Below are 268,474 nucleotides of genomic sequence, written 5' to 3' on the forward strand. Positions count from 1 at the left end.
TCCAGCTTGCTCCCAGGAGCAACTAGAGATCGCTTTGTTCCCATCAGGAACATTATTTGGGTCTCCAGATGCTGTTTTGTCATGTTTCTCCTCATCAGCCGTTTCCTGACTCTCTTTGAGTACCTGCAGTGCAGCACCAGTCTCATGAGAGGTCAGAGGGCGAATAAAGAAAAGTGAACCAAAAAAGCACATCTTCTTCTGCAGCAGGACATGGCAGGTGTGTGTGGCCCCTCACCAGGATCTTGCAGACACTGGTGCCACCGTCGTTTGCAAAAGAAGCAGCCAGAAGAAAGAGCAAATGCCCATGGTGACAAGCAGCACTGCTCCTGCGCCTCCTGGGGATGGCTGGGCTGTGTCCAGGGCATGTCATCGCTAAACTGACGTGGAGCTCACAGCATCCACAGAAATCCTGCTTCCGCAGGGTGGCAGAAGCTGGACCCAGACCCCCCTCGCGCGCCCACCCAGGTCCACAGACACGGAACGTCCTGAGGCTGACACAGACGGATGGGAAAGGGGCTCTTGACATTCAAACTGCTCATTTTCTCTCCCTCTTCTGTTCCCCTTCCTACCCACCTCAGCCCACTGAAACACAGACTCCTCTGCCATGTCCTGCCCACTGTCTTTCTGTGAAGGCGGGTATAATTTTACAGCATTCGGTGCAAAGAATTAATGTTATGCGGTTAAATTTTACAGGCTAGGATCCCATTCCTCCTTCCTGACCCCCTGTGCTGCTCGTCCTCCTACACCGCAGCCCTGGGGTGACCTGCAAGGGCAGACCCAACACCGTTGTGAGGATCCAGCAGGATAATGAAGCTTTGCCTGCAGAAGTCTTGCTGACAAACTAGGATGTGGGATTGGGTTCAACAGGCTTTCCGCTGCCGCCAAAAGCCTGCCCGCCCCAAGGACACTGGGGACAGACGGGACTTGTCCAAAGTCTCTCTGAGAATCCAAGAAGAGCTCAGGTAACCTCAGCTGTGAAACAGCTGTTTGTGTCTGGCAGACACCGGCAGGATGGCATGTTTTGTCATGTGCACCTACCGCACACAGCCACAGAAAAATTACCATTAAAACCCAGGGACTGGAGGAGATCCAAACAAGGAGATCCAATATAACTCATCAGTTATATTTAGGTGATCCCTGACAGGCATTGTTCTGATGTGCTCTTAAAAAGACATCCTTATCCCTCAAAAGACGGGGACTCCTTTATTGAGGATTTGTTCCAGTATTTAAGTCATTTTGTAATTGGAAAGTTTTTGCAAAGATCAAATACAGTCTCCCTTGATTCAAACCAACACAAGGACTTCTTCTCCACTAACTGTAGGTACAACCGATCACTGTCCTGTCTGCAGCACACGTACAAAGCTGAGCGCTCTCTCCATCGAGCTTTCACAGCTTAAACAAAACCATTATTTTCACCTTTCCCCATGAGTTTCTACAGCCATAGTTATTTTTCCTCTCCTCTGGACGACGTCCAACTTTTGTGGCTAACAATTTGGAGCAGCCGTAATAAGCACATAAAAAGCCCAGTGCTGATGATAATGAAGTTATAGCAACACTGATGATGACTTGATTAGCCCCACATCCGCAGGTCAGGTTTGTGTAACAGCCCTGATCTCATCCCGGGCTGATGCAGCCCCGGCCAAAGCGGCAGGAAGGAGACAACGAAAGCAGGAGCCTCTTCCAGCGCGTGAGCCGTGAGTCACCCAGCCTCTCCTCCTGCAGCCGGTCTCCCGTGGGTGCTGAGCGTGGTTACTGCTGGGCCAATGGCTACAGCAGAAGAATCGCACTGGTCACGCTGGGGGGACACAGCCACAGGCTGCAGCGACAAATGCTGAGAGACACCAACACACCGTCCTCTGGAGGCCCCACCACAGCGCCCGCAATGCAGACGCTGGTCTGGAATATCCAGCAGAGCTGGCGGAGGAGAATCCGCTTTCCCTCTCTGTGGCACGGTGAAGTGCTTCCCCACTCCCACACAGAGCGCGTGAGGAAACTGGAAACGACTGCTTGAGCACACGTCCGTGCTGCACCGGCCTCCACACCCGCCGCTCTGAACGTGAAGCACTGAGCGGCCTCAGCATCGTGTGCTTTGGGAAATCCCGTTTGTTTACATCTTACAATCGCCTTGGAAGTAACAAGGAAAAACATTACCAGCAAAACAGCAAATGTTTTTTAACCAAAGAAAATGTTGTTATCCAGCTGACCCAGCAGGAAAGCCTCTTGTTGAACATGACAGAGGGTAAGAAAGTCTAGAAAATGACAGACAAGTCATTTTGACTATTCTGCGCTTGTTAGACAAGATGAGGAAATGCTGGTTTCAAGTGTTTCCTCAGATAAACGATGAGATTCCAGAAAGATGAAAGACTTGCGGGAAAAAGTCGACCGTAACTACAATGAGTTGTGCTGGTTTTGGCCGGGGTAGAGTTAACTTTCGTCACAGTAACTAGTATGGGGCTATGTTTTGGATTTGTGCTGGAAAGAGTGTTGGTAACACAGGGATGTTTTAGTTACTACTGAGCAGTGCTTACACAATGTCAAGGCTTTTTCTGCTCCTCACGCCACCCTGCCTGTGATCAGGCTGGGGGACACAGCAATTTGGGAGGGGACACAGCTGGGACAGCTGTCCCCAACTGACCAAAGGGATATTCCATGCCATATAACGTCGTGTTCGGTATATAAAGGTGGGGGAAGAAGAAGGAAGGGAGGATGTTCAGAGTTAGGGTGTTTCTCTTCCCAAGTAACCATTACATCTGATGGAGCCCTGCGTTCCTGGAGATGGCTGCACACCCGCCTGACAATGGGAAGCAGGGAATTAATTCCTTGTTTTGCTTTGCTTATGCACGGCTTTTGTTCTACCTGTTAAATTTTCTTTCTTTATCTCAACCCACGAGTTTTCTCGCTTTTACTCTTCTGAATTCTCTCCCCCAGCCCGCTGGGGCGGGGGGTGAGCGGGTGGCTGTGTGGTGCTTGGTTGTTGGCTGCGGTTAAACCATGACACAAGTTTATTTTTCCATTTCAGGCACAGAGTATAACACAAGGAAGAACGCAGAGATCGTGGAAGGACAAACATTTGCATTTCTGCAACTGCAACTCTTTGGGTCTCACAGGCAGGGTCAATGTGCAACCAGTTTCACCTGAGACAGGTCCTGTCCGAGGTGGAACAGGGTGGAACAGCGTAACTTTCTAAGGCTTTGGGACTCAGGATTATTTTAGAGCTAACTGTCCCTCACTGCGTTCATCCATGAAGCTGCACTTCTTTAGAACTAAGGATTTCTTTAGCGCTGCGTGCTCTGACATGACCTGTCGCCCGCGTACGTATGAGAGGGACCACACAGTGCACGGGGTGAGGTTTAAAACAAGCCATGAGGGAAAAACAATGGTGGAGGCCTGGCGGGGAGCAAGCGCGGCTCCGTTAAACTCCCGGCGGCCACGTCAGCCTGCCTCGCCCTCTCGGGCCGGTTGCGTTCGGCTCCCCGCTCTGCCCCACCGCCTCCTCCTCGGGAACGGCCCCATCCCCAAACACCGTGTGTGTGTGTTCTCCCTCACGAGGCTCCCCGGTCCGGCACCGGGCCTCCCGCTGCCGTCGCCATGGCAACCCTTCACTTCCGGCGCACTGTCGGGGCGTCGCGGGCCGATGACGCCAGCTGCGCCCGGCGCTTCCGGTTGCACCAAGCGGGAGCGGGATCGGGGCCGCCGCCGCTGCCGCCATGGGCGCCGCCCGGGATGCGGAGCAGCAGCCGGGGCCGCCGGGCGAGGAGGGTCTAGGCGGCGCCGAGGAGCAGCTGGTCAGCACGGTGAGGCGGGGGGGGGCCGGGGCCGGGGGGTGGAGGGAAGGGGAGGGGGCAGCGGGCGGGCCGCGGCTGACGGCTGTGTCCCGCAGAGCCCCTGGAACATCATGATCAAGCACCGGCAGGTGCAGCGGCGTGGCCGGCGCTCACAGATGACCACCAGGTACGGAGTGGGCCGGGTCGGAGGGACCGGGCCGGTCGGGAGCTGGGCTGGGGGGGCGGTGGGGGGTGTCCGGGCCGGCTGGATCTGAGGGGGAAGGTTGAACAGCGGGACTGGACTGGGCTGGACCAAACTGGGCACCAGACCGGAGGGGAGGATGTGGGTCAGAGCAGTCTGGGGGACACCCACACACACACACCTGAATCTTCCACCTTCAGCTTCACGGACCCGGTCGTGTCCATGGACCTGCTGCGAGCTGTCCTGCAGCCCAGCATCAACGAGGAAATCCGGGCCGTCTTCAACAAGTACATGAAGGTGAGAACTGCCCCATCCCATCATGGGCTGCATAGAGAGAGCTCCACTCCCAGCTGCTCTGCGAGGCTGTGGCGCCTGGCTCGTGGGTGCAGCGTGGGAGCTGGGCCTGCATGCCTGCCCTGACGCTGCCTGGCTGCTCAGGCTGTAACCCTCTCCTCCAGTTTTTCCAGAAGGCAGCAATCAACGTACGTGATAATGTCGGGGAGGAGGTGGACCCAGAACAGCTCATCCAGGAGACGTGTCGGAGCTGCCTGGAGCAGGTGGGTGCTAAGTGAGGGGCTCCGCTCCCTCAGCAGAGCCTGGTACCTGGACGAGCAGAGCAGCCCAGCTAGGACACATCCCTCTTAATGGCTTTGCCATTAGTCGGGAGGGATGACACATCCACAGCCCTTCTATGGTTGCTGGGCTCGGCTTCATTCTCACTGGGAAGAGGAGAGCAGTCAGGTCCGGGGGCAGCTCATGCTGCTGCTTTCTGCTGCTGCCGTTAGCACGTGGTGCATGGAGCTTCCACAGAGACCAGCCTCCTGGCATCTGTCAGAGAGTCCTGGGGGGGCAGGTTTTTTTTCTTTCACATCTTGCTTTCGTCCCAGTTGACCAGATTGTGCTTTTGCATCTTGCTATCTCTGAAAGCACTGCATGGCGGCACTCCAAAAGCAGACATGTTACAGGGCTTTCAGGCAGATACACAAAAGTGAGTGTTGCTGGCAGGTCCCTCTTGGGCCCAGAATCGGGTAACCCTTCTTTGTCTTCCTGCAGGCCAAACTGTTGTTCTCTGATGGCAAAAAGGTTGTTCCCAGGTTGCCCCATGAGCAGGTAGTACCAAAGGTAAAAGTTATAATTGTTCCCAGAGGCTTGAATGGCTTGTAAGAGCTGTGAGAAAGGTTGGAATTGCTTTGTTCTCTGCCTCTTCTTGTCCATCAGTACTCCAGGGGGAAGGCAGAGCTGGGGGATGTTAGGCGAGGAGGGAGTGGTACCTACAGGGCAACAAAAATCCCAGGTGCAGTCACCGCTTGTTGGGAGTTCGGTGCCTCTCACAGGGACAGGGTGGGGTTGGCATTTCCCTGTGCACTCGGGCTTTCTGCCTCAAATGTGGCAAAGGCGAGGACGGACAGCGGGATGCATGGAGCTCTGCCCGCCTGGCGGGGAGAAGGGCCCGGCTCATCCCACTGCCATTCCTCTTCCAGCGTGCCAGACAGATGGATGAGGAGCTGAATCGTCGAGGGAGCCCCATTCCCAAAAAGGTAGGAAGGCTTTTCCGTACAAGGGATTTTATTTTTTGGGAAGCCTCGTCCTCCTTCCTGGCCATTCCCAGAATATGAGCGCGTGCAAGTGCACGGGCAGCTTTTGGGGTGCCTCAGAGGTGCTCGTTCTCATGCCAGCCAACATTTCTGCTCATGACAAAAAGAGCAGCTTCCCTGGGAGGGGGCGGGTAGCAGAGAGAGTTCTCTCTGCCTGCACAGCTAAGTCACTGAAGGATTTCTTCCATGCAGAGGAAGGGGCGGCCTCCAGTACAGAGCCTGTCAAACGATCGCGGGGTCTCAGGCATGGCTGCGTGAGTATGGGTCCCGTGTTTCAGGAGGGCAGGGGGGGAAATGAGGCTGCCTGAATTGGGGAGTACAGAATCCCTGCAGTCTCCTCCCCATCCTGCAGAAAGTAAAGGTGCAGGGGGAGTGCCAGCAGGCAGGCGGGAGGGATTTAGGTTGAGCTGTTCTTCCCAGGAGGCAAAGACCTTCAAGGAAACAGTTTTAAACAGGCCTAAAGGGGTGAAAAGGTCCAGATGGACTATTCAGAGTGAGCAGTGGGTGGTGATGGGATCTTGGCAGCTGGGGAGAGAACAACTTGCAGCAAAGATGAAGGGCTGGAGCAGGGCACCGTGGGGGAATGGCGGGTGTGAACAAAGGCGGATCTGGAAGGGCTGGGGCTCAGTCCGTGCTGCTGGTGCCACAGTGGTGACTGCGCTGGTCGCATAGGAACTCGTTCTTACTGCATTTTCCTTCTCCTCAGGTGGAAGCTCAAGGTCTCTGAGCCAGTGAGAAGGGATGGACCAAAGGTATTGGCTGGCCAACACTACTGGGCTCACCCTCTCCTCCCCTTTGCTTCCGCCAGCAGAGCCCTGCTGCTGCGGGAGCGGAGGACAGCACTGAGCTGTGCTGCGCCCCAACGGGCCCCTGCAGTGCAGGAGAGAAGCAAGAAGAGGAGCGAAGTGCCTGGAGGCCTTTGCTTGTCTCCCCCAGGCACTGTAGCCTGTAGCTCTGCAGAGTGGTGCCACTGTTAAGAGACCTGGGGAGAGCAGTAGTAGCCAGGAGGATCCCACAAGTGTTTCCCACAAGGGAAACTGCTTAGATCAGCCCAGAGGGAATGTAATTTCCCTCCTCTGCGGAAGTCCGGAGGTCTGTGGCCAGCTCCCTCCCTCCCAGGCTGGGGGTGGTTCCAAGGTTTCCCATCAGAGAGCTGAGGCTCGTGGAGCATGGAGCACCAGCTTCATTTCTAATGTTGCCGCTTTTCCAATTGCTCTGTAGTGGGATCCATCCCGACTGACTGAAACCACAACCTTTGTGCTGGGATCTCGAGCAAACAAGTAAGGAATGGCCCTGTTGATGGAGGGTGGTGTCTCCAAGGCAGGAGCCCGTAAGACTCCTCCCGTCACTTCGCTTCTCTGCCTCGAAAGCAGTAGGAAGGGCTTGGGGAGGAGAGGTGTCCCCATACCACCGCGGCCACCCTCCCTGCAGGTGTAACACCCCCTCGTGTTCCTCTTTCAGAGCTCTCGGGATGGGAGGAACAAGAGGGCGCCTCTACATCAAGCATCCCCACCTCTTTAAGGTCAGATGCCGCAGCAGGACGCTTCCTCCTTCGGGGTTTGCTCAGAAACGGTTTCTGATGGGAATCGGGAGCGTGTGCTTCGGATCACTTGTTTTCTTCCTCCCCCACACCCTTGTTTGTTGTCTTAGAGCACGCACGCAGTCTGTCTAGCACACTGGAACATAAGTTAACAGCTTAGGGCAGCCTCCAAAGTGGTGGGTTTGGCTGGAGCCAGGGCTTGAGGCTGGAGAAACGGCAGGCAGAGCTGAGCCCCCACTTCCCTGACAGCCCCTGGTGGGGGGCAACGCACTTGAGGGAGCGCTGGAGCGGGGCACAGCATCCCGGCAGGAGGGTGGTCAGAGCGGAAGGTCTGTTGCCTGTGTTGAGCTAGGTCCTTGCTGCTTTATTGCAGTACGCAGCCGACCCGCAAGATAAGCACTGGCTGGCAGAGCAGCAGCACATGAGGGCCACTGGGGGCAAGATGGTGAGTACGCCTGGGCTGGCGGCTGCTGCAGCCGGCGGGGACCGCGCAGAGACCCACCGCAGGGCTAGGACGGGCAGAGGAGCCGCCTGCTTCGGGGAAGGTGGCTTCAGCAGGAGGCTAGGCAGGGCGCACGGAGGCAGACGTGCTCCCAGGGGGCTGCGGAGGTCCATCCGCTGCCCCCTGGGATTTGGGCGAAGGCAAGTGGCGCAGGCCAGGAGGCCACCCCGGCTCCCACGGGGAGCTTTGGCTCCGTGCTGGCTGGGGACAGGGGATGTGGCACTGCCCTCACTACTGCCAGAGTGGGTGTGTGACAGCCCTGAGGTGTGTCCCCCCCTTGTGCTGCAGGCCTACCTCCTCATCGAAGAGGACATTCGGGATTTGGCGGCCAGTGACGATTACAGGTGAGGAACAGAGCAGAGGTGCCATGTGTGCCTGGGGCTGCTGTCCCCGGTGGGGGGGGCCTCTGCTGTGACCACCCTTGCTTCTCTGCAGGGGGGGCCCTGTGTTGGAGAAGCGCTGCCCTATGCTGGCTGGGGGGGGCTCAGTGCTGGTTGAGGGCTTGCTGCTGGTTGGGGGTTGGTGCCAGGGGTCCATGGTGGGTGCCAGGGGTTTGGGCTCACTGCTGGTTGGGGTCAATGGTGGGTGCTGGGGCTTTGGGCTTGCAGCTGGACGGGGGCCTGGGGTGGGTGCTGGGGGTTTGAGTTCACTGCTGGACGGGCATCTGGGGTGGGTGCTGGGGGTTTGGGCTTGGTGCTAGTTGGGGGTCCACAGTGAGTGCTGGAGGTTTGGGCGCAGTGCTGGTTGGAGAGCCATGGTGAGTGCCAGGGTCCGTAGTGGGTGCTGGGGGCTTGGGCTTGTTGCTGGCTGGGGGTCTATGGTGGGTGCCAGGGGTTGGGGCTTGGTGCTGGTTGGGGGTCCATAGTGGGTGCTGGGGTCTATGGTGGGTGCTAGGGATTTGGGCTCGCTGCTGGTTGGGGGTCCATGGTGGGTGCTGAGGGGTTGGGTTCAGTGATGGGGGTCCATGGTGGGTGCTGGGGGGTCAGGTTCGGTACCGGTTGGGGGTTCATGGTGGGTGCTGGAGGTTTGGGCCTGGTGCTGGTGGGGGGTCTGTGGTGGGTGCCGAGGTCCCACTGTCTCACCCCACCTCTCCCCAGGGATTCCGTCGACCTGCGGCTGGACGAGCTGAAGCCATTTGTCCCGCCGGCATGGATGACGGAGAAGATGCAGAAGCACATGGAGACGCTTCGCCGCGGGGGGGACGCGCCGCCCCCCGAGTGCCCCCCTGAACCCTGAGAGCCCCCTCCGGGCCCCTAATAAAGCCGCTTCGCACTTGCTTCCGCCGCCTCCTGGGGCCGGGGTGGGAGGGTTGGTGGTGTCTGGCCCTTTAAGAGACCCGCGGCTCCGCCCCGCGGGGCAGCGGCCAATCGCGACGCTTCCGCGGCGGCGGCCGCCGGCCGTTACCGTGACAGCCGCATCCGGGGCGAGTCGCCATTGGTCGGCTCGAAGGGAGCTGCCCGCTGATTGGCGGAGGGGCCGCACGTTGGAAACATTCAAACGGGGCGCGGGAGGTGGGGCGGGACCGGACGGGGCGGGACGGGACGGAACGGAACGGAACCGAACCATCGCACCGGAGAGCGCCCTGCTCCGGGACCGCCGCACCGGGATCGGGACAGCCGCACCGGGGAGCCTCCTGCGCCGCACCGTCACCGGGCCGCCGCACCGGGGAGCCTCCTGCGCCGCACCGTCACCGGGCCGCCGCACAGGAGGGCGCCCTGTATCGTCCCTCCGCACCGGCGAGCCCCGCTAAGAGAGCCCAGACCCCTACTCGGCACCGGGGGAGCCCCGCCGCACCGGGGAGCCCCGGAGGGAGCGGAGCCCGGTGCGGCGCCGCCCGGGAGCGGGAGTCGCGTCCAGCGCCCGTGAGCCGCCGGGTACCGTCGCCCAGCACCTCCGGGAGCCGCCATGGCCTCGCAGAACGCCGACCCCGCCGCCGTGTCCAGCGCGGCTGCCCGTAAAGCGGCTGAAGGGGGAGCGACGGCGGCCCGCGGCTCGGTGGGGAAGAGGTGAGCTAGGGCCGGGGCGGGAGCTGGGGTCTGCCCCGCCGGACCGGCCCGGTAACGTGTGCTTCCCCCGCAGGCTGCAGCAGGAGCTGATGGCGCTCATGGTGAGTCGGGTCCCGGGGGGGCGGTTCCGGAGCCGAGCCGGGGGGGCTCTGGGGGGAGTCCCGGTCCGCCCTGACCCGCTGTCCCCGCAGATGTCCGGTGACAAAGGCATCTCCGCCTTCCCCGAGTCTGACAACCTCTTCAAGTGGATCGGGACCATCGACGGTGCCGCCGGCACGGTGAGTAGCTGGGACCCCGGGTCTACCCTGGTCCCCCCGGGATGAGGGTGGTCTCAGTCCTCCCCGCAGCCCTCCCTTCAATCTGGGGTTCCCCCTGCGCCCTGGCTCCCCTTGGGGTGCCCGTCCCCCCCCCGGGCCATGGCCCCTGTCGCTGACTCCTGCCCACAGGCCTACGAGGAGCTGCGGTACAAGCTGTCGCTGGAGTTCCCCAGCGGGTACCCCTACACCGCACCCACCGTGCGGTTCCTGACGCCCTGCTACCACCCCAACGTCGACACCCAGGGCAACATCTGCCTCGACATCCTCAAGGACAAGTGGTCGGCCCTCTACGATGTCCGCACCATCCTGCTCTCCATCCAGAGCCTGCTGGCAGGTGGGTCCTGCGGCCACCATGCTGCAGTGGGGTACTGGGAGGGATGGGGTGGGGGGGGGCGACAGTGGTGGGGTGCAGGGCTTGGGGGTCCAAGCCACCCCACCCGCTGACCCAGCCCCTATCCCCAGAGCCAAACATCGAGAGCCCCCTGAACACACACGCCGCTGAACTCTGGAAGAACCAAGCTGGTGAGTGCCTGGGGTGGAAGCCCCTACTTTGCTCCCTCAGACCTCTGACCCTGCTGCCTACCCAGTCCCGTGGCTGCCCCGGGACCCCCAGCCCCATATCCCCCCTCTCTCCTCAGCCTACAAGAAGTACGTGCGGGAGACGTATGCCAAGCAAGCCAAGAGCCAGGAGACCTGACCCACGCCACCTCTCCCCATCACGCTTGGGTCTCTGTCCGCTCCCCGTCCGGCCGCTTCCCCCGGCTTTCTGTATCATAGGCTGTTTTTAAATTAATTTCGCAGTCCGAGCCACGGTTAATGTATAAATAAATGCATGTTTATAACTTTTCTTCTGGGGGTTTTGTGGCAGCCTGGCAACCCGTGAGTGCCCAGAGGTAGCTTCTCTCGGTCAGCCCAACAACAGGGTCCCACTGGCCCCTCTGCAAGCATGGGGAGGAAGGGAGGGGACACTGATCCCCATGGGGTAACAGGGGCTTTATTAACACTTGGGGTGCCAAGAGCTCATCCTGGTCCCTCCACTGGGTGGGGGCAGCCCCTAAGCATCACTGCCCAGGCAGGGGGCCGGGGGAGCAGGGGTACACAGGGCTCTGTCCCCAGCTCCATGATGGAGGCATCGTGGATGGGGGGGTGGGCGTGGGGGGTGACAGCCCTGCCACCTCTCCTGCCCCTCTGTCAGAGGACCCTGCAGCAGTGCCCAGCATAAGATCCCCCCCAAGCGGCTCCAGCTGCTGGGGCTGCGGTGCTGCCTGTCCCCACCGGCTGCGTGGGCTCCACCGTCCACAAGGGGATGTTGGCTCTGGTCTCCATCTCCGCCAGCGTGGCCCTCACCTGCTCGATCTCCTCCTCCAGGCACGGGGTGGCCGGGGGCTGTGCAGGACCCCCCCCCCGCCGGCTCCCCTTGCGGCCGGGTGGCCCCCGGAGCCCCAGTCCGGTGCGCAGCGGGGCCGTGCCACCCCCCTGCACGGAGAAGAGCTGGCAGAGGTGGTGGGCTCGGCGCAGATCCTGCAGGAAGAGCTCCAGGGCGGAGAGGAAGAGCACCCACAACCGCTCCAGCTCCCGCCGCTCCTCGGGGCTCGCTGGTGCCTGCCGCAGCCCTGCCAGCAGCACCTGCCGCAGCCCTGCGGGACGGGGGACACTGAGCCAGGGTGGCCCCGGAACCCCTCCACCAGCCCCGCTGCGGGTGCAGGGAGGGTAACATGGCGGCTACCCTGGGCCCCCCACTTCCGCACTGCAGCAGGCCCCTCCTTACCAGTGCTGAGCTCCCGCGCCTCCGCACTCCTCCTGCGCCGTTCCTCCCGCAGCTGGGGGCCATCGGCACTGCCCCCCAGCTGCAGCACCAGCTGCCGGTGCCCAGCCGTGGCCTTGCAGAGAGCAGCCTGGATGGCCGCGCATGTCCCCGCTACCCCCTGCGTGCGGCACGCATCCCCTCTCCTCGGTGCCATCGCGCCCCACGAGAATAGGGCAGGGCCAGGGCCCCCCGTGGTCACCCCCGGCTCTCTGGGGGGCTCAGCACCCCTGTGCCGCAGCACTGCGCCTCAGGGATGCAACGGGCTCCAAGCTGTTTCCCTGTGTCCTGCTAACTGCACAGCACTGGTCACACTGTCCCAATATGGGCTGGGTGGGCCCCAGCCCAAGGACTGTGTCCCCCCTTGTTCCCCCCCAGCTGGAGAGGCTGCGCAGAGCCACCCGCAGGGCAGCGGGTCCCTGGGGAGCAGCGACGCATGGCGGCTGGCACAGGCTCTCCAGGCACAGAGGCTCCAACTTCGCCTTGACCCTGCAGGGAGGGGGCTGCTGCTGCTGCCCTGCCCCCGCTTATAGCCAGGTCCTCTGCACCCTTCTGGGTGGGACACAGGGGTCCTGGTGTGCGGCAGACAGTGGTGGTCCCCCAGGATCCCCTTGGTCCCATTGCCCTGCCCCAGAGTGGGCAGGAGCAGCCCCCTACGGCTCTGAGGCCGGGGCCATGCTCCCTCCTCCGCTGGCGTGTGAACCGGCTGCTCCGCATGGAAAATCTGAGCTCAGCGTTGGCGTCTGCCCAGCAGCCCGTGGGAACCGCTGCCCCCGCACCCACCCGGCACGGCACTGCGGGGTGAGCCCGGCCGGCATGACCCAGACACGTCCCCCTCCCTGGGGAGCGGTGCAGGGCGGGGACACGGTGCTGCAACCCCCTCCCCACGCAAACCCGGTGAAGTTCCGCACCGGCAGCTCAAGCCTTTCCCCTTTTATTGAGGCTCAGACTGAAACCACATGCAATAGACTGGAGGAAAAGCTCGGCCGCCGGCAGCGGGGTGAGACCGGGACCCCAACGCAGGGCAGGGTCCCAGCCGGCGTGGGCAGCCGGGGACCGGGCGCTGCGGAACTGCTGCTGCCTGGGCAGCAGCAGAGCAGGGCCGGGCGCAGCGGCCGGCCCGAGGAATGTCTTGTCCCTTACTGCACACCCTCCATCATCTTCAGGAACTCTGCAAGAGAGCGGCACGCTCAGCCCCCGGCCATGCTCAGGGTGGGCAGCATGGGCGCTTTGCCAGGGCAGCTGTGGGGTGAGGACTGGGACTGTCGCTCACCATCAAAGTCAATGCGGCCATCGTTGTTCTTGTCCGAGTCCTTCATCAGGTCCTCTATGTCCTCCTCGGTGACGTGCTCCCCGGTGGCCCTCAGGATCTCACCCAGCTCCTCGATGTCGATGAATCCATCTGCGTTCCTGCAGGAGGGTGAGGGCAGGATGCGGCCCCCGCTCACCCCTGCGGTCAGGACAGGCAGGCATCGCCCCCCCACTCACCGGTCAAAGATGCGGAAGCAGTTGGCCAACTCCTCCTCGGACTTTCCCTTGGCATCCTCTTTCATCTGGCGCACCATCATGACCAAGAACTCCTCGAAGTCGATGGTGCCGCTGCCTGCGGGTAGGAAACCAAGCGCGGGTCAGGCTGCCGGCCCGCTGCCCACCGTTTGCTGCCCACCACCGAGGGTTGCTCACCATCCTCGTCCACCTCCTCTATGATGGCGTCCAGCTCCTCCTTGGTGGGGTTCTGGCCCAGCATCCTCATCACCGTCCCCAGCTCCTTGGTGCTGATGTCCCCGCCGCCATCCGCATCAAACATGTCGAAGGCGGCCTTGAACTCTGCGGGGAAGGGTGTCAGGGCCGGGCAGCGCATGGGACGGGGCCATGGCAGCAGGACAGAGCCTGGTCCTACACCCTGTCCAGATATGGCCCCTCTCCCCACCGCCCCCCGCGCTCACCCGCAATCATCTCCTCGCTGAGGAAGGCGCGGGCTTCCGCTTGCTGGTCCGTCTGCAAGGCAAGGGAGCAGGGTCACCACAGCTGCCGCCATAGCGTCCAGGAGCCTCCCATGCAGCGCAGACCCGGTGGCACAGGGGTGCAGGGAGAGCCCCTGCCCAGCTGGAAGACAATGCCGTGCCCGGCCAAGCCACAGCCCCTGGCGATTGCCACCGCTCTGGTGCCACCCAGGCACCTGTGAAGGATGGTGGGCTGCAGGGAGCTGCCTGCCCAGGGCCCCCCCGCCAGCCAGGGGGGTTCCATGACGCAGGGGCCACGGTCCCCGTGTACAGCCTTGGCATCCCAGGCACGCAGCGCTATTTTGGGGATCTCCTCGTCTCCCCTTATAGGGAGCAGAGGGGCCATGGCCACAGGCACCTGTCGGCCCCGATTGAGTTTCTCCTGGAGGCGCAGGCCGCCGGTGGCGACGCCATGTCGCATGACCCAGCGCTCGGCTTTCAGACACTCCACCACTGCCGCCTCCACGCAGCTCCGAGCTCCGGCCGGGCCTGATCCAGCGTCCTCAGGTGCCCGCACCCCTTGGGCAACCGCGCGGTCTCCCCCTGGGCACATCCTGCAGGGACCCTATGCCGCCACGATACCTCCCTGCCCTCGCCCATCACGGTCAGCTGGCCCCAGGGACCTTCTCCTCATCGCCATCCGTGGAAGCACCTCGGCAGCTCAAATTCCCCAGGTGCGTGCGATTCCCCCGGGAGCATGCAGTGCCCACCACCTCCTGCCCCACCGGGTCCCACCCCAGCACACAGCTCATGACACACGGCACACGACAGCATGGGGGTTCTTACCATTGAAGGCATTTCTGCTGCTTCCCTCCCGCAGGGAGTCACCACCTCCTGCAGCAGAAGCCCCCAGAAGCTCCCTAGTGCCCCTGGCACCCCAATTTGTAGCGTCCCCACTGCCCGGCGCGCCCCCAACTGCTGGCCCCCTGGCCACAGCAGCCTATCAGCTCCCCAGTGGAAATCCGGCCCCGCTCATTGGCAACAGGTGCATTTTACCTAATTTAGCCAAAGCGTTATTGGCCAAGAGCTGGGGATTAAACATGGGTCTGAAGCTGGGATAGAAATTCAAGCCCTCTGGGGAGGGACACCGGAGCCTTGGCAGGAGGGCGGTCATGACCCCCTCCTTGCAGCAAGGAGGGGGTTAAAAATAGCCCCAGAACCGCCAGCATCACCCAGAGAAGGGGCCCAGGGCTTCCCCCAGCACCGAGCTGTTTACCCCAGCGCCTGGGGCATTGCCTGCTCCCCTGACGAACCTGCAGCCCTGCCTGGGGCAGTCTCCTGGCACAGGGACAGGTTTCCCTAGTGTGGTGTCCCCTCCCTCATCCCCACAAGACCCCGGGGGGCTCCAGCCTCACCCTGCCACCTCCAGCCCCTTGCCTTCATCCCCATTTTCTGCCCGGGTGGGTCAGGGCAGAGCCACGTCGCAGCACTCTGCCCAAGATGAGGTGCAGAGCCCCTGAGGGGGCGCGGAGCATCCCCATCCCTGCAATATGGGGTCCCCGGCGCTGTTGGCACCTGTCCCCCAGATCTGGAAAAGGCCCCATCCCTCCGTGCTGTCGGAAGAGTGGGAAATCTGCCCGGGTGCCTCCTCGAAGGCTCTACCCTCGCGCACCGCAGCCCTTGCCAGCCACCTTTGCCAGGGTCTAGTCAGGGCTAGTGGCTTTGGGGGTGTGCTGGCCAAGTGGACCGTGGCCTGCAATGCTTCAAGGGTGTTGCACAGAGGCTCGGCGCTGCAGTGGGGTCAGGCTGGCAGCACCCTGTCCCACAAGGTCCCAGCACCAGGGACATTCAGGACGTTCCCTGGCTCCTGGTTTTGCCAGGATTGCAATTCCCCAGCTGGGAGCTGGGGCTAGCATCAGCCCCCAGCAGCCAGCAGCCAGGGCGGGAAGGGGTTGAGGAGGCATTGGGACCCCCGGGCTCTGGGTGCAAAAGCCCCCACAGACCTGCCTGAGCCCAGGCAAGCGCAGGGATCCCCATCTGAGCCCAGGCTGGGTGTCGGGTGGTGGAACAAGGCGCAGCAGGCGAGCAGAGGCAGAGCGATGGCAGCAGCTGGACTTGCTCCTCGATATTAATAGACATTCCCAAGAAAGTGGTGAGGAGGGAGCCGGCACGGTGCTAAATAAGGCAGGGTGAGCACCGGGGGTGCAGCCCAGCTGCACGGGGCGCGTGGCGAGGCCAACCGGGGCAAGGGTGGCCGGCTGCCAGGGTAGCCCAGGGGACGTCCCGCAGGGATCGGGAGCCTGGGTGCAGGCTACAGAGATATCGGGGTACCGGGATATCGGGGTACCGGGATATCGGGGTACCAGGATAAGGGGCTACTTGGGGTATCAGGACCCCAAGACCCCGCGGTGCCAGGCGCCGGGGTGCGGGGCTCCAGTGGCCCCAGGCGGGGGCACCCGGTGCCCTGCCAGGGCAGCCCCGGCGCTGGCAGTGGAGGGCCGCCCTGCCGTGACCCGCTCCGGGCCGTGCCGTGCCGGGCCGTGCCCATCCCCGCCGTGTCGCGCCGCCCGTGCCGGCCCCGCCGCCGCGATCCGGGTTCCCGGCGGAGGCGGAGCCGCGCAGGGAGGATCCCGGGACGAGCCGCGGCGGAGCAGCCATCGCTCGGCACCGCCCGGCTCGGCACGGCCCGGGCCAGCACGGTACGGACCGGGCCGGCACCGCCCGCAGCGGGGACGGGGCCGCGCCGGGCCGGGGCGGGGGCGGGCTGGGGGCGAGGCGGGGGCCGGGGCTGCACCGGGGTAGGGGGGGGTGTCCCAGGGCCTGGGTGTCCCGCGGACGCGCTGTCCCAGCCCAGGCCCGTGCGGTGCCCTCGGTTGCCGGTGCTGCACCGGTCCGCGGTGGGCAGCACAGTGCGGATGCAACGGGCGGCCCCTGGCCCCCTGCCCGTCCCACCGTGTTGGGGCAACCGGGCCTGACCCCTCCGCTTCGGCAGCTGGGCCGGACGGGATGGCCGCCCGCATCCTGCACCGCCTGCGGCACGCGCTGGCCGGTGAAGGCGGCCGGGAGGAGCGGGCGCATGGTGGCTCCGAGGCCGAGGACTTCCCGGAGAGCTCGGAGCTGGAGGACGACACGGAGGGGCTGTCGACGCGCCTCAGCGGCACCCTGAGCTTCACCAGCCACGAGGAGGAGGAGGACGAGGAGAACGAGGAGGAGGACGGTGCTGGAGAGGGGCTGGGGGAGCCACCGCAGGCGACGGGGGCAGCAGCGGGTGCAGAGGACGGAGGCAGGTGCTGGGGCCGATGTGCTGGGGGGGCCGGGGCAGCAGCACCCTGTGGGGGACCCAAGCGATGGTGGGGGGCCGGCAGCCTGGAGATGTCGGGGGGCTGGGAGAGCCCCGTCCCCTGCGGCGGGTGGGCTGACACCCCTCTCCTGGCGCAGAGTGGGGCCCCGCGGCGGAGCGCCCCGGCAGCAGCCTGCTGACCCGGCAGCTGCAGGAGCTGTGGAGGAAGTCGCGGGGCAACCTGGCACCACAGCGGCTGCTCTTCGAGGTCACCAGCGCCAGCGTGGTCAGCGAACGCTCCTCCAAGTACGTGGTGAGTGAGCCCGGCGGGGCTGGGCGGGCGCAGGGAGGGCGCAGGGGTGGGCACGGGTCCTGCTCCCTCCTGGGGTAGGGGATCCTACAGGGCTGGCGCTTATTTCTCTCTGTCTTTCCCCGTGCTGCTCGGACGGTGCTGGCGGCTCAGATGAGCCTCAGGTAACTATCGCCGATGGGTGCTGTGGCTGCGGCAGCCCAACCTGCTCCCTCCTGCCTGGGCAAACCCCCCTGCGGCCCCTCCACAGCCGTGCGCCTGGCTCTGCCCGGTCCCGCGGGAGCAGCGTGCCCGTGCCACCACCCTGACGCCCGGTTCCCCCCGCAGCTCTACACCATCTACCTGATCCGCTCCGGCCGGTTCGACAAGGCCCCCGCCGCCATCACCCGGCGCTACTCGGACTTCGAGCGGCTGAACCGCCGCCTGCGCTGCCGCTTTGGCTGCGACATGGCCGGCATCGCCTTCCCCAGGAAGAGGCTGCGCCGGAATTTCACCGCCGAGACCATCGCCAAACGAAGCCGAGCCTTCGAGCAGTTCCTGTCCCACCTGCACTCCATCGCCGAGATCCGCCGCTCCCCCGAGTTCCTCGAGTTCTTCTTCCTGCAGGACTTGCGAGCCGCGCAGCGCCTGACCTGCACCGGCATGTACCGCGAGGCCCTGGCCACCTGGGCCAATGCCTACCGGCTGCAGGACCGGCTGGGGGTCTGCAGCTCCGGCCGCTTCCTCCTGACGCTGGCTGGGCTGGCTGTCTGCCACCAGGAGCTGGACGAGCTCGGCGAGGCCCACGGCTGCTGCGAGCAGGCGCTACAGCTGCTGGAAACCCAAGGTAGCCACCCACTGCTGGGACCCTTCCTTCAGGCCCATGTCCACCTGGCCTGGAAGGTGGGCAAGGACAAGCGGCGCTCGGAAGCCCGGCTGCAGGACCTGCGGGAGGCCGGGCCGCCCCTGCAGCAGCAGCCCACCCTGAAGGAATGCCTGATCAAGGAGCCTCTGGAGTGAGTGTCCAGCGCCCGTGCTGGCAGGAGGGCAGGGGGCCACGTGGGGCTCATGCCCGGGGCGGCTGGGAGCAGCGAGGGCAATGCCGCGGGTGGGGATGGGGCAGGGAGGCAGCGCTGGATCCCGCTGGCAGCACAGCCCACACTCCGGAGCTGCCTTGAAAATGCACTTTGTCTGTGGTGAGTCTGTCCCGTGGGGCTGGGTGCTCATGGGTGCTCATCACCCGCACCGGCGCTGCCGGGAGCCGGCTCCCCCACTGCGGGGGTGCTTCTAGAGTGGATGAGACTTTAGCTGGGACATACTGGCACTGCGTAAGGGAACGGGAAGGCTTCTGGCAGGGTCTGGGGCTCTTGCCAGGAACTTCCCGTATATAATAAAATATAACAAAAAGGACTTTATTTAATAAAGTCTTGTTAGGAAGAAGAGCGGGGTGCCTGCTGCGTCTGTTCAGCTTCACTTCCCCCAGGGCACCATCAGTGGGAAGTATCAAACCCCACATCCTGAGGTGGGAGCTGCCTCGTCCCCTTCCCTCGGCTCCCAGGGGCTGGCTCCCCTTGCGAGCCCGTCCCTGGGGAGGAGACCAAGGGTGAGCAGAAGCAGCAACTGACAAGTGCTGGGAGCACGAGGAGGGCAGGAGAAGTGAGAAGGGGAAGCCACGTGTGCCACAGTAGCACTTTCCTCTCCTGTGACCCAGCCTGCTGTGGGGACAGAGCCATCCCGCAGTGCCCCTGGCGCTCCCCGCCCTTCCCCTGCCAGGAGATGCTCCCTCAGGTGAGCACAATCACGGGCGCCAAGGGGACAAACTCCAGGGGACAGAGCCCAGCTGTTCATGTGATGGCTTTATTTAAGGCAGTGAAGGGTGCCTGATTGCAGTGTGCAGTTACATGCTGTGCAGCTGGCAGTCCGTCACAGCGGATGCCTCTGCGGGTCCCCATCCCTGCAGTGCTGGATCCAGCCTGGTCTCCTTCGAGGCTCCTTCCCGCTGCCACCCAGGATCCCACCTCGCCTGCATCTGTTTTGGTCCCAGGGTCCCTCCTCGGTGTGCTTCAGCTCCAGCCCATGGGGGTTCCTCAGCTAGAGCTTGCTCTGGGTTGGTGTTTGCTCCACCCTGATGACTCCTTCCTGTGCACAGGTGACAGCCAGGACCCCATCCCTGCGCCACAACCGTCCCTGCACCAGTCCTCGGCACCCACCTGCAGAAAGGGCCTGTCAGAGTGTGGCCCGCCACACCTTGAGGCAGGCAGGGCTGGCCTTTGCCGCATGGGTCCCCAGGGAATGCGGTGAGGACTCACCAGCCCAGGGGCTCTCACACTCATATAGCATCCAGTGGTCTGCTCGGAAGGGTGCGTGGAACCACATGGAATGGTCAAGGGACACCATGAACTTGATGCGGTACTGCCGGTGCGGGAGCAGGGCCGTGCCCAGGAAGGCATAATCGGAGATGTAGGCGGCCACGCAGCAGTGCACCTTCATGTCAGTCTCTCCTGCAAAGCAACTGGCGCTGCTGGAGTGGCCGTGGGACAAGCCTGGGTAGGTAGTGTGAGGCAAAGCCCCAGGAGCTCTGCTTCCCCGAGGGCCAGCTGCTGGCCAAGCAGAGCTGAGATGTTTTTCCAGACCTGCTCCCCTTGCCATGCCCCCCGGGGAAAACCGTCCATGGCTAAGCACAGCACACAGGCATTGCTTCATGCTCTGGCACCCACGCCTGTATTTCAGCCTTGAAATCCGCAGGCTTCTCCACAGGCTTGGGGCGCAGACAGCCTCTGAATCACAACCCCCTTGGCCCACTCCGTCGTGAGCGTGCTCTACAGCTTAAGCTTGAACCCTCAGCTCATGAGGCAGCTGAGCCACCCTCCTGGCAAGACCCACCTATGTAGCCTCGTGCTCGCACCCAGAAGAGCTGCTTCGGCTCCTGCGGCTCTGAGCAGAATATATCTGGCGGGTTCACAGGTTTGATATCAATCGGCACATCTTCGGCTTGAATCTTGTTGAGATGCTTTCTGTATCTCTCCGCCAAGTTAGGATTCCTGTAGACCAACACAGAGAAGAGAGGTTAATGCCAAGCAGGCCAGGGCATGTTCTGCTGGCAGTGGCTTCAGCCCAGGGATCCAGGGCCACACAGAAAGGCAGGAGGGGCATGGCTCCTGCCCTGTCCTGCCCTGCTTCTATACTTCCCTTCCATGTGTATTTTGGGAACTCCTTGGGCAGTCACCCCAATCCCTATGCTTCCCTAAGCCCCAGGCACAGAGAAGGGTGTCCCTGGATGCCCCTTCCACCCTGCTCACTGCAAGAACTTCTTGATGAGCTCCTCTTGCGTCAGCAGCTCCTCAGGGGGTGGCACGGCAGGCATGGTGAACTGGTGCTGCACTGGGCTCCCCTGGGAGAGCTGGAAGGAGGCCTGGCAGGTGAAGATCGGCTTTCCATGCTGGATGGCCTTTACGGAACGAACAGAGAAGCTCTTCCCTGTGCGGGTCCGCTCCACCTCGTACAGCACCGGCACCTTAGGGTCCCCTAGGACAGACAAGGGATGTTCTGCCATAGGGCCACCACATACCACAGAAGGGACCTGACCTACAGAGGTCGAGCACTGGGGCCAGGAAGGCTGAGCCTGCCATGCCCTGTGCTGGCAGTGCCACCCACACGCTCGCTCTGCTGTGCTGGAGCCAGGATGGCAGCACCTTCTCACCCCTGTGGGCCTCAGCCCCAGCTTCCCCAACCCCTCAACCGCTGGATTCACCATCTGGCCCCAGTCCCACCATAAGCCCCAGCCTCCCCCACCCCCTGCACCCTGTCCCCCTGCCGTCTCTTAGCCCCGGGCACCCCCCGACCCTGGCATGAGAAGCCCGGCCCCCTCCCCTGGTCCCTGACCTGCTCCTCCCACCCCGGCTCCCCAGCCGCCCTTCCCGCAGGCCCGTTGTCCCGGTCCCGGCCCACCTGCCCGCACGAAGTAGCAGTGCAGCGAGTGGACTTGCTCGTCGCGGCTAACAGCGCGGGCGGCCGCCACCAGCGCCTGGCCCACGATCTGCCCGCCGAAGAGGCGCTGTGTTGCGGGCACCCAGTGGTGCCGGCCCCTGCGGGGGAGAAGGCGGCGGCGGTGAGGGGGGCGGCGGGGAGGGCGGGCCGGTCCCGGCGCCCCGGTGCCCCCGCGCACCTGAAGAGGTCGAGCTCCAGCCGCTCCAGGTTCAGCACGCTGGTGATCAGCACGCTACGCAGGTCCCCGGGCGGCGGCCGCCCTGACCCCGGCCCTGCGCCAGTCCCGCCGCCGTTGCCCGGAGCCGCCATCTCCTCAGCGACCCCGAACCGGCGCCACTGACAGCGGCAACATCCGGTGTGGGAAGCACCGCCCACCCGCGGGACGGGGAGCCGCCAGCTGATTGGGCTGTCGAGCAGTCAGTCAGGTGCGCCGTGGCAGAACGCTCTGGGATGATTGGCTTATCTCCTGGCAATCCGGAGAGGACGTCTCTGGTTGGTCAAATGCAGGATGTGGGCGGTGCTCCAGGTGGTTTAATACAGGCGGCGGGGGAAGTGCCTCTCTCTTTGGGGAAGCGGTGGCCGCGGGGTCGGAGGTTGTGGTGGGTCCCGGGCCCGCCATGGAGCTGGGGGACAGCTTCAGGAGCTATGAGGACTTCAGGGAGCGCTTCCGCGCCTACAAGCTGGCGCAGGGGTGCCGCTACAGCCTGCGGAGCTGCGTCTCCGTCCGCTGCCACAACCGGCAGCACGGCACCGCCGTCCGCCAGGATGTCATGTAAGGCCGCCCCGCCACCGCGGGCCTGCGCTGCGTGGCCCGGCCCCGCCAGGCCGGGCTGGTTCGGTGCCTCGCAGCCCCAGCGGCCCCCGAGGCAGGGTCGGGCGCCCAGCGCGGTTCTCCAGGGGTGCTGGTGCTCGGGGAAGGGGCGCAGGCAGGAGTGGCCTGCCGGCGGTGGAGCAGGCTGCAGGCAGAGACCTCACACAGCTCTCAAACCCCAGACCAGCACTTTTGTGCAGGGCGCAAGCTGTGAACCTCATGAGGCTCAACCAGGCCCAGAGCAGGGTCCTGCACCTGGGTCAGGGCAACCCCTGGTAACAGCACGGGCTGGGGGTGAAGGGGTGGAGAGCAGCCCCGAGGAGAAGGACTCGGGGGTGTTGGTGGATGAAAAGCTGGGCATGAGCCAACAATGTGCACCTGCAGCCTGTGCACAAACCCATCCTGGGCTACACCCCCAGCAGCGTGGCCAGCAGGGTGAGGGAGGGGGGTTCTGCCCCTCTGCTCTGCTGTAGTGAGACCCCTCTGCATGCTGCCTCCAGCTCTGGGGGTACCAGCATCAGAAGGACATGGACCTGTTGGAGTGAGTCCAGAGGAGGCCACAAAAATGATCAGAGGCTGGAGCACCTCTGCTCTGGGGACAGGGTGAGAGAGCTGGGGGTGTTCAGCCTGGAGGGGGCTCCGGGGAGACCTTATTGCGCCCTTTCAACACTTAAAGGGGGCTTACAGCAAAGATGGAGACAAACTTTTAAGTGGGGCCTGTTGTGATAGGACAAGGAGTAATGGCTTTAAGCTAAAAGAAGGTACATTTAGACTAGATATGAGGAAGACATTTTTTACTCTAAGAGTAGTGAAACACTGGCACAGGGTGCCCAGAGAGGTGGTAGATGCTCCATCCCTGGAAACATTCAAGGTCAGGTTGGATGGGGCTCTGAGCAACCTGATCTGGTTGAAGATGTCCCTGCTTATTGCAGGGGGGTTGGACTACATGACCTTTAAAGGTCCTTCCAACCCAAACCAGTCTATGATTTTGTAAGCTCTTTTCTGTACCTGGCTGAATGCTTTTATAACCAGGCTATTTGAGACTTCAAAAGGGATGATCATGATAGTGTAATACACCTGCAGAGAATTCTTGTGTCGCTTTTGCCGCCCCCCTCACTGCCCCTCGTTCCCTGGTGAGCATACTGATGTCTTGGGTCTGCTGCTTAGCCTTTCAGTTTGACAATTTTCTCTGCTTCTTGTAGCAAAACTGTCAAACTATAGCTCCTGCCTTTTCCTCCTCAAGTAGCAGGACACTAAATATTGGTATGTGTTAGCATTCCCTAGCTGCCTTTACCTCACTGCAATGGAAAGGTGTTGTCAGGTTCCCCTCTCGCAGTATTTCATTCCTCAGCCTTTGCTTATCTGAACGGGTTTAGTGATGCCATGACGTTGTCTTGTTTCCATCCAAGTCGGTGCATCTGCTCGTGTGTTCAAAGGCTGCAAGGTCATTCTCCAGTTACACAACTGCTCCCCTTGCCTTCTTAAAATATAATTTAATCTCGTGCCTTGAAGCCTTTCTTGCTGTGTTCTAGCTTGCTCCTCCAAATGCAGAGGAGTTGCAGAAATGGTATGTGCTTTAAGAGAGTAAAACACAAACATGCAGATATCAAGTTTTCATTGATGGCTTTGTTTTTGGAGAGCAGAAATAGAGGCATGGTTGGGAGCAAGAGCTGGGGCTGCTTGTAGTGTCTGGTTGCAGCTATTGTAACTCTCAATTCTATCGTTTCTCCTGGTTTTGAGCTTTTTTTTACCCCAAGCTTTGCTGATAGAAAGCTAGCCTGCATGTCTGACTGGCATATGTGGGGTTTTTTTTTGTGCTCACTAATTGAATATAGAGTTAGTGTGCAAGAAAAGTCAAAACTAAACGCTGGCAGCCTACATCACCATTGCTTCCCTCATTAACACTTTCCCGATGTTTGCAGGTTCATGCAGGTGAAGTTTGGTTGTGCACAGATGCAAAAATACAGCAAGAAGAGAAAGCAGCAGCCCAGCTTGTGTCCGGCTTATTTCGTGTTACAATATAAGGAGGACATAGACCAGCTTGTGATCAGTGAACTGAACAGCAACCATGTCCACACGGACCTGGTGTTTTCCCTGACCAGTGCCACTGCTGCGACAACAAACACCACAGCATGCGACGGCCCCACAACAAAACTGTGTAAGGAGCAGCAGGCGGGTGGGACCGACAGCAGTGCTGTGGCAAATGAGGACTCGGACACAGTCACGGGACAACCGGTGGATGGGGTGACTGCTCCGTACAAGGCTCCTGTGCTCCCTGAGGCAGCGAAGGAAAATGCCTCGGCCTCAACACTTGTCAGGGTGGCTGAGGTCATGAAAACCTTCCTGAGGGTGGACAGGGGCTCGCTGGCCTCAATTAGTGCAGACAGCGACCACGGCTTGGACAGACTCAGCTTCCAGAGCAGCAAGATGAAGAGCTTGTTCATGCAGTTTCCCAAGAGCTTCCTGCTGCACAGGGCACTGAGCAAGGGGGGACATGTTCTCTACGCTTTCGTTGTAGAGAGTAAGGAGCGAGTGGGGAAAGTGGTACACTTGTCACTGCTGAAGGATGACACAGGACACAGTGTCAGGAAAATGCTGACTGTCTTCAAGGAGTTCAACCCTGAGTGGCAGAAGGTCCAGGCTGTTTTCATGGACGTGTCCTTTTTTCACAAAGCCATACTCCAGGAGCTCTTTCCCTCTGCCCAGGTGCTCCTTTCAGTCTATCACATGGTCCGACTGCTTAAAAATAATGTGAAGGAAGCTGAAATCTCCTCTTCCTTCAAGCAGGACTTGATGTTGGCCTTGCAGAAGGCCGTGTTTAGCCCTTCGGCTGCAAGTATGGATGCCCTGTCCCAGCTGGTGAAGTGTGTGGTCAGCCCAGAGCTGTATGACTATCTGCGAGCCAACTGGTTCTCCTGTGAGCTGCTGTGGTGTGCGCATGCACAGAAAGGTCCACACTCCTGCGGCACGCACATGGACAGCCTGGACCTCATCACGCACCAAATATCCAGCCTCTTTGGCGAGCAGCTGTCCTTGGAGGCGAGTGCTCTTTGTTTTATGGAGTGTGTGGACTGCCTTGATTCCAGAGGCTTGGAAAGCCTGAATGGGAGTTTCTCAAGCACCGAGGACGGTGGGAGCAGCCTCTGGGAGAAGCTCAATGCGTGCACCAATACTGCAGCAGAACCAAGCACCGTTTCTGGTTCTCCATCTCTTGCTGAGCCCACCGGGCAGGCTGCCATGGTGGAGACAGGCTGCCTGCTGGCCATGCTCCGGGAGAGCTGTACGGAGCTGGGCTACTGGCTGTGCCTGAAGGAGTGGGAGGTGGTGCAGAGGTCGGCCCAGCTGCTCAGCCCCACACCGGGCGGCCTCACCGTTCAGCTGCTGGAAGACACGCACCGGGTGAGCCGGGACTGTCGGAGCTGCACCTGCGGCTTCCACCGCCGCTACCGCCTCCCCTGCAGGCATGTCCTGGCCGTGCTACAGGTGCACTGGGGGCGTGTGGAGGAAGACATGGTGTCCAGACGCTGGCAGAGGAGGTACCAGCAGCTCCCGGTGCCTGGTGCCAGCCACTCAGGCTGCGGCGGGGGCTCGGCAGGCGGGTTGTCGGAGGGCAGAGGGGAGAGAATCCAGTCCCTCAGCCTCGAGCTGGCCAACCTGCTGATGCAGTGCGACGGGGAGGAGCTGGAGAAGCGGAGCTCGGCGCTGGACGCTATCCTGGCTGCCTGGGCTCGGTTACCGGGGGAAGCGGCCGGGAAGGAGCGGGTGTTCCCGCACTGCTCCGGGTAACGGGGGCACCGAGGAGATGTGTGATGGCGGAGGGGAGCTCCGCGCGGCCCCCGGCAGGACACCGATCCGCGCAGCTCCGTGTCCCGCCGCCCCGGCGGCGATCGGCCGGTAGCGGCGTTTGGTGCCGGGGTCCGCCAAGCCCGCAGGGGACGCCCGCGAGCGCTGCCTGACGTCATGGCGCACCCCACGCTGATTGGTGGTGTCCCCGGCGGGGGGCGGGGCATGCCGGGAGTCGCCCCCCGGAGGAGGCGGCGGAGCGGGGCACGCGGGGACACGTCCCCTTGGTAACTGCGGCCGAGCGCGCCCGTCCCGTCCCGCCCCTGGCAGGGCTGGCCATGGCGCAGGCCCCGCCAGGCCCGAGCCTCCGCTCCCTGGTGGCCTACGAGCTGGGGGAGAGCGGCAGCATGGCCTCCGTCAGCTTCCAGAGCGCCGCCATGGGGGGCGTCTTTGCCTGCTTCCCCCGGGTGCTGCTGGTGCACCGGGCCGGTGAGCCGGCGGGCCGGGCCCTCTACATCTTCCTGGTGGCCGGCCCAGCCCCGGCGCAGGGGGGCGGCATGGCCAGGGTGGTGCATCTCGCCATCCCGCGGGGTGAGTCGGCGGGAAGCCTGGCCCGCATGTACGGGGCGTTCAGGGCCTTCAACCCCGCCTGTGCCCAGACCCAGCTCCTCCTGGTGGACCCCGACCTCCCCCAGCGGCCAGCACTCGCTCAGGCCTTTCCCGCGGCAGAGGTGCAGCTCTCCGTCTTCCACCTCTGCAAGCGCCTGCAGGTGCAGATCCAGCAGCTGACCTTGGAGGGCCGTGCTGAGCGCCTGATCCTGGCCACCCTGAGCGACACCATGTACGCAGCCACCAAGAGCAACCGCAGGAAGATGCATGCCCTCCTGAGGGACCTCGTGACACCAGACTTGCTACCTCGGCTCCATATTGACTGGCTGCTTGATGATGAGATCTGGGCCACACACAGGGAAAGGACCTGGGGGGAGAGCATTTACTACTTGAGGGACCTGGAGATGGTCACCCAGGGGCTAAGCGAGGTTTTCAGCGCTGGGCTCTCTCTGGAGAGCTGCATCACCTCCTTAGCCCAGCACTACCAAGAGTGTGTTTCTAAGAGCCCTCCTGATGCTGTGATGTGCTCTGCTCCCCATCCTCATCACCATGCTGTTCAGGTAGCTCCTCAAAGCCTACCTGCCTCAGGTCTACCTCTCACTCCTCTGGTGTGCCAGAGTAAGCCATCTCAGAGCTCTGTCCAGGCCTCCCTCACCATGATAGGAGGTCAGCAGCAGCAGCAGCCAGTGGCAGCCTCTCTCACAGCTGGTAAGAGTCCTGTGATTCTTCTCCAGAGTCCACTGGCAGATCCTCAGTTCCCCAGGGCTCTTCAGCATCAGCCAGAAGCTCCCCAGGCTCTCCTCCAGAGCGAGCCTGTGAGCCCTCAGTTCTCATTAGATCCTTCATCTCCTGCAGCTAAACTGGAGGCCACAGAAAACCCAGAGGGTGACAGCAATGAGGAGATTAACCGAAGGACTGAAGAATGCATCAAGCAGTCTTTGAGGGATATTTGTACGGAGCCAGCTGCCTGGCTGTGCCTGAGTGAGTTTGCAGTGGTTCAGAAGTCTGTGCAGCTGATAGGCACGGAGGAGGATGCCCTCACCATACAGGTCCTGGAGGATGCCTACACGGTGGACCTGAAAGGCCTGAGCAGCTGCACTTGCCACTTCAACCAGGTCTTCCAGCTGCCCTGCCGGCACATCCTGGCTGTGCTGAATTCAGACAGGAAGACCTTGCAGCCAGAGATGCTCAGCAGACAGTGGCAGAAGGGAAGTGATGCCCATCAGGCTGAGCGAGACAGCGCTGATGGCCTCTTGGAGATCCTGAAGAGCTCCTGGGATGAGTCTTTGGATAAATCCCTGTTGGTGTCCTTCCTCACGGAGGAGATCAGCCAGCTTCTCACCCACTGCAGCAGGGAGGAGTTTGAGTGCAGGTACAGGACCCTCCGGGAGCTGGCTGACAGCTGGATCGGGCCCTACATCAAGGTGAAGCTTTAGCACCAGCGGGACCCAAGCTGGTCGCTCTGTGTGTGTGAGTCCTTGGGAGCAGAGGGGCAGCAGATATGCAGGAGGCCTGTTCATCACTCCATTGATGTCCTGGCTTCTTCCTTTACTCCCTTCAGCCTGTCACTCCCTTGGGGCTCAGCACGGAAAGGGCAGTTTGGGTCCTTCATCTGCCGAGCAAGCATTGTCCCTTGTACAGCGCAGCTGAGAAACCGGATTGGGAACTCCAGATTGTGCTGGAATGGGTAATCAGCTGCTGACCTGGCTAACCAGGCAGGCTGGGAGCCAACCATGGGTGGTGTGGCGTGGGAGGTGATGGTATAATAACATGTGACAAAATTATTTGACCTGTGGCCAGTGCCTGGAGGTCCTTCCAGCATCCAGCTGTGATGTGTTGTGCAACAAAGCCAATAAATCGGCCTTGTATCGCTCAGGAGCTGCGTCTGTCTCTGTGCCAGCTGTGGCCACCCCTCCCTGCTGACAGGACGGTGGGGCTCGCTCTGCCTGAGATCAGGCAGGGCTTTGGATAGTGCTTCTTGGTGGTTTTGTCTCATTGCGGTGCTCTCCAGTTAGTGGAGCGAGCCTGCTTGTTGGGAGGCAGCAGATCCAGAGGGTGGCAATCTCCACTGCCGGCAGCCTGCGGTCTGGAGCAGAGTTGTTTGTCTGGTTAAGGCAGCTGCTCTCAATTCTTCAGAAAGGGGAACCCGCCCTCCCTCGTCAACAGTTCATGTGCTGGGGGAGGTGGGAGGGATGCTGGGGGTCACAGCAGTGCAAACAAAGCTGCGGTGAGGTGGAGAGCAAAGGCTTTAAACACGTGGTGTGGGGGAGGAAAAAATAGAAGAGCAAACAAGCTCCAGCCCTTGGGTGTTGCTCTCGGGCTGGGTGAGCTCCCTGTTCCCCCTCGCCAGTGAGAGCGACTCCAACACCAGCAGTTCCAAAGCCTGTCGTGTTGGGATGTGTCAGGCTACATCCTGTGGGACGTGGCAGGGGGGGTTGGAGACCTCAGTCATTGCTGTGGTTCAGCCATGATCCCCCCAGTCAGCGCTTCCTTCGTTAACACTTTCATTTCAGCGGAGTTGGCCTGTTGCAGGAATATGACTACTGCGTGGTTGGGGATTTCCTCTTGATCAAGGGTTTTGTAACATTATCTGATACTATCGAATCTCTCTGACTAAATATAGTGTAGTGTTTCCTAAAACACCTTTCAGTAAACTTGGAGCTGCCTCTTTCACCCCTCAAACCGTGCTGCAGAGAGGCTGGAAGGCCCTGCCTGCTGGCCTTCTTTGCCATCTCTCTTCCTGGCCTGTGCGGGCACCTCTCTGATTTTTGGAGGACTCTTCCTTCTGCCTCTTGCTCTGTGCAGCTCTGACGCAGCCTCCCCTCCCAGCCCAGCCCAGGGACTGCAGGAAAGTCAGATGCCATCCTCACTAGCGAGAGGATGAGGGCCCGCTGCTGGCTCCTGGAGGAGTCTGGGATGGATTCCCCCCTGCAGCCAGAGAGGTGGGATAGCTGGACCCTGTGCCAGGTCACCGTGACCATCTCCGTGGTCACAGGCACATGCCTGAGCAATGGCTGCTGCCAGCGCAGCTCCTTGGGTGCTGTGAGTTTCCCTCCGGCGTCCACCCCATCCCCCTCTCCGCTGGGAGCACAGGAAATAACTCATCCCCACTCTCAGGGTAAACATCTTTCCCAAGAGCGAAACTGCCCGGCTGGGACAAGCGCCTGGCTGCAATTTACCCTCCACGTGAGCGTCATTCCATGCCCTTCCGCACTCCACCCAGCCTGGTCCTTGCTCTGATCCACACGGGTGATCCCAGCTTTGTTCCTGGGCAGGTCTGGAGCCTAGCAGTGTTTGAGGGCCACACTCACAGGCCCAGCTTTGTTCCTTGCTGGAGGGGGACCGGCTCCCACGAGTGGCTGATGAAACGCAGGGGGGTCCCAGCCCATCAAGCCCTCCTTTAACGGGACTCTTCCCGTCTTACTGGAAGGCAGCTCCCCTGAAGCCACATGAAATGCCCTGACATGGAAGGAGAAGAAAGTCCCCTTGGCTGGCAACTAAAAAACCCAAAGCCACGGCTTCCTCCCCCAGATGGGAGCCGGGCGGCATGCCAGCCCCCAGAGCTGCCCAGCACTGGCCTTGCCCTGTCAAGGACTGGCCCAGTGCTGGGATTCCGTTGAAGCCTTGTGCCGTGGGATGCCGATCCCGTTGGTGGGGCCGGGTCTCCTGGCTGCAGGGGCTCTGCGGGTCCCACAGTGCCTGCCCCAGCCCGGCTCCATCAGCACCCTGTTGCAGGGGGACTCCCACTGCGGGCACACAGCCCTGACAGCAGCGGGTCGGGCACCAATCCTCGCTCCCCTGCATTGCTCCGTGTGCTGGCACTCCCCACAGCATGCTCGCTTTCTGGCTGGAAGTGCTTTATTGCTCGCTCTGACCTGTGCCACCCTCCTGCCCACGCACCGTCCCTGCCGCACCCGTCTGCATGGAGGAACGTCCCTCTGATGCTCTGTCACGCTGCCCGTGCTCTCATGTCAGCCCTTTGGCAGCACAGGCCGTGCACGCAGGCACCCCTGGGGGCGAGGGCATGGGGGCTAACATGCTGTCAGGCCCCGGGAGACAGATGGGGCTGCTTGGGGCACAGATCCTACCCAGGCAGCTGGCCGTCCATCGCTGGTGGGGCTGTTGGCACAGGGAGCAGCCTGGGGCAGTGCCCTCGACACCTCACTCATGTTTGCAGAAGCTCTTCAGCGGCGGGGGCAGGTCCAGCCCGTCGATGGCCAGGCGGTGGACAATGTGCTTCTGGATGACCAGCCGGCAGAGAGTCTGCAGCGAGGGAACTGGAAGAGAACAGAAAGAAACATCTGAGCTGGCCGAGTCGCCGGCGAGGCTGAGAGCAGAGGGGTGTGGAGGAGACGGGCTCTGAGGCTCCCCAGAGGCACCATGTTTTAGGGCAGCAGTGGGTGAGCTTGCTCTGCGGCAGGAGCAGGCATCCTGCCCTGGGCTTGAGCCGGCTGCTCCAGCTGGGATGGGAGCTCAAGGGCCCCGGGCAGTGAAGCTCTTCCCGTTATTCGGAGGAAGGCTGGGAGGACAGTTACGTGCCCAAGCTGTGCGTTACCATGGCTGGTTTGCATTTGTTTACTCTGGGGGCTGTCGAGCGGCTCCCCGGGGTCTCACATGCCCACGATGCGCTTTCCTTTCATCCTGCTCCCTTGATCTGCCTCCACCGGTGCCAGGCTGCTGGGTGGGCACCGTAGGCCGGGGCTGTGCTGCCTGCGGAGGCAGCTGCCACACTGCCTTTGAGACAACCATCTTCTGAGCCGTTCCCATGGCCGCCCGCAGGGGCTCTGCCGGGTTCCTGTTCCTGTGACACGCACCCCCGTGGGATTCCTCTTTCCGGAGCTTTGGTGGCTCAGCAGCCTGGGTGCAATTATCTGCGGGCAGCACTCTCCTCAGATTTTAAATGAGAGCTGACTCAAGCCTGTGGGCCCTGGTTCATCCACTGCTTCCAAGAGCAGAGCCATAGGTGGTACCCGGCCATTTTGCCCACACACAGCTCAGCACCTCTCCAGCTGAGCCTCCTGGATGCCTCTGGGGGCTCACAACGAGCACAGCCACACTGTGCCCAGCTGGCTCCCGACCTTGGGGCCGTTTTGGGATGGCTGGAGTGCTTATCTCTGCCTCGGCGGCGCGGGGCTGCATCGTGCCGAGTGCTGTGTGATGGGCAGCAGATGCCCTTTGCTTCTCCTGTCCCCAGCCTCCCGTGCTGCATCTCGTGTCACCAGCAGCTCAGCTGCTCACTTCTCATTTTTGCTTCACCAGCTGGACCCTGACCAGAAACAAAACTGCACCGAGAATGATTTTTAAACCCTGAAGAAGTGTTCCAGGAAGTGGAGCTACTGAAGCCTTAGCAGAGGGGAAGAAGTCAGATTGTGCCTCTACAGCAGCGCCTGTGCCAGCTGCGGCATTTGCAGGGACACACAGCCCAGCCCGTGTCTGCGTCAGGAGGGAGCAGCTTTCCCAGAGGTACGTGCTGCCAGCGCAAGTTCCTCACGAGTGGCTGGGAATGGGCCTTCCGAGGTGGCTCAGTGGCCTCCTGCAGCATGCTCTGGCTGGTTGCCCTCAACACGCTCTCAGGACAGGGGGACCTGGGCGTCCGGGCACATTTAACCTCCCTGTTTGGATAATCCGGCTCACAGCAGCGGGCAGAGAGAATCCTGTGTTTCAGCCTTGAGACAGAAGCAGCTGAACTTTGCACCAGTGAGAGAAGCGGTGGCTCCCGGCGGTCAGGGACAGGCGGCACCCAGGCGCTAGCTCTCCTTCTGCCTCTTCTCTCACCTCATTCTCAGCATCTGCTCATTTTCCCAGTATGGTGCTAATTAGCATTAATTAGCCTGACTCCTCACAAGAGCCAGCAACCAGCATCGGCTTTCCCAGCTCCTCCCCGCCTTGCTGAGGGATGCTGGATATTGCCCAATCTCCGATGGCATCACAGGGTGTCTGCCCAGGGCACCCCGCAGCGGGGGCACGCGGCAGGCGCCGGGGGGTGACGTGCGTGCCAGGGCGAGCAGCAGTGCGCAGCCGGATGTTTTGATGCCAAAGGAGGACGTTGCTTGGCTGCGGGCTGCCGTGTGCCCACGGCACCAAGGCTAGGCATGCCGGGGGGTCGCCAGCCTCCGAGACGCAGCTCTGCAAGTGCCAGCGTTGGGCAGCGGTCAGGGGCGTCCGTCTGGCTGGGGATGAGCGTGGTGCTGTGGGGGCACAGCTCCACAGTCCTGCAGCCCCCAGTCTGGGGCAGCCCAGAACACCCACCCCCATTGCTCCACTCAGGAAGGGTGACCAGGCTGGTCTCTTCCCTAACCATCATGGCAGAGCTTTCAGGGGACACCACCCATCAGTGGCCGTGTGGGGTCTTGCCCATACTCTGCAGGGTGGGGGGCTCTCCTGTGGCCTCTGCCCTGTGGCACACACTGACGCTCCCACTGTGGGGACTATGGGGTGACCCCACCAAAACTACCCCTCCCGGGCTCCTGGCCCGTGCAGGACATGCCCCAGGGAGGGGGCAGGTACCTACAGCCGTATTCCACCGGGATGACCCGGACGCTCTTGGTGGAGGCGAAGACGTCGACCACAGCGTAGAGCGGGCGGGTGGTGGGCAGGTGCCTGGCGCTCGGCCCCATGTCCTCTCCGTTGATGACGATGTGCATGTCAGCAGTGCCGTCGGGCTGTGGGGCGTACAGCACGCCGATCCGGCTGCGCCGGGCAGTCGCGGGCAGCACGTTCATCTTGAACAGGTCATCCAAGATGTGGCTGTAGCGCCCGGGCTTGCTGCGTCCTACCAGCGTGTCACGGGGGATCCTCACCCGCTCGATCAGCAGGAAGGGCTCCCACGGGGAACCCTGCGCCCGCGCCCCCTCCCCATCCTCCGTGACGCGGTTGTGGCTCCGGGTGATGGCGAACACCCAGGTGTCCCCCATGTTGACCAGGTCCGGTAGCGAATACTCGGGCACCACCTCCAGGCTCTGGGGGTCGTGGGCCGTCAGCCCCACGCGCAGGTGCCCGCACCAGCCCAGCTCCTTCTCCTCGATCTCCACCAGAAAGATCTGCCCGGGCGCCAGTGGCTCCTGGCTGAAGCAGAGCCCGTTGGCGAAGCTCTCCACCCGCGTGGCCCGCGTGCGCGAGGCGTCCAGGCGGACGTTGGTGCCGTGGACGCGGTGGAAGCGCGCGGCGAGGCGGCACCGGGACGCCATCGCCGACACCGCTATTTTTAACTGTCCCCGTCACAGCTGTCGCCGGGTGGTGACGGCCCCTCTGGGCTTGACTCGGAGGGGTCCTAGTGCCGCGGGGGAGGGCGGGAGGGGACCCCAGGGCGGGAGGGGACCCTGCGTCTGCTGGGGCACGGCCGGGCCCCACCGGGTTCTCAGGGCCACGCAGCACCTCCCCGGTGCTGCTCGTCGGTGCCCGGTGCTGCCTGTGGCTGTGCCCGGTGGTAAGTGGTAGTGCCCGGCCGTTCCTGCTGTGACCGGTGACACCGGGAAGTGCCCGGTGGTGGCCATCGGGGCATCGCACCCTCGCCGCCGTGCCCGCACGGGGTTGAGGGCTCCCACCGGGGCCGGATCCCCGCACCGCGGGCACCGTGGGGGGGGTCCTGCGTGGTGGCCCGGGGCAGGGCACGGCGTGGAGCAGGGACACCCCAGCTGCGGCCCCCACCGGGGGTCCCGTCCCGGGGGTCCCGTCCCGTCCTGGGGGTCCCGTCCCACGTGCGCGCGCGGTACCGGGGCAAGCCCCGGCCGCCCCCGGGGCGCTGATTGGCCGCCGCCAGGCCCCGCCCCGCTCACGTGGGCACCGGAGGTCATATGGGCGGGTGTCATGTGCCCGCCGGGACAGCCGCCGCCTGCGAGAGCCGCGCCGGGAGCGGCCGAGGTCAGCGGGACGGGGCCGGGGTCGGCACCGGGGGGCTGGGAGGGACCCCGGCCGCCGGAGGCACCGACCGGGACCGATCGCTCCGGGGCCAGCGTGGGGGGTCGGGCCGGACCGGGGGCAGCTGGGACCAGCCCCGGGGGTCGGGTCGGGTCGGGTCGGGACTGGGGCAGCCCCGGGGCGCTGCTGGGACCGGGGCCGTTACCGGCGAGCAGCGCCCCGACCTCCCCTCCCGTCCCCCCGCTCCCTTGCAGATGGGGCCGGTGCTGCTGTGCACGCTGCTGCTGCTGGGGCTGAGCCGGGCCGCCCCCCCGGGCCACGAGGTGACCTTCCTGCCGGGGCTGGCCAAGCAACCCTCCTTCCGCCACTTCTCGGGCTACCTCTGCGCCGGGCCGGGCAAGCACCTGCACTACTGGTACGTGAGGCCCTGCCGGTACTGGGGCTGGTGCCGGGCTGAGCCCCCAGCGGCCGGGGCGGGGGCCTGGCTGGGCACTGACGGTGGTGTGTCTGCAGGTTTGTGGAGGCCCAGAGCAACCCCCAGAGCAGCCCCCTGGTGCTGTGGCTGAACGGAGGCCCCGGCTGCAGCTCCATGGAGGGATTCCTGAAGGAGCACGGCCCCTTCCTGGTTAGTAGTCATGGCTGTCCCATGGCTCAAGGCTGGCAGGCTGCGTGGCACGTGCCGTCCCGCTGGGGCCAGCCTGGTTGTGCCCATCGGTCACTGCCTTGTGCTTCCCCAGATCCAGCCCGACGGGGTCACGCTGAAGTATAACGACTACGCCTGGAACAAGGTACGGGCGCAGGCGCTGCAGCCCTCCACGGCTGTGGGGAGAGGGTGGCTCTGAGCCAGTTCCTCCCCCTCCCCAACACACCCTCCTCTCAAGTCTGCTGTCAAGCGGGACAGGAATGTGGCCCCACCAGCACAGCCCTGGGGCAGGCCAGACACCCACGGGTGCCACCACCGGCAAGGCCAGTAGCCCTCTGCCTCAACGAGCCAGGACGGGAGGTGTCCCCTGATCTCCAGCTCCTCTGCTGTCCCTGCAGATTGCCAATGTGCTCTACGTGGAGTCCCCCGCGGGTGTCGGCTTCTCGTACTCTGATGACAAGAAGTACGCCACAAATGACACCGAGGCGAGTGACCTGAGCTGCTGAGAGGGACCTCCCTCCTGCCTGCCCCAGCCTGGGTGCTGGGGGTCCTGCCTTGCTGCTGACCCCTGTGTCTTCCTGCCTTCAGGTCGCTCACAACAACTACCTGGCGCTGAAGGATTTCCTCCGGCTCTTCCCCGAGTACTCCAAGAACGATCTCTTCCTCACGGGGGAGAGCTATGGGGGGGTCTATATCCCCACGCTGGCGGAGTGGGTGATGCAGGACCCCAGTCTCAACCTGAAGGTGGGCAGCTGGGCTCTGCCGCCAGCCTTGGGCTAAGCCAGGGAGCCAGAGGGCTTGGCACGGCTTCACTGGGGCTCTCGAGCGGATACCGGGGTGGGGACCGTCTGTGAAACCAGCGTGCGGGGCCCCCTCCAGAGTGTAGGGCGGGTCTGGCCCTGCAGCCTTTCATCTTCTCCTGGGGTGCTGGCAGGGGCTGCTGGCGGACGTGTCCATCCCTGCCACGAGGGACCAGGGGAGCGTTCTCAGGCACCCCCGACCCTTCCTGTTGCCTCCGTGGAGTAAACAGTGCCGCATCTGCTTCCTGCCTGCTGCTGCTGCTGCTGCTGTGGCTGCCCTGTGGGGAGCTGGAACACAACAGAGTTGTTTTCTTCTTGCCTTGTAGGGAATCGCTGTGGGAAATGGCCTCTCCTCCTACGAGATCAATGACAACTCCCTGGTTTACTTTGCCTATTACCACGGCCTGCTGGGGACTGAGTAAGAGGAGGGGGAGTGCTGCCGCTACATCCCTGTGCGAGCAGGATGGGGGCACGGTGTGGGATGGGACCAGCTGGGTCAGTGGTGTGCAGGACAAGGGAAGCTCCTGGCCTAATTTGGGCCAGTAGTCAGGCTGTGGAGATGGCCCTTCGTCCTAGGCAGCTCCCATGGGCACATTTGTTTGTGCCGTGCACAGGGCACCGAGCGACGTGCTGTGCGGCTGCTGGGCAGGGAGCCTGCAGTGCAGCTGGTGCTGTGGCCGCTGGCTTTGTGTTGGCGTTGCCATTTGGGCAGTGTGGTCCAAGTCCCCTGGTCTCTGCCCGCAGGCTGTGGAAGGATTTGCAGGCCTTCTGCTGCTCCCAAGGGAAGTGCAACTTCCACGACAACTCCAACCTGAACTGCACGCTCAAGGTGAGGGGAGCCAGAGCCCCTGAGTGCCTGCCCGATCCTGGTCTGTGAGCAGTATTCACCACCTGGCTCTGGATGGGCCCATGGTCCCTCAAGCATCCTGAGTCCCAAATCCTTCCGGCTTGTTGCAGATGGAGGAGACGATTCAGATCATAGAGGAGTCCGGCCTCAACATCTACAACCTCTACGCCCCGTGTGATGGCGGTGTTCCTGGGAGCATGAGGTGAGAGTGGTCGCAGGGTAGACAGGTCTCCAGGCACTGGCTGTCTTTGGTTTGTGGCGTGTGGGGTCCCCATTGGCAGAGGGATGTGGTGGGCTGGGCAGGGCGTCCGTCTGGGACAGATGGACCATGTCTGGCTGCTGTCAAGGACTCCCCTGGGGAGGACCTTGAACTCCTGTTTCTCCAGAGCTTTCAGGCTGTCCCTGTGCTCTTTCTGGCCGCAGGTATGAGGGTGACTCTCTCATCACACACGACCTGGGCAACTCCTTCATCCAGATGCCGATGAAGTTCTCCTGGCGGCAGGTGAGCCTGGGCATCTGTGCCACGGGGCTGCGAGCATCCTCTGCCCAGCCAGCAGTGCTGCCTGTGGGCAAGTGCTGCTGTGTCAGAAACTCCCAACTCTCTCCCAGAACCTGTTCCGGATGCCAGTAGCCCGGAATAAGGTCCGGATGGACCCTCCTTGCACGAACTCCACAGCCCCCAGGACATATCTAAACTGCCCGGAGGTGAGGAAGGCTCTCCACATCTCCCCTGACGCCCCGGAGTGGCAGGTGTGCAGGTGAGCAAGTTCTGGGTGGGAGGGAGGGACTGTCGCAAGCACGAGCAGCTGCATGATGCTAATGCTTCCTCCGCAGCTTTGAGGTGAACCGCAGCTACAAGCGCCTGTACATGCAGATGAACGACCAGTACCTGAAGCTGCTTGGAGCCACGGTGCGTGCTGGGGAGCCCACCGGGCCCTGGGACCAGCTCTGGCCAGGGCTGCTGCCCTGTGAAATGCTCACCCTCCTTCTGTTCTGCAGAAATACCGGATCCTGGTGTACAATGGGGATGTCGACATGGCCTGCAACTTCCTTGGGGATGAGTGGTTTGTGGATTCGCTGTGCCAGAAGGTAAACGGGCAGGGTAGGGCTTGGTCCAGGCCAGTCACCAGCTCTAGACTGTGCAGTCGGCTGCGCAACGGGGCTGGCTGCGGCGAGAGCGTGGGCAGGGCTTGGCCGTCTGCCTCAGGCACCTGAGGCACTGAGGATGCTGCCACTGATCCCAGGTGCAGGTAGCTCGCCGGCCCTGGCTTTACACTGAAGGAGGCGTGAACCAGATTGGGGGCTTCGTGAAGGAATTCACCAACATCGCCTTCCTCACTGTCAAGGTAGGGCTGAGGGGCTCTGTGGAGACGGGACAGGGCTGCTGGCTGTGACGCAGGCGGGAGTGCCAGACACCGGTGCTGCAATCAGAGTGGGGTGGTGCTGGCTGGGCTGTGGGCAGCCTGGAGCTGGAGACGCAGGGCAGCGTCAGCCCCGTGGCCGGCACTGACCTGCTGCTGCCTGTTTCCCGCAGGGAGCCGGCCACATGGTGCCCACGGACCGGCCGCTTGCTGCCTTCACCATGTTCAGCCGCTTCATTAAGAACGAGCCTTACTAGGAGCTGTGGGGAGGTAGTGCCTGGCGCCCCGGCTGCCCTCACCACCCGGCACCTCCTGCACAGCCTGTCCTTGCTGCCGCTCAGCTGCGCCTGGGCTCCCTGTGCCACAAAACAAGTCACTCCTGCAGCCGGTGGGGCTGCCCCCTCCAGCCCAGGGGCTCTGCCTGGCTGGACAGGGTGGAGGATGGGGCTGCCTGTAGTGGACGGGGGGGTGAGGAGAGTCACAGGGGCTCTGTCCTTGCTGGGTGAGGAGTCGTAACCCTTGTGCAGCTGCCTCCTGGCTTGTGGCTTCCTGTCTCACCTCCTCCCTGTCTGGGCAGACAGCTACTTCCCTCCTGGGAAGGGAGCAGTCCCCGCCACTTCCCCTCTGCCCCTGCACGCACACAGCCCTGGGCAGGCTCCGAAGCGGCTGCCCCCTGGTAAGAAAGCACAGTTCATGTGGTGGCTGTGGGCAGCTGGGCACTGCTCCTGCAGGGACTTTCTGCTCTTCTCCAAACTGCTCCCACATCTGGTCCTGGTGAAGGAGGCTTGCCGTGAAGACAGTCCCACCACCTGCTCACTGCCTGGGGCACACAGCGCTCCTGGGAACTTGCAATAAACTCTCTGAACAAGGTGGTTCTGCTCCTCATTGCCCAGCTCCTCACACCACTCTGCCACCCCCTGCTTTGCTTTCCTTTGCTTTCCAAGGAGTACCACTACACGCTGAGGATCCAGCAGAGGTGAGTGCTGACACACTGTGCTGGGGAGCCAGAACCTTGTGGTCTGTGCCCCCTGTCTCTGCAGGGGGTCAGTGAGGCCTGGAAACAAGCCACCCACAAGAGCAGGGGAAGTGCAGTTGCTCTGAGCCCCATCTGCCTCCCGAGTACCTGATCTGGGAGACCAGCGCTGTCTGCCTCCTTCCCTATCTCTCCCTACGTGCTGGCAGCCATGCAGTCCAGTGTGGGCACATTCTCCAAGCAACGAGGCCGCGCAGGTTGGAGTCGAGTGGTTTATTAGTGTAATGAGAAGGGGTGCAGCAGGGGTTCCCAGAGCAGCTGTCTCCGCCTTGCTGCTACCCACCAGGGCACAGGCGCCCTGCGGGATGTGGCAGTGGTACCAGGGAAGCTGCTTCCTACCTACAGTCTACGGGTCCAGCCCGGGATCTGCCCTCAGTCCGGGGTGAAGGAGCGAGTGGGGAGAAGAGCTAGAGCTGGTGGGGGTCCATGCTGGGCTCTGCAGGCCATGAGCTGGGGTAGGTGGGGGTGGTAGGGGCCGGGCGGTATTTCTCAATCACCTCCCGCAGCCCCTTGGAGAAGTGGAGATCAGCTCCCACCGTGAGGAATCCCTGCAAAGGGGAAGAGGATTAGCACAAGGCAGGCTGTGAGTGTGCCCTGTCCCAGCAGGAAGGACTTGGTCCCTGTGCCTGCTGGGGGGTCCCAAGCTGCCCCTATCCCACCACGTACAGCATGGTTGGTGACCACCTCCTTGGTGAAGTCCATGCCTTCTGGCAGTGGGATCTGCACCCCCTTTTTAGTCCTCTCTGCAGGGAGGGAGAGATGCAGTGAAGACGAGTCCCACTGCCTCTGCCCCAAGCCTGGCTGAGCGTGGTCAGTGGTGGTGCCTACCGTTAATGATGGGCATGATCGTCAGCTGCAGCAGGGTCTTCAGTGGGGCCTGCAGTGAGAACAGCTGGGGAGAGAGAGGAGCATGTGTGAGCACAGCAGCAGCAGACCGGCCTGCCTGGGCAGGACATGCCTGCACTTAGCACTGGGTGGACTAGAAGGGGGTGTCCTGCAATGTGCAGCCCCTCCCCAAGCCTCCTCCATGCTGTGGCTGGGGACTGGCAAGGGAGGCCAGACCCCCAGGCTGGCACAGGGTCTGCTCACCGCTAGCGACTCCAGTGCAGACTGCTTGGAGTAGATGCGAAACCTGCAGAGGAGAAAGCAGCCGTGAGCGGGGCACGGAGGGGGACCTTCCCCACAGCCTCCGCGGGACCCCAGCGTGGGCCATACCGTCGCAGGTCCAGCTGCACACGGAGCGCCTTCCCTTGGAGAAACACCTTGGCGCTCAGCTTTGTTTCCTAAGGAGAGAGAAGGATGAATCGCAGCCCTGCTGTGACCACTGCAGGCAGGCAGCTGGCCAGGCTGGCTGCTCCTCTTGCTCCCCAGGCCCAGCTGTCCCTCTGCTTTGGGACTCCAGAGCCATCCCACATGGGGTGGGTAATGTTTTTCCCCTGTGTGCTGGGGTGGCTGCACAGGGAGCCCCAGCCATGCCAGCCCCCCGCTCACCATGGCCATGCTGGAGAGCTGGATGGCGGGGCGTCCTGGGGGCACCAGCGAGATGTTGAGGAAGGCAGAGACGGAGACAGAGGTGCCCGAGGGTTTGATGATGCAGCGGGGAGGAGCCGACACCTGCAGCACCAGCCGCAGCGGAGCATCCACAGCAGGGCTCTGGGGAGGGCAGGTGAGCAGGAGGCACAGAGCTGGGCAGAACAGTGCTCTGCCCCAGGGGCTCCCCTGTGCCTCCCACCATGGCCAGGTGCTCCTCTCACCTGCATGAAGATGGTCCCAAAGAAAGTGGCTCTCAGCAAAACCTCCAGGTCCTTGGGCACCTGCAGGGAGGACAAACCGTTGGAGGGTAAGCGAGCAGCCGCTGTTGATCCCAGCAGAGCTGCTCCTTGGGTGGCAACTTCCTCTGCTCTGTGGGCAGAGCCCAGCCCTCCCTCCTGCCTGGCATCAGGCCCCTGCCCGCAGAGCTGCGTGTGCATAGCCGGGTGACCCAGCACTGCTTACCTTCTCCCCCTGGAGCTCTATGGCCAGCACACCTGCCTGAAAGTATGAGTGCATAGCTGAGTCAAAGAAGTACTCAGAGAAGGCAACGTAGACCATGCGCTCGGTCTCCTTGATCACCGGCTCCACCGCGTGGTTCTCCAGCTCTTGGTTCTCTCTTGCACGGGGGAAGAACATGCCCTGGGCCGAGAACAGGAGATGTTTCTGCAGCCGTAGCACAGCCCACACTGCTCACTCCACCATGCCCAGCATGCAGGCTGGCACAGCTGCTCCCAGGGGGACTGTGGGAGGGTCAGTAGGGCAGGATCCAGTGGTCACCTTGAAGTCTAGGTCAAGGGTATCTGTGGAGATGGCTGGGTCCCGCAGGAGGGAGTAGTCAATCCCAATGTGTTCATCCACATAGTTCCTCACTGCCAGGGAAGATGTGCTGTTGTAACCAAGCCTGCGGGCTACCTGTCAGCCCAATGCCCAGCTGTGCCTGCCCCCACGGTGAACGGGGTCCAGTTCCTTCCCTCGGGGCAACACTCACCCGGCACCGTGTCCAGCACGGAGTTCAGCAGCACCAGGCTGGCGTGCTCCAGGGATGGGCAGATCTGAAAGGCAAGGGCTGGGCTAAGAGGGGAATCTCTCCAGATGCAGATGAGAACCCAGACCCTCCTCCCGCTGCGGGGCAAGGCCAGGCTCCCCCGGGCTCCATTGCCTGTCTCCACTCAGCCTTACCTGCTGGCTGAGGAGGAAGCGCATCCCTGTGATGATGAAGGTGCTCAGGAATTCATAGACCGTTCTGCAGGACACAACAGCAGCTCTGCAGCTGACTGCCGTCCCCTCCGGCTCCAGTCCTGCTCCTCCATCCCCATGCGAGCACACAGCCTGGGCTGGGGAAGTCCCGAGGGTGCAGAAAGGGGGGCCGGGGACCCCGGCACAGGAGGAGCTGGCCCAGCCGAGGGACAGGGCTGCTGTGGTAGGTTTGGGTGTACCTGAGCGTGCCAGAGAAGCCTGCATGCATTCTGGCAATGGAGGCATTGCAGGTCATGTTAGAGATCTTCAGGCGCCCAGCCTCATCTTTGGCCAGCTGCAGCACTGTGTGGATGTGGACGCCATCCGCAGAGGCATTGATGGACCCAATGTCATAGCTGGAAGCGAGAAGATGAGAGGAGCACATGGCTCTTAGCAGCTGCAAGGCAGCAAGGCACCCATGGCACCCAGTGGGCACGGCCAAGCTGTGGCCCAGCTGTGGGGTAGGCTGGTCCCCACAGGAGTGGGGAGTGGGAGGTAGCTCACAAGAACCAGTAGAGCAGCTGTCTTCGGAAGCGCAGGCTGATGGAGGCGTTGCTGATGTTGAAGACGAGGTGTTGCTGAGGCTGGAAGTGCAGGTCAGAAAATGCCAGCTGCAGGTCCATCACTTTGACCCTGCAGGGGAGGAGACAGAGATGGTCGGATGGACAGATGGACACGGGGAGCCACGTGCGCGGGGAGCGGGCAGCACTCACTGGCTGATGTTGTAGTGGAACTGCCCCTCCTTCCCATGCACGTCTGGCATCGTGATGTTCTGCAGCTCCTGCTCCACGAAGCGCAGCCCCTCCTGCTTCACTGCAAAGCAAAGTGAGCTGGGGCTGGCAACAGCCAGGCTGTGCCGCCCTCCCAGCAGCATCGCCCCCAGCCAGCTCCCCAGCTCCTCTCCAGGCACCCCACGCACGGGCAGTGCAGGCAGGGGTCCCAGCCGACAGCCTTACCCAGGTGCAGACCCCAGGAGCAGCATCCCAACCTGCCTCTTACCCAGGGCCCGGGAGCAGGGTCCTGGCCGGCCCCTTACCCAAGTCCAGCCCCTTGGAGGTAATCCGGATCTTGCAGCCGGGTGGGCTGTGCGAGGCCGTGACCAGCCAGGGCAGGAGGAGGAGGAGGAGGCAGCTGCCGGCAGCCATCTCACACCTGGAGGCAGAGAGCAGGGTCAGCACGGGCTGGCCCAGAGGGGCACACAGGGGACACCTGGCCACCCTGGGAGGGAGGCGGCTGCTGCCCAACCTGCTTGCAGCCCAGGGCAGGGGTGGCCCCAAGGAACACCCCATGGCTCCGCTGCTCCCCACACCCCAAAACCCCCCAGTGCTGCCCGGGTCCCCATTGCCTGAACCCCCATGCAGGAGGACCAGCAGCTCATGAGTGGCACAGCCCCCACCCTAGTGTGCTGCACACAAGCCCCCAGCACAGACCCTGTGGGGTTCGTGGGGTCTCACATCCCCTGGGAACACTCGTTCCAGCCAGCTCCTGCTGGCCCCAGCACCCTCCCATCCTGCCCTGAACACACCCAGCTCCCAAAACTGCATGGCAAAGTGCAAGCCCAGCATGTGCTGCTGCAGCGGGGAACCCCAGCACCCCACAGAGAAGGGAGCCCTCTTCTGTAGGGCTGCCCCACAGCCCTCCCAGCCCCACGGGGCAGCCCCAGCTGCCCCCTGCCATGGAGATGTGCTGCCTGCCCGCACGCCCCACACACTCCGGGTGCTGGGCTGAGACGGGATCTGGAGCCTGCCCATGGAGCAGCAACAGGCAGAGATCCCTGCAAGACTGTGGGGACGGTCCACAGCTCCCACAGCTTTTTCCCCCAGTTCTCTGCAAGGGAGAGGACGGGGACCCTCCTGCCCAAGGCCCAGAGCCGCCATCCTTCCCCCAGGCTGTGCACAGACCGGGGGTTTGCCTACACAATGCCGGCTTAGTTTGGGTACTTACAGTGAGGTTGTCCTTGGCTCCCCTTAGCGTAGGGAAGCTGAATCACGTGAAAGGAGGGAGGGAGAACACCAGCAGCTCCAGGAGTTTCTTTTGAGCTTGCTGAGGTTCCCCTGCCTTTATATATCCCACCAGCTGCCACTCCTTGCAAGCCCACAGCTGGGAGGAGACAGCGGGACGGGGAGGATGCAGGTCTCCGGCACGCTAAGCCCCGGCTGCCTGCCAGCACAGGCAGAGAGACAGCGGGTTGCTCAGACACCCGGACTCCAATCTGAGCACGCAGCGTTCCTCCTCCACCGCAAACGCAGCTCCTCGCGTGTCCCACAAGCGCAGCCACGCACCATGTCCCAGGGCATCCCGGCAGTGCTCAGGGTGGCGAGGGGCATGCGTGCAAATGGGGTCCGAGGGGTCTGTCATGTCGGGGCAGCCCCCCCCAGTCTGTGTAGAGGTAAGCCTCTACCAGTGCCCCGGCCGCCCTCTGCCAGCTCCATCCCTGTCCGGTCAACTCTGTGCCACAGACAGAGCCCAACATAGGCCCTGTGGCCTCATCTGTGAGGTGAGCCCCAGGCGGAGAAGGTGCTGGGGCTGCCGGATCCTCAGTGCTGCTCCAACAGCCTCTGCTCAGGCTGACACGAACCGGGCAGCTCGGGGTCTGCAGGACATGCCTCTCTGCCTGGAGTTGCCCAGCTTGCTGCCGGCAGCTTGGCAGGCACCGGGGCTTGTGGAACCATGAGGAGGACTGATGAAGTGGCCCCAGCAGCATCCACGCTGCCATCCTGCTCCATCCCACGCCTGCAAGCGACAGGGAAGCTCCTCAGGCCAGGGCTTCCTCCCCCGGTCCCCAAGCAAGCTGCAGGGGCTGCCCCTGCCCTCACCACCCACTTTGCCCACTTGAGCCCCCCTGCTCCGAGGATGGAGGCTTCACGCTGTCCCTCCGCGGAGTCCCCTCTCCCCTCCTGGGGACGTGCAACAAGGGGTTGGTCTGAGCCAGCACTTTGCGCCCTGGGCGATTATCTGTGCTGTGGGGCAGCAGAGCCGGGCGGTGTGGGGCTCGCGCGGCAAAACACAGGGAGACTTGAGAGACTTAGTGCTTACACAGCACTTATCCCTCCAGAACTGCTTTGCCAGCATTAACTCATTAAACTGACCCCGGTGCTCTCAGAGCAGAGGGCAGGACTTGTGGGAGAGCGAGCAGGTCGGGCCGCTGCCCGGGAAGACAGAAAGGCCCTTGGAAAGCTGAGCAGTGGAGATGCTCCAGAGGCAAAGGGCAGGAAAGGGCTCTGTGGCCAGGGGTGACGGCCCCGCGGCTGCTCCTCCCTGTGTCCAGCCACACTGGGGAACACGGCCGGGAATACATCCCAACGGGCCGCGTGGAAAGGCAGCCACGCCAGCATCAGCTTTCAGGGCAAGAGAGGGATCCCAGGGACTGGCGCAGCAGCGTGGCTGCCCATCTCCATGCCAGCGCCCAGCTCCACCTGCAAAGCCCCGCACCGGGCGTGGGGCAGGCTCACGGCGGGGCGCACACCCGTCCCCTCGCACACAGCCACCACCCGCCACCGGCAGCCAAGTTGTGCACGCCACCGCAGCCTTTCTCAAACCCGACCCTGTGGGCCAAATTAACAACTAAATGAGCGGGTGCGTAGGCAAAAACATGTATAAGCGGATGCTGCTGAACAGAGGCATCCCTGTCAGCAGGCACACGGGCACGAACAGCGCTCGGGGCGGCCGGCTGCCAGGGGCCGGGCCCGCGGGCTGAGGCGCCGGCAGGGAGCGGCCGCCGGGCGGCGGAAGCCCCGCTGCGGGCACCCAGCCGGGCCGCTGCCGCCGGGCGGCACATCAATGCGCCGCCCCCGCCCTCGGGCCCGGCCGCCCGCTCCGCCCCGGCGCCGCCACACTTCAAAGGCCCTTTGGTGGCGACCGCTTGCGGCCTCGCCCTGCCTATGACAGGAACCGCCCGCGGCGGGCGGGCAGGGCCGCTCCGCAGCGACCACCGCGGGGCCGCAATGACAGGCCTGCGCGGCCCGAAATAGTGACGGCGGCGCGGCCGTGCCCACAACGGGGCGGTCCGCCGCCGCCGCGCCACACCAAAGATGGCGCCGGAGCGGGCGGGGGGAGGGGGGGCGGGAACGGCCGCCCGCCCTCCGCGCATGCGCCCGCCCGCCCGCCAAAGCGCGGGCCCGGCGCCGCGCAGGCGCTTTGCCGTCGGGCCGGGCCGCCGGGGCGCAGTGCGCATGCGCCGGGCGGTGGCCGGGCGGCGGCGCCTGCGCAGTGCCCAGGGCGGGGCGGCCCCGCGCCTGCGCCCCGGCGGCCCGCCGTCCCGGCGCAAGATGGCGGCGGTGGGGCGGGCGAGGCGGAGGTGGGGCGGCGGCGGGAGACGCAGCGGTGCCCGGTGCCTACAGCTCCCGACCTCACGCCCAGGTAAGCGGCGCTCCCGCGCGGCCGGGGCCTGCCCTGGAGGAGGAGGAGAGGGCGGGCGGGCGGCGGAGGGGTAGGCGGCGCAGGAGGCGCAGGCCCGCGGCCGCCATCTTAGAGCGCGGCCGCTGCGCCTGCCCCGGCTGCGCTGGTGGCCGCGCTCCCGCCGCTGCCGCCGCGCCTGCGCGCGTTCCGGCGGCTCCTCCCCCGCGGCGCGCCGTAACGGCCTCCTGTCTCCGCAGCGGCCCCCGCGGGCCAGGCGCGGGACGCCCCGCTATGAGGATGCGGCCCCGGCACGCCAGCGGCGAGCACGGAGCGACGGCCACGCGTCCCGCCAGGCAGCTCGCCACCGTAAGTACTCGCCTGCCCGGTCGCGGGGCCGCCCGGCCTCCGCCCCGCTTAGACCGTGTCCCCGGACTCCTCCCGTCCAGCCTGCAGAGTTGTCGCCGCCGTCGCCTCCGCTCCGCACTCGCTGGGCCCCGGCGCCTGTGGTTGCCCGCCGGTCCCGGCCCGCCGCGCCGAGGAGCTCCGTCCCGTCACCGCTTCCCGGAGGGTAGCTGCCCTCCGCGCTGCCCGGCAGCATGCTTTCCCTCGGCAGACACGGTCCCTCGGTCCCCGGCGCGCTCGCCACGCGTGTGCGTGTGCCGCCCCGGGAGCTCCGCGCTCTGCGCAGCCCCTGTCCCGTCTGGCCGGGCGCAAGGGCTGGCTCTCGGGAAAGGGAGAAGCACTGACGGAAGGAGGCAGTGGCCTGGCTTCCAGCCTCCCGAAGCAGTCGTGGATCTGGGATGAGGGAGAACCTTGCTGTGCCCCAGGGGGCTGTCGCTGCTCTCCTTTGTCTGCGTTTGCTGTCGTCTTGTGTAAAAATCCTACCTCGGTGAAATGGAAACAAATAATGATCCTGTTTGCTGTACTTCTTTACTTTGTGTCTTCTTCCACCTTCTCTGGTTGTGCTGCTGCTCCTAGGTTGTAAGCTCTCTGGGCAGGGACAGCGTTCTACTGTGACTGTGAAGTACTGTACGCATTGCCATGGTGTATAAAAACAATACCATAATCACCATAAAATGCTTACTCTGGATCCCTTTCACTGTCTAAGTCCCAATATTAGTTACATAAAAGTAGTGTTGCTTCTGTCAGCAACACTACTTAGTGTTGTTTAGTTTGCTTTTTTCCTTTTCCCAGACCTTAAGGGTACTTGTATTTAGTACTCATCAACGCTGATCAAGTGATAAAGCTTCTTGTCTGCCTCCCACATTGTACTTCATAAATGGGAGAAGGCAAAAAGAATGAACCCGATTTGACAGCTGTTTTGAGCAATGAGTGGTGAAAAACACTGGCAAGTTGCCGCAGCTGGTGTGTGCTGGCCAGTCTAGGAAGATGTTGATACCCAGCACTATCTGTAACTTCTTGAATTACATCCTGGGCTCACTTTGGGAGGTCTGGTCCCCTTAGTACGTACCAGTTCAATAGAATGTGTTGTCAGTGTAATGTGCAGGACACATTAGCAACTGCATGTGCGAATGTTTTTAGTTTAAGAAGGAGGGGCTCTAAACACATCCTTCAAAAGTGACTGCACCTGCAGTACTGCCAGATGAGGCTCGTGCCCCTCGGGCTCCGATCTGCTTCCCCACTTTGACGTCCCCGACACGAGTCTGAGCTGCTGCCATGTCTCTTTGAGGCGGCTGGGTTAAACTTGCTGCCTTTCTGGCAGCTAGCTGAAGTGAAGTGACTGTAGAGGGCATGGCGGGGTTGGAGTTCAGGAGGAAGTGTGAGTAAACAAATATTGCACAACACTCACCTGCTGAGGCAATTAAATGTCCATGATTGCATTGGCACGCTCTGTAGCAGACACTTTCGCCCCTGGGCTTGGTTATTGTTATCTGCCTAGTTCTGAGCAGAGACCGAAACTCCAGGTTTCTGCAGCATCCCACACCTTTTGCTTACCCTTGCTAGAAGGATGGAAACATCTTCCAAGATGCTGGAAGGGTCAAGCGTTCCTCAGCCCTGGCCTGCATCACACTGATCCCAATAGACAACTTAGCTAGTGCCTACCGGTTCTTGATCATTGTTGGCTCCTACTGTTCTGCTCTTCTGAAATAGCAGCAGAATTTTTATGATCAGGGAGGGGAACAAGGGTGAATAAATCCAAAATGGCCTAGCGTGCAAACCAAACCAGAGTTTTTTTACTTAAGAGATGATATACAAGGGAGCCTACTGCTAGGGCTACTATGGCATTCAGTTAAAAAACACACTTGTGTATACAATTGTGGTACCGCAGCCCTAACTTTGTTGTTGTGTAGAGTGTCTCCAAAGGCCCGAATAGAGTTAAGTAACTGAGGTAGATGGTAATTATTTAAAATGCCCTGTTTCCCCTCAGTTCATTGCCACTGTATTTAGAGCTGCCAGAGAGGAGCAATCTACGGTGCTGTTTCAGAAACTTCCCCGGGGGGAAGAATGGTGACTAAGAGAGGAAAAGCCTGGCTGTTTCTCTCCAGCTGGCAACATTAAATTATGATTAAGATGAGCTTTATTGTTTCAACAGACCTTCCTTTGCATAACTGTTGTTATGAAGATGAAGAAGTAACAAAGGCTAAAACAGCCCGGCTGAGGCTTTGCAGCCAGTCTGGGCCTGGGACATACTGAGGAAAGTAACTCAGGCGTTCCCGATTCCCAACCTGTGGTTCTCTGGAGCCCAGAAGTTGTTATTAGTGAAGCACTAGGGCTATTTTGTATAGAAGATTTTTTTTAATAAAAGCCTTTTGTTTAAATTATGTGCAGTTATGTGTTTATAAATGTTGATTTAAACTGTCTCTGAAGATAACAGATCAGATATAACTAGTAGTATTAGCATGGCAGAAGGTGGTACGTGTTCACAGAGGAGTGTATTTTATTTTTTATGCTCTCAGTCCTGATGTATGGGACCAGGCGCTGCCCTCTTAGGAGAGATCTAGCTGAAAAGTGAGTATTTTTGAATGCTGACCTTACGAACTACCTGGTTGACGCCATTTAAAGCTCAGCATTCCTCATAGCTAGTTGTATCTAGGATAACAGGTATTTTTCAGGGCCTAGGTCCTGTTTTGTGTGTGCTGGTTCAAACCCTGCTTTATTGTCAGAACGAATGTGTAGTGCTGCAGCTGAGTGGGCCAGGTGGATCTGAGATCTTTTCCTGCTGTAACACGGATTTTATGTGTATTTTTTTCTAGTGCGGTTGCTGAGAAATGGCCAATGAGAATCACGGAAGCCCTGCGGAGGAAGCATCTCTCATGAGTCACTCACCTGGCACCTCCAACCAGAACCAGCCCAGCTCCCCCAAACCTATGCGACTGGTACAGGACCTGCCAGGTACTGACTCTGCTTTTGGGAAGGCTGAGCACGGAGTTCTGCAGGGCCCTGGTAGCAGGGGAGAGAACGTGAAGCGGGGCTGCCAGGGGAGGCTAGGAACGGTGCATATTTCAGAGTGCGCTGTGGCAGTAATGGGGACCTGAAGGGCAGGGCTGCGGTTGTCCTGACTCTCTCACTGTATTCTCAGATGAGCTGGTGCAGGCTGGCTGGGAGAAGTGCTGGAGCAAGCGGGAGAACCGCCCTTACTACTTCAACCGCTTCACTAACCAGTCTCTGTGGGAAATGCCTGTTCTGGGACAACACGATGTCATTGTAAGTAAGCACTTGTCTTGAGGGGCTGTGCCAATACTGGGATATTCTGCAGGGGCAGATGCCATGGTCGTGTGGACTTCAGATTGCACGTGTGGGAGGGTCTCCTCTACCTTCAGAACTCCTTGCTGAGTCCAGTGTCTGTCTTGGTTCTGATGAAATCTTTCAGGTGCGCGCTCAGGTAGTGCTGTTCCAGTGTAGTGCACTACTCAAAGAGCACTCAGCCTGGTGGAGCTGTGTTGCATTTTTCTCATTTAAGTCTTTAAAAAAAGAATGCGGACGCGGGTCTAGAAGAGAAATTTGTAGTTCTCTGTAGGTGTGAGTATTGGTGTCCTTATTTCCATCCATGTAGGAGCCTGGGGCAGTGAAATGGGCAATTAAAAGAGCTTATTACATTTGTTTGGGACTCTGCAGTGGCAGCTGATGAACTAATGTGTGCTGCTGTTCTTTGGACACTTGTAGTCAGACCCTCTGGGACTGAATGCGGCTCCTATGCCACTGGAAGGTGGGATGATAGATACCTCTGTGGAGAGCAAGCAAAGGAAGAGGAGGTTCTCTGAGGAGGTTCCACCAAGTGGCAACAGTGTGAAAAAGCCCAAGGTGAGTCTGGTGCTGTGAAACAAATAGGCTTAAGAATGTTCAAACTGAAACCTAGACGGTGTAGAGCTTGGACCTGTTTTTTTTTGAACTGTGCGATGTTGTGCCACCCTAGTTCAACTCGAGCTGTGACAGCTGATGCGCAGAAAGTACAAAAGTGAGAGCAGACTCAGGTCCTGCCAAGTTGTCATTTCTCTCTTACAGCCTGAGCTGGAGTATGGGAGTTGTGAGACAACGTTATGACTGAGAAACATGGTAGCTCACAAGTCTGTGTTAACATGCCAACAGCAGGCAAAATGTGCTCTAGCAATTCACTGGGGTATCCTGAGTGCTGTACTCGTGCAGGATTGTTAGGTGTACTGGGTTGCTTCCCCTTTACCTGTCTCTGTAGGGCAGTAATTCATTTTTTATACACCCAGGCGGATGTCCCGGGGAACCCAGCTGCTCAGCCAGTCCCCAGCTCTCCCAGTATTCCAGGAACTTCTGTCCTGAAGGCATGGTGTGTTTCACCTGAAGATAAACAGCAGGCAGCTCTTTTACGACCAACTGAGTGAGTTGTCTCCATTTGTTTTCTCTTTTCTCGGTGGTAGATTAGAGACACATGGGTTTCCAGACATCTTTGAAGAAGAACCTGAGGGACATAACACCCTCCTATATCTTTGCAAAGAGGCTTGATAGTTTAGTTTCCTGGCTGGTGAAACAGCTCAAGGAATCATCTTTAGAAGTAATATTTGATAATTAGCTGATGACTGGCCATCCTGATAACATTTGCTTCTGCCATAGAGTATATTGGGACCTGGATATTCAGACAAATGCAGTGATTAAGCAGAGAGCACCATCTGAAGTGCTTTCTCCACACCCTGAGGTGGAGCTGCTTCGATCCCAGCTCATTCTGAAGCTGCGGCAACATTATCGTGAGCTCTGCCAGCAGCGAGAAGGTAAGTTTCTGTTGGGTTCCCCTGATTTGTTTTCTCAATCCTGCGGTACTGTGGGGTTCTTCCTTCTGGTTTATGTCTGTCTTGTCCTTGCGATCTCTTTTTGTGATGGTTGTACTCTCTGTGACATTGTTGGTTGTGAACTCATTAGGCAGAACTTCGATGAGATGATCCTTAACGGAGCTTCTGAGCATCTCTTTATCGTACTGATTAGACACTTTTTCTGTGCTTCTCCAGGGATTGACCCTCCAAGGGAGTCCTTTAATCGCTGGATGTTGGAGAGGAAGGTGGTTGATAAAGGGACAGATCCTCTTCTACCAAGTGACTGCGAGCCAGTAGTGTCTCCCTCCATGTTCAGAGAGATCATGAATGACATTCCCATCAGGTACTGTTCAAAGACAGGGCACCTTGCTGCGATGTTTTTGTCTTGGGCTAGTCCAGTGATTTACCTGCTGCGATTCTGTGCTTTTGTGTTTTACTTTCGCTGATGAAGTGGTAGGGTGCTGGTGATATAAAGCTTGGGAACTGGACCTGGCCTCCATACCTTCGTGGCAGCCGTGGAACTGATGCATATGAATTTATACTTACCTCAGGTTATCCAGAATCAAATTCCGGGAGGAAGCCAAGAGACTGCTCTTCAAGTATGCCGAGGCTGCAAAACGCCTGATTGAATCCAGGTGGGAGTTCCTGTTACAGTGCTGTCACGTTCAGAACAGAAAAAAGTTATAGGGGTTTTAGAAGGGGCTGCTGGATCCCACCTTATTCAGTGCTGATCATCATCTTACTGAGGAAAAAGCAAGGTTAGGAACGTACAGAAGAAAAGCAATCGTGCTGGAGGCATCTTTTGATAGTAATGTTACAGTAAAATCTAATGTTGGGAAGCCGAGTGTATGCAGAGACTAGTGAGAATCTGTGAAATACTGGACACAGAATGCCTTCTGTCATTTATCTCTGAGGAAAAAAACAACAAGTACTTGGGCACTCACTGCTATTAAAGAGCAACAGGCTTAGAGTGGTGTTATGTTATACCATGTATGATTTTTCTGACAAGTTCTGCCAGAGGACAGAATTGAGGAAGATAGCCTTGTGGGGAAAACAAAAAGCTTGTTAATGGGGTAGTTTTCTCAAGAGTCACAAGCTCCTAGCAGTGGCTGCATTTGAAAATGAGAGGCAAGATCACAGTGGACCATTTCCATGATAGATGGCTTTTATCTGCCTCTCCAGTTGCAGAGAGGACTGGACACAGCTACACTGTGTTTTGGAGAAAGCGTGGCAGTCCCTAGTCATACAAATGTCTGGAAGCACTTTCCAGAGGAGGCCTGGAGGGGAGTGACAGGGTAGGGCCTTGAGGAAGCGTCAGCAGCTGTGTTCCCCTGCTGACAGAAGACGGTTGTGGTGGGATGGAATATATTGCCGTGCAGCTGTGGGTTAAAGTTTGCTTCTCCGTTTTGTGCAGGAGTGCTTCACCAGACAGCAGGAAGGTGGTGAAGTGGAATGTGGAGGACACCTTCAGCTGGCTGCGACGGGACCATTCTGCCTCTAAGGAGGACTACATGGTCAGTATCCCTTTGCTCGTGTGGCTGAGCGCAGGGAGCCTGGGAAAGGATGGGGGGCGTGTTGGGGCCAGATAAAGGTCCTTCTGGAGAAGGCTGCGATTGCTTTCCTTTGCTCTGTGAAATGGGAGTGACAGCAGCATGGGGACTGCATACCTCTGGGGAGTCCAGCGGCAGGTTGTGTAAGGGGCTCTGGTTCTCTGCTTCTGCAGGACCGCCTGGAGCACTTACGCAAACAGTGTGGGCCCCATGTGTCTGCTGCAGCAAAGGACTCCGTTGAAGGCATCTGCAGTAAGATTTACTACATATCCCTTGAATACGTCAAGCGGATCCGGGAGAAGCATCTTGCCATCCTCAAAGAGAACAATATATCTGGTACGCAGTCAGCTCTGAAGAGCTATAGGGCTACAGCACTGCAACATAAAGGCGATGTTCTCTGGCCTGTCCCCATTCAAATAGCGTTATCTGTTGGGAGGGCTGATCTGAGTCCACGGGGTTGGATTTAACAGTCAGAAATAGCCAGTCCAGCATAGGCCTTAGCTGACAGAGTCTGGCAGTGCCTATGCAGTGGCAAGGTGTCTTTCCATCAGGCACTGATACCGGCTGTAATATCAAATATCATAAAGGTATGATCTGTCAGTATTAAGCAGCATGTCAGGAGCTGACCACACTGAACAGGGTGTTAGTTTCTTTCCCTGGACCGTGCTTTTTTGCTCTGCTTCTTCATTAGTTCCTGGGGACAGCTGACACTCCCCTTCCTAATGCCAAGTTCTTTCTCCTTCCTGTATTCTCCTTTGACACATTTCTTGGGATCTAAGCACCTTCTGCACTCCTCTGCTTCCTAGCGCATCACTGGGCACCCTTCTTTCTTTCCCAGAAGAGGATTTATGTTTCTTGATCTTTTCTCTGTTTTCTTCCTAGTTTATGTCTGTACTTCTGCCCCTGGTCACCTTTTTCTTCTTCCATGCTCCCTGCTTTGTTCATCACCACCGTTCTGTTAGTCCTTTTCCTTTTTGGGTCCTAGCTCTGCTCAGACTCCCTTCAGATCCCAGTGTCTGCCTTTTGCTGCTTGTTTTTGCTGCTTCCCACCCGATTGAATCCATGATTCCTTCCAATTGATTTTCCTGTGAGCTCTTTTTTTTTTTTCCTGCTGAAGCCGAGGCTAAGCTGCTGTCCCCGGTGGGTAACCACAAGGTGGCGGGAGGATTCCTTTGTCTCCTGCATTTGGCAGCCTGGGAGTGTTTATTGTGCTTTGGCCGAGTTTGGTGCAAACTGAAATAACTGTTAGTAATGACAAGGAAGGTGTTTTACTTGTCTGGAACATGCCTCCTGATGCTGGAATTGTGTACAGTCTACAGATCTGCTGTGGTAGAGATGGAGAAATACTGTGAAATGGGTCCTCCCTATGCTCTGGCAGCGGGGGATGGAATTAATTTGGAGAGTCAGCTCTGAATCTAGCTAGCTACCTACAAGATCTGTGAAGGACCACCATGGTGGTCCTTTGGGGTGACCAGTCTGCTCTTTAGCCCTATTCCTGTCACTGCATGTTTTCAGGTGGAAGGAAGAGCTGTCACAGATTTCCTTGGATTCTAATGGGCTGCCTTTCTCTTTATTCTCCATAGCTGAGGTAGAAGCTCCTGAAGTCCAGGACAGGCTCGTATACTGTTACCCAGTGAGACTGGCCATCCCCTCCCCACCACTCCCCAGCGTGGAAATGCACATGGAAAACAATGTGGCATGTGTGCGGTACAAAGGGGAGATGGTGAAAGTGAGCCGCAACTACTTCAGCAAGCTGGTAAGGGCTGACTGCCAGTCCTGCGTGACTTGTCACAAACTGCTCTTTGGTGAGAGGTTTTACTTCTCCTTGTCCTCTGAGAGGAGAGACTGCGCAGAGGAATGGCGTGCTGACCTGGCAGAGGCTGTCAGACACTGCCCTAATAGTAGCAGAAATGAGGACGGCTGCTTTCACCTTACTCAGGGTCAGGCTTCTGCTGGGAATACTTACAAGGTGTTGCGCGTATGCTCTGGATACATACTGTGCTGCGAGAATGATCGTAGTCACAGCAAGGCAGCCCTTGCTGAGAGGCAGTCGCTGATTTTTTTTCATTCATGCTAGTAAAGAGCTCACAGTTCACTCACATGGTAAAAGCAGATGTGCTGAAAAACCTCCATGCAGAGCCCCACCTGCTCCTGTTTTCATCGGTGTCCCTCTCCATGTCATGTGTATTTGTGTACTGTTTTATCTTTGTTGAGTCCGTTTGTGTTTAATGGCTGGGCTTTCTCTTCCAGTGGCTTCTCTATCGGTACAGTTGCATAGACGACTCTGGCTTTGAAAAGTTTCTGCCCAGGGTTTGGTGCCTTCTCCGTCGATACCAGGTACTGTCTAATCACAGTTGTACATCGGAAAGCCTTAGTAATAGTGGGGAACTGAACTCGTCTTTGCTTTGGGGGAGGTGCACAGCTCTGGGAGCCTGACACAAAACAGGGCTTAGACTGAGTCCGCTGTCTGCTCCCGGTGTTTTGAGATAAGACTGTGGTTTGGGGACCAATTGCAATCTTGACAGGAGACTTCAAGGGTGGTAAAGATAAATTTTCATGAAAGAAACCTTCAGTAGTTCTTGACTCTTGAGTGCCAGCTGAAGGTTCGTGGGGAGTATATGTGAAAATTGACAGTTCGTTTGTGGGGCCTGAGTTGGATGAAATATCTAAAGAGCATTCTTGGGTACATGCAGGGGACCTCCACGAATTTGAGAAAGGACGAGGGGGCCCTGCATACCTAGAGGAGTGGGTGCATGGACGTATGGCCCTGGGTCCGTGGTCAGTGAAGGGAGCAGCAGGAACAGCGAGTACAGGCACGGCTCACCGGGGTTTGCTCTCCTCAGATGATGTTCGGTGTGGGTCTGTACGAAGGAACTGGTCTGCAGGGGGCACTTCCCGTGCACGTCTTTGAAGCCCTCCACAAACTCTTTGGAGTGAGTTTTGAATGCTTTGCCTCGCCCCTGAATTGCTATTTTAAACAGTACTGTTCGGCCTTCTTGGATACAGACGGGTATTTTGGATCCAGGGGGTGAGTCTTACTTTCCGGTGCCCTTGCTGTGTTTCTGTGTGGGTGTGTGCACGTGCGATGACTCAAGACAGGCTGACGTGTGCGTGTATTCAGGGTGGTAGGTGGTTCTGTGATGTCTGCTCAGAAGGTTGTGTACTTCAGGCCCGCCTAAAGGCAATGAGTGGACACAGGCTGGCTGTGAAACCGTCAGGAGTGTGCCGTTGGTCTAGTTAGAGGGCTCTGGTCCCTGGGGTAATGCAATTTATAGGTGTGCCAGCACTTGCCCTTGTTCTGAAGAATGGGAGACCCGGGCCCTCAAGCACTCAGGTTGAATCAGCAGTCACCTCCAGGGACTACAGATGGAGCGTGTCCTCAGTGACCAGTCCAGCTGTTAGAAGCTGCAGGCTCTGTGCTGCTGGGGATTCAGGCTTTCTGAGAGTATGACTGCCTTTTCTGAGGAAATGGATGCTTTTTAAAGTCTGAAAATGAGAATTTTGGCCTCTCTGATGGGGCTCTTTGCCTTTTTCCTCCAGCCCGTGCCTGGATTTCTTCCCTATAAGTGGCTCTTTTGAGGCAAATCCTCCGTTCTGTGAGGAACTGATGGATGCCATGGTCTCTCACTTTGAGGTATGTCAGCTCACCTGTGGAGTTGTTCTGAATGGAGCTGTGCCATCCGTCCTCTCCTCCCCACTGCACCCTCACAGCAGGGCTGCAATGCTGAAGGCAAAGGGCGGTGACTGCTGCAGCATCACTCTAGAAGCAGGAATATTTCCTTTCAGAACTCATTAGACATGTCATTGCTCAGCCAGCGCTGAGATTGTTCATTTTCTTGTTGAACTAGAAACTGCTGGAGAACTCCAGTGAGCCTCTCTCCTTTATCGTCTTCATCCCCGAGTGGCGGGACCCTCCTACACCAGCCCTGACCCGCATGGAGCAGAGCAAGTTCAAGCGGCACCAGCTCATCCTGCCAGCCTTTGATCACGAATACCGCAGCGGGTCTCAGCATGTCTGCAAAAAGTAGGCCTTTTTCTCAGGTCCTTCTGGGAAATGTGTTTCTGAAGCCGTGTGACAGAAATATCCCATCCCAAGTTGAAATCAATGGAAAATAGGGAACAGGCAAGGAAAAACACAGCGCATAATCACCCTGGATTTTAAGATAGGCATGCAGTGTGTTCTGAATTTCATGTTCATTTAATCACTACTGAGGTATTAGACTAAGAAAAAGCTTGTGAGTGGGATATTCCTTGGGTGCAAGTCCAGTCTGAACAGGTCATACACGTGGTGCTGTGGTGATCATCTGTGCTCCCCTGCCAGCTCTCTGATCTGGTGAGCCCGCTGAGCAGCGTTTCCCAGTCTGACAAATGCCGCAGCGGTTCCGTGTCACTTGGGGGGAAGCAGAAGTAAGGGGCAGGTAGGATCTTGGTCCTCAGTGGAGGACCGTTGGCCTGCTGTTTAAGCAACAAGTTCAAGTAACAAGTGCTTAAACACTTCTCTGGACCTGGTTACGATTGATGCCTTACCCTGATGAGTTTCCTTCTTCAGGGACAGCAATGTCCCAGTGCACGTGCTGGAGGAGAGCTAGGTGGCTATGCAGTGTCAGTGCTTCTACTCTGAAAGTTTGCGAGCCTCTACCTTTACTCAGAGTTGCCGTGCACTCCATTCTGCCTGCTTTTTCCCCAGAATAATGAGAGAAAAGGACAGATAAATACTTGTCCTAAACACAACCCACAGGAGGAGGGGCGGGTGCTAGGAAGTGTGTGTGGGTGGCAGTTGTGTGACTTCTGGGCAGGTGGGCCATGGGAGATGCTGAGAGCCTGTGTCTTCCCTTGCAGAGAGGAGATGTACTACAAGGCCGTGCACAACACAGCCGTCCTCTTCCTGCAGAACAGTGCAGGCTTTGCCAAGTGGGAGCCCACGCCAGAGCGGCTGCAGGAGCTTGTTGCAGCCTACAAGCATTCAGGCCGGACCCTCAGCTCCTCCTCCTCCTCCTCGTCATCATCGTCCTCCTCCTCGTCCTCCACAGCAGATAAAGAGCGGGAGCTGGGCCGAGAGCAAAGCAGCAGCAGGGAGACTAATCCCAACTAAGGTGCAGAGGTGCGAGGCAGCAGGGGAGGTGCCGGCGGCCCCGAGGAGGCTTTGCCGGGGCAATGGAGAGACTGCTGGCTGCGTAGCACCGGCCTGGGGGACTCTTGCGCAGCAGCTCCACGGCACCTGCTTTCCTCTGCGAACTGCATGCCACCCCCGCCCAGGAGCGCCGGGGAGCGCCCGTCCGCCGGCGGGGAGAGGAGCTCGGCCGCAGCCCTCACCGGAGGGCGAGGGAACCCAGCGTGGCGCGGCAGGAGGAGCAGGCAGCCCCCCGATGCCAGAGCAACGGGGGAAGGGGCAGCCGGAGCTGGGACGCATGCACGGGTGGAAGGACGGTGGGACAGATGGAGGGACGGATGGCAAGCGCGAGTGCTCGGTGCCTGGCGCCGCGGCTGAAGGGGCCCCAGCAGCTGGCCGCAGCCCGGCGCCGGCAGGAGGAGGACGGGCAGAGCCCGGGGGCTCCTGCGGCCGGACTGGCACCAGCACGGCTCCGTGTCCATAGTGTAAATAGTTCTGTCCGTGGCGCCCGTGCTCCTCGCAGGGCTGCTCCCATCGCATCCGTGTTTCTTTCCCACATGTGTGAGTCCCGTGTTCGCCGACGCTGTGTACCGTAGAGGGGAGGAGCGGAGAAGAGGAGTTTCTTTGGTGTGTAAAGACGTCTTTGCAGCTGTTTTGTAGTCGTTGTGGTTTTTATGCGGAGCCTCCGGGCTTTATTTAACCTCCTTGGGTTTTGTTTTGTAAGGATTAATTTAACACCGCTAACCATTTTATTACTTTTATCAAGAAGAGCAAAGTCTATTTTTGATTTCTGTTTCCTAGTTCTTAGGAACATTAAAAACCAGCATACAGCTCTGCCCCGTGTCCGTGCCTTTCCTTCTCTGTTGGCCACGGGCCTTTGGTCACCTGCCCTCGCCTCTGTCTCACTCTGGCTGAAAGTTTGAAAAACGTTGGGGGGGTTGTTTGTTTTTTTCAGAACTATCTGTCATCTGACCCGTTCCGTGCTGCAGTGCCCTCCTGGTGAATTTTTTCTTCCTAAGGACCTGTGTGAACCCTCTAAAGCAACCTGGCCACTGTCCTCCTGGTTCATTTTCTGCTGCTGTCTTTCTCTTCCCTGTAACGGCCCTCCAAGCGGTGCAGGCAGCTGTGATCGCCCTCAGCCTCTTCGGGGCAGAAGAAGCCAGCTCCTCCTCGCGGGCTCTCTGCTCCGGGGCTCTCGGCACTTTGGTAGCCCTTTGCCTCCTGGTCAAGGAGGCCCAGGCTGAGCTGCGTTGCAGGTCCAGGCGCGTTGGCAGAGAGCAGAGACCGATGCGGTGGTGGGAGAGCTTGGCCGGGCTTTCCTGCAGTCAGTCCCTAACGCGGGCCTGGTGGGGGGTGTCCGTGGGGAGCGGGGACCTTTCCTGGGTAGCGCAGCCTGGGGGTCGGTGCACCGCACTCTCAAAGTGCAGACCTTCCCCGGCTGGACTGATCTTGCTTCAGCTTACAGCCATCCATTTCACCCTGTCCCTGGCTGTTGGATTAAAGAATTGTTTACTACCACCAGTCTCTTCTGGCCCAACGAGGTGAGGGCAGCTCGGGGGGGTTAAAAGCAGTGGTAGTTCTCTGACCCAGCCTTTCTGGGGTTCGGGAATTTCCCGGCTTTACCTGTAGAGCTCCCTCCACCCCTGGACAGGCTGCAGGCACCGTGGAGCCCTGTTCTCCTCCCTGGCTGGGTTTCTCTGTCCCAAAGGAAAACGGCTCCGGGGCAGGTTAGCGTTGCCTGGGAGCCTGTGATCCTGCAGCCTTGCGGGGCTGCGTTTCTCGACACAGGTCGAAAGGTTTATTAGTTAAAAGCCGGGAGCTGAGGAAGCACCGTGAATCCTGGGTCTGTGTCGCGCCCATGGCACTCTGCAGCCAGCAGCACCCGTGCCGCGGCAGTGCCGGCGCTGCTCTGTGGCGGGCAGGAGCAGCCCTGCCCCACGCGCTGCCTGCTCCCAGTACCTGCACGGCCGCCTCCCAGTACCTCCCAGCTCTCCAGAGACGCTTTCAACGACAGAGACGAGATCATTGAACTTCTTTAACGTCACTCAGGACAGTTGGGAGCTCTGACAGTGAAAGCAGCAGTTTGTAAAGCCTTTTTTTTCCCTTTTATTCATTATTTTGAGCCAAGGCAGGCTGCTCTTGAAGTGCAGGTGACCAGAGACACACCTTGATGCTGGGACCTGTCAGCAGACCTGCTCCTTGGTCAGTCTGTCCTCACCGAGTCCTTTGTCTTGCTCCCTTGGATGATGAACAATTACCTTGATACGTATTTAATTGACGGACCATGCCAGGAGCCGAGCCCCTGTGGCAGAGGTCAGTGGGCCCTGGAGGAGCGCAGGGACAAAGTGACAGCTGGTGAAGGATCCAGTGAGGGTGGTGGGGCTGGAGGTGGCTGGCTGGGACACGGAACAGGTTCTTGCAGGACTGAGCTGCCCGATCCTTGAGGCAACTGGACCGGCCAGCACAGGGCATCCCCATCAGCCCGGTGCCAAGATGGGATGCGACACTTCCCACCGAGACACTCGGTGGTGGCCGTCCTGCAGTGCCAGACTGCTCCCTGCCCAGCCGAGCCTGTACCAGGGGTGGAGCCAAGGGTGGGTGACCGAGGCCAGGCCAAGCTGTGCGAGGGGCTGCGGTGGTGGGAACAGCCGGGGCACACAGCTGGGAACGGTGGCCGGTACGAGCAGGACTGGGGGTGACATGGTCAGCAGTCACACTGGGAGCTGGACGTTGCCTGGTGCCCCGGAATAAAAGCTCTTTCATACTCGGCCAAACCTTGAGGATTTGAACCGAAGGGTCCTTGGCTAACGCTGCTCCGGGCAGCTCCTGCCCAAGTGGCTGCTGTGTCGCGGGCCAGAGCTGCAGCCCAGCCCTGCGCTCGTCAGGGTGTGGGCAATAATTACCTGGGCAGTTCCCAGAGCTCAGCCCTGCCTGGAGAAAAAAAAGTCATTGTTGACCGGCACGGAAATCCCGTCCTGCCCCCCGAGAGGACTGAGAGCAGCAAGGTGTGATCCTGTCACCGACAAGGGGATGGAAACCCACGGCAGCGCCATGGCTCAGGCATGTCCCCTGCTTGGCCATTGCTGCTTGGGGGTCCCCGTTGTCACCCCCACAAACACTGCCGCCTGTGGTGGGTGGTCACTGCTGCTCTCCTGGCTGGCAGCGCAGTGGGAGGGAGGTTTTCCCTGTCTGTGCTGGGAAGGAATCGCTGCTGCCAGCCTGCCCTGGGCAGAGGGGGGGGCTCTAGTGGCTGCTGCCCCTTGGGGCTGCTGGAAACGCCCCTGCAACGTCTGCAGCCAGCGGGGGGGGGGGGCGGGGAATTTGGCATGGGCTGAGGGGAGACCCAGCCGTGGAGAGGGATGTGACAAGGGCTCAGCCTGGCTCTGGCAAGTGCTGTGACCCCCCAGTGCCCCCAGCCCTGGCTCCCCGGGGCGCAGGAGTGGGGTGAGGTGTCCAGGCATGTGCTGGCAGCACTGGGTGTTTCTGGGCACCCTGGGATCCTCATCCTGCGGGTGACACGGACTCCAGGAGGGGTGTCCAGAGCCCTCCCCACCGGGCACTTCATGCCTGAAGCAGCTTCTCTCCCTGGGGTCGTACAAGAGCCGCCTGTTCCCAGGCTGGTGAAGGGGAGAGGGTCTGCCCGTGCCATGGGGACCCTCAGGATCCCGCTCTGCAGCCGCCCTCTCCCCAGGGCTGGGGGCTGCATGTCCCCAGGGGCCACTGCCTGCAGCCTCCAGGCAGGGAAGGAGCATCCTCAGGGCCGCCTGTGAGCGAGGGGGCAGCAGGGCTGCAGGGAGCCGCACCGGCATCCCCCCAAAACCGACCCGCTGCAGCCCGGCAGGGGTCAGGGGGACCTGGCTGTGCCCTGCGGCGTGGGTGGGCCTGACCCACCGTCACCCTCCGCACGGCGACGGCACCGGCACCGGCACCGGCACCGGCCGAGCATCCGCCTCCCGCTCCGCGTTGCCAGGCCAACGCCGCGGAGGATGCTGCCAGCCCCTGCGCCGGGGCTGCCTCCGCAGCGTGGCGGGCAGCCTGCCCCACGCCTCGTCCATGGGGGGCACGCCGCCGCCGGCACCCCGCCTGCCTCCCCGGACAGGGCCGCAGGGCTGGGGACCGACCCACGGCTGCTTCCCACTCGGGAGCACCGGCACAGACCGCAGGTACGGGGAGGTGGTGGGGGGGGCGGGGGGAACGCGAGGATGAGGGGGGCTGCAGGGCTGGGGGGTCCCTGCAGCCAGCACAGCCCGGTGTCCCGGGGAACCTGGATGGACGGGGAGGGACAAGCCCCGCTCGGGACCCTGAGCCCCCCCACTCCATGCTGCAGCACCGAGGGGCTCTGCAGCCGGTCCTGTCCCCTGGGAAAGACGTCTCCCTCCTTCCCAGGCACCGGGGAGGGGATGAGTCCCAGCGCTGGTGGCACCAGCCAGTGGTCAGAGCTGGGCTGTGCTGGCCCTAGGAGGGGGCTGCTGCTTCCCCATCCCTGCTCCCCCATCCCCGCTCTGTCATGGACCCTGAGGGGGTGACCAGGACCCAGCCTGTGGGGTGCAGAGGGGCCCGTAATCTGCCCCCCAAGCCCTCTCTCACAGCGGCTTCCCTCTCCCCCAGCCCAGACAGCCCCTGGCCAGCCCTCGGGCGGCATGGCCCACCAGGACGGCGGGCGGGGGCTGCAGCCACCCGTACACGTAGCCCCCGAGCTGGAGTGCAAGATCTGCTACAGCCGCTACGACGCCCGCGCCCGCAGGCCCAAGCTGCTGCGCTGCGGCCATCGCCTCTGCGCCAAGTGCCTGCGCAAGATGGTGGCGCTGGGGAACGCGTCGCCCCGCCAGCTCCGCTGCCCCTTCTGCCGCCAGCACAGCCCGGTGCCCGGTGGGGACGTGCAGCAGCTGCAGGACGACGGCGAGGCGCTGGCACTGCTGACAGGCCATGAGCGGGCCAAGAAGCAGGGTGTCCCCCGGTCCCCCGAGGTTCTCCTCTGCCCCAGCGTACTGGAGCCCACGGCCGGCCCCGACTGCCTGGTCGTCACCATCCTGGAGGTGCCGGAGGACGTGGCCCCGCCGGAGGGCCTGGGAGGGCTGGAGGTGGTGCGGCTGTACCGCCCCGCCAGCCTGGGCACGCTGCCCTGCCACGGCCCCGGGCAGAAGTGCCGCTCCTGGGGGTGGCGAGCCGTCCCCCGCTTCATCCTGGGCGTCCTCTGCCTCCTCTACTTCAGCTCCCTGCCCTTCGGTATCTACCTCCTGCTCATCGAGCACCACAGCCTGGGCATCGTCCTGGTCAGCCTCGTGCCCTCCACCCTCCTCCTCTGCATCGTCTACAGCCTCTGCCAGTGTCTGTGCCGAGAGGTCTTCGGGTTCCCCCACTCCTGACCCTGCACGGCTGAGCCCTGTGCCTGCGCTGGGGAGGCTTTGGGCACCTTGGAGCGTTGTTCCTTGGGGGTACGGGTGTTCCCCGAACCACGGCTGACCCACAGCGCGGAGGTCTACCTGGACCACTGGGAGAAGCTCAGCGCCTGTTGCCTGGGGGATGAAGGGATGGCGAGCAGCCCTGCCGAGGAGGGCTCAGGGGTGCTGCTGGATGGAAAGCTGGATGTGGGCCAACAATGTGCGCTCACGGCACAGAAAGCCAACCCCATCCTGGGCTGCATCAAAAGCAGCGTGGCCAGCAGGGCGAGGGAGGCGATGCTGCCCCTCTGCTCCGCTCTGGGGAGACCCCACCTGGAGTATCGCATCCAGCTCTGGGGCCCCTGGCACAGAAAAGACATGGACCTGTTGGAGCGAGTCCAGAGGAGGCCACAAAAATGATGAGCGGGCTGGAGCACCTCTGCTGTGAGGACAGGCTGGGAGAGACGGGGAAGAGCCTGGAGAAGAGAAGGCTCCAGGGAGACCTTATTGCGGCCTTTCAATACTTATCGGGGGCTTATGACGAAAGATGGGGACAAATATTTGAACAGGGCCTGTCACAACAGGACAAGGGGTAATGGTTTTAAGCTAAAAGAGGGTACATTTAGACTAGATATAAGGAAGACATTTTCTACAATGAGGGTAGTGAAACGCTGGCCCAGGTTGCTCAGGGAGGTGGTAGATGCCCCATCCCTGGAAACGTTCCAGGTCAGGTCAGACAGGGCTCTGAGCAGCCTGGTCTGGTTGCAGGTGTCCCGGCTCATGGCAGGGGGGGTTGGACTAGATGACCTTTAAAGGTCCCTTCCCACCCAAACCGTTCTATGATTCTACGATTCCCTTGCAGAACAGTGCAGGCTTTGCCGAGGGGGAGCCCAGGCTGGAGCGGCTGCGGGAGCTTGTTGCAGCCTACGAGCAATTCAGGCCGAACTCTTGGTTCCTTGTCCTCCTCCTCCTCCTCCTCTACTGCAGACAGAGCAGGAGCTGTGCCGAGAGCACAGCAGCAGCCAGGAGACTGATCCCAGTTGGGGAATCGCGAGTGCTTGGAGCCTGGCAGGGCCCCGGCAGCTGGCCACAACCCGGCGCCGGCAGGAGGAGGACGGGCAGAGCCCGGGGGGCTCCTGCGGCCGGACTGGCACCAGCACGGCTCCGTGTCCATAGTGTAAATAGTTCTGTCCGTGGCGCCCGTGCTCCTCGCAGGGCTGCTCCCATCGCATCCGTGTTTCTTTCCCACATGTGTGAGTCCCGTGTTCGCCGACGCTGTGCACCGTAGAGGGGAGGAGCGGAGAAGAGGAGTTTCTTTGGTGTGTAAAGACGTCTTTGCAGCTGTTTTGTAGTCGTTGTGGTTTTCATGCGGAGCCTCCGGGCTTTATTTAACCTCCTTGGGTTTTGTTTTGTAAGGATTAATTTAACACCGCTAACCATTTTATTACTTTTATCAAGAAGAGCAAAGTCTATTTTTGATTTCTGTTTCCTAGTTCTCAGGCACATTAAAAGCCCACGTACAGCTCTGCCCTGTGTCCTTGCCTTCCCGGGGTTCCCGGTCCCCTGTCTCCTCCCCAGCCAGCTCCCCTGGCCCCACTTGTCACCCTGGGGGCTGCACGGGGCCACCTGGCTGGCCCCGGGGGATGGGGGGAGCCCGGCTGGTCTGAGCCCCTTCCCGGCAGCCGATGTCCCACTCAGCGATCCACAGGTGCTGCCGCTCCCTCCCACGCCTCCCACATGCGTGTCCCTGTCCCTGTGTGTCCCTGTCCCTGTGTGTCCCTCCCTGCACTGCCCCTTGGCGCAGGGCTGTGACGGCCACCCCAGCCCTTTGTCCCACGTGTGAGCCCACCCCACGGGTGACCCCGGACGTCCAGGGAGGGGGAAAGGGAGGAGGCATCAGGAAGGCACTGGATCGCCTGGAAACACTGCGAGTCTTCCTCTGCCGAACGGAGGGGGCCCCCGTGGGGAGCCCAGCCGGTGGTGGGGATGGCGACCCCCCAGCAGCCTGGCCAGGTTCGGGCAGCCTGAGGGGCTCGGGCAGGACCTGCTCTGCTCCCCGGGGGCGGCGGAGCCAACCACAGCAGTGCTGGCAGTGGAGATGCCCACATCCCTGCCAGCATCCCCCTCGCCATCCCCACTGCGTCCTCACTGGTGTCCCCTCCACAGACAGGCAACACCAGGAGGTCCCGGATAGAGTCACATTTATTAACGCCCCACACCCCTCCCTGCCCACACCTCCCTCTCTTCTTGCCCGGGCGGCCGCCTGGTCTCATGGCCATCTGTCCTGTCCTGCCCGGCCATGGGGCTGTCCCCTCCCCTCCCCACGGCCACAGCCCCGGTCCCCAGGGACAGGGCACAACTGCCCCAGCCCTACCCCTGCTCTGCCACCCCCGGGGGGCACCTGCTCTCGCCGGGGGGAGATGCCAGCATCGCTGCCACGCTCCAGATCTTGGCTTTCTGGGGCTGCTTGCCTTGCCCGGGGCCTGGCCCCACCTCGGGGCTGTACCCACACCCATCCTGCACAGGGCTGGGGTCAGGGCCGGGGGGGGCAGCTGGTGTAGCCCCCTCACCCTCGCTGTCCTCGCTGTCCGAGGCGCTGCGCGGTGCCCAGCTCGCCTTGTTCTCCTTCTTGAGGCGCCGGCGGGCGTTGGCGAACCAGGTGGAGACCTGGGTGAGGCTCATGCGGCTGACCACGGCCAGCATCACCTTCTCCCCCTTGCTGGGGTAGGGGTTCCTGGGGTGCCGCGCCAGCCAGGCCTTCAGCGCCCCGGTGCTCTCCCGTGCCGCTGCCACCTTCGCCCGCCCCGGCTCCACGGGAAGGGGCTGCCGGCAGCAGGGCGGGCAGAGCCCGGCGCTGGGCAGCAGCCCCGGGGGCACCTCGTAGGCTGGTGAGACCTGGAGGGGGTAGAGGGGTGTCAGGGCAGGATGGACTGGGGGGCAACAGTGGCCGGGGGAGGGGGCATGTGGGTGTTCGGCCCTTCGCACATGGGAGGGAGCAGAGCTGGGTCCTGCCCGTCCTTGCCCTCGCCTGTGCCTGGCATTGTGCCCCCCAAGGTGCCAGGGGGCAGGAGGGTGTCAGGGGGTGCAGGGAACCCGGCACAGCAACTCCCCAACCCCAACCATCCCACTCAGCCCCAGCCTGGTCCCAGGAGGGGTCCCACGTCCCGTCCCCCCAGGAGCTGCCGTGTGGCACTTACCGAGGGCGCCAGGAGGCTCAGGGAGGGTGGCAGCAGGCTGTAGCCGGCCAGCATGGGGCAGGGACAGGGCAGCAGGGCTTGGGGGGGACCCCGCAGGGCTCCCCAGGGCCCCCCACAGTCCCCCGGCTCTCTACCTGGGCTCCCCTCGCCCCGAGGAGCTGCCATGCTGCAGGGAGAGGAGCTGGGGAGCTGCTCCCGGGTGTTTTATAGCTGCCGGGGTCCGCGGTGACTGACAGCTGATTAGGGGGTATTAGCACCCACGAGAGCGGCAGCGGGGATCTGGGGCAGCCGATACCGACCCCTCCCCGGCCACTGTTGGACAGGGACTGGCGGGGAGCATCCTCCCTCCCTGACCGCCGGCCACCAGCCAGGACGTGTCCAGGAGCCACACCAGGAACACTGTGTGGCCCCAGCGCAGCCCATACAGCCCCCAGGGATGGGGTGCAATGGGGCCCACGTAAGCCCCACACGGCCATGGGGATGCAGCACGCGCAGGGATGCACATGGGACACAGCACAGGCTCTGCTGCGGTGCCAAGAGCCATTGGTCCCCGTCCTTGACGCCAGCCATGACCTGTGCTGGGAGCAGGTGTCGGCAGAGCCCCCCTCCATGCCACGGTGGGCCAGGTTGGAGGGCCGGGGGCAGGCGTGAGGACTTGTGCACGGCCCAGTAGGATGCGGGCAGCGCGAGGTGCTGCCCCGGAGCGTGCTCCTCCTCCAGCTTGGCCAGGTCTTCACCCAAGCCCCAGTGCCGCCATGCCCACGGCTGGATTCCCAGCTGCAGAGGAGCGAAGGGGAAGGGGTCCCGCAGCCCTGGGGACCCTTTGCCGGGGTGGGGACCCTTCCCCGCAGGCACCAGGGTGTTCCTGCCTGCTGGCGGAGGGGGGGACAGCGGGCAGGGCAGCGGTGGGCAGCTGGGCGAGGGGCCCTGAGAGCCCGCAACCCCCCGAGCCGCCCGTCTCCTGCCGCTGTGCTGCCCCGCTCAGACTGGGATTATCCCACAGGTTGTATCCGTCATTAAATACCGACTAATAACGCTCTCAGGATATTAAATATGTAACAAACCCGCTTAGCGCTGGCCGGGGACGGGAAGGGGAAGGTCACCGGTGCTAATGAGCCCTGCTGCATCCCCGGGCTCCCTGCAGGCCCCCGGTGACAGCAGAAGGTCCCAGGGCCAAGGTGCCACCACTGAGGGATCCAGAGCCTCCACGGCCCCGCTGTGCCCCATGGCCAGAGCCCCAGAGCACCTGGAGCTCCCCATGTGCAGCAGCCGGGAGCCCCAGTCCCGTTCATCCCAGCACCATCCCATGCTCTCGGGATGGTCCCATGCTCTCGGCAGCCCCAGGCGTGGAAGCCACAGGACTACCAGGACCCTGTGCCACCAGCCAGGAGGGGACATCCAGGCCCAGCCCTGGCCACAGCCCCACAGCAGCCCCGTAACCTTGTCCCCACGGGACTCCTCCAGCCCTAATCAGTGACGCCGGCAGCGCCGCGGATCCGCTTTATTAGATAATGGGGCTGTAATCTAGGAAAGCGTCTGTGGATTGCTGTGACGTCCAGCTGTGTCCATCCACCATGTCAGTGGCCGGCTGCGGCCCAACCTCTCCAGCTGTGCTGTGGCCACAGGGAGGGCCATGGCCAGCCACTGACATGGCAAACGGACACAGATGGATGCCGACTGAGTCATGGCTAGACAGGCACAGCCACACGCCGGCACAGACAGGGCACCAGCTGGAGGTGAAGGCAGCAGGACGCAGCCATGGCTGGGACAGAGCCACAAGCCCCGGCGGCTGAGGCTGCTCGCCCAGGGGAGGTGTGGGGACACCGACACCCCCCGGCTGGGCAAGGTCAGGGGTCCAGCCTCACCAGCCCAGGTGTCCAGTACGCAGGCAGGGGAGGAGCAGCGGGCTCCCTGGGGACAGCGGGCACCCTGGGCACAGTGGGCATCCCCAGCAGCCAGGGAGGGAGGGTGCTGCTGTCACTTTGGGCAGAGCACAGGCTCTGTGGTCACAGCACAAGCCCCAGTGCTGTCCCCGTCCCCTGCAAGAGCTGGACTGGGAGCCCAGCCGAGAGCCCGGTGATCACACCCCACCAGTCCCACAACGACGGGGCTGCGGCCTCACAGAAGCTCCTGCTGAAGTTGGGTGGGTCCAGACCTTTTTCCCCTCCGCAGATAATCAGTTTAATGCAAAAGCATGGAACTAAAACTCTGAGATTAGCTGTTATAATCACATGTAAATACTTCCAGACAATCCGCTCAGGGAGGGGCGGCGTGTGTAGTTTGGGACAGAGTTACACGGGATTTAGGCTGTTTACCACTCGATTAATTTCATGACTCCAGCCCTAAACCCACCCTTGTACCAGATGCCCGGCTCAGTTCCCAGAAGTCAAGGTCACCCAGGCCGGAGGAAGCCGATAGCACAGGGCAGCCACATCTGCCAGCGGGCACCTGCCCGGCCCCAGCGCCAGGCTCTGGGACCCGCTGCGCCCCAGCCCTGGAGGAGGGAGGAGGAAGGCTGGGCTTGCCTGTCCCTGCAGGCCGGGTTGGGGGCAGGGGCTGGCACAGGAGCACAGACCCTCCAGGCAAGGACAGAGGCAGGTTTCAATCCCTTTTTATTCATAGGCATAGTCAAAGCTTGAGAATGTCAGAATCGAACCCTTCCCGCAACCACCTACGAACCAACTCCAGAGTCCATCCCTCTTCAGAAGAAAAATAGAACATCTTCCACCTGTGCTCCTTCCTACTCTGGGTGCCTCCAGTCCAAAGCCCTACTGCTGCCTGCCTGCAGGCCGGAGAAGCCGAGGGAGGGACGGCTGCCCTCATGCCAGGATCGCACGACCCCACAGCTGCAGAGCGGGAAGCGTGTGGCTGTGGCCGCACACACCTCTCACACTGTACCGCACAGCCGTGCTCAGCCCCATGGCTCTCCCCCAGGATCCTCGTGTGCCAGGCAGACGCTGAGCCGAGCTTGGCCCACACAGCCGTGATTCAGGAAAAGGGATTTCAGACCATCAAGTGCAACAGGCAAAGAGACCAGCCACACGAGAGGGCTGCCACCGCTCAGCCTGCCTCAGCTGCGGAACAGTCTCTGCTGGAGACAGGTGCCTGTGCCGGGGAGGATGCGCAGGATCTGCACGCCCCGGCGTGCTCAGGCATGTCCCTCGTAGCCCCGAAGCAATAAGGCAACTGCTGGCTGAGGAGGCTCCTGCCTGGTGCAGCCGTCCTGCTCAGCACGGGTGTCCCAGCGCCAGCCGGGCCTGGCCCCGGTGCTAGTCTGCCAGCGTGATGACATCGTAGTGGATCCCCTGCTGCAGCTGCTGGATCTGCTCGGCCGTGGCCTCGGCGGTGAACACTCCCTGCGCCTGGGCCATCGCAGCATCGGCCACTGCTGCAGAGGAGAGGGGGGTCGGTGCCTCCTCCTGCCCGAGGAGAGCAGGCGGCTGCCCAGGGCCACCCTCCAGGTTCTCCACCTGCCTCCAGGGGAAGGGGCAGGCGTGCGTAAGCACAAGGGTCACCGTGCCTCATGCAGGGCTCCCGTGGGGAGCCTTGCTCTGGTTAACTCTGCAAACACACATTAGGGTGTCTCCACCCTGTGGAAGCTGCTGCACCTCGCAGCATGCAACTCATCTCCAGGGGAAGGGAGCAGGTGCTGTTACAGAACCGGCACGCTGGGACCAGCAAAGATCTCCTCTCAGACACCAAGGCTGGCCACTTCCCAGATTTACAGGGACGCAGGCAGCAAGTCGCCTACACCAGCCCTTCTGCCAAGGGCCACTGCACGGCTGCCTGCCACCCCTGCCAGCTACAGCAAACGAGCAGCCTCTGCAGGCAGAGACAGGCTGAGACCATGGTGCGTCCCAGTGACCACTAACGGGCATCACAAACTGCCTGTCAGGACTGGCACCCTGAGACACGGAGGGAAGTGAGATGCCAGAGCTCAGCCCCGGGCCCCCGGTCCTACCTGAAACTGCTGAGTGTGCAGCTGCTTCCAGCTGTGCCTGGGTGACAAGCTGCTGCTCAGGCGAGACAGGCATGTACTGGATCTGCAAGGAGGAGAGAACAGGAGCCTGGGACTGGGGAAGGACCCTCCTGGTGTACTGCTCCGGCCACAGCGGCTGCAGCGAGTCACCAACCCACATGCACCTTCTATTTCACATCTCTCCCTCTCCAGCTCTGCTCAGAGCCCATCCCATGGCAGCCCCATCAGCTCCAACCACTGTGCCTGGCCCCTTTACCTGCGGCTCCTGGAGGAACTGGCTGCCCTGCTCATACTGGATGTGGGTGATCTGACCATCCTGTACCTGGGGACAAGAGCCGCAGTGAGGCTGCGTTAAGGCTAGTGGGTGTCCTTGCCCCTGAACAAAGCTATGACTCGAAGGGAGCACGCCACAGGGAGCAGAAGGCCCAGCCCCCCACGCAGCACCCTCACAAGCCCCATCCACCGTGCAAAGGCAGCAGACAGCCTGAAGCTTACCTGGATGTGGTGTCCCTCTGGGACAACAACATACTCATGGGGAAGCAAGTGCTGTACACCATCCTGGGCAATGATGTACTGAACCTGCAAACACAGAGATTCAGAGACAAAAAAAGATCACCACTGCCCACCCCCCACAACATAACAAGGCTGGTTCTTGTCTGTCTTCTGTGCCTGTTTCCACCTCACGTCTCCCCACTGCCCCCAGCTCTCCCTGCTCCAGCTGCACAGAATCTTTTGGTTCCTGGCACATGCCCCCCAGCCCTTACCTGGTTGTCAGAGGTCACTAAGTGCTGTACTGTCTGTCCATCGGCAGTTGTGATCTCCTGGATGTAGGTAGCCTCCTCCTGCAGACCAGCAAGAGCCCACCGCTGTCAGCGTGGGTGGGCCTGACTGCAAGCCCTCTGAAGAGGAACCCACACAGCCCGCGGGGAGCAGCCACACAGCGTGGCAGGATGAGACCGATGGGCCTGACTCACCTGGCTCGTGACGCTCTGCTCCTGCGCAACGATGATGTGTTCCTGCCCCAGGGCCTGCTGCAGCCGCTCCGGTGCCAGAACCGCCTGGCCGGACTGCAGAGCCGCTGGAACGCAGAGAAAGCCGATGCAGACACTGCCGGGGCTGCTGCACTCCCGAGCAGCCCCTGCCAGGTCCCCACCCCAGTGAGGAGCACAGGACAGTCTCTTAGTTCTGCTTGCAGAACGTCAGAAGCTAAACCAAACTCTCCCAACATGAAGGAAACTATAGAGGTCACTGGGGAGAAAACACAACCTCCACATCAGACCACAAACTCCGCTTCCCATTTCAGCCATGAGCTGCTCACAGCACCACTGCTCCCGCAGCGCACTGATCTATTGGGACCTGCTCAGAGGAAGCACTGGACCCCTAGTTCCGCACAGAGCGAGTCAGCGCCTCACCAGGAGAGCTCCCTGCACCCAGCCCCCTCATCTTTGCACCCCCCAAGTCCTGCTGCTGCTGACAGTCCTAACCTTCAGCAGGATCTCCTGATCCATCTCAGCCCTGCTCAGCCCCCACGTGGGTGAAATCCCCGCATGTGGTCTGGCCACAGGAAACACCCGGGTGACTCCTGGTCACAGGGACACATCTTACTCTGCAGGGTGGCCAGCGTGTCCTCGTCGCTGTTCAGTATGATGGTCTGCTGGGCAGCACCTGCAGGCGGCCCTGGTCTCTTCCCCTCCGAGCTGTGCAAACGCTGCATGTGGAATTTGAGGTGACCATTACGGTTGAACCTACAGGAGGAATGTGAGAGGTGGAGTGTATCATGGGTAGCACAGGGCCTCTGTGCTCTCTGCAGAGACCCAGGCCACGGGCACCACAACAATGTCCTACGACATGGCCTGTCCCAGCTCCCAAAACGCCTCCATCAGGCCCAAGCACTGAACTTCCCCCCATGCAGAAGTTCCTTGAAGATGAAGCTGGGTCTGCCTGCAGCAGGAACCGCTCTCAAGAGCAGAGTCCTCTCTAACAGGAGCTGCTCCCAGGGGTAGGGTCGGGGCAGCCAGCTCTTTCCCAACATCCTATCTCCTCTTGAGCCTTGGAGAGCTCTAGAAGATCTCTTGAAACAGCAACAAACTAGCAGGCTTCACTCACCTCTGCCCACAGATCTGGCAGGCAAAGGGCTTCTCGTTGGTGTGCGTCAGCATGTGCCTGCGCAGGTCTTTTTTGTTCTTGGAGGCAAAGCTACAGTGGGTGCACTTGTGTGGCCGAAGGCTGGCATGCTGGACCATGTGGCTCTGGGGGCAGAAAGACAAGTCCAGGGTCAGAAAGACCCTGTTTCTCCAAACCTCTTGTTCTTAGGACCGCTCTGTGCCAGGAAACCTACCCGAACCTCCGGCCAGAGGGCTGCAGTGAATGGACAGTCGGGACACTTGAAGGTGCTGGGCCCAATGTGGGCTCTCTTGTGACTCTCCATTTCTGCTCTCCCTGTGAACATGGCTGTGCAAATCTTGCATGAAAACTTTTTGGCTGTGGAAATCTTGCACGAGAGCTTCTTGGCTGTGGAAACCTTGCACGAGAGCTTCTTGGCCACGCCTTGGAGCGCAGGCCACTTGACCTTTGGGGATGAGATTTCCTGCCCCTCGGATGCTGGGGATAAAGATGAGTCCTTCTGGAGCTGCCTGGTGACACACTGCACCAGAGGCCACTTGACGCCGGCGGGCTGTGCCTCCTGGCCCTCCGCAGGCGAGGGAAAGGCAGCGTCCCCGCTGAGGGGCTGAGAGAGAAACACCCAGTCACACCTGCTCACACTGCTGCCCGAGACGGGGAGAAAGCTCAGCTCCTTACCTCAATGTGATGGAACTGGCTCCCCGGAACACCAGATGACATGATATAGTGATTGTTATGGTCCTTCAGAGCCTCCTCTGTCATCACAGCTTCGCTCACCACAACTGCATGGGAGGTCTCTGCAGGGCTCTCCTCCTCACTGCTGGAAAGGACAGGGTCAGAGAGGATCTGCCTCGTCCTCCTCACCACTGAAGCTTCCTCATTTGAGGTCAGAACTGCTCCTCCCCACTCCTCCCATACAGCTGACCTGTACAGCGTGCCTGGAGCCTGAATCTCCTCACTGATGGGCGTGATGATGCTGTACTCTGTTGTCCCACCAAAGGGGATGGTGATCTGCTGCAACTCCGAGCCACCCAGGGTCGCCTCCTCATAAGCCTCCTGCACCAATGTCTCCCCAGGCTCTGCCATGTGCAGTGTCACCAACTTCTGCTGCTGCTGCTGCTCCTCAGAGTCCATCTCTGTCCCCTCCTCCTGTGCCTGTGGCTCACAGGGCACCTGTGCTTCTCCTGAATCACCTGGCTTCACCACTGCCACCTGCGGAGGGGGAACAGCAGCTCAGCTGGAGGAAGGCAAGGCTCTTGCAAGACAGCCCCTGAAGCAGAACAGGGCTGGGGACTGTGGACGGCTGGGAGTCACCTGCCAGGAGTCACAGCTCCGCCTCAGACCCCCTTACCTGCAGCGAGCCGGTGGCCAGCTCTCGCTGAGTGCTCATGTTCAGCAGGAGATCCAGGGCAGTCTGCGTGGCCAGTTCTGCTGATCCAGCCACATCTGTTGGGGTCACGAGAGGGTCAGGCACATGCTCACCCACCTCCTCACCATCCTCACCCCCTTCCCTGGGACCTCACTCGCCTTGTTCATAAATGATGGTGGCCCCTCCCAGGGAATCTTGCGAGAGGATGGGGGGCTCTGCTCCTGGGACAGCCTGCACCGTGTGGTAGGTGATGGGGCCAAGAGGTGCCTGCGTGAGAGAGAGCACTGACAGCATGGCTGGGGCTGGTGAGCACCAGGAGGAGCTGGGGCACGGGCAACGGCACTCACCGGCGGATTGGCCTCTGGCTCAGCCGGGGCCTGCACCTGGCTGTGCTGCTGCTTCAGCTCCTCAATCTGCTGCAAGGTGAAGAAGGGGCGGCGGCGGCATGGCGGCTCCTCAGGGTGCCTCTGTGCCCACTCCTCGAAGGAGTCAGCGTGGCGGCAGTGCACGTGGAGGCGCAGGTTCTTCTTGTGCTTCGTGGTGAAGTGACAGAACTCGCAAGCAAATGGCTTCCCTCCTGCAGAATACAGGAGGCAGGAGTCAAGCAGGGGTTCCCCAAGGGAGGGCAGGGAGAGCACACAGGCTCTGACTGCCTCCTGGAGAAGAGGGGGTGCAGGACGTCAGGGCAGTAGGGAGGAAGGCAACTCCTCTCACCCGTGTGCTTGACAGCCATGTGCGAGACCAGGAAATCCTCCCGGAAGGTGGAGTACTTGCAGAAGCTGCACTTGTAGGGCTTGTCGTTCATGTGCGACAGCTGGTGGTTCAGCAGGACCTTTTTGTCCTCGCAGACGTAGTCACAGAATTCACACTTGAACCTGCCAGGACAATGCCGCCTGTCACACAGGCAGCATGGACCTTCTGCCCTCCCCTCTGAGGGGACATGGGCTCTACCAGGGCACGCCACAGGTTTTTGCCAGGCTCCTACCTGCGGTTGGCAATGGCCTGGATGTGTGTCAGCAGATGCATCTTGAAGGTGTAGCGCTTCTTAAAGGACTTCCCGCACTGCAGGGGAACAAAGAAAACCAGCATTCACCTCCCGTTCAGATTCACTCGCTGCCAGCCCTTCCCCAGGCTGCGTGCCCCGCCTCACCTTGTCACACATGTGTGGTTTTTCCGTGCTGTGTGTTTTCATATGCTGTGTAAGCCTCTTCTGCATAGGGTAGATACGGTTGCATACGGGGCACGGGAAGGAGTTCAGCTTTGGGGGCTGGAGGGAGAGGACAAAGATGAGCTCACCTGGCAGGGGCTCACCAGTTTCCTTACCCTCTCCCCACTGCAGGACCTGGGCTGCCTTTCCTCAGGTGATCCAGAAACACTGCCTTCAACGAGGCACCAAGAATTTGTGGAAGACCCAGACATGCCTCTTCCCACATAACAGTGCTGAGAGACAAGCCAACAGAGTACTCAAACTCACCGGATCAGCTCTCTTTTTCCTGAAAAAGAAAGAAAAAAAACCCCTTTGTGTAAGCCACATCCCAAGTCTGAGCTTCCTTGTACCCAGACACCAAAACTACCCGTTTTGGAAAGGGCCAGAGGTCTGGAGAAGGGGCAGCCGTGGCTGCCTGCCCAGGGCAGGAGGAACAGTGGTAGTGCCATTCAGCCAGGCTGCAAGACAGTCTCTAGGACTGCACTTCCCTTACCTGTCCCGGCTGTGCACTGTGGAGTGCCGGATGACATCCTTCTTGTACACGCTGGTGTAATTGCACTCCTCACACTTGTAGGGCTTGCTGCCCACGTGGTTGAACATGTGTTCCTGCAACAAGCAGAATGGAGGCCATGAGACCTGGGGCTACCAGCCACCCTTGTGGGTACCGGAGCAGGACAGACGGTGCTCACCTTGAGGGAGGACCAGCGCCGGGAGCGGTAGCTGCACTGAAGACACTTGAAGAGCTGCGGGTCATTGGCCTCGTGCGAGTTGACGTGGAAACGCAGATCATCGTGCGTGAGGAAACGCGAGCCGCAGATCCGACACAGGTAGGGCCTCATCAGGGGTTTGGGTGACTTGTAGTAGTACCTGCGGAAACAGGACCAGGGCTCAGAGCTGTGGTGGCAAACAGGGGCTGGACCGGCCCTAGGCACAAGCCAGAGGGCCCAGTGCCAGCTCGGCACACACCCCTCACCTGCGCCCCATGTACTTGCGGTATTTCTTGCCCAGGAAGCGGCGGGAGGGCCGCCCTCGCCTCCTGGGGATGACATCTGCCTCCTCAGGGCCAGTGTTGGAGGAAGGATCTTTGTTTTCGGAGTCGGACTGGCTGATGCTGGGCTCTGCCAGGCTCTCACTGGTCCCATTCTCCAGGCCAGAGGAACTGGCTGCTTCAGAGTTCTGCAGCTCATGGCTCGGTGTGCTTTGGGATGTCACCAAGGGCTCCACCTCCTCTCCTGCTCGAGAGAGCACAGCACAACTCCATCACACACCCTCCTTATGGGCTCCTGGGGGCTTGCGTACTGCTCCCTGCTCCAGCCCAGCACAGCACTGCTGCCTCATGCTTCCCTCACCTTCAGGCACATCCTGGGGCATGTCCTCCAGACGAGGAAACTTGCGGGGTCTCCCGGGGCGTCGACGTGGCCTCTCCTCACTGGATGTGGGGACAGTGCGGCTGTACTTGGGCTGTCGCCCACGGGGCTCGTCCTCAGCTGGGTTATAGTCACTGTCCTCTGGAGGTAAGAGGCCCAAAACATCAGATAAAGACTGGGAAAAGACTAAGCTACGTAAGATGTGGGGAGGATGAGTCCTACCTTCAGGATCATCAATAGCACCAGCATCCATGATATCATCATCTTCTTCTTCTTCTTGGACATCCTCATCTGCAGTCTTTGCAGCCGATCCCCCCTTTCGTGGACGTCCTTTCTTCAAAGTCAGAGCTGAACCCACTGCCACAGAGAACAGACACAAAACTGTTTACCAGACTGTATGGTGGAACAGGTCCTTACACTCATACTCCTCCCCTTGTTTCTTCCCTGGAAATAGCAGACTATCTCCAGGGAAGAGATCTACTGTCTGCAGTAAGATAAATTTTCCTCAGCCCTTAGCACACACCTGGCTGGAAGTGGCGCTCCTTCATGTGGTTAATTAGAGTTTTCTTGGAGACACTCTTGTACTGACACATCTTGCACTTGAACTGCTGCACCACCACCACCTCCATCATCTCTTCCAGGGTCTCCATGTCTGGCTGGTCCAGTTCCTCCCCACCATCTGCCTCTCGGGCGTGATCTGGCTGTGTGGGCAGCTCCAGCACTTCCAACTGCTCGGAAGGGTCTGAAGGACCAGGCTGGTCAAGGCATGTGGAGGTAGGTCCATCAGCAACAGCTTCTATCGCCAAACTATTGGCCAGAGCAGAGGTGGCCATCTGGGACACCATGGGGGCACCTGAAACACCAAAACCAGCTCAGTCAAGGAGCAGACACTCACCTGCATCCAGGCTGCACCCACACTTGGGGCAAAGGGCTAAACACGAGGTCAGTAACAAGCTCCCAACCGCCAGCACATCCACAGGGACTCCGGTACACGCACAACTCTTGCAGAACAGACTCAAGAGGCAGAGAGCGCCACCACCGGATGCCCCAGAATGCACGCTTACCATCATCAGGGCCTTGCAGAATGAGGTACTGCGTAGTCTCTGCCCCGCCATCCTCTGCACTGGTCACGGCGATGCAGCCTGGGAGGAAGAGGACAGCAGAGTGGTAACTGCCAGACGCAGGGGCTGTAGAGTCACTGGGGCTCTCCCAGATTCAGACACAAGCAGGAAGGGGTGAGGAAGGTCTGGCTCCCGGGATGGAGCCTGCCTTGGGCTGCTGGCACCATGGCTGAAGGAGCAGCTGGACAGAGGGAGGGCTGTCCGGCAGCCCACAAGCTCCTCATCAAACCCTACAGTTACTGCAGCAAGGCAAGAAGAGAAACCCCCACTGATCGAGGTGCGTACGTATGCATGTAAGTATTTCCCCCTCATCTCCCAAGGTCTGGCACAGCAGCAGCTCCCTTCCTCAGCCCCACCACCCCGAGCCATTTGAATGCAGGGCACTCCAGAGGGAAAGCAGGCAGGTCTGCCGCACACGCGAGCAGCTGAGAGCACGCACTCACTCTGGATGATGTCAGGTCCAATTGTGGACTCGATGATTTTGTCGATGGCAGAACCTAAGTCTGAGGAAGTGGATGCAGTGGAGTCTGACACAATCGTGGCTCCGTCAGTGATGACACTGGAGTGGACCAGGACTTGTGGGGACTCTGACACCATGATAGACTGGCTCACAGTGGAGACACTGGAGACCAAGGTGGACTGGGCGATGGAGGATGAATCTGGGAGGTAAATCCGGGGAATGGCATCTGTGCTGGAGCTGCTCTCTGACACCTCTTCCTGGCGAAAAAAAAGAAGAGGCCAGAAGAGCTCAGCTGAGAGACCTTTGCCAGGTCAGGCCCTCGGAGGAGCCAGCATATGGCAAACAACACCAGTGTATCACTGCAGAACTACCAGGAAAGGCATCAGTACCATTCCTTTGGTGTTACCAAGAACCCTGGACGTCCAGGGCTGATTGCTACCAGGGAGAGCTCTCCTCAGACCAGCAAGCAGACACCTGACTGGTGTAACAACACCTGCTGAGGCCGCTGAGCTACAGACTTCGCTCCTAAGCTCAGTTCGCCAGAAACGTCTAGAGAAACTCTTGTGAACGAGAACCGCAGTCGGTCCCCCTTCCCCAAGCTGACTGCCGCCCCATCTCCCCCATCAGCTCCTACCAAGGAGACCCCGCTGCTGTCGGAGCTCTGGCCCACGCCGGAGTCATCCGCTCGGGAGAGGGGTCCGGGGGTCGAGGCGGCGTCGCTGCTGTCCGCCGACACGGCCTCCGAGGTCCCGACACCCAGGCCGCTCTCAGAGGGCTCCTCCCGCGCCGCCTGCGGGGCCGCGTCGCTGCTGCTCTCCACTGCATTCTCCTCCATGCCCACCCTGCCGGGGCCGTCTAGGCTCGACCTGCGGGGGGGAGGCCACCGCCATCAGGGCCGCAGCCCGCCGCCCGCTCCCCGCCGCCACCGGCCGCTGCGGGGGTCCCGACCCGGGGACCCGGGCCGCCCCTCTGGGCATCCGCGGAGGGGCCGGAGCCGCCGCGGCGCCATGCCCGAGGATCCCGGCCACCCTCGCTGGGGTCCCCGGCACCGCCCGGCGTCCCCGGTCCCGTCATGCCCCGCGGCCCTGCCCGGCCCCCAGCCGCCATCTTGCCGCGGGGTCCCCCCCGCCGCCTCCGCGCGCGCGCACACGGCGGGGCAGCCCCGGTGCGCCGGGGCGGGGGAACCGCCGTCCGCGGCGGGGCGAGGGGTCCCGCCGCCGCCGCCCACCCGCCGGCCCGCGCCCTCACCCGACCCGCCGCGGCCCCGCCGCGCCTCCGCCAGAGCCGGCATCACTGCGGCCGCCATGCCCCCCCGCCCTCGCGCCGCGCAGCGGTACGGCCGCACGGGCCCCGCGCCGGGACTACTTACCGCGGCCCCCCCTCCCCGCCCGGAGCGCTCGCCGCCGCGGGGAAGTGCTCCCTGCCCCGGACGCCGTCGTCGCCTCCCGGCACCGAGCGGCACCGCCCGCCGCCCGCGGGCTGGGGGAAGCCTCGGCGCCCCGCCGGGGGGCTACTTTCTCCGCGGAGGGATCATGGAGAAGGTGCTTCGACGCTGCGTCATGACGTCACGAAGCGGCGCCCGGGCCCTGAACGTCGGCGTCGCGCCGGGTTGCGCCCGTCACGTGACGAGAAGGCGGAAGCGGCTGGAGCTGGGACTCAGGGCCCGGCCGCTCCGCTCTCGGCCCAGCCCAGCCCAGCCCAGCCCAGCCCGGCCGCGCTGGCTGTGCCCTGCGACCCTCTCGCAGTCCCCTGTCGGAGCCCCGTCCCGCGGTGGGGGTTCTGCGGTGCCGACCAGCACCGTGGCCCGCGCCTGAGTCGGCGCGGCCCGGCCGGGCCCTGTCCGGCCGTGTGCCGGCGCCGCGTCCCCCCAGCCGGCGGCCGTATCTCGGGCGGTGCCGTGCAGCCCCGGCGCTTTGGCTCTCTTTCTATAGGGCCACCTTTCCCTGGAGGGGCCCTGGACGAGCTGCGGGGGCCTCTGCCCTGCCCCTCCCCGCAGGGCCCAATGACTGCAGCATCTTGGACTGTTAAGCCCTTTTCCCCTCGTTCTTTGGCATAGGAATGGTGCCTTATGGGTGCTGTAGGTTTGCTCTGCCATAGAGAAGCCAAACTTGCTTCTTTCGATGGTAATTCTGCAGCTAAACATTAGCCATCTCTGTCACTAACCAAACTGTCGTTGGGGCTGCAGATAGCATTAGGTGCCTGGTTTGGCAGGCCTGGCCTGGCTGCGCTGGCTGCTGGCAGCACCTCTGGCGCCCCTGCTTGAGATGCACAAGCTGGGGGGCTGCCCTGGGCTGGCCAGGGGCTTCCAGCAAGCTGCACGTGGTGGGGCTTTGCCAGCATCTCCTGCTGCCATGGTGTTCCAGTGCTTGGGAGCCTGCTGCTGCTCCATCTCTCTGGCAGTGCCATCAGGCGCAGTGGTGTGCCATCTCCAGCTGTGGATGGAGAGCCTGGGCTCCGCTTCTTCTAGACAAGGCCCCTGTCCCAGCCAGCACCTGCTCCACGCTGGCATCTTTAACGAACCCCTGGCTTGGGTGGCTCCTTGCTCTCACCAATGTTTTCTCATGTGGCAGTGCTCTACTGAGAACATCTCTCCCAGGTTTTCCCTGGAAGAAAGGCAGCCATGTTGTGCCAGTACTTTTCTGAGGCCAGGACATGTTTGGACTGAACCTGGCTGCTCAGTCCCCGTGGAAGGGATGCGCTGGCTGAGTGAGGGGACCAAGGCTCCACATCCCAGCTGCGTCCTGGGTCTCGGGGGCCACTAGGACTGAGCCAGCCCGCAGTGCGGCTCTGTCCAGAGCAAGTCTGGGCAGGCAGTTGCATTGTCTCACTGTCTAGAACGGCCGGTACAGAGCTGGTGCTGACGTGGTGCCAGCTGCAGAAGGACAGTGTCTTATCTGGCACAGTCTGAGTGTGGAGTTAGCCTGCCAGGAATCTGAGAGGATGGGTGATGAACGATCCGGGAGGGCTGGATCAACACTCTGCGTCGTTTGGTGGTGGTGCTTCTGGTCCAAGGCGAGGAGGACGGTGGCTGGATTCATCCCCCCCTCAGCCCAGGGCTCCTACATGGGGCTGTGCAGGTCCCTCACATCCATCTGACGTCTCCTGTCTCGGATGAGGTTTCCCAGAGGCACCATTGGTAGAGGCAGCAGAGGAGCTGCCGCTGAACCATCATTGTGGTGTGCCTACATCTTCCATCTCTTTTTCGAGCTAATTAAATACATCCTTGAAAGGTTTATACCCTCATCTATCACGGGGTGACAGCATCAGTGGAATCCATCCCTGGGCTGGCTGCAGGAGTGCTCTTGCTGCAGCAGCTCCGCCTGCCAGGGGCTTGGGTGCCGAGTCCCTGCGTGCAGCCGGCTGCTGTGATCACCATTGTGCCAGGGGCCGAGCGAGACCAAGGAGTTGTTGTTTTTTTTCCCATTGCTCCTCTTGAAAGCAACCCTGCATAGCTCTGTAGTTGCTGGGGGGAAGTGGAGACAGGGTGGACACAGGGGACTCCTGTGGACACTGTCCCTTCTCTGATGTCCTCTCTCCGGAGCTCACGCCGGGGGGAGCCTGGTGCTGTCTGTGGCTGGGGCCAGCTCCGTCTGTGGGCTTGGGGCATCCCTGCGCTTCCTCCCCATGTTTCTGCCGGGGGGAGTGGGTTGGAGGAACCCCTGGCAAAAGCTGTCTCCCAGTTAGAGGAAATGGGGTGGATTTATGTCAGACCAGCAGGTTTCCTCTCTTTTTGCCTTCGGTCAGCTGCTGTCTGAGACAAGTGAAGGATTTTCCCAACAGAGGATGGTTCCAGGGCAAAGCAGCCTCAGGGGCTAGTGCGGAACCTCCTGATGCTGGCTTGACTGATGGAGAGTTTATCTTAAAGTTTCCCTGTTACCCTACAGAGATACCCCATGTCCTCTGTCTCAAAGGATTATACCAGCAGGAGCTTTGCTGAGATGGGTAACCTGCTATTTTTAAAAACGCTGCATGCCCCTGTGCAGGGGTGAGTGGAGAATTTCCAAGCCAGGCAAAGCAGAGTTCCTCACTGATAATACTCTGCCATTGCGGCTCCTGTGCCTGAAATAATTTTAGGGCCAAAGAAAACACAAAGAAAGAAATCTTGTCAAGAGGCTTAAGAGAATCCAAAAATGGATGCGGTATGGATTGGATGTGTATCCAAATACCTTAGCAGGGCTTAAAGGCCTCTTGGGAACAGGCTGAGAAGACAACACAAATGCTTCGCCTGGAGAATAAAGCGATAAGACTCGAGTGGGATACGGAGCTGATTTTTAACAGGCGGGTTGATCAGCTGCACTGACAGGCTGTCCCAGGAGGTGGAAGATTTCCCAGCTCCATGCTTTCCAGCCTGGATACAGTGCTTGGAAGGAGCTACAGCCAGACGAGCTGCTGCTTGGAGCATGGCGAGAGCGCACTGAACGAGTAACTTTGGTCAGGGTCCCTCTCTCACCGGCCCCCTCGGCCACGCTGGTCTGCCCCGTTCCCAGCAGCGGTTTGTTTGCTGTGCTGACCCGCATCGCAGGCTTGCCCTGCTCCCACAATAGCTTCTCCATGAGCTAATGGCTTCAGTCAGTGTCCCAGAATAGGTAACGGCTTGTGCTGAGCGTGGTGCCCACGGCTGTGCCCCCTCCAGCCTCCCTGCAACCCGAGTCCCCGGACTTCCAGAGTCAGTGATTTTGTCATCCGTGCTGTTTGTTCCTCCTTGTTTCCTTTTTTTCTTTTTAAAGAAAACATTGCTGGTGATGTTTGTTTAGCTGCAGGGCATTAATCCACATCAACCAGGCTCATATTCATATCCCACCTGGGAAGGGCAGTTGCATCAGCACATTTTGTAAAACATTGAGCAAAACAGCCCTTGCTGCAGGAAATGGGTTTTTCTTCACACCAGATTGCTTCACCACTCAGCTCCTTCCCAGCAACAGCGGCTCCCAAAGAAGGCGCCTGGGGCTCTCCTGGGGGATTGCTGTATGCTGGGATGGCAGCAAGCCGGGATAGCTTCCTGCCAGGCACGGCTCCGTCCCCTCTGCCTTGTGCCTGGGGCTTGCTGGGCCACCAGTGCTTCTGTGGGGAGCAGCCTCCCTCCAGTGCTGGCTGCTTCTGCAGGGATCTCCGCTTCCCAGGGCACTGGCACGGGTGGGAACGTCACACGATAATGCTTCGTCTTCTGTGGCCACCGAGGCTGCGGCTGAACCCATGGCCTCAGCCGTAATGCCACCCTTGGGCTCAGGCAGGGCGCTCCCGAGACAGGCAGGAGCCGCTCCCAGCTGCTCCCCAGGGGCTTGGAGGAGCCAACGAAAGCCCGTGGCGAGGCCACTTATATCCTCACGAGATCCCTTTGGCAGGAGGTGACTCGCTGGCCCTGCCTCTGCCAAGCCCGGCCGGGACGGGAGGTGCTGCCGGTGTCTGCGCTGTGGGTATGGAGGGGCTCTCCTCGGGGTGAGGCGGTGCTGGGTGGCCGGGCTGGCTCTGGACGGAGCCCAGCTCCCTGCCGGCATCCCTGCTACCGTTCTGCTGGGTGCTCCTGCCCGTCTGAGGGGGCCATGGTGTCCTCCTTGTATCCCGTTGCCTCCTGGGCCATCGGTGCCTGCTGTCCCGCGCACAGGCTGAAGTGACGGCTGTGCTGAGCTGTGCCGTACGCTGCCTGTCCCGTGTGTCCCGTCTTGCACCTGGGTCGGAGCCATGGCTGCTGTTCCCCTAGGGCTTCCAGACCATTGATGGCCTTTCCAGGATGTGTTTGGAGCTGCTGAAATGCAAACAGCCGCGACTGCGGCCCTGCCTGGCCCCTCCTCGCCTGCCAGAAGTGCTGCTGCCGCTGCTGGTTGTTTTTTTTCCCCTTTTGGAGGGATCCTGTGGCTTCCTTCCGAGAACCTGAGACCTCAGAGCCACGGTCCAAGGCCGCCGGCTTCCAGCCTCTCCTGTGCTGCTGATTCATCACTGCTGGTCAGTTAAAAAAGGGTAATCAGCAAATTACTGAAATATAAGTAAAATAAACAAGGTGGGCAGGAGAGCTGTGTGTGTAGCAGGGCCCCAGAGCCTTGAACACGCGCTGTGCTGGGTCGTTCCCATCGCCTGTGCTCATCGCCTGCACAGGGCTTTGCCCTGCCGAGCACCCATGGAGTGGGGGAGCTTGGTACCCCGGTGCTGCGGTGGGGGGGGTCCCAGCCTACACCAGCCCCACAGCCCTGCCCGTGGCCGGACCCCCTCGGAGGCTGGAAGGACCCCTCGGCTATCACACCGCGGCGGTCCTGAGCCCCACCGGGCAGTGACCGGTGCAGCATTGGTCTGGTCGGTCCCCCGTCACCTTTGCCACACGGAAGGGGGTCTCCAGACCCCGGGGCTGAGCAAGTGGGCTCCAGGGCTGCTCTCTGTCACGTGTGTTTGAACGCAGCCTTGGTGCCTGGGGCACGGCAGCTCCCGAAGGGCTGGTGTCTCTCACCCCGCTGCTCTCCAGCCCTTCTCCTCCCCTGGCAGCGCGGCAGCTTTCTCCATCCCCAGTGCTCCCACAGCCTGGCAGCTGCCTTCCTCCCCTCCCGTGGCACTGATGCCTGCAGAAGAGGTTTTAAAAGGCCCCATGGGTCGCGCAGCCCTGGCAGCTCCCCGGCTGGCGGCCAGGCCGTTTGCCGTTCCCTGGGCTGCCTGGGTTTTGTCCATATGCCTGTGTTGACAACTGAGCCACTCTGAATTAATTTGGCAGCAAGCGTTAGAACAGTTGTCAAATGTTTTACTGAAATCTGAGCATGTTGCATCTACCACTCTTCCTTCTGCTTCTTGTAGTTTACAATTAAATACAACCAGTTTTGCCCATATTTCACCTTCTACAAACCCCCGCTTCTTATTCCTGAGCTGCTTCATTGCTGACAGCCAGCGGGTTCCTGGCGCCGCATTGTCCCCTTCGCATGCCGGACAGGTTCATCGTCATTGTCACAATTGCTGCTCTTCCCATTTTAGCAGGCAGCTGCTGTGCCCATCTCACCGCCGGGGAACAAAGCGCTGCCCACCCGTGCCGTGCCGTGCCGGCTGACGGTCCCATGCAGCAGCTGTGACCCGAGGAGCCTGCGGCCACCCAGCCCCGTCCTGCCCAGCTCCCCTTCCAGACCCTGCCTTACCCCTATGGGGTGCAGGAGGTGGCCTCCGTGGGCCTGATCCTGCAGATCACCCCAGAAGGGACATCCCCGGGTGGCTGAGGGGATGACAGCAGCAGGGCTGCCAGTGGGCACACCTTCCCAAAGCCACCACAGGTGACAAAGTGTCAGCGCTGCCTCGTGCAGCCCATGGGAGCCAGGGTCTCATGTGTCTGAACGCACTGCACTCCCGCTCCTGGCAGGTAGAGAAACTTTGGTAAAACAAAAGTTGGTCAAATCCAGAGGCAAAAGCTGAGATGGGACAAGGTTCAAGGGATGGGGAATGAGTAAACAGCAAAGCAAGTCACGAAGCACAACAAGAGCCCCATGGTGTTTTGAGCTCTTGCATTCCTTTCCTATGGCCCTGGGGACACCTTCATGCCACTCTCCAGCAGATGGGACAGTCTGGGCTGTTTTCCCTCCGGATTGAATACCAAGGCGCTTTCAGAGGCCTCTGCCAGAGGTTGACTTCTTTGAACCCTTCCTGGATTTCCCACCTCAAGGGCTTCCCAGCAGACGGGAGCGTGGTTTCCTCTCCATCCACGGCACTGGTGAGCGCAGGGGTTGTGCTGCACGGTGACAGCTCTGTGCGGGGGTCGGGGAGGTGCTGGGTCCCCTCCCGGTATTGGGATGGCTGTGTCCAGCAGGGAGGCTGCCCGGCTGCCTCGGCACAGGCTGTGCCTGCCACCGGCCCCGGTGCCTGGAAGAGCAGAGCACTGGGTGGAAGATTCCTTGCTCCAGCATCCCTATGGGACCCGAACAGAGGGTGCAAAGGGTCTGGGGAAGGCATGGAAGGGGGATGTCCCAGCCTGATGCAGGGAGGTGACTGTGCCACCCACCTGGGTGGCTGGAGCCGGTGTGACGGTTGGGAGGGGGGATCCGTCATGTGCGGTTTGCAGCTGGGATCGGTGCTGCTGAGTGATGAAACTGCAGTGCTGCCAGTTTCAGTGCCTGCAGGGTGGTGGTGATCCGCCCGGCTGACACCCGCTGCGTCATCCTCGCCCAGACGAGAGGCTGCGGAGAGCAGCAGCACTGGGGCTGGGGGGTTGGCAGGGCTGGGGGGCAGGATGCTGCCTCCGTCCCAGGCAAACAGGGGCAAAGGATTCGCAAGAAACTGGTGTTGAGGGGGTGGGGAGTTCCCCAGGTGGGGCAAGGGACAGGCAGGGTCTGGCAGGGATGGGCAGGGAGAAAAGCAGGTGTATCATCAGAGCATCGGACAGGCGGGGACTGGCGGTGCTGGGGCTGGAAGTGCTGCGGGGCTGTGGCATGCAGCGTGGTTTGCCAAGAAGGGTCCTGGCCCCAGCTGGAGGATGCAATTCCAGCCCACACGCGTCCCAATGTCGGGGCAGCAGATATGGGAAGCGTGTGCAGGAATGTTGTTTCTGTCTGGAGCCCTTGAGCAGGAGCAATGGGGCTTCCAAGCCTCTGACGCAAAGATGCTCCCGCTGCCTTCAGTCTCACTCCTGTGCCAAGTGTCCCCGTGCCCGGGACACCATGCCATACGGCAGGCTGGCACTGACCAGGGCAGCTGGCGTGCAGGTGGCAGCTCTGCCCCGTGGGCACAGGGTGCCACAGAGCCCATGGGATGGGATCAGGGCTGGACTCGGGGTTTGGGGTGATGGGGCTGGCAGCTGCGGCTGCACGGCTTGGCTGGGGGCACACACCAGTGCCCTGCTCGCTGGCCAGGGAATGCGGCTCTGCCACAGTGGCCGTGTGGCTGGCACTGTGTGTGGTGGCTGAGAGGTCTGAGCAGCTCCCTGCCCTCTGCACGGGCCGTGCTTCCTCGTGGCGACTGGCGCTGTGTTCTCCTCGACCCGGCGCTGTCTCACCCGCACAAGATGCTGACTCCCTCCCGCCCCGCTTCCCCTCTGCCACGCTCCTGCCCAGCCCCTCGTGCCAGGAGGGCGTCTGATGCCGTCCAGAAGCCTGGACCTGCCCTTCATTCCCACGTCCCCCCTGTCTCCTGCATGGATCTTTGGGCTCCCAGGTGTGAGGCTGCGACTGTGGCAGCCAGATATGCTTTGACCCCCGGCTCCTCGGCTCTCCCACCACATTTGCCGCCTTGGTGCACCCCACGGCTCACGGCTCCGGCTGTCAGACCTCTCCCCTGGATGACTGGTGCCAGGCTCCCTCCCCAGCTGGCCCCCACCCACTTGCCTGTGCTGGGGAGGGTCCCAGCCTGGCTCCATCCAGCCCCCCCAAACCTCGTCGCTGGCCCAGCCAGCACCTCCCAGCTGGAGACCTACGTGTCCCGTCAGCTTCTGCCCCGAGCCGGGCTGCTGCCTCCCCACTGGCAGGGATTCAGGCAGGTGTCCGGCACCAGCTGGGGTCCCGGTCCCATTTCCCATGGGGGTCTCGCCATGTGTGCATGAGGGTGGCCATGACTAAGGGCGTGGGAAGGGGCTGTGGTGGCTGTTCCTTCCCCTTTTGGTGGTGGCGGTGGTGACAGGCAGCCTCGTGGCTCGGGCAGCTGGCTGGGATGGAGGATGTCCGTGTGGGTTTTTCCATATCCTTTGTCCTTATGGGGGCTCTTGATGTAAACAGTGCCCAGACACGGGCTCGGCACAGCACCCAGATGCTCTTGGGGTCCCTGGCAGCCAAAAGCCCCCTTCTGCCTGCTGCGCTGCCCGGGATCCCCACCACCCTCCGCTCCCACCAGCGACAGTGGCTGCCCCAAGCATCCCCCTCCTGTGCCCGTGCCGAGGGACCCGTGCCTCGCCCCGGCTCCCCGGCCTGTCCCCGCATGGGGCTGGGGCTGGGGCTGTCTTCTGGGTTGGTGTTGGCAGCACCGATCCCATCCCTGTGGAGTTCCCCTGCCCAGCTCTGAGGCTGCGGGTGATGCCAGACATGGGGGAATCCCTGCTGCCCTGGCCCTGCCCCTGCTCCCTGCGGAGCCTCCAGAGAGTCACCAGAAAATCCCCCGGGCTGGTGCCAGGAGGAAGCTGGCGAGCAGGGCTGTGAGTCAGTGGGAGAGGCCGGGACGGGGGCAGAGCTGTGGCCAGCAGCCCCTCGCTGGGAATCCAGCTGACCAGCTCGAGGATGCTCAGGGCCATTATCCACGGACCCACCGGTGCACCCCAAAGCCAGCCAGGGCCGGGCAAGTGTGGGCTTGCCGGGATGGGCTGCGCGGTGTGCAGGGTCCCGGCTCTCAGCTCCTCCTGCCATCGCTTGCTCCAAGCCCCCGTTCTCCTCCAAGCCCTGTCCTGGCCAGTGCTGCTCTGCTCTGCTGTGCCATGGCTCTGCCCTCGGGGGTGCCGCAGGCGATGCGGTGCGGTGCGGGCGGTGCCGTGGCGGCGTGCCCAGGCTGTGGGAGCTGCGGCTCCTGCATGCGGCGGAAATGAGGGATGGGAATAGCATGGGAAAGGCCCAGGGATCTGCCACAGCGCCAGGGAGGCCAGAGACAGATCTGGCCCCCCTGGCTGCACCCTGGAGCCGGTGTCAGATGTCCCTTTCACCATGCTGTCCCAGGGGTGCATCCTCCCAGGGATGCTTTTGCATCCAGCTCTGGCACCAGCTCCCTGTGCTGTGGTCTGAGGTCCTGGCAGCCTGGAGAACGGAGGACATGGAGTGGTGCCTGCTCCTCGTGCACCCCAGGAGCTGTCGGCTGTGGTGGGGACCTCAGGACACCTCGGCAGAGCCCTGTCCTCGCCCTGGCTGCTGGCCAGCCAGGGAGCACTGGGAACCATTGGCTCCTGCCTTGCAAAGAGCTGGGCCATGCACAGGGGTGAGGGGCGGCAGGCTGGACCCAGCGGGGAGGGGAGGTGGTGGGGGTGGCCTGGCTGTGGGGCTTCCTGGCCTGCGTCCTGCTGGGAGAGGGCTACGTGCGGGCACCATGGGCCGGACGTGTTTGTCGCGTCGGGGAGCAGGATGGCGGCTGCTTGTGGAGCAACTTCCTCCGCCTGGAAACAGGGTCTGCTCTTGCAGGTCTGTGGCGGAGAGTGAGGCAACCCTGTGATTTCTCACCGCCGCTTCCTCCCTGGTGGGGCTTGTGCTGCCTGTAAGCCCCCGCTTCCCGGCCCTGAGCTGCATCCCACCGGCACTGGCCGCCTGGCAGCTCCCCTGCACACGGCTGGGCTGGAAGGGGGGCCGTGGGACCCCGGCTGGGCAGGGAGGGGGTCTGGGACAGAGCCCGCACCCAGGGTGAGCCCCCTCAGTGAGCCCGACTGCCCTGCGCGGGCGATGCTCCCCCAGGGATGAGCCCTCCCGCAGGTGTCGGAGCTCCTCTGCAAGGGCACAGGGGAACGCGGCCCCTCTCCTCTCGCTGTCCCCCAGCCTTGCTGGACTCCAGCGTAACTCAGCCAGAGCCTGGGGTGATGCAGAGCCGGGGGTGGCTGCAGGGCTGCAGCCCGGGCTTAGGAAGAGCTGGGGAAGGGGGAACCTGTCCTGGGACACGTGTCTCAGGCAGCGTCGCTGGGCTGCACCGGCCCTCCCGCCTCCCGCAGCTGATGCTGCACCTTTCTCTCTGCTCTGCCATCTGTTTTCCTCTCGCTCCTCATCCCTGTTTGCTTTCCTCTTCAGCATTCCCGTTCCCACAAGCGTCGGCACTTTGGAAGAAGCCGGAAAACACCATCCCATGGTGAGGTTTATGCTGTGCCGGGTGGGAACCTGAGTCAGCAGCACCCTGCGGAGCAGTGGGCAGCGAGGATGGGGCACTCTCATGTCCCATGGCACTGGCTGGAGCATCCCTGGGCATGGAGCTGCTCCTGGGAAGGTGCTGCCCCCGGTCCCACGGGGCTCTGCCAGGCGGCTGCTGGTGACTGGGGTTAGAGGAACCGGTGGGACAGTGAGCCATGGGGACCTCCTGTGCCAGTAATGCTCTGCCCCACTGGGGTGACGCAGCCGCAGTGGGGGACATGGGGATGGATGCTGCGTCCTGTGAGGGTCTGGTGTTCACCTCCCAGGCAGGTGGGCTGCAGGCACCAGGGCTCTGGGCAGGGGCTCTCCTGCCAGCTCTGCCTGTGCAGCCCTGGGGCCCACCGAGGCTCCCATGGCTCTGGCTATCAGTCCTCGGCCAGCTGAGCTCAGCGTCAGCTGGTGCAGCCCCCGGCCAGCCCCTCAGCCTCTGCAGCCTCCTACTCTCCCTGCTGCCACCACGGCCTTGGGGCTGGCAGGGCAATGCCCCACACCACTGGCCACCCCGGTGTGGGGCAGCCCCAGGGCAGCTGGGCTGTGCCATGCCCAAGCGCAGCCACCCCACCGCTCTCCCTCGCACACGTCCTCACGCCTTGCATGGCTGCGGGACCGAGCGTGTTTAGTAAACAAGGTGATGAAACAGTTAAGGCAGGGAACGGAGGAGCCTGAGTGTGCGTTTCGTCACCGTGGGAAGGGGAAGGGAGCGTGAGTCGGCGGCTGAGGGGTCTGAGGGTGACTCACTGCCCTCCCCACGCCATAAATAGGAGCAGGAGCCCGGCGGCACCTAGAGCAGAGCAGCGGGGACCTGGCACAGCCACAGCTTTCCTGCCACCGCCGCACCATGGCACTCATCCTCCTGGCCCCGCTTGCCGTGGGGCTGCTGGCCCTCTCCTGCTGTGCGGCACCTCTCCAGAGCAAGCCGCAGGCGGTTGTCACCTTCCCGGGGGAGCTGGTCAGCACCCTGTCTGACCTGGAGCTGGCAGAGGTGAGGGGAGCACGGCCCCACGGCCCCCTCCCGGCACCCAGCACCCCGAGGGGCTCCCAGGGCAGCAGCGTGGGGCTGCGGGCTGAGCTTGGGGGCTGCCTGTCTCCCTGAGCCCTGGGAGCTGCCCAGGATGGGGTCTGGCACTTGGGGGTCTGTGGTGCCCAGGACTGCCCGAGCCCCCTCCCGCCTCACTCATCCCCTCCGGCTGCCTTTCCTCCCCAGAGCTACCTGCTGCGGTTCGGCTACACCACGGAGGCGGAGGCGAGGACGGGCAGCAAGCATGTGTCCCTGGCCAAGGCGCTGCGCAAGATGCAGAAGCAGCTGGGCCTGCAGGAGACAGGGGAGCTGGATGCCGGCACGCTGGAGGCCATGCGAGCCCCCCGCTGCGGCGTCCCCGATGTGGGACCCTTCCTCACCTTCGAGGGGGACCTCAAGTGGGACCACATGGACCTGACATACCGGTGAGTCTCTGCCCCAGGAGACCGAGCCTCGTGCCCACAGGGTGATGGTCCCCAGGGGATGGAGATGGGTGCGAGGGCTCAGGTGGGGCAGCAGTCTCAGCCCAGCCTGCCGGCCATGCCCCAATGCTGCTGGCACAGCTGGGTCTCGGCCCGGCCAGAGCCAAGCCAGCACAGCGGCAGCATCTGCTCCTTGGCGCCCGGGAGAGCATCTGAGCCCTGGCCTCAGGGTGGTGGCCGGCTGCTCTGCCTGGCCGTGCCAGTCCTGCTGTCCACTCACGGGGTGGGGGCATGTCCCCACCATGCACCTGGAGCAGGGTCACTCCTGCAGCCTGAGCTGGGACATGGCAGTGCTGACCCCACGCCTCCCCCCGACAGGGTGATGAACTACTCCCCTGACCTGGACCGTGCTGTGATCGATGACGCCTTCAAGCGGGCATTCAAAGTGTGGAGCGATGTGACCCCCCTCACCTTCACCCAGATATACAGCGGCGAGGCAGACATCATGATCATGTTCGGCAGCCAAGGTGAAATCCCGCGGGCAGGCAGGGAGCTGGGAGCCGGCTCAGCCACGGGGAGAGGGCTGTCGATGTGTCCTGCCCGTGGGACCATCACCCCGCATCTCCCCAGGCTGTGTCCCCCTGTGCCAGGGGTCCCTCTGCTCCTGCATGTGCCCAGAGGCACATGTGCATGTGGGCACGCAGGGGGTGCGCTGGGCTCATGTGCCTGGGGTCCGTGCGCATGCCGGGGGCTCCTCCGCTGGGGCTGGCACTGAGGGTGCTTTTTCCCGCAGAGCACGGGGATGGATACCCCTTCGACGGCAAGGACGGGCTCTTGGCCCATGCCTTTCCCCCAGGCCGGGGGATCCAGGGCGATGCCCACTTCGATGATGACGAGCTCTGGACACTGGGAACCGGCATAGGTAAGGACAAGGTCCGGCAGGTCAGGGGGGACCAACAGCACCCACCCTAGCCCCGTTGCTGACCTGCCCCTCTCCTGAGCAGTGGTGAAGACCCGCCATGGGAACGCCAACGGGGCCGACTGCCACTTCCCCTTCGTCTTCGAGGGCCAGTCATACTCCCGGTGCATCACGGAGGGGCGCACGGACGGGCTGCCCTGGTGTGCCACCACCGCCAGCTACGACCGGGACAAGAAATATGGCTTCTGCCCCAGCGAGCGTGAGTAGCGGCACCTGCAGCCCCTGCATGACCCTGTGGGTGCCCGGGGCCATCCTCACCCCTCCTCACTCCACAGTCCTCTACACCAATGGCGGCAACAGTGATGGATCCCCCTGTGTCTTCCCCTTCATCTTTGACGGCACCTCCTACAACACCTGCACCACGGACGGGCGCTCCGATGGCTACCGCTGGTGTGCCACCACTGCCAACTTTGACCAGGACAAGAAATATGGCTTCTGCCCCAACCGAGGTGCGACTGGGGAGAGGGCATGTAGGGAGGGGGTGTGTGGGCTGGCTGGTCCCCAGCCGTGGTGCTCAGGGGTGGGCACCCGAGGGGTCTCGGGGCTGTCCCAGGCTAGGGACTGGGGCCAGCCCCACTGATGCTTGTGTTGCAGACACGGCAGTGATTGGCGGCAACTCCCAGGGAGACCCGTGCGTTTTCCCCTTCACCTTCCTGGGGCAGTCCTACAGCTCCTGCACTAGCCAGGGCCGGCAGGATGGCAAGCTCTGGTGTGCCACCACCAGCAACTACGACACTGACAAGAAGTGGGGCTTCTGCCCGGACAGAGGTACCAGACCCCCTGCACGCACCCTCTGGCCCATGCTGCTGTGGTCCCCATGGGGGTCACGGTCCCTGGCCAGTGTGTCCCGTCCCACCAGGCACTGAGGCCAGTGCTTTCCCCCAGGTTACAGCATCTTCCTGGTGGCTGCCCACGAGTTCGGGCACTCGCTGGGGCTGGACCACTCCAGCGTGCGCGAGGCCCTGATGTACCCCATGTACAGCTACGTCCAGGACTTCCAGCTGGACCCGGATGATGTCCGAGGCATCCAGTACCTCTACGGTGAGCAGCTGTGCCATGGCCAGGCAAGCCAGGGGTCCAGTGGTGGTGGGCCAGCCCCCAGCCTCATGCCCTCCCCTGTATTCACCCAGGTCGTGGCTCTGGCCCGGAGCCCACCGCCCCTGTGCCCATGCCCACTGAGGAGCCCCAGCCCATGCCCACCGAGGCTGGCAGCACCTCCACCACTGAGGAGGAGGAGGAGGAGGAGACGCCAGAGCCCACAACTGAGCCCATTCCCGTGGACCCCAGCTGGGATGCCTGCATGGAGAAGAACTTTGACGCCATCACAGAGATCAACGGGGAGCTGCATTTCTTCAAGGATGGGTGAGAGCGGCACCCGGCACCTCCTCTCCTGGTGGTGAGGGGGTCTGGGGGGACATGGGGCTGTGCCAGGCTGAAGTTACCAGGACGGCTGACCTTCCCCAACAGGAAATACTGGACCCACTCATCCTTCTGGAAGTCAGGCATCCAGGGCGCCTTCTCCATCGCAGACACCTGGCCTGGCCTCCCAGCTGTCATCGATGCTGCTTTCCAGGACGTGCTCACCAAGAGGGTCTTCTTCTTTGCAGGTGAGCTCTGCCCCTGCCGCTCTCAGCCCTGGTGCCACCGGCATCACGAGGAGCCCGCTCCTGCCTTGGCACCCTCAGGGCTGGCTGACGCCCATGCTCTCTCCTGGCTGCAGGTCGGCAGTTCTGGGTGTTTTCTGGCAAGAACATGCTGGGTCCCCGGGGGATCGAGAAGCTGGGCATCGGGAAGGAAGCTGGCCGCATCTCGGGGGCCCTACAGCGGGGCCGTGGCAAAGTGCTGCTCTTCAGTGGGGAGAGCTACTGGAGGTGAGCGGGTCCGGGCGGCTGTGGGGGTGGCCTGCCAGCTCCCCTGACGAGGGGCTGGGACGGAGGGTTCCCGGCAGCCCTCAGCACGGCTCTGCTCTCACCGCAGGCTGGACGTGAAGGTCCAGAGGGTGGACAAGGGCTACCCCCGCGCTACCGACGACGTCTTTACTGGTGTCCCCCTTGATGCGCGCAATGTCTTCCTCTACCAAGGTGAGCGTGGACCTGGTGGGTGGGGGCCATGCTGTCACCCCCAGGCTGCCCCTCTGCACCTGGCACAGGGCAGGGGCTGCACTGTGGGGAATGGCCCCATTGCAGGGCAAGCCATCAGCGCTGGCAGGTCCCTGTGGTGGGGGGCTGGCCAGGACCTGGTGAGGGCTGTGTGCTGGGGCCACATTTCTGTGTGCCTGCATTGCTTGGGAGGCCACTGGGACAGGTCCTCCTCCCTGCTGACCCTCCTTCCACCTCCCTCCTCTCACAGACAAGTACCACTTCTGCCAGGGCAGCTTCTACTGGAGAATGACGCCACGCTACCAGGTGGACCGGGTAGGCTACGTCAAGTATGACATCCTGCAGTGTCCCCAGCACTGAGGACCCAACTGGCGCGCTGCTCCCTGCCCATCGCTGCCAACCCCCAGGCTCCTGTCTCACAGCCTGATCCCCTGGGACACCAGGGGCCGCACAGCCTCGCGGCCGTGGGGCAGCCCCCACCGAGGTGGGGGCTTTGCTGTCTCCCCGGCAGGAAGGGGCAGGGAGTCCTGGGGTCGCCCCTCGGGAGCTGCCTGGCCCAGGGAGCCCCAGCTGGGAAGCAGGACTCTCACCCTGCCAGCACCGGCTCTGCCGTGCAGAGGCGTTTGCCTGGTGCAAACCATACATGGATTTATAACGACTTTGTCTTTCTGCTGAGCCACCCGGGCTGGGTCGAGCCGGGCTCCGCTGGGAGCTGGTGCCTGGGGACTCGGCCGGGGCAGGGACGCGGGGCTCTGCCTCGTTCCTGCCCACTGCCCGCTCTGCCAACATCCATCTGCCCGTTTTTAATAAAGACAATCCTTTGGACACAGCCTCCGAGTGCTCCATCAGCCAGCCAGGGCCGTGGCGTGGTGAACCCCCAAGGTGCTGGGCCGGAGACATCGTTCTCCCACAGGGTTTGGGGTGCCAGCATTGGTAGGGAAGGGGGCGGTGGGCAGGGGGCCTGCTGCCAAGTCCCCCCTTCTGCTGAGGGCTCTTCGATCCCTAAGGGACATCAGATCCCACCGAGGAGGATGTTCCTTGGTCCCAACATCCCCAGCCTCATACCACCTGCAGGCCCCCGTGCCCCTTCACCCTCCAGAGCCCCTCCTGCCCCCCTGAGCCCCCCCAGGCCCTGGCTTCCCAGTACCCTGCCAGCCCCCGTCCCTCCCCTGTGTCCCCAGCTCTCCACCGGTGGTGAGGGACACGTGTCTGTCACATGCTGGGACACGGCTTGTGGCCGGGGTCCGGCCTGCAGGCCGGACCCACACCCCTCCTGCAGCGTGCTGGCCCCGCAAAGCCGCCCTGGCCCGGCCCGGCCCGGCCCGCGGAGCCCAGCGGCGGGGCCTGGGCCGTCTCCGGGGGCTGCCCGGGGCCGTGGCAGGGTGGGGCGGCCGCAGCCCCGGGGCTGTAATTAGCTGTAATTAGCGGCCGCGGCTCCGCGCAGGGCGGAGGCAGAGCACGGCCCCGTCCCGTCCCGCCGGGGTCCCGTTCCAGCACCCCCCGTGCGGCGGCGGCTGCGGGGCGGCGTGGAGTCGGGCGGGGCGGAGCGACCCGCGATCCGTCCCGTCGAGCCGTTTCGTTCCGTTCCGCGCTGTGCCGATCCGATCCGAGCTGAGCCGAGCTTTACCGTGCCCAGCCGAGCCGTGCCGGCCGTGCCCGCCGAGCCGAGCCGAGCCGTGCCAGCCCTGCAGCCGCGGGGGCGGCGCGGCGGGCGGTGCCGCGGGCACTAGGACCCCGGTCAGCGCCCGGCGGGGCCGCGCTCGGCGGCCGCCGGGGCCCGGAGACACTTGTGGAGGCGGCGGGGCCATGAGCCGGCGGTTCACCGTCACCGCGCTGCCCCGCCACGGCCCCGCGGCCACCCGCCGACCCGACCGCGACGCGGGGGGCGGCAGCCTGCCCGGCCGCGACGGCAGAGGTGAGCGCCGGGGCACGGCCGGCGGGGCGGGGGGGGGGGGTTCCGTGGGGCAGGGTCCGTGGGAGGCTCCGTGGGGCAGGGTCCCTCGGGCAAAGTCCGTGGACAGGGTCCGGCGGGGCAGGGTCCGTGGGGAGGGGTGTGTGGGGCAGAACCGGTGGAGCAGTCCGTGGAGAGGGTCCGCGGGGCAGGGGCAGGGGGGGCAGAGTTCCCAGGGCAGGGTCCGTGGGGCAGGGCAGGGCCGTCGGGGCACCGGGCAGGTGTGTGGAGTCACTTCGGGACGGGGGTTGTTCGGCCGGGCCCCTCGGAGACGGAGAGGACCCCCGGAGCGGGGCTGATGTGGGGCTCAGGGCACGGGGGGTGCGGAGCAGGGAGTGGGGCTTGGCTGCCAGGGCAGGGCCCCTCATCCCCCGCTGTCGCCCAGGGTTGCCCCCACTCCCCGGGGAGGTCCCCTGCCCTATCCCCATCACAGGGTCTGTGGGAGCAAGGCCTTGTTCGTGCGGGACCAGCAGTGGGATGGAGCTGGGATCGTGGCCGGCTGTGGGGTGCAAGGCTGCACGCTGCTCCTCAGGGAGCCACGGAGGAGGGTGGGCTGTGGGCATGCGAGGGCATGGGGAGGGCAGGCTGTGGCTGGCCCACAGCAGTGGTGGCCCACTGGGCTGCGGTAGGTGCAGGTGCTCGGGCTGGCAGGCCCCGTTGCCTTGCGGTGCCCAGGGGACGTGGTGGCGGGGCTGCGCTGTCACCGGAGCCGTATCGATCCCAGAAACCCGGCCGATGGCAGCACCGTGCTGCGCGGAGCTGTGACCTTGCACCCTCAGCGAAGGGCGCTGGTGGGAGGCGGTGAGCAGCCGGATGGGCGCCGCGATGGCCAGGCCGGGCTGTGCCCCCACAAGTGGGCTCTGGCCCCCGGGTCCCTCTGCCCGGGATCCCGTCTGTGGTGGGCTGGTGCTGGGCTGGACCCGGCAGCAGGCGAGTGCGGGGCCACTTGTCACCCCACGGCATTCCGGGGCGGTGGGGGCCTGGCCCATGGGCTGCGCCAGGGGCAGAGAAGCCAGTCCTGTGCCGGAACCATGGCTGGAGCCCGTGGCCCTCCAGGAATGGCTTATCAGCTTGGCGGCTGATCTACTCACAGGGGGCCAGGCAAGGAGCGGGCCTGGCTGAGGGGGAGCTGGGGTGGGCATGCCGCAGGGGCCGCGGCAGGGGAGGCGCAGGGACGGTGTCCCTTCCCAGCTGAGCTGTGACCTTGCGCCCTCGCAGAGGACAGACAGCGTTGCGGCCCTGCCAGCGGGCGCCCCAGGACCGACCCTGCACCGTGGGTCAGCCGCAGCCATGGCGGGGTGCGTGCAGAGGGGTCAGGGCAGCGTGCTGGAGACCCCCGAGCTGCCCCAGTTCATGTCCAGTGTTGCTCTGTGGCCCTGGGGCTGTGGATACAGCCTCCTGGGGTGATGGATGAGAGGGGGTGCCGTGGGGCTGGTTGCCCACAGGGCTGACGTGGGGCTGCGGATGGCAGAGCTGCCCGTGTGGCACCAGGGAGGGATGGGGTCCCAGTCGGGGGCTCTGTGATGCCTGGCCCTTCACAGCGTCACACGCAGGGCCGGCAGCGGTGCAGGAGTGACGGAGGCCCTGGGGATCTTGGAGCGGGTCCTGGGGCAGGAGCAGGTGGGGGCTGCAGCCGGCTGTGCTGCTCGGTGCCGGGGCAGCGTGGGGACCGTCTGTCCCGGCACAGACCCCGGTGGGGCCTCGCTCCCAGCTGGCCGGGCCCGGGACAGCCTGCCCGGCGGGCTAACGCTGCTCTCTCAGCGCCGTACCGGCGCCGTGGGGCCGCCTCGCTGCCGCCCCTCCCTGCCGGCTCTGCAGTCCTGGGAATGGGCCTTCCCGGTGCCGGGCAGCGGGCGGGGAGACCACCGCAGCGGGGACCGGGCGCAGGTGCACGGCCGGAGCCGGGGCTGGGCCCGGGGGTGGATGGAGACGGACGGTCGCCGCCGGTGCGGGGTCTGTGCGGGGCCCCGGGGGGCGGCCGGGGCTGCGCGGGGCCTCGCCGCCGCCAGGGGGCGCCGCCGGGACGGGACGGGCCGGTCTCCGACGGGGGGGTGTGTCCGGCCCCGCCCCGCAGGGTGGGGGACCCGGCCGCTCCCGCCGCCCCCACGGGGGTCTCCCCCAGCACCCGCGGCGTGGGGGGCCGGGGATCGGGTGGGTCTCCCCTGGGACCCGGCCGTGAGGGGCTGGACCCTACGGAGCGCTGGCCGTGGGGCTGGGCTCCCCCCACCCCTCGGGGCGATGGCCGTGGGGCAGCTGCCCTGGCTCGGGGGCGGCACCGGGGCAACCCTGGAGCGGAGCCCCCCCCGTGTCCCGAGGCAGCCGGTCTCGGCGGCAGTCACCATGACAACCAACTGGTTAAGGAGCCTCTCTCGTTGCCATGGAAACCGGACCCGATGTCATCCCTGCCGGCGGCTCCCGATGCTGGGGGGGGGGGGTGTTCAGCCGCTCGCCCAGACCCGCCGGGGCTGTGTGGGGCAGCCGTGCTGGGGGTCGGCCCCGGGCGGGGCGTGGGCACCCAGGGGTGGGGGACTCCACCAGTCCTGGCTGCGTCCCGGCCCTGCGGCTGCTGCCCACAACAGCAGCCTGCTGTGGGGCCGCGACCGTGGGGGGCCCAGGGTGCAAAGGTGGGGCAGGACCCCCGTGCGGTGCCGGGGCAGGGGTCCCACAGCCCCTGCTGAAGGCACCATGCGTGGGGCACAGAAGCCCAGCCTCCCCTGCCCTCCATCCCCATTGCTGCGGACCCCCAGCTCTCCCCCAGCCCCCCCAGCTCCCCCAGCCCAGGGCTGAGCAGGGGGTGCTATGTGGGACACAGGACACCCCAGAGCCTTGGCTAATCTTGCTGCTGTGCCAAACCCTTTTGGGAGCAGCCGGCGATGGCTGTGCAGCCGCTCCTCGGCCGTCACCGTGCCCTCTGGCCCTTGCTCAGCTGCGGCAGCCCGGCGTCCTCGAGGCGCTGCAGCTGGCATGGGGCTGTTCCGGGGCTCCTCGGCCACTCTGCCCAGGAGCGGGGCCCAGCGGGAGGAGGTTGATTCGGCGGCTTATCCCTATGCTGGGCTGCCCGGCCGCCCAATGCCATGGCCCTGCTGCCGGCAAGACATCTGGGCAGGGCAGCCAGGGACGCCGCGGCAGCTGCGTGTGATGCAGGGCTGCCATGACGCAGGAGTTCACATCCTCCTGCCCTGTCCCACTGCCTCCTGCCCTGCCCCGCTGCCGCCCTTCTGCTCTTGGCCTCGGGCAGCTGCACCGGCTCCCAACTCCCTGTGGCTCCACTTGCAGCCCAATGGGATATCATCCCTCCCTCCATGCCAGTGGAGCTGGTGGCAGGTCTGAGCTGGCACCCGTGCCACCTCCAGGCTCTGTTTTTGCCCTGGTGCTGGTGGCAGGGCCCTGACCTGTCTGGATAGGGATGAGCAAGACCCCTCTGTCCCACTGAAATGCTGTGGGATATGCTGCCCCTGGGCTTATGGGGGCAGCAGGACAGAGCGGTGTGGGGCACACCATGATGCAAATCCTCCGGCACAGCCCCTGGCTCTGTGTGTGTAACGCTGCCCTCTGCACCCCACTGTTACTCCCCCCAGTCCCTCTGTGTGGGCTGAGGCAGGCTGCCGATGGTGCCCGGGGATTGCTGCAGGTGGTGCAGCATGGTCTCCGGCATCTCCGCAGCATGACCACCCTTGCCTCCAGGGCAGGCTGCTGCCAGGCTGCCCTCTCTGTACCCTCAGGAGGTTTCCCAGCACCTCCAGCACGTGTCTTGCTCCTGGGAGGTTTGACCGCTGCTGGTGACAGGACAGGCAAGGGCTATGCAGCTGGCTGTTGGGACACCTGCCCTGGGAAGGGCTGTGGGGACGGTTCCCCCCACCCAGAGTCTGTGTGGCATGGTGGGTGCAGGGGATCTGGGACTGGGGCCATGCTCAGGGGGCTCTGTGGGGTCTGCAGTGGCACAGGACAGTTTGCAGGGATGCTGTGTGTCCTGGCCTGGCTCTGGCTCTTGGGGGTTTCCCACTGCTCAGCAGTCTCCATCCCAGGGAGCATGGCAGAGACGACGTTGGGGGATGGTCCAGGGGAATGGTCCAGCTGTGCTGTGCCAACCCCTTGGCCTGGCAGAGGAGCTGTGCAGCTCTCCCTCATCATTCCTGGGCAGCTCTTGCAGTTAAGTGGGGCACTGATGCCATGCCTGGCCCCATGCCAGGATCCTGCCTGTGCCTGGGGACCACTTGCAGCTGATCCCCCCCCACTATGCTCGGGGAAAGCCGTCTGCCTCTCTCCAGCCCCAGCTCCTCTGCCCATGCCCTTGTGCTTGCCTGCAGCGCAAGGGCATGGGTGCTGCCCAAGCCATGCCAAGCCTCTCCACTCCCAGCATGCTGGGGCCGCGTACCCCAGCCCCAGGGCATCACGCTCATGTGCTGTGCTGGGGGATTGAGCTCCCTCGGTCTGGCTCTGCCCCAGGGACACCCCCAATGTGCCCCGCCCCATGCCGGTGGGACCCCATGTGTAGCCTAAGCGAATGCAGTTGGTAGCATAGCCCCCCTGCGCTGCTGGCAAATCCCAGCCCCTGAAATGGAGCCATAATCCAGGGATTAGGGGATTAGTGTTTTTTCACGTGCTCCCTCCCCCCCATCTGTTTTAGCAGGAAAATCCCTCTTGTGCCGAGCCCACGCGCTGCGGCCTCATGCGCAAAACTATCATCTCGGCACTTGCCGTGGCTGGCTGGCCCCCGCGCGGCCCCCAGCCCGCTGCCCCTCTGCCTGGCCATGGCCTCCGGGGTGGGGGGGGCTCTGCAAATCCCCCAGGACTCGTCAGGGAGAGCAGCTCTGCCCACTGCGTCCTGCCTGCAGCCCTGGCTGTGCAGGCAGCGTGCAGGGGCTTGTCCCATCCCTTGGGAGCGGGCCAGCCCCTTGCTCCAACGCTGGCACCTGCTCAAGGCCAAGAGACGTGGGGGTGAGGGGACGGAGCTGCTGCGGCCAGCATGCGCGGTCTGGGCAGGGAGGGGGGGCAAGATGGGGGTGGCAGCACTCTGCCTGCACTGGGGCAGCCCTTGAGCTGCCCACCCTGCCTGCAGGCCGTCCTGCACCGTTTTTTCTGCGGAGCTGGGGCTGTGCCGGTGTGGCTCCCAGGGGACAACGGGCCCAGGGGGGTCCTGTCAGGGCAGGGGCTGGGGCTGGCAGTGTGGTGGGTGTGAGGGGTCCGAGCCCTCCTGCCTCGCAAGGTGAGGGCCAGGGAGCCTCCGCGCTGCAGAGCAGCTGGCCCCGTACCAGGAGAAAGTAAACAATTAATTACAGCCGTCAAGAAGTAACTAACGCCAGCGGGCTGTCATGATCTCAGCCTGCTCCGGAGGAGATGCCGGGAGCTGCAGCCAGCTCCGGCTCTGGGATCCTCCCGGATTAAGTGGAGGAGAGAAGGGGGGCCTGCGAGCAGCCCTGCGGGGTCAGCGCAGGGTCCTGTCAGCAGCCCCAGCCTTGAGCCCCATGGCCGTTCTCCAGAGTCAGCCCCGGACCTGCCGCGCTGTGGGTCTGGGGGGAGCTGTGCTGGGGTGTTCCTGGGTGCAGTGTGATCCCCAGCCTCCCTGCAGACCCAGGGGGGTCAGGCCAAGCCATCTTCCATCTGCGGGTAGCGTTTCCTGCTCTGCATCCTCTGCAGGACCCCTGGCACCACTGCAGGATGGTCTGGCTGTCCCCCTCCTCCCTGAGGTGGGCTTGGATGATGGTGGCTGCAGGCCAGTCCTGCTGCTGGGGCTGGGGGGCTTCATCCCCGGCCAGGGCCCTGCTGCCTGCAGAGGGGTCCTTGGCGTGGCTGGCACTGCCCGACCCGAGAGCTGCCCCCCCCAGGAGCTGCCCCCCGCTGGCCTTGCTGCGGGCAGGGGCTGCCCAGGCATGGGGGGCTGCCCTGACCCCAGGCCTCAGCATCCCTTGGGGATGTGTCGGCCCCGCAGGTGCAGGATCTGCACCACTGCACACCCCGAGCCGTGTGCCCGGTCCCGGGGCTGCACCGGCGGCCGGGTGCGGGGGCCGGTGTGGGATGCGGATGCCGGTGTGGGGTGCGGAGGCTGACGGCGGGGTGCGGGGGCCGATGCGGGGTGCGGGGCCGTCCCGCCCGCGCCAGCCGGGTCCCGCAGCGCTGCCGTGCCCTAGTTCCTCCCCCCGCCTGGCTCAGCCGGGAGGCGGCGTGTGCTCCGCTCCGCGCCCTCCCCCGCCTCGCCCCTGCCTTGCCGCTGCTCCCCTCCCCACAGCGGCGGGGGCAATGCCTCCTGCATACGTGATGAAGTGAGAGCGACCGGGCTGGGCTCCGCCGGCAGCAGAGAGCCGAGAGCCCGGGCGCCTCCGCACTGCAGCCCCCTCCCACCGGCGGCGGCGGGGGGCGGCGCGGGGACGCGGCTGGCTGCGGAGCGCGGCGCTCGCAGCTCCCGGGCAGCAGCGTGCGGCCGCGGGCAGCCGGCGCCATGCTGAACAATCTGGCCGACTGCGAGGACGGCGACGGCGGCGCCAGCCAAGGTGAGGGGCCCGGACCGGAGCCGGGGGACCGGGAACCGGGGGAGCCCGGGGCGGCCGCCTCTGCCGGGCTGGGGTCCGGGTCTCGGCGCCGAGCGGGTGGCAGAGGCAGCGCGGAGCCGGGGGTGCCGCGGCCGCCGGACCCCGTCACGGGGCAGGCGGACGGCACCGGCACCGGCCGCGACGGCGGCTCTTGGTCCGCGGCCCCGCGGGGCTGCGGCGGGAGGTGCGGGGCCGCTCCCGCTGCCGGCCCGCGGCTGCGGCTTCCCGCGGCGGGCGCCGCCGCGCAGCCCCGGCCCTGCTACCGCCGCTGCGGCAGCCCCGGGAAACCGCGGCGCGGCTGGAGCAGCGGCCGCGGCGGGGCCGAGCAGTGCCCGGGGCTTGCCGGAGAGCCTCCTCCCGTGCGGGGGATGCGGGCTGAGCTCCGGGCGATCCCGCTGGACTCCGGCCCCTGCCCTCTCCCGGGCAGCCCCCGGCGGCCGCTGCACCGGCCCGCTCCTGCCTACCTGGGACCCCCGCAGGGAACCCCGCGCCCGGCTGCCGCCCCCTCTGTCCCGGATACCTCCTACCCATCCCTCCCTACCGCCTCCCCCCTCCAGCTGCCGCCCACCCATCCCTGCCTACCTCCTCCCCAACCCTTCCTACCGCCTCCCCCATCCCCGCTGCCGCCCCCCCAGCCCTCCCTACCGCCGCCCCCCATCTCCGGCTGCCGCCCCCCCATCCCGCCCTACCGCTTTCCTCATCCCCGCTGCTCCCCCCTCCCCCCCGATTCCTCCCCGCTGCCGCCCCCCCGATCCCTAGCAGCCATCCCCCCCCGTACCTCCCCGCTGCCCCCCCGCATCCGCCGCCCCCCGGGGCCTCGCGGGGGCTCAGTCCGCCCCGTGCCGCCGCCGCTGTCCGCGGTGCTGAAGCGTCCGCCCGGGCCCTGCGCCGGGGCCGGCGAGAGCCGCTCGGCCCGGGGCCGCCGCGCTCCGCAGTGCCGGGCTGTGCCGGGCTGTGCCGGGCTGTGCCAAACCAAGCCAAGCCAAGCCGTGCTGAGTCGTGCCGAGCCTTGTCGTGCCGTACCGAGCCGGTCCGCTCGGTCTAGCCCGTGCTGTGCCCTGCCAGTTCGGTCCAAGCTGTGCTGTTCCCCACCAACCCGTGCCATGCCGGGCATGCTGCAGCCCCGGCGCACTGCAGGCGGGCAGGGCCGCTGCGGGCGAGGGGACGGGGCTGCAGCCCCGCAGGCGGTGGGGGACGCCAGGCCCTGGTGTTGGCCACACATCTGCTGGCACTTTGGCCTGAGCTCTCCCCGGGGCAGTTGCCAACAGCCGAGCTGCTGTGGAGGGTCCTCAGGCCTCTGCGGGGCCATGTCTAGCCCCAGGCAGCTGGGCCGGTGCAGCACCCTCTCCTGCAGGTGTTTCTGTCGGGGATAGGGATGGGTTGGAGCCAGGGAAATGCAGTGATGTGCCTGAGGGGACCCGCAGTACCTCTTTGACTCCCCACAGCCCTCCACCAGGTCCCCTCGCCGGGTCCCCTCGCAGGGTCTGCTGGAAGCCCCAGCCAGGAGCGGACAGCAGGCTCTGGCAGTCGCTGCAGAAGTCCCCAGCTGCCTGCAGTGAGGTTCTGGGCACAGCCGCGATGAGGCTTTTGATGTTCGCTCTGCCCTACCAACCTGAGCCTGTTTATTTGTGTGTTTATTCATGGCTCTACTCAAGGTCAGGGCTGGCAGGAGTCTTCTGGGGGCACCTTGCCAGGCTGGGGGGAACCATGCTGGCCCCCAGCCCTGCCCTTCCCTGGGCTCTTGCCCTCCCGTTGCCCTCTGCAGCACCAGGATCTATCCCACTCGCTGTGTTTCCATCGCAGCAGTGCCGGTGGCACGGTGGCAGGCATTTCTGCCTTGCTGGGGTCTGGCGGGAGGGCTGGACATGGTGCCACTACAGATGGACCAGGCAGACTGTCCCTGGAGCCGGGCCTGGCAAGATGGTGTCCTGTGGGCCAGTGGGCACAGGGCTGGAGGCGGCAGGGACCCTGGGGGGCTTGAGAGAGCAGGGGAGCATCTGCAGGAGGGGTCACGGCAGGGCCCTCCACACCTGTGCCGAGGGTGGCTGCTGTGGTGGGGTGAGACTGCCTACCCCTCTGCCGAGGGTCGCACTGAGCTCCCTGTGCTGGGTCTGTCTGTGGGGACTGTGGATGACCCTGGGGGGTGGCAGAGCTATTGCATGCCAGTGGAGCTCCCCCCATGCATCCCGGCTGCTCTGGTGCTAGCTGGCCGGTGACTTGCTGAGCCCAGAGGAGCTGCTGAAGCCCTGGGTACCACTTAGGCCATTTCTGTTGGAAAGGCCAAGCAGTGTCTGTGCTCCGGACAGCCTGTGAGAGCCCCATGACAAGGGCTGGAAAGGCTCCAGCCCTGGCAGCCCAGCAAGGGCTGGGCTGGTGGCAGACCCTCTGGGGAGGTGGGGGGGAGCGGGGGAGCAGGCAAGGCTGCTGCCTGCAGTGTCCAGGCTGGCAGCTTGCACTGCTCTGTTTGGGCTGTGGAAATGTCAGACACAGCCCTGCTGCAGGCTTCCGTGCTGGTGCTCCAGCCAGGAAGCACCGGGCTGTCCGAGGAGGGGAGACCCGAGGCTGGGAGTTTTTCTGGAGCTTGTGTCCATGGCCATTTCCAAGGCAGGGCTCGGGCTGTCAGAGAATCTGGGAAGCTGTTTAAATGCAGCCAGCCAAAGCGCCTGTGCTGGAAATCCTGCGCCTGCAGGGCCGGCTGATCAAAGGGAGGATAATCCTGGGTTTAGGAAGGAAGAGGATGGGTCTGAAGTAGCAGTTGGTCCAATTTGGGTCAGGCAGTGAAAGAATCCAGCCCAAAAGGCCACTTGGTGTGCTTGATGGCTGGAGGGGCAAAGTGCAGCCCGGGTGTGGGGGGAGCACCCCCACACACCACCCCACTGCCACGCTGCAGCCGGGAGCCGGTACTGCTGTGCATGCTGCCAGCACGGGCCAGCGCTGCTCCAGCCACCGGTGGTCTCTGCCTTGGCGGGGGCCACGGTGGCTCCATGGCTTTTCTGAGGGTTACCCTACCCAGGGCAGCTGGCAGATAACCTTGCACAGGGGAGACAGAAGCCTGGGCGGGAGCAGAGGTACCAGCTACCATAAGGTCCCCTTGGCCATCCCCATCCACCTGAGGCACCCCCAGGCCAGCAGCCCAGGGCCAGGCCCGTGGACATGCGGCCAAATCCCCTTCATGGCTGGGGGTGACAGAACAGCACCGTGGCCTTCACAGCCAGCAGCTCCTGCAAAACGGCAGGAGCTGGGGACATCAGCCAGGGCCACGTGCTTACCCGTGTGCTCACCGGGCTGCTGGGGTCACCCTGGGGTGCCCCTTGCTGCTGGCTGTGGGCAGAGCCCCGAGGAGCAGGAGGAGGCTGCTCGCCAACCGGTGCTGTCAGATGCTCTGGCAGAAGTCAAGGTGCCCTGTGCACCTCCAGGGGAGCCCCGGGGCGTCCCTGGGTGCCGTGAGCAGCCACCGCACTGCTGCTGCCCCTGGGGCTGGCGGGACTGGTGCGGAGGTGCAGCACAGGAGGGGCCAGTGGCCAGGCCTGCGCAGGGGGTCCCTGAGCTGTCAGCACCCCTGTGCCAGCACCCGGTGGGCCCTGGGGCGCTGCGTCCCCCCTTGCCCATTGCTCCTCCCATCCAGTGCTGCAGCCCCAGCACTCGGTGTCCCTGGCCAGGGCTTGCCGTGCCCTCACCGTGTGCCGTGGAGGGGACGGGCTGGCTGTGGCTGGGCAAGGAGCAGGCAGCAGCCCCGGCAGCAGCTCTGGTTAATTAGCCTGTAGGGTTTGGCTGCCTGGGCTCCCCCCAGGCAGTGCTCGGCTCCCTGTACCATGTAAAGCGATTAGGGAGGATTTGGGATAAGGGACATGATGCTTCCCAACCCAATTTAGGGATGAGTAAAAAGCCGTTAGGAGATCACATTGTGGCTGGTGCTGCAGCCCGAGTGCTGCCCCATGGGGTGGGTGAGCTCCCTGGGGCGCAGGGATGGCGCCTTGGGTCAGGGGGCTCCGGGCTGCCAGGGTGGGGTTGGGTTTGGGGTGCCCCGGGTAGGCAGGGTCGGTGGTAACCCCTGCCGCGCGCGGGACTGCGCAGTGCCCACAGCGGGGCCGTGGGTTCCTGCCAGCAATCCCGCTGCCAGCCCTTCCAGCCGCCGCAGCAAATTAAAAGGCCGATTCATGTTGAGTGATCCCTGGGGAGGGGGGCGGCTGAGCGCCGGGATCGAAGCCTGGCACGGCTCGGCTCTGCTCCGCTCGCGCTGCCTCTCCGGCTGCCCAGCCCCGTCCTGTGCTCCTGCCCCGGTGCCGCTTGTCCCCAGGTTGTGCTGGGGGAGCCGGGAACAGGCAGGCCTGGCAGGTGCTGGGGGGAACCTGGCAGCATTTCTGTGTGTCCCCACGGCCGGGAGGTGTCATCCCCTCCATGCCACCGGGCAGGGGTTGGGGATGGGGTGGGCCCTGCCTGCTTCTGCCTGCACAGACCACAAATCCTGTGGCAGCTGCCGGGGAGAGGCTGCACCAGCCCCTCTGCGGCAAAATGGTCTCCGGCAGGAGTGGGGAGCGTCACCTGGGACCCCGCGGGCCTTAACTCCTTCCAGCCTGTGGGGCCAGGGGCAAGGCGGGTGGTTGGGGGTCCCCCAGGGACACCGGAGCTGTGCTGCGTGCATGTCCCCATGTCCCCACCTCCTTCCAGCCCAGGGTTTCTCCCGGTGCCGGTTTTCCCAGCGATACCACCAGGCGAGGGGCTCCGGTGCTGGCCCTGGCAACATGGTCAACGCCAGCACTGGACTACAGTCCCCGCTGTGCCCCGGGCCAGGGGGTGGAGGGACTGCCAGGTCCGTGGGTGCTGTTACGGTGCTGGCGGGTTGCAGCACAGGCACCCCGGGGTGCTGCTGGCGTCTGTCGTGCGGTGCCGGGCGGTGTTGGTCCTGTGGGGTCGGGGTGGGGTGGGCTGGGGCTGGGGGACACCGGCGGGTGCCGGGGGGCCAGGGCGCGGGTGCCGTGCGGGGCCGGAGTCCGGTCGCCTGCGCCGTTACATAAGAGCGGGAGCCGAGGCGGCCGTGGCTCGCCGTTGCCATGGAAACCAGCACGGTGATGTCGTCGGCCGGGTACCAGGCGGTGAGGCGAGGCCCCCGCGGGCCCAGCTCTCCCGATGGGGTCCCAGGGCCTCGCCAGGCTGCCAGCACGTCTCCCCGTGCCCCTGAGGCACCGCGCGGCACCGCTCGGTCCCAGGGGGGGAAGGTCGGCTATGGAGCCCCCCGGTCCTGCACCTGAGGGGGTCCGGAGTGAGGCCAGACCCATGGGCTGAGGTGTCCCGGTCCTGCTGCCGTGGCCGTTCTTGCGCAGGAGGAGCCAGCGGGCTCTGCCCCGCAGTTTGGCTGTGCCGACAAGGACACTGCTGTCCCACTGCCCCACGCCCGGAGAGCCTGGGGACTGGCGGGAGGTGGGTGGCCAGCCCGTGGGTTGGCATCACCTGCGGCGCTTGGGGCTTCACCTCCCGGTCAGCTAGGAGCGCCGCGTATGCCAGGGAAATTGCGGATGGTGAATCACCACCGCACACAGGCAAACCGGCTCCCAGGATCCCGAATATGAGTCAACTGGCAGGAGGCAGGCGTTCTTGAATGGACCGGACCGCTCCAAACGGTCACAGGGTCTGTCCCAGGGCTGCCGCAGTGCATGGGTGGCTGCACCACCCTGGCCCACGGGTGGCCCCTGTGCCGTCCATGTGCCCCTGGGTGCTCTTGGGCACCATGCTCATGGTCAGTGGAGGGGACGGCTCTAGCTCTGGGCTCCGGGGTGCGGAGTGGGTCTGTAACCCTGCCCGTGTGGGCACCCTGCCCGGTGGTGCTGCTGCCACCGGCAGCATGATCGCCCTGGCTGCGCGGCCGTGGTGGGGAGGATGGGTGCGTGGCGGGGAGGATGGGTGCGTGGCGGGGAGCCCCTCTCCTCCCGCTCAGGGCTGGAGACCAGGCCCAGCTGCCCGGGTTTCTCTGTGCCGCGGGGGCTGTCAGCCCAGCACCATGTCCTTTGGCTCCCTGTCCCTGCGTGGCCCCTGTCCACCCTCCCTTCTGGGCCTCCGCTCAGGGATGCGCCGCTCCGGCAGCACCGTCCTCGCTGCCGCTCCATTTCCAGCCTGATTTATTTCTGCTGCTCTGCAGCTCGGCTGTTTTCCTTGCTATTAAGCCGACTCCGGGTTTCTTCTGCATGAGGTTGTTAATGCAGCGAGCAGCCGTGGCCCTGTCCCAGCAGCTCTGCCCTCGGTGGTGGCACCGCTGGATGCATCCCCACCTTGCGGTGCGGCCGGCGAGGCCACAGACCCTGCTTCTGTGGTGCCTGTTGGGGAGCAGGAGCAGCCATCCAGCCACACACCCTGCTCCCAGGTACCACGCTGGGACTGTCCCCCTCTGTGGTGTCACACTGAGCATCCGGCCAGGTCCTGCCCCTGCAGACGCAGCGCTGCGGGCAGCCCCTGGCGCGCTCACCCGCGGGTGCCCTGTGCCGTGAGTTATTGCTGCCAGCCGTCCCGCCGGGAGGGTTCCCCCTGGATCCACACCGCTCACCTCACTGCGTGGATGCGCTCCGGCGGGTCCGTGTGCCGCCCCGGCCGGGCAGGGCAGCACGTGGCTCCTGGGGACGGGCGGCCCCTGCCCATGCGTGGCGTGGGAGGTGCTGATGGCAGCTGGGATGCTACCATCGCCTGTCCTAGGATCCGGTGTGGGCATGGTGCCCATGGCCTCAGCAGCCCTCCCATGGGAGCTGGGGTGCTGGGGACCCCTCACAGCAGCAGCCCCGTGGGACGGGTGCTCTCCTGGTGCGGGCTGGGGCTGGGGCTGCCTGGCTGACATGGTGGCATCTCTGCAGGCGATGGCAATCCCAAGGAGAGCAGCCCCTTCATCAACAGCACGGACCTGGAGAAGGGCAAAGAGTATGATGGCAAGAACATGGCCCTCTTTGAGGTAGGGCACACAGGCGGCGGGGCAGGGAGGGTCCCTGGGGAGGGGGTTGAGCCGGGCAGCTGTCCCACAGCACCCCAACCTGCACCCTGGGCACCGGCACGTGCCAGAGCTCTGGGCCAGGGTCCCCAGGCTGCCACAGCCATGCCCAGTGCGACAGGCGGTGGCATAGCATTTGGCCAAGTCCCTGGGTCCCAGGGCTGGCCAAGTTCCTGAGGGAATGTCCTCACGGCTTGGGGCTCTGCTCTCCGCAGGAGGAGATGGACACCAGCCCCATGGTCTCGTCCCTGCTGAGCGGGCTGGCCAACTACACCAACCTGCCGCAGGGCAGCCGGGAGCACGAGGAGGCTGAGAACAATGATGGGGGCAAGAAGAAGCCGGTGCAGGTGAGGGATGCGGGAGGGATGCAGCCCCTTCTCCTGGCCACTGCTTGTGCAGTGCCCGGGAGGGCGATTTCACCCGGGGTCCCTGGCTGCATTGCGGGAGGAGCGGGACCCCTTGCTCCTCTGCCAGCCAGCCCCGGGAGCCCTGACGGCTGCCCGCTCTCTTGGCAGGCCCCGCGGATGGGCACCTTCATGGGCGTCTACCTGCCCTGCCTCCAGAACATCTTTGGGGTCATTCTCTTCCTGCGCCTCACCTGGGTGGTGGGGATTGCTGGCATCATGGAGTCCTTCTGCATGGTCTTCCTCTGCTGCTCCTGTGTAAGTGAGGGAGGCTGGCTGGGTCCCTGCTGGCCTCACGTGGGGTCTGGGGGTCACCAGCTGGGCTGGCCGGGCTATGGAGAGGTGTGTTAGCTGCCAGCCCACCCTGCCCCTGCCCCTGCCCCACTTACAGCAAGGAGAAGCCTCCAGCTTCCCAAAGGATTCCCAAAGGAATTGACAGCAGAAATGGTGACCCAGATCATAGCTGCCATGTGGGGGGGATGTGGCGGGGGGTCCCCTGCCCCAGTCCTGCACACCGTGCTGCAGTGAGCCACCCAGCCAGGACGGTGACCCCAGGGCAGAGGCTGGGGGGCTGAACATGAGCAGCGTCCTGGGTAGTCTGGGGACCCCCCGACCCTCGCGGCACTGCCAGTCCCTCCAAGGGGCTCAGCCCCCCAGCTGCGCTGCCAACCAGCAGTTCAGGCTGCCCATCCGTCCATCCATCCGGCTCTGTCCCGGGCATACCAGCCTAGTTGGCACATCTCAGCGTGTCCCCAGGGAGTCCCATGTCCCAGCATGGCCCCAGCTCTCCCTTCCCGCTCCCCTGTCCCTCTGTCCCAGTGAGGAGGGAGCTCTGGTGGGTGCTGACGCTGTGTTTCTCCCTGCAGACAATGCTGACGGCCATTTCCATGAGCGCGATCGCCACCAACGGCGTGGTGCCAGGTAGAGCCGAGCCCGTGTCCGTGTGTGTGCCAGGGGCGAGGGGAGCTGGCTCCCTGCCGGGTTGGGTGCCTGCGGGGGCCCCTGTGCCCCAGAAGAGCTGGGCCGAGGGTGGCAAAGGGCTTTTCCCAGAGAGCATCCCCCGAGGCCATCCCACTCCCTGGACCGTGCTGGCTGAGCTCTGGGGCTGCCCTGGGCTGCGCACGGGAGGGTGGACGTCACCGCCAGCTGCTCCCCGGCCTTCTGCCACCAGCCCGCGCGGGTTCCCCATGGCCAGGGGGGGAGCGTGGAGCTGGAGCCGTCACCCGTCCCCAGAGCCGCAAGGTGCAGATGGCAGCGAGAGCCGCCAGCCACGGCTCCTCCCTCCGCCAGACTGGTGAGGCCGCGAGGGGAGCCGGGGAGACATGCCGGCAGGAGGATGGGGAGCCGGGCATGCCGGGCACAGCAGGCTGGGCGTTGGGGTGGCTTCTCCTGCCGGCCACCCTGAGCTGTGCCAGGAGCGAGGATGCTGCTGCATGCAGTCTGTACCCCCGGAGAGGCACCGGTGGGGTCTGGCCATGTGGATGCCCCTGGGCTGCATCCCCCAGAGATTCCCAGCCCTGCAGAGCCCCAGGGAGCCACAATCAGGTGGGCTGTCCTGGCCCAGCTGGTCCGCCAGGCCGGGCACAGCACTGGCAGCCCCAGCGCAGGGTGTAATTAAAGCTATTTATCATCCTGCTGCCGCGGCGGGACCATCGATCCCGGCAGCCCGGTTCTAAGGGCTCCTCTGGGAGGATGGAGCAGGGCACGGACCATGTCCCTGGGGCTCCAGAGCCTGTCTGGCGTCCCAGGGGACATGTGTCCCCGTGGCCATCACACCTGGCTGCTGGGCTCCTGGGGAATGGCTGCCAGCGCGGTCGCTCCCGCTGCTCCAGGGGCCTGGGGACTGCGTTCTGCTCTGTGCTGGAGTGGGGTCCAGGGCTGCCCTGGCTCCATCCTGTCGTCCGGGACACCTGGCAGGGTACGGGTGCTGTTGGGATCTGGCTGGGACCCACTTTTTCTCTCTCCGGCAGCGGGTGGCTCCTACTACATGATCTCACGCTCCCTGGGACCCGAGTTTGGAGGGGCCGTGGGGCTCTGCTTCTACCTGGGCACCACCTTTGCCGGTGCCATGTACATCCTGGGCACCATCGAAATCCTGCTGGTACGTGCCTGGTCCTTCTCCCTGAGCAGTGCCAAGGGCTCAGGTCCTGGCAGGGCAGCTCTGCCTTTGCCTGCCTGCTCTGCCTGGCCCATGAGGGAGCTGAGGCTTCCCTGGGGACCCCTCCACGGGGCCATTAACTGGGCGGTGATGCCATGACTCTCTCCCAGGCCTACATCTTCCCAGCTATGGCCATCTTCAAGGCAGAGGATGCCAGTGGGGAGGCAGCGGCGATGCTCAACAACATGCGTGTGTATGGCACCTGCGTGCTGACCTGCATGGCCACCGTGGTGTTCGTGGGGGTCAAGTACGTCAACAAGTTTGCCCTGGTCTTCCTGGGCTGTGTCATCCTCTCCATCCTTGCCATCTACGCCGGTGTCATCAAGTCAGCCTTCGACCCGCCAAGCTTCCCGTGAGTACAGTGTCCCATGGGGCTGCGATGGGTCTGGGGTGCGCAGGCGCATGGCTGAGTGCTTGTCCCCACCCAGGATCTGCCTCCTGGGCAACAGGACCCTCTCGCGCCACGGCTTCGACCTCTGCACCAAGATGGTGGTGGAGGGGAACGAGACAGTGGGCTCTAAGCTCTGGGAGCTCTTCTGCACCTCCCGGTTCCTCAATGCCACCTGTGATGAGTACTTCACCATGAACAACGTCACCGAGATCGAGGGCATCCCCGGTGCCGCCAGCGGCCTCATCCAAGGTGGGCATGGCATGGGGATGGAGGTGTGGGGTTGGATGAGTGGGGATGGAGGCATGGGGATGAAGGAACAGGGGTGGACGCATGGAGATGGAGGAGGAGGGATGGAGGCATGGGGATGCGGGTGCGGGGATGGAGGCGCAGGACAAGTCCCAGCGGAGCTGTAGTGATGCCGTGGCTGTGCCTGCCGGGCAGCTCTGCTGGCAGGGCTGATGGAGGAGCTGGTGCCACGGGGGGGCCATTGTCCGTGTGGGTGGCCGGCCCCTCGGGCATGCCAGACAGGTGTTGTGGGGGCAGGCGGGCAGCGCCAGGTCCAGATGAGGGGACGTGTGGGTGATCCCTGCCGTGGGCTGCTCTGCCCCTCGGGCACAGCGAGCCATGCTCACACCACGCTGGGCAGCGGGACGGACTCCTGTGCTGCACGACCGAGCTGGGTGCTGCGGCCACCCATGTGTGGTCTGTGCCAGCCAGACCACAGCAGGATGGCTCCGAAGGATGCCTGAAGGCTGGGGAGGAATAAATCCTCCCTCTGCTTCCTCTTTGTTATCGATATGTGGTTTCGCGAGGAGCAATCACCCCTCGGGGACACTTTGCTGCTGCGGCCGCAGCCACATCGGGAGAGTGGCCAGGGCCGCAGAAAAACTCGTGAATTTGCTGGGAGGAGCCACTTTTGACCTGTTTTTCCGGAGCTGCTGGTACATTTGCCAGGTGCTTACACTCTGCAGTGGGTGGCGGAGGCCGATGCTCAGTGCCACGCTCGGAGGGCATTTGCAGACCCCTGCTCTGCGGGACCATGCTGGCAGGACCTGCTCTGGGGCGGGTGTTGGGGCTCAGGGGGGCAGCACCCTGTTGGGTTTCCCTGCCTGCGGAGCTGTGAGCAGGATCAGCCCTTCCCAGGAGCAGCAGCCGGGCCGGGTGCTCCTGCAGTGCCAGGCTGGGTGTCCCGGCGGTGGCTGTGCCGGCTGTGCCAGGTGCTCACGGTGAGCTCCACCTCCGGTGGATCCCATGGAGCAGGACAGGGGCTGGGGTGCCTGGGCATGTCTGGCGCTTGCTGTGGGGCAGCCCCGGCCGTGTCTCCGCTGGGTGCTGAGGCTGAGACTTCCCCGGGGCAGCCGCGGGGCTCCTCCGGCCCGTCCCTGCTGCGGTGGCTGCGTGGACCCAGGCACGGGAGCGCCTTTGCTAAGTGGGTGGCACTGGGGGCTACGGCTGCCAGGCTGTGTCATGGCGATGTTGTTGAGCGTGTTCTCTGGGTGTTTGGGAGGCTCCAGATGGCATCCCACGCTGAGGTCTCGTGGGGCAGATAAGGAGTCCCTGGCTGTTGGGTACAGCCTTCTCCTGCTGGCGACGGTCGTGCCGGGGAGGGGATGCCAACCCCCCCCACCCTGCCCTGCCAGGCTCTGTCAGGGCAGGAGACAGCAAATACTTCTGCATCTGGGGTGGACGGGGCAGAGCCAGGACCCATCTCTGGGGCACCTGGAGAGGTGTGACTGGGCTGGCAGCGTCTCGAGACGGGATGTGACTGCACGGCCCTGACAGAGGTGGCTGGGGCTGGCTGTGCCCCAGGCGCTGGGTCTCCCCCTGGGGAGAAATGTGCCTTTCAAGGAGGACGAGCCAGGCAGGGCTGTGTTGGTGGGGGCTGCCAGCCCCATCTGTCACCCGAGAGCGGTCAGGGGAGGTGACACAGCTGGAGAGGGGTGCTCAGCACCGTGTGCTGGGGGCTGGTGCCCGTGGGGCTCCTTTGGACCCACTCTGCAGCCCCTTTGCAATGCCATGCCGAGGGCTGTCGGCCTCTCCCTGCCGAGCCCGAGTGCTGGCTGCTCTTTGCTGCTCCAGTTTCTCGCCGCGATCTGCGGCCAAGGCAGCACGTGGAGGGACGCTAAGTCTGTTACATCAGCTCCGCACTTGTAATCCCATCAAAAACATTATCAAGTTACTTTGACACGATCCACTTTCCTTAAACCTGTGTTGATCAGCATTAATTATATTACCCTCTTAATTATTTGCTACTTCAATCCCATGTCAGCTGCTCCAGTATCTTGCAGGGACGATGCCAGTGGCAGGATGGACCTTCTCTGGTTGCCCACCTGCACTGCGGGGCTTGTGCCCAGGCTGGGTGTTTCTGCCCATCCCTGACAGGCTGGGGATGTCCCGTCCCTAGCCCGCCAGATGCCAGTGGCCCCGGCTGCCAGCCATGCTGGGGGCAGGCAGGGCTGGACACCCCCGTGCTCCGTCCCTTTGGGCTGCAGAGCGAGAGGGTGCTGTGCCGGGTGCGGGCGGCTCTCCGGCACCTCCTGACGCCGTCCGCGCTGCCCGTCCTCCTGCCTCTTCGCAGAGAACCTCTGGAGCTCGTACCTGACCAAGGGCGTGATCGTGGAGAAGCGGGGACTGCCCTCCGTGAGCCCCCCCGACACCCCGGTGGACATGGACCAGCCCTACGTCTTCAGCGACATGACCTCCTACTTCACCCTGCTTGTCGGCATCTACTTCCCCTCCGTCACAGGTGGGAGCCGCTGCCGGCCCCGTTCGCGTGCCGTGGGGCAACCGCTGGCCCACGTGTCCCACGTGCTCCTGCCCCCCGCGCTGGGTGTGGGGGTGGATCACAGCCTGCGCCTCCCACGCAGCCGCCCGCGCTCCAGATCTGACGATGCCGCTCGGCACCGCGCTGACGTCCCGCGGCTCGGTATTTATAGCTCCCCGGGGGTGGAGGAGCACCCCCCCCCCCGCCCCAGTCCCGCTGCGGAGCCGCCGCAGCCGCCGGATCCCACCCGCAGCTCTGCTGGTGCCCCGGAGCCTCTGGGACCCCCAGGGCAGTCCCAGGCACGGTGAGCACTGGTGGGGTCCAGCACCAGACAGACCCTGTGACACCGCTTGGCACACGGCGCCTGGCACCCTCCCACCCAGTGCCCGCTTACCGGCAGATCCCGGTTTTTGCGTGGCGCGTGTCCCCCCACTGACATGGGCTGAGCTACAGGTGGTCGTGTCCCATCTGCAGGGTCCCGGTGGGACAGCTGCCCTGGCCATTGCCACAGCAGGAGCACAGGTCGTCCCTCGGGCTGTGCCGGACCTGCCGGCGTCAGCCATGTCCCAGCCTGACCTCCTGCCTTCCCACAGCAGCGCCGGGGCCGGACTCTGTCACTGCTCTAGTCACAGTCCCTGCTTGAGCTAATTAAGGGCTAATGAGACAAGTCACTTAAGAGTGTTTTGAGCCTAATCCTTGAATGGCGTCAGACTGCGGCTCTGGTGGGGGGAGTGCTGGGGGGGTGCAGGGAGCAGGATGGGTGCCTGCTCCCCGTCCTGGCACGCCACCAAGCCGGTGCCCGGTGCGGGCTGTCCTGCCGGCTGGGACAGATGAGGGCTGCGGCTCTGCCCGCCATGGCACCGTTCCCTCTTTCCCCAGGCATCATGGCTGGCTCCAACCGCTCCGGAGACCTGCGGGACGCCCAGAAATCCATCCCCACAGGCACCATCCTGGCCATCGCCACCACCTCTGCGGTCTGTATCCTTCAGGGCTCACCTGAGCCTGGGCCGTGGGGCTGAGGGCGGGTGGGCTTGCTGTGTGGGGCAGACCCACTTGGGTGCCCCGCCGGGCTGGGATGGGGGTCCCAGGGGGCAGGTGAGTGGGACTCCACATCTTCCTGCCTGGTTCTCCTTGACCTTATGGCAGATATCAGCTCCGTCGTCCTCTTTGGGGCATGTATCGAGGGGGTCGTCCTGCGCGACAAGTGAGTGTCCCAGGGCCATGTGGGGCAGGCGTGGGGGGAGCCCGGCAGCTCCCCAGAAGCGGCCCCTGGGAACACAGTGGGGCAGGGGCAGCGCAGGGGGAGGCAGGGGCATGGGGGGAGGCTGCAGCTGGGATACACTGGGCAGATGGGGTGGCACTGGGGGGTCTGCAGGGGTCCCGGGGTGAGAGCGCTGGGGTCGGGGTGGGCTCTTGGTTGCGGGGGGAAGCTTGTAATAGGCACTGGGGGCTCGTGTGTGCCCTGTTTCTTCCCCCCCCCCACCCCGCCATGCTTTGCTGCACATCCGCAGTCCTTCCTCCCGCTCCAGGGCTGCAGGCAGGGAGCTTGTTTGTCAACAGGCAGGGCTGCCTGCGCTGCCTGCGCTATCTGGGGCAGCCCCGCTCGCTGCACGCGGCAGGTGACACTTCTGGGTCGCCAGCACCAACACAAACGGGTTCCAACCACATGCAGCCTTAATCGGCCTCCTCCCGGCACAGGGGATGGGGAGCCCCCCCCCCCCACACCTCCCCCTTGTCCCCCCCTCAGCCACAGGTGGAGGGATGGGGACAGACCCCAGCTACCTGAGACCCCACTCTCTTGCTCACCCCCGATGGCGGGTGGGGGCCATCAGCAGCTGGGGCAGGGCCCGTGTCCAGTCCTGTCCCCCCCCAGCGATGTCCCTCCGTGGACAACCTGCCTGGGGGGGCTGTCTTGTGCCGCCGTGTGGTGCTGGCGTTCCCAGGGCTCAGCCACGGGATGAAACCGTGGGTGGTGCCGGTGCCCCACAGGTTTGGTGAAGCTGTCAACGGGAACCTGGTGGTTGGCACCCTGGCGTGGCCGTCCCCGTGGGTCATTGTCATCGGCTCCTTCTTCTCCACGTGTGGGGCCGGGCTGCAGAGCCTCACCGGAGCCCCCCGCCTCCTGCAAGCCATCTCCAGGGATGGGATTGTGCCCTTCCTCAGGGTAGGTGTCCCCCCAGCCCGGCGCTGCCGGCCCTGAGCACCCACCATGGTAGGAGACTGGCGGGCACCCGCTCTGCCTCCTCCTTGTCCTTATCCCACCGGCACCGGCGTGGCGGCGGGCGGCCGTGGTGGGTCTGGCCGCGGTGTCGGTGGGAGAAAAGTGCCGGGAAAGGTCAGGATCCCCTCCCCCCCACCGCCGTGCCGCTTCATATTTTATCTGCTCTCCGAAGACGCGTTCTCACAAACTCATCTCTCCAAATCCAACCCGACAGCTCCCCCCAGGGAAGAGTGGGCTAATTTTACCATCCCTCCTTCACCCTGCCAGCCCCAGCCCGAGCTCTCTCTCGCTCGCGCCGCCTGCACCCTCTAATGCATCCGGACACGCGCCCCCAGCCCCCGCCCTCGCACCCAGACCCACCCCCCCTCCATGTCCCCGCAGCCGCAGGAGGAGCTGATCTCCACCGGCAGCGTGTCCGTCCCGGGCACGGGGTGCCCGTCTCCATGCTCACCGTGGCCAGGCTGATTTGGGGATTGTCCTTGGGTGGGGGGGTCGCGGGGGGACAAGGGGCTGCACTGGGTGCAGGGAGGGCTGCGGGGTCTGCTGGGGCTGGGTGCATGGGAGGGTCCGGCTCCGTCAGAGGACCTCCGTGCCGAGGACTCTCGCCCAAGGCTGTGCGGTGCGGGCATCGCAGAGCCCTGATTCCTCCCCCACCTCTCTCTCCCCCACAACCCGCTCCCAGGTCTTCGGCCACGGCAAAGCCAACGGGGAGCCGACGTGGGCCCTGCTGCTCACAGCCTGCATCTGCGAGATCGGGATCCTGATCGCCTCCCTGGACGAGGTGGCTCCCATCCTCTCCATGTAGGCAGCATGCTTGGTCCACCCGCACCTTCGCGAGCGGCGGATGGGCCCATGCCCCCCCCCAGTCCTGGCCAGGCGGGTGGCGTGTGTGGGTCCCTGATCCCTGGCGGGGGGGGACAGGGATGCCCCCACCTCCCTAGCTCCAGCCTGAGGAGAGGGGAGCCCAGGGACACTCCTCGGCTGGCATTGTGGCCTGGTTGTTTGGCAGCCCTGGCTCCCCTGTCCGTTGGCCAGAACCGCTCCAGTGGTGGCCACCCGGGGCTGGGAGGTGCAGTGGGGCCCGTCTGCGGCCCCGGCCCAGCCGGAAACGCCCGGCTCAGCCTCACGCTTTCTCCTGCAGGTTTTTCCTCATGTGCTACATGTTCGTCAACCTGGCGTGTGCGGTGCAGACGCTGCTGCGGACGCCCAACTGGCGGCCCCGCTTCCGCTACTACCACTGGTGAGCTGGGACGGGATGTGATGGGAATGGTCGGGATGGGGTCCCCTGCCACCCCTGCAGGTAACCCTGGGCAGGGGGCTCTGGCACTGCTGTGGGGGCCAGGGTGCGCTCACGGCATGGTCTCCACAGGACCCTGTCCTTCCTGGGCATGAGTCTCTGCCTGGCGCTGATGTTCATCTGCTCCTGGTACTACGCGCTGGTCGCCATGCTGATCGCCGGCCTCATCTACAAATACATCGAGTACAGAGGGTAAGGGCGGCCACGGTGCCGCAGACCCCAGCCAGCACTGACAGCCGCTCAGGGGCTGCTCAGCTTCCCCAGGCTGCTCCTCCTGGGATGCTCCATGGTGCCAGCGTGGTGCTCCGTGGCCGGAACATCCCTTACACGCTGCATCACTTACACGCTGCCGGTTCCCACAGGGCAGAGAAGGAGTGGGGTGATGGGATCCGGGGGCTGTCCCTGAGCGCAGCCCGCTACGCCCTGCTGCGGCTGGAGGAGGGTCCCCCCCACACCAAGAACTGGAGGTGAGGCCAGGACGGGGGACCGGCAATAGGGGGACGGCAGGGGGGGCCAGCCGGGGCGCGGGCGCTGACTGCAGGACCGTCCTTCCAGGCCGCAGCTGCTGGTCCTGGTCCGTGGGGATCAGGAGCAGAACGTGGTGCACCCGCAGCTCCTGTCCTTCACGTCGCAGCTCAAGGCTGGCAAGGGCCTCACCATCGTGGCCTCCGTGCTGGAAGGGACCTTCCTGGACAACCACCCACAGGCACAGAGGGCAGAGGAGGTGAGAGCTGCCCGTGCCAGGTGGGCTTCTGCCGGCAGCGGGTGCCCGTGGCCATCCCTGGGAGCCCGATGGTGTTTCTGCCCTGTGACCAGGGCTGGTGGCCCCAGCTGGCCAGGAGAGCACCGGGGCAGCACTGGGCAGAGCTCAGAGACTGCACACTTCCCCGGTGTTCAGGGCATCATGGGGACCTCCAGACCCCTGTCCCCCTCCCCAGACACCAGAGACACCAGCACCAGCTGGGCACTGGTCCCAGTCTTGGCTAGCTGCTGCAGGGCACGGCGTGGCACTGCACGGCACGGCATGGCACGGCGCCTGGCCAGGTGCTGCTGGGCTGAGCATCCCCTCAGCTGCCCCGACCCTCCCCACAGCCCCCAGGCTCCCCCCAGCCCCTGCGGCCCTGGTGCCAGGCAGGATGGGGGACGGGAGCCTTTCCCCACCGGAGTGAGATCCCTCCCCGCTCCCCCCGCACCTCTGCACCAGCCAGGCAGCACATTAATGAGATTAAGCCCTCGGAAGCAAACAGTTTCTCTCCCATGCAGACATGTTATAATTTCTCTGAGTAAATAACTCTAATTGCTGCTCTGCCGCCCATCAGAGCGCTGGCACGGGGACACCCTCCGCTCGGCACGGCGCAGAGCCCTGTGCCAGCTCCGCTCACCGCCGGGCCTCCCACCTCCCAGCCCAGAGCCGCCAACCTGCCATGGGGCACAGAGACCTGGGGACCCCGTGGGGACCTGCACCCCACACCCTGCACCCCATACCCCACACCCTCCACCCCACGCCCTGCACCTTGCACCTCACCTGGCCACGGTGCCACTGCTGGGGCTGGTGGCTGCTGTGCAGCCCGTCCCCAGGTCTTGCAGTCTTTGACGCCCCCCCTCTCCTGCCGCCAGTCCATCCGCCGCCTGATGGAAGCAGAGAAGGTGAAGGGCTTTTGCCAGGTGGTGATCTCCTCCAACCTGCGGGATGGCATGTCCCACCTCATCCAGTCCAGCGGGCTTGGGGGGCTGCAACACAACACGGTGCTGGTGGGCTGGCCCCGCAGCTGGCGCCAGAAGGAGGACCACCAGACCTGGAGGAACTTCATCGGTAGGCACCGCGGAGGGTGGGTGCTGCCAGGCTGGGGGGAAACCACGAGCCGCCCCAGCTGACATGGTCCTTCCCCTCCCAGAGCTGGTGCGAGAGACCACGGCTGGGCACCTGGCCTTGCTGGTGGCCAAGAATGTCGCCATGTTCCCGGGCAACCAGGAGCGGTTCTCAGAAGGCCACATTGACGTCTGGTGGATCGTCCATGATGGGGGGATGCTCATGTTGCTGCCCTTCCTCCTGCGGCACCACAAGGTAGCTTGGGCTCCGCGGCATGGGGCAGGGGGCCGGGGCTGTCCCCGCAAAGCCGTGCCCATGCCTCCCTCCCTCGCAGGTCTGGCGCAAGTGCAAGATGCGTATCTTCACGGTGGCGCAGATGGATGACAACAGCATCCAGATGAAGAAGGACCTGACCACCTTCCTGTACCACCTGCGCATCACTGCGGAGGTGGAGGTGGTGGAGATGGTGAGTGCTGGGATGGGGGCTCATGCCGTAGTCTGGGATGCTGCACATGGGCGAGACAGACAGACCCTGCCACGGGGGGGGACACAGCACCATAGAGGGGGACACAGCACCATGGAGACATACAACATCATGGGAACACGTAGGGACACACAGGGCCAGGCTGGGAGCAGTGGGTGCAGCTCACCCTGCCCCACGGTTTCTCCTGTCCCCCCCTGCAGCACGAGAGCGACATCTCCGCCTACACCTACGAGAAGACTCTAGTGATGGAGCAGCGCTCACAGATCCTCAAGCAAATGCACCTCACCAAGAATGAGCGGGAGCGGGAGGTGAGGATGCAGGACAGCCTGGGTGGGATCCTGCCCCCATGGTGGCTGCGCCACTGGCCGAGCTGCCCCGTGACTCTGCGCACTCATCCTGCTGGGGAGCCGGGGCTGCAGGCTGGGGTCTGCCCGGCCAAGCCCTCTTCTAACCCTCTCCCGCACAGATCCAGAGCATCACAGACGAGTCCCGCGGCTCCATCCGGCGCAAGAACCCGGCCAACACGCGCCTGCGCCTGAACGTCCCTGAGGAGCAGGTGGGAGACGGCGAGGAGAAGCCGGAGGAGGAGGTGAGGGGCTGCACCAGGACGGGGCCCGGGTGGTCAGCTAGTCCTGGCCCCTGCCCACGGTCCCCCTCTCTCTGCAGGTCCAGCTCATCCACGACAAAAATGCCACCACCTTCTCCAGCAGCTCCCAGTCCCCGGGCGACGAGGTGGAGACGGCCCCTGAGAAGGTCCATCTCACCTGGACCAAGGAGAAGTCTGTCGCCGAGAAGAACAAGAGCAAGAGCCCTGTCAGCCCTGAGGGCATCAAGGACTTCTTCAACATGAAGCCGTACGGCCCCGCATGCAGCCACCCCGTCCCACCCACGCCCCGCAGCCCCCACCGTCCCTCCCTGCCCCGGCCAGGCGGGTGCAGGCAGGGCCCTGGCAGCACCGGCTCGGTCCTTGCTCTGAGGGGGGTTCTGGCAGCCCAGGGGCCCTGCGCTCGCCCCTGCGGAGGGGCTGGGTGGGAGGTGGGGTCCCCGTCAGACCTGAGCCGAGGAGGGATGGGGCGTCTGGGCAGCGTGTGCTGCGGGGACTCGGGGTGCACACCCGGCGCTCACCTCTTCTCTCTCTCTCTCTCTCTCCCCTTGGCCCCATGATGCTCCTGGCAGGGAGTGGGAGAACCTGTAAGTCCGGGTTTGGCTGGGTGTTGGGTTCCAGGGCGGGGGGAGCTGGGCCGCGCCCATGGGGCAACGCACCCGGAGCCATTGGGGTTGCCCCCGTGCAGAAGGGTGGCTCCGTGCGCTGTGACAGCTGCCGCCGGCGCGGTGCTAGACGGCTCACCAGGGCGGCGTGCGGGGGCCGCAGCTGCCAGCCCCTGCGCAGACTCCGCGTGCCATGCAGTGCCCGTGCCGCGTGCTCGCCGTCTGCCCCGTTACGCTGCCGGCAGCTTCCTGCAAGCCTGGGCTCGGGCACCTGCGGTGACGCTGGCACCGTCTGCTCCTGCTCGCTCCCAGGTGGCTCGGCCCCGAGCAGCCACAGTGTGCGCTGCCTGCAGGCACCATGCATGGCCCTGCAGGTCACGGCCACCAGTGCGGGCTCAGAGTCACCAGCGGCCGTGCTGGGCAAAGCTTGCTGCTCCCCGAGCTCGTGCCGCAGCCCAGCCCTGGACCCCTCTGGGGCAGGAGGTCCCAGAGTGTCCTGTGGCCCCTCGAGTCCGGTGCGGGGCCAAGGCTGGCTGTGCCTGTCCCTGTGCCCACACGTGCCGTCCTCCCCACAGGAACCAGTCCAACGTGCGGAGGATGCACACGGCTGTGAAGCTCAACGAGGTGATCGTGAAGAAGTCCCAGGATGCCAAGCTGGTCCTGCTCAACATGCCGGGGCCTCCCCGCAACCGGAAAGGGGATGAGAACTGTATCCTTCCCACAGGGCTGCTGCCTTGGGGCTGGCACCAAGACCCCTCTCCGCAAGGGGGGACCAATAGCCAGGGTGCTGTGACTCCCCCAAGGCTGGTGGAGCTTGCAGGCGAGTGTCGGGGCACAGGTGCAGTGCCTGAGCCTGGACCCCCTCTCGCCTTCTGCCCCTGGCTGGGTCCGACAGCCATCACTGACACCAGCCTGCCCATCCGGCAGCGCCCATGCACGTGGGGCGGGTGGTGGGGCCACATGACATGGCACTCGCGGGTGTGAGCGTGATGGCACATCGTGGGGGTGCTGGCAGAGACCCGCGGGGCTTGGCTGCGTGCTGGGGAGGGCTCAGCCATGGTCCTCATTGTGTGACACCAGTGTGGGCAGGCTCCATCAGCCCCTTGGCTTGGGCCTGACCCCACCAGCTCCCGGCTCTGGGACAGGGGGTGTCATGCCGCAGTTTGTCTCCCTGGGTGCGGGGCCGGGCAGGGACGGCACAGGGCTGTCCTCGTACTCCATCACGGCGTTGATTCCTCCTTGACGGCCGTGCAGACATGGAGTTCCTGGAGGTGCTGACGGAGCACCTGGACCGAGTGCTCCTGGTGCGCGGTGGGGGCCGGGAGGTCATCACCATCTACTCCTGAAACACGGCGCGCAAGAGAGGTTTGTCTGCACGCTGCGAGCCCCGCCACCCCTTTGCACCGTGCTCCTGGAGGGGAGGAGGGAAGGCCTGATGGCAGCTGGTGTGCAGAAACTTCACCTGGCTTTGGCCGTGCCCCTGATCTCTCCATTCGAACTGCAGCACCAGATCTTCCGGGAGCATCCAGCACCAGAGCAGCTGTTCCTCATTGCAACATCACAGCACTGCTGTCCTTGTTTATATATAAATATATACACTGTACCACGGACTGAGCACCGGAGCCCAGCGCCGACGCCACCGCCTGTCCCCGGCAGGGCCAGCCCCGCCATCAGCCCCAGCACTGCTGCTTGCAGCCCCCCAGCCGGGCAGGAGGGTGGCTGTGCCCAGACGGGCGCCTGGCCCCGCCGTGCCGCTACCCCTGCGCGGAGCTTGGCTGGACGCGCCTGTGCCCTGTGACCGCCCGCCGCTGGCGCCATGCCTCCCCGCCGAGGCGCTGGGAGAAGAGAGAGGCCACCAGCACGCTTTCCTCGCCGGACGCTCCTCTCCCCACCTCCGGCAGTGACTGGGGTTGCCTGCCATGGTGTTGCCCCCCGCCCTGCCCCGGCCACCCCTCGCCAGGATGGGCTCAGACAGCCCCACCTCGGTGCCGCTCGTCTCTGGAGGCCGTGGGCCGAGCTTGCGGAGATGCAGCGTGATGGTTTGGAGGGGGCAGAGGGTGGGGGGCAGCTGCAGGGTGGGGGGGTCGGGTGCCGGAGCTCAGCGATCCCGCGACAGCATGAACCCCGACCTGGGGTGGGTGGGTGGGGGGTGCTCACTGTCCCACTCCCCACTGACTCCAGGCTCTCTCTGCCTTGGTGCTCTCCTGGTGCTTGTGCAGCGGTCGCGGCGTGGGGCTGCGGCATGTCGGGCTGAGGAGAGGCCCCACCGTGTGCAGCGCGAGCCAGGGCCGCTCTCCGGCTGCCGTTGCTGCGTGGGTGCCGCTGACCCCCAAGGCACCAGCGCCTACTCTTGGCCTGGGTGCAGAGGAGTCCCCTCCCGTTCCCCCCTGCTCCCCAGCCACATTACACTGGGGGCTCGCAGCCCCCCGGCCACCCTGGCTGGTCCCAGCACCTACACGTGCACCTGGGTCCTCCCATGCCCCGCTGTGCTCCCTCCTGCTCCCCGGGGCTTCGCTGCTAACCCGGCCCCAGCCCCAGGTGGTCGCAGACGCCGCTGTGGGGCTGTAGGAAAGTCCGGATCTGTGGGTAGTTTTACCATATGCAAAGTCTGTTTTGGTCTTACAGGGCCAGACCCCGCAGTGAGGGGTGGCTGTAGGGGTCCCACCGCCCCCCCATCACCACAGCACTCCCTCACCCGGCTGGCCAGGGCGGCCCAGGCACTGGCCGTGTGGCCACTGCACCCCAAAGCCCGTCCCTTCCCGCTGGCCCACGCCTCAGCAGGCAGCCCCCACGCACAGGCAGCAGGGCGCACCGGGGCAGTTCAAACACGTCTTACCTTTGGCAGCAGCTGCAGGGTCACCCCGCCCCCCCCACCCCCTGTCGTCATCGTCCCCCCAGCATCTCTCGCGCCAGAGAAACTGAGGAGCTTTTAACAAATGTGAATGGTTCCAGGAACCACGCAGGAAGCGGTGCCGAGGGCAGCCGGGGCGCCCGCCGGCGCCCGCCCTGGCCCCATGTACATAGTGTACATAATACAGTACGTGTATTTTTAAAGTGATCATATTTATGTTAATAGAACCAGATGAAGTCTATATATAGAGATCTATATCTATTCTGAGAGATGCAGGGCTCTGCTAGCACCAGGCCGTGGGGACAGAGAGCCGAGACGGGCTGCTCCCGCACCAAACGGGCGCCCGTCCGTCGCACCGAGTGCTCTGGAGCGGTGGTGAAGGCTACGGCCTTCCCCGGCCACCGGCAGCCCCTGGGAAAGGGCCAGGTCACAGCTTCATTCTCTTCTCAATTTAGCTTCTTAAGAGTTTTCAGGGAAAAGAAGTCACAGACTTTTCTGAACTTGTTTCACAGCAGATTTGAGCTTCCACTCGAAGTGCAGCCTGCTAAGAGTTGCCCTCTCCCGGCAGTGCTGGCTGCCTTCTACCAGCTTGGCCCCAAGTGGCAGCGATTTGTCCCCCGGCCAGAGCTGAGCCCCTGTGCTGGAGCGCTCGCCCCATCGGCCCCCCCCAGACCGCTCCCCAACGCCGCCCTGCACCCCAGCAGCCTCCCGGCCGGCGCAGAGTGGCCACCACAGTGTCCCCACCGGTGGCCTGGCAGTGGCTACCTCCAGCCCCCTGCCTGCCCGTCCCTCCTGCCCGCTGAGAGCGGCCGCAGCCCTCGGCTCCTGCCTCACTGAGGGCAGGAACCTCCCTCTGCACTGGACGATTCCAGTCCCCGCTCCCTCTGCAGAGCTTCTCTATCCTCCGGGTCCAGGCCAAAGCTATTTTGGGCCGCCTGGATAAAAAGCAGTGTGTTTTTTGATATTGAGGTGTATTTTTTTGCTTTAAGATACTACTTGGGCACACTCCCAAAACCAAAACCAAGCCCCAGCTGCACATCTGTGCCTGCTCATACCTTGCTCCTACATTTCCATCACTCCCAAAGTGCCTCCCTTCTCTCCGGCAGCAGCCCCAGCCACAGCCAGACTTTCTGCTGCGGTAGCTCGGCTATCTGCGCGGCTGCGTCGGTCTGTGTGGCAGACCCTGGTGTGGGAGCCAGTCCCAGGGGCATGGGGAGCTCAGCGTTCACAGGAGGGGACCGTCGGGGTGAGCTGAGACCTGGTTTCGGCACAGGAGCTCCAGGCTGATGAAGGGCGCAGGCGCACAGGGCAGCACTCTCTGGTCCCATCACTGCCTCACTCGCTCGGGAGCTGCTGAAAGAGCAGGCAGGCGTCTGCAAGCGAAAAGTTCCTTTCGCTTTGCGAAGGGCAGCCTCGTGGGAACCAGGATTTGCCAGTGTCTAGCTCTCTGCCCTTGGAGCTGGTCCTACAGCGCCACACGCAACCTCATGTGCTGCTGCCAGCCTCCCAAAAATTATGTGAGGCACTTCTGTAGCGAAGGGGGAGGCATGCACAGCAACCTGCCCACTCATCTCATCCCCTAGCACCACGCTTGTTGGGCCTACAACGCTTGCCAGCTGTTCTGCTTCTTTCAAAAGATGCCACCCGCTCCTTGCAGTCACCCTCTAATTCCAGCTCGGTTGTTGCCCTGCCGTGCCGCTGGGCCCGCAGCGGTGGGTGCTGCCCTGCCGCAGCGAGCCTGGTCCCCGCCTGGTCCCCTCCCACCCCAGCGCATGGAGCGGGACATCACCGGGGATCCCGGTGCAGAGGCAGGTTACGCGCAGCAGCAGCACCCGCTGCCAGCACCTACCTGTGCTGAGACAGCATCCGCCCTGGGCAGCCTCAGGGCAAAGGGCTCTTCCTTTTGGCCACAGGTAGAGGGTAGCAGGGAATGGCGTGGTCTGCAGAGCAGCGGTGAGACAGCAGCCCAGGGCACGCTTCTCCGCTGAGGGGCGTGCTTCATCGCCTCCCCAGCATCACCAACGGATCCCCCTCAGCACTTCAACCCCCGATGGTAAAGCCGCGGTGCCGGCTCCTCCAGGGAGCAGGAAGGCAAGCCCCTTCTGTCACTGCCGCTGAAAAAAAAGGCATTTCCCTTCCTCATCCTCCAGCAAGAGCAGGGGCACAGCTCTACACAGAGCCAGGGCTGTCTCGACACCCCTGCCAGGCAAAAATTGGCTGTGGCAAGAGAGGTGCTGGTTTCCGCAGCGAGTTCTCACTCGCCGTTGGCTGGAGAGGGCCAGTTTTAGCAGACAGCACTGCATGTTAGTTTACAAACCCAGCCCTGCACGTTCGGCCTCTGTGAGTGTTCAGTTTCCCCATGGAGCACCCTTCTGCTGTTCCACCTTGGTGAAGACAGTGTCCTCCTCTGGTAGACATGCAAGTTCCTCCTTGGCACATGCGCAGACACGTTTCGGTTTTTGTTCCAGACAGGAAGGTCTTGACCCCCCCCTCCCCAAGTTTGTTTCACAGACAGGCTGCTGCCGGGAGCAGCGCTGAGCAGACAGGACCCGCCGGGACAGTGGGACAGCAGCGTGGCCCGCAGCAGGTGGGGAGCACACGGCCGCCTTTGGCCAGCACGCAGCACCGGGCCGGCCATGGCGTGTCCTCCAGTTCCTGCTGCGGGAGCGGGGAGCTGCCCTGTCCCTGTCAGCCGGGCAGGAGCAGGCCCCCGCACGCAGCAGCAGCAGCAGCAGCAGCAGCAGGAGGCAGCTCACATCGCTGCAGCCACCACGCGGTACAGGCAACGAGGCACAGGACAGCACTTAGAGGAGGCGCAGGCAGCGTCCAGCCTGGGTTGGGGTCGGTCCACGGCTGGACGAGAGGAAGGACTAAGATACTGCACAAGGGTAAGAGTTGCACTAGAAGAGTCAAGACCCTCCTCTGTGTAGCAGGACTAAAAACTAGCAGAAAGACCAAAAGGTCTGAGATTTGCTGGTTACAACACTTTCTGTGCTACATGTGCAATATATTTGTTATGAATGTTATCACAAAGTCAGTTCATTCAATAATCTTTTACTCACTGTAGCTAGATGTTCTACGTTCATTCAAGTGACTTTTATTCGAGTGCAATATTTCAATAGACATGTAGTGACCTAGTATGCTTTGTGTTTTAGAGAATCTGTGTGCAGAGCAATGCAATTAAGTTTAAAACCTTGTAAATAAAACAGGTTGCAAACCAAAAAAAAAAAAAAAAAAAAAGAGTATTAGGCTTGCATTTAATTTCTGTGAGTGTTTCAGTATTGTGCATTAGGCCGCCTCAGTACAGACCCTGTGTTCTCTGTGCAGGTATTAATGGAGGAGTGGCTCCTCGGCTGTTGAATGCTCCCTGTTAATGCTTTACTGCTTTAACTGTATTCATTTTTCTAGACTCCTGTCTGCACAAAATGCAATAAATGATTTTATTACACCCTTCACTACTTGCACGGGAAGTTTTCACTCATTCCAGGGTCTCCACAGCTATTTTGCACTTGGCTGCTACCATTTCCATAATAAGGAGCAATAAGGGAGCAGCAGATTGCAGAGGAAATAAAACATCAGGAGAGGAAAAGCCTCTCCCAAGTGCTAAGTTCCCATGTTTAAACTCACGCAAATTTCTGATCACCCCTGCAAAGATGCTTTACCTGTCTGCAGGGCTGTGGAGACGGAAAAAGGGATCTAATAAAAAGAGACTGGAGGAGGAAAGACGGCAGACAGACATACTTCCATCCATATTGTGTAGTAACAGCAGCACGAAGCCAAGGAAGGCCAGTGCTCAATGCACAGGGACTTGTAGCCCTAATTTCATGCAGCAGTGGTACAATTAGCAGCAACTGCGGCAGGGAAACCGGGACCAGCTCGTTGCTGGCCCGAGCGCACACCCTCCTCTCCCACCACCAGCAGCCGGAGACGCTTCGGACCTCTCACACCAGCCCCCGCCACACACTGCTCCAGCACACGCATCCCTCAACGAGCACGTGGGCTGCTCTGCCCGAGATTGTCCAAATCCACTGTGCGAGAATAAGTATCTGTGAGGTACTTCAAAACCCAAGTGTTACACACCGAGACAGACTGCAGTATTCTCACAGCGGTCACAGTAAGGTTCGCACGCTTTCTGCTTAGCATCCAGCGCAGGGCACTGTCTGACACGGGAAGAAGAGAGTCATGGCAAACGCAGTGGAATAATGTATTCCCGTAGCACTCAAGCTGTCAAGTGTCAAAAATGCAACAAAACGTTTTTCCTGCCTTTTTATTAAAAAGTAATGTCCTCTTGTTAACAGCACAAAGAGAAAAAAAAAATATGCTACAACACAAACCACCTGGGACAATGAAAATCCTCTGCTCCAAGAACACTGCTTTCTCAGTTTCTTTAGGTTTTCCGCAGGAAGCCTACAGACTCTAAGAAGGCCGTGACGGGGAGGACCACAGAGTTGAGAGACGTTTTGTGTTCTGGTATCAAAGTATGTTACTGGTTAAAAACACGGTGAAGAATCACTGCCCGATTTTCCTCTCAACTGTCCGCTGCAGCTACCAAAGTGTTGAAAAAAAAAAAGTATAAAATTATGGTATTGCATCTTGGCACTGCCTCTCCACCTTAGATGGACAAAACACCCACGGACAGTGAGGTGAAGTTTCAGAGAGCAGAAATCCCCCACCTGGTAACTGGCTGCAGGTATTCCCAAGGGAGGGCCGGCACCACATCAGCATCACCGCGGCTGAGCTGCTGGGCTACAGTAACCAACCGTCCCAAAGCAAGATTATAAGAAAAGGAAATTTATCCACCAAATTTAACAGATTGATCTTAACACTGACTACTTGGTGTAGGAAAACTGACAGACCAGTTGAAATCTCTGCCTTGGCTGGAAGCTCTCGTGTTTCAGATCTGCCACAGGACTCTGACCAAAGCTGCCGGGATCCGTGAAGCTGGGCGAGGTGAGGAGCGTTTCTCTGCCTCACTCTGCCAGGACACGACAGTCCAGCTACAGAAGGACCAAACGGCATGGTCCTGGGTTGCTGAGTAGTGGTCAGGCATGTACTTCATGAGTTCAGCTGCTAGTGCTATCACTGTTACTTCCCAACTGGCTTACATGCCATTAAAAGAAAAAAAAAAAAACCAAAGAAAAATAGTGCCCATTCCAAAAAGGTGGGTCTCCGAGAAGGCCCATCAGCGGACCGCTCTGTTCAGTTCCCTATTTCCTCAAAACCACTGACCCAAAACTATACTAAGACCATTTGGCGAGACCAGACTGCACCACAATGTGAAGATGCACCAGCTACTGGGAGTGAGGAAAATTGAGGACTGTCATTGCAGCAGCTTCCGGGACCGGACAAAACAACCGATTATCCAAAGCGGCTCTTAGCACATCGTGCCGCTGAGAAAATAGAGCATACTTCCCCAAACACTGCTAACCAGACCAAGGTGAGGAAGGGCAGCGCTAGCAACAGTCACCAGCAATGCCACTGGGGGTACACTCTCGCCAAAGTGGAGAGGACATGCATATCCAGGGGCATTTGTCCCGTGTCAAGGACAGGAGACTCTTTAAACAGCTATACGTATGGAATGGCAAAGGGAAGGGGAAAGGGCCTGACAGCTCAGCTTTAATAGTGTCGCTGGTAAGAACCCATAGGTTGCTGGGCTGAGGACCCTGCTCGCCCCTGGGCCACGGTTTGGCTCACTAGGTGGGAGAGTGCAGGACCACTCTGGATAAGGGTGTCCAAGGCTTTCTGTACACTAGGGTTGTCAAAGTTGATACCAGAAGATACTGGCCTTTGAGCAGGTACATTGGCAGGTGCAGGGAGGCGATTCTGGTGCTGACCATAGAGCGACTGAGCTTGTGGAGGAGCTCCAGGTCTTGGACCTGCATTTCTTGAAGGGCCTTGGAGAGCAGGAAGCTGCGTGCTTGGAGTCTGCAATCTCTGCTGAGCCTGGTTTAAATTTCCAGCGCTGATTGGTGCTGACCGGGCCTGACCGCTGGCCATGTTAGCAAAGTTCTGGTTCGGAGTGCCACCTGAAGTGCCCGCAGAGGCTGCAGAACTGCTGTTTGCTACAGCAGCTGCTGCTGCTGCTGCCCCACTGTTGAAGAGACTGAGGATTTTTGCTTGAAGCTCCTGCTGGGGATTAGAAGAGGACGCTGGAACAGAAGGAGCAGAGACCAGAGGCTGTGAACCCTGATGAGCCTGAGAGCTTGGAAGGCTGGACTGACTACCCAGAGATGATCCTGAAGGTGCCCCCAAAGACTGTCTTGACATGGATGCTGGGAAAGAAAGGAAAGAGGGTTAAAGCTCTGCAGAGGGGCACCTAAAGAAAACTAGTGAAACAGCCACCAAAGACACAAGCACCAATGAATACCCACGCTCTGAACAGGAGAGCTGCACAGCTCTGGGAAACCCAAACCATTCAGCAGAACTCTTGCCCTTCGTGTAGCAGCCAAACCAGTTATGGCAGTCCTGCAGTTTCCCTGAGAGAATCCAATATAAAAGTTCTTTCACATGAAAGATCTGAATCGTCTCAGGACTCCCAAGGACACGTCCATCCCAACATAATGAGGTGCTGCGTGAGGAAGTTATGACACTAGGACTCCTCCGCGGTCCCAGGAGTGTTTTCAGGCCCCAGCCCAGAGGTCCACAAACCACACGATCAACAGCCTTGTCTGGGGCTGAGAAACTTACCCTGCAGAGAATCAGTGCTTCCCCTCAGTAACCGTTCCTTCCGGTCTCTCAAGTAATTAATTACTTTATCAGTCTCCTCAGCAGTTAGATAGCGATTGTCTGCCAGCAGGTTCAAGAGAGTCTGAATCCCTGGAGGGTGACCTCCTCTGACACCCTCCTCCATGGGGGGTGGGCGCTCCCGCTCCTGCAGAACAGCTTCATCTGCCATCTTGGCAGCCTGCCGGGCGATTTCCTCGCGCTCCTTCTCCCGTGACTCTGTTTTGTAGCGCTCGTAATTCCTTGCCACCAGCACCATGGCATCAGCTTGGGGCATGTTGCGGTGCTCTGCACGAGGAAAAGAAACGTTTTAAGTAAACCAAAGTGGTGTTAAGAGGAGGTGTCTTGCCTCACACATACCAGCACATCTCATTCAGCAGGCAGGCATCACTTCGGGATTGCAAGTGTAGATTTGGGAAGCATCCTAGGCTTCCCAGTTCAATTTCCTAAGCAAACAGAAGGCTCAAGTCTATCACCCAGCAAGGCCATCCTCTTCTTCTATAGCTGAGGGCTCCGAGATCATTTCCTATCAGTCCAAGAAATGTCCTTCCTGCCCCTCGCACAATTAAACGGGAAAGTAGCTCCCTCTACCTCTCATATAAATTCTCCATGCTCCCAGAGGAGACAGTTCTACCCATTCTACTGCTAAAGCCATGTACGGATCCAAAACTTGCCTTCTGAAGGCTGCTAAAGCTTCCCAGAGCAGGACAGTGATGGGAATACTTTTTGGTTCTGTACTGCCAATGCCTTAATATAGTGTGTGCGCACGCAGGAGAGGGGGAGGAACGAAGTACTGGCTCAACGTCACATTGCTGCTTATGTTTACTACTCTGGGGCAATAAGCAGCGATCAAGTTCTTCTGTAATACAATGAGTAACAGTCTATTCCAAATTATTATTTTTTTTTGCACTTGCCTTCTAAAATTTTTGAGGTCATTATTTCCACCTCAAAAAGCACACACCAAATATCCCCCTGAACACAGATTTAGGCAGGAAGATGAAAAGAGAAGGCCCCTTCTCTTCACCTTCCAAAAAGTGCCCAAAGCTCTAGGCACTTTTCACACCTGCAGATAATCAAATCCCGCCACGCTTTGCCTCGTAACAGGAAACGGGTTCACTTTAACATTCATAATTAACATTGCACAAATTATGAAAGAATTCCCTGAAACTAATGTGAATGGAAAGGTGGCCATGTGCAGTTCAGGTGAGCTTATTTAATCTCTAGAAAGAGCTGTGGATGAGCTAACGACTGGGGTTCTTATCAGATCTGATACACCATTAGGTCCAATAAAGAAGAGGAGAAGCTTCGGTGGGAGGATGGGTGTTAAATCAAAGGAGTCAGAATTAAAACCAAGGGCAGTGGAAAGCCCAGTGAAAGCGTGCACGAGCTGTATTTGTGCAGGACATGAGAGAACCCTCCTTTCACATCTGCACCAGATGTTAAAGGACACCTGGCTTCTTCAGTCCGTAAGCACACAAAAAACAGGGACTGTGCATTCAGAAGTTTACTCTCCCAGACGAACCTCACAAAACATTACTTGAGAACACAGTAAGGGAGAAATAACCTGATCAGAGCAAAAGGCTGCTTTCTGAGATCACATTCTGACAGTTTTTTAATGCCTACACCCACCCTCACGCTTACAACAACCAAGTCACAGCCTGACATGGAAAGTGATGTGACAAGTGTAAATGGTGCTAAAATGCTAAAAAGGTGGAGCACGTACCCCAAATCACTTTGTAGTTGTATCTTTTTATAACTCTTCCCAGTTTCACAATCAGACCGTTACCTTCACCAAATATACTATCCTTATTCTGTTTTCCTTAAATCACATTTGCTTTTAAAATCTGCCCTGTAATTTCTCACATTCCAAACATGCTCTCTTTGACGGCAACAAGTGATAAACTGAGGTTGGACTGGTATTACTCAGAAATGTATCAAGTCATTTCTAGAGCCGGGGTTCACGACTTGCCCTAAGATGCAAAGGCTGGTGATGTTAGGTACTAAGATCACAGCCGAGATTCTCTCTTGGCAGAAATTAGACAATCCCTTTGACAAAGGACAAATAAAGTATTATGGAAACTCGCAAATAATGATAGTCACATTTATGACATGGTGTCAAGTCATTAATAACTACTTATGTCACAGCCAGGATGAACTTTGTCCTGTGTGATTCTGCTGCCACTAAAGCAGCACTTTGGTTCAGGTGACCACAATGCTACACAGCCTATGAGACCTCAGTACCTTGTGGGGTGCCAAACATGATGTTAACAGTGCAAGAGCGGTGAACTTGATGCTGCTGGGTGATGACAATGGCAAAAGGAGACCCTCCTCTGCTCACATCGTCCAGGGCTTGCGTCAGTGACATCTCCGTGTTGAGGAAGATCAGGTCCACTACCATGCCCAGATCCCGCACCTTCCGCCCCACTGACTCCGCGTACTCCCTACCACAAAGCAAAGCCGGCAGAATTTAACAAGTCAGTCACATACAGAAACAGAAACCCTGGCACATTCACCCTCTCTGTCATCTCAGGTTTGCTTTTCTGATGGCTTGCCAAACTTCGTAACGTTTAACAGACCAGCAGCAAAGCAATCTCATTACAACAATATAAAAGACCATATCCTACCCTTATTTTGATCTGAATCAGTCATTTCAGTGCAACCGAAACAGATTACAAATCAAGCCTCAGCTTATCTGAGAAACAGTGTTTGCAAAGGGATTTATTACACTATTATGAATTTGTTTACATAAAAATGTGTTTAAACTGAACTCATTAAGTGAGGTAATTTATGTCTGCAGAGATCCAAGGGGTACACAGCAGAGCAGCTAACCTGCTGAAGTCAGTTGCTTGTGCTACATTCAGTATCTTAACTGTTCAAATACACCTTATCCTAATTCACCATAGCACAGCCCAACTTCTGGACTTGAAGATTCATTTTCAGAGGAAAACTACCCATCCATGAACATTCACTTGAGTTCCAAATACATTTTCTCTTGCTCTTTTGCTCTGCTAGCTGCTTTCTGCTCTAGCCCATATCAACGCAGCATCTATGGATCCACTGTTCCCGTATCCATGGTCCTGCAGGCTTCCCATTCCAAACACAAACCACAGCTCCCACGGCTGAGCTTAAAGTTTGCAAGTCTTTTTTTAAGCTTACTTTAATCAGTACCAAAACTGCAATACTGACTGCAGGTGCATTGTGAGAAATTTAGTCTGCATGCAACCCACACCTTTTGAAAGAGCTTCAAATTATCATCTTTGCGAACATCGCAATGGGGACCAAAATTGTTCTCCCCCGCCAACTGTCTTTTTAAGGATTTCTAAGTTACACTGATTGTGTATCTAAGTTTTTCCGGAGTCATCTTTCAACAGGTCTATAGTAGGTGACATCAATGCTTCAGTACCCAAGATTTATTAACGTGCCCCAGCTCTTAAGGTTTGTAACTGTCACAGACCAAAACAATTCTTAGGATATTAAGCTGATCCTACTGCACAAAAAAATTCTCCCTGTATCAAGTACAATAACCTGTGGCCTATTAGAATATCTTCCAAAGACTTCTAGTCACCAAGGATAAAGAATCTAAAATTTCCTTTCAAGATTTGTTCCAACAGGTGATCAATCAACTCAATTAAAAGCAAATAACAGAATTTTATTTCTAGTTTCACTGCGTTTGTTTGTAAAGATACAGGCATCAGACTGGTGCCATCATAACAGCCCCCTTCCCACTGTGCCAGCCATAGGTGTACCCCTCTGTTCCCAACACAGCACCTGCTCTCCAAACTAAGGACGTTCTAACATTTTTGACACAAGTCCCTTTCACTCGTAAAATTGTTTTAAGACCTTACAATCCAAGAGAAAGCACACCGTTCTAGAGGGATTGCCTGCATTTTTGTTTCTAGATAAACACTCTTGCATTTAGCACCATAAAAAGACACACAACCCACGAATAACAAGTACAGGCCACTATAACCTGTCGTGACAGTAGCCTGATATGAAGAGTATCAGGAGAAGGTATAGTGAAGGAAACAAAAAAAGCACAAGCTACAACATTTCTCCATCTCATCAACATATATTCCCATATCAACATATATTCCCATGTATCACCAGAAAGCTTCGCTTTCTGAGGGCTCTAAACCCACGTTCCTCAAAAGCAACCTGTAAGACAAACAGCCTCAAGGCACAACTAAGTCTAATTCCGTTTTCTTCTACCATGCAATAATAAAATTGGCCATAACTATTTTCTTACTTTGTCTGTTTATTCACCACGATCACAGAACAATCCACAGGTCTCTCTGCATCAAAACGTCTCTTGATTTCCTCGTAGTACTGACGGTATAGCTCCTCTCGGCGCCGCTCCTCACGCTTCAGACGGTCTGAAAGCAAGCCACAGGGACAGAACAAATAATGCTCTTTGGACCTGCTTGGAGAAATGAGGTGCACACGGCCAGTCCGTCTAAACCTCTGAACCACCCAGCATCACAGCACGCAACGCACTCAGCACTGCAGGCATCTCCCACATCCTCACAGAGGGAGAATGTGAATCTGCCTATTATAATGTTACAGGTACTCACCTTCTGAATTCCCTGGAGCTCTATCAAAATGCTCTTTGTAACGGTCATAGTAAGAGTCATCCTTCCGCCGGCAGTAGTCTTCAATGTGAAGGTAACGGTCATAAGCGTCATCTCGTCTGCAAGATTTATAGAAGAAGCAAGGGTTTCCATGCTCCAGCACAATCTCAGGCAGTAACTTTGGCCAATGCATCGCACACAGACCTTCCTCAAGTTTAATTTCTGAAGTACCCGCCTGCTCCCCACAAGACACGAAGCAGGCACCCAACTGCCAACAATCAGAGCAATTTCCTTATCTTAAATGCCTGACGCCACTCAAACCAGTGTAGCCGTTGAGGAAGGATTGCCATAAAAACATGTTGGCAAATACAATCCCTTAGAAATTACCTGTGCAAAGGGTCCCGAGGGTCTCTCATATCCCGTGGATCTCTCATATCCCGTGGGTCCCTCATATCCCGTGGATCCCTGTATCGATCATACAGCGGCTCCCGTGGGTCACGAAGATCTCTAACATCGCGAGGGTCCCGCAAGTCTCTTGGATCCCTGATATCCCGTGGGTCTCGCAGGTCCCGTCGGTCCCTGTGGTCTCTGGCATCACGCATGTCTCTAGCTCGAATGTCTCGAGTGTCTCTGGAATCTCGCCCGTTTCTACCATCCCTGCCATCTCTGGGGTCTCTCCGTGGGCTCCCCCGAAGAGGGGAGCGGTCACGTCTGGCATCTCGGCCATCCCCGTAGGCATATGGGTCTCTGTGGAAAATAGTGGGGAAATTCCATTAGACTGCTAACAACACAAGTGCTGTTACCCCTATATTTCTTACCTGAGATGCCAAAGCAACCCTTTCTCTCAGCAGCTGAATCCTCCCTCCTATCCCACAACAGCAAGAATTGCCAAAAAACCTATTTGTTGAAGTAGCCTAGGGAAGCTTCTTAATTCTAATGTTTATCATAGCCAAACAAGACCCAGAAAGCTCCTTAATGAAGCATCACTAAAAACGTAGAGCACCTGTGGAAGAAGTGAACAGGACCTCGGAAACCACCATTTCAAGGCCTCCGGCCTCTAACATCAGTCACAGATCACCTACCAAACATATTTTTGCAAATTCTTTGAGAGAATTCAAGGTGCTGGAGCCTAATACCCACAGATATGCAATTGCCAGGAGCATTCAAGGGATCCATTAAATTCGCTAGTCAATGACAGCAGAATACCTGAAATAATTTGTTATTGGCATACGATTAAAAAAGGAGCTTGTTGTGACCAAAGACACTGCAGGTTCCATGGTGTGGCTGGGTTTGTGCTGCTAGCAGAAAGCAATGATAGCTGCCGCCGTGTCCTGGATTTGAAGGGACAGTGTCTGTAGAAAGCCAGTTTTATGTTTATGATGCCCCGTGTTAAGAGGATACTAAGCCCAACCAGAATGGCATCCTCAGCAGCATCAGGCTTCTCTGTCCCATCTGAATGATCCATCTCATTCAGACCTCGTACTGCGTTGTCTTTGGAGGCAAAGAAGAATAACGTTCAGTCTTCATCTTTTCCCAAAACAGCAGGGTTTTTTCCAGGTCAAATTTTGTTTTCCAGAAAAAAACCATAACTTCAATGTAGTCTAAGCCAAACATGAAAAAATCTTGCAGAGTAACTACTGAGCTTCACGTGTTTGGAATGTTCTTTCCCCAAGATACTGACAACCATCAGAAAAAAAAACCCAGTTTTTTGAATCTTTTTATTTCCAAAACTTGAAAGACTAGAGTCCTCTACCAGCCTAATCTAGTTTATGAAAGGTAAGCAGAACTTAAGTCTGTTTCCACTCTAGTGCATTCACGTAGTAGTCACCTGGAGAGAAGGGCAGGAGCAGCGAGTCAGACGTGCCCAAGTTGTGTCAGGTAGAGCAGACAGTACAAGATGGATGTGCAGAGTCTGAGCACAGACACACAGCTGTGCTGGGGATACAAAGGCGTGCTGGCACTCTCTATTTTTACGTCAGATACAAAACAGATCTTGGGAAAAACTAGTGTTGCCACTAAGAAAATATATAGTCTCCTCCTGTAAAAGAAACACTGTATTTGCACACAAGTGTAAACACTCTCAGCCTCTTGGACACACAAATCCACTTCTTTGTGATCTGTATTGAAACCACATCCCATGAGAGATACACGTCATCGCCCACTTCCCCCCCAACCTACAATGAACAATGGCAGAAGCTCAGGGGAAACTTCTGATTTGCTCTAGAGGATATTGATTAACTGATCTTTCTGTAGTTGTAAGACTATATAGCAAAAGAGGCAGATGCAGTGTAATTGTTTGGCATACGACATTTATTCCAGCTGGCGTGGGGGTGACCAGAACAGGCCATATTCAGTATCTGCAGAGACAAAAAGATCCAGAATGAACAATGCACAACTGCAACAGAAGTACAGACGTGACGCGGGTCCCCTCTGTTCTTGCACCTGCATCGCTGCCCTGCTGCTTGCAGAGAGGCAGCAGCATGAAGGCAGAGCACCTTCTGCTTCCACGCTTCTGTCGCCTCGGTCCAACTCCTGCAACGTCAGCACTGCTGGTCACATCTGCTCGGGCACAGCATGAGACTCCACACACCGGCATCAGCCGCTGCCGTTCACACACCTGCAGCATGGTCCAGAGTCCACCATCCGCAGCCATGCCCAGGACTCGATGCCCATGACCTTATCGCCACCTGTGCCCATGGGCTGCTTGAGACATGCTGCTAGTGACATGGGCTGGCCACATTGTCTGCAGTGCCAGCCGGAATCCAGTGCCTATCACAGAGGCATCAAAGCCTTTGGCAGCCATGACAGTAGTCCAGTCCACAGCCCAGTGCCCAGGGCACCACCGCCCATGGCTCACACACCTCCAGTGCTCCTTAGGGCCCATTGCATGGGCATCTGCTCTTGCATACATGCAGGATGACACAGGTCTCGATGCCCTTGGCATCAGTGCCTGCTGCTTGTCCCTCTGCAATGTTGTCCGAGGATTAACGCTCATGGCACAGGCGTCTGCCTCTCACACCCGCAGTGCTGCCCAGCACCTTCAGCGTTGCACACCTGATGGCCAAGGATGAGCCATCAGTGCCTGCTGCTCAGGTACTTGCAGTATTCTTGGGGTCCTCAAGGCAGCACTGAGCACACCTGACTCTGCCCAGGCCCAAGGCTTGCTGCATCCACAACGGGAACCCTCAGCTCTGTGCCAAAGCACTTCCTGGGTGATGCCCACACGCTGGTCTCTGCAAGCGCATTTGGCCCTGTGCAGGTTAAATGCAGCACAGACAAGAGACCTAGGTGATACCAGGGATTGCAGCTACTCATTCTCTGGTTTTTGGTGGTAGGTGTCTTGCTATTTGCGCTTTTTGGTAATTCAACAGGTCAAGTTAGTAGAGCACACCAGACACGTGAGAGCTTGATTACCTTCAAGTCCAAAACGCAACACTCCTTTGTGTTGATAGCTTTACAGTGTAGGCATAGAAGATGCACGCCTTTTATACCAAACTGTAACCACAGCACGTCTTCGTGTGCTCCCTAGTAATGCCATGGAAAGGAAACTGAAGTCGTCTTCCTGCAACAGGACAGCCCGTGTCTTCTCCGATTGCCAGTGATTTCACAAACAGAGGATGGGCAGGAGCAGCACACACTGTGCCTACCGAGAGGTGGGAAACCAGGAGAAGCTGATAGGTACACATCACTCTAACTGCATGGAAGGGAACTGGTTCCAGGTATTGACAACGCAAGCATGCATGCAGACAGGAGAGTGCAGAGACATTTGATCTGTCTTGTGCTTCACTCGCACTCTTTTCCAGTCTCATTTCAGCACTGGAAGCAGCAAGATCCCAAAGTCCTCTACAGCATGGCACTGGGAATGCTACAGCCCCTCGGCGTTCTCTAGGTATGCCTCTGCTTCTCTGATACTTGAGGCAGGAGAAAACATCAAGTGTATTCTTCCTCACAAGTTTTTTTTACAGCCTGTGCTGCAAAACATAACACTTAGCTGTAGTAACAGCAGCAGACACGAGGTTTCCCTCGTGCCTCCTGAGGTGTCAGCGCCAGAAGGGCTCTTAGAGGTGGAGCGGCCATGTCCCAACTGTCTCGCTTGAGCATTTCCGTTTGACTGGGAGGTGGTGGTAAGGAAGAGACACAGACATTTAGCACAGGCCACTGGGCTCATGCCCTAAAAGCCTGACCTTCCTAGTATAACTCACTGCTTCCAGGTACTTTACCTTCGTGCCGGACTGGACCTTGATGAAGCCTTATTCATATTTCTTCTTTCCACTGCTTTTTTAATATCTGTAAAGAATAATCAACCCATCTGTTCAATGCTATGGAACAAAAAAAAGATCATCAGCACAATTCAAATGAAAGCAACTTAAGCTCAACAACATCCAGATGGTGCAAGAAAATCCATTCAGCAGAGAGACATTGTCACTTTGACAATTTTTTATTAAGTTTAGGTAGTACAACATAATTAAATTTTCATGGATTTCTCTGACTTGAAAATAGGGTGGACAGCTTAGGTGAAGTTTTAACCCTTTACATGCAGGCCTACATCTAGACTCTTCATTCCATAACAGAACCTCTTTCTTCTGCAGTCTATGAGCAAGCAGAAAGCAACTCATGGACTGTAGGAGAAAAAGCAGAGTCTGAAAACCTCCAAGAAAGGAAGCTGATGGCCAGCACAGTCTTAAGTTCACAGCCAGTCCTGTTCAATGGAGTATGCCGCTACCCTTGTCGAAAGTAATCCAAGGGTTCTCAAGTGGCACGTGCAACTGCCTTCCAAGGGACTGCTGCAGCGTTAAGTTGTACAGCCTTCACCAGTGAGGAAATGGGATCCAAGAAGCCTGAAGCACAAGCTCCCTATGAAGTCAACGTGGTGCATTCAAGACACCACCGTTAACATGATGCAAACTGATGCAACAGATCAGAAATTTGAAAACTGGTTGGCTTCTGAGTATCTCCAGGAAAAACACCACGAAGTGAAATACAAAGAAGTAAGAGCTGAAGAAACAGAGTCTTGTCCTCAACCAGAAAAAGTGAAGTTGCCCAGAACTGGCAGGGACTCATATTGTTCTACCGTGAAGAAATAAAGCCTTCCGTAACAACTGATTGAAGATGGAACAGTGTACTGGAGGGGGGCAAGAACAAACAGAAATGATTTCAGATGTTTTACTCCGATAACCTTTTAACGAAAAGAACAAAACAAACTAAGGGCCTATATGCTCCCCTGAGAATGTATTGACAACTAAAATGTCTTATTAGTTATTTACATTAACTACTTTCAAAGCTCTTGCAAGTGAATGAACGTGCCACAACATCTTTAGGAAACTCTGTCTTAACATCTTCTGTAAACTTCCCAAGCTATCCTTCATTACTTTCAAGATTAAAATTAGAATTAAGGGAGTAGTTCTAATTTTTGCTCTTGTTGTCAATTAAGAAGCAGCACGTTCTCTTTCGGAGGGGTGGGGGAAAGGCAAGCACAATCTGAACATTAATCACAGAAGCAGTCTTTCCAGCATCAAATACACCTGCATTGCCTACTGTCACAGAGTAAATTTGATGGACATTTATTCCCTACACAGTTTTATTCATTAAAAGATACAAAAACACTTCTATGCATTTGTGGAAGTATTAGTTTAATGCAACGCTGGAGGCTAAACTCTCCCAAAGCCTTTTACCTTATTGTATTATTAGCAATTATATTTAATACTCAGATTGCATAACTGAAGCAACTGTTCTCCTTGCATTTATTTTTCAGTTGAGAAATTTTTCCCCCCTTAAAGTCAAGTGATATCTTTAAGCAAGACACTGTCTGCTTTCTTTGGTTTAAGATTATTTTTATTTTCTGTTTTAAGATGCCATTGCAGAAACCTATTATTTTTACACTCAATACCATACATTTCTTTCAAATAAAAAATATTGTATTTAAATCTGAACAAAAATATTTTACTAGAAGAAAAAACCACCTTTGACAGGGACCCTTCTCTCGTGCAAAACCAACAGATTTAATAACATTTTATTTAATGCCAACAGCATTTACAGGTTAAGAATTTGAACATTGACAAAACTTTCAAGGAAAAAAAGTCTTCTGTCCTGTAGGATTTTGAGATGACAGGGCCACTGTAATCATACAGTGTAACCTTCTGAATAAACACAGGTGACAGGAGTTTCTTGAATCACATTCCTATCTCAAGTGCAGCAGTGGCGTTGTATTAGAGCTTATCTTTTAGCAAAACATCCAATTCCAATTTAAAAGTCTCCAGAGCACAGAAACCACCAAAGCTCCAATAAGTTATCCCAGAAGCAAATTACTTTGCTGTTGAAGAAAACTATTTATTTCCATTTATGGACTTGTCATACCTATGCCTACTAGATTAAAACTCACTTTTATCTCCAGGTCTGTCTGTAACACATATCACATCACTCCTATATCTTTAGGCTTTTGCTAGGGCTTGTTCTTCACCTCTTTAAGCCTTCTTCAGATTTTTCTGAGGCTTCCCCAATTTAGCATTATCCTTTTTGAACCAGGCATACTAGAACTGAACACAGTATTCCAGCAGCAAAACCCCACGCATACCAAAACCTCCCTACTTATAAGTCTGTGTTTTGTACAGCTAAGAATGACAAAAACCACTCTTGCTGGGTGCAGATCTTCCCTTTTGGCTTTACTGAAAGCTCAAGTCTGCCTGCATCTCCAGCTTAGGAAGAAGTCCAAGTCATTTCACCATCAGCAACTCCGTCTTCGTTATTTCATTTTCTTTTTAAAACATGATTGTGTGTTTTCTCTCCAAGTCACTTATAAAAGCACTGTATGGCCAGGAATCAATTTTTCCAGAACACCACTCAAAGCACTGAGCAATTCCATCTATGTTACACTGAGATTCATTTGAAATCCATTTAACCCTCTGTTGTTTCTAATTGTTCTACTTTCCTAGTCAAATCAAACATCTTACAGAAGCCTTTTACATCAACACTGCTACTTTCAGCCATAAAACTTGCAGCGTAATAAGTTAGTTTGACAGGATTATTTTGATTGGCGTTAATTAATTCACTTCTCATTGAGAGTCAGGTGAAAGAATCCCTTTGTTATCAGGGGCTGATGCCAGACTCATCCCATTTGTGCTGCCTACTGGCACATCTGCAGCACTCTGCTACATCCCTGGAAACTCCCTAATTTTCCAAGGCCTGTGGAAGACCAACATTAATAGCCTAGGTAGGTCATTTCATTGAGCCTCATAGACATTAGACTTCATTTTTTTTTTTTGAGAGGTGTAGTTGTGGTGCTCTTTTACCTTTAGTTTGCTATTGAAATGGAAATTATATTAAAAATACCTTCTGCCTTTTCAAAAATAGACAGTAGAAACGCTAACTAGGTGGTCCTTTCCAGTTAGAAGTTTTATCATTTCCAGACAGGCACACCTTAGTTTCCAAAACAGCCACACTTGTTCCTATTTAAGCTTCCAGATTTCAACAATGCTGGCCTAATTTCTTGCATCCTTCTACCCTCCTTGTCTATTTGCTTCCATTTCCATCCTCAGGGTCATATTTGCTACTGTATTTCCCACAAGTTATTATTTATTGCTCCTTTCATTCCTTTCTAAGTCAAACTGTTTTTCTTCAAATTAGCATAGGCTTACTTCAAAAGTAACTTTTTGCTTGCATTTAATAGATTACTCTTAGATTTCTAACCATTCATTTCTGTTTAAGTTTGCTCCCAGCATATTTAGAATAATTATCATCTTTACGAAAACAGCTTTTTTAAGCACCTAGTATTTATAGCACTACTTACAGATTGATTTCACATGTGCAAAAAAAACCCCAAATTAAGATTCCTTATCTAACAAGCCACTAAGTGCTGTGGCCAATTCCTCTGAACCTGTCAAGATGAAGCCCAATATCAGTTTAGAAATGTTTTGAAACTATGTGCATGAGGTTTCAACGACCACTTTCCAGGGCTTACACGTTGAAGAGTTACTTACACAGGGTAAGAGAGCTTCTGAAATACTAACACATGAAAATAAATTCAGAGTGAGACCTGGGTAGCAAGAGAAAACACTGCAGATGAACCACACAGCACTTACAGCAAATAACTCAGAAAGCAAATACATACCTAGTAAAGTGATTTTAGACTAACGCCAGGCAAGTTTCACATAGTGATCTTTCCAGAGAGCTTTAAAACAAAAGCGCTCTTTCTACCAGAATGCATGCTGGGGTCAGGAGGAGAGCACGGATCAGTTTTCCTTACCTAATCTATACCCTTTATAAAGGCGACCCTTCTCACCGTCCAGAGCGGCCTGGACATCTTCTAGACGGTCATACTGCACGAACCCATAGCCATGGTACATGCTGAGGGCTGGAAAAGTTAACAGCAGGGCAAGACCAGTTACAACTAAGGGACAGTACTAACCCACGCCCAGGCCATAACGTAACCCCACCAGATGAACGAGCAAAGGGGCTCTACCCAGAAACCACTATGGAAGTTTCCTGGGAAAACCAAGTCTACCAGGATCAAAATGCAGAGTCAAAGACTCTGAAATATATTTCGTAAATCAACTTCCTTCTGACAAGGCAGTGACCAAAATACAGCCCAGGAAGTGACCAAGATTTGATTAAGAGACTATGAAGTCACTTGAAAGAGTACTGTAACATCACACTGCAACCCCACAAGCTAAAACATAGCTGATATATTCATTACGTTTCAGCTGTACTGAAGGAATCACTTTTTCAGAGAAAATGCAGACAGAGGAAGTTATCATTAAAAGGTCACTTTTTAGGAACATCAGTCACTCCTCTCATCATCATCAAATAGCATTTGACAAGCATGAAAGTTATATTTCTCACTGAATTCCCAGCCACGAAAAGGCATAAGATAATATACTAACCCCTGATTTTGCCATATTTTGAAAATATCTCTTGCATTTCTTCACGAGTCATGTGGTCTGTGGGCAAATTGCCGATAAAAAGTCTTCTCTCTAAATCCTGAGGATTGGTGCTGTTAGTGAAGTCGCTCTGATTGATGCTATTGCTCTTGCGTCCTCGAGCCATTTTGCTTTCGTTCCAAATCCAACTCTTCGCAAAAAAGAAAAACGGCCATGCATATAATTTCAATCCATGACATTAAAATTAAACTGGAACAAGATTAAACTTAACAGCTTTGCAGACTAAAAGCCAACTGGGTCTGCTTGACGCAAACTTCACTCCAGAGAAATCTTAACAAGGGGATACAGAGGTCTGGCAAAAACGTATACCGCAGCATTTTGGTCGAGCTTTTCTGTAATACTGAAAGGTAGTAAGCCTAATTATTTTGCAGATAAGTTTTAATGGTTTAACTCTAAACTAAGATACAAACAGAACTCACTTTATACTAAAACCTCTTAACTTTAAGCTTTAATACACCCATTGTTGTCATATCTATTTCTTCAGTCCACTGGTAAGAAGTGTTGAAATTTATGCAATATTTTAATAAGCGGAAAGGAAACACTCATCGCAACATTGCATAACAGGCCCCAAATATTTCAATACAGGCTTTGAATGAGACATCAGGAAGTACTGTTTAAACGCTCTTAAGTGACCAGGCTTGGATCACTTCACTAAATGTGAAATCTTAGCTTTCCAATGCCAGAAAACACAGTTTCTCATTCATACCCCTACTAAACATACCCTTGTTCCCATAGAGATGTCAGCTCCCACAGAAGGCGGGTCCACAGCTGGGAATTTAACCACCCCCACATGAATGCTGTACTGCTACCTCATCTCCCCCAGTAAGGCAAAAGTATACTTCTGTCCTGGTTTCAGCTGGGATAGAGTTAACTTTCTTCCTAGTAGCTGCTGGGTTTTGGATTTAGTATGAGAATAATGTTGATAACACATGTTGTTTTATTTGTTGGACATGATGCTCAGTATACAGATGGGGGTTGGCTGGGGGGCAGGAATCTGCAATCACTGCTCAGGACAGGCTGGGCCATCAATCATCAGGTGGTGAGAGCAACTTGGTTTGTACCACTTTATTTTGTATATTCTTTTACCATTATTATTATTTTCCTCTTTCCTTACCATTCTATTAAACTGCCTTTATCTCAAGCCACAAGGTTTTTCCCCACACTCCTTTTCTCCTTCTTCTCCCTGCCCCTCTGGTGAAGGTGGTGCTAGCGAGCAAGCGGCTGCGTTGCTGGCTGGGGTTAAACCACCACCACTTCATTAACCCATACTATTCCAGACAAAGCTGAAGCAGTCAGCAACATTCACTGCACAAACTTACCCAAAGAATTACAGAAAAAAAACCCACCAAACAAAAAAATAACCTAACAAACTCTACCAAGCTCACAAAAAAACCCCCACTAAACCCCACCCAGGATTCATACTTTCTGGTTTAAAAGTCACCATTACATAAAGCTTAAAAAAAAAAAGTGAAAAACACTGAAACTTTCAGGATGAACTTGAAAGTTTGAGAGCTATTTAATAAAGTTGTCATACTTCCTAAACATCTACAGGAATGCAGGATGGGATTTTCTGTTTATAACATGCAAGAAACCCGGAAAAAGCAAGCTGATGAAATTGAGTATATCAACAGAAGCTTCTACTGTTAATCATGAGATGCCTAAAAACAACACGCTCTGTACCAGTAACCTATATTTGTTACAATTTAAAAGTAGCCTCTAAATAAACAAGTCAAATGTCAAAAAATATAAAATGGATTTACATAAATATTTCTACAACACTTAACTGGCATGAAAAATACATCTACTCCAGATATGAGACATGAAATTTTGGTGGTTTTTTAAGACCAATCAACTTTACACTCATGTCACTTTTCTCATTCTTTTAGGAAACCCTGCAGGGACAGGAGGCAGAGAATGCCTTCTAGTCGTCTAATAAGCTTTTTAAAATGAACTGAACTGCCAGAACAGGGAGGAAGAAAAAAAACCCCAACACTCAAACCAAAAATCAAACAAAAGAGTCATTTATTCTACCATATTTGCCTCAATCCTCCTGTAAGTTTGTCCACACACGCACAGTTTTACCTTCCCCATCAGAAGTACCAAATCTTATCCCATTTATCTGTATGGAAGCAGCAGATTTCTCTTCTATTCTACTATTGCAGCTCAAGTTCTCAGCAGTCGAGGGCAAAGAAGTTTTCAAAATTCTCCCAAAATGATTAAGTGGCTACAAAACATGAAAAGACCCATCTAGTCCAAGTTCCCATTTGGAGCAGGCTGACATCCAAGTTGGATCCCATTGTCACAGCTTTCTCCAGCCAGGCTCTGAGCACTACCAGGGATGGGGACTCAGAGCCCCTGTGAGCACCTGCTCAGGTAGCACGACCTGTGCTGACGGGATGTCACTCATACACACAGCAAACGGGTCAACAAGACCCACAGCTGCTGCTGGCAGGACATTTCACTTTCAGTATAAAAAGCAGTAAGAACTTTCCTTTTCTTAAAGGTGTGGATAGTAGGGAGTGGCTAGAAAAGAGTGTGCAAGAGCTTTCCGTATGAAGAAAAACAAGGAGCTATTTTTCCACTTGCAGGTCACTTTCAAAGCAAAATAGTAAATCCCAAGTACTCAGACAGGTTGAATTACTGACAGAACTTTCATATAAGAGAATTTACTGTCTTTTACCATTTTCCACTTGGTAGATTACATAGTTACGGGCCATTTAGTAATCACAAGCCAGCATTCATTAGTGTCCCAGCTTTAGGCAAGCTACACCAGGTGAACAACTAATTTTCATATTAAGTCTTTTTCTACAAATGCAGCTGGAGAGGCTAACTACACACCTGGGCTGCTTAAAGGTGCCGACCCCCCCAATGCAGAAAGGTTACTACAACAGGACAGCCCACGCCAGCTCATGTGCCAGTAAATCCTCTGGAGGTTAATTAAAGCCACACTTCCCTAAAAATCTTATATTTAAAACCAAAGTTATTTATTAGCAGGGATACAGCTTCACAAAGCATGACAGAGCTGAAGTGGGATGTTGAAACTAATTCGACACAAGTGAAACATGACACGGAAGTCTGCAAGAAGTTCCTGGGCAAGGCAGAAATAACAACGCCAGCCACCACAGAAAGCAACACTGCTGAGGAGCGGCGAGCTTCCCACCCAGCACCGGCTCGCGGCTCTCAGCACCTCGGAGCCAAGCCCAACCAGGCAGCCTCCCCAACAGCCAGGCCTGGGGCCAGGAGGGCTGTTCTGGGGCAGCACTAGCACCCACCCGCCTTGGTCCTCTGCACCCAGGACAGCACGCAGACACAGAGTTGCCCACAAGGTAAAACGCTGACATGGAGAACGCTTTCACCTTCCTTCCCCCGGATCCTGCTGCTGCTGGGAGAACGCCGGTCAGGATTCTCAAAGCGCAGCTGCCCAGGGCCTTCTTCACCTGCTCCGCCCCGCACCTTTGCCTTTGTGGCTACTCGCGCCTTTCTCAAGCAGCAATGAGGAAAAAAACGGGAGCCCTCACAGCAGGCCGGGTACTGCCGGGGCTGTGCTCCCCGCGACAGCATCACCCGTTGCACATCCTTTTCCTGCGGAAAAGGCACTTTTCAGCTGCGTTAACCCCACGCACCGCCCGGACCCAGGCCACCAGGGCAGCGAACGAGCTCCAACAAGCCCGCGCTGCCCGCTGCCGCTTCCCGGTGGCGCTGAGACGAAGGCGGGGCCCGCCCGCAGGCCGCGGGGCCCGCCCGGCCCGGCCCCAGCCCCATCCCGGCGCAGCGGCCAGGGAGGACTCAGCCCTCCATGAGGTGTGCTATGACATATCTTTTGTTCGAGCGCTCTCCCGGTAAAGCCGCCGCGGGGCCACCCGCCCGCAGACTTACCGCCGCGCCGGGCCCGGTCCGCCTCAGGCCGCCGCCCGCCAGGACAAAGGCGCCAACCGCCGCTGCCGCACGGCGCCGTCGCAAAGCAGAGGGAGAAGCGCCGCCGGGACGGCGACGCCTCGGCGCTTTACGGCGCGGCGCGCTGACGTACGGCCAGCCGCCATGCCTGCCGAGGCGTGCAGGGCCGCGCGACTTGCCTGGCTCCCGGCATGCCCCGCGAGCCGCCGCCGCCGCAAGGCACGCTGGGACTTGTAGTCCCCCGGGGCGGCGAGTGAAGCCGCTGGGTGGCGCCACCGGACCCCGCGCGAGGCGAGGCGAGGCGAGGCGAGGCGGGGCGGGGCGACCGGGACCGGGACCGGGACCGGGACCGGGGCAGGGCGAGGTGGCCGGGACCAGACAGGGACAGGGAGGGGCGGGGCAGGGCGAGGTGGCCGGGACCAGACCGGGACCGGGACCGGGACCGGGACCGGGGCAGGGGAGGGCAGGGCGAGGTGTCTGGAACCAGGAACGGCACCAGGACTGGGGCAGGGCGAGGTGGCCGAGACTACACCGTAACCGGGACCAGGACCGGAACTGGGACCCGGGCGAGGTGGCCAGGACCGGGACCGGGACCGAGACCGGGACCGGGGCGGGGCAGGGCGAGGTGCCCAGGACCGGGACCGGAACGAGAACCGGGGCGGGGCAGCGCGACGTGGCCGGGACTACACCGGAACGGGGACCAGGACCGGGATTGGGTCCGGGACCGGGGCGAGGCGGCCGGGCCCGGTCTGGGCCCCTGCCGTTGCCGTGGCACCCCCACCCAGCGCAAGGGCCCGGCTCCGCGGCCGCCCCGAGCAGCCGCACCAGTGCTGGCCAGCCCCGCTGGGTGGGCACCGGCACCGGGTCCGGCCGGGGACTCCCGCCAGGCAGGAAGCACCGGGTCCCACCGAACCCCCTGCTGCTCAGGGCCGGGAGCGGGGAGCCCTCACAGCCCAGAGCCGCAAACAGCCGGTGCCCGGGGACTGTGGGGACTTCCCGGGCCGGTCCCATGGGAGCGGGGCCTAGAAATCCCCACCCCACCTTTCCCTCCCCGTCTCTGCCCTCAAGTCTCCCCCGGGACCCTTTGTGCTCTCAAGCAAGTCAGTTTTGGGAAGTGACGGCAGGACGGGGAATCCAGAGCACGTGGCTCCCGCCGCTGCCAGCCCTGCCATAGTCCTCGGGGAAGCACGCTATCCCCCACCTCCCGCCACCACCACCGGGCCAAGGCCACGGGCAGCATGCAGCCGGCAGCCTCCAAGCCGGGGCTGAGGCCGTGACCGAGGCCATGACCGAGGCTGGGACAGCTGTCATGGAGCGCGGCCACGCAGGCATCACCATGGTGGCAGCACGGCGTGTGACTGGGATGCTGAGAAGGGACCTCTCAGCATCCAGGGAGCAGCTGCTCCCCGCCTCGCCACACACCCGGCTGGAAAGGAGAAACCGGGGAAAGTCTCCAGAGCAGGCAGGGGGGGCCTGGAACTTCCCTGGGCACTGCTGGGGGATTCCTCCGAGGGAACTGAGGCAGAGGCGGGTGGCCGACCAGAGGCGCAGCCAGGCCTCTGGCGCATTTGCCCCCTTTCTGTTTCTGGGCTAACACATTTGTGGGGAATCCGTGGCAAGGCCAGGGCCTGCGGGCAGCCGTGAGGGGCTCTCCAGGGCCACAGCCGTGAGTTATCGTTGAGCAAACGACGCAAAACCTCAAACTTCTGCTTTAGGAATGACCTGGCAGGGGACGGCACAAACGTTTTCCTCGCCGTGGCCCACAGCTGACTCCCGCCGCTGCCTGCACCCCCTTCACCCCGGGAAGGTGCAGACGGGGCAGTGGCTCGGTGGGGCTGGCGGGGAGGGGGCAGGAGCCGCCATCCCACCTCCAGCTGCAGCAAGACACCCACACCGAGCCACCGCGCAGGGTCCCCCCGCCCCAGCGGCCCCGCCGAGACCCCCGGGGGGGCGGGTGTCCCAGCAGGGGTGGCCGGCGGCGTCGGTCCGTCCCCGCCTCGGCCCGCTCTCGCCCCCCCGGGCCCGGCCCCGCTCGGGGAAGTCCCGGGGGCGGCGGCGGCCGGTGGCGGGCGGCCCAACGCCCCCTTCCTGGGCGGGAACGGGCACAGGCGTTATAGGGCGGGCGGCCCCGGTGGCGGGGTGCGGCGACATGAAGAGGCTCAGGCTGTTGGGGCTCCTCGGCGCGGTGCTGCTGGGCGTGAGTGGGGCTGGGGCTCTTCCCTTCCCTTTCTCTTTCCTTCCTTTTTCCTTCCTTCTTTCTCTCCCTCGGGACAGAGCCGCCGGGCTTTCCGGGAAAGGGCACGGTCCGGCCGCTCTGGCCTGTCCCCTCGGCGCGGTGCCGGGCGGCGGCGGAAACTCCGATCGCGCCGCCGCCCCGTACAGCCCGAGCCAGCCGGGTCCGGCACAACCCGCTCCCCCCGGACCGTGGGTGCGGGGAGGCAGACAGGACGGGGAGGTCTCTGCCCGCGGCCCCTCAGCCCCACATCGCGCTTTCACTTTCCACCCGGGGGAGCGGGGCGCGGCGGGGTCCGCAGCCCAGCCCAGCCCGGGGACGGGGGGCACGGGTCCCCGCGGGCACGGACGGGCACCGTTGAGCCCCGGGGCTCTGCAGCCCTGGGCGCAGCCTGGGCCCTCGGCTGGGGTCCCCCCGCTCCGGGACACGGCTTGCGTGCTGGGAGGCTGTTGGGGTGCAGGGACAGGCCCTTACACTTCCCTTTCAGCCCTGTGTCAGACGTGCATGACGGCGGGGACAGTTCCCTTCTGCTGGGTCAGAAGTCCCCAGGTCGGACCGTGGGGTGCCTTACAGCCCCATGGCTGCCCCATCAAGCCAGGGGGCCTGCGGGGGTCTGCAACTTGATATACTTGCCAGGGGCTTTCCTGCCCCACGGGACCAGTGGATCAGCCTTGGGACGGGCTGGCAGTGCTCTGGGTGGGCACAGGAGGCTCAGGCTCCCCCTGCCCAGGACTGCAGCACTGTTGGCAGGGGCACGGGGCGATGTGAGATTATAATCTGTTAGGAAATGTGGGGCTACCCTGCCAGAATCACTGCCACCCCACTTCAAAGTGAGCACTGATGGCATCAGGCAGCGCAGGCGGCTCTGGTGTGGTCTGTGGTTAGCGCAGGCATGGGAGAAGTGGTGCAAGGAAGCCCTTGCCTTGGGACGTAGGTTAGCGTGCAGGTTAGCACACGCGTGCTTGCAGAAGTGAGGTGATGGCGGAGTGCTGGGGAATGGCATGAATTCACAAGGTCTTGTTTCTTCCAGTGCTGGGAGCCTGGTGATGCCGTAAGATGCTTTGATAAGCAGTATGAACACAAGGGCAGGTGCTGCAACCGGTGTCAGCCAGGTACGGAGACCTCTTCCCCTTCCTGGGGTCCCAGGACCTGGCTATGCCAGGGCCCACAGTGGAGAAAGCCCAGCTCGGTGTGACTGAGCCATACTCCGCCCTGTTGCCAGTAGGGCTGATAGCTTCACTTCCCTGTGTCACCTCAGTGCTAGAGCAACTGGAGACCTCATGGGTGCCCTGGGAGAGACCCCCTGGACCTCACCAAATCTGCCACAGTTCTCTTGGTGCTGTCTGTGCACCTGTAGCCTCAGGACCCCCGTGGCATGGGCAGCTTGTGGGGAGAGTGCTGCAACTGGCACTGCCGGATCGTGAGGGTATTTGCTAGCTCCCGCTGTCACTCCCAGATCATTTCCCAGTCCTTGGAGTGCTGGAGACAGTGAACGCACCCCCCTGCTGTCCTGCCTCAGCACCCAGCAGCCCTCCCCACCCATCCCCATGCAGCACGTGTAGCCACCTGAGTGGCATCAGGCTACCAAGATGCTGCTTGATGGTGGCCTTGGCACCCACAGCTGCCAATGCTCCCCTGTTCTGCTGACAGAGCTGCTGCCTGGAGAGGGGGAAGGCCCCCTCGCCCCTTCCTCACCAGCCTCTATTGCAGGGGAAAAGCTGGTCTCCGAATGCAGTGTCACAGAAGACTCTGTCTGCGCCCGCTGTGAGAGCAGACACTATCAGCAGGGCTGGACAAAGGAGAGGCACTGTACCCCCCACGATATCTGTGAAGACAGTAAGTGCTCTCTGTGCCCACCAGCCCCAGCCTGCGGGGGCTGGAGGGGCTGGTGTCCCCCCCCAGGCTCAGTTGCCTGGTGCCGCAGCTCGCCCATGCTCCCTTTGCCCAGATGCTGGCCTCATCGTGAAGACGCCAGGAAACGCAACACACAACACGGTGTGCCAGTGCCGGGCCGGCATGCACTGCTCTGACACCAGCTGCCAGACCTGCGTGGAGAACCAGCCCTGCCAGCGCGGCTTCGGCTTCGTGGCAGGTGAGTCCCTCCAGCTCCTCCCTCTCAGCAGGACCGATGCCCTGGCAGCATCAACCTCAGGCCCTCCAGGGAAAGGGGGACTCCCCCAGCAAGGTGCCCTTAGCAGGGCTTTGGGTGAGCTGTGCCTGCCGCTGTGCCCTGGCAGCATTGCCATGGGGAGGGCTGCCCACCTGACCCTCACAGCCCGTATTGACCTTCCTGCAACCTCTGCTTCTCTCCAGCCAAGGCCATGGCCCGGATGTCATCCCCCTGCGAGCCCTGTGCAGAAGGCACTTTCTCCAATGTCTCTTCTAAAACCGAGCCGTGCTATCCTTGGACAAGGTATTGTCTGAGTGCCGACCACATCCTTCACCGATCCCCAGCTGTGCCCAGTGCTGTGAGCACATCCTCTGCTGCCAGCTTCCTTAGGGACCTTGGGGACCAGGCGGCTAGGATGGTCTCTGAGGGACAGAGCATCAGGCTAGCGTAGGGCAGGAGCGAGAGCAGCAGAGCTGTGAGGCTGGTGAGGTCCAGGGTGGTGTGGCTGAGCAAGAGGCAGACATTCCGGCCCTTGTGACTGTCCCTCAGCATGTGCACAGAGTGCTGGCCCCTCCAGGGACGTTCACGCTGTTGTCTGCACTGGGGAGGAAGGGATGAAGAGCTATGGGGATCCCTCAATGCCCTGTCCAGGCTCTCCTTCCCAGCACGCTCCTTGGATGTAGTCATCAGCCAAGGCACCAGCCCTCTCCATGGGGAGTCTGGCTTTGAGAATGCCATGGGCTGGCAGGCCATCCCTGTCTTTAGAAAGCTGCTTGAGGGTTAATTGCACTCCCTGGTAGAAACGTGAGCCTTATTTCCAGGTTGAATTAGTCTCGCTTCAGCTGCCAGCCATTGGATTTCACTTTGCTTTTATCTGTGCCCAGAAATTACCTCCCCATGGAGCCACTTGTAGCCTGTCATCGAATCATCTCTGAGCTGTTCCGCAATAGCTGCGGTGCCCAAGCCCCAGGGTCTCCCTGACTGGGCAGGTCTCATATATCTGCTCCCTCCTGTGCCTTGTCCCCAGGCTTGTCCCCTGTCTTCAGCAGTTTCAGCAACTCCAGACCAGGACCCCAGGGTGGGGCCCTGCTAGGTACCCGTTGTCCCTGCATCCCCAGCCTGGGTCCCTGGGTTCCCAGCCACTCGCCCCCCGCCCCGAGCCCGGCTAGCTCAGCATAGGTCGCTTTCTCGTGCAGCTCTGATGGCTGCCCAGCCCGGGCCGTTCCTCCTCGGGGGCTTTCCGTGTGCTCAGGCTGTGGTTACATGGTTTCCTTCTTTCCTGCAGCTGTGAGGAAAAGGGGCTGGTGGTGAAGGTGAAAGGGACGAACACCTCGGATGTGATCTGTGGTAAGTGCCTGGTGCAGAGCGGAGATCTCCTGGTGCTCCGGCTCTCGCAGCACTCGGGGGAGCTGGCCTGGTCCCTGGGTGTTTTAGAGAGAGGACTACTGCCCTGCTGGCATGATGCCTTCCCACTCCTCTCTGTCCCCATGAGGGATCCCTAAGAGACCAGGCCTGGAGCAGAGGCAGATCGGGGACCTTGGCGTCGCAGTGGGAGTGTCATGCGGGTGCCTCACTGACCCCATCTCTCTCTCTGCAGAGTCGGGCAGGCGCTCCTCGCTGTCAGTGCTGATCCCCATCACGGCTGCGATTGTCACATGCCTCGTGGGCATCTGCATCTACTGCCTGGTCCACACAGGTAAGGGGCTGGGACACGAGAAGTGATGCTTTGTCCACAGGGGCCATATAGGGCTGAGGAGCCGAGCAGGGGGGGACGGCGGCAGCTCTGCTGAGACTGGGGCAGCCCTTCTGGGGACACTGCCAGGGCATGGCTCCCCGAGCCCATCGCCCTGCCGGGTCAGTGGGCTCTGTCCCTGGGAGCAGGCACGTTTGCACTGCCACAGCCCAAGCTGGGCCAGCTCTTGGAGGAAAGCACCGGTGCCCTGTGGGTCCGGCCTGGCTCCCCCGCCTTGGCCCCCAGCCTGGAAACAGCAGCAGGCACAACGTGAGCCGCAGGACCTGCGGCGCAGGAGCACCTGCCCCAGCTCTGAGCCCTGAGAGCTCATTGCGGGCAGGGCAGGAGCATTCCCCTGACTGTTGTCTTCTCTGTCCCTCTTTCCATCCAGATCCCAGGCGACGGGTGCAGAAGCAGGTGAGTCTGCCCAGAGCCCTCCTCCAGCAGTGGGTTGGGGTCCCTCCTGGGCGCAGCCTGGGCTATGCCAGCACCAGGGAGTTGCAGAGCAGGGGGCTGCGGCTCTGCAGGGCAGGAGGGGTGGGGGCTGTCCTAGGACTGCCTGGTTGGGACACAGCGAGGGCTGGGGCAACCCTGGGATGCTGCTGGCAAATGCTGAGACAGGAGGGGACCTGCACAGGGTGAGGCCCAGCCCTGCATGGGAGCGTAGCAGGAGCTGTGGAAAGGCGTGCTGCAGAGGTGGGGGACATTGCTGCCTGCCCCTGACCCCTGTCCCTCTGCAGATAGAGGCTGGGAAGCCTGTAGAGAACCAGCAGCCCATGGAGGATGGGGAGGACATGCCCCATATGCAGGAGACCCTGCTCAAGGGCCAGCCTGTGGCCCAGGAGGATGGCAAGGAGAGCCGCATCTCGGAGCAGGAGAGGCTGTGAGGGCACTGCCTCCAACAGGAGCACAGACTGGGGCCAGCACCATCTCCTCCGTCCCCTCTCCAACTGGGGAGAAAATCTAGCATCTGGCCTGGCTGCAAATGAACATGATGGACCGTGCAGTGGACCACGGCACGACCACCCCCCTGGGGATACTATAGGTCTGGCTGCCTGCCCAGGGCTGCCACGGTGGAGCAAAACTCAGCTGCCTGCACCGGGATGCAAGAGCAGAGGCCGGTCCCACTGCCCACCTGGGGGGCCCCCACAGAGTGCAGCATGGCTGCTGCGGTGCTGACCTCCTGGCAGAGCCTGGTGCAGCCACCGGGCTGGGGTTGCCGTGGCAGAGCAAGGCACAGCTGCGCACTTGGAGACCCCATAGCAGAGCCTGGGGGGATGCCAGGGTGGAGAGTGCAGGCTGTTGATGAGTGACCACCATGGCAGAGACCAGTTCAGCCACCCGCCCAGGGGGGCTGCGGTAGCACCCAGCTGGGCCACCGCACAAGGGCCCCGTGCTGGACCTGTGTCCCCCTGGTGATGGATGCCGGGTGGCTGCTGGCCCCGTGGCAGCCTGGGCCAGGGTAGCAGCCCCCTTGTCGCCCCGGCCACCGGGCTCCGTGGGGACACATAGAGGCAGGACTCGCTGTCCCGGCAGCCGCCTGCAGCGCTCTTCTCCGGGACGGGGTTGGGGGGACAGGGACCACCGGGGACGAGACCCTCGGCCACCGACGCGCGGCGGCCGGGAGATGGTGCTGCGGGACCGGCGCGGGGCTGCGCGGGGCGGGGCCGCCCTCCGCCGCTACCGGAGGCGGACGGTCCCGCCCCACCGTGGGGGGGTGGGCTCCGGGCTCTGCGCGGCCGCGCACCCTCCGCCGGTGGGTGGTGGTGGTGGGGTTTTCCGCCGGGCTCGGGGGACTTCCTCCCCCCCCCCCCCCCCCCGCACACCCACTCCCGCACCGAGGGCACGCGTGGGCACAGCCCGGCCCCGCTGCCCGTAGCCATCGACGGGGGGAGCTGCCGGGAACCCGGGCTCGGTATTCACCACCGCACCGCTGGCAAAAAGCTGTAATTAAAACTTTATTTCTTCTCCCCCCTTGCGTGAGCTGCGCGGCCTGCCCGCCCCTCCTCGGGCTTCACTGACTGCTGGGACCTCAGTGGGATGGTCTTGGGAGGGATGTGCTAGGGATGGGTGGTCCCAGGACAGATGTTCCCACCAGAGAAGGGAAGGAAAGACACAATCGGCTGTGCTCATCCTTGCCATGGCCCCAGACCCTCCTTACGCAGCCCCCCAGCCTCCAGCGCACCCTGAGCCTGGGTGCGCCCCCCCTGCATCCGCAGTCATGGTCCCCCGAAGCTGCCGGGCAGCGTGACAGTTCCCCCCCTGCTGACCCCTGCCTGCAAGGAGAAGGCAAGTGGGCTCCTGTCCAACACATCCCCACCACCCCTGCCTTGACCCCAACCCTGCATCGCAGGGGACAGGCAGGGCTGCCTGGAGAAGGCAGCTTCAGCGCACCTTGCCTGGCCAGTCCATCACCAACACGCACTGTGAGGGGTCCATCTCGCTGCAGGGCAGTGCTGGGGGGTGCTGGGGGGAGCAGCGGAGCTGTTGTGGGCCCTCACTCCCTGGCCTGGGGTTGGCACCGAGCCCAGCGCAGGCTCCAGGTACGGAGAGCAGCTGCAGCCCGTAACCTGCCACCACCCAAGCGCATGCAGCGTGGCATAAGAAAGGCCATAAATCCCGGAGCCAGGAGCAGCTGGGATACACAGCGACTTTTACTGTGAAGGCAGTGGCACATTATTTAAGGCTCCTCTTAAAACCTAATGTTAGGTTTAATAAGGGAGATAAAAGCATGTCAGCAGCTCTCCCTTTCAGGGCTTGGTGCTCCCAGCAGTGCTGGTGGGATGGTCCCAGGGCTGGGGAGTGTCCCCTTGTCACCAGCCCAATGAACACCCTGCCCTGGGGACAGACATGACCCCAATTCCTGCTGGCCGAGACAGCTGGCATCAAGTGGGCGACAGACACGGAGCATTTAGCCCCAAAAGGCCCCTAAAAGTCTGTCCTCCATGGCTGCCCCACGCAGCAGGATGGCCCCTCTGGCTTCCCATCTCCCCCGGTGCTGACCTCTCCCTGCCGGCACGCAGCGTGTTTAATGCCTGCTCCCGCATGTCAGACATGTGCCATCTCATTAGCGCGTCTGTCCCCCAAAGTGAGAAGGGAGAGCGCGTGAGACCTAATTGAATGTAACTAATTATTCACTCTGCAAATGCTCTGTTTAAATGGGATTGTGAGGGACAGAATTACTCATTCTGAAAAGGGGAGAGAAAGAGAGAAAGACAGAGAGAAAACAAATAGAGGCGGATGCTGGAGCTGCAGCTCCCTCTCTCCCCAGAATACCAATTACCAGATGAAGTGATTGTATAAATCTTTACCGAGTGAACAAACTGTACTAGTCACTTACTCCTGTCCTCTTATTATGAGGAAGCAATGAAAAATCATCCCACTCTCCCATCCGGTTAAGGGCTCCCAGTTGCTGCCTTGGATGCTGCCCACAGCTGGAGGGCTTGTCCCGGTCCTTTCCCTGGGCAGAGGTCCTACAGAGACAAGGCTGAGTGTTTGGCAGGGGTGCACACCACTCCTGCACCCCTGATCCTGCAGGGGGGACAGCGACTGCATGTCCCCCAGGGAGCTGTGGGGCTCCTGCCCCAGTGGGAGCCAGGCAATGCCGTGCAGCATCCCGGGACACGGGGAGACTTGGCCTGGACAAGGACTCCAATGCCACATGGATGTGCCCGGTGCAGAGGCACCCCAGACCTCGTGCCTGCAACTTCCCTGCCCTCCCCTTCAGCGGGTCCAGCCCTGCCAGAGCCCCAGCCCCTCTCTGCAGGCTCCCGCAGAGCTCAGAGACCTCTCCAAGCACTTACCAAATAGGGAGAGCACGGTGCTTCCTGACCCCTGCCTGTGCCAGAGTCAGCTTTTCTCACTCCCCAGCGTCTCCGCTCCACAGGCTGGAGAAATGTGCTCATTAGCAGCGATCTCCATCGCTCTTCCCTGACACATCGTTTAATCCCAGATCCCTCACACAGTTTCCTCCAAACACATCCATTTCTGTCCTCGGCAGTAGTGTGGGATGGGAGAGCTGGTCCTGGCCATGCGGAGCAGGGAAAGCCAAGAGGCTCCCCCCTGCACCCTTCCCTGTGGTCCTACTGCACAAGCTGGTGAGGACCCAGCCAGTCCCACGCTCCCCGCAAGCAACACCGGTACCCCCCTCATCGCAAGGCACCCAGCACCCTGGGGGCTGGTTTACGGGGATGAAGGCCACCCAGTCTTCATGTCTTGCTGCCACCAGGAGCAGAGATGCAGCAGCCCCAGGGTGCCCCAAGGAGGGACCGCGCTGCTGCGTGGGTGTCCCAGGACCCTGCAGCTCTCTGGGTGCCGTGGCTCCCGGGCTAGGCCAGGGGGCAAGAAACTGCTGGAGGAGTTGTGCAGTCGGGTCACTGTGGGGAGAACAGATGAGCAGCAAGTCAGCAAGGAGAGGGCAAAACCTCCAGCCTGCCCTGCCTCGTACGGGATGGGGATTTGATTGTTGCCAGCAGCGAGTTTTCATGCACTGGAGATGTGCGTGTGTGGGTGTGAGGGAGAGATAACATCATCATCATCATAACAAATGCAGCTGTGCAGCTCCATTCTGTGCTTATTGGCTTTCTTCTGTTTATCTATAAATAATTGTGGGGACACAATAGACTTTTAAGACTGCCAAAGAGTTTGTCTCCCTCCAGCAACCGTATTGCCACAGCGCTGCCACCTTATCTGCTTGTAGAAAGATGAGGGTGCGAAAAATATTTACTGTCGGGGATATTTGTCATCCACAAATTACCTCTGCCTACCATCCGCAGCAGGGATAGGACTGACAGCACTGCTCTGCATTGCAGGCACGTCAGCCCTGGGGTTCTCCACGCTGCCCCAGGCCCACCTGAGCCTCCTCCCCGTTAGCTGGCAGGGTGGCAGGAAATCCACTGTGCGTGCAAATCCATGCCACAGGCTGCAACGGCAGCCCAAAGGGATGAGGGAAGCGGCAGATGATGCTGAACTAGGTACCCAGCAACTGGCTTGACACAGAAGAGCACCATGATGGGAAAAATGGGGTATGAGGAGCTCAGAGGTCTGCAATGTTGGCAGGACCCCCCCCAAGCACACACCTGCACCCCCATGCTGCACAGCCAGGGCAGCGTTCTCCCAGCACAGCAACCCCAGGCACCGACCACCTTGCAAGCCCCAGGTCTCGCTGCTCTCCTGCAAAGGACAAATGCGCCACATACCCCGGCCGCGCTCTCAGCGCTCGACACCCCCGCCAGCCCCACCGGCCATTGGGGTTCCTCATATCCAGCATCCCAGAGGCTTTTGCGCAGCACTTACTTATCACTGCAGTATCCAAGAACCGATCTAATTGATGTGACACCAATTATTCAAGTATCACTAAATGCAGAACTAATGCATCTGTGTGTACAAACCTCCTAGACCCTGACCATGAAATTATAACTCTGACATGAAAGGAGCCAGAGCGAGAGCACCAGCTCTCAGCTGAGCCCCTGCCACCGCAGCGCCGGCCAGCCCTGCTGGGACACCTCCCCGATGGCCTTGCGGAGAGGGCACATCGCATGGGACGCCTGCGGCAAGGCCCACATCCAGCTGGCTGCATGGAGAGCCAGGACCCACGGCTCCTTGCAAGCTGGGCTGCAGATGTGGTGGGTTCTGCACAGCTGAACCCACCAGGGCAGCATCAGCCACGTGAGCGCTGGCAGGGCTGTCTCAGCCATCGTGACAGCCAGCCTGGGGAGCCGCCTGCTCTGCGGGGCAGTGCAAGAGCCATTTCTGGGCTGCTGAGCCCAGCCCATGCAGCTAACAAAGCTCTTGGCTTGCACATGGACTGGTGCTGGGAAAAGCCATTCATTGCATTTGAAATTTTACTGTGAAATTAAGCTATGCCTGGACACGCAGAGCTTGGCATAGGCAGCGGTTTGTGTTTTGTAAATTGCTTTCTACAATCAATTAAAGAGAAGAGATAGCTGATGGCCTGGGGGGCGCACAGGGTGGCTCCTCTTTGGGCTGGCTCCAGGTCCCTGCCATGGAGGGGAGCAGCCTTGGTCCCCAAGGGAGCAGCCTTGTCACGGGGAGACCGTGGGGCTGGGGAGAACCTGCACCCGGTGGAAAAGGATGTGGGCTGCGGCCCTCCACCGGCATGCCGTGAGGACCGAGGACGGCCCCATCAGGGGCTGCTCTGTTGCCCCCATGCCCACACCGATTACCTGGGTGAGGGGCTCTCGCCCTCCTGCTGCTGGATGCCTGCTCCCCTCTGCACCCCGACACCCGCACCCCCATCAGGCACCGGGGGGACTGCAGAGCCCTGTGGTCCCAGCACCACTCCGGGGCAGCAAAGCAGAGAGTTCCCATGTGAAATGAGGGACACAGCAAGGCACAGTGGACATGGCAAAGCTCCGGCACCATCTCCCGTCACATTTGGACAGCAAGTATGGCGAGCGCAGCGTGAGTGTTGAGCTGCTTGGATGGCCAAGGGGTCGCCCCGGTTCTGGTTTGCTCAATGTTTTCATTAAGGACCTGGGAGATGGAATAGAGAAAGCGCTTATTAAATTTGCAGATGACACGAAGCTGGGAGGGACTACAAGTATCTTGGAGGACAGGATTAGAATTCAAAATGATCTTGACAAATTGGAGAAATGGACTGGAAAAAATAGGATGAAATTCAACAGGGACAAGTGCAAGGCAGTACGCTGAGCCGGGAACAATCAGCTGTGCAAACACAGGCTGGGGATGGCAAGGCCAGGAGCATGGAGCCCAGCCGGGCATGAGACGGCGCAGGCGCTCGGGCAGGAGCGGGGCAGGCAGGAGGCACGCTGCCGGCTCTGCATGGTGCCCCTTTGGGAACCAGAGGAGCAGGGCCTGCGGGGAGGCAAGAGGAATGGATGGAGGGAGTGAGAGGTGAGGAACAGTCTCTGGCCCCACGCACAGAGTGAGCCCTCAGAGCCGTGCCACAGGCTCTCCTGCTGTCCTGTGTGCCTCTCCCATGCTGGCCAGGAGCCATGGTGAGGTCTGGCTGGACCCCAGCCCCTGCACACACTGGGAGAGGGGACGAGCAGTGGTCCCCCTCCATGGGCTCTGCCATCCCCTTGCCTTTGCCAGCTCAGGGCCTGGGCAGCCGCTGCCCTGTGGCGCCCCAAAAGCCGCTCAGCTTTTCCCATTGCAGCCCCACGGAGGCAGAGCCCCAGCACCAGGAGCCAAACAGCCCCCACCAGCTTTGCTCCAAAGGCGTTTCCCATGCGTGTTCCCCACCGTGCTCACCCCTGCAGCCCCAGCTGTGCCCAGAGGCAGCGGAGCCCAGCGGGGACAACACATGGCTGCCTGGCCCAGGCTGAGCTCCCACAGAGCCCCTCCTGCTGCCTTCCCTTCGCTCCAGCAATTAGAGCTCCAGCCAGCACCCTCCCAGCCTGTGCAAACACCGAGACTCATTTAAATAAATTAAGAAGACATAATAAATCAAAGGGAAATGAGGGGCTGTGCCTGGGGGCAGGGGAGTCACTCGAGTTTAATTACATTGGCAAGCCTCTCGCAGCGGAAGCGCAGCGAGTCCCACATGCGGTGAGCGCAGATGTGCGGGAGCAGGCGCAGCGTCGCAGCACCACCCCGGAGCCCGTGCCCGGCACAGCACCGGCGCAGCACCGGTTCCGCCAAGTCAGGAAAGCAAAGCACATGCCTGTAGAGGTGGATCCCACACACCGGCCGCTCCTGGAATCCCAGTAGTAGGTGCCAGCTTGTCCCAGCACATGGCCACCAGTAGCTTCCAGTCCCGCAGGGGATCTGCTGGGGCAGCCTGCAGAGCCCTGCCTGCCCCCTGCCCCTGCCAGCCACCCAGGGCCACCAAGCACAGCCGAGGCTCGGGGAGAAGCAGCAGCACCGGCAGCACCCCTCCGCCACCGCAGGAGATTTACAGCCCGTCCCCCGTTGTTTAAAGACTCTTGCTCACAGCTGCGGTGGGGACTCCAGAAAGAGCTTTTGTGTAGAGGCGGCAAATTTATGAGACTGGCTCCGAATCCCCAGTCACATCAGGGGCCTATTCGTCTTCCCAGGGCTGAAGATGAAATTAAATTATTGTAAAATAAATCTGTAAAAATGATGAAAAGACCATCACCCAGCGGCAAGGGCGGGGCACCGGGAACACACACGCAGCCGTGACGGATGGGGCTCACCAGGTGATAAAGCGCCTGGGACCTGGTAGCTCAGGGAATTTTTGCTGTAATCTCAGTAAAGAGATGTTGTTTACAGGAAAAATAGTATTTTGGGGAGGAAATTGCATTTCAAGGTTAAAGTTAAAAAATGGAGCGAGTCTCCCAGGGAGCCCACTTACGTGCGAGACAGCGGCAGGCAGAGACAAGCGTGTGGGTGCCGGAGAGCAGCCCCTGGGACACGGGATGGATGCAGCACCTTCCACCCATGAAGACAAAGAGCCAGAGCCCTGCCCCACGGCGGAGGGTGCCCAGCTCGGCGCCAGCAAACACTTCCCACAATGAGGAGAGCCCCGAGCGACCAGCACCCCCAGCATCCGATGCTTAAGGGCCAGGGCGGGCACAGCCGAGCAAACGCACGGCACAGGGATTTGCAGCTTCCCAGTTTCAGTCTCATCTTTTTCTGGGATGATTGGAAAAAATAATGACTTCATTTTATACCATGTTGGCTGGCCATTTAACAATGGGCCATTAGCACAGCTCAGCATGGGGAAGGGATTTATTTAGGACACATGGTTGCAAAGACAACCCAGCACCAGGTGCTTAATAGTGTTTCAGAGGTATCAGAGTGTTGCAGTGCTCAGAAAATGCAGCTGTAGGGAGTTAGGAGACTTTATTCTTCACTTCTGTGAAATCCCACAATACCAGAAGAGATTTCTCAGCTCTGCCCTAAGCACAAAAGCAGCGTGGAGAAAGCAGCGGCTTTGCAGGGCTGGGGTGCCAGCCAGCTTCCAGCCACGGTGCATCCCGGCTGCCCCAGGACCGGCTCCCGTTGGCACCCGGCACATCCTTGATTAAACCCGGGGGCTCCCCTCTGTCCCCGTCTGGGCGGCACAGGGGACGGAAATATTTCCCTGGCCTCGGGAAAGCCCTATCCTCCCAGGCAGGGCTGGGCACTGGCAACAGCCTCCCTGGCTCATCCCCAGCCACTTGTGCCACTGTCCCGGGCAGCCCCAGGGCACCAGCAGGCTCTGCCTGAGCCTCCCCCATGCTTTGGTGGCCTGGCTGGACACTGTCACCTGCCAAGAGCCTCCTCGCTCTTGCAAACACCGTGGCGCAGCCCCAGGTCCAGTCCCCCAGCTCCTGCACCACCACCGGGGCAGCTCAGTGAGCACCAGCACACCCCTGACCGCCGACGGGCGCAGAACTCCCCAGCGCAGGGACGGGATGCTGGGCAAGTCCTCCTCGTGCCCGCCCACGCCGCCCAGCGAGCGCTGGCTGCAGAGAAGCTGGCGAGGTTATCGGGAAGGGGTGTCCCAGCACCCGGGTCTCTGCAGCTCAGCAAGAGGCACTATGTTTGCGGCAGCCACAACAACCAGCCCCTTCTCCAGCACAGCCCTGCGAGAGACAGGATGGAGGGGCAAAGGCAGGCACTGCAGGGGCCCTGGGGGATCCAGCCCTGCTGGCCCCGGCAAGCGGAATAGACTCACCTATGGCACACGGCATCAGCACGGCAACGCATGGGCAGCTGCAGGGAGCCGGTGGTCTGGGCATCCACGACAACCCTCAGCTGCAGCGCAGGCCCATCACATCCCAGAACCAGACCGTGCCTGCCTGCTCTCCCTAGACTGTGGAGAATCACTCCCTCCCATTAAAACCCTCTTCCCTGGAAGAGCAGGCTGGGCTTCCCCCCACCACACCTCCCCAGGCTGGGCAAGGAGGTAGGACCCCCTCTCATCCTCTTATCACCTGGGAGGGATGTGGTGGCCCTGAATCAGCCCCATGTGCACCTAACGGCCCAGGTCGCATCCACTCACAGAGCAAGTGAGCTCCAGCTGGCAGCCCCTGCTGCTTGCACGGCCCCCAGCGTATCCCAGTGCTGCCTACACCTCACCCGGTGCTCCCATGGCTGAGCGGCTCCTGGCTTTTCCCAGCCCCCATGGCCACTTTGCTGGACGCAGAAGCCGGCGCAGCCCCTCGCCCTCAGCCTTGCCAGCGAGTGGGGCTGGGACGCGCGTGCCGCAGCGCGGTGAGTGGTCCCGTGGCAGCAGGCGGCGAGGCTGGGGGCAGGAGCTGGCGGCCGTCCCGCGCAGGCAGCAAGGCAGCCGTGTGCCGAGGTGGAAGTAAAAGAGTTACCGAGCAAGCAGACGTTCAATAATTCATGGTCACTGAACTGCAACAGGAACAACGACAAATAATAATACAGGAAAATGGGGAAAAACCTGAAATCGTTAGGCCAATGGTTCAAGCATGAAGAAAACGCGCTGAGGGAGCGGGGCGGCAGTCACGCCATGCACGGATGGAGGATGGAGGGCTTGATGCCAGCTGCATCGTGGCACCCTGCCCCTGGCCTGGTACCCCCCGCCCAGGGGCCCCCGATGGGGCCATCACCCCACAGGGGATGTTCCGGGGCACGCGCCCAGCCCAGGGGACACCGAGCAGTGCCACGTGCCAGCCCTCAGTGCCCTCCAAGCCTGGTCGGCATGCAGGGAGCTTGTTCACGTCTCCCAGAGGCAGGGAAGGCAGATCTGCTCTCCCTAATTATAATTAGTGATGCTTACCATGGGAGTTTGCAAACATGGTTTAATTAGAGCAGCCGGGCTCCCTCCACACGCTGCGCCCTCCCCGGGGTCAAGGACAGAGCAGAGCAAGGGAAGCGGGAGCTGGGGGACGCTTGGCAGAGTTTGGCTGCTGGGCTCATGGAAGATCTACCCCTTCTCTTTGCCCACAGCTGTGGCCCTGAGGGCTGAGGGGGCTCGGCTCGGCTCAGCTCGGCTCTGCTGGCAGGGGTTGCCCTGTGCCGCTGCACAGACCCTCGCCCAGGGACCCGGCACCACCCTGGGGACAGGGAGGACACCCATGCACACCGACTCAGCCAGAGGCCAGCGGGCACCGTGCTGGGAAATTTAATCTACAGCTACAAGAAAGGGCTGTGGAGTCTCTAGATGCATGAGCCTGCTTCTTCTGTCAAGAAGAAAAATAGGAAAGGGGCGTAGGGAATTAGACAAAAGCCATGAAGCAGAGAGGGAGGGAAGGTGGGGGGGAGTCAGGGAGAGCAGGCGGTGCCACCGAGCATGGCGGGGGTCACACAGCTCCCTCCCACCGGGAGCACGGCCACAGGTTGGACCCATCCCAGCGTTGGCCGAGTGAAGCTGCCGTCTGCAGCAGCCTTTGGGCTCATCCAAGCCGGGCCAGGCTGGCACACTGGCTTGTCCTTGCAGCCTGGCCATGGCCCATGGCTGGTGGCCACATCCCTCCCCCAATGCCCAAAGCCCTGCATAGCTGGGGCCAGGATTGTGCCGCCCGTGTGCAGGGGGGACATCAGTGAGTGCCAGGAGGAGACGGGGCTGAGCAAGGGCAAGCCCCTGGCAGGCTGCGGCTCTGGGTACAGCCAAGCCGACCACTGCCCAGGCTGTGCCACGACTGACCAGGTTATCTGGAGGGATGAACTTTGGCAACATGAGTGAGACGATCCCGAGCCCAAGGACAGTCGTCCATGGAGGCCAGGCGGCAGCAGGTGCAGCATCTGCGCAGGCTGAGCTGCGGGCAGGACGCCTGGAGATGCTGCGTGGAGAGTGGCGACTTGCTCAGAGCTCCCTGCAGGACCCAGGCACCGCACCGGCAACCTGGATGACTAATTGCCCTTGTCACCAAACCTAATTAGGAGGCTGGCCACAGCCAGCTGGAAACTGTAGGTGTTAATTCTTTCTGGCGGGAGCAGTGTCCCATCCAGAGGGGCTCCTGCACCCCAGCCTGCCTGGAGCAGCTCCCGCAGGGATTGTGCCTACCCTGTGCTGTGTCCCAGTCCTCACCCTTCTTGCCCCACGTGCGTGGCCATTCCCCATCAGCAGGGTGCATGCAGCCTGGACGCTGGCCACCAAGCCCCCCCTCCATGGAGCCACGCTCTGAGCCCTGCATGCTGGGGGAGCATGGCAAGGGTCTTTGCTGGGATGGGTGTCCAGGTCCTGCTCGCTCCAGGGGGGTCTGTGAGGACGCAGTGCATCCCCATGCTGTGCATGGCGGTCCCGCTGCCCCTGCGAGGCTGCGTGGTGGCGAGAGGGAGTCGAGCTCAGTGTCTTGGTGACAGGTTTACAAATCACCATTGCTGTGTGAAGAGGGAGCTTGGCTGCCTCGGCATTCATCCCTGCGCTAATTACTGCCTCCCCGAGGAACCCGATCCATCTCGCTGTAATTGACAAAAGGCAATTAAAAAGCAGTTGTGAATAAAGGGGGACATCTCTGGAGGGCTTGGCAGGAGAGATTTAGGTGCTTTGCTCCCTGCTGCCTTGGACACATTCCAGCGGCGCGGCTCAGGAGTGATGCTTGGGGTGGTCGTGCCCCCTCCTGCCCTGCTGCCAGCTCAGCCCTGGGGCACGGGTGCTCTGTCCTGTGCCCAGCCCAGCCCAGCCCTCCGCTCACCCGTGTCTTCTCCTGCCCTGCCAGCTGCAGGACCGGCCACTTACCCCATGCCTGGTCTCCATACAGATCCAGAGCCCCACCCAGCCATGTGTTCTCCGGCCACCTTCCCATAAGCAGGAACCAGGGCAGGAGCAGCAGGACCCTGCACCCACGCGGAACCAAAGCCACCACCCACTGCCTGTCCCAGGGGTTCCCGACCAGCCCACGCTGGGATAAGCCCCTGGAGCTGGGGGAGCCCAGCACCTTCCCCAGCTGGGAGCTGCGGGGGACACAGGCAACATGGGGAGAGGAGGGCAGAGCCACACTGGGAGCAGCGCTGTGCCTGCCGCTGGTGTGCCATGGCCCCGCTGCCGGCACCGCCGCAGAGCGCGGCCTTGCAGGAGACAAAGGGCAATCAGCGGCGAGTGGCACGGAGCTGGGCGTGAAGAGCAGCTGATTGAGGAAGAGACGCGTCAGATGCCTCTTGTGCGAAGCAATCTCCTGATTGTGGAGAGCAGCAGGTGCGGGCGCTGCCAGCTCACCTGCGGAGACGGAGGCGCAGAGAGGGAGGGAAGGGCAGTGCGAGGGCAGGGGGGACGCGGGACAGCGTGTGCCCTGCGTCCCTGCACAGTGTGTGCCTTCTGTCCCCGCACAGCGTGTGCCCTGCTCCCCTGCATAGCAGGGCCCTGTGTCCCTGTGTGGCAGTGCCATGCATCCCCACACAGCGTGTGTCCTGTGTCCCTGTGTGGCAGTGCCCCGCATCCCCACACAGTGTGTGCCCTGTGCCCCTGCACCGCAGTGCCATGCATCCCTGCACCACATGCCCTGTGTCCCCACGCAGTGTGTGTCCCGTGTCCTGGCAAACCGTGTGCCCTGTGTCCCCACACGGCAGTGCCCTGCATCCCTGCAGGCATTTCTCTCCTGAGGGCCCGGCAGCTCTCCTCCAGCCTCGCAAGGACCGGCCACTTGGGGACCACATCCCGGCAGCCCCGCGGGGAGAAGAGGGCAGGGGCAGCAGGTGATGGTCTCCAGCTGAGCAGGAAGAACATGTGGGCACAGCGAGCCATGCCAGCCCCACGGCCTCGGGGCTGTGCCAGCCCCGAGGCACATCCCGGCGCAGAGCTGCCCTTTCTGCCTGCTGCTCACCTGGGGCCGGGGCTCTCGAGAGCTGCCCCATGGCAGGGGTGAGGGTCTGCGTCCACCCTGTCCTGGGGAGGGGGCTGCCATGGGGCGTGTGGGTCTGGCAGGGCCACCCCGCTCTCCAGCGGTGGCAGATGGCAGGATGTGCTGATGCCGGGATGTTCTTCACCATCTGTTGGGTCTAATTGACTTCCTCCAGAAGTTCTTAAAAAAAATTAAACCAGTTGCAAGAACAAAATTGTTAATTAAAAGGCCTTTTGATTAGCTAGACAAATATTTACCAATTATGACTGACCCCGGCCGCTCTATTTTTTGTCTGCAAACTCCACAATCAGCAGTTATCTCAGCAATTACGTCTGCACCAACATTTCCCTCGTGTAATGCCTCCCGCGGGGGTGTCCCCGCAGCGGCGGGCAGGCCGGCAGGAGGAGGGGGCTCGGTGCTGCTGAGCGGAGGGGTGAGCTGCCCCGCTGCCCCCTGGACGTGGCCATGCACCAGCCCCTCTGCAGGGGTGCGCTCCCCCCATCCGCCGCCTGCCCCGCTGCAGGTGCCTCCATGCTCCGGTGCCTTCTGGCATTGGCGTCCTCCCGTGGGTCTGGTGCTGGTCCCCAGGCAAACCATTTAGGCTCCTGTCACACCGAGAGGACACAGCTCTTTGGGGGAGGCTCGGTACATGGCTGGGCTCCCCGCTGGCCCCCCGGGCTCAGTGCCCAGCCTCAGGGCTTTGCTTCCCATGGCCAGCCGTCCATGGCCCTCTCCCACCCCTGGGCAGGGGGTGCCAAGGGCTGTGTCGGCTGCCCAGGACCCTGCTGCACCACTGGCGTTGCTCCCAGACTGCTGGAGCGGCTGGTGGGACATGGTAAACCCCCTTTCTCCCTGCACCCCACCGGCACCCCACAGCCAGGGGCTGCAGGATGCCGAGCCCGTGTCCATCCTCGCATCTGCCGCTCTTGTGCCAAGACTTCCCAGACATGGCACGGCACAGCACGGCACAGCACAGCCTGTCACCCACGGCGCTGTGCGGGGACCATAGCCTGCGACACGCCGGCCCCCCACTCTGCAGAGGCGAAACCCCTGCGGTCGCACTGCGCCGAGGGATGCGCTGGGAGGGAGTCTGCGGGGGGTGGGGCAGCACCGGCCAGGCACTCCCAGAGCGGGACGTCGTTTTTAATGTGGTAAGAAATTGATGGATGATTCTGAGCAAGCGAATGTTCAGTGTAAATTACCCATGTTAGGCTCCAATCCGTGGCTAATTCATTAGACACACGTTTCTACACAAAAATAAAAAGCCTTCTGCATGCATTGTTCACCAAACGCTCTGAAGAAAAGATGTGGGGAGGCGAGGCAGGCTCTTGACCCACTCTTCTGGTTAAATCCTAATTCCCAGCCTCTCTGCTCTTGCCGTGATGAGCAGGAACGACTCCAGCCCAGTCGTGCAGCCTGCCAGGGAAACGCTGCCAGAGCTTGCCCACCCCTGGAGCCCCGGGGCCACCCAGCCATGGAGCTCGGCACCTCTCGGAGACCAGAGGAGCCAGGGAGGATCGCACGGCATGTCACGGGGAGCATCGGCCGCCGGCTCTGGCAGGAGAACAGACCCTGGGCATCGGACCCAGCAAAACGCAGGGATGGCTGTGAAAGGCCATTCCCATGATCTAACACCATTTACGGTCTTATTAATGGAGTGGGAAAGCTAATTGTGATTAAGGTAACGACGGCGCTAAACAGATCATTCTGCACTGAAGGGCAAGATAGATTTTTAAAAAGTGAATAAAAAAAAAAAAAAAAGACAGCGTAACCGGTCTTTAAAAATACAGAGATCGGTAAGTGAGGATTCATTTTTTTATTAGCACAGGGATCTCCAGGGAGGCATGTGTCTGCATCCCCAGTGCCTGAGACTGCACAGCCCTTAATAAATGGCACGCCAGCAATGCTGGGCCTGCCCGCTTCATTACCATGACTACTGCACTCTGCTTTTACAGAAAACTAAATATTGAACAGAGAGCAGGTGTGCCGAGGATCCCAGCCCTCCCAAGCCATCAGCGCAGGCAGCCACGTCCCCCGGGAGGGAGCGTTCGGCCACGGGGCTGCGGGCCAGCCGAGGTGGCCACCGTCCCCGTCCTGCGTGCCTGGACATGGGAATACCTGAGTCAGTGGTGCAAGGACCAGGCCAAGCCCTGGGCAACGGGATCAGCAGGAGACCCTTCTCCAGGAAGATTAGAATTGCCAGCTGAATGGAGCAGAGCTCCTTTCCCTGCCAGCAGCAGCAGGGACAACCCAGCCGGGACCTCACCATGTGCCGAACAGCCCTACAAAGGCTGCGGGACCCTTCCCGGCATCGGGGATCCCTGTGCTGGCCGTTTTGCCGTGCCTGCCCGCCGTGGGAAAGCTGCTCATTGCACTCTCCCAAAGCAGATGCACCCCAGGGGTGGAGGATGCGCGGTAGAGACATCCCGTGTCCGCCCTCTCTGCGGGGCTTGGCTGCTCATTTCCAGCAGACCCCAGGACCCAGAAACTCAGCAAACGTCCCGTGGCTCCTTCTTCCCGCAAGGGCTAGCGCAGGAGGCGGCAGGGAAGGAGTTTGCATATCAGGACTACTGGAGGTTACTGCATTCGTAAATAGATGGCGTGAAAGCGCTTGAGGTAAGCAAGACAGGAGGAAAGACCGTGTCTCAGCACAGCTCCTGCCTGCAAACAGCCTTCACCTCCTCTTGCATTTCAAGGGCTCCCCGAGGCCCGTCTCCGACCGGGGGCGACCGGGGCTTTCTGCTCCCCGGTGCTCTCCCACCCTTCGCCGTGCATTTCGATTCACCCCTCTAAATGTTCTAATGCTGTAAAAGATCCATCAGAAACCTTCCACTCCAGAGGGATATATATTATCTAAATTTGATAAGACAACTTAATTTCTCTCCGTGTCTGTTACTGGCGATAAAACTGGGAGACTTTTATGACCCGGAGTCCTCTGTAAGATTGTCAGGAACTTATTATACAAGGTATAACTGGATTTCTCTCCACAGATGGCTCGCAGCCATGAGCTGTAACGCAATTCTGCAGCACATTTGGTAGAATAAATGCAAAGAGCTTGTTACAGGGAGTTAGATAAGAGAGACAGGAACACGGCTCTCGCAGGCTAATTCGGCATCTGATCTGCCTTTTCCCTCGCTGTGAAGGACGACTAGGAAAAATGCATTTCACTTTTCCATGAGGAAGGAGCCAAGCTCTTCCCAGAGCCGCCTGAGACCGGCACAGCAGGCGGTGCAGGGGCGCTGGGAGGGATGGGACCTGGTGTGCCGCGGCAGAGCCGCAAGCCCTGGCCCTTGGCGCACGCAGCAGCCGTTTCCCTGGCAAACCAGCACCGGCAGGTGCCTCCCGGCACGGCGGTGAGGGACCGCAGGTCCCTCTCTGAGGCCCTTAACGTCAGGCTCATCTGTTATAGTTATCACACAGCCCATTCAGGCTCTGACCAGATAAAGGCTGGTGATTTTTTATTTACTGATTTTTTTTATTTCAGCATCCTGTGGGCAGGATGCCATGCGGCACACTCATTTATCTCAATTTGCTCCCTCCCACCTCCCATTCCTAATTTTTCAGCAGAGCCTTGGAGGTGAAAGCCTTATCTCTGCAGTTCTCCTGCACGCGGCTTTCCGTGGCCTCTCCTTGTAGGGGCCCTGACGGGGCTATTTACTGTCGGAGCAGTGGCTGCATGGACTGGAGATGCCATCGGTCCCCGGGCCAAGCCACAGGGTGCAGCAGGGCTTGAGTGTGGGGCTGAAAAGCCTCCTGGTCATGCAGCGGCTCTCCTGAACAACAAATAACCTCCCCTCCCTCAACTCAGACTGTGTTAGAGCAAACGGGAACTGCTGGAAACAGCCGGTGACAGCATCTTCCTCTCGTGGCGGTTTTGGCCGCCCGCTCTCGTACAGCCCTGCTGGGGAGTGGGATGCTGGCAGCATCCCCATGCACACACTGTTGCCTGGACAGGGTGCTCGACGGGCCCCAGCACCGCTGCAAGCAGCCCCCGTGGCTATTTGGACAAGCAGCGCTGGTCCCTGGCCCTCGGACCCCGAGGGGACAGCGGGGCTGGGAGCCTGGCTCAGAGCAGAGGCTGCGGCATAATGTGGCTACATTAATGCTGGGCGAAACATGTTGTTATGTGCATCAGGTTTTGTAATGGAACATGTTTAAAATTCAATAGAAAGAAAGATTAAAAAATAAGTTTCTTATCTAAAGGAGCCATAGAGCCAGTGAGGAAATTATGAATGTCTCGTTGTCCAAGGTTAAAGAGTGAGAGCTGAGGCATGAAAAGGCAGGAGATAAGATGAAATGTTTTCTGTTCAAATGAATGGGCTCTACTCTGCTCCGTAATAAACGATCAGTGTCAATATGACAAATTAATTCTGCATTGAGCTCCATTCAGCGTGCGCAGGGCGGGGAGGGGCCGGTGGAGTGGCAGAGTCCCCGGCCACAGCCTCTGCCGCCAGATCCGCGCTGTGGGGCGAAGCCGGGAATTCACAGCCTGTTGCTCCGGGAATGTCTCCTGGAGGGTGGTGCAGGAGAGGCTCCATGTCCCCTGGTTCTGCAGCCCCTCTCTGCGGCTGGTGGAAGCCCCTGGCCAGCAGTGGGGCTTGCAGAGTGGCAAGTGCCCCAACGGGAATGGCTCTGCCACCCCAGAGCCACCCGCCGCAACGGCTGGAGCCCAGCCCTGGCCAGGGGCTGCTGCTGCATGGAGGGTCTGCTTGTGGTCCCACGGGCTGGGCTGCGCCGGCTCCACGAGCCCCCTCACAGAGGGGACAGGGTGCCCCGGGCCCTGACCACGGGCTCTGACCTGGCTCAGAGCGCTCTTCTTCCCATGGGGAGAGGGGGACCGCAGCAGGACCCCAAGGACAAGGGGACAGGGATGACGCGTCCCGGGCTGGCAGCTGCGGTGGCTGCAGCAGAGCCGTGCCAGCACGAGGAGCTGCTGGCAGAGCAGCCGGGTGACCCCGCGGAAGAGATTGGACCTTTTAAAAGAGACAGTGACAAATGAAGCTCCCTTCCAGCTCGAGGCGCGGAGGAAGGGGGCAGGGAGACGCTTCCAGAAGCCATGAGCTGAAGGTCACCCAGGAGCTGGACGATGCTGCCACGGGGTGAGGGGGGCCGGGAGGGGATGCTGTGGGATGGGAGGGTGGGAGCAGGTGGGACGGTGGCTGCGGGACCCAGATGGGCAGTTCCAGAGGTGCAGGCAGCGGTGGGAGGAGAGGGGGAGCAGGAGCCGTCCCCACCCTGGGAGAGGACGGGCAGGGAGCAGGGTCCTGTGGGTGATGCTCCCGAGCACCATGGTAAGTGCCTGGGGCTGTGGTCCTGCCCGAGCCCCCATGCTGGTAAGCGACGCTGCCGGGGTCTCGTTTCCCACTGATGAGCAGTGAACCAAGGGATGGCAACACAGTTCCCTGGGGTGGGAAGCAGGCTATCCGCCCAGGCAAAGCCCAGAGAACCAGTCCCACCGTTTTCCACGCACCATTCCTGCTGGAGAGCAGCCTCCAGCCGAGCCCGGTCCTGCAGCCGCCCAGCAGAGCAGGAGCCGGAGCAAAGGGCTGTGCCGCACGGAGCAGGGAGAGGACGGCCATGTCGGCCCAGTGCATCCCAGTGGAGGCACGGTGGTAACAGCGGCTGTTATTATTCCAGGGAGATCCTTAGTGCAAGACATGCTCTCGCAGAAGACAAATCGCAGCCGACACACAACACTGTTGCTCTGTGTTTATCTCCAGTTGCCTGAGGGCAAGAACAGGTGAAGTTACAGGAGATGTGGGACTGCTGGAGATGAGAGCTGCCACAGCCCCCAGCGGATCCACGGTCTTGTCCCAGCATGGGGCTCACTCGTCACCAGGCAGCTGGGTGCAGGCAGGGATGGAGGAGAGCAAGGGCTCTCGCATCGGCACCCAGCCGCCCCAGAAGAGGATGGGCAGGCGGATGCCCGTGCTGTAGCGTTCCCCCCTCGCTGCAGGGCCGCCGGCCGATGCCGGAGCACGGGGAGCTGCGGTAGCCGGGCTGCAGGGCCTGCTCCTGGAAGAGTTAACAGCCTTCCCCATCTTGTTCTGGAAACACTGACACTGGAGCTGAAATGGAAACAGCTGAGATTAAAACAAGAAAATGAGTATAGAAATGATGTTTGTTAAAGCGGAATAGCTAATATAATCCTCAAAGGATTTTTCCTTTTGACTTAAAAAAAAAATCTAATATCTTCATTTCCATACCTTTTTTAAGCTAATTTGTGGAAAATTAAAATGGTGAGCCCACAAAGGCTGCAGTTTAATTGAATCTTGCATCAGCCCTTGGTGAGCAGTCTCTCTTGGATTCCTTGATTAGTTCCCTCCATTAAATCATTTTTGCATCGTTTAGCTGAGATACTGTCTTCTGGCGGGTCTGGGACTCAGGGACCTGTATAACTCAGTCTCCATCTGAGCAGATGCCGAACGACATGCCATGCTCTGGAGAATCGTCTTATTTGGCCTCCCGTGTCCGCAGGACTCACTCCTGCTCCTCGTTGGCCGGGGCAGGGGATGCTATGCGGGGCTGCCTGCCGGCACTGGGCTCCATAGGGCTCAGCGCATCCCCAGGTGCCCGGCATGGTGCTGCGGGACTCGCATGCAAGGGGAGCAGCAAGGACCACAGTGTGACATCCCGGCGGGGGAAGTCCTTCTGCCCGCCTGGTAGCACCCTGCGCACGGGGCTGCAGGCGCTGGGCCCCGATGGAGCACCGGTCCTCGGTACAGGGCACGCACGCAGGATGCGGCCGCAGCACTGGGAGCCGTGTGAAGTTCACCTTCTGCCTCTCCTTGCTGAACATCCCCTCTCTCTAAGCATGGATAAATCACACCTACCAGGGACGGCTCATAACTTAGTGGGAAGAGCATTTACAGCCTCCCTGTCCCATGGCACAGCATCCCGACAGGGACAGAGCCACTAAATCTCTCTGAAGCCACCAGCAGCAGCTGCACACCAGGACAGCCAGCATGGCTCCGGCCTGGAGAGCCATGTCCCAGCCTGACGCTGCCCCACTGCGCTACAGAGATGCAGGTGCTCGATGAGCCAACTCATCCTCACGCATCCCTCAAGGAACCCTGGCACCGCTCCCTGTCCCAGCCTGTGGCACATGAGTTTTCTGATGGCCTTGTCAGGCTATCATGTCCCGTAGATTAAAACAGATTTATATAAAGTCCTTTTCACCCCATTAGATTACTCTGGATTAACCTTGATCTCAGTAATAGATGCTATAAATGTAAGTCCCGCTCAGGGGGATTTTATCCATATGTTCTTGGAAGGCAGAAAGTAGATAAATTCTTAGAGAAGGTCTTACCGAGTGATTAGAAAGTTTTAACCTCTTCAGACCCAGCCGGGTGCCCCTCTGCGGAGCGAGTGCTCAGCCCCACTGCCTCGGGCAGCACCTCCCCTCTGGCCACGGGCTGGGGCATGTCCTGCGCTGCTGCCTGGGGAGGGGGACACAGCGTGAGGTGGGACGCCAGCCTGACACTCTGCTGCTGCATGGAGCTGCCCCAGCCAGCGAGCTCAGCCTGCCCAAAGCACGCTTTTGGGGCAGCCCTGCCTACTCGAGCCTCTCCTGAGGGATGCTGGCACACTCCATCCTCTCCTGAGGGCTGCTGGCATGTGTGCGGGCAGGGCACACCGCTGGCCAGCCATTCTGGATCTGCAGTAAAACCTTGACTTTGCACCCTAACGAGAGTCCCACAGCAATTTCCTCCTGTTATGCCTCAGGACCACGAGTGCCCCGGAGTGGATGGTTACCAGCAAGCACCTGAGCTTTGCTTGCAAGTCCTGCGCTGCCTCTTCAGAGCCAAGGGCTGCCTGATGCTGCCTCTGCCCTTGATTTATATATAGCCTGTGGTTTCCTTGACAGCTTCATGCTTTTTCCATCACCAGAAGGGAAAAGCCTGCTGGGCAGAGCAGACTGCAGTACTTTCAGTGTTTGATGGCCGAGAAACAGTTAATTCAAGGAGTGATGAAGGCAGGGTGTGGAAATTCAAGCAGCTGTGAGAGCAGAGGAAGGAGGGAGCCAGCACATCGCTGTTCGTGGCACCACGCGCGCACTCGCAGGTGTGACCTGAAGGGGTGGCAGCAACCAAAACTAATTCCCCATCCCCTCCTGCTGCTGCTATTAAATTGCTCTAAGCGCGGGCTGGAGCCAGAGCCAAGCTCAGCTCTTCCAGGAGAGGCTGGCCAGCAAGTTGCCTTCGGCTTGCTGATCAGAGAAACACCTAATGGAGGGAGAAGAGTTTGGCACTGGGCTGGGCTGCAGAGAACTGGCCCGGCTGGAAGCTGCTGCGGTCACGCAGACCCTGCAGAAGACAGGGGCAAGCTGTTGACAACAGACAACAGTAATGAAGAGGAGTCAGCTCGGCAAAGCTACATCCAGCGGGGTGCATTTAGGGGGGGTGTCTGTGAATATGCTGGCTGCTGGGTGGTCATCGGCTGCTGCGCTCGAGGTTGGAGCTGGGAAGGGCCGATACCACTGGTACCACTTGCTTTAATATTAATCACTGACTGTCTATCACCGTCCTGGCAGGGAAGAGACAGCGGTAGGGAGGGGCTGCAGTTCTGCCGCTGGCAGCAGAGTTGGGTCTCGCAGGCTCAGCAGCACATTCCCGACCCGAGGTGCTCCCACGGTGCCCGGCTCTCCCGGGACCAGGCTGGAGGAAGGATGGCCGGGTTCCCAGTGTTGTCTTGCCAGGGCAGGGTGCTGCGTTACACAGAGAACACAGCCAGCCTCACGGGATGGCTGCTCAGCACCAAGCAGCCAAGGAAGCTTAAATCCAGACTGTTGAGGATGAGGACAAGCCTGTGTCCTGCCCGGACTGAGCTGCCACCCAGGGAAAAGCCCACTGGGGCTGGCTAGGCTGTGTCACGGGTGTGCAGACTCTCCTGTGCCCGGCATCCTGCCTGGTTGAGGTCACTTCTTGCACCTGACTTTGGCCGCTGCAGTGGCGATGTCTCCCCCTCACGCACCATGGACCCTCCTGCAGCAGAGGAATGCCGAGGAGAGCGTGCCACCCATCCCCGCTCATCTCCCCCAGCCAGGCTGCGCCGCGCAGGCACCGCTGCGCACGTGGCGCACGTGAGCACGGGAGGAGGACTCGCACCGTTCCCGAAGTTTGATGGAAATGTGCAGGGTCGGCTGTGCCCTGCAGTCAGGGCCTCCACCTGACGAGCTGCGGCACGAGCACACCGAGCCAATCAAGCTGGCATGGGCAGGAGCTCTCTGCCAGGCGGCAGGCACACGGGATGCCGAGTGAATGATACATCGCCTGCCCTCAAAGGCCGGCGTGTTCGTTAGTGCATTGACCTCGCTGCCTCCCTTCCCTGCCGGCATCTCTAACACAGCCATAACCGTGCACCTCCCCGGGGGGGGAAGCCCCACGTCCCTCACATCAACCAGGGACCACGACCTGTCCTGGCTCTTCTGCTGCAACAGGAGATGTTTCCCATGGTGGCTTGTGTGTCCCTCTGCAAGGCTGTGTCCTTCCCCACACCCCGCAAGGACCACGGCCGGGCAGAAGCAGTATTTGCAGGACAGCGTGTGCCGCTGGGCTCTGAGCTCGTGGGAGAACCAGCGGGTGACTGCTCCCCCATAACTGTCAGTGCGATCGGGGCTGCTGCCGGCAGCTCTGGAAGAAGAATCTCTCTTGACAGCCCGCTCCACGCTGGCCCCGAGCAGCCCTGCCGACTGCTGCACAGCACCGTGGCAGCGCCGGCTCCTGCCTTAATGCTGCTGCCACTGTGAATTCGCGGAGCATCTGTACGCGCCTTGACAGGCCGCCAGGTTCCCTGTCCTGAGGCACATCTCTCCGGAGGGCGGATCTGCCGCTTCTCTCTTCACTGCTGACCAGGCTACTCCCCACCTCCAGCCGAGCCCACGGCTGGCTTCTGCCTGCGCCCCCATTCCTCTGGACCCAGGAGCTTCTTCTCGCTGGACCTCTCCTGGGGACATGGCTGCACAGCCATCACCAAAGGGCTGGGGAGTCCTTTGGAGCCGGCAGAGCCCCCAGCGCCCACGAGGCACACCCAGGCCCGGCTGGTGCTCACAAAGTGTGGTGGCCATGGGCAGCACTGGTGCTGCATGGATGCTGCATGGATGATCCAGCCCCCAGGCTCGCAGGGAGCAGCCAGGGGCAGAGCAGGCGCAGTGCCGGCCTTGTGCCCACATAGCCACCGGGACACCAGCAACGGGGAGCACTGAGAGCCCCGGCCAAGCGTGGCGCAGTCCCAGGCTGCACCGTCCCCTGCCACTGCCTGGAGGTGCCAGGGTCTGTTCTGCTGTGCTCCCCCTCCCAGGAGGCCGGGAGGTCTTACTGAGATGTACAGAAATTCTGCCTGCTGCCATGAGCTGTCACCTCCGATTCTGCTGAATATTTAAAAACCGCCTGAATCTGAAGTGACAAATCCATCATTGACCATCTGCCACTCTGCACGGTCACCCTGCAGCAGTCCCTGACATTTCCAGCTCTGCCCTGACACGAGCCAGTAACTCGGAGATGAAAGGCATCAGCCTCAGCAGGCTGACAGGCGCTGCCCCTGCCAGCCCCAGGCCCCTCCATGTCCCACGCAGAAGGGACAGACAGGGTACAGGGGCCCCTCCTGCCCCTCCCCGGGACAGACTTGGTGACATTTTGCTGACTGCTGCTGAGCACGTGCCTCCACGTGCGCCGGTCCCACCACCGGCACAATCTGTGGGACAGAGCCTGCGGGACAACCCACTGAGGGCATGGCTGTCCCTTGAACTGGCTGGGAGCAGTACCCTGGCCATCCCTCAGAGGGGTCCCGTCCCTGGGGATGGGGGTGCCACAAGCCCCGTGGGCAGCGCTGTGCCCTCCTGCACCTGTACCTACCATGGGTTCCCCCCAGCACAGCTGGGCTCCAGCGTGGGGTCCCCTCCCTGTCACCTGGCGCTGGCTGTCCTGGTTGCTCCAGGCAGATCAGCGTTGGCACCCTGCAGACCCACAGCTCTGGGGAACAGGCTGCTTTGAGGCAGGGTCATTCCCAGGAAAAGAGCAAGTGTTAATTGCTACTCATCCCCGCGGCAGCTGAACACCCACGCTCCTCTGCTTGGCGTCAGCAGCTCCCGCAAAACGAGCCCACACTCAGCCCTGTCCCCCCCTACCACCACGGGGACGGGCAGAGGGGGTACCCTCTCTTTGAGGTGCTCTCCTCCCCCAGCTGCTCCTCATGCTGGCTGCAGGAGGAGTGTTAAAACTACTGGCTTCCCAGCAAGGCTGCCTCTCCCTGGAGACCTGCTCTGGGTCTCCGTGACAGAGGCGGTTGGTGGTACCGCTCATCCCAGGCCCTGAGCCAGCAGCAGTCCTGGCGCCATGGGCCAAACCCCAGAGCCCCGGCAAGGACTGAGGCTTCCCGGGAGCTCTGCCCGGGGCTCAGGGTGGCTCCCGTTCCCCGGGGCCCCGGGAAAGGTCGACAACACCCACCACTGCGGCTGCACCGGGTGCCAGTGGAGCCATTCCTGGCAGCCCTCCCACATAGGGATCACGCTGCAGCAAGCCCACAGCGTTCCTCACCACTTCTCCTGTGACCACAGCGCCGGATGGGGTGGGGGAGCAGGGCAGGGTGTCAGGACATCCCACAGGGGATGCTGGGGACCGTGGCCCTACGCCTCCAGCTTGGCTCGGGACGCGGGCAGAGCCAGCAGGGCTGCGGGAGGGCTCCCGCCTGCCTTTCGCTCCGTACTTGTAGCTGGCACAGAGCTGCAATTTACAATCAACCTGCTGTTTGAGCTAATTGTGCTGTAATTGCTGAGCTGTGTTCCCTCCTGTTTCACTAGAGAGCGGTGGTTCTTATACTCTTCTTGGCAAGCCGGCACATCCCTCTGTCGGCCCCATCGCTCAGCCCACTTTCTCCCACCCCAGCCGTGCCCCCAAGCAGAGGCAGTTTTCTTTTCACTCCCTCTGCCAGCAAACACCATCTCCCGTGCCTGGAAGCTGCTGGTCTCCCTATGAGCCCCCTCTGGAAGCAGTTGCCAGAGGGCACAGGGTGATCATGCACTGCCATGCCATGGGATGTCCAGATGGGCAGAAGCAGGGCACTTCTCCAAGAGACACCTCTGCCTCCTTGGAAGGCATCTTGCCAATGTTTCATTTTGATTAGAGAAAATTCGTGCAAAGGGAGGAGCAGAGCAGACTGTGCCTGAGTCCAGGGGACGGGCAGGATGGGGTCTGGGGTGCCCACTCCCCCCCTGCAAGATGATGAGCTAGTGAGCACTGAGGGAGAGAGATGGCAGGTTATCAATTGTAATTAAAGGACACTGTCACTGGAGGGGCTGGGCTGGTTCCCAGCAGCTCCCCGTCACTCCCCTGTGCTGACACCGCAAAACTTGAACATCCTCCGTGCTATTTAAAAATCCCATCTTTAATAACTCAGAGGCATCAGGAACCTGCAGGACAGGCACAGGGGGACATCAGGCACTACGGGGACAAGCGCAAGGGGAAGACGGTCCCTGGAGAGCAGGGGCGGGGGCTGCAGGTGGCCCCCGGGGCTCGGTGTCCCCCCGGGCTCCGTGCCCCGGTGTCACCCCGGGGCCGGTGCGGGGTGGCGGCGGAGCAGAGCAGGCAACACCGCAGGCAGCACCGCAGGCAGCACCGGGCTCGCGGGGGGGGAGGGAGGGGGCGGCGGGGTGAGCAATCAGCACTAATCAGGTAGCTCACTAATTGCCGGGCCTCCCGCAGGGCGGTGATGGCTGGAGGGCGGGCGGCAGCGGGCGGGCGGCTCCGGCGGCCCCTCCCGCGCATCCTCGACCGGGGCAGGTGTCATGTTTTCGGTCTAAAAGCATTTAAAAGGGATGACAGTTAAAAACTCACAACGACGCTGCGATGCTTTCCGTTCTTTCAAGCGAAAACGCTTTGAAAAGGCGATTTTTTCTGAGAAAACTTGCCCTTCTTCCAAGATTTTTTTCTGCCCAAGATTTTTTTCTGCAAGGGCCGCATTTCCCACGAAGTGTGGCTGTCCTGTAGCAGCGAGGAGCGTGTCGGGGGGGCTGCCCGGTGTCCCCACTGGATGCCCGGTGTGGGAGGCAGGGCAGGGTGCCCGGGGGCTGGGGGACATCGTGCTGTCCTGGCAGAGGGTCCTGCCCCACACCCGGGGCTCGGCAGGACGTCCGCAGCCCGTCCTCAGCGCAGGCTTGCTCCTTCACGCACACCTCCACCTGACAGGCTGGGCCCTATGTAAATTCCCACCATAATCACTCTGAGAGCTATCAAACTATCTAATTTAATTTCTTTGTGAAAATAAATAGCTAAAGTGGCCCTAGGTACATGCATAAATACTTCAGCTTTATGTTGGGCCTGTTATTACTTCTCTCAGCTTGTGTAGTTGTAACGCACACTTAATAAGTACATATTTATTGCACGTCTCGTCCTGGTGGAATAGTGAGGAGCTTTTGCTGAATAAGCAGGAAAACAGCTTAGTCTGTAATAAAAAAGGGAGGGAGTTAAAAGAAAATACGTCGGGTAATTAATGATTGGGCTTTGAACAGCCATAATTTTTTATTAAGCAAGTATGCAAATATGGTGTAAGTGGCTGCGTTAGTATTCGACGGCTTTTTTTAAACATCGATGGCTGATCTCTGGTAAGACGCTCTCTCTTTTTCTTTACGCCTGTGCGCACAGAGACAAGATGGTGAGCAAGCAGGAGAATTTCTGCGTGTCCGTGCAGGTATTTGGGAGCGTGCACACAGGGAGCGTGCATTGCCCGTGCAGCCCTGGCCAGTGAGTGCACGAGTGGCTTCGTACCGCTCCCCGGGTCTGCACAATGCACTGCCTTATCTTCCTCCTCGCCTGCTGTCATCCATTGTCTCTGCCTTTCTGCTGCTTGCTTTGGCTCGCCTATACATTTGTTGCATGCTTCATTAATCCTGATAAATATGTGGATTAGTGCTACGCAGGGCTGGGGAGACTGGGCCGGGAGAAGTGGCTCCAGGGATGCTGGCAGCACTGAGCTTCCAGCGCCCTGCTCCCGCTCCCGCTGGCCAGTGCTGGCACCCATCGGGCTGCCCGACCACCAGCCTTGCCCGATGGCAATGCCGGGTCCCTGCCGCAGCCCTTGGACAAGGTCGTGCTGTGTACCCGGCACCTGTGGCTGTGGAGAGGGGAGAGCACGCAGCCCTGGTGTGTGGGACAGGCAGGGAGAGGGACGATGGCCCCCCCCGGGGCTGCTCCCAAAGCTCCATCCTTCCTGGGAAGCCTACAGCCCTGTGAAAGAGAGATTTCCCATGCAGAGCTGCTCCATCCCCGAGCACCAGCACCACAGCCACGCAAGCCAGGATGGACACGCAGGTGACAAGGAGCCATGGCCAAACCTGCCAGGGCTATCACTCCTCTGGTTACCAGAGAGTGCTGCACCCCGTGCAGACCCCGAGGCACGGTGGGGCAGCATGAGGGGCTGATAAGGGCTGCACATTCAGCTGCCCCCTCTCTATGAGGAGAGTCGCAAGGGTACATCTGTCCTGGTGCTCCAGGGGCAGGAGGAGCCATGCCAGCACTGCAGGCATCCCAGCCACAGGGTCTGGTCAGGGCTCTTGGGGCTGTTGATGCTGCGATACAAGGGACCCCAGAGACCGCGGGGGCTGCCCACAAACAACACGAGGAGGCTTAACTCCCTGAATGGGTCCTGCTGCTCCGTGGTCGGAGAGGACAGCTCAGCGGAGCAGGTTTTGACATGCCGAGCTGGAGCTGGCTCCCCGGGGAGCAGACCTCGAGTCCCCCTCCCCACTGGAGCAGCAAGGCAGGGAAAGGAACCAGCAAGCGAGGACGGCCAGGTTGCAGGAGTGACAGGGCCGTGGCAAAGCACACAGCGACGCTGGCAAACAGCAGGCTGATCTCCCCATTAGCCCTCATTAGCACGTGGCTGAAAGACAACACGAGTTTAAATTAAGAAGACATCACAATGGTCCCAACTGTGTTACCGCTGTGCTCAGAAAGAGCCCGACAGCTGCTATTTAATATACCTTCATGATCTGTCAGGGCATATGCATCCTGCACAGCGCGGCGTCTGTGCCTCGGCACACACACGCACACACGCTTCTGCATGGCTGCACGCCTCCACACGCAGACAGACACCAGCACCTGCCTCCGCACGTGCCCACGGCTCTGTGGGCTTGTGTGCGGGGGACAGGATGGCCATGCTCAGGCCTTGCTGCCCGGCACCACCAGCCTGGCCCGGGACGTGGTGGTAGAGGTCTGGCGCTGGGGCAGAAGGGTGTTCCTCCATCACTGGAACACCTGGCTATGGCTCTCTGGACAATGAGTGACGCTGCTCTCTCCCACACGTGCCCACCCGGACCCCAGGGAGCGGTGAGACGTCTGGAAGAAGCCTGGCTGCAGGCTGGCAGAGCTGAGGGACAGCAGGGCACGGGCTGCTGGGGGGACACGGCATCACGCCGGGATTACTGCTACTGTCACAGCGAAGCGGAGATATTAGCACTCAGTATTTGTACTGCATGTTCCCAGCGTCAGGCTTGCTAATGACTCCCACTGACACGGGGGAGCTGGTGGCTGTCATGAGAAGGGAGAAAAGCAGCAACTTGCCCGTGGGCACGGAGTGAGCCAGCACCTGCATGACGGGGGCTGATGCTGAAGGTGTGAGCTTGCTCCTCTCACCGGAGACAGGCTCGCAGGGGCTGTGCAGCCTGCTGCTGGCCCACGCCGCTGCCTTGCCTGAAAGCTCATCTGCCAGCCCATGGTCTGTGCCTGCTGGCCCACAGGAGCCCGGATCAAGGAGGGCACTTGCCCTTTGTGCCAGGACATGCAGAAGGGCCAGGGCAGTCCATCCCGTGAACGGGACAGGTGGCAGGAACCGCACCATCCCACGGTGCCAGTAGCCTGGTGGGTCTCGCACAGAGCTGGGATGCTCCCACCAGCCTCAGCCAGGCAAGGAAAGCTGTGCTCATGGACCCATTGCTTCGAATCAGGCACTACCAAGGCCACAGCAGCGAGAAACGTTCTCAGCCATGGATTTCCCTGCTCACCTCACTGCAGGGAGCACACCAGACACCCCCCTCTAAGCCATGGGAGCATCCTACGCAGCCGGAGGGATCCAGCAGAGAAGCGAGTGTGGGGACAAAGTGCCAGGCACCCCTTCATTTCAAAGATGGTAGCTGGGAGGAAGAAAGGTCATCATCTTCCTGGGCCCCCTCACCGGAGGAGCAGAAAGCTGCAGCACAGAGCTTAGTGCAGACCTGCCGCCTCAATTATTTATAGGTACCATGGGTAGAACATGTTTTAATGACATTTGTGCTGGAGCTCAGCAGCGCGGATCTGCACCGAGCCAAAAGGAATATGTCAGAAGCTTTACGGATGGTAAAAGCAGCGTGTCAATCACAGTGGCATGCTCACCTTAGTCCCTGTATCGTGCTCCCCCTGCCCTGCGGAGAGCCCGCCCGCAGCCCCCGTGATGGATTGATGGGCAAACCCACAGACACACGCTCATAACTCACCAGGCTTTTTTATGGGTAAATCACAAGTAATAAGCCTTCCCCCTAGAATGAGAATGACATCCTGGAAAATTATGCTCTGGTTTTACAGCAGATGATGGAGAAGCGATAGACTCCTTGGGAGGGGGTGCCTGTCCTCTCCTCAGGCTGGAGGCTGGGCAGGACCCCCGCGCCCCATGTTGGGCAGCCTTGGGGAAGCTCTGCCCTGCTGGGGACATCTGCCCGTCCGCCCATCCGCCCCGCTGCCTCCCTGCCTGCCCCACACCAGCCCTCCAGGGCAAACCAGGAGCCGGTTGTGTGGGCACGTGCCAGCAGGCTGGGCAAGGATGGGGCAAACCCGGCACATACAAACCTAAGCAGGAGATGAAGGAGATGGGAGAGACCTGGGGATCTGACCTGCGGCGGGGCTACATCGGCTCTGCACACGTCTGTTCCCATGTTGGCACGAAAGGGATGTGTCTCTGCCTAACCTTGTAGTCCTGCGGCCACCTTCTCTCTGCAGCTGATGGGCTGGGTGTCCGCAGGCCAGGGTCCCCACAGCCAGGCCTAGAAGGATCAGAGGCTTCTGAACAAACCAGCTGGACATAACACGTTCCAGCATCTCCGGTGGCTTCCTGGAGAGGAACCCAGGACACTGAGCTGTGGTGCTACAGCATCTCCAGCTCACCCCTGCGCCCGAGAGCGTGCCTTCTTCTGGGATTTAAGGCTAATTGTTCCTAGTGTCTCTTTGCATTTCTGCTTGCAGAATGTAATTTTCTTCAGAAAATGCTCTTTTGCAATTACTGTGAATCACACATGAAAAGCAAGCGACCACATATTGATTGGGGCCCAGGAAAAGCACCGGAGCCATTTAGAGTAGATTAACTTTTTCTGGAAAATGGTTTCACAGTTATTTAAAGAGATTAATCAGTTCATTTCAGGTCGTTTACCATTGTTTCTATGGCCTAGCCTCCCCCTAAGCACACAGCCTGGAATATCCCCCTCTCTGTTGCGGGAAGAGGCCTTCCCGGGAGGAGATGTGCCAGGAGGAGGGGTGGAGCCCTTGTCCCCATAGTGTCTGCCCAGGGTGATGCTCTCCTAGTCCCCACTGGCAAAGAAGGTGCTGCATCGCACTGCCCAGCGTGTTCACAAGGGACACCCCCTCGGCTAACGAACATACAAGTGTGCTTCTTGCCAGGTTGTTACGGTTTGAAGAAGCCACAACAATTTATTGTCATTTAGACAATAGATAGAACAATTATTCTATCATCCAATGACACCTCCCCACCCGGGAAGGGGAATCGGGAAAAACAAGGGTTGAAATATAAACAGATTTAATAGAATAAGACTAAATAATTAACATTAAGAATACTAAAGAACCAGTATTGATCCCAACACCAATATAAAATACACAAGGATCATACTCAGCCCATTGTCTCAGCAGGAAGCTGTGCCACTCCCAGCCAGGGACAGCAAATGTGGGACACTGCGAACGCTGCGGCTTCCAGAGGAAGGGAAGGGCTCGGGGCTCCAGAACCACGGAAAGGAGTTCTCAGGGCAACAGCCATCAAGAGAGAGAGAGCTTCTCAGCAAACTTTCTAATTTACATGGAACGTGATGTTCATGGTATGAAATAATCCTGTTGTCAGCTTGGGTCAAGTGCCCGGGTCTTGCTCCTCCTCAGCCCCGCACCTGGCGAGCTTGAAAACACCGAGACCTTGAAACCCACACGCCAGAGCTGGCTATAAAGTGAATATTTTCACAAATTCAGACACCAGAGGCTTCTAAAAAATGCAGTTTTCCCAAGCATTAGAAGAGACCTTACTGAGAAGTAAAATTAGCGAAAGAGAAATTGATCCTGTGTGGCTCAAACCAGGACCCAGGTGCGGCAAAGGCACTGGGGAGCCGTGTTTCTGCAGGGGAGCGGCGCTGGGCGCTGGACCTCCACGGCAAGCCCTGCCTGGACTCCACGTGCTCAGGGCTGGGAGACCTTGCGGAGCTGCACGGCAAGGCTCTGGAGGAAGCTGCCAGCAGCAGAACGCAGCTTTCAGCCGGCTGACAGCCCCCTCGGAGCCAGGGTCCCTCCTGCTCCCAGCCATCGCACCCTCCTCCTCCTCACCATGATGGCAGGGTGTCACGGCCACCCAGCACCCTGCAGGCAGAGGGGGCTCCCTCCCTGAAATAGTTCGAAGCGGGTTTTTTTGTTGTGGTGGGTTTTTTTTTTTTTTTCCTTTGGGCAGAAAGTATTGAAGTCAAATGGCTCCTGTGGTGGAATACTTTCCAAATGTCAACACAATCTGTGCTACATTACGGCTAAATGTGATAATCTTAACGCCTGGCTTCTTAATGTCAGTGGCACTGAAGTCTGATGGATTGACAGACAGCCAGAATGACACGCAGTCATAGCTGATAAGGGCTCTCTCCAGGGAAATCACAGCTTTTTAAAGATGCTGGCAGCTACTAGCAAGTACCTTTTTATTTAAAAGGATTACAAGCATTGATTGCACTTCCTGTTTTCTTTTTATCACATTTCTGCACCAAGCCAAGCTTGTGCTGCGGAGCTGAGCCTTTCAGACAATTATTCTGGAATAATGAAGGCGTGTCATGTTGGCTGTAATGAGTATTTTCAATGCCTAATTTGCGTGCAATGTGAAGGGATTTCAACAGCTGCCTGATTCCTGGCTAAAGGTGAGTGACTCTTCTGACCGCGGAGGAAGCTGCTGCAGGCTGACTCAGCTGGGGATACATCGGGGTGGACCGTTTCTGTTAGCGATGCGTGCTTCCCCCTGCAGAAGAGGGATTAAAACTTCTCCAATTACTGTGGTTAAAACACTAGCGAAGGGGATGCATTTAGAAATGGCTGGCATCTGCTCCCCCCTCCTCACCCCCCAGCGAACAGCTGGACTCATTCACGCTCACCTGAGCAGCTCCTCTACAGCAGCGCTGGAGACAGATGAAAAATATACATCCATAAAATCACAGCGTAGCCGGACAGGGCAGTTAACAAACCCCGAGCCACAAACACTGCCTGTCGCTAGCAATAGATGAGGGATGTCTAAGAGCAGCCGCTCGCCATCCTATTCTATGATTCTGTGACTGGCGAAGGCACGGGCAGAAGAGGCGATGGGCAGCGTGCCACGCTGCACAACCCAGGAGAGGCAAATGCTGAGGCACTCAGCTCCTGCTCCCGTATTTTACCCTTTCCTGCTGTGCAATATCGTGACATTAAAGGCCAGATGCTGACCCCCCCCCTCCCCACACACACCTGGGTTCCAGCATCGGCGAGGGCAGGCTGGGCTGAGGCCCTCTGTGAAGCTGGGGATGTGCAATTACTGCGCGGGGGCTCCTGGTTTTCCCTTGCTCTGTTGGTACCGTAGCTGCGTATCCCGACCGCTTCAGGCTCTGCCCACCTGTGTTGGATCCAGCTTTGCAAAGCCCAATGTCTTTCCCTAAGAATTTGAAGGACAGTCATTAAACCCATGCTCATCTGGAAAAGAGCCACGGTGCCGGGAGCAAGCCCAGGCTGGGATGTGCGAGTAGGTGACAGCCAGTCTGGCCACCCCGCGTGGCACCAGTGTCCGGAGCGGGACGCAGTCCTGGTAAACAGCAGGAATGCCCACTCTTCACCGCACCGCCCCGGCATGCTCAGCAAAACAAGGGGGAGACTTCAGCCCCACTGAATGCCTGCCCAGGAGCAAGATTCCAAGGCCAAGTAAAATTCAACCATTTTTTTTTTTTTCTCTCTATCTTATCTGGCTGTGGTAACACACAGCGGTAACAGCTGCCTGGAAACTGAGCTCCCCTCCCCACCAGTGAGCGGGGAGGAATACCTGCTGCTGCAGACCACAAGCCTAGGTCACCTCCAGGAAGCTGGAAACACTCCTGGGATGGGCTGGGAAGCAGCGGAGCCACAGCAAGGAGAGAGCACAAACCGGAGCATCGTGGCACAGCAAGAACCCCCTAACAAGACACAGCTGTGGTCTTTGCGCTGAGCACAAAGAGCAGAGATGCAAAATTGAGATTATGCTGAGCAGCAAGAGTCTGATACCAACCCCAAAGAAAGCTCAAGGGCTTGGTAAATGAAAGGATGCAGGGAGCTGTGATAGTAGCTGTGGCAGAGGTGGTTAGAGGCAGCTTTCTGGTGAGAGAGCAGCTTCCTCGCAGGATATGGGAGGAAGAGCGATCACCTTCCCGAGCCGCGTATTACCAACACGAGCAGTAGGCAGAGCTTTCCACGGCCTTGCTTGCACTCAGTTACCAGAGATGTATTTTTCTCCTGGGGGTGCAGATATCACTGCCCTTTTTTCATTTCCCCTTAATGATCCCAGCAGATCACATCCATCTTTTGTAAATACCTCTCTGGAGGAGGCTCGGACACCTTGCCTTCCGGAGCTTGTGGTGCCTCCCAGCAAAGGCGTTAGAGGTGACCGCTGCAGCGTCCCCGTGCTGGGGCTGGGAGCGGAGCCACGGTATCCAGCCGCCGTCATAGCACAGGGGCACCAGCCTTGCAGGGCTCGTTCAGAATGCAATGGTGGCAAATGCCACTGTCCTCTGCCAGCAGACAGCCTCGGGCTGCATCCCGTGCGGCGAGGGTCGCGCCTCAGCCTCGGAGGCGGGTAGTGAGGGGGTGACTCCCTACTCTGTGCACCCACTGCCCCGCTCCATGCGGGCAAATGGGGGCATCATTAATGATCTGGGAGCCCTTGGCCCATGGTGCTGCGTGTTCCACAACCCCGGAGCTGCCTCTGATGTGAGAAAACGGACCTGGAAGAAGCATCTTCACTCCACGCTCGCCAGCGGAGCAGTCCCTGGCTTTGCCCAGCCTGCTCAGCCCCTGGATGAGGGACAGCCCTGCCACTGGGCACCAATCTGCAGAGCAGGACTGGCTTCCCCTCCTGCAGAAGCAAGGAAGGAAGAGATCAACTTGCCCTCGGCCTGCAAGCAGCCAGAGGCTGCTGTGCAACTGCTGAGGAGAGAGAAGATGCTATAGAAAGATCTCCTCAAAAGGGGCTGCGTTGAGGGGACATGGAGCTCTTCAAACATCTTCACAGATGCTTCTGCAATCAGAGCTCTCAATAATCCTCCTCTTTTGTAGTTAAGGGTCTGGTTCTGGCTGGCAATTTGTCGCTTTGAGCTCTCTCCATTCCTCCACAATATCAAGAAGCAAATCCTTCTGCACGGCCCAGGCTCATCACACTCAATGCCAGGCACTTGTTACCTCCTTCGTTAGGAGCACATTAACTGCAGGTGCTTCCTCTGCCGATGGGGAGTTCCCAGGACAATCCAGCTCACCTGATCCCCGGACTCCCAAGGTAGCTGGGCTCCTTGTTTGCATGCCCGAGTTGGAGAGCAGGAGCCAGGGAAATGTGTGGAGCCAGCACATGTCCGTGCTGGCCGCAGCTGGAACGCGTGAGCCCTTGTTGCCAAGGTCCTGAGCTGAAAACCCAGGGTGCAAACACACAGCAACCATCAGAACCTCTGCCAACAGCAAGGGGCCGATGTCTCTGGAACTGCCGGAGCATACAGCTGTGAGTGCGCTGCTGAGACACATGTTGTTTTGGGGCAATTAACGATGATGCTTGCAAAAAGGCCTCCTCGAGGCTGGCAGCTATAGAGGCGCTCGCTGCAACTGTGACAAGAAAAGCCGCGCGTACATTGGGGTCTGGCAGCAAACCTTGCGCGCCTGAAAAACCCTCCGGCCTCAAGACTTCTCCCTTCTGTTACAGCATCCCACTAACTGCTGCCGTCAAAGGTCACCAGATGCTTCTTCCATAACATTTAGTGAATAATCGAGGGAGCAGGGTGGGAGCGGAGGCACGGGGATGGTGAAGGATATGGAAACGTTTAAAGACCTCGGGGATCAATAAGCCTTTTTCGGAGCGAGGACTGCAAGATGTTATTTAAATGACTGTCACTTTATGGAGAGGTTTAAATTCTGCCTGTGCTATCTGCTGACCTACACTGATGCCACCACAGAGTTTAGCATGTGTCCCCCTCTCTCTGTGCTGGCCAGCTGCTGTCACCACATCCAGCCACCACCTGCCGGAGCGTACGCGGCTGTGTGCCTTGACCAGGATTCTTGGGCTCAGGGAGGTTCACGCTTGTTTTCCATTAACACATTGCTCCCTCCTCAGTCCCTCGCCATCAAGAAACCCACCAGCAATTGATTTATCTGCAGTCAGGCTAGAGTGTCATTTATTTGCAACGTTTCAGTATTAAAACTGAATACGAAGGAGATTTTTTTGCTGCAGCCAATAACTGAACACTGCCGTAATACACGCCATTGCCAACGTGAGGACGGGTCATGGTCACAAAACCCACTGACAATGCCCAGCTGTATTGAAGCTGGGAAGAGGTCCATGGATGGGAGCTTGTGAGTGATCACCCGGTCAGCTACGAGGCTGTTGGTGACTTCAAGAGAACCACACTGAAGAAGCACTTTTTAAGGAACACTAAGGAACTCTGTTGGCTGAAACAGGAAGATCACGAAGATGCATCATCGGACTTTCTGTTGTTGCTTGGTGTGCAGTTTGCCTCTTCTTCTTCCTGCTGTTGTCCTGCAGGATGAAGGAATGATGACCCCCTCCCCTCGCAGGACGAGCTGCTGGTGCTCTCCCACGGGGACCAGTGCTTGTGGGACAACACTGGGGAGCCTTAGCCCAGCCGTGGGGGCTCAGACCCCGGGCCCCGGTGCTGGGGTGTCTCCTGCTGGGAGCAGACATGGCCAGGAGGCACCACAGCCAGCCTGGACCACACACCCAGCACCTCATACCACTCAAAGCACAACCCGACTTTCTCCTCCTGAAGAGATGGAGAAAGCCACAGGCATTTTTTTCCCCCATCATTTCCTTCAAAGTCAGCCAGAATAACTGACCCTTCTCTTGAAGAAGCTTTTTCTGATGAGCATTTCCATGAAAATCAGGAACCAGGAAAGTGGTGGAATTGTCGCCCCTGGAGGTATTTAAAAGACAGGTAGACGTAGTGCTTAGCGACATGGTTTAATGATGGTTTTTGTCAGTGACAGATTGATGGTTGGACTCGATGATCTGAAAGGGCCCTTCCAACCTAGGCAATTCTCTGATTCTATGGTTCTGAGAAGCCAGAGAAGCAGCGTCCTGCTGGTGGGACCTTGCTGCGGGAGGCAGGCGGTTTGGTTGCCGGCTCCTGGCAGGAAAGACACTGCCCCAGGCTGTGCCATGGACCATCCTGTTGGTGGGACAAAACCTGGCTGGCTGGCTCCTCCGGGGAGGCACAGATGGGACCTTGCTGACAGTGCAATATGAGGAAACAAAACAAGACAAAAATAAGCAAATAAGACTCAGGCTAGACGACAAGGAAATAATTTATTCCCAGGTCCTAGAAAGACCTTGAAAAAATAACAGGGGTGAGGAAATCAACCTCCTAATTTCATTTGGGTAGAGAAAGGAAACCAAAGTGACTCCATCAGACATGGTGGCAGCCACCAGTTCCTCCTGCCCGGTGCAGGCGGGCAGGGAGTGCGGGGCAGCACCGCGTGGAGCAGCCGGCTCGCTCGGCATCCGCGCTCCTCCCGTATTTACACGTGGGATGGAAATTAAAATGCAAGTGTGCGTGCATGCGCGCTGGGGAGGACTGGCTGGTCGGGGATGGAGAATAACCTGGTGGGAGGGTTGCTAAACACGTACCCTGTCAGACCCCATCTCCTACGGACAGAGCCCTGCTATTGCACAACACTTTTGCTAGAGGAAGGGCCAGCTCCGGAGGGGCAAGGGCACAGCTCTTCAGCCCGGAGGGAAAACACGAACACGTTCCTGAGGAAAGAGAGGGCTTTCTCCATTCTCCTGCTCTGGGGTTCAGGGCATCACCTGCCTGAGGTGGAGTGGCCGGAGCCGGCACTCGAGGGCCAGCGTGAAGCAGCCCGTTGGCCCCGCTGCCTTCCCAGCATCATCACAGTGAACCAGCAGCACGCCGGGGTGCGGGTGCCAGCAGCGGGATGCCTGCCACCTCCTTTTTTGGGGGGGAGACCGGAGAGACCCTGAGAAGCGAGCAACTCCCGGTCCCAGCACGAAAGCCGAGCTGCGGCTCCTGCGTGGATGGACGTGGCGGCAGCGGGCAGGAGCAGCCCGGGGCAGGAGCCGTGGCAAAGACGCGTCCTGCCCTTCTCCGCTGTCAGGTCTCGTGCTGCAGCCAAAGGACCAACGCCAGCAGCCGGGAAGCAAAACACAGTGGAAAATGAACACGCGTGTACATTTACATTTAAACCTTCTCCGAGGATAGAAAAGACTGTCTGTGGCTAAACTAAAAGGACAAACCCAATGACAAGCCCAGGATGTGTCAGGCCTTGGGAGACCTTATTAGTTACCTATCAATGATATAATTGATTTTTTTTTTTTCCAACAGGAACAGATAAGTAGCTGCACAAGCCAGCACGGCCTGAGAAGCTGCCCGGGGGTGTTGCTCGAAGTGCTGCTCAATTTACCCCGGGGGACGGCAGCAGGCTGGAAAGGCGCGGGGCACCCAGCGCTTACCTCCAGCAGCATCTGCAGCCCGAGGAGCAATGGCACATCCCGCCGGCCTCCTCCTGACCCGCCTCTTGAAACCAGAGGTTTCACGGAAAGGTGGCCCCGCTGTGGGAGCTTGCGCAGGTTTCTTGCAGGGCGCTGTGCCGGGGTGGGGACAGCTGGGGTAACCCTGAGGTGTCCCAGACCCGCTACCCAGCCTGCACAGCAGTGCCAGCAGGATCTGGCCTCATGGACCTGTCCTGGGGATGGCTTTTCTATTGCCGATGGTGATGCTTTGCTGTCACAGCTGGGTGTAAGCAGGAATTATCTCTCCAAACCAGGGGGCTGTGGTTCTCTCGTGCCCTGCAGCACGGTCCTCTAGCCGGGATGCAGCTCTCCCCCATCACTCAAGGCCAGGGTGTGCTGATGTCCTGCCTTCTGCCCTGCGCAGCCCGTGGCATTTGGTGGGAAGCTAGAGCTCGGCTGAGGGTGCTGCAGACCCAGGCCCAGCCTGCCCCGAGGGGCTGGCAGAGCCACCACAGGGAATGCCACTCCGCACCCCTCTGACAATGCTCTCCAGCACCGCGGCTGCTCCATCACTCCGGCCACAGCACCGTGCCTTGGCAGCGGGTGGGACGTCCCCATCCATCACCAGGGCCACGGGGCACATCAGGACCTCACAGATGACCCCCGCTGTGCAGGGAGAGCCCCTTCAAATCACAAGCATCTCTGATAACCCCAAGAAAGGTCTAAGAACTGAGAGGTGAAGCAATTGCAGCTTAGAGGTGAAGTGTGTTTTGAAGTGAACTCTAGTGCAGCCGTCGCTCCGTGGGGGCTGTGAGCCCGGAGCCCGCATCCAGCAGGCGCATCCCCAGCGCCCCACGCTCCCTCCGATGCCGCCGAGGAGCCCACGTGCAGAGAGAAGGAGGACTCCAAAGAGCAAGCAAACCTAAGGGGGAAAAAGCTGAACAGAAGTTAAAAGCTTGTTTCCCTCTGCAAGGAAAGCTCTTAAAGAAATCAAAGCACTTCAAATGCTCTGACTCAAGTGACAAAACCAATTTAGACGACAAAAGGCTCCAGGTTTGCTCTTCCTCTCCTGAACTGGGCTCACTGAACAGATCTATTTAAATGATAATTCGTGGGGGAGAATCCCCATCCAAATTCTCTTGAATTAGATTTTCTCTTTCTTAAATTAATGTGTAGTGCTTTAATGGAAACTGGTATTAAGGAGATGACGATGGGCACAGTGGCTCCTTTGGGCACCCTGGCCTCACCGTGGGGGTGCAGAGGTGCCCCGAACAGGAGGAAGCTGCCGAGGAGCGTGTCACCCAGTGCTCCCTGTCTCCGCGGCGCAGACCCTCTCTGGCGGCCACCAAGCCCAGCTGGAGGCACACGCTGTCCCCGCGTGGCACCTGTGGCACAGAGCCCCGGTCCAGGAGGCGCCGGGAGCCTCGCGAGGGGTTGGCGGGATGGCTAGGACTCCTCGCTGTCCTCCTCGCCCCTGCGCCCCGCGTAGAGCGCTGCCAGCTGCCGGAAACGCGGCCCCCAGACCCCCAGGTAGGAGAAGTCCTGCTCCGAGCCGCTGGACCAGGTGTTGATGGAGCTCAGGGAGGGCACGGGGGAGTCCGAGCCCTCGAAGGCGTAGGTCTGGAAAGAGTCGTAGGGTGGCACGGAGAGGTCCTCGTCCGCCTGCTCCACCTTCTTGCAGATATAGTCTCTGAACACGGAGAAGTCCAGGTCTGGGCTCTGCACCCACTGTGGGAGGGCATGGAGCTCGGAGGCCGGGTTTCCGCTGGGGACCCCCTCCCCTGGCCCCCCGCCTCCGTCGCCACCTTTGATCTCACTGAAGTCATAGAGGCTGCGCAGGGCTGACATGTCGTAGGCCTCTGTGTCCTGCTCGCCACCCCCTTCGTCATTGTATTTGATGACATTGTCCCTCATGTCCTCGTCATCCTCGGACGTCAGGTGGCTTTTGTGGTGTCGCTTCAGCGTGAGGATCAGAAGGACCAGCACTGGGAAAGGAAGAGATGGTCAGATGGGCGCAGGGGCAAGGACGGCCGGTGCTCGGCAGCGGGCGCAGAGGCACGGGGAGCCCAGCAGCCGAGACCCCCGGTGTATCAGCTGGTTCCTATCAGCCACCAAACAGCATCTGTGCTGTGTCACAGAGGTTTGCCCGGGCTCCAGTGTGGACCAGGAGCTTCCTTTCCCATGCAGCGCGACAGCTGAGACAGGAGGGACGGATGGATGAAGGCATGGCTGGACAGACAAACGATGGATTCTGCAGAAGATGAGTGGGAAAAGGGGGTGCATGAATCACAGCAGCAGCCAAATGTTGGGAGGGTGAATGTGGAGCAGATGGCACAGAGCCTGAGCAACGAGCCGCAGATGCGTCCTGGATCATCATCCATTCATCCCATCACCTTTAAAGCACCGATGTGCACTTTATTCGTTTGGGCAATTAGGCAGAAATTTGTTTGCACTGCGTTGGAAAATGAAACCAGTGTAAAGTGCACCCTGTGGGAAAGGGTTTTCTAAACGGAGACACAGCAGGAGATGGGGAGTCAAGGAGAGGAGACTTCACTCAACAAGGCGCTGGCTTCCGCAGGTGTCCGGACAGCCCTCAGGAGCCAGCTGAGAGCCCGCACTGATGCTGGAGGGCTTTCAGCAGCAGCATCCATCAACTGCCCTATGCTAAACCTCAGGGCACTGCAACGCCCCTCTCTCAGAGCCCTTTCCCACCAGCACAGAAGCCCATGCCTCCCCTGCGCCTTCACACCGTGCCGTGATGGCCCAAACACAAGCTTGTGCCAGCGTGTCAGTGGCAGCCAGCAGCATTCCCAGGGCGCAGGTTCCGACCTGGGCAGTGCTCTGGTTTGCGAGCATCCACACTCCAACCCTGACCCTCCCCACACGCCGAGGTAAGAGCGCAACTGCACGCCCCACACTTGCTGTCCTTGGCCACCGTGCTGGGATGCACTCGTACCCCGTCTGCCATGGGTACGGCACGGCAGCCTGCAAGCAGCTCTCGGCTCCTGCCCAGCGAGGCAGGGAGCAAGCCAGCAGCTCTCCAGCCTCCGCCGGGCAGCAGCTCCCCCCGGCCTGCGCAGAGGGAGCCCTGCTCTGGCTGCCCTGCTGAGCCCTGCGCAGGGGAGCTGGGGCAAACGTGAGAGCTTGCCTGATGGTCCCCCACTGGCAGGGGGCAAGGCTCTGGGGAGACATTATAGCCCCTTCCAGTCCTTAAAGGGGGCCTATAGGAGAGATGGGGAGGGGCTCTTTATGAGAGAGCGTAGTGATAAGATGAGGGGTAACGGTTATAAACTGAAGGAGGGTAGATTCAGATTGGATATCAGGAAGAAATTCTTTACTGTGAGGGTGGTGAGACACTGGCCCAGGTTGCCCAGAGAATCTGTGGATGCCCCATCACTGGAAGCATTCAAGACTAGGCTGGATGGGGCTTTGAGCAACCTGGTCTAGTGGGAGGTCTCCCTGCCCAGGGCAGGGGTTGGAACTAGAGGATCTTTAAGGTCCCTTCCAACCCAAACCATTCTATGATTCTTGCCCTGCACGCTGCAGCTACCAGCAAGGAGAGATGTGGCAAAGGAGCCTTCACCATGCCCACAGCAACTGCCTGTGCTTGCTGGTGTGATGCAGGATGGAGAGGAGAAAAGGAGAGGTGGCAAAGGAGCCTTCACCATGCCCACAGCAACGGCCTGCGCTCGCTGGTGTGATGCTGGATGGAGAGGAGAAGGGACAGGACGGGAGGAGGCCAGGGGACAGGCGGACACTCACCGACCAGGATGAGGATGCACACCAGCAGCGCGATGAGGGCACCGGGGCTCAGCGTGGCTGACATGACGTAGGCTGTGCTGTTGCAGGACTGGATGGCCCCATTGCTGTCACAGCCGCAGATGCGGATGGTCAGAGTCCCCGTGCTGCTGAGGGCCGGGGGGCCACTGTCCACCACCAAAATGGGGAGCAAGTACACATCCTGCTCCTGGCGATTGAAGCCCATCCTCTGTGTGTGCACTGCAGCTGTGTTGTCTGCAGGGAACAAGTAAACCCACAGCAAAGTCACTCCCACAGCACAACCAGCAGGACTCGCCCTGAGCTCCTCCGCACTCAAGACAAACTGGGGTTGATCGTGCGCCAACTCCAGCCACCGCCCAAAGAGGGGATGGGGCCTCCCTCCGCTCCGTCACAGGGGAGCAGGGACTCAGCTCGTGGCTCCCCTGCACCGCAGCCCCTCAGCAGCCCGAGTGCCTGGAGGGGCCCACTACGTGCTAGCACATTCCCCTTCGCTGGGCACCTTGGGGCCAGCCCGGTGTGTCCCCTGCCAGCATGCCCAGGGCACGGCGAACCCAACACAGGAGCAACAGCACGTGAGTGTCTGATCTGTGCAGACAAACAACGAAGTCGGAGCAGAGAGAGGGGAAAAAACCTTCCAGAAGACCCTCTGAGAGTGGCACAGAGCAGGAATCAGAATAAAAATGAATTGCTGAATGGAGACCGGAGCGGACGGGGGTCTGCAGGTGGCACTGAACCTGCAAGAGCAGTTACTGCTTCCAAACCCAAGAGCCACGGGTGAAGGGTCCTGCCTCAGCCGGAGAGCCAAATACCCCCAGGATCCTTTGTAACTTCTGAAGGAGCAAGCAGATCTCCTTCCAAACCTCCCAGCCCAGCCAGCCATCCTCCTTCCCATCTGCTCTAACCCTGCTGTTTCAGGGGCTCAGCCGGCACAGCATAACCCATTACGATCCCATTAACACGGCCACTTCATGGGCCCCTCCAGGGCCCCGGCGCCAGAGACGAACCCAAGCAGCAGCTGTGCCCAGGCGACCCGGAGGAGGGAGGGTAGGAACAGGGACTGGAAATCAGCTCGGCTCCCTGCTCGTGCGTGCTGCTCCCTGCCAGCCAGCAGCAGAGCCGGGAAGGGATTGAACAGTAGCTCAACTATTGCGGCCAGATGTCAGAAGTCGCTGCCGACTGTCTGCAGTCTTTATCTAATAAAACGTAGATTGGCCCGCTCACAGCAGGGTGCTGCTGTCTACAGACTCTCTCCTTATTGCACCTGATTTATCCTGGACTGGCCCCTTTCTGTATCAATCAGCTCTTCGATCGGAAAAGACATCTATTCTAATTCTGGCTCTCGGGCTGCCTGCCACCGCGGAAATTGCCGTATGGATCGGGTGCTGCATGGGAGCACTCGGGGCATGGCGGGGACAGAAGATGAGCCAAGAGCAGGGCAGGGGGGCAGGCACACGCCGAGCCAAGGGACGGGGACGATCCACCAGCCAGACGGGATGCGTGGCAGATCCCGGAGGCACCGCGCAGCAGCCGGGACAGAGCAGAGCACAGAGCCCATCTCCACCCGGGCTGCTCAGGGCTGGGGGCAACGTGTTTTGGGCAGAGTGTGCCAGGATCCCAGTGCTGAGCCCTCGCCCAGCTCTGCCAGTACAAACGGCAGAGGCACAGACCTCATGAGTGCTGTAACCGACCCCAGCAAAGGCCACGTGAGGGCAAGGCTGGTCTCTGCTTCAGGGCAGTCTGGAAGAGGAGCTGGGGCAATCTGTGTCCCCCACGCCGACATGAAGGTGCAGAGGTGAAGCCCACCCAGCGTGTGCTGGAGCCGAGCATGGCTAGGTGCAACGAGAGCGAGGAAGATGGGCTGTCCGTGCCCAGAAGCAGTGCTCAGGCTTGTGCCCAGAACAGCACTCAGATACCAGAGTGCTGCTTCCTCTCATTAGGTTTCTGGACTCAGCCCACCAGAGTTTTCTGTGTTGCCAGAATACGGCCCTGTGGCTGGGGAGAGCGGAGCCTTTGGCGCCCTAGCTGGGGAGAGCTGGGATTCCAGCATAAAGGAGACAGGGAAAAAGTCATCTCTTCCAGTTCAGCTGAGAGCACAGGTCTGCCTTGAAGAGCTCAGGGGGGAAAAGGCAAGGACACCGGAGAGAAGACCACACCAGCCAACAGTTGGAGGCTGCGCTGAATGCCACAAGGGCGATATTCAAAACCAGATCTTATTCGTGCACACAGAACTGTGCTGCAGGTCACTAGAAAAAAAACATCTTCCTTTGTATGTAGCATCTTTTATCCATTAAGGGAATTTTCCAGGTAACCTCACTCATCCCTGCTCGCAGCAGCAGACTTCAGGCAGGCAACATCCTCAGGAGCACAGAGCAGAAGACGGCAGTAAGGCAAATGCTCGTGCGAGTTGATCTGGGGACGGTTTGCCTTGGAAGGGAGATACTGCATGCAATGCCAGCACTCCTCCTGCAAGGCTGCAGCGCCCAGCACCAACCCGTGCTTCGAGCCAGACGTGACCTGAGTGCTGCAGCGCCGGCAGCCCATGGAGGGGATCGCCCACAGCAGGGAGCACCATCTTTCTGCCCCCACACGCATTGCCCGGCTTCTCTGTAGGCGAGGCAGGGACCACCGACCCTCTGCCTGGGCAGCCACCTGGTCCTGCAGGACATCTGCCACCGCTGCGGAGACTCCTGGAGCAGGACGTGGCCCCAGCGCAGAGGAATTCGGCAGAGCTGCCGGGAGGAGCAGGGGAGCACCAGCCCCCCGGGAGGCACAGAGGATGAAGCAAGTGCAGCAGGCTGCTGGCAGCAGAGAAGCTGCCTATTGCCTACCAAGGATGAGCTAGGAAAAAAAATAATATTGTTATGCTAATCATTTGCACAAAGGTAACAAGATCTCATTTGGTGCTGCTCCCTCAGCTTGCTGCAGCATAGCAGGGAGATATAAATAACGTTAATGGCACCATCTCAGCAAGAGGCCAGGACTAACTCCTAGCTAGCCCAGCTAAACATAAGCCTCGGGCATCTGGATGCAGTGGAGAGGAAGCCACAGGACAAATGGGACAGACCCACTTGCTGTGAGCACCCCCAAGGCTCTGGCCATCAGCCCAGGAAGGTCGCCTCCGCTGGCACCATCACACCAGTTGAGTAACCGGCCTGAGCTCGTGGTCGGATCCTGGCTCGGAGGATGCCCGTGCACAGCCCTGTTCCTCCAGGTGCTGCTCAGCCCGTCTCTGGCCCAGGCCTGACGAACCGCTGTGCTTGGGAGCTCTCTCAGCAGGTGCAGCACCAGCTCCTCGCCCCCCGGGAAATACAGCAGAAGGCTGGTGACACCCTCCTGTTTACAGCCAGCTCCAGCTCCTGTTAGGGACTTGCCACAAGGCACGCTGTATTTTTAGAAACAGTCTCCAGAAATCAAGGGGAAACACACATCCAAGTCGCAGGGAGGTGGCCACTAACCCCGGCTCAACGGAGGCTGCTCAGGCAGCACGTCGCAGCACTGAGCCCCCTCACCTCCCCGTATGGGAAGGAGAAGTATTTTCACTGCTGAACCCGCAAAGTCAAAATAAAGCAGCCAGTACCTAAATCTGTCAGCAGCACGACAGACAGCTCTGCTCTGAGAACCCTCAGCTCAGGAAGGGGCTGAGGTCTCGCTCTGTAACCCCAAACTCGGCGCTACGGAGAGATACAAAAAATCCCTACTGCAAAACGCTATTTCAAACATCACAAAACTACACTTTCTCTCCCAAACAGGATGACACGAGCACTTTCTACAGGAGGGAGATCCACAGAAATGTCATGTCTACACCTACAACGTTTTTCGCGGGGGCTGGAGAGCCAGACCCCCCTCGGGCAGACTCCAGCCCCTTCCAGGCTCCAGCCCCCTCCCTGCTGCCCCCACAGCTCCCCAACATCCTGGGCTGCTCTTACACCCCTGTTACTTCCAGACTTCTGTGTTCCCTTCTGAGATACTCCAGAAAAAGCAGTGCTGCTGCCATGCAATGTAGTCTATTTGACAATAGAAGTGAAGAAAATTTTTGCCCAGATCCGGGAAAACGCATCCAAAGCAACTTCCTACAAAATGATGTAATTTCTCTCGGTACAGCTGTTTCTTTACATGCAGCTGACCCAAGGCAGTTGCTTCAGGATGCGTGGCTTGGCGTAGGTGTGTTTGTATCGGCACAGCCCAAGTCGGTGCAAAGAAAAGCCACGCGGGCCGGGCCCTGCAGCCTCCCGTGCCTCTTCCTCTGCAGCAGCTTCCTGCTAAATCCATTTTTGGGGTCAGGAGGTTAAGGAGCAACGTTTCCCAGGAGGTGGTACTGAAATTTGAGCAGACGTTAATCCAGCTTTCCTGCACAGTTGAGTTTGTATCTCCACGCTTAGGTTTTCCTGCCCAGTCCTGCCCAGACTAAGCCCCTGCATAGTCCTCTGTGCTACGGTCACACCGCTCTAAGGGTTGCACCGTGTGTTCCCTGAAGCCCCAAGCCAAACCGTTTACTATCATTGCCATCTTGCTACACAAACTGTCATCTCCTCTGCATGTTTCCTATGCCACCCTCTCCCCGACCCCTCAGTGATGTTATCCCGTGTCGTGTCATGCCAGCTTGTGTGACAGACAGGAGATGGCACCTCTGTCTGCTTGAGGAGCAAGTCACCATACGAGGCAGAAACCAAGGTGGGTTGAGTGTCTGCAGGGACCAGTCAATACTGCTCTAAGAGGAAAGTTTTGGAACACAATATGCTCTGGTGGTAGCGTAACATCACTAGGAATAAGAAAATAATTAAGTCTCTCCGACTCCCTCTCCAAAGAGGCTCTTGGCAGCTTCAAAGACAGAACAAATAAATCCTTCTCATAACTCAATCTTGAACAGCGCTAGGAGAGCAGAAGGGAGCGAGCTACCTCCAGTTTGGGTTTTGATATCCCTGCCCTCTCCCACACTCCCGAGGCCACACGAGCATCTGCCTTCCCCTTCTCCGGCAGTTGTTCTGCAGCTCCGGTGCCCGGGCACGCCAGCTCCGGGGAGGTGTACATGGCTCCCGGCTGGACCCCATGGCCATGCTGCCACTGGAGCTGCCCAAAAGGAGCAGAGTCCGCTCCAGCCACAGGCAGACGCAGCTGGTAGAAGAATAATCCCATTTTTCCCTTTTGCCTCTTCCTTCTCCCAAGTTCTCTGGGTGCCAGGCCACAGCACCACTGCTGTTCATTGACCTTGTGCTCAGCCCCCCCGAAGATTTGGTGCTCTTTTTCACCCCTCTCCCCGCCATCAGATCAGCATCCGCGCTGCTCGTGCTGAGAACGGCATCCCTGTGGGGCTGGAGAGGCTTCCTCTATCCTGAGGCAATCCTCAAATCCTAACATTTTGCTTTTGATTGTTATGAGTTTCAGATCTTCTATCACCCATTACATGCTCTTAATGAGACCTGCAGAGAGTTCAGACATCTGCTCGCCTAGCCCTTGAGCTCTGGAGTCAGTAGCTCCATGTGTCGCTCCAGATTATCTAGCACCCCTTCCAGGTTGCTGGGCTTGGATGCTTTCTACCATCCCTTCCAACACAATTAGCATTTCTTGGAGAACATGGTTTCAGGCTTTAATTGCCTTTGATCCTTCTGTAATCAATTTTCTCAGGCCAGAAAGACCCAGCAAAAGGTGAGTTAGGAGGCAGAGGACGGTGAATGCCTTTGGAATGGCACCAATTGGACCTGGGTGAGGTCAGCTTTTCCAATTCTATCTCTTCCTTTAGGCACTTCATTTGCTGGGCATCTTCCTTCTGGATTGGGGCTGTCGTTACCACACGTGACATTTATTCCTTGTCTGATGAATTAGGAAGTGCTTGAGCACTCCCTTGGACAGAACAAAAGCAAGAAGAGAGAGATACCAGTAGGAAACGGCGCTGTTTCCAAAAGCCTGACTCCTGCAAACCAGCTATAATTCAGGTCTCCTGCAAGGGTCACGTTTTGCTCTTGTAGCTCTGACCCAGAGCATCAGAGCCGGGGCAGTTCTGCGTGCCGCTGGGAGCTGCCGAGCGGGGCCGCAGGGGTGAACTGCAGGCTCTTTGCAAGGGCCAGCCCCACTCCGTGCACTTCTGGCTGCACTGGGGCCAGACCCAGCAGGGTTTGGGCAAGCGGCAGTGTCCTGAGCGTGTCCTGACAGCATCAGGCTGCAGCAGACCTGCCCTGTCACCATACGCCCACTTACCAGCAGGTACTCACTCCACAAGCTCTTCATCTGATGGACAGGCTGCATTATTGATCACCCTGGGCTTTCCCTATAGCCCTCGCAGGCTTCCTCCACGCTGCCCACCAGGAGCCCTGGAGGAGCCCAGGCAGCGTTCAGAGTCCTCTCCTGCGCTACCCTGCCTGGCTCTGCTCCCACCCGGGCGGTGGGGCTCTGCGCTTTGACACTGTACTGAGTCCAGCTCTGGAGTCCTCAGCACAAGAAGGACATGGACCTGTTGGAACGGGTCCAGCGGAGGGCCACGAAGATGATCAGAGGGCTGGAGCACCTCTGCTATGAGGACAGGCTGAGAGAGTTGGGGTTGTTCAGCCTGGAGAAGAGAAGGCTCCGGGGAGACCTTACAGCAGCCTTCCAGCACCCAAAGCGGACTTACAGGAAAGCTGGGGAGGGACTCTATCAGGGAGTGTAATGATAGGATGAGGGGTAACGGTTTCAAACTGAAGGAGGGGAGATTTAGATTGGATATCAGGAAGAAATTCTTTTCTGTGAAGGCGGTGAGCCCCTGGCCCAGGTTGCCCAGAGCAGCTGTGGCTGCCCCATCCCTGGAGGGGTTCAAGGCCAGGTTGGACGGGGCTTGGAGCAACCTGGTCTGGTGGGAGGTGTCCCTGCCCAGGGCAGGGGGTGGCACTGGATGGGCTTTAAGGTCCCTTCCAACCCAAACCATTCTATGATTCTATGATTTATCTGACTCTCCTGCTTCTCCAGCCTCCTGTGGGGTCAGTTTTGCCGGCAAGGTGCCTGCCCAAGCAGCCCACCCCTCGGACACCTCTCCGGCAGCTCGTAGTTAACTCCCTGCTGGCCGTAGCCCCCCCCGGCTCCCCAGCTACCAGCCCTGCCCTGCCTGACGAACTCTAATGGGAGCATTCCCGAGGAGACGCCGGTCCCTGCCGTGCTGAGGACAAGTCACCCTCCCGAGGTGGCTTTCTGCTGCCTTGCAGGAGCCGAGGGAAGTAGGTGCAAAGCAAAAGAGAGAAGGATTTAAGCAAGAGCTTAGTGAATCCATCTGTGCTGACATCCATCAGTGTCACTCCTTGGCTGCAAAAGCAATATTTATAAATCACGTTTCAAAACTGGCTACAAATTTGTACAAAGAAACAGATGGGCTGGTGGTAGCAGTTTGTCACCACTGATATTTATGTGGAGGAGTAGAGACAAGTGCAAGAGGGGTGAAGGCACGTGAGGGAGGCAAGGGGGGGACAAAGGAGGATGCAGCAAGGGAACCCAGGAGAGCAGGGGGCGAAGGTGAGCGCACCCAGGGCGCTCCATGGGCTGGAGAAACGGTTGGAAGGGAAAAATCCAAGGAAGGAAGATGACACCAAAACGCACACACATTAGAAATGAGGGGGGCCTCCATCTGCACAGGCAGCCGCCTCCTCTTGCTGTGGAAGACAGCATTGCTTGGCAATTGGGAGGGTCTCCAAACACCCTGGGAATAACCCTGCAGGAGCAGCATTTGTTTTCCCGAGAACAGAAGGCGGGAGGGTGATGCCAGCTTTTACTCATTTTATGCAGTGTTGCACCACATGCAAAGTTGGTGAGATCGTTTAGCACGAAGGATTACCCTGTGCAACGAGAGCCTCGTCCCACTCAAGAGAGCAGCAGCTCCGGAGGAGATGGCGGCGCGCGAGCCTGCGTCCTGCACCCTCCTGCAATGCCAGCTCTCGGGTTGCTGCTGGTGAACCCCGGCTGAACGAATGGGGGGCAAACCCCGCACAGCGCCAGGCAGCAAAGGAGCCCCCCCCTGAGCTCCAGCCAGCCCTGGCCAGGTCCCTCCTGCCAGACAGGAGGAGCAGTGATGGCTCTGGGATCGCAACCCAGCCGTGGCAGACATTGCTCAGAGCAGGGAGCGTGGCCCCGGGACCCTCGGAGCTTCTGGAGGGGTCCGGGTAGGGACAGACAGCGGGGTGTAACTCAGCAGGTTCTCATAAGGTCCTTCAGAGAAAGTGAAGGAACTTAATCGCTGGGCGTGGGGCAAAATCTTGCAGAGGATTAAAGCTTGCTTACATGATAAGAAGCAAAGGTCTGGTGAACAGCTGCCCCATCAGTGCAGGGGGAGGGTCTCGGGTCAGGGACAGCTGCACTTTTGAGGACACACAGCAATATCCGTCCTTCTATGATTATGCCTGAAGCTTTTTGCTACAAGTTCCATTTTGACCATCCCTAATAATGCCGAACCAAACCGAGCAAGCAGGATCTTACATCAGCAGAGAGTTCCTCCCGTAAGCTCAGAACAAACTAAATCAGACTTCCGACAGATGAAACTGCAAAAGCAGAGAAAAAAAATGGTTTGAAAAAAACCCCACAAAACAAAACAAAGACGCGTTTCAACGTGGTCTGCTGGCTTCCATCTGGGCTGGCCCCTTTGATAAGCGACTGCACGTCTGGCTGGAGAAGATCCTGGTGTCTGCAAGGATCCCTGCTGTACATATCACTGTGATCAGCACCTAAATTCACCCAAAACACCAGCCAAAAATAGGAAGCAGCCTGATAACTACCTCTCTGGGTTGTTGTCATCCAAACAAATGCAGCCTGACCTTGCAGTCTGCAAAACCTGCACCCCGGTCAGAGCAGCAGGTGGGGACCGGGTCCTCGGGAGCCGCTCAGCCCAGAGGCACAAAGAACCCCAGAGCTTCCCAGAGGAACAGACGGGCCCTGCCCGGTTGCATTTCCCAGAGGACAGGATGAGCCTCAGGAAGCACAGAGGGACCACGCTCCTGAGCCACCACCGAATGGGGAATTTGGCTCTGCTGGCCACGTCCCAGGTAGCCCGCAGCGGCCGAGGGCTGGCTGCTGCACGGCCCCGCTCCCTCCCAGGACTCCTGAGCTGCTCCTGTTTGTTGGGGGCACAGGGGCTGCCCACCCGCACGGCGGCTCCAGGATTTACCTTGGAGAGGGATAAATCCTAATGCTCAAAACGGGAGCGTGTTCATCTGTAAATCCACATCACCTCCTTGCCTGCGGGCAGGTTGGAGATTTCACATCAAGAAAGCGACCGAGAGCCCTGAAAACATCAAAGGCTATCCAGCCAGCACAAGAGGAGCTTTAGACCTGTCTGCAGCAGAGAAGAAAGCTGGCAGAGCCTCCTTGAGGAAATCCAAACTGCTGGCTGACCAGTCCCACCATTTCAGGTTGGCGAGGAGCCTTGCAGGGTGCCCAAAGCATCCTGAGCGCAGATGGCCGTAAGCCCACAGCCCCGTCCCCTTCCCAGGACCAGCTGTGCTGCTCAGCCCGGAGGCTGCAGGACAGGGCAGGGTGCAGCAGGGCTTACCCTTAATATCCAGCAGAGAAAAATGGTGGTTGTTGGTGGCTTCAGGTGCCAGCGTGAAGTAGAAACGATGGCCACTCTGAGGCTCATCACGGTCCACGACGCTTATTGTCTGGATCAGCTACAGGGAGAAAGAGATGAGAATTAGTGCTGCCTCCACAGCCCCGCCACAGTGTCTGGCCCAGCAGAGCATCACCAGCTTCTGCCACAGCGAGGGATGAGCCTTTGCCCCTGTAGACAGACTTAGCTGTAGGACACCAGCAAAGCGGCTCCCGGTGTGACAGCAGCTGCACGGGAAGATGTTCGGGCAGAAGGGGAAGGTCGGGCAGGCTGGCACTGGTCCAGAGCGCTGCTCGCAGCATGAGACGGCTGCAGGCGCTGCTGGGGACTCATGAGAAGGGCTGGGGGACACCCGCTACCTGGCCTGGCTTGGCATCCTCACACACAGCAGCTTCATAGGGGGTGGCGAGCTCGGGCGGATTGTCATTCACGTCCAGGATACGGATACGGAGAGAGGCTCTCGATACCTGTGAGTGATTATCTGAAACAAAAAAAGAAGCAGAGCTTCAGCAAGAAGTGCCATCTGCTGCTAGCAGGGAGCAAACCCTCCTTGTCCCTGTCTCTCCCCAGGCCATGGCAGCTCCACACCTCTGCCTGTGCCTGGCACACACTGTCTGTGGGCCAGTGGTGCCTGCAGAGCATCACTGAGCCTCAACACACTTGTTTTCCAGTAAAAAAACCAACCGCTGGGCTGCGTACCAAGGACTCCTGAAATGCTGCTGTTGACCTGATCTGCCCCTGGAAAAGCTGAACAGCCCCGATCAAGACCCCACGATAAGGGTCAGTCACCACCAACGAGCATCCGTGCTGTAGCCAGCCGGCACCAAAAGGGGACAAGGAAATTCAGATCCAAGAACATCCCACCCTGACTTGGGTCCTGACCCTTAACCCCCAGGGGCTAGCAGCCACAGCTGAGAGGCGAGCGAGCAGAGGTGAAACAGCTGGGACCAATTAAGAGCACAGGGCAGTGAAGAAATCTGCCACCTGCACCTCCACCGCACCCAGGTGAGCCAGGGTTGAACCCTCCTTGGCAAGGCAGGAGGCTCATGCCCTGGGACCTGGGACCTGCACGCTGGCTCCCGTTTTTGCATTGCCATCAGCAGCTCGAATTTGAACCCAGCAGCATCTGCCAGCCGGCACAGACGGGTCACGCGGGAAGATCTAGAGCAGGCCCCTCACCCCCGCAACTCGCCAGCCCGTGCCTCGCACAGGCAGTGGTCCTGGGGGGGGGCTCACAGCAGTCCTGGGGGGTTCACAGCCCGCTCCCCTCCCGCAGGGGTGCGTGGTCCTGCCCCAGGCTCGCTCCGTACATGGGACGGAGATCAAATTTACAGCTCCACACACTGCAGTGCCGCTCTACCCCATGGCATGCATCGCAAAGGTACATTGAGCCCTCGCTATAAGATTATAAATCACTCTGGAGGGCCTAATGTTTTCTGAAGCACCTCGTGTGCTTCCAGAAATGAGAACTCCCTCGTACTCCATCTCCTTTGTTTCACCCAGAGGTTGCAACTGTGACAGACCCGATGCCTCTCTCCTCGCTCGGGCAGGAGCTCTGCTGCCTGTTTGTCTATAAAATTAATGCTGGCCCCCGCAGATCAGGTGGGGGAGGACCCAGGGGAGAGGAGATTTAGCACTGCTCCATAATTAGCTGGGAACCTAAGCCCCCTCCCCAGAGCTGCCTTCACCCCGTTCTCGCGTTATCACTCCTTCTCACCCAGACCAGCTGCTCTGGTGATTAGATGGTTGTTTTCGGGGGAGGGAGGCAGAAGTCGTGACTAAAAGCCTAGAACGATGTGTTATTTTAAAAGGCATGTTGGTGCAGTGAAATAAACTGCAGTCGCTTTCAGGGATAGAGGAAGGGGGAGGCAGCAGGGCAGGGAGCCCGGGGGAGGCGGAGGGGTGCGCCTGATGCCCACTGGAGCCACAAACAGGAGGAAAAAGGGTTCAATTCCAGCAAGAAGGACGACAGCATCTCATTGCCCCCTCCTCAGCCCGCAGGAAGATGGATAACCATCCCTGCTGCTCAGCTCTGAAGCAAGCTGGCATTGCCCTGGAGGCACTGCCAGAGAAAGGGAGAAAAAGAAGGGAGGGAGAAGAGCCCAGGAGGAGGAAGAAGAGCCCAGGTGGAGGAAAAGCCCAGGACCTCATCTCCTCCCCTTTCCAACTGCGACCTGGAGGATTGGTTCCTTTCCCAGATGCCCCAGCTGGCTGCAAGCAGGAGCCGATCCCAGTGCTGCCGAACTCTCCCCAGGACCTGTCGGCACAGCACGCGCCATGGTGGCCCTCCGGGGCCAGGTTGGGACACCTGGCTGAGCCTGAGCATGGCAGCTTCCCTTCGAGATCCCCTCCCACAGCCTCATCAGGAGGGACACGATCAGCGTATTTAGGGCTGGGCGTAGCCATAGGTCTCTCCCATTCCACAGCATCAGCGAGCAGCTGCCGGGAGTGTTTTATGCCGTGCATGTGAGTGGGGTCACCCACGCACCGCAGCACAGCGCCGAGGGCCGGCGCCGACCCCTCTGCCAGAGCCATAACTAACATCCCGCTCCCCTGAGCGCAGCTCAAAGCACAGTTGTCCTTTCTAAATGCGCCCTGTCATAAAAAAGCTCTCCTTTTGCCCCTTCCAAAATTGCGGAAGCCCGAGGCTCACGCTTACTCCTGGCTCAGTGACAGGGTTAAAATTTGACATCTCTAGGAATGTCAAGGTTAGAAATGCAACCATTGCGGCGGTGTCTGCTCTTCCAGTGAGGCACTCTTTGGCTTCTTTTGATTTTTGGCTGTAGCACGATCTATTTAAAGGTTCCTCCAATGCTTTCTTTATCAACCTCCTTCTTCCTTTGAGCCAGTACCTGGATTTAAGGGTAGGAAATATGAAAAATGGTTGGATGTATTTGAAAAAAAAAATAAAAAATCTCCAAAGCATCTCTGAAATATGTTTTCTGTAAATTGTGTGGCATAAACTGAATTTATGACGGGCAGAAGCGCGAATGAGACAGTTGGAGTACATCTGTGACGAAAGGCACGATGCGCCTAACTAATGCGGACTTCACACCTGCGAGGCCAAAAGCTCTGCCCTGTGCTTCCTCCAGACACACGGAACCGTACGCGCGTGCCCCTGCGCGGGCTCCAGAAGGAAAGGCTCGGCAGGTGTGTACTGCGGACCGGGGGGATGAGGGCTGCGGGAAGGCACGGGAACGTGCCCTCGCCAGGCTCTGCCAAGCAGCACCTGGCCCGTGGATGAGGTGGAGGGTGGCACGTACCAGGCTGAGTGCGACCAGAGAGGGGGATAAAAAAAAAAAAAAAAAAAAGTTGTCTTCCATTGCAGCATCTCTCCTCGGTATTCCAGCTCAGCTGACTGACATGCAAATTAGTTTAATTATTTCTTCTTCTAAAATAAATTATATTTTGCAGTGGCTGCAATATGTTGTGTCAGGCAAAATTACATTCAATATTTTTAAACTAATTGATGTCAGCCTTGAGAAAACCTGATTGACAGCAGCGAGGAAACTAGGCTGCTACCTAAACGCTTTCCTAAATTAAAATTAAACATGCCGTTTTTCTGCATTTCCTCCAGGAGTTGGAATGCTATTAATCTGAAAAGACTGAGGAAAGAGACATGGAAAATACACAGAACAAGGGGGAGACGCTGGGAACACAGCAGTGCAGTACGGCAGCTCCAGGCTGATGACTGGCGGCTGCCTTTGCCAACACGGGCTGAATTATTTCGGAGCCGCTGGAGCCTGCCGGGGGTGGGAGACAGGAGTTCTGCCCATCGCTTCCACGCTGCAGCGTCTGCGCTTTCCTCGATGCTACGAACGGCACAGCTCGGGATGAGCAGCGAGCGTGGCCCGGAATCCCTGTGCCGAGGTGCTGCTGGGTGGGCAGCGCAGGGACGGGACGGGATGGACAGGGAAGGGATGGGATGGGACAGGCAGTGCCGTGGCTCTGGAGCGGGAGAAAGCCACAGTCCTGCTGCACGGCAACACCGAGACCAAGCCTCAAATGCTCCAGCTGAATCTTCCTCCACATCCCAAGGTATTTTTTCTTAATTAACCGTGAAAATAGCCTGAACAGTACTATATTCTTGTCTTAAACATTCAGATGGAGAACGCCAACACCTTACCCTCTCCCTGGGTTCTGGACAGCTGACTGCCTGCAAGCCTGGCACTGAGAAGCTCTGGGCAACAGCTCTCAAAGGCTGGAAGGTTTGCAGCAGGCGCTCGCAGTGATGGGAAGGGACTGCTGAGATGCTCAGCCACCCCTGCCGTGGCAGGAATCACAGAATCATAGAATGTGTTGGGTTGGAAGGGACCTCTCAAGGCCATCTAGTCCAACCCCCCTGCAGTGCGCAGGGACATCTTCAACCAGATCAGGTTGCTCAGAGCATCATCCAGCCTGGCCTTGAATGTCTCCAGGGATGGGGCCTCCACCCCATCGCTGGGCAACCTGGGCCAGTGTCTCACCACCCTCAGTGTAAAGAACTTCTTCCTAATGGCTGATCTGAACCTTCCCTGCTCTAGTTTAAAACCATTGCCCCTTGTCCTATCGCCACATGCCCTTGCAACAGCCCCTCCCCAAGGGGGAGGAGGGGATCCCTCCCCAAGGAAAGGAGGGGATCCACGGTTACCGCTGCGCTGGGACCCAGTCCCTATCCTGCCAGACCCTCACACAAACTCACAATAAAGGACTTTCCGTTTTCACACCCGCACCTCTACTGTGAAGCTCCAAACCCAACCGTTGCTGAAGCACACGTAGCATTTGCACTCCTGCCCGCACACGCAGCCGGGCAGTGATACCGCACGCAGGAAGGTGCTCTGCCGCGTTCGCGGGGGAGGGCAGAGCAGTTTGAGGGAAGCCCAGAGGCCCCTGGGCTGCTCTTTGTGGCTGCAGCACCCGGGGAAAACACGGCTCACGGACGCTGTTGGGCACAGTGTACGACCCACCCTCTTCTGCCTCAAGACCAAATTAGTACAGTTCTGAATTTAAAAATTTTACATTAGTAGGGAAGCCAGAATAGGCTAAAGTGGACTTTAATCCTCATTATCTCGGCAAATTGGGAGAACAAAATGCAGATTAGAGGACTGGGACGGGCCATGCTGCTTTCCAGCACTCGCGCCATGGCTGTGAAGCGCAGGGTGGTTTTGCGGATGTCAGGGCAGCTGCCCGATGGCAAAGCGGAGCGCTGATGGCAAGGACAAGGCAGGGCCATGCCAGGGGTACGGCTCGTTGGACACAGGCGGCTACAGCAGAGGCTGGAGCTGAAAACGTGGCTCCCAGCTGAGGGGAAGCAAAGTGGAAGCAGCAGTTAAGCCAAGTAACATATAAATGGCTCTCACCTCTCCCGAGTCCTGCCCGAACTCAGCAGCATGAGAGTCATTAAATCGCATCCAAACACAATGCTCTGATTAAAGCCAGTCTCCAGCAGGAAGATTTATCATCTCAATTACCAGCAGTGGACACAGCAGTCAAGGCCTCATCATTTTACATGAGCAAAGAGGAAAACAGGAAGAGAATCACTAATATTAGCCCAAGGAAGGTAAACAGCTTGCGAGCGAGATGAAGATTTATCTCTGGAAATGCTTGGCCTGGTCCCAGGCCAGATTTGCTGAACAGCCCCCACGGCTCCTGCTGGCTGCCATGTTGCAAGGCCAAATATTCTGCTGGTCACCAGCCGGCCGAGGCGGATCCCGCCGGGAAGTGCCTGTTCTGAGGGGGGGAAAACCTGCTCCTCCTCTCCTCCCGGCAGCAGCACGCAGCCCAGCCAGCATCAGCTGCAGCCAGGCGCCTTCTGCGGCTTTTCTCACTGCTCCTCAGATGCCAAAACACTCTCTCTGGTTATCTGGAGGTGGGACATGCACCCCTGGGCACCGTGTCTGCTGCAGCAGCAGTGGGTCCCAGATGGGGGTCTCAAAGGTGAGGGGACAGCTCTTGTATGGAGCTGCTCAAACCTGACAGGCAGGCTCCCTGCGGGAAAAAGTGCTGTCGGCAGGCAAGCTTTCCTGGTTAAACCCTCTTCAGGACTGTCCTGCCAGCAGGCAGGGAGGTCAGTTGCGGAGGACACAGGGAGGCAAGACCCTGGTGTGACACACTCCAGGCCATGTGCCCATCAGCCGTGGGAATCGAGGGGGCACAGCTTCCCACCAGCCCTGACAAGCACCAGGCACGAGCCTGGGCAGTGGGACGCCCAGTGAGCTCACTCCGTTCCTTCTGCAAAGTTTACATCTCACTGAGGAAAGAGGAAGAATCTTTTACCACTTGCCTCCGCCGGAGTTGATAACATCCTTCCCGGTGGCACGCCAAACCCCGCGGCAGCCAGATGCAACCTGCATGGCCATGGCGAACGCCACAGGGCCCCACCAGCTCCTCCCGGCTCCGGACACTGGCGCGCCAGGAACGGCCAAGTGCCAGGAACCGCCAAACTGGACATGCCGGCAACAACACGGAGGCTCCCAGCCACCCCGTGCTCCACATTGATCCCGCTGCGCCGGCCACGACATGACAGATGCTGCACAGCCCTGCTCCGAAACCCCTCGATCACTTGGAAGGCTGTACCTTTACAACTGCCCTTTCCGCCAGAGGATTCAGACATAAATTGTGCTTTAAATTCAATATCAGTCATTAATATTTCATGATTACAAAACGTTAAGGATAATGTCACTGGGAGGATTGTCGGGGCAGTTAAAAAGGATGAGTCAGAGCTCACCACGGGAGAAGTCAGAGCGCTGAAGAGTCTCCCCGGGTTTTGAAGCGATCCAGCCTGACAGGCTTCCCTGCCGGAGGGGAGCCGCAGCATTTACCGACTTGTTCTGAAATCCTAGCCGCTGCGTGTAAATATTGTCCTTCTGATTCTTGTCACCTCAAGTTTCCTCTGGATGCTGAGCTGTGCTGCAACACCGTGATCCTCTCCTCCCCGGCCACCGCTGGCAGAGCCCCGGGACGTGCCATGGCTCGGCAGTGGGCTACCCTCCCTCCAGTGCAGCCAGCACTCCTGCCCGTCACTGTCTGATGCCAGGCAGGGCTTGTGACAGCACCTCAGTCAGATGGCACAGAGGTCACCCCGGCCGGCAGGCACAAAGCATCAGCACAGAGTGGGGCTTGGGGCACACAGCGGGGCCAGAGACGTTCCCCTGGGGCAGTGCGGGTCTGGCCAGGGACACTGCTCCCTCCTCTCCTAGCCTAGCCCGGCCCGGCCAGAGCAGATGGCTGCCACCACGGTGGGGTGACCCCGCAGCAGGAACCCACCTCTGGGCCCCAAGCCAGGCCCCGACATGGCGCCTTGAATGTGAACGGCATCTTCCTGCTCAAGAACGAGCAAAGAAATGAGAACCAGAACTCCTGAGGGGTCTCTGGGAACAGAGCCCGAGGAAGGCTCCTGCCCATGATGGACAGGTCTTGGCACACGTCTGCAGATGTCAGGAGGTGCTTTGCAGCCAAAGCAGCTCCCTGGTACCAGCTGCCATGGGGTGGCAGAGCACAGCAGGTCCCAGGCTGCCCCGTCAACTTGCGCATCCCAAATGTGGAAAACTTTGAAGAACACAGCAATGCCTTTCTGCTTCCCAGCACGGTGCCTGGCATTGAAGCTCCTTCTCCATCATCAAGCTCAAAAAAAGGAGGAACATAGAACACTCCCTGGGGCCCATGGGGCCAGATCCACCATCGCACGCAGGGACCGGGGGAGCCCATGAGCCAGGGCACTGTGCAAACGCGATGGAGGGCAGCAGGATACGCCCAGGGCAGGCTCCTACCTGCAGCGGAGCACCTGCAGGGAAGCAAAGCCTGCCCTTTGCTGCTATTATTTTCTTTTCATTCCTCAAGAGGAGTTTATTCCGAGCTCCTTTGAGCAGCAGGACCCAGGTTTGTTTTTTTCTTTCTTAACTGGAGAAGAAAAGACAAACAGGACTTCTGCTGGAAGCATCCACACCGGGCTCCGCTGCCCCCCCTCCCACATGGAGGGAAGATAAACTAACAAAACCTGCGGAGCCACTAAGCTGTTCCTTCCCGGCTCTCCCAGCTGGGTGTGAGCGGATTTGGCAGTTACTGTAAATACAGGCTAAAGGACAGCACAGCCGTAAGGGAAGGAAGAGACCGTCACCGGGGCTCTCGTGGGAGGGTCAGAAAAGGAGCTAATTTCAGGTGAGGACAAAAGAGCTTCTCCGCATCCTCCGCCTGAGACTTTTCCTGGTGGGCTGCAGGCTGAGGCCAAGCGCTGCGGCCAGAGACGAAGCAGCCTGGTGGTACCAACCCCGGCATTGCTGCTGCTCCCCCCATCCCCAGCACGGGAGCTCAGGGACACTCTGTCCCCGCAGCCCCTTCCCACTGCTGCGGTGCTGGGACCCCCCATCCACTGCTTGCTGTGCCTTGCCGAGCCTGCAGCCCCACAGGGAGACCCAAGGAGGAAGGGCACGGGAAGCATCCAGAGCCACAAACCCAGCGTGCAGGTACAGCCTGCAAATCCCAACCACCGTCAGCCCCCAGCAGAGGCGAGCACTGGCAGCCATCCGTGCCACAGGGCTCCCGTTGATGGGGCATCCACCCACAGCACATGGCTGGACTGGGGGGATGCAGGTGACGTGAAGACAGACCCCCCCAGGGACCCCCAGAGCCACTCAGCAGGTGCGAATGCAGGGAGCGAGCGGGACGGGGATGACTGGCAAAGCTGGCGCATAGATAACAAATTTGATTAGTGTTCATCAAATATACTATTCGACCATGCTCCCTTATTAATGCTCGAGTCAGGAAGAGTATTTTTAGGTTGTCTAGGGAGATGTCAGACTCAGTGCTGCTGCTTTTTCTTTTTTTTTTTTTTTTTTTTTTTTTTTTACTTCAGTGGTAATTAACACTTGCATCTTGGTCACCTCTGCAGTGAATGCGCCCACATTTCCCCCTCTGCCCCACTCCGGCCCAACACACTGTCTGCTCCATGCAGCACTCCTCCAGCTCACCTGCTTCCATCGCCAGGACGGTGATGTTGTGCCACCCTGCCGTCTCCCGGTCCAGGACCTTTCCTGTCACAATGGCACCTGTGTTGGCATCGATGTCAAAGATCCTCTCTGTGTCTGTGCTGCGGTCGATGGCGTACCTGAGGCCAGGCAGAAGGGGAAAACTGTGAACAGCTGGATGTGCCAAGCCCAACCTCGCCATCAGCCCCAGGAGCGCAGGGATCTAACGCAACAGGCCCTTTGTCACCGCTCCCGCTTTTCCTCTGCTGCAGCGTGGCACACGAAGGCCGTGTTTCTACCAGGCTGCAAGCCCAGAGCCTTCACGTAAAATTAAAGTGCGGCTTTTGGTGCATAAAGTGGAACTAAGCACAGACTGTGGACAACGGGAAAAACCTGCTCTGATGGGAACCTTATGCTGAGGATAGACAGAGCAATATAGAAATCATGGGCTGTAACTCCACTCGTGAGCCTGGAAAGCTTCTGAGCTATAGATTCAGGAAAAACACCAACCCAAGCCGAAGGGGGGCACCCCTGCTCGAGGAGCCCACCTCACCTACCACCCTCTCTTGGTCCTCCTACAGCCCCCACCCGAGTGAGAGACCCGGGGGCCGGTGTGGCAGCATGGGGCAGGCTGGGAGCTGGACCTGCACAAAACCTGACTGCAGCTGCAGCAGTTACAAATGGCACGGTCTCCTCTGAATCTGGACTGAACCTGAGCAACTGGAGCGAGAACCCTGGCAGCAAAGGTGGGCAACAGCCAACACCCCCACAGGCAACACAGCACACCCGCCGCAGCAGCCCTGGGATGTGCCCTCATTTGGGCGTCCCAGTTCCACAGGAGCAGGTTGAAGAGCTCCTGCAGCTCCGACCGGCTCCAGCTGCTCAGCAGAGACCCTTCACACGCAGTTCTCGCTCTTCTCCTCCAGCTGCTCCAGCGCTGCCCCCAACAGCCCCCTCCCTGGGCATCCCACCAACAGCCCCCCAGCTCCCCGGGCCACCTCTGGAGAGCACAACTCCCACCTCCTCCCAAAGGGCAACTGCACAGCTCACGAGAAGGGTCAGACACACGGGTTTAGCCCTGCGCCTTAGCCACGACACCACGAGCCCACGCAATCAGTCCCGGTGGCACATCCTGCATTTCCAACCATTACACGCAGAATAAAGCAAGCTAACATGAAACCAGGGCACATTTAGATATCTGCTCCTTGGGGATGGGGCTGGAAGGGAAGCCCGATGCAGCTGAGGCCCTCAAGCACAGCCGTAACACAAATAACAACCACCACCGCTGCAATCGGAATGAGAAATCCAGAAGGCCTACAAATCACAAACAATACAGCATAATGTTATTGTGTACAGCATCCTTCATACACACTGCATCCCAGAGTGCTTTACAGAATTAAATAATACAAGACAGCAAAGAGTACAAAGGATAAATTACCGAAAGGAGGGCTGTGAATAAATTAAAGCCTTCAGTCACATGCCCGACAACAGAAGGAAGATAAATGTGGGGACAAAGCAAGCTGGAAAGCTGACGAGACAGGACAGTACTGAGGGGCCACGTCAAACAAGAGGAGCAGAGCAGGACAGGCTCTAGGCTAGAAGCTCATTCCGGATGGTGGAGGTGCTCCGCACACTGCAGGGGTCTTTCCCAAGTGCTTGGCACAGTCCGTCTGTGCTTGGTGGGTTCATCATCCACGTGGCTCGCAGCCGAGGAACTCCAGCTCACGGCCACTGCACAGAGGCAGCCATGGCCTCCATGCCTTTGTGTCCCATGGCCAGGGGGGACCAGCTGCAGCTGAGAGTGCCTTCTGAGGGACACCTACCCACGCAGCCTGGCAGCTCTGTCTCTGACGGAGGCACATACAAAGGCATTTCTACGCTGTTTGAAGTGTTATACAGTACCAGATCACGTTCCCTAGCTCACTCCCTTTCAGACAGACAGGGGGATGAGAGAGAAAAATACAACAGCACTTGCTTGTAGTTAAGGAAAAACGTTCAAAAATCACTATCTAAGTTTCATCTGCGCGCATGCACGATCTAGCATGTTCTGCAGCTATGTGGCTGGCTTCCTCCCCTCTCTTTGCATCTAGAGGTGATGGGGACCTGCCACACAAAGCCAGGTACAAGCTTAGCCATCACTGAACCAGCTGCCAGGGACTTCCTAGCCTTTCTGCATTTTCTGCCCCAACTCCCAGCTGGAAACAGAGCCTCTACAGGCGCGTAGCCAACTCCAGAAGGGACAGTGACACTGTCTTAGCACATATTGCAGCTTCACATCCTCTCTGCTCTCGCTCACTGCAAAGGGAAAGGAGATGTCTGTCCACTCTGACTCGTACACCCCAGTCCAATGTACTGCTGGGGGAGGAACAGAAACCGGGATGACAACACCTAATATCTTCCCAGTAGCATAATTGATGCATTTGCATAACTGCTTCCATTGTTCTCCCACATCACCTGACCTCGAACATGTCCTGTTCTTCCATCCCACTTTTGAATACTGTTGGAGTTCAAGACGGTACTTCACTCTCCATACGCCTTCCCTGCTTCTCGGGTAAGCACATGCCTGTTTTGTTCACACTCGTGTCATTGCTGCATAAACAAAGATGACTGCAAAAAATAGCTATGCAGAAAAACCCAGTTAGTGATGGGAGACATCGCTGAGCCTGGGAACATCTGACAGCGGCTGCCTGCATGGCCGGAGGGCAGGAGGCTGGTAGGGGAGTGCTCTGCCTCATGGCACCAGTAACCTTTTCTTATGCTGCTAATTGTTTTGCTGCTAAGGTTGTCTTCTGTCACTTCTGAATTGTCTGCGGAGGACTGACCGCCCATACCCTGTGGCAGGGCACAAACCAAACCAGAAATCTGATCCCTTTGTCACCACTGCTACTCACAGAGCTGCCACCTTCTCAGCGCTGCGCCGGGGCAAAGGAGACAAAGCTCCGAGTGTTGCCTGTGTTTGCCAGGAAAGCAGGGCTGAGCCGGCTTCTACACACTGGGATTTTGGAGGTGGCCAGTCCGGGTGGGTCTGTAGCTCTCCATCTGGAGGCTCTGGAGCACTAGGCTGGCACTGGAGCTGGAGGCTGAGGGGGCACAAGGATGTCCATCTGCCCCCCCAAAAGCCACAGCCATAACCCACTCAGAGCTGCAGATCAACCTGCTCCACACTGCTCCACACGACGACAGACCTCCCCTCCCAAGAGCTTACGGCTAACTCTGCAGCTAGAACGAGAAACTATCCGCTATGCGCAGTTTACATCATTTTGTGCAGCACCATCTTTACCAACCAAAGTCTGTGCTGACCATCACAAACCTCTCCACCTCAGGTAGTCCAGCTTCGTATTCATCCGTCCCCAAGTCCAGCAGCGCTTCTCACCTGGGAAGATGTAGCAATTAATCCCTGGGTCCTCCAGGTACCCGGAGATAGGACACGCGCTCTTTCCTCCTAAAGCTGGCTGGTGCTCCATATCTGGAGCTGCAGTCCCCAGCTCTGATTGGGATGCGGACCTTGTAATCCGTTTTCCTCTCCTCCTGCTGGCACTGCCTGTTGGTTTGGATGTTACAAGTGACTGTTTAATTTAGACAGCTTTCTTGGTGCTCATCTTTCTCGTGAATGCATTTCTCAAGCAGTTTGTTTCACTTCTCCCCCCGAATGCAACAAGGAGCACATTTTACGCCGTGTGTTTTGTTAATAGGGAGCTTTTCAAACACTGTGTGAAAAGCTTTTTGTTGTGTTTGGTTTTTCCTCCTCTCCCTTTTGTGCTGAAGCAGGTTGTAGTTCTTGCTGTGCTGTTAGAGTCTATAAAATGCCCATGTCCAACACCTGTCTCCGGATTTGGTGAATGCCAGACAAGAATATCTTTGAGAACCTTAAATCCCAAGCAACATCTTCCCAGTGCTGATAAAGCCTGGAACGCACACAATCAGAGCACAGGCTCCCACCGCAGAGAGAAAAACAAAAGGCTCCCATACAAACAGCCTCACGTACACAGACAGTCTATCACTGTATTACCTCATACAATGGCTCAGATGAGAAAAATTGCACTACGCCCAGGAAACGTACAGCTAAAGCCAAAAAGCCAACTGGAAACTTAATTCTTTCTGAAAAATAGTGGTTCCATCTTTTGTTAGGCAACAAACAAAGGTGGAATAAAATAAGAAGCACCGGTCCTTTAGAAAGGCATTTCCTGCCCGTACCATGGTGGGTTTTCACGTTCCCCCTGAGGATGCGTGTCCCTCTGAGCAGCCACAAGCTGGGGCTGCTCACCCGGAGAGACGGGATGCTCTTCAGGCACCCTGTGCCCCACCCGGGCAAGCGGCTGCCAGGGGCTTTACATCCACATGCAGCTGGGAGAGGGGCAGCGAGCAGTGCCTCGGGGACGCCTCCCAAGAACAGAGGAGTCGGATGCCCCTTCATTCCTCATGTCTTCGTAACAGGTCACTTTGCAACCCAGCCCGGCTCATCTGGAAGGGATTTGTTCTCGACACCAAGTGGCCACATCCTTGTGGGACAAGCGGATCACCAGGAGGGCCGGGGAGCGCCAGGCTGAAACGTGCCTCCAGCAGCTGCTGCAGGCTGGATGGCGCAGCAGGAGCCGCACAGCCCTGCTTGTGCTGGCCTGGGGATGAAAACAAAGAGCCAAGGGCATCTCCTTTCCCATTTGGCTAAAAATACTTCCCAAACCTTGTTATTGGCAGCCTGGTGTCAGCAGGACCTGGAAACGCTGACAGAGCTGATTTTTGCTCTGCTGTCTCTGGCAATCCTCGTTCTTTCCTGCCTCAAGGGGAGGGCGCGTCTCATTGTGACAGAAGGTTGTGGCTCTCCCCTATTTACAGCGCAGAGCCAACACACAGACCAGAGTCCAGGAGACAGCAGCCACCGCAGAAACACAGCCATGTCTTTGCTCCCACCTCTAGCAGACAAGGATCAGGAAGTTAAAGGGATCCACAGAACTGCAGCGACTTGAAAGTGTTCATACCAACTTCAAGGAGCCGAAGATCAAATACCGGTCATGCTGGCAGGACCAGTTGCTCTCTACTGTACCCAAGGTGAAGTACAAGTGCTGGCTTCTTGTGACCGTACTTTGGAGTAGCACACTTCAAGTGCGAGGTGACTTACTGCCGTCTCCTGCTGACGGGTTAGTGTCACATCCTGGCAGGGTGCTGCAGGATGCTTGCATTAATGTTTGTGCACCGCTTTGAAGCTGTGAACAGCTGCCTACATGGCAAAGTATTTTATTAAATTACCCGGCTGGCCAGAGGACAGGAAAGCAGGGGAGATCCAACAGCACCTTCCTCCTGCATTGGTGCCACATCGGCGCGACCGATACAAACCTGCATCTCCAGTCGGTGCAGGTTAAAATGGCAGGGAAGGCTCACCTACCCCCACTCCCCAGGCAAGCGCCAAGGGAGCATCACAAAGGGACGGAGCTGCCACCGCGCACGACAGCAGGCACTGCAAGAACGCAGGGGAGTGGAGAGATGGACAGATAGAGACCAAATGCCCCAGGGGAGCACGGGGGACGCAGGATGAGCTACCTGCCCGGGGATAGCTGGAGGGAGGACACATATTTGGATGCATCAAGCCTGACAAGGGAAAACACGCGGCAATTCCCAAGCTGCAGCAGATGCCTGGGAGTCCTGTTGGCTGGGCCCTCGTGCCTGAGCACGAGTCATTGCCTTGTCTGGCACTAAGTTTGCTATAAGAGAGACATAACAAAGTTTGGGCTCTAACCCTCTTGCTCCTGCTGAGTACTCGAATCTGCTTCTCTCTGCTCCAAGTCCCCATCACCTTCTGCACAGCAGTAGAAAGCCTCCCTCCTCTGCTTTCTTTTGTTCTGTCTGCAAACAATGCAACAAGCTCCACGGGGAAGCAGCACAAAGAACAAGAAAAAAAAAAATGAGAATACGAATAGTTCTGTCCCCAAGGCCCCTTTCCTACAATTACAGATCAGAAAATAAAATCTATGTTCTGCAGCACTGCTAGAAACAGTCGAGTGAAAAAGCACACTCACACACATACACGCATGTAGAAGGACTGCCCGCATCTGAAGAGTGCAAACTAACAGCCACGTGCTCAGGGTGGGCCACAAAGAAATCAGATCTGTAGACCAAAAGGAGAAGGTAGCCACATGACAAAGTGAGCAGAGGAACTTCGAGAATATATCCAACAGCCAGCACCGACTAGTGCAAGCGGTGCAACGCTCGCATAGATAGCTCCTGGCACGCCAAGGCTGATTTCATTCACGTTCACCCCAAAGACAACTTTCAGCATCCAGCTTTGTGACACGACACTCTCTGCTAGCTGCCAGGCATCTGTAGATGGCAGCTTTCCACGTGTAAATTCTTTTTCTGAGCTTTCTAAACGTCTCAATCTTAATTTCCATCAAGATAGCTCTCACCCCACATTGAACCACTGCGTTCGCTATGGCTGCACAGCACCGGAGCTCAGCACCCCAAGCAGCCACAGGGACATCATCGAATGGGATCAATACCGTAACTGAGCCCTCGCTGGCCACGTCCTCCTCCAGCCCACATCCCTGACCCTGCTGCATCCCAGTTTATTGCTGCCTGCTGGGATGGGCTCGCTCCAGAGCTCTCGAATGCAAAGCCACCGCCGCTCATTTGAAGTGAGCGGCTGTGCACAAGGTGCCTGCAGCCCTGCCGTCACCTGGCACGAGAACACACATTTCAAGGAAATTTTCCACACATTGAGGATGTTTTCTGAACACCAGCTTTCCATCCCAACTGCTCGTGACTCAGGCCAGTTGGCAGAGCCAGAAAGCTGCTTTGTGCCTTAGGTAATAACAATTTAACAAGGTAACAATCTCTTTAGCCACAAATTAAATGGAAATGGGAAATGTCCTGTGCAGATAAGCTGCTGCCTGGATTATGTCCTCTGCCCAAATATAAACTCCTCTGATCTTTGGTCCCTGTGCACTCATGCACGCACACGCACAGCCAAGCTGTGGCTCTGCACCTCCCCAGTCCCACCTCATTTGTCATCCTTCGCCGCTGCCCTCCTGTCATTTCTGGTCGCTTGCCTGGCCTGTGTCAGGCACCATTGCAGACGCCTCACTGTCAGCAGCAAGGACATGCAAGCATCGCCCAGCCACCTTCCCCGACACTCCCTTGCCACTCACAAACCCATCACTTGCTGGTGACGTATCTGTCACCTGTGAGATGGCTTCTCTTGCTTGCCTGTTGCTCGTGCACGGGCTGCCGCTCACCTGCCACTGCCTGTCCCACGGGACACACTCACACGCTTGGCCACGCGTGCAGCACTTGTCACCTCCGCTGCATGGCCTCTCCTCCTCCGCCATCACCTCCCCTCTGCCCCAGCCATGGCCACGAGCCCCCCCCAGGCCACGTGTGTCCCTTGCAGGTGACCCCACGCCCACCATTGGAAGGAAGGATGATGATTGAGGTTTAGGCAGCTGCTTTACCGGACAGGATGGTTCGCTGTGTCCGGGTCAAGGGCGGTGACAATCCCCACGACAGAACCAACGTGTGCATCCTCCTGGACCTCCATCAGGTTGGAGGGGGGCCGGAATTCAGGGGGCTCATCGACGTCCAGCACCGAGACCCGCACAATCGTCTGGTCCCGGAAGGTACCCAGGTCCACGAACCGCGGGTCCACAAACTTGTTGAGGGCCTCCACCACAACAGTGTGCACTTTTTTTGACTCGTAGTCGAGAGGCTGAGACAACAGGAGAGGGTTAGCCATACCCAGCCTGAGGAGCCCCTCCGCTGCCCCTTCCTTCACTGGAGACATCAGGGATGCCACTAAAGCCACCTGCTCCCCAGGCAGCACCTCCACGGGAGGCTGGGACCTCTCATGCCCGTGCTCTGCCCTCCAGCTGGCAGCACCCACACTGGGGGGGGGGCAGGAGGAAGAGGAAGCCTCCAGCCCACTCCCCCCAGGAGCCCCAACAGGGTGTCCAGGCTATGCAGGGCACGGGCAGCTGGGATTCACTGGGAAGACGGCAGACTGTGTGCTGCAACTGAGCAGGTTTTGACCATTAATCACCCTGCTATTATTTCTACAGGGGAGGCGAGCAGAATGCAGCAGCCTTGGTGAGCAATCATTCTTTCTTGCCTGCATCAAGCGTTTGCTTGATTGTTTTTGCCACCAAAAGCAGATACAGTCAAAGTGCTGTTGGTCAGGTATAGGAATTAGGTGGGGATATTTCTCCCCGAGCAGGTGCTATCAATAACAGCTGTAAGAACTCGTCTCCGTAGCCCTACGCATGGCTTCCCCTCTGCACGGCTCGCTGCTTCGCTGCCGCCCAGGGAGCCCTGTGCAGGCTCCAGTGGGCACTGAGCTGCTGCTCCTTTCCAGCCTTTCCTCCCAGACACAGCGTTTTGCCATCCCGGCAGAACAGAGGCAGGGTCTCTCCCTGCACCTGCAGGCACAGAAACGCAACTGCTACTGCTCAGAGGAGCATTTATTTCAACTCAAATGCAGCAGCAGGAGTCCCCAAAGGAAAGGGCCCTCCTAGAGCTCTGTGCCCTCCCTACCCAACCAGTTTTCCTCATCTCTCACCTTCTGCACTGAGATGACAGCCTCCTGGGTATTACTGTCCGTGGTGACTTTGAACATCTCCACCCCTTCCTCATCCTTCACCTGATAGGTCATGTCCGTGTTCTCCCCGACGTCAGAGTCCTCTGCCTTCACCCTCCCGATGGCAGTGCCCACGGGGGCAGTTTCAACAATGCTGAACTGATACATCTCTGGAGGAGAAAAAGGTACTGTGGTCACTGCTTCTCCCTTTGAACTCCCTCCATCCTGATGCGGCCCTTCCCATACCGCCCTGGGAGCACCCTTGGGCTACCAGGGCTGCCCAAACTCTACCAGTGTCTATAGTCCAGAATGCCCTACCAGGAGAAACACAAACCCCAGCCAAAAACGAGGGCTGAGGGAAGACAATTGGGGAGCGCTGATGTTTCAAGGTGCCGGGTGAAGTAAGGGCTGATTTCTCTGTATGGACGCTGCCCCGCAATCAGTCTTCTCTGATTCTTTGCAAACTTGACCATTTCTGATTTCTAGGAGCTGCAGCTAAAGAGCTGAGCCTCCTGCAGCTGCAGCACCCTTTCTGGTCTGCCAGCCACGCGCTGCTGGTCTCTGCAGCTGGTGTGCACTGCAGAGACTACACAGCCTGCTCTTCCCAGCAGCATCGTCCTTTGGGGAGGAGAAGACACGAGCTTGAGCCACGGGCCACTAGCAGCGTTGTGGAAAACAGAGCTGTGCTGTGTCCAGGCTGCTGTCTATGAGCTGGGCGGCTTCGTGGTGGGGCAGAGCATGCCAAGCTCTGACGTGGCAGCCAGGAGTGGCCAGGCCAGCAGCTGAGTCCCTGCCCAAGCCCCTGGGAGGCAGCAGCACAACAGACCAGGCTGCCTTCTCCTCCAGCACTGCTCAGAGAGGGATCAGGAAAGGGCCCCACCACACAGCCCTCCTCACTCCCAGAACCAGGAGGAGGGATCTTGTCCGGGGCCCTGGAGAGGCTGAGACAAAGCCGCTGCCCCTCCATCACGCTGCCAGGCAGGGTCACATTCACCCAAGGAGCTGTGCGCGTTATGGTACCTTGGTGCTGCCTCCGTATGAGCAGCGGGGCTGGCTCACTCTGCAGACACCTGCCAGGCTGTGCTGGGAGCTGAGCTTCTGTCCCACCGCCCGCAAGGGGCCAGGACCAGGACAAGAGCCAGCAGCTGCCCCCCGCTGCCGTCAGGACTTACTTTGAGGGAAGCGCGGTGGGTTGTCGTTGACATCGGTGACTACGATGGTGACTGTGGTGGATCCGGACAAGCCACCCAGCTGTCCCGCCATGTCCGTTGCACGGATCACCACCTCATACCGGTCCTGTGTCTCACGGTCGAGGTCAGCCACGGCTGTCCGGATCACCCCTGGGAACAGGCAGGAGAGCGTGAGCACAGGCAGGTCACAGAGCACCCACAGAGTCACAGACAAGATGAGGCTGGAAGTGGCCGCTGGAGATGACCTCATCCAAGCCCCAGCCCTAAACAGGATCAGCTAGATTGCCCAGCCTCTCCACATGTGGCGGATGCTCCAATACTTCACCAATCTTCATGGCCCTTCCCTGGACTCACTCCAGTATGCCCGTGTCTCTCATATTTGGCAGTCCAGAACCAGACACAGCATTAGTGCCACCTCACCAGGGCTGAGTAGGAGGAATGGTCACCTCCCTTGACCACCGGCAATGCCCTTCCTAAGGCAGCTCTGGGTGCTGCCGGCTCCCTTTGCCCCAGGACCACCTCGCTGGCATCAACCACCAACATCTGCTGGGCCCCGGTGCAGAGGGAGCAAACCCTTCTGCAGCTTTCACATAAGCAAAAGCTGGCTGAGGGGAGAAGAGGGCTCTGCAGAGAAGAACAAGCCCAGGGGGTTGTCAGCCAGGCGGAAGCACCCTGAAAATCCCAGGAATGGCCACAGGCCCAACCTGATCCCACCAGGTCTCTGCAGCCGATTCACAGGCATGTTGCACAAAAGGCTCCTGACTGCTGTGGTCTGCCGGTACCATTGACAGGGTTAACCCCCAGTTCAGAGGTTTGCTCTTCTCTAGGAGCCTGGCTGAGGGATTGGCGAGGGCCAGAGGCACAGGAGGACTCGCCCGGATGCGGGGGCCCCACTAGGGCCAGCCTTGAGGCTCGCACAGAACAGCGGTGTAAGAGCCCAGGCTGATTCACAAAACCCCTCTGGCACAAATCTGCAACAGCCCACTTATCTGCTGGGGCAGGAGCCAGGCCCGCCACAGCATTCCCAACAGCATATCCCACAGTGCCAAGCTCTACTTCACAGGTGCCTGGTGGCCCAAGCACGCCTGGAGGGGCCTCCCCATTTGATTTGGAGAACGAGGGGAGGGTTGCAGTGTATTTCCAAAAGTCTGTCTGCACAAACCCCCTCATTTTCAAACGTCCCTCTAAGTTAAAGACACCAGAGATGATCTGCACGCTTTATGTCAGGGGCTGAGAATGCTCTAGAGACCATAAGGCTTAACAAAATGTATGGCACGTTAGTACTTTTTATGAAATGAAGTCTCTTAAAAAGTGTTTCTAGGTCTTCAGTAGTCATCTGGGCCTGGGGGAAATGACCAAACTAAAATATAAAGGAATGTAAAACAAGAAACAAAGAGTAGTAAAACCCAGAAAACATCATGAATGGCAGAAGTTATGACTTCCCATGTCACACAGGAGTGTTTTATTTACATGGAAACAAAGCAGAGAAGAAATATTTTGAGAATGAAAGAAAGAAATGGCTCTGCCCTGAGGTGGCACCAGGGGCATGCATGAGTGCACACATGGATACAAGGTCATTAACAGCACATTCCCAGTCCCGCTATACCAGCGACGCCCCAGAGCAGCTAGGAACCAGCTTAAAATCCCCTCCAGCTCCATTTCTTAACATTCTCACAGATTTAGACATTGTTTTCTGGTTTTGTAATTGTTCATTCTTCCAAGCTTTTCTGTTTAACTATTAGCTTTCCCTCCTCCTAGTGTGACCTGCAAAAATCCAGCTTTGCTTTGTTTCACCAGTAATCCTGCCTGGTGCGGGGGGAAGATGATGGAGGGGGGTTGCCTGGCTGTGTGGTGTGGGTCTCCAGCGAGTGGGGTCGGACCTGGAGGAGACAAGGAGCTTGTCCTGTGCCGAGCAAACAGCAGAGAATCATCCAGTTGCTCTCAGTGGCTTGCAAGACATTTGCTGACATGCGGCCAAGCCAGCAATGGCAGAGCATAGCAGCCGTCCAGGCTCCAGGCAGACACTTCTGGGAAGGCTTCGGCACAACCTGAGGACAGTGGAGGGGACATCTGGGTGCCAGCAGGCTGCAAGGAGACAAGGTGTGGGTCCAGGGACATACCCCAAGGCTTCCAAGCATCAGTCCTCCACAGCCAGTGGGTTGCCACAGCTTCCACCTTTCTGACAGAGGCCGTGGGTGGATGGCTCACACCAAGGAGCCACTGGTGCTGTGGCCCAAAGGCAGTCAGAAACACCGCTGAGCTGGGAGGATGAAATACACCACCCCCCCCCCCCGCCCCGCCAACCTTTGCATGACATTACAGGTGCAGCAGGAGCTGGCAACACTGTTCTGGAGACATTTATCTCTCCTTGCTTTCTGAAAAGAGCAATTATTCCAATGATTATCACCGTTAGGATTTATTACAAAGACATAACCGCTGTTTCAGATCCTTGCTGCTCCACAGCTCTTGTGGACAGGCACAATTTCACACAGCTTCTCTTGTCCCTCTGTCATTTCGGTTCTGTGATTACCTGGACTCCCACTGCCTTCAGCCCCATCAATCAAGAGGAGGCTCTGTCTCACCCACCATCTCTCAAACACTTCCAGCATCTGCCTGTTTGCACGTGGGTAACTCTTAGCCCTTCTGTCGCTCCATCACCGAGGTCCACGCTCCTGGCTAGCATGCAGGTGAGATGCAGCACAGAGCACTGCAGAATTTCTGCCAGGGAGCATCCCGACCCCTCCGCGGGAAGACCCATTGATGGTGCCCAGGGTCTGCACTGGCATCCTCGTTCATCCTGGGTCTGTTCAGAGGAAGCTATTAGACCAGGAGTCCCACCCCACCTCATCCAAAGGGGCTGAGGAACACCGACAGGGAGCAATGAATGCATCTCCAGGCACACGTCCCAGCTTCCCATCCGAGAGCAGGCAGGACTGGCCTTGCACAGGCACCGTTTCCAAAGGGCTGCACGGGACTGGCCTCCGCCGGCCATGCTTCTAGCCCTCTCCTGCCTCTCCACTATGAATACAAAACCGCTATTTCTGGGCAAGCACTATCTCATTGAAATTTAAGCAATTCTGTTAATTAACAGGGTCTGAAGCATTTTATAATGAAAATGATTCATGTCAGCACAATAGTGATGAATTGGGATGAGAGGGAAAAAAGCTCATGCATTCACCAAAGCTGTAATGACTTAACTGAGCTGCTCGTAATGATATAGCTCATAATACGCCATGCAAGATGGGAGGAAAGTGCTCAGGCGCTTCCCAGAACAACTCCAAGGTCACCCATCCCAGCAGGGAGCAAGTCCAGGCCATTTGGCACGTGCAGGGCAGACAAACGGCCCCAGCCGGCTCCGATTCTTCTAGTGGCACAAGGAAGACAAAATCCTCATCTTTGACGGGGGAGCAGACTGTGAGCAGAAACCACCTCCTGCCAAGACGCATTGCTGCTTGTCCCGTCCATCCTGGAAAAGTGGGAGTCTGATGCAGACGAACTGCCCTTCCAAGAGCCCCAGCAGGACTGTCACCGAGAAAGCTGCTCCCCCTGGAGCTGCACGGGCCACACCGAGCTCCTACCCCAAATGTCAGGCTGGTTTTGCCTTTTAGGCTGAGGTACCGCGTACCATTTTCTTATCCTTGACAAATCAGGGTCTGCAAACATACTCCACACCAGTTCCTTCAATGTGGCACTTTGAGTGCTGCCATAAACACCCACCAGCAGCAAACTTGCATGGTCCCATCTCCTGGAGCCGGGACAGCCTCTGCTCCCAAAACCTGTCCCCCACGGACTCTGCAATGCAGCAGCAGGTGATGGCGGCAGGGCTGTTCTCAGGGTGCAGAGATCTCTGCTGCTGCATGTAGAACATGGAAAAATCCTCACTATCATCTCCCAAGGTTGATCTTTCCAGCCAGTAAAAGTGCCAAACTTTGTCCTTCCCAGACACTGCTAACAAAGCAAGAACCACCTCCAGCTCAGACTCATCTCCTGAGTTCTTGTCAGCATCTGTTATAGTTGAATAATGCAGACGCATGGTGGCATACCCTCTGGTACAAGGCACATGTGGCTTTCCAGCATGATCCAGATTAATCAGTATAATTACCAGGCAAGGCGACACTTACAGCATCACATAAATATCATCAAATCTGCTCAAACAGCAGACACTCTTTGGGCAATAAAAGGAAAGCAGGACAAAGCATTCAACAGGTAACTGCCTTCCAGGAACCCCATCATTACGGGCTTTGCTCTGCTCTTAGGTACTTCTAGCTCAGTATCCACGTCCTCAGAGACCCTCTGGAAAAGGCACCTTCCAGCTGAGGGGAGTCAGGAGCAACTCGCTCCCTGCCACGAAGTGCAAAGCCAGCAAGTCATGGAGTTATGTACATGGATGTATCCTCAGCAGGTCCCTGGTCCAACTAGAGCTCAAAGCCAGCAGTCTTCAAAGGCAAATGAGATTACTCAGGGCCACATCCACTCAGATTTTGAGTACCTCCAAGGATGGAAATGCCACCTTCATGGCGACAAGTTTTCTTTTTCTCCCATTTGTGTCTTTTTACTGTGCACACCTGAAAGGAGTCTGTATCCATCTTCTCTATCCCCTTCTATTTAGCTGGATAAAACAGATTCACTCCTTTCCAGCAGCTTGGTCAGTTAAAGCAAATAGATCTTGCCTCAGCCCAGGGGTGGCAAGGCATCTGCCAACTAGACTGCAGATTCCTCACCTGTGCCCACACCTGCCTGCAGGGTCATAGAAATACCAATATATCTGCCAAGACACAAGTGCTGCTTGAGTCACACATCCCGGAGGAGGTCAGCCCACTGCAGGTGGGGTCTTAGCCCCAGGAACCAGCACTTCATCTCTCCTACATGCACAGCCCCCCTTCCTGTCCTTCAGCTCAGGACAATTTGGGAGGCAGAAGCTGAGCAAGGTGCTAGGCACAGGGTTCAGGAGGTTCACGGCTCTTCAGCAAATAAGGTACAGACCTGAGATCCAGAAAAGGAAACATTATGGTTGCATCAGCATAACCAAGCTCAAGTTAATTAGAAGGATGCAGAGTCACACAACTATTGTGGCTGAGGGATGCTGCAGCCAACAGATTTTTAACGTGGTACCTTTCATAGCGGGTGGCCAAGTCCTTTTCAAACCAGCATGATCCCAGGGCAGCACCCGCAGAGACAGAGCTGCTGCCATGCTCAGAGAGGAGCATCCAGCAGGGGCTCGCTCCTGGCTGGAATCAGCCTTGCCCACGCCAGCGCAGAGGCAGCAGTGCCCTGGAGGTAGGCAGTGAGCTCTGATAGATGGGCCAGCATGCTTACCCTTCCTTTGTCCCTTCTTTTAGCAGCTAAATCCCTCAGCATTTAATATTAATTCCCACTGCACACTAGTAGATATACCCTAATTTCTTCAAGATGACCAAACATGCAATTGGGCCCCAGACCAACCAAAGTTCCTGCACCAGTGTCTGAAAAGGACTGTTGATATTCAGTCTTCCTAATAAGAGCAATCACCTTAAATAAGCACGGCTTCTCTGCAGACTCTCAGCACCCATGCTCAGAGTCCCTCGTCCCTGTACACAGCTCTGGCAAAGAGCTTCTGGGACGGGGCACAGACCTGCATAAACCCACGCACACACAAGAACAAGCACACACGGATATCTCTGTTCCCAGGCACTGAGGAGCATTTTTAACAAACTGGCAAGAGCTGCGGAGAAACATGTTCTGCCTCCCACCACCGCATCACACAGATCCAACAGTTCAACAGCCCGATTCAGCACGCAGCACATTCCCAGCAACAACTCCTCTCCCAGTCTACCCCTGCTACCCCGGGACTAGGGCTGTGGTTGAGCTGCAAACAGGGCAAGGCTGACAGGTAAGGATGAAACAACTAATGACTGCACACAAATAACCACCAACTTCATCCCAGCAGGCCAGTATTTCTTGTCCTGCTCTCCCTGGCACAGCAGGTCAGTATTTCTTTCTCCCTGGCACAAGGACACCTAAGCCCTCACCAGCTACGTCTCCAAACCAGGAGATGAGCTCAAAACAGCTCCTGACTTCTAAAGTAATCATAAATGCCAGACTGCATTTCAATTAGCCTTCTGAATCCTTCTGCCTTTTCCCTGCATACAGCAGAATGACAGACTTTAAGAACAACCTCTTCCTTTCACTAAAAAGGTTTCTCAGGATTCCTTTTGAGCTCTCCTGAACTGACCAGCTGGGCTTTTAGGGAAGCACCAAATATCATGAGGCCTACGATGTTACCTGCTGTGATTGTTCCGTAGCAGTCAATATCCCTGCAGAGGGATGCACAAGACTGCTGGAGCTGCGGACACCAGGTTATGCTTCCCTTTCCCTTCTGGGTGTCGAGTATTTTCAGGTTTTCCTCTTGAGGCTGCAGGCAGGGATCGTAGGCAGCAGCGAGCCTCCGGCCATGCTGGCCAGAGATAAGAAAGGGCATTGCAAAGAACACGGGAACGGACATGAACAGGCAGGCACAGCTGCCCGCCGAAGAAAAGCTTCACCCATAAAGGTGAGTTATCTGCGAAGGTGCAGGGAGCGCAGGATGATAAAAAGCAACATGAAAATTTGGCCTGCGAATTTAAATGCACACTGAATTCCCCTCTCATGCAAATGCACTGGGAGTCACATACTCCCCGTGCTCATCTCAGCATTTGAAAAGGGTAAGTTAGAAGGATCTTGGTGAGGATGAGCTTCCTCCTCTCCCCTCCTAGAGCTAGAATAGGAACTAGCACTAAACCTCCTGACCCATGTCCTGGTTGGGCAAAGCTGGGGCTGGTGGCCCCCACAGCCACCAGCCAGCCCCTGCTGCAGGGGCAGAGGGGCGCTCTGCAGTCGGACTGAAGCTTGCTCACCCCGACGGCAGAAGCGGCTGTTTCCCAATGGAAGCAGCAGAGCACATGTAGGTGCTGACCACCCTGGAAGCACAGCCTCCTCCGGCAGGAGCAGGGCAGCCGCGACGCGGTGCCACGCAGCTCGCCCCTTACAAAGAGCAGCCAAAGGTCAGCTGCACCCTGTCTGCAACGGAGAACAAAGGAGGAAGGCAGCACAAAGCCTAAATATGACTATTGCCTGCAGGCTCTTGCAAGGAGCCTAGGGGATATTATCATAGCTGGCACAGAGAATCACACCTCCAAAGTCTGTGTATACAAAGCTCCCCAACTCATACACCAAAAAAAGCCGGCCTAAACCTTCCACGTGTGCGGGGTAAGTTCTGGGACCTCATTTGAGGTACACAACACAAACCAACAGACAGTTTCAGTCTCTGAAACTTAGCTCTCAAAGCAAGAGATAGTGGCTGGTATATACGAAAGAAAGAAGAGCTCATATGCATCAGCTGTGCTTTTTCTTCACCATCATTCAACATTGTGGGAACAGGAGTAATTCTCCAATAACTTTGTGGACAACAGCAAATCATAGAATCATAGAATTGTTGAGGTTGGAAGGGACCTTTAAGATCATCGAGTCCAACCTTTAGCCTACCCTGACAAGAGCCACTTCTAAACCATGTCCCTCAGTGCCCCATCTACCCTTTTTTTAAACACCTCCAGAGATGGTGAATCCACCACCTCCCTGGGCAGCCTATTCCAATGTTTAATAACCCTTTCAGTGAAAAAATGTCTCCTAATATCTAATCTAAACCTCCCCTGACGTAACTTGAACCCGTTCCCTCTCGTCCTATCACTTGTCACCAGGGAGAAGAGGTCAGCCCCCATCTCTCTACAACCTGCTTTCAGGTAGTTGTAGAGGGTGATAAGGTCTCCCCTCAGCCTCCTCTTTTCCAGGCTAAACAACCCCAGCTCCCTCAGTCGTTCTTCATAAGGTTTGTAAATAAATGCCGCGCTGCAGCTCCCACTGTTCCAGTGGGGCCATTTAGTTGCTTGTCCCCCTCCAAAAATACGTCTGAGACACTGGGAATTCAGGTCGTATTGAGTGGTAAGACTTGGCATAGCATGGCATACAGACGGTTTGGGTCTGCCTCTGAAGGGTCCATCAAATCCAAAATCCCAGCTGAATACTACAGCTAGCAACATCCAAGAACAGAGAGAAAACAAGTGTGCAAAGCACACTTGTACATGCGGCACCTATACTATGAAGGACAGTGCCAAAAGAGCTGGTTGTAAAGGTAGGGAAGAGAGAACCCGCGCTGGGAGGAGTCATGGGCTTCGGTAGTGTGCAAGGGAGCACGTGCGTGTATGGACCTGCAAGAAAAGGTGAAGGAGGAGGTCAAAACCAAAAAGGGAAAACAAATTGTTCTTCATTACCATATATTATAAGAAATGTATCATGCCAGGGTTTTATGGTTCTTTTTATGGCCATTAATAACAATGGTGGCTCTGAGAGTTATGCTGCTGCTATGGATAATTAAATCTTATGCTCAGGGCAGAAGCTGGGCCACCCAAGGCAGTCAGACTAAGATTCCCGTGCGGAGCATGAGAAACCTATCCAAGTTCAGAGTGGGAGTGGGGTGGGATTTGCTTGGGCGAATGCGTTGGCTCCTGGCAGATACCAAAGAGACAGGCCATCCCCCCCCTCAGCACTGCCAGTCCTGCACCTGCTGCCCCCAGCCACGCGTCCGGGCATGCAGGGACAGGGACACGCAGCTCACGCCAGGCACGAGGCCACAGGGGGTGCAGGACAGGCTGTGACCGCGTCTGAAGCAGCCGACGGGGCAGAGCTGCACATCGCATTCCTGAAGTCCAGGCAAGGCAGCTACAAAAGACCATTCCCAGCTCAGACATCACCGAAGAGTCAGCCCCGGCACCTGCTTGAGTGAGCGGGCAGATATTCTGGAAACAGACATGCTCAAGAGGGGCCTGAGGATTCTTCTGCAGACTGTCAGCAGTTTTGCTTTTATGAATCACAAACAAGTAGAACAGTAAATCAACCCCCCCCCCCCCCCCCCAGCACCGTAGCGTATGAAACAACCAGCTTGAGAATTAAAACACAAAAAGTCAAGGAATCAAGAAGCTTGGATTCCCAGAGTGACATTAATTCTCACCACAGTCCCACAGGGCACATTTTAGTTTATGCCTTAATACAGAGCATTAATGTTGTTGCAGGAAGCTGAGCCTCTGCGTGTCCTGGCTTGTGCATTTTGCTCCCAGTGGTCCCTCTTCATTCCAGCAGCCAGGCTTCCACTCCCACAAAGCTGACTCAGATTAACAGGATCTCACACGCACCTGATTTTTCAGTATTTAGCCCGTTGTTCATCCATCTTCCCCCTCATCTCCCTCCTCCCAATAAAACACAGCAAATCTGTGAGAGAAGAGAGCCCTGATGCAGCAGCTCCTGGGCCAGGAGTGGGCACAGCCCCAACCTGCTTCTTGTGCACTCTCCCCACAACAGCATTTTCCACCACGTACCACAGCTCTGCCGTCAGGTGTGCTTGGGAGCTACCAAATTTGAGCTTTCCTCCAATGGTACCCGGGGCTGGTGGCACAGTCGGGGCTGTGACTGGCTTGCCCATGCACACCAGACCGGTTCTCAGGAGGGACATGGTTTTAGGTAGCTGCTGAGGCTCAGGCACTCCTTACACTCTCCTTATGCCAGAGCCTCCGAACAAATATCTACTCAGACTTGCGTAAAAACAGCCTTAGAAAGTGAGTGTGACAGAGACTGGGCACTTGAGCCCGGGGCTGGTCTCAGCCTGTGTCACTGCGGTTCAGCAGCAGGGTGGTGGTGGTGGGGACTTTGCTGTCCAGCTTTCCAAGGAGAGCCGCAGCTACCCAGCGCGCTTGTCCTGTGACAATTTTTCATTACGCTGTGGGTACTTTACTGCATGCTTTGTGCCTTAAATACCTCTTATTAGCATTTGAGTGTCTTCCTTCCTTAGAAAGCTTGCAAGGCTCCCATTAAGGGTAATGAGAGTCACACTCCTGGGAGGCAAGGAGAATATATACCCCAACATCTCCTGGTTATGGTCTACTCTAACCAGTATGTCAGAGCATCATCTGCTAGGGATTTATTACAGAGGCATTTTACAACAGGGTCTATTATAAGTTATTAAGGAATGGAGCAGCTTCTACTGTTCTTTCATTAAATATTAATAGAACATTTATAAACCGATCCTTAATTTAAAGTGTTACCTTTAATCAAAGCCCCGGTGATAACAATGCAGCCTTTGGTAAGGCCCCTCTGGTAGTGCTTAAACCTTTCACACTGAGATTTGACGTGCCTGCGGGCGCACTCGTGCGCTGGGCACAGAGCGCACAGAGGAGCTGCGGCCGGTGCAGGCGCAGGCAGGGCACGCTGGGCTGGCAGCTGCAGGTCTTGCTCCACGGTGCTGCGAGCACTGCAGGGAGCCGGGCAGCATCCTCCTCTCCAACACCCAGCAACGCCCGTGGCACGGGGACCCCAGCACCAGACAGATGCAGGACGCGCAGCCACGACCTGGTCCCCTGATGTCCCACAGAGAGGGTCCCAGCCCAGCTGGGTGCTGCTCACCTGTTTTACTGTCCACAGTGAAGTGCTGCTCGCCCTCCAGCACGCTGTAGACTACCCGGGCACTGCTCCCGTACGTGGGGTCATCAGCATCAGACGCCATCACCTGCATCACAGAGGTGCCTGCAGCAGGGACAAGGAGGAAAACAAAAAGTCAGGGAGGAGGCGAGAAGAGCAACACAAACCTCAGGGCCGGGGGCTGGCAGAACAGGGGCCAACGCTGATCACTCGCACATGCTGATGGAAATGAAAAGAGTAGGGTGCAAATGCAGCATTGCCTCCCCACAAAGTCCTGAGAGCCAGGACTCCAGATCCTGCTGCAAATTTTGTCCTGCAGAGCAGCAGGAGGGATCAGGCCTTGGGCCACCTCGGGGCTGCTGTGTAGGCAGGAGCTGCTCTGCAGGACATCACTGGTCTGAACAGCTGGGAGCTTTTCTCCCAGCAGACTTCTGCTGGAGCGTCTGGGAAGGAGCTGGGGATGAGATGTCACTACCACAGCTGCCCCTTTCCCATCACCACCACCACACAGTCACCTCCAGCCAGGGTCTGACCCACAATGCAGCAGACAGACCTGCAAAGGGACGACAGCCATGGAAGAGAAAAGGCTTTTTGCTTGCCCAGAGCCAGACGCAGCATCACGTCCTCATGCTCTACACGTAGCAGGGCAGGAGGACTATAAATTGGATAAAAGTCCATCAAATGTCTGCAATTAAGTTATTGATTTTCAACGCTGCCTCATTAAACTGGGTGCTTCACTCCAACTGTCCCTGTGATGGCTTTAATTTGACATCATGTTCAATTTGACAAAAGCAGGACCCAGGACATGAGAACGGGCCCGAGAGCAAAGGGGTTGAGATCTACAGAGACAACAGAAGGGAGGAAGGAGGGGAAACCTAATCCTACCTACAGACGCCTCTGAGAAAGGAGACAGTGTGGCCAAAGACCTGCGAGGACAGGCTACCCAGTTCCACCTCCAGCACCAGACTTAGAGCATCCCTGCCCTGCAGGTCAAGCACTGACACCAGTCACCTCTCTGGTGGGATGAGGTGCAGGACAGGCAGAAGAGCCCTGAGCTGCTCATAGGAAAGATCAAACCAACTGGGAAACTCCCTGCTGCAAGATACTACCAGGGCCAAGAGCCGACAAGGCTGGCAGAGGAGCTGGAAATTTATAACGGAGAAGATCCCCCAGCAAAGATTGCAGTTAAAAGGCAGGTTTTGCTCCAGAGGTGACTCCAGGGCACAAGACCAGCCCAAACTGAAGGGGCCAGGAGAGAGCATTTCACAGCTCACACTGCTACGTCCAGCAGCTCCGCTCTGCCTCATGCACCTCTTAGGGCTGCTGTGCCACCAGCTGAGGACCAGAGGTACCACACTCTGGTCCAGGAACCCTTCTGTTCTGCAGAGCATCCATCCATACACTGCAAAGACAATCTCACAGGATGATCTTGGCTAGACCCATGTCATGAATAACCCAGAGCCAGGCTTACTACTAGTCATCAGCATCTGAGTCTAGACCCATTACATTCCCAAACACCAGAGGTACGCACAAAGTCAGAGACAGCCTCTGCTCCCATGACACAGCGGGCAGAAACGGAGCTGGAACCATCCAGATGGAGGATGAGGAGCTCCAGGCCCTGATGTCTTCCTCTTCCCTTGTCAGGAGACCACAAGCCCACAGTTTGCAGGCAATCCAGGCAGCTTCTGCACCAGCCCAGCCTGGACTTGGGCAGGAGCCGAGACAGTGGAGATAGCAATGCTGCTGCGAGCAGCTGGGATGCACACGCTCCCCCCTAGCCCAGTTCACGTCTGATCTCCTGGAAAGGGTGTTCACTAGAAGAAAATGAGCAGTTACCATGGTTGCTTTTCATTCTCCCTGGCATCTTCTCAGAGCTGCAGCTCTGCTGATAACATGAGAATCCCCCTCATCCGTCTTCAGCAGCAGGCTACTTTGAGTCGACATATTTATGCTTTGCTGTCTCCGGTGAAGTTATGGCGCATCCCTGCCAGGCACGTCCAGATTACACCGCAGCAACACTAGCTCCCTGCCTTGCAAACAACTGTTCAAGAAATACTATTGCTGCATTTCCTTGAAAGGGTCTGTCCTGCCTCCCTCCTCCTCCCCCTGCCTGCCATCACACAACTCTTTCAGCAGGTATGAGCCAAGGCAGATCACCCCCACGCCAAGAACCACTTGCTCTTGCCCAGGCCCCCCAGAGGCAAAGGGTGAGGAGATCCGAAACTCACCCACACGCACGCAGGCCCAGAGTTATTTGCCTGCACTTGCCCCGTATGCGGTACAGCCTGCGTCATGACTGCATGCATGCAGATGGAGCAAGTGCCCCAAGGACCATGCCACAACCCTCTCTATCCCAGCCATCTCAGCACTGTCACCCACCCAATGATCATTAAAGAGGAGGGGTAGCCACTAAAAGTTTGCATCTCATGCTGCTTCTCTCCAGATGCACTCACTCAATTGTATAATTCACCTCTTAATCCATCCCTACCAGACAAAGAGCTATATTCGTTGTGTTCCAGTATTTACCTGAACACTGCAAAACTGCATCAGTGCCAGAGTCCAACAGGAAGGCAGGATCCGTGCCCATCCAGAGGTGCATTTTGGTTCTCCATTTTAAGCCATGCTCTGGACAAGCCAAGCATGTTGCTGCTCTCAGTTTTCCAGTGCCAGCACAGAAGGCTCCTGGCCACGGGGCTGCCTCGGGCTCTTGGGCACTTCCAAGCTGGAGCAACAGGGCTGCGGAGCAGCAGATCCAGGCTGCCGGGTCCCAGGCGTGAGCCCCGTGTTTGGGACCAGCCCTTTCCACTCCAGTGGAAGGGGAAACCAAGCAGCATGAGGAGCATTGCAGCAAGGCACCTTCAGCTCAGAGACAGCTGGATGATGCTGAAAGCCAGCGATCCTGAAGGTGATGAAGGCTCCATCCTTCCCCACCTGCTCTCATGGCATCTCATTAAGAGACAAGCAACAACAGGCAGGTAGGGAACATGAACCCCGCTTTGTGCCTTAACTTCTAGTCTGTGAAGATGCAATGCAGCCTGCTCAAGGTCACTCATAGGATATCTAGGAGTCCAACTTTCCAGCAGCCTCTCTTAACCCCCACACTTATCCCTTTTCCACCCTTCCCTCCCACTCTCCTTCAATATGAAGGACAAACATCTGGAATTCCGGTTTAGCCTGATCCTCTCCTTCCTGCAGAGACAAGCCTAGGAACGCTGCCTCCCACCCCAGCTCTGATATTACTCCCTGCTCTCCAAGCACAGCACTGCCCACAGCAAGTACAGCGAGTACGACTTTTATTTAGTTTTCTGGCATGTGCCTTAGCCATAAAAGATGCAATAAATAACACCTAAATATCCATCACGTACGGTATAACCCACCTCCCATAACCAGGAAGCCTCAACTCATATCCAGAGTGATAATTAGACATGCAAAATGAGATAAAGACCTTGTTTCTTCCCTGGCTAGCTCACCCGACAACTGGAGGAAACCAACAATTTTACATAAGAATTAATGAGTCAGAGTCCATCTCCTGCTCTTCTGCTGCAGAGGTGCGATCTGGCACAGCAGATCAAACAAACTCTGTTTCCCCCCAGAGGGAAGCGGGGCCAAGACTCTGACTTCCAGAGCAATCCTCCCACACAGCCCGCACCGGCGCCGCAGGAGGGGACACAGACCCTGGCCACCAGCCATCCCCCGGCTCCACAGGCCCTGCCTGGGCTGTCCCCGTTCCACACCCTGAGCCGACCTGGAGACGTGCCAGGGACATCAGCCAGCCCTTGACTCCGCAGGGCAGGAAGATTAATCCCATCTCTGCTGCGCCCAGCTGGGATCAGCAGCGCAGAGAGGGGCTGCCAGCACCAAAGGGTGCCTGACGGTGTCCCCTGGGAGCTGGTGGGATGAAGGAGCCGTTTCTCCGCTGCAGCCATGAGCGTCTTCGCCCAGCTGCCCCGGCACAGCACCCTGCCAGGCAGAGCGGTCCTTGAGCCCTGGCTGGCGTGGATGGGGCTCCGCAGGTCCCGGGTTCTGTGCAGCACCTTTGAAATACTAACACAGACCTGTCCTAGCATCAATCACCACCATCCCTGCGGGATCCAGAGCCTCTGCGGCCAGTTTCAGCCATCCGGGGAGGTGCCATCCGTCTGCGCGCAGAAGGATAATGGCTCCAGACCACTTACTATGCCACTCACTCCAAACACGTTTAGCTAAAATAAATGTCGACAGGCAAACTCCAAACACATCCAGGAGTAAAGAGGCCCTGCACTGAATCCACAAGCAAGCCGACGGGACCTGTCACTTCCCCAGGGACAGAAGTGCAGCCAGGATCCAGGCCTGCAGAGAGGCAAACAGCAGGAAAAGCCAACACTTGTTAAATTTGACTGTCCCTCCTCATGGCAGCCTTCACCCCTTCTCTGGTGCAGGCAGGAGCCTCCAGCCGCTCTCCAGACCAGCTCTGGGGCTGCAATCTCACCTCCAGCTGGGGCTGAGCCCAAAGGACAACCCTCTCCCCGTGCTTAGAGCATCTTTCTGTGCAGACGCGGTCAGCTCCGGGGCAGCACATGGTCCCCTCAGCCCTGCAGAATATAAAGGACCCCAAAAGGAGTGCTTTGTCATGCAAAGCCACAGGCCCTGGCCCGATGCCAGGGTGCAGCACTCCCATCGCAGGGACCTGGCTGCCGTGGGCAGCTGAGATTTTTATAAGTGATGCAATTTACAGCTTTTCTCTTGCCCCAAGACACGTGGTGGCTGATGCACCCCAGAAGCAAGCAGGCAGGACATCAGGGAAGTAAATAAACCAGCGGAGCTTAAAAATTACTGGAGCAGAAGTGACTTCCTTGCAATCTCAGGAACATCCTTACTTGGTAGGAAGCCAAATCCGACCCAGAGGAGATTCACTGCAGAGCCCTCGTGTCCCCCAGGACGAGCCCGAGGGAGCTAACCTGGCTGTGGTGGAATCGCTCAGACATACAACTACGGAAACATCCTTTGGGGTGTCTGGCCAGAAGGCACCCCAGCCCCTGGCACCAAGCAGATAAACGTGGTGTCTCGGGGAGCAAACCAAAGCATTAAATCAAGGGGGAACACGTTCCCGGAGGGGCTTAGCACATGCAGAGGGGATGTAGCAGATGCTCAGATGTGCAGGGCAGAGAGCTCAGAGCTTGCGCCATGACTAACAGCGCAGTGTGAAGGTGCAGCCCCACTGAGGACCAAGCAGCAGGGCAAGCCCCAGCAGCTTCCAGATGCACACAAGTGTTTTAAGCACTTTCTTATCAGGGGAAAATAAAAAAAAAAAAAAATCAGACTGCCTGCAAGTGTTCTGGCTGCATGTTAAACAAAGTATTTTTCTCTGCTTCCAGCATGGAGATTAAACCATTTCTCTTCACAATAATCACTTCTGCATTCAGCCAGCTTTGTGCTAGAGTCAGGGCTTGACCCCAAGTTCCTGTCTGTACAGCCAAATCATCTCTAATCTTGACTTGGTGCTACACAGAGAAATAAGGAGAGCAAGATGCAGCAAAGGAGGAGCGATGTTCTGATGAAAGGATGCACATTTCCTAGCGTGTCCCTCATGCCAGGCTCTTCATGCTCCCCAAACAGCACAGAAGCCAGCTCTGGGTGGCAACACCCGCTCTGTGCCACCCGCAGAGCTGTCTCGCAGAAGGCAGCGAGTGCTGGGTTTGGGCTCGTGCCCGTGTGCGGCAGACAGCTGTTCGGCAGACCCCAGGGAGCTCAGGAAGGGAGCCCAAGACACAGCTAATTTTAGCATCTCCTGTTACAAGGTGAAGCTCCTGCAGTTCCCAGGCACTTGGCTGGGTCCCATCCTACCTTCTTCTGCAGCTCCAGGTCTCTTGCTTTGGTACTAAACCCTGCTCGACTCAAATTCGGGAGTGATCCGCACTGGGGTACCCAGGCAGATGCCAGCACAGAGCATCTGCAAGCTCTTAGCCCACAGCTTCTCCTTGAGGTGACAGGACAGCAGGGGGTTTGCAGCTCAGGCCCCATCCTGCAGACACACCGGTCCTTGGCTAGCCCAGGCTGGGGGCTGAGCAGGGAGAGCCCCCTGCCCCTCTCGACTCCAGCTGCCTTCCCTGCCAGCCTCACCCAGCACCAGGTCAAACCTGCCCCCCGACAGCCGCACCCCACGGCTCCGTGCCCCGCTGTCCGCAAAACGGTCCTCGGCAGCTGAGCTAGTTCTGATGCCCCAGCAGCCCCGAGCAGATGAGGTTTCCGGAGACGAGCCAGGTGAAGCCTGCTCTTGCAGCTGGTCCTGCCATGCCAAGGGAGCCCAGGTAAAACTGCCATTTTGGATGTGCTTCCTCCAAGCGCAGGAGCTCAGTGCCAGCCTCAGGTCTGCGCTCTGTGTGGAGAAAACACTGACTTCTCCAGGGGCACACGCTCAGCCTGGCTCCATGGGCCGAGGTTAGCTCCGAGCACCACCTCTGTCCCCTGCAAATCCCAAACTCTGGCCTTACCTTCCTGACCATCTTGCATCTGCCACTTTTGATCCATCGGATAGCAATAGCAACCCCTTTTCCTTTCCCTTTGCAGAGGTTTAGAGTGAGTCTGGATGAGTTCATGGAAGACAGACAGTGGAGGTGACTAAACCCAGGGAAACCACCCACAGCTGCAGAAATCCCCACGCTGAAACTGGTTGTTGGCTGGGAGAGTATTAAGAGGAGCATCACACATGCTGCGTGTGCTGTTCCTCCTCCTCAAGCATCCACTTTGGCCACTGTCAGGACAAAATTCTGGATCAGAGAGGCCTTTAGTCCACCCTGACTTAGCGTTATCGCCTCCAGCAGCACGTTATGCTGTCGCTACCAAAAGGTGCTGCCCCGGCCCCAGCACGGAGCAAGGGGCAGGTGTGCTGCAAAGCACTCCCAGCTACTCTGTGAGAGTTCATGCAGTTCTCTCATTTGTTATTCCCTCTTAGACACTAGGAAATCAAATGACTTTCCCTCCCAATTAGTACTCCTTCATTATGCAAATAATGTCCTTTGATCTGCTCCTGCTGTCAGAGAGCGGATCTGACCGTATTTGTTTTATTCCTCTTTATGCCCCAGGAAGGTACCCACCTCTGGGAGCTGGGACTATGCTTTTGGCAGGGAATGGGGAGCTGCAGCCGATAGCTGCCATGAGCGAGAAGAAAAACCACCCACTCGGGCAGCCCCAAGCACAAACGCCAGCGAGGTCTGGGAAGGCAGGAGCGTGAGAGGAGGAAAAAAGGGGGTCACCCTTTGCTTTTCAGGCTGGTCCACAGAGCAGAGGCTGTCAGAGCAGCAGAGATGGGGAATGAACAGGTCCCCACAAACAGGCTCCAAGCTGGAGAGCATCCCTGCCCCCTGGGGTGGTCCCATCCCAGCCCCTTCCCCAGCAGAGAGCACAGCTGAACTGGTGATCCAGGAGAACATCTGCACCCAAATGGAGCCGAGACCAGGCATGTTCCCCAGCAGGTCCCCAGGGTCTGACCTTGATCTTGATGTATGAATAGCCAACCCAAGCTCTCCCCAGGCTGCCCAGCCTTCCTACCCTGACTTGGCCAGCACAAAGCATCACCTCCTTCCACATTCAGGAAGGCAGCAAGGCATGCTCCCCATTCACTCTTATGAAAATACCCCTCAGGTCTAGGGGAGATCATCTGTCCAGCTCAGAGACATCACTACCAATACCAACCACAAAAAACAAGCCATGACAACAGCTGAGCCAAGCCTTGCTGCCACAAAAGGAGCACTCCCACGCAAACAGGGCCTGGCAGGGTTTTTCCCACAAGAAAATCCTGAACTTTACCGCCCTGGCCCAGGCAGAATCTCATGTCCTGCATCCCCAGCCCTTCCTACAGCAGCTGGAGCTGAACTTCACACACCGGGTCCGTGACCAGCCCCATCTCCCTCTGTGTCCACACCAGGGCTACGGTGGAGGAGCAGGGCAGCTGCTGAACACCAAGAGGGTGGAGGAGAAAGCTACTTTTCAGACTTGCTTGTTTATGCTTTCACAGGACGTCCTTTGTGCTACCTGTTCCTGGCCAAAGCACTGGTAAGCTGCAGCAGAACCAGGAGGGAGATGGGGACTTGCAGCAGCAGCATGTGGGTACCCTCCAGCCCTGCGTTCACACCGCAGGGCACCCATGTCGCAGCACCACTTGAAGATGCCGTGTGAAGCTCTCCCTGCCCTGTTAGCTGGGCCATCTCCAGGGCTCGGCTGCTGCAGAGAAGACCTTACGCTCCCCAGGGCATGGCCAGGCTACAGAAAAGCTCCAAGATTGTCTCGGGCAGACAGACATCAGCCCGGTAAGCAGAACAGGCGCTTGGCTCCAGCTCCCTGCTCTGCGCATGCAGCTTGGAAGCACAGCCCACGCCGTTCACAGCACTCCTCTTTACTTTTAACTTCTGAGTGTTTTAATTTGCAGGAATCGCCTCCTTTCATGTTGTGAAACCGTGTTTCTTTCTCCCTCTGATCTCCAATTTCGCATAGAAACTGTCTCCTTTGATATGTCTTGTTCACATCAGTCTGATCAGGCAGCTCCATAATTGTTAGTGATTTTCAAAGAACTGGGATCCTTGTCTAATACTCAGAGTTGAGAATTCCTTCCTTTTTAAATGTTGTTCAAGCAAAATAGATTAAATTAATTTCTTTCTTCCCTTTGGGAACAGGATGCCTCCTGCTTTGCTGCCCACATGCTGCCTTTCATTTCTCCAGGAGCACACGGCTGTAGTTCAAGAGATCACTCTGACTCGGGAGAGGATTTGTGCAGGTAAGTGGAAGAGGAAGGAGAGCTTGGGGTGACTCAGGAGAGCTTGTTCTCCATCCGTCAACAGAAATCCAGGCAGCAGCAGCTCCTCTGGTATGGGCAATTCCTGCACATCTGTACCTGCTGGAGGCCGTGCACCGCTCTCACAATACGCTGCACGTTAACCATGGAGGGACAGCGCTGTCCTGAGGCAGCGCAGACCCAAGCACCATCCCCTGCATTTGGCTTCCAGGATGCCTCTTCAGCCAGACCTTCCTGCACAAGCGGGGCCCGGCGGTTCCCCAACCTGCCGAGCCCCTCGTGCAGCTCAGCCCTGGACCCCCAGCCGCTCTCCCTCCCGGAGCTCACTGCCTTCTCCTGGCACCGTCACTCTCCCCGCTGCCGACTCATCCCTTGCTGACAGTGTTGGGGACCTGCCTCATCTTTGATGTCAGTCAGTCTTTTGCAGGCTGGCTTCTACCTGGACGCAGCCTTTGGAGAACAGTGATTTATCATTGCCTGCCCGCAGCGCACGCTGGCACATGCAGTCTGCCACACGCTCTGGCTAGTCAATGGGGGATAACAGATAGCCCGACGTGGACAGGGAATGGTGTGACGTTCTGGGCACCGCAGCAAGCCAGCCGCTCCGCCTGGACTCCAGCCGTGCTCAGCAGCACGAGAACCCACCGTCGGGGCCGGCACAGGGGGCAAGGGCAGCAGTACTGCAGTTCATGCGTCACCTCCCTCTACCCTCCCGACGCTCAGGGGAGCACAAAGCTCTCTGCCCTCCTCCGCCATCCCTGGGGGATGGACTCATGCAGCCTCGTGGCGCACGTCCCAGCAAGGCTGATTGCCAGTGGACTTGAGATGCCTAGTGGGAAGGGGATGGGCAGGCTAACGGTAACACGGGGAAGGCACACTCCTGTCACAGGGGACGTGAATTCCCTGATCTCAGCCAAGGCCTGGCCTCTCAGAGGAAGGCTAGAGGGTGAGAGGGCTCGGCAACCCCATGGGGATGCATAAAGGGGTGGCTGGGCAGCCGCGGGGCTCTGGAGAGCAGCAAAGCAGCACACAGAGGATGGCCCAGGGCACGGGCAGGCAGAGGAGGAGAAACCCCACTCAGGTTAATCTGAGCCACAGGCAGCCATGAGCCCCTCGGCATGCAAGGGCTCAGTCCATCCATCCCCCCCGGTCCCTCCCAGCATTTGGGAGCGAGGGGGCTGTGCAAAACCAGGGTCAAGGCACAGCAGGCAGCTGGCACTGCCACAACCTGTCTCCAGGGCACAGCTTAGGGCTGAGACTGAGCGCTCAGCCACAGGCTGGCAATCAGCTCAGAGGATTTATTCACTTGTTTTCCTTAAGCCACCTTATTTATTTTTCCCTTTTGGCTCCCTAGCTCCGCTCTCAGCTGGAATCCCTGGGATTTGCAGGCGGTTTTGCGGGGTACAGCGAGCTCAAGGTTTGATAAGAGAGGGGCGCAGGTTTTCCCACCCCACCTCCTCCCACCCAGGAGACCTACCGATGGGGGACAGCTCTGCCACACTGCCGATGTAGGGCCCCTCCAGGAAGCGTGGCTCGCTGTCGTTGATGTCCTGCACCTTGATGATGAACTCGGACTCAGGCTCCAGCAGCTGGTCCGTCTGCCGGTCGCGGGCCTGAGCCCGCAGGGTGTAGAAGGTTTTCTGCTCCCGGTCCAGGCGTTCAGTGGCGTGGATGTCACCTGTGATCTCGTCGATGAGGAAGATTGTCCCTGCGCCCTCCCCGGAGATAGTGTACTTGATGGAGCCGTCCCCCTCATCTGAGTCCGAGTGGATCTGCCAGGGAGAGAGGGAGAGGGGTGGGAGCAGGCTGGGGCCATGCTCATGCCCCCGCGTCCAAGACCGCATGGCTGTGAAGCCCCTGGTGCAAGGTGCCCACGGTCCCTGCATGATGCCCGTCTGCTCCCTCTGCTGCTGCTGGACCGGAGAGCAGGACAGAGCACCACCAAACAACGCCTGTGCATGCAGGAAGGCCCCATAAACTTGAACTTCAGACCTGCCTCTGCCACCGTACGCTCAGCAGATCACAAATCCTGCCAGTACCCACCCACACCACAAACCGAGGGCCAAACCCCACCACTGCAAGGGGTTAGGAGATGCTGGAAAAGGGAAAGACAACTCATCAGCACACCAAAAAAAAAAAAATAAAAAGGCTTCCCTGTGGGCAAGGACCCAGGACCCTGGCAGTGCAGGATCACCTCTCCCAAGCTGCAGAGCAGACCAGGGTGTAAAGGCAGCTCACCAGCATCTGTCCCCATCCACCCAAAGCCCACGCTCATCTGCCAGCTCTGCTCCAGCCACCGCCACACTCCCGTTTCCAGGCAGTCGGTGCTGACAAATCTCCCTGGCTGAGAGCTCACGCACTCACTGCACATCTGTATTGGCTTCATGTGGCAAGAACGCAGGGGGGTGTCAACCCCTTACAACATCACACCCACAGCCCCCACCTGAGCAAAGCCCGTGGGAGAATGTGGCAAATTAGGCTTGTGTTCAGGATGAAAAACAGACCCTGGGGAAGATGCTTTTGTAGCCAATTCCTGCTTCATTTTCTAATTAAGACAACATTTGAAATTAGGAAAAGAAAGGGTAAACAGCAGCTCCCCACAGACCAGGAGCTGACTGGAATCCAGGCCAGACGTCCAGAGATAATTTTATTGGTGGCATTAAACTGAGTTATGAGGTTTTTACAATCCAGCCACTTATGAGAAATCTATTAACAGTAACTGGACAGGCAGAATGCATCTTGACAGAGAGCAGCATGGGCATTAATTGGGACAATCCATAATGGGACAGGCCCCCGGAAAGGTTTCATCAGCTGCTTTCATTTGCTTCCTACAATTTCTGCTTAGAATCAGCAAAGCCGCCTCACCCCCCCCCCCCCAAAAAAAAGAGAAAGAAAAAAGCCGTCCATTAATCGGCTAATGAAATATGAAAATGTTTATGGGCCATTCAATCTTCCAAACTGCAGTTCTATAATCCACCTTTCAGACACACAGCTCTACCAGCAAGAATTTATACCAGAGCTGCCTCTTTTTTATGACGCCTTCATTATATTTGTCTTGTTAGATACAGTTTATATATTTATTTCATGAGTGAGGGGCCCACGCCTTAGACAATTCAATGCATTTTACACAACATTCCCATATCACTGCCCATGCTGAAACATCTCCCAAGGCTTGCCAAGGGAAGGAGACCTGCGCTCGGGGCTGAGAGCCCAGCGGCGCGCTGGGACCGCCGTGGCTTGGCCACAGACCTGCTGGGGCAGCACCTCTCAGAGCAAGTGCCTGCAGGGATGTTCTGCCTGGCTCTGCAGGAGCATCCTGCCCTGGCGGTCCTGCCCCAGCCCTCCCTGCTGGCGAGCTTGCTGCCCCCTCCGCTTTATCATCCTCTCCCATCCTTTCCAAGGCCAGGCTGGACGGGGCTTTGAGCAGCCTGGTCTGGTGGGAGGTGTCCCTGCCCAGGGCAGGGTGTTGGAACTGGATGATCTTTAAGGTCCCTTCCAACCCAAACCAGTCTATGATTCTAGTGTTCACTGCTACCCTGCTAGAGATCAAGCTTTTCAGAAAGAAAAAAGGTGCACCTGGTCTGTACAGAGCGGGTAACAGAAACCTGCAATTTTCCGCTGAACACCAGGCTCATGATTAATAATTAGGCCAGAGGTAAACCACCCAGCACCTCTTCCCAGAACCACACTGAGCTCTCAGCACATCCTCTTTACATATTTGCTCATCGCTGACTGCTCGGAGCAGGCACCAGCATCCCTGCAAACTAGAACGCTAGGAAGAAAAATGGAGCCTGGGCTCAAGGGGCTGCAGTGATTGATTTACAAGGGAAGATTAAAAGAGCTAAATCTGTGCTGCTTGACTAAACAACAACTAATGGGGGAGGGCCGGATAACAGAGTACAGACATCTGAGGGGAGATGCCACAGGCCCAGACCACATCCCAGGGATGCTTCTCCTGCCAAGCCTTGCCGGTACAGCGGGAAGGCTCAGGGAGCACCAAGTTTTGGGGACATCCACCACTACTGGGCATGGCAGGAGAGCAAAATTGGGCAGCCCTGGCATGGCACAGACCCATGCTGTCCCCAGGACTCCCTCTGCACCTTCCCCCAAGCCCCCTCCAACTCAGCGCTGCACCCCAGGAGCAGAGGGAACCCTGCACTCAGCTCCTCCGGCCAAGGACTAGAGCATCCGCAACAGCTATTCGGAAGGTGGACAAAAGGCCGATCGGTTTGTTAAAGAGGAAAATAGTTTCCTTGTCCTAAAAGGCTACAGTCAGGATTTTTACGAAGCCATTAATTACTAGCTAATAATTAAGTCAAAATTAAATGTGCACATTCCTTATTAAAAGCGATTAAACAGAAAGCAAAAATACACAAATAAAAAATGACTCTGGGGCTGGGAAAGAAAGAAAATCAAATAAAAACTAGCCTGTAATAAAGGCGCACTCTGTTTGCTCCAACTCATAAACCCCGAGTTCATCAATTTTCTTTAAATATTAGCAACTTAATTAAATCTGCTTTTTTCCCTTTAATCCTCTCCTCTATCTAAAATAGATCTGTCCACACGCAGAAGTTTGTAACTAGTGCTGACCCCATAATTCTATTTAAAAAAACCCAAAGAAATCCACATCAAACTGACAGCAGCCTCAGGGGAAATTACAGTTCAGAAGAAGGATTAGCCAGAGAACCCAGATTTTATGGAAATGGTATCGGCCCTCCGAAAAGCACACGTAGGTGTGCAAGAGGCGTCCATGGAGGGCAAGCCCCAGCTACACTGCATGGAGCCGTGGGTCCCCCGTGGAGGAAGGCTCTGGGACGCGCAAGCTGTGCGCGGGGGGGACTGGCACCACTGCCCTGGGAAGCCGGGGCCCACCCCAGCCCTGGCATCCCCAGGTGGGCACCTCAGCTTCTCCCAACCCCAGGGAAAAACCCATCCCTGGGTTGCCTTCAGCCCTCCGGAGCAATGTTCACAGGGAACGGCTTGCGGCGCCGGCTGGCTGTTTGTTCTGAGCAGGGTGGGCGATGCAGTGACTGATGTGGAAAGGGGCTGTAAAATGGGTTAGTTGTAGGTTCCTGGGTTCGTTTTGGAGATGCGGCGGTTGCTAGGCTACCTCCGGAGCTTGACAGGGCCTGATGCTTCGAGTCGCTTCCCAGGGGAGCTGTGAATTAGCTGTAACTGCACCGAGCGCCGTGGCAGAGGAGTGCGCCTTTCGAGTGTCTGCTGAAATGGACACAAATCACCACTGAAATCCCAGCTGGCCCCTAGCCAAGAAGCCCATTTTCAAGCCTCCTCCAGACTCATAACCAGACAGCCGAGGCCATCAGACAGCCCCGCTGCGTGAGCTCTGGGGCATTTTCCTTTGGGGAGAGCCCCTGCTCCCCAACAGGGGCAGCCCTAGCTGGCTTGCAGCACCCTCCTCCGACTGGTCCCAACATCTGGCACTGCCTTCATCAATATAGAAGTAACACATCCTCCCGACACATGGAAGCCACAGGGCAGCTTCTCCACAGCTCCCAGAAAAGGACGAAGCCCAGCAACCGCAAGGCAAAATGCTCCTTCAGCCTCAGGATGCCAGGAGCAGAGGGACCAGAGGTCCATGTCCAGCCTCCCCATGCCCCAGGTGGTCACACACCAGAGAAGCAGCAAGTTCCCAAGGACAGACCCAGCAAGCTCCAGGTTTGCTGGCACTCCTCTCCGCAGGGCATGCAAGCAAGAGCAAGAGCCAGGACAACAGGAACAGCCACCCCCTTGGAGAGAAGGGAGACTACCAGAGGGAGACCAGGGCTTTTCCAGCACAAGGAGACCAGCATGCTCCAGTGACCACTATCACACCTTCTCACAGCAGAGCAGGATGCGCTGGTTACAAGCCTGAAACCTCCCACAGTGCCTCTCCCTGGAAGTTCATGGGTGCCACCACCTGTGCACAGACCAGCAAGGATCCAGCCCTGGGAGCAGCATAGTAACACAGTGCAGCTCCCAGGGGCACCCAAAGGACAGACATAGCTCCCGGCAAGCTCCAGGAGAGCTCTGTCACCAGTGCTGGCCCTCAGGGTCCCTCCAAGCCCTGGACACCCACACCAAGCACCTTCCACACCATGCTGTGCACGTCAGCCTGAGATCTGTAAATCCTGCAAGAACCTTGGTCTGGCCACAAACAAGAGCAGGATTGCCGCACCACTACTAGAGTGGGACATCTCTGCCAGCCCCAGTTTTTGGAGATAATTAGCTAGGAAACAGCTACTGTAGCCTGCAGGTCCAGGAGGTCCTTCCAGGACCAGGAAGGAGCCACAGGGAGAGGCCATGAAACAAAACCCAGCGCATGATCCCCATGCTGAAAGGGCTACGGGACCAGGGATGGACCATCTTCAGGAAGTCAGGGTTGCACCTACGGCAGCAACTGCTGGGGCAGGAGGGCCCTTGGTGCTACAGCAGCACTTCGGCTGCCAAGAAATTGCAGGGACCAGCATGAGCAGATGCCCGTCCTGCCAACCCAGCCCAGTCTACACATCTGCTCCAGCCCAGCATGTCCACCCACAGAGATGGGGCTGAGCCTTCCCCACTGCCCCCACAACGCCCAGAGCTGCACCCTTTCTTGCACCCACCCCAAACACCATGGGAACCCAGCACGCAACTGGGAGAACATAGATATGAATTTTGGTGTATTCCTGCCCCGGGGTTTCTGGAAGCACATCAACCTCACCAGCCCCCATCAGGGACCGCCTTCTGCCATCCCAGTCCACAGACCTAACCAGTTCCCTATAAGAAACCTTCATACAGGTCCTCTCTCTCCCCTGCCAGGCTTGACCGTGCTGCCAGCATGCCCCGGTCTGCCACCAGCTTGGTTACCCCCATGGAGACATAGGGCTACCTTACCTTCCCCACGTACAGCGGCTCCGTGCCTGTGTACTCCTCCACCACAAAGAACTGATTCCAGACCCAGCCACGCTTCACTCGCCCGCCAGCCAGCAGTGCGGGGTCCCCCGGCTGTCCGAGGCCAGGGCCCTCCACCGCCGTGTGCATGGCCCAGGCCCCCAGCTCCTGGATGGCGCAGAACAGCAGCAGCATGGTCCACGAGAAGCCCTGTAGACCCTTCGCCATTGCACTCTAGGAGGCTGCATGAGCAGTATCTTTTGGACGGGCAATTAGCATCCTTTAGGGAAGAGGAGAAGGAGGAAAGTCCACACTAGCAGCGTGGGGCTCATCAGTCAATGCAGAGCATCCCCATCCCCGCTGCATGCCGTGTCCTGCAGCTGGAGCACTCCTGTCCCAGCAGGCTGGAGTCACATCTGTGACAACAGACGTCCTGGACCTCCCACTGCTAACGCAGGGGCAGTCAGTGCTGGTGCCTTGCAGGCTGCTCCTGGGTCTCCAGAGAAGAGTCTGGCAGCTGGCATTTGTCCCCGGGGACAGAGCTGCGGGGCTCCGTGCTCGGCTGCCGCCGGTCTTGCTGGGGAGCGGGGTCCCGCACAGCCCGCTGCCCACCCTGCCAGCGGGCAGGGGGCTCCGCAGCCGCGTGCGGGGCACGGGCACCCGCCACCGTCATTCACAGGAAGCGAAGGGAAGCTTTTCCACGTACGGTTTCACAGAGAAGTTAACAGGATGAGCTGCTGTGGCCAATGTCTTGCCTGTCCCGTGGTGGCCCTGGACTACTGCGTCGGGGGTCCGGCAGCACAGGCGGCTGTGCCACATGTGCGGGTCACAAGCCCATTTGTAACTCCCATCTTCAGGGGGATGAGTTCCCAGCACCTGGCGAAGGGTCCTTTGCCCAGTTGATGCCGGTCGCTTCCATCCTCTGCTGGATCACACAGGGAGGTGCAGGGCAGCCGGCAGCATCCCCAGGAGCCTGCAAAAGGCCAAGGTGTCAGTGCTGGTGTGAGAGCCAGGCTCCGTGTTCCCCCCGCTCCATCCTCCCCCTGCAGCCTTAGTCAGCATCTCCCACCCTGCCTGGCCCCAGGTGTCCCACCATAAAGCCCAGCCCCACAGGTCCTGCTTTAGCAGGAAGGGAAGGTACCCAGGAAGGTACCCAGGAAGGGAAGGCAGCAAGCTGCAGAGCTCTCATCACCACGGACGTTTGCTCCAGCAGGGACTCCGAGACTGAGGAGCCCCAACTGTCAAGGGTCCCTCCTTACCACGCTGCCCTGGTTGCCGAGGGGAGCGAGGTCTGCTGCGCCATCGCTGCCCACGCTGGTGGGAGATGTGTAGGCAGCACCCCCAGCACCGCACAGGGCCAGACCACGCCAGTCCTGCACGCACGCACCAGGCGATGCCAGTGCCTGACAGGGGAGGTGCTGGCTGTCCGGCCACTGCCGCTAGTTTTCCCAGCATCTTGCTTCTGCAGCCATGGACTAGGAGGAAAGCATCTCTTCAAGGACTCACCATCTGTCTGACTTTAAAGCTAAGAGTTTAAGAAAGGGTGAGGTTCAAGACACCCACGTGGCACCAAGGATAAAGACATGAGACCTGTGGCCAAGGGCAGACTGCATCCAGTGAGCACCTGGGGAGAAGAGGCCGACCGGGAGATGGGTGTGCAGCATCCATCCCTGCCTGCACCAACACCCTGAGCTTCCACTAGAGCTCTGCGACACCAGCCACAGCCAGAACTACTCATGAAACATGCATATCTTCATTGGTTTGCAGAATTAATCTCCTGTCATCTGTTACTCTAAATGGGAGGGGGAAAGAGGATGAATGGAAAGGGGACAATCCTGGACTAGATAGTCATCGACTCCCCATAGAAGGGGAACTGGACTGTGCTCCAGAGTCCCCTGCGTGGTTCTGAATGGCCCTAGCAGTGATTCTGAACCCCAGCAGTTCAGAGCAGGGGTAGCTGGCAAGTATTTCCCTAGCTCTTCCTTGCCCTTGACATTCCCTTCGTGCGACCACACCAACGGGGCAGTTCCCCAAAGCACCCAGTGAGCTGCACTGATATTTCTGCATTTGCCTGACTGGACAAACACTGAGAAACACGGGGCATTAGTGCCAGGCATCCTTCCTCACTGCCTCTTCATGGTTCACAAGCGGTGGGTCATGCAATGTGCACAAATCTATTCACACACGACGGCTCGCACCCGTGTTCTATCCCATGCACAGCTAAGAGCACTCACACGCACTGGCGCTCTCCTTTGTCCATATGTGTGCCTCACTTGAGTGTACACACGTGTTTTCTCCTCCATGTACACATGCCATACTCCACACACACATACATGTCAGCTCTCACTCGTGGAAGCCCTGTGCTCCTCATGCTCCAAGGAGCAGAGGGTCTCCGGTGCATCTTTACATTAGCAATCACGGTACAGAAACACCAACATTCCTCCCCACCCCTCTTCCCTGCCAGATCGTTTGTTATTAAGACCTCTCCGCACCATGCACTGAAGGCTGTTGGCACCGGCATGACTTCCTCTTGCAGCCGGGCCTCCCCGTGCAAGAGCCATTCCTGCCCCTGCTCCTGAAGGGCCACCTACTCTTCCAATCCGGTGAGAACCCCTATCATCACACAGCAAAATATTTAACGTCGGAGACTATACCCAGGGAAGCGAGATGACCTGTAGACGGGTGACAGGCTGGGTTGTTCCTTCCCACTGTTAGAAGTCTCACAGAATGAAATAATTGCAGCCTTCGTCAATCAAACACAGATATAAAGGTCCCCGCTCTGGAGCGACAGAGCTGAGGCTGCCCCACCTGCAGCAGACTTCAGAGCAAGACATAAGAGGACACGTACAACAAACCTGTTTTATCACGCTTACACGGATATATAGAAGAATCATATAACAAGATGTAGCGTACCACTGCCACAACCAGCATCTCTCCAATTTCTCACGTCTGTGAAATTTGTGGCTATGTTGGAGTAAGTTCCCCAGACAGCGAGAGACAGCAATAAACCGAACAGCGCAAGGTGTGCCAGAGCAAGAGCTTCAGGCCAGCACCCAGGGCAAACAGCAGGTGTGGGAAGAACAACCCTATCCAGCACCTCTGCCCTGGCCACCCCACAGCACTCTTGTGGGCAACACCTCCAGATGTGTCCAAAGTCTGAGTACAAATGGGTTGTACCTGGTAAACGCAACTGCCAGAAAGAGAACTTAACAAGTAGTCCACCTGTATATCTTCTCAAGGACTATATTAAGCAGAGCCTTGGGGAGAGGCAGTCACCAGCTGCTCTCTTATGAAGAAAGGCTGAAGGATTTGGGTCTCTTCAGTCTGGAAGAAAGACGACTGAGGGGGGATTAAGTATAAATACTTAAAGGGTGGGTGTCAGGAGGATGGGGCCAGGCTCTTTTCAGTGGTGCCCAGGGACAGGACAAGAGGTAATGGGCACAAACTTGAATGTAGGAACTTCCACCTAAACACGAGGAGGAACTTCTTTGCTTTGAGGGTGGCAAAGCCCTGGCACAGGCTGCCCAGAGAGGGCGTGGACTCTCCAACTCTGGAGACATTCCAAACCCGCCTGGACACGTTCCTGTGCCACCTGCTCTGGGTGACCCTGCTCTGGCAGGGGTTGGACTAGATGGTCTCCAGAGGTCCATTCCAACCCTCACCATTCTGTGATTCTGTGCTGAAGTCTCCCACTCTTCCCGCCCTGACGCCCTCTCCTTGCCACCCAGGCTACCCCACGCTGGTTTATAAAGCCCTGCCAGAAGCCTGACAAGGCAGCAATGGTCAACTGCTCTCACTGCCAGAGAGCAGTTCTGCAGCCACTGAAGACCTCCTGAACGCGTGGAGAGGCTGAAGGCAAGCCAACCCAGCAGTGCAAATCCAGGCATTACAAGGAACATCAGCATCCAAGGGCAGGAAGGCGGCACGCTGCCCCGGCTGCCCCCAGCAGGCCTTGCTCAGGGCACACAGCTGGCAGACAGCACGGACGCTGGCTCTGGGAGGGCAGAAGGAGCCATCCCCCTTCCCCTCATCACACCATTTCACTCCTGAGTGGCATTTGCAAGCGGCCCATTTCCTCCATGACCCGACTGCTGGAGCCACACACAGGAGCCAGCCCCGTGGGCGCAGCGGGATGGCACCGCCACTCATTCGGAAACAGGCACTGCTGCCTTTTCTTTCAGCCTTGCCAGAGTTACAGCATATAAATGGAGGTAGCCACATCCTAAACGGTATCAATAAATGAGTAAAAGCAACAACTTAAATGCACGCGCAAAAGCAAGGCGGAGCACAGAGGAAGCGAGGGCAATAGATGTCGCAGTGGGTGAGCGCGGCTCCGGCAGAGCTGCTCCCCGGCTGGCGGACGAGCTGGCCCGCAGTTCCCAAGGCAACTTGCTCAGCCCTGTGGCATCGGAGCACGGCACAGAGCAGCGAGTGCCAGGGAGAGGAGAGTCCCGCTGAGCCTGCACGGGCTGGGCTGCCGTTGCTGTGGGAACCACAACCTTGTGTTTGGAGCCTCAGCCATTATGCCGCTTTCCACATTTAGCAGATTTCCCCGTCTTACCGCTACGTCTGAACTCATGTGGTTTGCTGGTGGCTGCCTCACGTGTCCGAAGTTCGGCTGCACTCAGCTGAGCTGTTGGCACGCTCTGCCTACGCGCAGCAATGCAGGTGGTGTGACAATTTGCCTCAAGGCACCTCTGAGACACTCAGGTCCCAGACTGCAAAGCCCATCTACACAACCCATTGCGAGCTCCAGCCCCCCAGAAACGCTGACCCAGAGACAAGTCTGTGGCAAGGCTCGTTGCCGCTAACTGGGTTCTTCCTCTCCACCCATAAAGTCTCAGCCTGCCTCTTTTCTGTCACAGCTTCAGGCCACAGCTAGGGTCAGCGTCACGTCTCTTCTCAGCGTGCAGACCTTTCTTTCTGGCTGTCACATCACAGACCGCGTCCAGAGGAAGCGGATCCAAGAGCCCCAAGTCCTGCTTGTGACCTTGCAGCTGCAGGATTCAAAGGACCCCAGGGCTACAGAGCACCACAGAAGGCCCCTGTGCACAAGAACCAAGACCAACACGACATTTATTTCTCCATGTTATTGAAGACCTTTCACCACCAGCTGGAAGTGCCACTTCTCTCTGCCACACGTGAGCAGCGGAGCCGTAAATAAGCAGAGAGAGCTGCTGCCGTCGCAGGCAGAGCCAGCCGCAGCACCGCATCCCAAGCGGGCGGCAGCGGGCGGCTGGCTGCAAGCGCAGGGCACGCAGGCAGCAGGCGCAGGGCGCACCAGGCAGGGTTCCACACACGCAGTGAAGCACCAAACCCTCACACCGCCCCAGGCCCAGGGCAGCGCCCTCTCTCTCCTGCTGCTCTGTCATCCCCGCTTCCCAATTATCAGCACAAACCGTCCCCCCCTCCCCCCCACCGCCGCCCCACAAGAGCTTGTGCAGTTTGTCGGCGTGTATTTGGCACAGCCATACTGTACATCATGTTGACAGCAGAAATTACATCCTGAGCTTATGTTTTACACTGTGCTCTGTCAGAACTCACCGCAGCCCAGTGATCAGGACAAATTGAATAGCATCCCGTCCGTGTCAATATTTATTTCATTTTACAAATGCAGGCTGATGCGGGGGAAAAGCAGGCAGGGGGAGGGGGGAAGACACAGGCAGGCACAGCACACAAAGATAGCACTGCCCAATACATCACAGCCCTACACCTCCAAACTCTACTATCGCCCAACACTGCTGCAGTCCCAGAGCCAGAGCAGCAGCATCCCAGGAGCCCAGGGAGGGGGGATCCCAACCAGAGGCCAGACAACCACCCTGGGACCTCACAGAATCCTCTAGGTTGGGAGGGACCTTTAAGATCGTTGAGTCCAACCGTCAACCTAACACTGTCAAAACCACCACATCTACCTGTCTTTTAAATATCTCCAGGGATGGTGATTCCACCACTTCCCTGGGCAGCCTGTTCCAATGTTTGATAGCCCTTTCAGTGAAGAATTTATTCCTATTATCCAACCTGAACCTCCCCTGGCGTAACTTGAGGCCATTTCCTCGTGCAGCGCTCCCCATGCCTGCAGCTCGATCGCAAGGGCTGCCACACCAGCACCGTTCCTCTGAGACAAGCCCTTACAAGCAGCAGAAAACGCAGAGTCCCCCAGCAGCCAGGAAAACTGCATCAGAGCAGAAGGAGAGCCCTCCCTCCTCAATGCCAGCTTGCCGCCTGAGCTAACGCAGGGCTGGATGCACTGCCTCGGCTCCTCAGCACCTCCCGGCAGAGTCACACAAACTGCCTGCACGAGCATCAGGACCGCTCCGTCTGTTGGGAATGGCCACGAGGATGCTGCATAAGCTGCTGGGGAGCGAGGCAAGAGTAAGGCACTGCCTGTGCTACCCTTGGGAAGGCAGAGCCACAGAATGAATACCAAGCACGAGACAGGAGCTCTCTAAAGCTTGGGCCTTCTCCTGCTTTTCCATGGCATGCCCACACCCCAAAGGATACAAGGAAACGGAAGCTGCAGCAGGAAGGTCAGGGACAACAGCTTAGTCCTGACCCCATGGTCCTGGGCATGGCCCTCATTGCTCAGTTTGCCATCTGCAGATGAGTTCAGACTGGGAGTATCAGTTACCCAGCTCCAGCCCTGTCACCCAACAAAGACAAGGAAGGAGCAGACAGCAGCACACCAGGGACGGTCTCCAGACTACCAGTTGCTTCCACCACTTGCTTGCGGAAGCCCAACCTCACAGCTGGAAAATTGGGAGCTTGTGGACTCTCATGTTGCTCCTCACACTGCTCTCCAGTGGCTTCCCAAGGGCAGAGCATGCAATGACAAAGGGGGCAGCCTCAGGTGGACCTTGCTGGGAGGCAGGGCAGCAAAAAAACTGCAATTAGTTCAGCAGCAATTCTTCTCCAGTGCTGCCTACAGTGCAGCATGTGGTGTGTAACCACGTCTCCTCCTGTTAAACAGAATTCAAATCCACTTAATGCTCCCTTTCCTGGGAAAAGGAACAGGCTGCCTAGAACATGCTTCCAGTATCTGTTGTATGGAGGTAATACAAGCATGGCAAAGCTGCTGCAAAGCTTTAAGACGGTTCATAATCTCCAGGCCTAGGGCTAAGACATGAACTCGGGCTCTCTGGAGCTCACTTCCTCTACTGGATATTGTAAGACAAGATGAGGCAAAGATACTTTTTTTGCTTTTACAAACTTCTCCTCGAAATCTAGAGACGAGGGAGGAGGCAGTCTTGCCAGACGTAAGATACTATCAACTCCAGAGTTGGCCACATGGCAAGCCTAATGCATTTAAACATCCAAGACCCCACACACTGCATCTGACAACGCACCTCAGTGCCACACCAACCCAGGACCACTGCACCAGGGCCAAGCACCCACCCACATCCCCATAGCTTCCTGCAGCTCCTTCCTAGCATCCAAGAGATATTTTACAATTACCGCTTTGGGCTGGACAATGGAATAGTCAGGGCATCCAGCCCTCAGCCCCACAGGGAGTGCTCTGTAGGTTTAAAACACTAGGGACCAACCTGGCTGCTGCTCCACTGCGGTACCCACTATGGTACCACAGGCACCATAAACAAGTGTCTTTGGCTGGAATACATTAACATGCATTGCTAATTCCATAAGAGACATCAGCACTGGTGAGAGCAAAGGTGTGGGATTCCGTCTTGATGTGAGTGGGTTTTTTTATGATCACAGCCACTGCACTGCAAAGTTCCCATTCCATAGCAGATGCCATCAGTGATGTGACATTGAAGGCCCGATGTTCAGATAAAACAAAGCTGGAGAATGTCTCAGAATACTGTGGCGCCACAGAAAACAACTGCAAGCGAGACAGGTTTTCACCACTGCAAGCTCTGGAACCGCCACGGCATCCCTCTGCTGAGACACGTTCTGCAGACGCTCTAACTCAGTCTCCTTTCCAGAATCTCGACACATTTTGCCAATCAAGCGAGATATTGATCTGGATGGCACACAGCACCACAGTTTGTACAAATGCTGGAGATAAGTGGCCAAGGGATTCAAAACTGTAGAGGCTTTTGAAGAGGATATTTAAACTGCTTTTATTTTTACTTATGCAGCGAAAGGCTCATGTAACCACAGTTACTGGCTGAACACATCCCAAGTGCAAGTCCAGACTGTGCAAAGCAATGTTTGATAGCAATCTGCCTTTCAGCAAGTCTGCAGCCCTGATACAGAGCACAGAAGACAGGCAGATAATGATAAAAATCAAGTTTTCTCACTAATGTCACCCTAGCCTCAGCTGTGACAACAGGGCAGAAAGCCCATTATACATAGTAAAAGTTTAGTCATGCTTGTTCTTGAAGTAGATCTCCAAGTTTCCTCTTTCTGTTTTCCTTGGAATTATTCTCCCAGCAGGGGACTTCTGCCTCTGCTTTTCTTCTCAGATAAACTTGCACACCGTCCAGGTAAAGTTGTTTTTCCGGAGGAACCTCTACCTACACAATGCTCAGCACTATATGACTAAACACCCATTTTCTCCCTTCTTTTTAAGTTGCTTTAAGTTTAATTATTGGCCTCTTTGATGCTGCCTTGAGAAATTCTAATAGAAGAGTGCAGCGACTGTCAGAGCAGGAGCTATTCACAACCTTTTGACTTCTCATGTTCAGTCACTTTCTGCTATCAGACACACCGGGAGGAACAGTATTTGTTAAAGCTCTCACACAAGCATTGTTTAGAAAAAAGTATTTTCAAAGTTCAGGAGATTTTATTTTTTTTCCCTCCAAATCTTCTTTGGTCCAAGTTTCAAAGAAATTTTAATTGCAAAGAAAATCTCAAAGTCTGCCTTAGGGAAGAGGGTTTTACAGCCATAACGGTCTCGCTCTGCAGCAATTCTTTTCCAAATATGGAATTTTCATGCCTTGTCTACGTGAATACAATACTTTTAATTCGCCTTTAAAAAACAATCTCTGAGAGGAGGTGGAAGCAAAGGCATCTTCCTGCGGCCCTGAACACGTACGTGATTCCCTCTGCCCAGGACTGGGAGAAGCCACCTCCAGGCTGAGAGGGAAGAGAAGACACGGAGCCACTCTGCCCCAAGCACACCCGCAGGCCGGAGTGCGGCTGGCCAGCTAGCCACAGTGGGCAAGGCGAGCTGCACCAGTGTGGCCAGCACATCTACACCAGTTCCCAGACCAGGAGCCAAGTAACCACAGCTCTCAGGAGGCTCCGAACTAACCAAGCAGAGCACCCGGGCTCAGGGCAAGCTGCTGTTCCAGCTGAGCACGCAAAAGCTCTGCCTCTGAGTGCCAAGGAGGCAAGTCAGATAGACGGGAGAAGCCACAGCCCCGGAGAGGTTTGCTGTCCATGGCCAGGGCACAGGAACGGCTTCACCCCAGAGACAGCAGCCACTGCTCTGCCACGCCATTTGTGGTTTCCCCTTTCTGAATTTCACCCTCCGAGCCCTTGAGCTCACCAGGTCCCTTCCTGACATTCAGCACAGGGACTGCAGGTGCTCGCACAGCCCACCCGTTACACACCAGCTCTGCTAGCCCCACGCCAGGCCCTCCTGCTCCTTGGACATTCCTGTGGCTCCCCTCAGGATCCCGGTTACCGCAGTTATTTATGCAACACAGCTTCAAAGGAACAGTGGCAGAAGGTGTTTCCCTCCTGCTTCCCACAAGGGGAGGTCTCCCTGCCTCATAAATCCCCAATCAGCTCCATGGGCGGGAGCCCGGGACACCCGAGCAACCAGACAGAACCATCACTGGCCTCCTCATCCCTCTCTGCCAATTCCATGCAGTGCTAAAGGCCGGGTATCCAGCAGCTCGGGGTTCACTGGCACAGCTGGACACACAGACACAGAGCAAAACACCCGTGGCACAAACTCCTGCTGCCACCCCACCGAGCCCCGCGTATCGGGAGCGCTGGCATCTCCGACCCCACGGGAAAGAGAAAGCTGATCCCAAGGGACAATTCAAGGGATCGCGGGCGAGTCACTCTTTCCCACGAACCTGACAAACTGCCTGAAGCGCTAGCAAAAAAGCAAAACAAAGCACCTGAGCACTCAGATCTGACAGGGCATGGCTCGGCTTTCCTTTGCACAGGAAACCATACGCCGCTAAGCGCCATGCAGGCTTGAACCCACCGATTGCTTCAGCAGGGAAAGGAAATGCAACATACCTGTCCGGCTTCTCAAAGGCTTGCGAACAGAATCATTAACAGTGGCAAGAAGAATCAGAGTTCTCAACAGCTGAAGGGAGAGAAAAAAAAAAACCAAGAGGGGAGACACAAAAAAACCAACCAGGCGAAAAACAGAAGCCCCATTGCTGTGAGCCCAGATCTGATATAAAAACTGAAAGGGGGGTGAAAAACAAAACCAAAAGAGTTCAGTCATGACCTGGCAGAAAATGAGAAGGGACCCCATGGAGGAAGCAAAATCCATAAATTACAGGAGATTATCTTAGTCAAGGCTACTGCTAGAAACTTCTGAAGAACAGCACTGAGCCAGGGGACCGGCCAAACAGGAACTGGAAGGCACTGCCAAATTGGCATTGACACCCAGGTACAGCTCAAAGAGAGCACATGAAGGAGAGCCTGGCTCTAACTGGGCAGGAGGACAAGGTGACATTGCTGCTCTTCCAATGCCTGCAGCAATGGCCGTTGCCCCAGCCACCACGCTTCCGTGGCCATCCTTGCCCGGGGCTTGGCATCACCAGCACAGAGGGCATCAGAGATCCTTGGCCCCTACAGGCCACAGGTGAGCGGTGCTGGTTATGAGGAAGATGCCTGCAGCATCTCTGTCACAACTTCTTGGGTGGACGGAGTTCCTCCTGCTGCAGAGAGAAGGCTCCAGAGCTCAGAGCAGGTCTTTAATTTTAGGATCTGGATAGACAGCCGCATCTGAAAGTCATCCCCTTACAAGCCCCCTGTGGAGAGTCAGGAGTCATTCCCAACCACCTCGCGACTTTTATGCTCCACTGCCTTGTGAGGAGCCAGAAATAGCCCCACACAGCAGGGCAGAGAACCCCCACAACTCTCCACCACCACCAGAGCTGACCCCCCTGGCACAGCCCAAGGACACACAGGAACCACCATCACCCCCCTCCTTGCCTCCCGCTGCCACTTCTTTGGGCCCTGGAGGCCAGCAGAAGTGACAAGAAGGAAAGGCATGGACTGGCCCAAACAAGGCAAGTGGAATCAAAGCTGATAGCCCAGACAAGTGGGCACCTGGATGGGAGTTAAAGGACAGATTAAAATTATTTAAAAAAAAACACAAAAGGAATTCTTACACTTTGACAAATGTGGAGGGAATTGGGTTCTTTTAAGCAAATGTTTGGCAGATGCATGAATTATTTATCATTCAATATTGTGTGATTAAATGGAAAATTGAAGACGTTCACAGCTTTGTCTGCAACTTTCCACATCTCACAAAAGTCTCCCCAAATTCCTACAGAGAATAACAAGTGGGTATTATACTGAGCCAGAAGGGTTCAAAGAAACTTCCCTCGGTTTGGCGCTCAGGGTTCAAGGTCAGATGCAGACTCAGGCGTCTGATTAAATAAATACTATGGCAGGCACACGTCGCTTTCAGGAAGGTCTCGCTGCTGCTTGCTCTTCTTCCCTATACATTTTAATCCTCTTGGAAATTCTGTCCCTGGAAATCTCTCATGATCAGAGAAGTGTGGCCCCTCTTTACAGAGCACACGAGGCGAGGGAAGTCTCTTCCCATGGCAGCACATTCATTTTGAGACTCAGACCAAGTCACCGCGGGATCACTCACACTGAAGTGGGGAGGTCAGGAGAGCAGTGAAAAGCAGGAGAAGACCTGGGGCAGCTGCACCACAGGTCTCTCTCCTGCAGCTTTAGAAGTACTTTTTTGCCAGTGTAACAGGACAATTAAGTTATGCCCAGCCCAGATTAGAAGCAAGCACCAACTTTCTGTTGCAGGTGCCTTAGGCCAAAAGCAGCCTGAAGGGGCAAGTGGCGTCCTCAGCACCTCAGGACAAGGTCTGCAGCAATAGACAGCTGTCAGAAAGGTGGAAGAATGAGAGCGATTAGTCTTTTTAATGCCAATTTCAGCCTGATCTTTCACACTTAAGAAAACTGTTACAATGATTTTCTTATTTTCAGAGGAGCTCATTAAAAAAGAATTAGAAACAAGATAGTCTAACGGATAAGAAAATTATTTCTGCAACAGCTCTGCATCTGCACTCCTCGGCCGCCCAGGCTACCGGACTTGCCCAGGCAGCGTCTGTGCAGCAGCCAGAGCACCTCAATCCCCAAGGCATGGCCACCACCACCAACAACCACCACCTGAGCGATACCCTCCTGCTCAAACATGGGCTTTTCTGGCACATGGAAGAAGAGGCTCCAGCCTCAAACCTTCCCACTCCCCAGAAATTCCTCAGCAAACACGCTAGGGAGAAAGGAAGGAAACTTGGTACCACAGAAATTCAGGAACCTGAAGATGACCGTGGCACAGCCTCATCCCCCAAACAGGAAGCAAGTTTGCTTTGCTGAGATGCAGCAGCGCTCAGAAATATCCACCACAGTTGGCAGAAATCCCTGGTAGCTGAGTCTCCTTCACAAGTAGCACATTTTGGCCAAGTCCATTTGAAAGTCTGCATCTCCAAGAGGAGCACGGCAAGAACTGAGCCACCACTCACCCCTTGGGGCTGCCCCAGGCCATCAGAGCCCTCCTAGGTCCCTCCTTGGGTCCCTAAGGCTGCACTTTGAGCAGAAACAGGCCAGTAATGAGCAGATGTTCTTGAGAAAGGGCAGCAGAGCTTTGCAGACCAAAAAGAGCCTCTGGATGGTCACCCAGGTAGAGACTCATTCAAAGCAAAGCCCACCTCCCCCTCACAAATCACAACCAGGAGAATCTGACCGTCTTGCTGGTCTGCGGACCTACATGCTGGAGCAGATGGGCCAGGTCTCTAAGCAAGCAATCCTCACAGCACACCCATCACCAATGAGCTGTAGATAAAGGCTTTCTCCAGCCTGTAACAGACTAAAGGGTTACGATCTTCTTGTAGGCAACTTGAAGACAACAACAATAGGCTAAATTTTACATTCAATCATTAACGATAGCTGCATTATTTATTTGCAATAATTTGTTCCATTCTACTAATTTCACCACCACTACTAGCTTCTGATGATGCACAGCACTGGGAGTCGTGTCCCAGGAGTCAGAGTTTGTCCAGAGCAACACAAACCTCAGCCACCAGCCCCAGACCTCGGTGGCATAAGTGCTATTTCACTTCCCCAGGAAAAACAGGCAGGTTTCGCAAAGAGCTGCTCACTGCTTCACAGATACCACAAAGTCACATATGGTCTGGATGGCCAACATTCAGCACTCCTCCTACACGCTGCCAGATTTGCCAAGAATTGTTGGACCAGATGATCCTTCCAACCTGGTTTTCTACAATTCGATGGCCAGAGGGAACAGGTCAGTGCTGGCCCAGCGCTCATGGCCCCACCAAGCAGTCCTCACTGATGCTGCCAGGGCCAACAGCCCCGGGAAGAGAATCCACTTGGAAACTGGTCTCCCTCCAGAGCAGAGTGGCCCTTTCACCCCCTCCTTGCCACAGCCCTGAACATTTCACAGAATGTGAAATCTGGAGATCATCTAGTCCAACCCCCTGCCAGAGCAGGGTCACCCAGAGCAGGTGGCACAGGAACGTGTCCAGGCGGGTTTGGAATGTCTCCGGAGTTGGAGACTCCACCACCTCTCTGGGCAGCCTGTGCCAGGGCTCTGCCACCCTCAAAGTAAAGAAGTTCCTCCTCATGTTTAGGTGGAAGTTCCTACATCCAAGTTTGTGCCCGTCACCTCTTGTCCTGTCCCCAGGCACCACTGAAAAGAGCCTGGCCCCATCCTCCTGGCACACAGCTGAGGGCAGAGGTGCCCTGATACCACAGCTGTGCAAGCAAAAATCAAGGAACCGACAAGAGCCAACAGAAACCCCTTTCCCCAGAGGGATCAGCCCCTCAGGAATGGGGCTGAGTGAGGACGGGAACCCCTGGAGACAAGGATGGGGAGGTTGTCTCCCCCGGGGCCTTGCATGGCAGAACAGCTACACATGGCTGCACTACAGACAAAACTTCACTTGAATGCAAAACCAGAAGCTTTTAGCATCCTGTCTGGTAGAATCAAATTTTTATATCCTTCCATGCCCGGTAAATTCTGTTCACAAAGAACAAGAAAAAATGAAGTAAAAGCCTTAATAAATGCTGGAAGAGCAGGGAGCCCACATCAACTCCCAGCCCAGCGTAGCTCCTGGATAATATAGGCAATAGTTTATTTTTCTCTCCAGTATCATTTTCCCAGCTTGATCTCTACTGTCGCAGTATGATGGTTTCACCCCATTAGCCTTGCTTAAAAAAGTGATCCCAGGACTGTGAGTGTTATTGCCCACATAAATCAGGAGGCTTTGAATACGGAGCACCTTTAAATAAACAGCTGATGGAAGTGAAGTTCCGGGATCATTATTAATAGCTTTTCATTTCTGTGTCCGCTGTGCTGTGACATTCTTTCCCAGCAGAAAGCCTCCGCTTCCTATCCCCAGTACATCTGATCCCACGAGTCCTCCAGTCAGAGTGAGTGACTGCACCTTTGTGTTAATTGCATAGCCCGTTCCGCAAACTGAATGCTAATACTAACTAGCAAGAGGAAGGGAGTTTGCAGAGCGGGAGCGATGGGACAGTTTGAGGAGAGGCACACCAGCCCCCCGCCTTGTCCTGCACACAGAGGTGAGGAGCGCTGCTCCTCTCGCCTCCCCTTAAGGAAGGGCAGGTCCAACACACACCACTGAAGGCCACAATGGGTGACAGGGTCCTGCTCCGTTTCTGTCCTCTCTGCCCAGGGAATGTGTCCCGTACTGGCCAGACCCAGGCTTTCCCTGCTCCGCCAGCTCCATCACACTTCTCACATACCCCCCCCACAAGCAGAACGATGCCGGCCACCCTCCACATCGCAAACATCTCCTGGCTGAGTCCAACGGGACACAGAGCCTTGGAGAGGCAGCCACCACAGAACAGCCCCGTCAGTACTTACAGGTGCTGTTCAAAGACTTTACCTGGCCAGATCCAATTTGTTTTTCATTAGCACGCCTTCTTCAGGGAGCAACCACTCTCCTCCCTGGAGGTGGAGGTAGCCGGTGGTGGACTTCAGCTATTACGGGCTCTCCTGAGAGCTGCGGGCAGGCGCACAGCAGCCCAGAGCTCTGAATGCCATGGGGCAGATCTAAGAGCAGCAACAGCTAACACCAGAGAAACGCAAATCATCCATTCCCCTCTCCCAGGGTGATGAGCCTGGGATGGGACTAGACACCTCATCAAGAGGGACCTTGGCCACCTGCTCTGTGAGCCCCCTGCTTTGCTGCCAGCACTGACACACAGGCACTCCTGGTCTGGATTCCCAAAATCTTCATGCCTTGGACACAAGCAGAGTTGCCAATGCTGCTGCTATGTCAGCAAATGACATCTCACCCCAGGTCTGTGGCTCAGAAGGGATACCAAGGTTCTCCTTTGTGTAGATACAGCAGGAAAGACCCTTCAAAGCTCAAAAGGGGAGGAGATGGTCCTGCTGGTGGCCAGTCCCAACACAGCCACCAACATAAGTGCAAGTAAAAAGGCTCCACAGTGGCCAAAGAGGCTGGCACGGGCTTTACGGTCTCCTGATCTTTCTGCCCTTTCAGAGAGACAAGAACGGAGGGTCCTGCTGCTACACCCCACCCCCAGTTCCATTTTCCTTTTCTTGAGTAATGACACCACATACCGGTCACAGTGCTCAAGGAGAATACACAGGGTAAGTAAATATGCGAAATGGCCTGTTGCTTCAGTGACCTTTGCAGGGTATAAATCAAAAGGGCTGCAGACAGCAGCAGACTCCAGGAACAGGTGATGGCTTTTGGTTTTACTGCCTGCTGCTTGCTCTTTCCCAAAGCCAGTTCTCAGCAAGGAGATTTAGGACACAAGCACCAACACAGGCATAACCTATGAGAGCGCCAAAGTGGAAGCCAGCATCAGAAAACGGTGGCACGTGGCTGA

General features: G+C 58.9%; 20 protein-coding genes across 51 annotated transcripts in view; 11 read left to right on the forward strand and 9 right to left on the reverse strand.

Annotated features, from left to right (window-relative positions):
- Positions 1-3,628: 3,628 nt before the first annotated feature.
- On the forward strand, positions 3,629-8,880 carry DNTTIP1 (deoxynucleotidyltransferase terminal interacting protein 1). 2 transcript variants are annotated; one of them, XM_074605248.1, is made up of 13 exons: positions 3,629-3,794; positions 3,881-3,951; positions 4,167-4,263; positions 4,425-4,523; positions 5,020-5,088; positions 5,448-5,504; positions 5,754-5,815; positions 6,268-6,313; positions 6,783-6,841; positions 7,023-7,083; positions 7,475-7,546; positions 7,892-7,947; positions 8,701-8,880. In XM_074605248.1, exons 1-13 carry the CDS (start codon positions 3,708-3,710, stop codon positions 8,837-8,839), a joined length of 975 nt encoding a protein of 324 aa, XP_074461349.1. In that variant the 5' UTR covers positions 3,629-3,707; the 3' UTR covers positions 8,840-8,880. The 2 variants fall into 2 exon arrangements, with proteins under 2 accessions (XP_074461349.1, XP_074461350.1); XM_074605249.1 differs by lacking the exon at positions 7,475-7,546.
- A 247-nt stretch (positions 8,881-9,127) lies between these two features.
- On the forward strand, positions 9,128-10,773 carry UBE2C (ubiquitin conjugating enzyme E2 C). Its single transcript, XM_074605260.1, has 6 exons — positions 9,128-9,609; positions 9,683-9,710; positions 9,801-9,887; positions 10,056-10,260; positions 10,389-10,448; positions 10,565-10,773. Exons 1-6 carry the CDS (start codon positions 9,509-9,511, stop codon positions 10,621-10,623), a joined length of 540 nt encoding a protein of 179 aa, XP_074461361.1. The 5' UTR covers positions 9,128-9,508; the 3' UTR covers positions 10,624-10,773.
- Positions 10,774-10,998: 225 nt separating this feature from the next.
- LOC141750337 (regulator of G-protein signaling 9-binding protein-like) lies at positions 10,999-12,027 on the reverse strand. The gene is made up of 2 exons (XM_074605259.1): positions 11,695-12,027; positions 10,999-11,563 (listed from the first exon to the last, which is right to left on the reverse strand). The coding sequence occupies exons 1-2, from the start codon at positions 11,885-11,887 to the stop codon at positions 11,118-11,120; spliced, it is 639 nt and encodes a 212-aa protein (XP_074461360.1). The 5' UTR covers positions 11,888-12,027; the 3' UTR covers positions 10,999-11,117.
- Positions 12,028-12,648: 621 nt separating this feature from the next.
- TNNC2 (troponin C2, fast skeletal type) lies at positions 12,649-14,696 on the reverse strand. The gene is made up of 6 exons (XM_074605261.1): positions 14,520-14,696; positions 13,677-13,728; positions 13,414-13,557; positions 13,219-13,333; positions 13,004-13,140; positions 12,649-12,901 (listed from the first exon to the last, which is right to left on the reverse strand). The coding sequence occupies exons 1-6, from the start codon at positions 14,529-14,531 to the stop codon at positions 12,870-12,872; spliced, it is 492 nt and encodes a 163-aa protein (XP_074461362.1). The 5' UTR covers positions 14,532-14,696; the 3' UTR covers positions 12,649-12,869.
- SNX21 (sorting nexin family member 21) lies at positions 14,118-18,681 on the forward strand. Of its 3 annotated transcripts, none has more exons than XM_074605245.1 (4): positions 14,118-14,407; positions 16,666-16,956; positions 17,112-17,266; positions 17,591-18,681. In XM_074605245.1, exons 2-4 carry the CDS (start codon positions 16,680-16,682, stop codon positions 18,260-18,262), a joined length of 1,104 nt encoding a protein of 367 aa, XP_074461346.1. In that variant the 5' UTR covers positions 14,118-14,407; positions 16,666-16,679; the 3' UTR covers positions 18,263-18,681. The 3 variants fall into 3 exon arrangements, with proteins under 3 accessions (XP_074461346.1, XP_074461348.1, XP_074461345.1); XM_074605247.1 differs by lacking the exon at positions 14,118-14,407 and adding an exon at positions 15,903-16,000; XM_074605244.1 differs by lacking the exon at positions 14,118-14,407 and adding an exon at positions 16,157-16,372.
- Positions 18,661-21,607, reverse strand: ACOT8 (acyl-CoA thioesterase 8). Its single transcript, XM_074605250.1, has 6 exons — positions 21,408-21,607; positions 21,191-21,327; positions 20,542-20,767; positions 20,126-20,283; positions 19,552-19,743; positions 18,661-19,452 (listed from the first exon to the last, which is right to left on the reverse strand). Exons 1-6 carry the CDS (start codon positions 21,536-21,538, stop codon positions 19,334-19,336), a joined length of 963 nt encoding a protein of 320 aa, XP_074461351.1. The 5' UTR covers positions 21,539-21,607; the 3' UTR covers positions 18,661-19,333.
- A 194-nt stretch (positions 21,608-21,801) lies between these two features.
- Positions 21,802-25,826, forward strand: ZSWIM3 (zinc finger SWIM-type containing 3). Its single transcript, XM_074605236.1, has 2 exons — positions 21,802-22,001; positions 23,963-25,826. Exons 1-2 carry the CDS (start codon positions 21,847-21,849, stop codon positions 25,824-25,826), a joined length of 2,019 nt encoding a protein of 672 aa, XP_074461337.1. The 5' UTR covers positions 21,802-21,846.
- A 335-nt stretch (positions 25,827-26,161) lies between these two features.
- Positions 26,162-27,868, forward strand: ZSWIM1 (zinc finger SWIM-type containing 1). The gene has a single exon (XM_074605238.1). The coding sequence runs from the start codon at positions 26,162-26,164 to the stop codon at positions 27,866-27,868; it is 1,707 nt and encodes a 568-aa protein (XP_074461339.1).
- Positions 27,869-30,269: 2,401 nt separating this feature from the next.
- On the reverse strand, positions 30,270-33,854 carry NEURL2 (neuralized E3 ubiquitin protein ligase 2). 2 transcript variants are annotated; one of them, XM_074605251.1, is made up of 2 exons: positions 32,944-33,854; positions 30,270-30,709 (listed from the first exon to the last, which is right to left on the reverse strand). In XM_074605251.1, the coding sequence occupies exons 1-2, from the start codon at positions 33,617-33,619 to the stop codon at positions 30,594-30,596; spliced, it is 792 nt and encodes a 263-aa protein (XP_074461352.1). In that variant the 5' UTR covers positions 33,620-33,854; the 3' UTR covers positions 30,270-30,593. The 2 variants fall into 2 exon arrangements, with proteins under 2 accessions (XP_074461352.1, XP_074461353.1); XM_074605252.1 differs by having other exon boundaries at positions 30,276-30,709; positions 32,940-33,724.
- On the forward strand, positions 31,241-38,810 carry CTSA (cathepsin A). 2 transcript variants are annotated; one of them, XM_074605243.1, is made up of 15 exons: positions 31,241-31,895; positions 34,544-34,704; positions 34,803-34,914; positions 35,027-35,077; positions 35,331-35,417; positions 35,521-35,676; positions 36,059-36,150; positions 36,477-36,561; positions 36,690-36,781; positions 37,003-37,081; positions 37,189-37,337; positions 37,414-37,489; positions 37,579-37,668; positions 37,824-37,925; positions 38,114-38,810. In XM_074605243.1, exons 2-15 carry the CDS (start codon positions 34,544-34,546, stop codon positions 38,195-38,197), a joined length of 1,416 nt encoding a protein of 471 aa, XP_074461344.1. In that variant the 5' UTR covers positions 31,241-31,895; the 3' UTR covers positions 38,198-38,810. The 2 variants fall into 2 exon arrangements, with proteins under 2 accessions (XP_074461344.1, XP_074461343.1); XM_074605242.1 differs by lacking the exon at positions 31,241-31,895 and adding an exon at positions 34,191-34,292.
- A 361-nt stretch (positions 38,811-39,171) lies between these two features.
- PLTP (phospholipid transfer protein) lies at positions 39,172-43,894 on the reverse strand. The gene is made up of 16 exons (XM_074605241.1): positions 43,687-43,894; positions 42,779-42,894; positions 42,456-42,555; positions 42,247-42,375; positions 41,943-42,098; positions 41,686-41,749; positions 41,495-41,558; positions 41,284-41,375; positions 40,969-41,145; positions 40,728-40,787; positions 40,465-40,626; positions 40,189-40,256; positions 40,063-40,105; positions 39,802-39,865; positions 39,640-39,716; positions 39,172-39,521 (listed from the first exon to the last, which is right to left on the reverse strand). Exons 2-16 carry the CDS (start codon positions 42,885-42,887, stop codon positions 39,381-39,383), a joined length of 1,506 nt encoding a protein of 501 aa, XP_074461342.1. The 5' UTR covers positions 42,888-42,894; positions 43,687-43,894; the 3' UTR covers positions 39,172-39,380.
- A 2,070-nt stretch (positions 43,895-45,964) lies between these two features.
- PCIF1 (phosphorylated CTD interacting factor 1) lies at positions 45,965-58,813 on the forward strand. 3 transcript variants are annotated; one of them, XM_074605227.1, is made up of 17 exons: positions 45,965-46,101; positions 46,338-46,446; positions 49,296-49,434; positions 49,622-49,746; positions 50,206-50,343; positions 50,760-50,890; positions 51,124-51,278; positions 51,513-51,660; positions 51,869-51,952; positions 52,732-52,831; positions 53,041-53,203; positions 54,451-54,623; positions 55,118-55,204; positions 55,711-55,895; positions 56,408-56,501; positions 56,716-56,891; positions 57,707-58,813. In XM_074605227.1, exons 3-17 carry the CDS (start codon positions 49,311-49,313, stop codon positions 57,957-57,959), a joined length of 2,136 nt encoding a protein of 711 aa, XP_074461328.1. In that variant the 5' UTR covers positions 45,965-46,101; positions 46,338-46,446; positions 49,296-49,310; the 3' UTR covers positions 57,960-58,813. The 3 variants fall into 3 exon arrangements, with proteins under 3 accessions (XP_074461328.1, XP_074461330.1, XP_074461331.1); XM_074605229.1 differs by lacking the exon at positions 46,338-46,446 and having other exon boundaries at positions 45,982-46,101; XM_074605230.1 differs by lacking the exons at positions 45,965-46,101; positions 46,338-46,446; positions 49,296-49,434; positions 49,622-49,746 and adding an exon at positions 49,780-49,912.
- A 2,501-nt stretch (positions 58,814-61,314) lies between these two features.
- Positions 61,315-64,885, forward strand: LOC141750335 (E3 ubiquitin-protein ligase RNF182-like). Its single transcript, XM_074605256.1, has 2 exons — positions 61,315-62,140; positions 62,586-64,885. Exon 2 carries the CDS (start codon positions 62,618-62,620, stop codon positions 63,341-63,343), a length of 726 nt encoding a protein of 241 aa, XP_074461357.1. The 5' UTR covers positions 61,315-62,140; positions 62,586-62,617; the 3' UTR covers positions 63,344-64,885.
- A 731-nt stretch (positions 64,886-65,616) lies between these two features.
- On the reverse strand, positions 65,617-68,241 carry LOC141750453 (uncharacterized). The gene is made up of 5 exons (XM_074605509.1): positions 68,205-68,241; positions 67,169-67,424; positions 66,690-66,791; positions 66,556-66,592; positions 65,617-66,253 (listed from the first exon to the last, which is right to left on the reverse strand). The coding sequence occupies exons 1-5, from the start codon at positions 68,239-68,241 to the stop codon at positions 65,729-65,731; spliced, it is 957 nt and encodes a 318-aa protein (XP_074461610.1). The 3' UTR covers positions 65,617-65,728.
- A 909-nt stretch (positions 68,242-69,150) lies between these two features.
- ZNF335 (zinc finger protein 335) lies at positions 69,151-79,680 on the reverse strand. Of its 12 annotated transcripts, none has more exons than XR_012589640.1 (28): positions 79,428-79,508; positions 78,814-79,045; positions 78,163-78,436; positions 77,663-77,740; positions 77,122-77,451; positions 76,821-76,955; positions 76,581-76,739; positions 76,205-76,463; positions 75,921-76,098; positions 75,725-75,837; positions 75,499-75,517; positions 75,175-75,291; positions 75,010-75,086; positions 74,739-74,899; positions 74,372-74,601; positions 74,183-74,291; positions 74,007-74,101; positions 73,581-73,867; positions 73,334-73,472; positions 72,873-73,262; positions 72,641-72,783; positions 72,019-72,279; positions 71,509-71,782; positions 71,299-71,376; positions 71,030-71,113; positions 70,791-70,856; positions 70,517-70,598; positions 69,151-69,943 (listed from the first exon to the last, which is right to left on the reverse strand). XR_012589640.1 is itself a non-coding variant. In XM_074605204.1 (28 exons), the coding sequence occupies exons 2-28, from the start codon at positions 79,012-79,014 to the stop codon at positions 69,825-69,827; spliced, it is 4,170 nt and encodes a 1,389-aa protein (XP_074461305.1). In that variant the 5' UTR covers positions 79,015-79,045; positions 79,549-79,680; the 3' UTR covers positions 69,151-69,824. The 12 variants fall into 12 exon arrangements, 10 of the variants coding, with proteins under 10 accessions (XP_074461305.1, XP_074461310.1, XP_074461308.1 ...); XR_012589639.1 differs by having other exon boundaries at positions 71,509-71,612; positions 73,334-73,475; XM_074605204.1 differs by lacking the exon at positions 79,428-79,508 and adding an exon at positions 79,549-79,680 and having other exon boundaries at positions 71,509-71,612; positions 72,140-72,279; positions 73,334-73,475.
- Positions 79,681-90,618: 10,938 nt separating this feature from the next.
- Positions 90,619-95,282, forward strand: MMP9 (matrix metallopeptidase 9). Its single transcript, XM_074605231.1, has 13 exons — positions 90,619-90,917; positions 91,140-91,378; positions 91,754-91,902; positions 92,169-92,297; positions 92,380-92,553; positions 92,630-92,803; positions 92,949-93,122; positions 93,240-93,395; positions 93,485-93,716; positions 93,822-93,961; positions 94,075-94,225; positions 94,332-94,435; positions 94,704-95,282. The coding sequence occupies exons 1-13, from the start codon at positions 90,774-90,776 to the stop codon at positions 94,811-94,813; spliced, it is 2,076 nt and encodes a 691-aa protein (XP_074461332.1). The 5' UTR covers positions 90,619-90,773; the 3' UTR covers positions 94,814-95,282.
- Positions 95,283-96,053: 771 nt separating this feature from the next.
- Positions 96,054-128,942, forward strand: SLC12A5 (solute carrier family 12 member 5). 2 transcript variants are annotated; one of them, XM_074605214.1, is made up of 27 exons: positions 96,054-96,368; positions 109,768-109,862; positions 110,114-110,245; positions 110,414-110,560; positions 111,169-111,223; positions 112,273-112,403; positions 112,571-112,812; positions 112,889-113,100; positions 115,430-115,597; positions 116,495-116,593; positions 116,762-116,819; positions 117,605-117,779; positions 118,519-118,637; positions 118,978-119,076; positions 119,206-119,325; positions 119,496-119,600; positions 119,689-119,857; positions 120,751-120,946; positions 121,029-121,198; positions 121,278-121,409; positions 121,628-121,735; positions 121,894-122,016; positions 122,094-122,281; positions 122,604-122,618; positions 123,212-123,345; positions 123,891-124,001; positions 124,141-128,942. In XM_074605214.1, the coding sequence occupies exons 1-26, from the start codon at positions 96,260-96,262 to the stop codon at positions 123,980-123,982; spliced, it is 3,393 nt and encodes a 1,130-aa protein (XP_074461315.1). In that variant the 5' UTR covers positions 96,054-96,259; the 3' UTR covers positions 123,983-124,001; positions 124,141-128,942. The 2 variants fall into 2 exon arrangements, with proteins under 2 accessions (XP_074461315.1, XP_074461316.1); XM_074605215.1 differs by lacking the exon at positions 96,054-96,368 and adding an exon at positions 102,683-102,892.
- A 773-nt stretch (positions 128,943-129,715) lies between these two features.
- On the reverse strand, positions 129,716-149,763 carry NCOA5 (nuclear receptor coactivator 5). 10 transcript variants are annotated; one of them, XM_074605219.1, is made up of 11 exons: positions 149,588-149,669; positions 149,068-149,293; positions 145,655-145,841; positions 145,018-145,125; positions 140,999-141,065; positions 137,166-137,525; positions 136,782-136,897; positions 136,457-136,583; positions 134,452-134,651; positions 132,175-132,498; positions 129,716-131,759 (listed from the first exon to the last, which is right to left on the reverse strand). In XM_074605219.1, the coding sequence occupies exons 3-11, from the start codon at positions 145,815-145,817 to the stop codon at positions 131,104-131,106; spliced, it is 2,121 nt and encodes a 706-aa protein (XP_074461320.1). In that variant the 5' UTR covers positions 145,818-145,841; positions 149,068-149,293; positions 149,588-149,669; the 3' UTR covers positions 129,716-131,103. The 10 variants fall into 10 exon arrangements, with proteins under 10 accessions (XP_074461320.1, XP_074461324.1, XP_074461322.1 ...); XM_074605223.1 differs by lacking the exon at positions 149,068-149,293 and having other exon boundaries at positions 149,588-149,746; XM_074605221.1 differs by lacking the exon at positions 149,068-149,293 and having other exon boundaries at positions 129,736-131,759; positions 140,999-141,097; positions 149,588-149,656.
- A 1,947-nt stretch (positions 149,764-151,710) lies between these two features.
- Positions 151,711-157,651, forward strand: CD40 (CD40 molecule). The gene is made up of 9 exons (XM_074604930.1): positions 151,711-151,802; positions 152,869-152,950; positions 153,549-153,674; positions 153,787-153,930; positions 154,152-154,251; positions 155,234-155,295; positions 155,546-155,644; positions 156,072-156,097; positions 156,421-157,651. Exons 1-9 carry the CDS (start codon positions 151,755-151,757, stop codon positions 156,565-156,567), a joined length of 834 nt encoding a protein of 277 aa, XP_074461031.1. The 5' UTR covers positions 151,711-151,754; the 3' UTR covers positions 156,568-157,651.
- Positions 157,652-193,121: 35,470 nt separating this feature from the next.
- Positions 193,122-268,474, reverse strand: part of CDH22 (cadherin 22) — an 88,675-nt gene continuing 13,322 nt past the window's right edge. For 2 of the 4 annotated variants that reach the window (XM_074604936.1, XM_074604937.1), the window contains exons 2-12: positions 252,452-253,421; positions 247,056-247,350; positions 236,797-236,916; positions 226,315-226,482; positions 225,125-225,312; positions 224,025-224,278; positions 216,586-216,722; positions 208,000-208,121; positions 207,584-207,701; positions 198,067-198,318; positions 193,122-196,289 (exon numbers count right to left, since the gene is read on the reverse strand). In XM_074604936.1, coding sequence (XP_074461037.1) covers positions 195,751-196,289; positions 198,067-198,318; positions 207,584-207,701; positions 208,000-208,121; positions 216,586-216,722; positions 224,025-224,278; positions 225,125-225,312; positions 226,315-226,482; positions 236,797-236,916; positions 247,056-247,350; positions 252,452-252,676 — 2,418 coding nt within the window. In that variant the 5' untranslated portion in view covers positions 252,677-253,421 and the 3' untranslated portion in view covers positions 193,122-195,750. Of the gene's footprint in view, positions 196,290-198,066; positions 198,319-207,583; positions 207,702-207,999; positions 208,122-216,585; positions 216,723-224,024; positions 224,279-225,124; positions 225,313-226,314; positions 226,483-236,796; positions 236,917-239,337; positions 240,005-247,055; positions 247,351-252,451; positions 253,422-262,606; positions 262,893-268,474 lie in introns of those variants that run through there. The other 2 variants (XM_074604938.1, XM_074604939.1) reach the window with 2 other exon arrangements.

This window comes from Larus michahellis, chromosome 12, assembly GCF_964199755.1.
Source record: "Larus michahellis chromosome 12, bLarMic1.1, whole genome shotgun sequence".
NCBI classification, from domain to species: Eukaryota; Metazoa; Chordata; class Aves; order Charadriiformes; family Laridae; genus Larus; species Larus michahellis.

What these genes read in the sequence shown, in the direction of transcription:
- ZSWIM3 (XM_074605236.1), top strand. Translation starts at nt 21,847, where the DNA reads ATGGAGCTGGGGGACAGCTTCAGGAGCTATGAGGACTTCAGGGAGCGC. An exon ending in GCCGTCCGCCAGGATGTCAT is followed by an intron (nt 22,002 to 23,962) that starts GTAAGGCCGCCC and finishes CGATGTTTGCAG; the next exon opens with GTTCATGCAGGTGAAGTTTG.
- ZNF335 (XM_074605204.1), bottom strand. Translation starts at nt 79,014, where the DNA reads ATGGAGGAGAATGCAGTGGAGAGCAGCAGCGACGCGGCCCCGCAGGCG. An exon ending in GCCCCAGGATGTGCCTGAAG is followed by an intron (nt 76,464 to 76,580) that starts GTGAGGGAAGCA and finishes TCTCTCGAGCAG; the next exon opens with GAGAGGAGGTGGAGCCCTTG. An exon ending in TGGCCACCGGCTCGCTGCAG is followed by an intron (nt 73,868 to 74,006) that starts GTAAGGGGGTCT and finishes CCCCCTCCGCAG; the next exon opens with GTGGCAGTGGTGAAGCCAGG.
- CTSA (XM_074605242.1), top strand. Translation starts at nt 34,239, where the DNA reads ATGTGCCCGCCGGGACAGCCGCCGCCTGCGAGAGCCGCGCCGGGAGCG. An exon ending in ACGACTACGCCTGGAACAAG is followed by an intron (nt 35,078 to 35,330) that starts GTACGGGCGCAG and finishes CTGTCCCTGCAG; the next exon opens with ATTGCCAATGTGCTCTACGT. An exon ending in TGGATTCGCTGTGCCAGAAG is followed by an intron (nt 37,669 to 37,823) that starts GTAAACGGGCAG and finishes CACTGATCCCAG; the next exon opens with GTGCAGGTAGCTCGCCGGCC.
- PCIF1 (XM_074605227.1), top strand. Translation starts at nt 49,311, where the DNA reads ATGGCCAATGAGAATCACGGAAGCCCTGCGGAGGAAGCATCTCTCATG. An exon ending in GCTCTGCCAGCAGCGAGAAG is followed by an intron (nt 51,279 to 51,512) that starts GTAAGTTTCTGT and finishes GTGCTTCTCCAG; the next exon opens with GGATTGACCCTCCAAGGGAG. An exon ending in ATGAATGACATTCCCATCAG is followed by an intron (nt 51,661 to 51,868) that starts GTACTGTTCAAA and finishes TACTTACCTCAG; the next exon opens with GTTATCCAGAATCAAATTCC.
- UBE2C (XM_074605260.1), top strand. Translation starts at nt 9,509, where the DNA reads ATGGCCTCGCAGAACGCCGACCCCGCCGCCGTGTCCAGCGCGGCTGCC. An exon ending in CGCGGCTCGGTGGGGAAGAG is followed by an intron (nt 9,610 to 9,682) that starts GTGAGCTAGGGC and finishes CTTCCCCCGCAG; the next exon opens with GCTGCAGCAGGAGCTGATGG. An exon ending in AGGAGCTGATGGCGCTCATG is followed by an intron (nt 9,711 to 9,800) that starts GTGAGTCGGGTC and finishes CTGTCCCCGCAG; the next exon opens with ATGTCCGGTGACAAAGGCAT.
- LOC141750453 (XM_074605509.1), bottom strand. Translation starts at nt 68,241, where the DNA reads ATGACTCAGTCGGCATCCATCTGTGTCCGTTTGCCAT. An exon ending in CTCCAACCTGGCCCACCGTG is followed by an intron (nt 66,792 to 67,168) that starts GCATGGAGGGGG and finishes CCCCCTAATCAG; the next exon opens with CTGTCAGTCACCGCGGACCC. An exon ending in TCGGGGCGAGGGGAGCCCAG is followed by an intron (nt 66,593 to 66,689) that starts GTAGAGAGCCGG and finishes GGCCGGCTACAG; the next exon opens with CCTGCTGCCACCCTCCCTGA.
- ZSWIM1 (XM_074605238.1), top strand. Translation starts at nt 26,162, where the DNA reads ATGGCGCAGGCCCCGCCAGGCCCGAGCCTCCGCTCCCTGGTGGCCTAC.
- DNTTIP1 (XM_074605248.1), top strand. Translation starts at nt 3,708, where the DNA reads ATGGGCGCCGCCCGGGATGCGGAGCAGCAGCCGGGGCCGCCGGGCGAG. An exon ending in AGGAGCAGCTGGTCAGCACG is followed by an intron (nt 3,795 to 3,880) that starts GTGAGGCGGGGG and finishes TGTGTCCCGCAG; the next exon opens with AGCCCCTGGAACATCATGAT. An exon ending in GCGGCCAGTGACGATTACAG is followed by an intron (nt 7,948 to 8,700) that starts GTGAGGAACAGA and finishes ACCTCTCCCCAG; the next exon opens with GGATTCCGTCGACCTGCGGC.
- SLC12A5 (XM_074605214.1), top strand. Translation starts at nt 96,260, where the DNA reads ATGAGCCGGCGGTTCACCGTCACCGCGCTGCCCCGCCACGGCCCCGCG. An exon ending in GCCCGGCCGCGACGGCAGAG is followed by an intron (nt 96,369 to 109,767) that starts GTGAGCGCCGGG and finishes GCATCTCTGCAG; the next exon opens with GCGATGGCAATCCCAAGGAG. An exon ending in CTACTTCCCCTCCGTCACAG is followed by an intron (nt 115,598 to 116,494) that starts GTGGGAGCCGCT and finishes CTCTTTCCCCAG; the next exon opens with GCATCATGGCTGGCTCCAAC.
- TNNC2 (XM_074605261.1), bottom strand. An exon ending in TGCTTCCGCATCTTTGACCG is followed by an intron (nt 13,141 to 13,218) that starts GTGAGTGGGGGG and finishes ACCCTCCTGCAG; the next exon opens with GAACGCAGATGGATTCATCG. An exon ending in TGGCCGCATTGACTTTGATG is followed by an intron (nt 12,902 to 13,003) that starts GTGAGCGACAGT and finishes GCTCTCTTGCAG; the next exon opens with AGTTCCTGAAGATGATGGAG.
- NCOA5 (XM_074605218.1), bottom strand. An exon ending in AGGTCCAGTCCGGCACGAAG is followed by an intron (nt 137,526 to 140,998) that starts GTAAAGTACCTG and finishes TATTTTCCACAG; the next exon opens with AGACCCATATGCCTACGGGG. An exon ending in AGCTCCAGGGAATTCAGAAG is followed by an intron (nt 136,584 to 136,781) that starts GTGAGTACCTGT and finishes GCTTGCTTTCAG; the next exon opens with ACCGTCTGAAGCGTGAGGAG.
- ACOT8 (XM_074605250.1), bottom strand. Translation starts at nt 21,538, where the DNA reads ATGGCGGCTCCGGGCAACGGCGGCGGGACTGGCGCAGGGCCGGGGTCA. An exon ending in CTGGAGCTCGACCTCTTCAG is followed by an intron (nt 21,328 to 21,407) that starts GTGCGCGGGGGC and finishes TCTCCCCCGCAG; the next exon opens with GGGCCGGCACCACTGGGTGC. An exon ending in GCGAGCACGAGGCTACATAG is followed by an intron (nt 19,744 to 20,125) that starts GTGGGTCTTGCC and finishes GTTGCTTTGCAG; the next exon opens with GAGAGACTGACATGAAGGTG.
- CD40 (XM_074604930.1), top strand. Translation starts at nt 151,755, where the DNA reads ATGAAGAGGCTCAGGCTGTTGGGGCTCCTCGGCGCGGTGCTGCTGGGC. An exon ending in CTGCAACCGGTGTCAGCCAG is followed by an intron (nt 152,951 to 153,548) that starts GTACGGAGACCT and finishes CCTCTATTGCAG; the next exon opens with GGGAAAAGCTGGTCTCCGAA. An exon ending in CCGTGCTATCCTTGGACAAG is followed by an intron (nt 154,252 to 155,233) that starts GTATTGTCTGAG and finishes TCTTTCCTGCAG; the next exon opens with CTGTGAGGAAAAGGGGCTGG.
- NEURL2 (XM_074605251.1), bottom strand. Translation starts at nt 33,619, where the DNA reads ATGGCGTCCCGGTGCCGCCTCGCCGCGCGCTTCCACCGCGTCCACGGC. An exon ending in CATCCCGGTGGAATACGGCT is followed by an intron (nt 30,710 to 32,943) that starts GTAGGTACCTGC and finishes GTTCTCTTCCAG; the next exon opens with TTCCCTCGCTGCAGACTCTC.
- PLTP (XM_074605241.1), bottom strand. Translation starts at nt 42,887, where the DNA reads ATGGCTGCCGGCAGCTGCCTCCTCCTCCTCCTCCTGCCCTGGCTGGTC. An exon ending in GGCTTCTCTGGCACGCTCAG is followed by an intron (nt 41,750 to 41,942) that starts GTACACCCAAAC and finishes TGTGTCCTGCAG; the next exon opens with AACGGTCTATGAATTCCTGA. An exon ending in TTGGGACCATCTTCATGCAG is followed by an intron (nt 40,627 to 40,727) that starts GTGAGAGGAGCA and finishes TGCCCTCCCCAG; the next exon opens with AGCCCTGCTGTGGATGCTCC.
- SNX21 (XM_074605245.1), top strand. Translation starts at nt 16,680, where the DNA reads ATGGCCGCCCGCATCCTGCACCGCCTGCGGCACGCGCTGGCCGGTGAA. An exon ending in AGCGGGTGCAGAGGACGGAG is followed by an intron (nt 16,957 to 17,111) that starts GCAGGTGCTGGG and finishes CTCCTGGCGCAG; the next exon opens with AGTGGGGCCCCGCGGCGGAG. An exon ending in AACGCTCCTCCAAGTACGTG is followed by an intron (nt 17,267 to 17,590) that starts GTGAGTGAGCCC and finishes TTCCCCCCGCAG; the next exon opens with CTCTACACCATCTACCTGAT.
- LOC141750337 (XM_074605259.1), bottom strand. Translation starts at nt 11,887, where the DNA reads ATGGCACCGAGGAGAGGGGATGCGTGCCGCACGCAGGGGGTAGCGGGG. An exon ending in GGCGCGGGAGCTCAGCACTG is followed by an intron (nt 11,564 to 11,694) that starts GTAAGGAGGGGC and finishes CCCGTCCCGCAG; the next exon opens with GGCTGCGGCAGGTGCTGCTG.
- MMP9 (XM_074605231.1), top strand. Translation starts at nt 90,774, where the DNA reads ATGGCACTCATCCTCCTGGCCCCGCTTGCCGTGGGGCTGCTGGCCCTC. An exon ending in CTGCATTTCTTCAAGGATGG is followed by an intron (nt 93,717 to 93,821) that starts GTGAGAGCGGCA and finishes CTTCCCCAACAG; the next exon opens with GAAATACTGGACCCACTCAT. An exon ending in AGTGGGGAGAGCTACTGGAG is followed by an intron (nt 94,226 to 94,331) that starts GTGAGCGGGTCC and finishes CTCTCACCGCAG; the next exon opens with GCTGGACGTGAAGGTCCAGA.
- LOC141750335 (XM_074605256.1), top strand. Translation starts at nt 62,618, where the DNA reads ATGGCCCACCAGGACGGCGGGCGGGGGCTGCAGCCACCCGTACACGTA.